The sequence below is a fragment of the Tripterygium wilfordii genome, chromosome 17 (genome assembly GCF_013401445.1).
Source record: "Tripterygium wilfordii isolate XIE 37 chromosome 17, ASM1340144v1, whole genome shotgun sequence".
NCBI lineage: Eukaryota > Viridiplantae > Streptophyta > Magnoliopsida > Celastrales > Celastraceae > Tripterygium > Tripterygium wilfordii.
In genome coordinates, this window is record NC_052248.1 from 3,249,256 (window position 1) to 3,525,734 (window position 276,479).

At 37.3% G+C, this 276,479-nt stretch overlaps 40 protein-coding genes, 3 long non-coding RNA genes and 4 pseudogenes across 89 annotated transcripts; 24 read left to right on the forward strand and 23 right to left on the reverse strand.

Moving 5' to 3' along the window:
- Nucleotides 1-822: 822 nt before the first annotated feature.
- LOC119983018 (transducin beta-like protein 2) lies at nt 823-10,065 on the forward strand. The gene is made up of 10 exons (XM_038826659.1): nt 823-1,131; nt 1,380-1,485; nt 4,261-4,321; nt 4,424-4,719; nt 5,684-5,823; nt 6,743-6,817; nt 7,073-7,163; nt 7,992-8,195; nt 8,857-8,901; nt 9,640-10,065. The coding sequence occupies exons 1-10, from the start codon at nt 916-918 to the stop codon at nt 9,729-9,731; spliced, it is 1,326 nt and encodes a 441-aa protein (XP_038682587.1). The 5' UTR covers nt 823-915; the 3' UTR covers nt 9,732-10,065.
- Nucleotides 10,066-10,469: 404 nt separating this feature from the next.
- LOC119982073 (proteasome subunit beta type-1-like) lies at nt 10,470-14,165 on the reverse strand. The gene is made up of 7 exons (XM_038825253.1): nt 14,007-14,165; nt 13,791-13,898; nt 12,781-12,862; nt 11,799-11,928; nt 11,583-11,725; nt 11,403-11,489; nt 10,470-10,833 (listed from the first exon to the last, which is right to left on the reverse strand). Exons 1-7 carry the CDS (start codon nt 14,051-14,053, stop codon nt 10,759-10,761), a joined length of 672 nt encoding a protein of 223 aa, XP_038681181.1. The 5' UTR covers nt 14,054-14,165; the 3' UTR covers nt 10,470-10,758.
- A 149-nt stretch (nt 14,166-14,314) lies between these two features.
- LOC119982072 (plant UBX domain-containing protein 7-like) lies at nt 14,315-15,580 on the forward strand. The gene has a single exon (XM_038825252.1). It carries the CDS (start codon nt 14,360-14,362, stop codon nt 15,518-15,520), a length of 1,161 nt encoding a protein of 386 aa, XP_038681180.1. The 5' UTR covers nt 14,315-14,359; the 3' UTR covers nt 15,521-15,580.
- Nucleotides 15,581-16,095: 515 nt separating this feature from the next.
- LOC119983020 (protein cornichon homolog 4-like) lies at nt 16,096-19,765 on the forward strand. Of its 4 annotated transcripts, none has more exons than XM_038826665.1 (5): nt 16,096-16,294; nt 17,111-17,292; nt 18,428-18,550; nt 18,639-18,703; nt 19,377-19,765. In XM_038826665.1, the coding sequence occupies exons 1-4, from the start codon at nt 16,223-16,225 to the stop codon at nt 18,664-18,666; spliced, it is 405 nt and encodes a 134-aa protein (XP_038682593.1). In that variant the 5' UTR covers nt 16,096-16,222; the 3' UTR covers nt 18,667-18,703; nt 19,377-19,765. The 4 variants fall into 4 exon arrangements, with proteins under 4 accessions (XP_038682593.1, XP_038682592.1, XP_038682595.1 ...); XM_038826664.1 differs by having other exon boundaries at nt 19,387-19,765; XM_038826667.1 differs by having other exon boundaries at nt 18,639-18,699.
- Nucleotides 19,766-19,879: 114 nt separating this feature from the next.
- On the reverse strand, nt 19,880-24,707 carry LOC119983019 (AT-hook motif nuclear-localized protein 1-like). Of its 3 annotated transcripts, none has more exons than XM_038826660.1 (6): nt 24,382-24,707; nt 23,329-23,730; nt 22,286-22,353; nt 21,711-21,842; nt 20,789-20,950; nt 19,880-20,451 (listed from the first exon to the last, which is right to left on the reverse strand). In XM_038826660.1, exons 2-6 carry the CDS (start codon nt 23,669-23,671, stop codon nt 20,158-20,160), a joined length of 999 nt encoding a protein of 332 aa, XP_038682588.1. In that variant the 5' UTR covers nt 23,672-23,730; nt 24,382-24,707; the 3' UTR covers nt 19,880-20,157. The 3 variants fall into 3 exon arrangements, with proteins under 3 accessions (XP_038682588.1, XP_038682590.1, XP_038682589.1); XM_038826662.1 differs by having other exon boundaries at nt 23,329-23,655; nt 24,382-24,703; XM_038826661.1 differs by having other exon boundaries at nt 23,329-23,695; nt 24,382-24,703.
- A 2,972-nt stretch (nt 24,708-27,679) lies between these two features.
- Nucleotides 27,680-32,997, reverse strand: LOC119982190 (65-kDa microtubule-associated protein 4-like). 3 transcript variants are annotated; one of them, XM_038825431.1, is made up of 13 exons: nt 32,841-32,997; nt 32,380-32,461; nt 32,011-32,208; nt 31,660-31,908; nt 31,132-31,341; nt 30,862-31,011; nt 30,578-30,737; nt 30,087-30,238; nt 29,916-30,003; nt 29,516-29,589; nt 29,264-29,338; nt 28,912-29,182; nt 27,680-28,496 (listed from the first exon to the last, which is right to left on the reverse strand). In XM_038825431.1, the coding sequence occupies exons 2-13, from the start codon at nt 32,449-32,451 to the stop codon at nt 28,042-28,044; spliced, it is 2,154 nt and encodes a 717-aa protein (XP_038681359.1). In that variant the 5' UTR covers nt 32,452-32,461; nt 32,841-32,997; the 3' UTR covers nt 27,680-28,041. The 3 variants fall into 3 exon arrangements, with proteins under 3 accessions (XP_038681359.1, XP_038681358.1, XP_038681357.1); XM_038825430.1 differs by having other exon boundaries at nt 30,862-31,017; XM_038825429.1 differs by having other exon boundaries at nt 30,862-31,026.
- A 2,789-nt stretch (nt 32,998-35,786) lies between these two features.
- Nucleotides 35,787-38,302, forward strand: LOC119983011. The gene has a single exon (XM_038826651.1). The coding sequence runs from the start codon at nt 35,977-35,979 to the stop codon at nt 37,927-37,929; it is 1,953 nt and encodes a 650-aa protein (XP_038682579.1). The 5' UTR covers nt 35,787-35,976; the 3' UTR covers nt 37,930-38,302.
- Nucleotides 38,303-39,917: 1,615 nt separating this feature from the next.
- LOC119982992 (LOB domain-containing protein 19-like) lies at nt 39,918-42,538 on the reverse strand. Its single transcript, XM_038826626.1, has 2 exons — nt 42,079-42,538; nt 39,918-40,436 (listed from the first exon to the last, which is right to left on the reverse strand). Exons 1-2 carry the CDS (start codon nt 42,451-42,453, stop codon nt 40,077-40,079), a joined length of 735 nt encoding a protein of 244 aa, XP_038682554.1. The 5' UTR covers nt 42,454-42,538; the 3' UTR covers nt 39,918-40,076.
- Nucleotides 42,539-49,791: 7,253 nt separating this feature from the next.
- LOC119982189 (LOB domain-containing protein 18) lies at nt 49,792-52,587 on the forward strand. The gene is made up of 2 exons (XM_038825428.1): nt 49,792-50,319; nt 52,039-52,587. The coding sequence occupies exons 1-2, from the start codon at nt 49,972-49,974 to the stop codon at nt 52,444-52,446; spliced, it is 756 nt and encodes a 251-aa protein (XP_038681356.1). The 5' UTR covers nt 49,792-49,971; the 3' UTR covers nt 52,447-52,587.
- Nucleotides 52,588-54,561: 1,974 nt separating this feature from the next.
- Nucleotides 54,562-57,273, reverse strand: LOC119982247. Of its 4 annotated transcripts, XM_038825533.1 has the most exons (3): nt 56,261-57,273; nt 55,052-55,753; nt 54,562-54,847 (listed from the first exon to the last, which is right to left on the reverse strand). In XM_038825533.1, the coding sequence occupies exons 2-3, from the start codon at nt 55,506-55,508 to the stop codon at nt 54,708-54,710; spliced, it is 597 nt and encodes a 198-aa protein (XP_038681461.1). In that variant the 5' UTR covers nt 55,509-55,753; nt 56,261-57,273; the 3' UTR covers nt 54,562-54,707. The 4 variants fall into 4 exon arrangements, 1 of the variants encoding a protein (XP_038681461.1); XR_005464328.1 differs by lacking the exon at nt 55,052-55,753 and having other exon boundaries at nt 57,073-57,273; XR_005464329.1 differs by lacking the exon at nt 55,052-55,753.
- Nucleotides 57,274-58,304: 1,031 nt separating this feature from the next.
- LOC119982817 (brefeldin A-inhibited guanine nucleotide-exchange protein 2-like) lies at nt 58,305-70,950 on the forward strand. The gene is made up of 11 exons (XM_038826392.1): nt 58,305-59,724; nt 61,224-61,541; nt 62,129-62,474; nt 62,572-62,994; nt 63,118-63,410; nt 63,733-64,006; nt 66,353-66,858; nt 66,988-67,309; nt 67,665-68,046; nt 68,205-68,893; nt 70,068-70,950. Exons 1-11 carry the CDS (start codon nt 58,538-58,540, stop codon nt 70,677-70,679), a joined length of 5,352 nt encoding a protein of 1,783 aa, XP_038682320.1. The 5' UTR covers nt 58,305-58,537; the 3' UTR covers nt 70,680-70,950.
- LOC119982818 lies at nt 64,291-66,344 on the forward strand. Its single transcript, XM_038826394.1, has 2 exons — nt 64,291-65,136; nt 65,233-66,344. Exons 1-2 carry the CDS (start codon nt 64,958-64,960, stop codon nt 65,651-65,653), a joined length of 600 nt encoding a protein of 199 aa, XP_038682322.1. The 5' UTR covers nt 64,291-64,957; the 3' UTR covers nt 65,654-66,344.
- Nucleotides 70,951-72,363: 1,413 nt separating the features above from the next.
- LOC119982134 (probable calcium-binding protein CML23) lies at nt 72,364-73,326 on the forward strand. Its single transcript, XM_038825341.1, has one exon. The coding sequence runs from the start codon at nt 72,537-72,539 to the stop codon at nt 73,113-73,115; it is 579 nt and encodes a 192-aa protein (XP_038681269.1). The 5' UTR covers nt 72,364-72,536; the 3' UTR covers nt 73,116-73,326.
- A 6,306-nt stretch (nt 73,327-79,632) lies between these two features.
- LOC119982477 (AT-hook motif nuclear-localized protein 22-like) lies at nt 79,633-83,399 on the forward strand. Of its 4 annotated transcripts, XM_038825876.1 has the most exons (4): nt 79,633-81,787; nt 81,873-81,925; nt 82,444-82,483; nt 82,879-83,399. In XM_038825876.1, exon 1 carries the CDS (start codon nt 80,055-80,057, stop codon nt 80,973-80,975), a length of 921 nt encoding a protein of 306 aa, XP_038681804.1. In that variant the 5' UTR covers nt 79,633-80,054; the 3' UTR covers nt 80,976-81,787; nt 81,873-81,925; nt 82,444-82,483; nt 82,879-83,399. The 4 variants fall into 4 exon arrangements, with proteins under 4 accessions (XP_038681804.1, XP_038681803.1, XP_038681805.1 ...); XM_038825875.1 differs by having other exon boundaries at nt 79,633-81,925; XM_038825877.1 differs by lacking the exon at nt 82,444-82,483.
- A 1,922-nt stretch (nt 83,400-85,321) lies between these two features.
- On the reverse strand, nt 85,322-97,220 carry LOC119983155 (kinesin-like protein KIN-UB). Its single transcript, XM_038826846.1, has 19 exons — nt 96,930-97,220; nt 96,288-96,388; nt 96,021-96,143; nt 95,616-95,801; nt 95,244-95,465; nt 94,960-95,113; nt 93,564-93,713; nt 93,280-93,368; nt 92,323-92,526; nt 91,880-92,002; nt 91,225-91,359; nt 90,998-91,129; nt 90,746-90,884; nt 90,510-90,602; nt 87,534-87,659; nt 87,304-87,429; nt 86,835-86,978; nt 86,090-86,218; nt 85,322-86,011 (listed from the first exon to the last, which is right to left on the reverse strand). The coding sequence occupies exons 1-19, from the start codon at nt 97,090-97,092 to the stop codon at nt 85,851-85,853; spliced, it is 2,700 nt and encodes an 899-aa protein (XP_038682774.1). The 5' UTR covers nt 97,093-97,220; the 3' UTR covers nt 85,322-85,850.
- A 2,972-nt stretch (nt 97,221-100,192) lies between these two features.
- On the forward strand, nt 100,193-103,608 carry LOC119981756 (annotated as a pseudogene).
- Nucleotides 103,609-106,743: 3,135 nt separating this feature from the next.
- LOC119981730 lies at nt 106,744-107,650 on the forward strand. Its single transcript, XR_005464240.1, has 2 exons — nt 106,744-107,082; nt 107,163-107,650. It is a non-coding gene; the product is annotated as an uncharacterized LOC119981730 (long non-coding RNA).
- A 100-nt stretch (nt 107,651-107,750) lies between these two features.
- On the reverse strand, nt 107,751-110,727 carry LOC119981729 (peptidyl-prolyl cis-trans isomerase CYP18-1). Its single transcript, XM_038824840.1, has 5 exons — nt 110,608-110,727; nt 110,442-110,516; nt 109,477-109,638; nt 108,608-108,766; nt 107,751-108,073 (listed from the first exon to the last, which is right to left on the reverse strand). Exons 1-5 carry the CDS (start codon nt 110,608-110,610, stop codon nt 107,990-107,992), a joined length of 483 nt encoding a protein of 160 aa, XP_038680768.1. The 5' UTR covers nt 110,611-110,727; the 3' UTR covers nt 107,751-107,989.
- Nucleotides 110,728-114,373: 3,646 nt separating this feature from the next.
- Nucleotides 114,374-115,908, reverse strand: LOC119982930 (fasciclin-like arabinogalactan protein 10). Its single transcript, XM_038826533.1, has one exon. It carries the CDS (start codon nt 115,833-115,835, stop codon nt 114,570-114,572), a length of 1,266 nt encoding a protein of 421 aa, XP_038682461.1. The 5' UTR covers nt 115,836-115,908; the 3' UTR covers nt 114,374-114,569.
- A 3,119-nt stretch (nt 115,909-119,027) lies between these two features.
- LOC119982536 (growth-regulating factor 9-like) lies at nt 119,028-122,211 on the forward strand. Of its 3 annotated transcripts, none has more exons than XM_038825977.1 (4): nt 119,028-119,461; nt 119,581-119,895; nt 120,703-121,215; nt 121,372-122,211. In XM_038825977.1, the coding sequence occupies exons 1-4, from the start codon at nt 119,419-119,421 to the stop codon at nt 121,803-121,805; spliced, it is 1,305 nt and encodes a 434-aa protein (XP_038681905.1). In that variant the 5' UTR covers nt 119,028-119,418; the 3' UTR covers nt 121,806-122,211. The 3 variants fall into 3 exon arrangements, with proteins under 3 accessions (XP_038681905.1, XP_038681907.1, XP_038681906.1); XM_038825979.1 differs by having other exon boundaries at nt 119,029-119,461; nt 121,420-122,211; XM_038825978.1 differs by having other exon boundaries at nt 119,040-119,461; nt 121,417-122,211.
- Nucleotides 122,212-123,527: 1,316 nt separating this feature from the next.
- Nucleotides 123,528-126,662, forward strand: LOC119982537 (2-methylene-furan-3-one reductase-like). Of its 2 annotated transcripts, none has more exons than XM_038825981.1 (3): nt 123,528-123,793; nt 125,148-125,634; nt 126,101-126,662. In XM_038825981.1, exons 1-3 carry the CDS (start codon nt 123,674-123,676, stop codon nt 126,460-126,462), a joined length of 969 nt encoding a protein of 322 aa, XP_038681909.1. In that variant the 5' UTR covers nt 123,528-123,673; the 3' UTR covers nt 126,463-126,662. The 2 variants fall into 2 exon arrangements, with proteins under 2 accessions (XP_038681909.1, XP_038681908.1); XM_038825980.1 differs by lacking the exon at nt 123,528-123,793 and adding an exon at nt 124,132-124,487.
- On the forward strand, nt 126,649-129,676 carry LOC119982535 (cytochrome P450 704C1-like). The gene is made up of 7 exons (XM_038825976.1): nt 126,649-126,782; nt 126,892-127,002; nt 127,369-127,966; nt 128,068-128,352; nt 128,536-128,877; nt 128,961-129,164; nt 129,255-129,676. Exons 3-7 carry the CDS (start codon nt 127,442-127,444, stop codon nt 129,447-129,449), a joined length of 1,551 nt encoding a protein of 516 aa, XP_038681904.1. The 5' UTR covers nt 126,649-126,782; nt 126,892-127,002; nt 127,369-127,441; the 3' UTR covers nt 129,450-129,676.
- A 644-nt stretch (nt 129,677-130,320) lies between these two features.
- LOC119983145 (cytochrome P450 704C1-like) lies at nt 130,321-133,104 on the forward strand. The gene is made up of 6 exons (XM_038826828.1): nt 130,321-130,686; nt 130,974-131,189; nt 131,266-131,556; nt 131,629-131,949; nt 132,362-132,565; nt 132,690-133,104. Exons 1-6 carry the CDS (start codon nt 130,396-130,398, stop codon nt 132,876-132,878), a joined length of 1,512 nt encoding a protein of 503 aa, XP_038682756.1. The 5' UTR covers nt 130,321-130,395; the 3' UTR covers nt 132,879-133,104.
- A 195-nt stretch (nt 133,105-133,299) lies between these two features.
- Nucleotides 133,300-135,249, reverse strand: LOC119982882. The gene is made up of 5 exons (XM_038826473.1): nt 135,061-135,249; nt 134,906-134,958; nt 134,645-134,832; nt 133,707-133,836; nt 133,300-133,625 (listed from the first exon to the last, which is right to left on the reverse strand). Exons 1-5 carry the CDS (start codon nt 135,206-135,208, stop codon nt 133,494-133,496), a joined length of 651 nt encoding a protein of 216 aa, XP_038682401.1. The 5' UTR covers nt 135,209-135,249; the 3' UTR covers nt 133,300-133,493.
- Nucleotides 135,250-136,315: 1,066 nt separating this feature from the next.
- Nucleotides 136,316-137,436, forward strand: LOC119981818. The gene is made up of 2 exons (XM_038824963.1): nt 136,316-136,351; nt 136,750-137,436. Exons 1-2 carry the CDS (start codon nt 136,316-136,318, stop codon nt 137,434-137,436), a joined length of 723 nt encoding a protein of 240 aa, XP_038680891.1.
- Nucleotides 137,437-138,139: 703 nt separating this feature from the next.
- On the reverse strand, nt 138,140-142,267 carry LOC119982289 (cytochrome P450 76T24-like). The gene is made up of 2 exons (XM_038825593.1): nt 141,228-142,267; nt 138,140-138,790 (listed from the first exon to the last, which is right to left on the reverse strand). Exons 1-2 carry the CDS (start codon nt 142,134-142,136, stop codon nt 138,257-138,259), a joined length of 1,443 nt encoding a protein of 480 aa, XP_038681521.1. The 5' UTR covers nt 142,137-142,267; the 3' UTR covers nt 138,140-138,256.
- A 1,761-nt stretch (nt 142,268-144,028) lies between these two features.
- Nucleotides 144,029-145,833, forward strand: LOC119981819. Its single transcript, XM_038824964.1, has 3 exons — nt 144,029-144,817; nt 144,899-145,756; nt 145,807-145,833. The coding sequence occupies exons 1-3, from the start codon at nt 144,029-144,031 to the stop codon at nt 145,831-145,833; spliced, it is 1,674 nt and encodes a 557-aa protein (XP_038680892.1).
- A 9,125-nt stretch (nt 145,834-154,958) lies between these two features.
- On the reverse strand, nt 154,959-158,406 carry LOC119982159 (cytochrome P450 76T24-like). Its single transcript, XM_038825380.1, has 2 exons — nt 157,421-158,406; nt 154,959-155,668 (listed from the first exon to the last, which is right to left on the reverse strand). The coding sequence occupies exons 1-2, from the start codon at nt 158,324-158,326 to the stop codon at nt 155,063-155,065; spliced, it is 1,512 nt and encodes a 503-aa protein (XP_038681308.1). The 5' UTR covers nt 158,327-158,406; the 3' UTR covers nt 154,959-155,062.
- Nucleotides 158,407-161,424: 3,018 nt separating this feature from the next.
- On the forward strand, nt 161,425-162,918 carry LOC119981732 (blue copper protein-like). Its single transcript, XM_038824841.1, has 2 exons — nt 161,425-161,737; nt 162,131-162,918. The coding sequence occupies exons 1-2, from the start codon at nt 161,527-161,529 to the stop codon at nt 162,583-162,585; spliced, it is 666 nt and encodes a 221-aa protein (XP_038680769.1). The 5' UTR covers nt 161,425-161,526; the 3' UTR covers nt 162,586-162,918.
- A 3,488-nt stretch (nt 162,919-166,406) lies between these two features.
- On the forward strand, nt 166,407-175,970 carry LOC119983121 (synaptotagmin-4-like). 2 transcript variants are annotated; one of them, XM_038826800.1, is made up of 12 exons: nt 166,407-166,700; nt 166,890-167,001; nt 169,965-170,066; nt 170,828-170,878; nt 171,414-171,534; nt 172,057-172,178; nt 172,311-172,409; nt 173,442-173,522; nt 173,614-173,699; nt 174,073-174,298; nt 175,086-175,250; nt 175,485-175,841. In XM_038826800.1, the coding sequence occupies exons 2-12, from the start codon at nt 166,897-166,899 to the stop codon at nt 175,839-175,841; spliced, it is 1,515 nt and encodes a 504-aa protein (XP_038682728.1). In that variant the 5' UTR covers nt 166,407-166,700; nt 166,890-166,896. The 2 variants fall into 2 exon arrangements, with proteins under 2 accessions (XP_038682728.1, XP_038682727.1); XM_038826799.1 differs by having other exon boundaries at nt 166,408-166,700; nt 166,864-167,001; nt 175,485-175,970.
- A 1,916-nt stretch (nt 175,971-177,886) lies between these two features.
- Nucleotides 177,887-180,233, forward strand: LOC119982723 (receptor-like serine/threonine-protein kinase At2g45590). Its single transcript, XM_038826244.1, has one exon. It carries the CDS (start codon nt 177,907-177,909, stop codon nt 179,923-179,925), a length of 2,019 nt encoding a protein of 672 aa, XP_038682172.1. The 5' UTR covers nt 177,887-177,906; the 3' UTR covers nt 179,926-180,233.
- A 3,328-nt stretch (nt 180,234-183,561) lies between these two features.
- LOC119982346 (probable carboxylesterase 8) lies at nt 183,562-188,643 on the forward strand. The gene is made up of 2 exons (XM_038825668.1): nt 183,562-184,031; nt 188,148-188,643. Exons 1-2 carry the CDS (start codon nt 183,955-183,957, stop codon nt 188,395-188,397), a joined length of 327 nt encoding a protein of 108 aa, XP_038681596.1. The 5' UTR covers nt 183,562-183,954; the 3' UTR covers nt 188,398-188,643.
- A 447-nt stretch (nt 188,644-189,090) lies between these two features.
- Nucleotides 189,091-190,357, reverse strand: LOC119982344 (xyloglucan endotransglucosylase/hydrolase protein 22-like). The gene is made up of 3 exons (XM_038825666.1): nt 190,016-190,357; nt 189,742-189,935; nt 189,091-189,639 (listed from the first exon to the last, which is right to left on the reverse strand). Exons 1-3 carry the CDS (start codon nt 190,274-190,276, stop codon nt 189,231-189,233), a joined length of 864 nt encoding a protein of 287 aa, XP_038681594.1. The 5' UTR covers nt 190,277-190,357; the 3' UTR covers nt 189,091-189,230.
- A 2,768-nt stretch (nt 190,358-193,125) lies between these two features.
- Nucleotides 193,126-194,466, reverse strand: LOC119982345 (xyloglucan endotransglucosylase/hydrolase protein 22-like). Its single transcript, XM_038825667.1, has 3 exons — nt 194,126-194,466; nt 193,848-194,041; nt 193,126-193,745 (listed from the first exon to the last, which is right to left on the reverse strand). Exons 1-3 carry the CDS (start codon nt 194,384-194,386, stop codon nt 193,337-193,339), a joined length of 864 nt encoding a protein of 287 aa, XP_038681595.1. The 5' UTR covers nt 194,387-194,466; the 3' UTR covers nt 193,126-193,336.
- A 1,482-nt stretch (nt 194,467-195,948) lies between these two features.
- LOC119981820 (xyloglucan endotransglucosylase/hydrolase protein 22-like) lies at nt 195,949-196,950 on the forward strand. The gene is made up of 3 exons (XM_038824965.1): nt 195,949-196,164; nt 196,248-196,381; nt 196,542-196,950. The coding sequence occupies exons 1-3, from the start codon at nt 195,949-195,951 to the stop codon at nt 196,948-196,950; spliced, it is 759 nt and encodes a 252-aa protein (XP_038680893.1).
- LOC119982343 (probable carboxylesterase 9) lies at nt 196,843-198,277 on the reverse strand. Its single transcript, XM_038825665.1, has one exon. The coding sequence runs from the start codon at nt 198,134-198,136 to the stop codon at nt 197,168-197,170; it is 969 nt and encodes a 322-aa protein (XP_038681593.1). The 5' UTR covers nt 198,137-198,277; the 3' UTR covers nt 196,843-197,167.
- A 96-nt stretch (nt 198,278-198,373) lies between these two features.
- Nucleotides 198,374-201,152, reverse strand: LOC119982342 (subtilisin-like protease SBT1.1). Its single transcript, XM_038825664.1, has 2 exons — nt 198,699-201,152; nt 198,374-198,539 (listed from the first exon to the last, which is right to left on the reverse strand). Exon 1 carries the CDS (start codon nt 200,922-200,924, stop codon nt 198,738-198,740), a length of 2,187 nt encoding a protein of 728 aa, XP_038681592.1. The 5' UTR covers nt 200,925-201,152; the 3' UTR covers nt 198,374-198,539; nt 198,699-198,737.
- Nucleotides 201,153-202,446: 1,294 nt separating this feature from the next.
- LOC119982347 lies at nt 202,447-204,773 on the reverse strand. Of its 7 annotated transcripts, none has more exons than XR_005464356.1 (6): nt 204,698-204,773; nt 204,215-204,584; nt 203,701-203,765; nt 203,406-203,465; nt 202,819-202,903; nt 202,447-202,741 (listed from the first exon to the last, which is right to left on the reverse strand). It is a non-coding gene; the product is annotated as an uncharacterized LOC119982347 (long non-coding RNA). The 7 variants fall into 7 exon arrangements; XR_005464357.1 differs by having other exon boundaries at nt 204,682-204,760; XR_005464354.1 differs by having other exon boundaries at nt 203,745-203,907; nt 204,215-204,758.
- A 72-nt stretch (nt 204,774-204,845) lies between these two features.
- LOC119982348 lies at nt 204,846-209,231 on the reverse strand. Of its 24 annotated transcripts, none has more exons than XR_005464367.1 (10): nt 208,640-209,231; nt 208,343-208,397; nt 208,232-208,270; nt 207,852-207,972; nt 207,728-207,786; nt 207,545-207,584; nt 207,027-207,086; nt 206,332-206,404; nt 206,075-206,129; nt 204,846-205,292 (listed from the first exon to the last, which is right to left on the reverse strand). It is a non-coding gene; the product is annotated as an uncharacterized LOC119982348 (long non-coding RNA). The 24 variants fall into 24 exon arrangements; XR_005464377.1 differs by having other exon boundaries at nt 207,027-207,285; XR_005464379.1 differs by adding an exon at nt 206,798-206,857 and having other exon boundaries at nt 207,728-207,972.
- Nucleotides 209,232-217,442: 8,211 nt separating this feature from the next.
- Nucleotides 217,443-219,609, forward strand: LOC119983023 (glyoxylate/hydroxypyruvate reductase HPR3-like). The gene is made up of 2 exons (XM_038826670.1): nt 217,443-217,909; nt 218,838-219,609. Exons 1-2 carry the CDS (start codon nt 217,448-217,450, stop codon nt 219,360-219,362), a joined length of 987 nt encoding a protein of 328 aa, XP_038682598.1. The 5' UTR covers nt 217,443-217,447; the 3' UTR covers nt 219,363-219,609.
- A 209-nt stretch (nt 219,610-219,818) lies between these two features.
- LOC119981821 lies at nt 219,819-222,169 on the reverse strand (annotated as a pseudogene).
- Nucleotides 222,170-223,586: 1,417 nt separating this feature from the next.
- LOC119981822 lies at nt 223,587-227,867 on the reverse strand. The gene is made up of 5 exons (XM_038824966.1): nt 227,747-227,867; nt 226,184-226,296; nt 225,683-226,077; nt 224,647-225,622; nt 223,587-224,561 (listed from the first exon to the last, which is right to left on the reverse strand). Exons 1-5 carry the CDS (start codon nt 227,865-227,867, stop codon nt 223,587-223,589), a joined length of 2,580 nt encoding a protein of 859 aa, XP_038680894.1.
- Nucleotides 227,868-231,155: 3,288 nt separating this feature from the next.
- LOC119983224 lies at nt 231,156-231,255 on the reverse strand (annotated as a pseudogene).
- An 8,031-nt stretch (nt 231,256-239,286) lies between these two features.
- On the reverse strand, nt 239,287-240,690 carry LOC119983129. The gene is made up of 2 exons (XM_038826808.1): nt 240,368-240,690; nt 239,287-239,618 (listed from the first exon to the last, which is right to left on the reverse strand). Exons 1-2 carry the CDS (start codon nt 240,598-240,600, stop codon nt 239,486-239,488), a joined length of 366 nt encoding a protein of 121 aa, XP_038682736.1. The 5' UTR covers nt 240,601-240,690; the 3' UTR covers nt 239,287-239,485.
- Nucleotides 240,691-241,710: 1,020 nt separating this feature from the next.
- LOC119981823 lies at nt 241,711-243,319 on the forward strand (annotated as a pseudogene).
- A 15,539-nt stretch (nt 243,320-258,858) lies between these two features.
- LOC119982947 (subtilisin-like protease SBT1.1) lies at nt 258,859-261,366 on the reverse strand. The gene has a single exon (XM_038826557.1). The coding sequence runs from the start codon at nt 261,355-261,357 to the stop codon at nt 259,057-259,059; it is 2,301 nt and encodes a 766-aa protein (XP_038682485.1). The 5' UTR covers nt 261,358-261,366; the 3' UTR covers nt 258,859-259,056.
- A 9,716-nt stretch (nt 261,367-271,082) lies between these two features.
- On the reverse strand, nt 271,083-273,633 carry LOC119982946 (subtilisin-like protease SBT1.1). The gene has a single exon (XM_038826556.1). It carries the CDS (start codon nt 273,585-273,587, stop codon nt 271,287-271,289), a length of 2,301 nt encoding a protein of 766 aa, XP_038682484.1. The 5' UTR covers nt 273,588-273,633; the 3' UTR covers nt 271,083-271,286.
- Nucleotides 273,634-276,479: the final 2,846 nt, after the last annotated feature.

Consider the following 276,479-nt stretch of genomic DNA (forward strand, 5'->3'; position numbering starts at 1 on the left):
TATCTTTGTTTATGTCTAGGGTTAGAACAAATTACCATAATTCGTCCCCTCAGGGGCATGACTTAGCGTGTGTTCAAAGATATATGGATATCTCCATTTCATGTCAAGATAGATCCTTTTTTTATACATCGGGTCTTTAGAAAGTTCTTTTTTATTGACTTTAAATTTCATTTATATTTATTAACTTTTCGAAAGATTATCCCTGTCTTTGTTTATGTCTAGGGTTGGAACAAATTACCATAATTCGTCCTCGTCTATGGATCAGTAGACATTTTTCACAAATTTTACGAACAGAGGCTCTTATTTTCATCGTTGTCATTCCTAAACTTGATTCCGAATATACTTATTGGAAGAAAATAAATTTCTTTCAATTTGAACCCGAGCGGTCTCTATAAAAGGAATGTTGAGGTTTAAAAAACTACCTAATAGTTCTAATCTTTGTTGCGGAGTCTATAAATTATACGTCCTCTAGTGGAATCATAACGACTTACTTCAATTTTGACTCTATCCCCCGATAGTGTACGTATAAAACCGCGTCGAATCCTTCCAGAAATATAACCTACAATAAAATCTCCATTATCTAAACGAACTCGAAACATACCATTTGGAAGTGATTCAGTAATTAAACCTTCATGAATCCATTTTTGTTCTGAGCGGCATGGCTTAGCGTGTGTGTGACCTATGGGTCTTTCAAAAAATAAAAAGACTAAAAAGTAATAATAAATTCCTCAAATCCACAGCGAACCGGAGCCCGACCCGTATCCGGGACCAGAATGAAGCCCCAAACTGGCCCACCCGAGGCCATTAGCGTTTTCTAGGCCATCATCTTCTTATTCACGATCATCGTCTATCATTTGCAGTTCATAACCCCAACAAAACCCTCCCTGCTCGATCCTCTCTGGTTCGCTTCCAAAAATGGAGCCTGTTGTTCCAATTGCAGTGCTGTCGGTTCTGATTGGAGCTGTTATCGCTTTCCTTTTCTTCTGGAATTACTTTCTCCAGAGAAAATCCGAGGTCCGTTCCATAGCCAAACCGGAGCTCCATTCGGATCCGAAGAAGCATACAAAACCTGCTCAACCAGTCTCCAGGAAATCTCACCCCAAGTCTCACTCTCATCACGCCTCCGATAAGGTATGCCGTGCTTTATTCCCCTCTTTGATTGCTGTGAACAAAAAAATGAATCGGCCTTTTCATTTGAAATGTAAAAAATTGGAATTGTATTATGCCTAATGTATGCGTTAAATGTGGTTCGATTGAATTGACATTTCGTGTTTATCTGCAATAATTCAAGTAAAATGTTTGGTTCGGTTCTAGTTATAAAATGGTGGGCGAGCTTGATGTTTCTGTGATCTAGAAATTGTTTCTATTGTAAAACGCAGGATCAAAACAAGCGACATCATCCGTTAGATTTGAACACTTTGAAAGGTCATGGGGATTTGGTGTCAGGACTATGTTTCTCTTCTGATGGGCGGAGTTTAGCAACTGGTACTTTGCTCCTTGTCTACTCAAACTATGATATTGCCATTTTTAGAACAAGTTTGAATTCATCTTGTGAGTTTATTCATGTTACAAGAATATCAAGTATTGATACCTGATTTTCTATTTGGCTATACAGAGCCTCCTGTACTATTTGGATTATACTATATTACTATGTAGATTCTCTTTCTCCACTTAATCATATTTAAGGCTACCTTCTTCTCTAATCTTTTAATCCTATATCCTTCTTTATTTACTGTCACCTGCATCATTTACTGCACCTCACTGTTACGTTTTGGAATTTTATTTCCATTACTTTATTGTTGTGTAAGCGTATAGGTTCAAACACAATAGCTGTCTCTCACTAATAGCAATATCATGATAAGAGTGCATACATCTGCGCTTCCGAATCTTGGAAATGGGTGCATTATAAACTGGGTTTGAGTTGAGAGTAAGACTTGTGCATGCTAGAGGAAAAGCAAGAGTGAACTTTTGATGGATTCAATTCATTGCTTACTTTGTACAATCTTGAAAGAGAAGAATTGAAGGTGTCCTGATGGGACGGGACATACCCTGGCAAACCAGTTTGCTTCTGGTACATACAAGGATTCTAGTTTACTTTGTTGGAGACCTAAGCCTAGCTAGCTATAATATATTACTTTCTGCTGTATTTTGTTATGTTGTTCTGAATTGTGCTCCGAACGCTATTGCCATATGTGTCAATGAATCTATAGGATATTATCCATTATTTCTCACTTTAATGTGAATGTGAACTGATTTGTGTGGTTGTGGAAAGGGCTGCGATAATGTTGTGGGTTATTTTTGTTGTCAGTGATTACTTTAACTGAACAAATCATGAAGTCTAGGTATGGAAACTTAGTTTGATGAGTTGTTACAAAAAATAGTATCCATGAGGTGAAGAAAGTATAGTCGCTGGATTTTGTTTCCTTGCCTTGGTTTTATTTTCTCTGTTTGATTTGAGTCATTTGACGTTGTAAGTGTTACCGTTGGTGAATATTCTATCCATGGTCAAACAATTGATTTTGATGTGCATCAATCATGTTGACATTGCATCAGTGTTGTGGCCAGGCGAGGCGCACCCTGGCTGCCTCGCCTAGCCTTAAACGCCTGTCTTTAGACAAGCGTGGCCTAGGCGCACGCCTCAGACCAGGCGCAGTCGAGCTGGGCGTGCGCCTAGGCTAAAAACAGGTAAGTTGAGTGTTTTTTAAACATTTTTTCATTCTGCTTTAAAGATATTTTTTAAAAACTTTCATTTTATTTTTGAAACAAAGTCAAATTGTCCTAGGCATTAAAAATACAGGTGTCAAAAGCTTTAGTTGTCTAAAAATACATGTGTCAAAAGCTTAATACTGGTGTCAAAAGCATATGAATTCTACATTTGCAGATTTTGAAAACAATCTCTATTATGAGATGTGTATTTTTGAGTGGCTAATTTATTGACATGTCTCCACTAAGGTATTAAAAATAATAAACTAATATGTGACTATTATATAATAAATTTATATATATTTATTGACATGTCTCTATATTTGTTTATATTTAGAGTAAAATTGGGCCTAGCTTCGGTCGGGCATGCGTTGCGCCTCGGGCGTTTAATGGGTCATGCGCCTTTGTGCGCCTCTCGCTTTTAACAACACTGCATTGCGTCTCTCTTTTGCCTTTTCCAATTAGAGGAGGTTGGCTTCTAAAATGTTCCAGCATGAATAAAAAATTCTTTGAACTCCCTGTAATGCAACTTGGTAAATTCTTTCACCAGCATTACTTGCTTCCCAAGGCCTTCAAACCTATTTTGATAAATTAGCATACCGTTGCATTCTGTTTTTGGCATGATTGATTGAATGTATGGTGAAAACAGATGCAGGAATCCTTATTAGAAGAGGATTTCCTTTAAATTACGTTTTTTTTAGAGAGTCAAGGAATCCTTTGCAGAGCAGGTTTCCCTTTTAGTTAGGTCTTTTGTCTAAGTCATTATGTCGTTCTAGGTCTATCAGGTTTAGGGATCCTAATATTTCCTTAAACCAATGGTTGTAAACCTAAAGGCTTGTTTGCCTCAGAAATAAAAAGAAGAGAGTTTTTATGTAAGTTGCAATAGGAGAGATCCTTACACGTTCAGTGAGAGATTGATACGCACTCGGTGAGAGGCTGAGAGGGGAATGTGAGGCCATCCAACCCTACCTGAGAGTTTCAGGGAATACTATTTTAAATTAAAGGATCAACCACAATTCTTGTTTGCTGGTTGTTCTGTTTCAACTTTGAAAAACCTAAGAATTAAGAAATTTTGTCCCAGGGTTCTTGATTTTGGGATTGACTTTAGGGTTTCTGGTTAACTCAATCCTAAACAAAATCTGCTACGGTATTTTTAAATCTACTTCATGATGTATTCATTTGTAATTTGGTAAATCTATCTATTATACTAAACAACATCAGATGTTGATAAATGCTCAATTTGATGAAGGCCACCCTGTAAAAGTTTATATTTCGTAAACCATTGCTTTCTGATGATTGCTCAATGTCTCTGAAAAAAATTCATTTTTCTCTCCTACAAATATCAATGAGATGGATGGAAGTATAATAGATAGAATTTAATATATTTTCCCTCGTTTCCATTAATACACGCTCTTTGCTCTTCTGTATATTTGTTGCAGGCATGCAGCATTCAATTTTTTAATGTATAAAATACAATGTTGGATTGTGTTGACTAATTATGCAGAATATCAGAACTCTGTAACCATGTCTTTAATGATTTGTGTTTGTTGCCATCAGCCTGTGCCGATGGAGTGGTCAGGGTATTCAAGTTGGATGATGCTTCAAGTAAAAGTTTCAAGTATGGAGCTCGATTGATCCATAAAAATGCTATATATAAAGTACAGGTCAATATTTTCTGTTTTTTGGCCTTATGGTTACCATCTATTTAACTCTACTGCAGGTTTCTTAGAATTAATTTGCCTGCTGGAGGTCATCCATTGGCAGTCGCATTTTCCGATGATTCTTCCGCTGTAGTTGTCGCTTCCCAAACACTTTCTGGTTGCTCTTTATATATGTATGGAGAAGAAAAACCCAAAAATCCTAATGAATCAACGCAGCAAACCAAGCGTCCTCTACCAGAAATCAAATGGGAACAACACAAAATTCATGATAAGCAGGCTATTCTGACCCTGGAAGGAAGGAGAGCAACTTATGGCAGTGCTGATGGGAGTACAATAGTTGCCTCTTGCTCGGAAGGTATATGCTGGTCATATTTGTTGTTTGACATTGGAATTACATATCGATTAGCTTACTTGTGTTGATCTGAATTAATAATACTGAAATAGCCTTTTGATTGCAGAATCTTTTTAGAGAGAACTTTTTAGAATTATCTAATGGGAGTTTATCTTCTTCTGCCATCTCTTGTTTATAACTTTGTAACTATTATTAATACTATTATTATTCTTTGAGCATTGCATCTTTTTCCCCACTTTAATTTGGTTGTTCTGCCTCTCTGTGCTTCAAAATCTTGGAAGTTCACTTTATTTTTTTCGGGTATTTACTATTTGCTCCTTAATCTGTGATTTGCAAAATGGAAATTCTTGGATTTCTTATTGCCATATATGCATAACCCGCGGTATCATCATCATTATCATCAAAGCCTTTATCCCAAAAGTATTGGGTCAGCTATCCCAAAAGTATTGGCTCAGCTACATGAGTTTATGAGAACATCAACGAAAATCCACCACATGTATTCGTTTTCTCCATCCATTTCTATCATGGATCATACATTCATCCACTCCTATTAACTTCATATCATTTCGTATTACTTCCAACCATATCTTTTAGGTCTTCCTCGTCGCCTTCTACTCTCTCCTATACAAATTCTTTCGTTCCTCCTCACCGCCGTACTGCTATCTCTACGTTGAAGATGTCTATACCATCTTAAACGATTTTCTCTGTATATCCACCCAATTTGTTGCTTCATGGGAGAGTTAATTATTAAGGTCAGATATATGTTCTTATTGTGGTCATTACTGAAATGTTTACTCCGGTATTACGTTAGGCTTTGAATAGAGTCAGTTTCCAAAAAGTTGCCATTGGATTGTTCATTATAATCCTTAATTCTGTAATTATACTTCGAATATATTCCTTCAGGATTCTTTCTCTTTTTCTGAGTAAATGGTGGCTAATTTCATGTACTTCTTCTTTTATTTTCCAGGGACTGACATTAAACTTTGGCATGGAAGAACAGGGAAGAATTTGGGAAGTGTTGACACAAATCAACTGAAAAACACTATGGCTACTATATCTCCAAATGGACGTTTTATTGCAGCTGCAGCTTTTACTGCAGATGTGAAGGTGAGTTTGTCCATACATCTGGTTGTTGTGACATAATAATCGGTATTGGGATGTGTCTCAGAAGATATGCAATTAATATCAAATGTGATGAATTTCTGAGCAATGTGATTTGCTTAGTTTCATCAGATATAGTCAGCAAGCAATAGATTGTACATATTATGTTTGCTTTTGGTTCTTGTTCTTTTTGTTTCTCATTTGCTCTTACTCTATTTGCTGAGTGTCTGCTTGGTGCGTGTACTTAATAAAATTTTTCTTTTTCGAAGGAAAAGATAGTACAAATCACGTTATTTAATTTCATTACCCACACTCCTGAGGCTTACAAAAGCGGTGTCTGATATATATTCTGCATCGTGTCTATATATTGAAAGAAGCTTATGAAATTGATTGATTTTATAATGCGGACAGAATTATTGTTGGACCGTTATTGAAAGGAACGTGAAATGATTAGTAGACATCTGATTCAGTTTCAGTTATTATTCTTTTTATATTTTCATTTGTTCTAATTTTTAGGACCTCAAGGAGTTTTTCATCTTATATGTGTGATGGAGAAAGAAAGCTCTTAATTTAACTTCAATTTACCAATGGATCATAATCCCCTGCAATCTTTGCAATGTGCAATCAGCAATCCATAAATATGGGCCGGGAATTGCACGTTCTCGCCACATGTTGGCTATTGCATATTGCAGGAAATTGCATTGGATCCCAATCCTGTACCAATGATGTATATCTATGGTTATATTATGTTCATGACTTGAATTGCTATACTTGTTAGTATCTAGTGTGTCAGTTTCTAGGTGTTCTTTGGGTAGTGTGAACATGCAATCTGCAATGATATGTGCTGTAACATTCGATAGTCACTGACTCACTCTGCTTCTTCATTGATGTACTGCTTCTTGTGGCATTCATTTTCTATTGTCAGGTCTGGGAAATTGTATACTCAAAGGATGGTTCCGTCAAGGAGGTTTTAAAAGTAATGCAGCTCAAAGGGCATAAGGTTATCTTTCTACTTTCTTCCCTTATTTATGAATCTTGTTGTATTACATGACCTAGTTCGTGACAAGATTGGTCAAGGCACTTTTTGTTTTGATGTAGCCTTACTTCAAATTTAATTGCTGCTTTGGTCTTTAACCTGGTCAAGAATCTTCTAGCTTGGTCAGCTTAAACAGTTCTATATTTCTATTCATGTAAGTTTTTTTTTTTTTTTCCCACTTCAAACATGCTCTTATGGTAGTTTGTTGTTATTACGTAGAGTGCAGTAACTTGGTTGTGCTTTACTCCAAACTCGGAGCAAATTATTACAGCATCCAAGGATGGTTCAATAAGAGTTTGGAACATTAATGGTATTTACTTCTCTCGTTTTGTTTTCTCATCTCTTTTTTGTTTTCTTTTTCTTTTTGTTGGGGGTGGGGGTGGGCTTTGTGTGTTGGAAGAGTGAATTTTCATTATAGAGAGAAAAAGACGTGTCCTTATAAGAGTATAAAATTCAAGAGATCTATGTTGTCTGTAGCACCAAACATCCTTTAAGATAGAAAACTGGAGCCTTTTCCGTCAAAAGCTATTCTATTTCTCTCAATATAATCAAAGGGATTGCAGTATGTGAGCCTCTTCCTTCCACTGCTGTAGCAACTTAGCTTCTTGAGCTACATCTTCGGTATCAATGCCATCTATGCTTCCTTGAGCCACATCTTCAGCTCTCATTTGAGTGCCTTTAGTATATAATGAAAACAAAGCTTGCAAACCACTTACATTAAGTGTATTCACTAGTTACTAGTCAATCTTGAAGCCCTTCATTCTTCACCTTCCAAGTAGATGACCATAACTTACAGTGTTGTGGTTGTGAATCATTTCTAAAATATATGACAGTGGCTACATCCTTGATAAATTAAGGGGTGAAACATCAATTAACTGGTGCATTTTCTTAAATTAAGGGGTGGAACATGAATTTGCTTATGATCACAATGAGATCATCTCATAGATCATGCTTTCGTGTTGTAATTGTTTTTTATGGAAATCAAAAGAAAGGAAATTCAGAACCTTAAGTGTGAATAATGAACAAGGTATTGTGGACAAGTGTTGAAATTTTGTCTATTAAGACTTTTTGGTCGAAAATATGTGCAACAATTATTCAAGTTTGGCCATACTGACATCTCCTTGTTGAATCTATGAAGTGCGCTATCATCTTGATGAGGATCCGAAGACTCTTAAGGTTTTTCCAATTCCACTTCATGATTTGAATGGTGCTACTTTGCAATATGATCGTCTCAGCATTTCTCCTGATGGAAAGATTTTGGTGGCAACTCATGGCTCAACAATACAATGGTTGTGCCCTGAAACTGGAAAGGTTTTAGACACAGCTGAGAAAGCCCATGATGGTATGTTGATTAATTAATTTTTCTTCTCAACACAGGCACACTTGCACATGCACATTCATTAATATATGCTAACCAATGATCTTAAGAATTGTATCTCCATGTATGAGCTTATGCTGTGAATTTTTGACAGTTTTATGGTTGTACAGGTAAAGGTAACCAATGCGTTGACTTATACACATCCATTTTGTGCCTTATGCTGTTACTAGGCTCTGAAAAGCATTGACATTAAACTGCATATTGAGTTATATTGATTTCGTTCGTTGGTATTAAAAGAAGACATTGTGATTAGCTACCTTAGGTTTTACAAGTTAATTCTTCACAGTTCTGATTTGTAGATGAAAGAATCAGTTGGGCATAAAAATAATATAAATATGAAATAGCTTGATGCATTCAATTTCTTAGGATAAAGTTATTTCAGAATGAGTGCCTTTTAACCAATGAATATCATGGATGTTGACCAAAGACATGCTGATAGGATCATTTTCAACTTAGACTTGCACTCTTACGTTTGGGGACTGCTATGAATTTTGTGATGTTAATTTTCTATATGAACTAATGTAATACTGCATCAGCTTAGCAATGTGTGTATGCTTGCCTTAAACAACCATGAACCATGAGATAATGTATATGGATTTAGTATTAACGTCTATCTGTGATGCAGGTGACATCACATGCATTTGTTGGGCTCCTAGGACCATCGCAATGGGTAACTTTCCTTCACCTTGCTAATAAACTTTTACTTAATTCCTTATGTCCTCTCTAAACCCTTAGCTCTGCTGGAGCACCAAGTTGCTGCTGCTGCCTTTGTTCTTAGCTAAAGAGTGTTATATACCAAAAGCCAACTCGGGGGAGGTTGAGTTGGTTGGAATTGAATCCTTCCATGTGAAGGATTTGAGTTTGGCTCATCACATTGAGACCCCGCAACTAATCTACTGCTTGGGGGAGGGTGGGACAATCTTGGTGCCTTGGATGACAGCATCGTCTGGGAACCCTATAGATTTTGTCTTCGCCAGACCTATATGTGTTGCCACATGGAAGCGTAGGTTAAGCGGAATGGCATGTAAAGTCACATGTATATAGGCTACATTGAATTTGGTTGCTGACATGCCTGAGGGGGACAAAAAAGGATGTTAATAAGAAAATATAATAATCAAGTTTGGCACAAAGAATTCCATCAAGTATTTTGGATGTCTAGGACTCTAAAATATCTGGAAGTGCAGAGTTTTAAAGATTATCCTGTTAAGAGTACCTTTCAGCGTGTAGTAGTTGCAGATATCTTGGCCACTGGCATATTGCAATATGCTTCGTTATTTTTTTTTTTTTTAATCCGGATATGCTTTGTTAGTTGCTCTCTGGATTTTCCGGTTTCAAATATTGTATATCTGTTTTGCTGTTGAAATTGTACTTGGTGTGAATGGTGTTAACTTTCTCATGTTGATTACAGGTGATGGACAGGTCTTGGTTTTAGCCACGGCCAGTATTGACAAGAAAGTAAAATTGTGGGCGGCACCATCACCACAACGGGATTCATCTTAATCGGATTCAACTTCAACCCCTTTGTTTTTGACTAAGCATTTGGAAGCAGCTCTGTGTCTGACTGGAGTCTTTTGACCGGAGGCTTTGGCAGTATTTGGATTTAGATCCTTCTCCATTCCATTTTGGCCTTACCACTGCCTGAAAGCTGCTTTCGTGTTTGTCGACAAAAGAAGGAACAACTCGCTTTTGGTATGAGAACTTGAAGAACAAATTTTGGCGTGTAATTTGAGCAAAATCACTGGGAATGGAACTTGCAATGCTAAGTATTTATTTACAGTTTTATATATTTCAGAGAAACAAAATGAATAAAAGAAAGATAAGTATTGATATGGTACATGTACTTTCAAAAAAGTTTCAAAAAAGTTAACCAAAGTTGTTTCTACTTTTATGTTGTTTCCGGCTAAATAACAAGTCTCCACACTTTGAATGTTGTGTTAAACAATCCTCTCTTGAGTATGACCATGACGTGTCATCATTTTATATATGTCAAAAAAACATGTTTGAAACTTTCATTTTAAGAGCAAAAAAGTCCTTATACTTTAGATAATTGATTAATTAAGCCTCTAAACTTTGAACAGTTAATTAAACCTCTTATATCCATCACTCGTGAAATCTACAAACCATAAACGTGTTCTTATGCCAAAAAGGATGATTGATTCCCTAAACTTTGAACAAATTAAGCCAACTTTGAACAAGTGGGTTAATTAAACCTCTTATATCCATCACTCGTGAAATCTACAAACCGTAAACATACATTAGACGTTCTTATGCCAAAGAGGAAAACTCATCGTTAAATGTTTAATAGTACCAACAAAGTTAACTGCAAGGTCTAAATTACAAGCAGCATATACTACATTTTCCATACAGCAGGAAAAGCAGCAGCTCAAAAGTATTCCTTTAAAAGCTACATTGCAATCCATAAGACATAAAAACACGAATAACCATCCATAGATTTGCCTACCAAATGACTTCATGCAATTCTACATATTCTGTCACACAACATCTGCAGCAGGTTTCCTCGAATAGATCAATCTTTACGGAGTTCCATATACTCACGACGAGTACCAGCAGCATTTAGGATAACAATTTCCAGCTTGTCTCCCTACATTTCATCCACAAAATTTTAAAAAAGAGTACATAAAACTAAGCCCTAAGCAGGAAGCAATTGTCTCTGCCCCGTACCATGTCCAATTAGTTGAAATCTATTTTTTCAAAACTCTTTCTAGCACAACATAGAATGCTAAGAGAGCACATAAATGAACTTTATGCTAGGTAAAAAAAAAAATGGCCAAGAAGAAACAGTTGTTAGCTACCTGCCTACTACTCACCCACCCCCCTTCAACCACCAACTAGGGGGAAGGGAAAAACCAGCAACAAATAGAAAATAACCAAAAAGGACCAAAATCGTAGCATATAAAAGCACATATAATATATATTGAGTTCAAGGAAAGCAAGAGGGGTTCATCATGGATGATTAAAGAAAGTATGACAAAGGGGTGGGGTGATAAAGCTATACCACAGTAAATCATTAATCAAACAAATAATTGATGATAAAATATCCTATGCTTCTAGGTTTCTCGATTAGCAATTTACGTCAAAAACTGTCAAATACAAAAAGATGCAGGAAAGGAAAATAAACTTTTTTTTGTCTGAAAAGGAAAATAAACTTACTGTGTATATATCTCTCTCAGTTGCAGAGGCAAAAACAGTTTTGACCAAATCAATTGCTTCAGCTTCTGAGAGTGGAGTTACAGCATCCTGAAAAAGCCATAGTTTTACGGGCATATTTATAACAGAAACATGCATATGATACATAAATAAGATATGAAATTGGCATCATCAATAACACACCTGTGCAGGCAAGAGGAGTGGACTGGGAGACTTCAATTGATTGTCCAAAAAGGGGATAATGAGTGTGGAACCAGAACCTTGCGAGCTATATCCAACCCTCTCATAGGAACCAACAGCATCATAAGTGAAGACACAACCCTTACCTGAAAGTAACAGAATGAGAACTTAATTCACTGACAAAAGGCCTTTCTCAAGAGAAAATGATGAGTAATTTACCTTCATTATCAAGACCACCTAATACGTTAAAAGCATAGTACGGGAAGAAACGTTTGTAGTATAAGGTGTTAGAGAGTAGTTGCGCCATTGCAGGGCAGCTCATTTGCTTGTTGTGTTGATGTTGATATATCTGTATCCAATGAGGGAAAAAAGAGAGGATATAATCAATGCCAGCAACAAATATACCATACGTCATGGTAGTCTTCATTCTCAATAGTACATGTACATTGTACAGTGTACACCCTAACTAATTTACCCACCCTTCACAAGTAAACATATCAAATCAATTGGACCAATTAACAGCATAACAAAGAGGATAAGGTTAAATCTTGAGGCCTGTTTCAAGCCATTAAACAACCAAAAGTGGCTTATGTTTTTGTCATTCGTAAGTCATCCTCATTTTGGTCTCTTATTAAAGTACATGTCATTGAATAAATCTCATACTAAACAAATAAAAAAAACACCCATCTCTGAATAAAAACTTCCCTCCATCTCATTTTCAAAGCAACAATACAGCATTAGTTTTCATTTAAACTGCAGGACACATCTCCCCGTGTTTCAATTGAAGAACCCAAACTAAGCCACAAAAGTTTTACTGGGAGCCAAACCAAACACAAGAAAAAGTGAGTCCTATCTTGATATATACATTGTAACTAGAACTCCCAATAAAAGATAAAGGTAAATAACACATGTGCACAATACTCCCGCAGTGGAGGAATTGAACATGTGACCTCTATGTTGCACCTTGCAACTCTACCACTGGGCCGCATGTTCGTCTGTAAGTGTAACTCCCAATAAAAGATGCACAAAAAAATAGCTCAAGCTTTCCAATTTATTAGCATACATGTTGAGTCCACAATGACCACGAAAAAGAAGGATCTATTAAACAATAGAAAGAAATTAGCCATTATACATCTAGATACTGAATCGAGTCTTTAAAATCTTCATGGAGGAAACTGCTAATCAAATAATTGGAACCTACCAAGTGCCTGGCAGCTAACTGTTTCTGTAGGGCTCTCACATCAGCTTGAAATCCTGAAGAAGCCAAAAAAGACTTATCCGCTCTGCAAGATTGAAAGAACATTAGAACAAATCACAAACAATCTCCGTCTTCTTCACCATCAAGACCACCCTACCAGATACAACAAGCCATTTAGAAAAGCAGCAATGAATTAAAGCATTTCAAATCTTGTATTCAAGGAATTAGCTCAGAATACAATGCTAGCACTTCCAAGTTACTATTAAACAAGCTGTACCTGGTGATCTGAACCACATTAGTTCAAAAGTCATTGTGCCACAGACATAATAAGAATTCTATTGAAATCTGCATGTAATCCCTTTTAAATGTCAAGCTCACTACAGTTTTTGAATTGAAATTTCAGATGTTTGAGAATACAATGTAACCAATTAATTTACTATGCCATTGATAGTTTGATACATTAAGCTCCCACATTCATTAATTTGAAACCATAAAATAACCAAACCATCAATTACTTATCTCTTTCAACAAATTTCGAGTTTAATGGCATCAGATCACACCAACTAGTCTTTGTTCCTCCAAGTAAACCAGCAAACCATCAGACTTTAGCAAACATTCCCGGACAAACACATCTCTAAAATTAAATCTTTTGATATTTATTTAAATGCTGGCAAATCGAATCTCCCAGAAATACAATGTTCTCCGAAAATTAATTTCAAATGAACCATTATATAAGAAGTTTGATCATCAAGGAAAATAAAACAAAACTAAATCAAGCAGATTTTACCAAAACTTTATAAGCTAAGAGGAGAAATTCTTCTGACTACATACACCAAGCCAACTCCGCTTCATTAAATATATATAAATATATATGTATATATATGTCCAATTACTGAACTGAAATACTACAGAAGAAGACACCAATTACACCACTAGCCCATACCATCTAATTGAGAGGCTTTACGTATATTACTTTATGTATCAAAGTGCACAAATAAGAGGAAGGTACGTACAATTGACAGATTTTTGAGTATTCGCGAGTCAGAATACTGTAACCGGTTGACATTCTTGTATCCGCTGCGACTACACAATAATCAGCCCCAGCAATCGCAACAACAGATCTGCAAATCGAGCAAACACAGCGTTACAATAGTCAATACCGAAACCCTTTTAACAACATCATAGTGTATCAATACGCCGAACAGAGAGAATAGAAGAGGAAGGAGTACCCTCCATTGTTGTCGTAGGGAGACCAATTAGCTTGCTGCTTTGTCATGGCGAATCGAACGGAAGCGAAGATTGAAGTGATAGACGGAGAAGGAAGTGCGAAAGGAAGGCGAGTTTTCGCTTTTTAGGAGTAATTCAAAAGGATACGATTCTGTCTTCCCGATCAAGAAAAGAAACTATACCTGGGCCGGGCTTACCATCAATTACCGGCCCACAAGAGTTGGATCGGGTCAAATAATATTGTAATTAGTTTTCCCAGTTAATTTCGGATTTCTAATTATAATTTAATTGGGATTTTGTTTTTGCCCTCTATATAAGGCATATACATTGTAGAGGAAGATTATTCTACAAAGCCATGGAGGGAGTGCTGTGTAGGAATGATGAGCAGGCGCTAGTGTCGTCTTTTCTCGAGATCGCCATCGGCCAAACACCGGAGACGGCCAAACAGTTTTTGCAGGCAACAGAGTGGAGGCCGGAGGAAGCTATCAATCTGTTCTTTTCTGCGAATCAATCAAACGGAAATCAAATTACTGCATCGAAGAATGTTGTGAACGACCCTAATCAAGGTCAATTAGAAGGTTGGGAAGATGATCAGTCAGTACGTCCTCCCCTGCCAGTGGTGAGGCAGACTCTTTACGATGATTCTATGTCGAATACATCATCATCCGGTGATGCATTGGGAGGTGGTAGTGTTTGGGAAAGTGATAATTTGGCTTCTTTGTTTCGTCCACCTTCCGATTTGATGTTTCAAGGATCTTTCGAGAAGGCGAAAGAATTTGCTTCTATGGAGGACAAATGGCTGCTGGTGAACTTGCAATCGATGACAGAGTTCAGCTCACATATGCTTAATCGGGATGTGTGGGCGAACGAAACAGTTTCACAAACCATCAAAGCCAATTTTATCTTCTGGCAGGTATACGATGATGCAATTGAAGGAAAGAAGGTTCGCACGTACTACCGATTGGATTCTGCTCCTATTGTGCTCTTCATTGACCCAATCACTGGACAGAAAATCCATTGTTTGTCTGGGATGGTGCAGCCGGAAACTTTGTTGGAGAATCTGCAACCACTCATGGAAGGTGGTCCGAGGAGTACTCATATCATAAAATCAAATAGTGTCAAAGTTTCAAATGATGAGACTACGTTAGATTCAAATAATGCCGATGAAGGTTCAACAAATAGGCCTGCCGATCCATCTTTGACTGAAGAACCTACAAATAGCCCTGTCTATCCACCTTTATCTGAAGAACCGAAGGGTGATAGGAATCGTATATGCAGGGTCGGAGTTCGTCTTCCGGATGGACGTAGAGTTCAGAGAAATTTCTTGTGCTCGGATCCCATACAATTTCTTTGGTCATTCTGCAACACTCAATTGGGCGAAGCTAAGACAAGGCATTTTCAACTGAAACCGGCGATGCCAATTGGTGCTAAACGTTTAGATTATGGGTCTAAATTAAGTTTTAGAGAATCAGGCATTGCCAATTCTCTGGTTATGGTAGTTATTGATGAAGCATGAAGCTATAGTTAATGTTAATGTACTTCTATTGTTAGTTTTGGGAGTCAATGTTGAGTAGGATTTATAGTTATTAATTACGCTCATATGGTGAAATTCCTTAGTTCTGATTTTGGAGAGAATCCAATTCATTAATTTCTTATGTGATTTATGGATTCAATTATATCTATAATTCATGAATTTCTTATGTGATGTTTGTTTTCTGTTATAAAAATTTATGATCACTCATCTCATATATGCTAGTGTATGTTTTCAATATATATGTATGCATGTTGGAACCCCAATTTCATTTAATAAAGAGATTTCGAACATTCAAGCCGTTTTAAAAATAATTGTTGATAAATGTAGTTTTATTATTAATGTGAATTAATATCTACAAATCAAAAGAATTAATTCTATTTAATGTGAATTAACATATATTTATGATTTCTTTTGAATTGAACATGATTGGGTTTATAATAATATTAGTAATAATAAAAACATGATTGGGCTTGCTTGGGGCTAATTAAGATTTTAACGGTCATAATAAAACGGTGTCGTATCAGCTTTCTGTCTCCGAAACTTGCAACGACCGAACGCGGAATCAGCCCTCGCTCGTTAAATCAGAGAAAAGTTCCGCCAAAATAGATTTCCAGTCGAGACAAAATCAGAGATTCACATACACAAAGACAGGGAGGGAGAGATAGAGAGAGCGCAAAGAAGGCAATGGCGGACCTTCTGGGATGGCTCTTGACCTTCTTGCTCCTCATTTCTCTTCTCGGCATTCTCGGTTTCCAGGTCATTCCTTCCTCGTTCAATCACAGACAACGAAATTTGATCAATTTTTCTCCACGAATGGGTCCTTCTATGAGTGTTCATCTCCAAATCAATTTCAATTCCATTATTTTTTAGCTGTGGTCACTTTCTCGAATTCAAATCTCATTTTAATGTATTGTCTATTAATTTAATCCTATGTTTTATTGTTTGCACTGGTGAATTTTTATTGTTTGCACTGGTGAATTTCCAGTTTTGGGTGGGCATTCCTGTTTATACAAAGCGATATACAGGTTTCGTCCTGTAATCCAAAATGTTACCATGAAATGTTTTTGGCTTCTGGTGGTATTTCATAATACTGTTTTCTGCGAGGGGAGAATGTTAAGCGCTTCACCACCTGCTATAAGTTAATGAACTAATTAGGGGGATAGATTATGGACTAGGTTTTACCCTTTCTTTTGTTTTCTAAAAGTGAATTGAATGTTTCTGTCCTTGTTGTTTAAATCATTTTGGTCTTTTTATCTAAGTTGTCAAGCAAGACGAGTTCCTAGAATTTGAATAGTTTGTTGAGTAGAAGTGCAATTCAAATAAGTATTCTCATATGGATTACATCATGTGTCCAGTGAAAGGTAAAAAAAAAATTTCTTATTTTTTCAAATGAATGCAAAGGACTGGATATAGTGTATTCAAAATGGCAATTATGCCTTGTTCTCACCCCTAGATCATATAACCCAAGCGAAAATTTGGTTCAAAGAGATATTTAGCTTTATGAAAAGGAGTTTTTTTCGTCAGAGTTTTCATGGCCGACTTGCTTAAATGTCTTTGAAAATTTTGTTGCAGCTCATGTGCTTGACAGATCTTGAGTTTGATTATATAAATCCGTATGATTCGACATATCGGGCCAACAAGGCTATTTTTCCGGAGTTTATTACGCACGGAGTGTTATGCATTGTCCATCTGGTGACAGGACATTGGCTCATGTTTCTGTTATCCTTGCCATACCTGCTCTACAATGTGAGATTGTAAGGTTCTTTTGCACCCTTCATTTATGTGCACTGATTATATGAAAAAGATGTGGGTCTTTGTGCACTTGAAAGAAAAAATGGCAAACAAGATTGCTATTCTTTTAATTGCTTTATTTCTAGAACATATGCAAAACTAATTACTATTATGATACTATTCATGTAACTAATCACTATGGCGAAACTATTCTCATTTCGTACATTTAGCACATTGCTCAGACTTTATGGGTTATAATTGATTATGATGATAATAGTCTTAAAGAGAACTGGATAGAGAAGAGTTTTGCATGTGGGATTGCATGCTAGTTTGGGTTTAGCTTTTTGTTGAGATGATTGGCATGCATCTGGGATATACTGAAGCTTCAAAAAGTTTTATGACATAGTATTGCATATTTCTCTTTATGGATGTCTTTGACCCTCGATTGGATTGCAATTGAACTGCTTTTTAATAACGTTTTCTCCAACTATCCAGGAGATTGAAAATGAAACTTTATTTGAGTGGCGGCTGTGTGTTAGTTGCAGTTTAAGACTTTGTACTCCGTTCCCTGTTTTAAGTATTCATTTGGGTCTCTTTCACCAAAATGAGACCTTGGCATGGAAACTAACTCTCAGAAAAAAAAAAATGGAACAAATGGTATTTTCTTGTTTAGATCATCGAACGGGTCTTGTAATTGTAAGGGATGATGTACAGATGTACAGATGTAGATATGATCCTAACTTTTTACCATTTTATATGAAATGCCTTCTCGTAAGGCCCAACATATATTTTTGTATCTTTGACATCAAGGAGAAACAGAAACATAAATGGAAGAAAATTAGTTGTCAACACAACTACACTCGAGGCTTGGTATTTACTTACCAAAAATTAGGGGAAACTTCGTTGAACTTTGTATTGCAGGAAGAACGATGTTACAGGAAATGTTAGTGAGATGAGGAAACATGTGAAGCTCATCCATGAATTTTAACGATTTATTAACATTTTGAGAGAAAGCGTGTTCTTTCTTTTATAAGGGGAATGGTTGATTAAATTTATATTTTAAGTAATTTATTTGCACTTGATGTTTAAATACATCCGGGTGCAGTTTTCTAACTTATCAATATGTCTGACTTTTATTCTTTTTGAACCAATTTTTAGGTACACACAACGACGTCACCTATTACATGTAACTGATATTTATACGAACTTGAATTGGGAAAAGACACAAAGGCTTTTTAAGCTTGGCTACATTCTGATCATCTTTGTGCTATCTTTATTCTGGTATGACAAATTACACCTTTAATGGCTTCCTGGAATTTTGTTCGACCAACTTGGATTTTGATTGATCCTCTGTCTTCATCTATTCAAGGTTGCTTTGGACTGCTGGAGACGAATAAAATTAATTCAACTTTGGTGCTCGCATCAACATTGTGAGTAAGTTCTTTGAGTACTCTGATCAACTCTTTTACATTTGTAGGGTTTTTCAGATCCATATTGGAGTAAAAGCTACTTCCAAGTAAGTCTTAAATTTGAGTAATCAGAATATAGGAGAAAAACAAATTTATGGCATTCTTTTACTAGAAGTTACAGTCGATCCCAAATAATTTGGGATATGATGATGATCTTAATAGAAGTTACCAGTGCAACTTTACTAGAGTTACCTTGTCAAAACAATAAGAAAACACTTAAAATGGCGACTCCCATGTTCATTGCTTAATCACTTCAAAATGAAGGACGTGGCGTTTATCAGATATTATATATGTAATTGATCTGGTAAAACTCTATTGTATTGTTTCAGTAAGCATACTTAATCCTCATGGATCCTCATAGATTAGTGTAGGTGTGTTGCGCAAACAACATGGCCTATCTCATATTCTATATTATTCTATAAAAAAAAAACATATTTTATATGCTTCTAAGGATGAGTATGGTTGAACTCTCCCACCAATGTTGTATTCTAAATAGTGAATGAGCAACTTTTTACTAAATCTTTGAATTACATATAAAACAATATAGGATCTTATATTGCTTACAATTTCCTTTATTTTTTGCAGTTTAGTACAATATGTTATTGCCATCATCCTGCCATTTCTAATTTCTGCTTCAGTTAATTACAGGTTCTTTTGGTTGGGGAAGACAGATGGACAAGCAGTTGTGAATTGGACATGGTATTCACTCTCTTAGTCAAAGCCACACCATTAATCTATGCAAGTGCAAACCTGTTTATAGCATTATCAGGCTCCACTTCAATTGCCAAGCTCCTCCTCTGTTCAATATCTTTTAATCCCTCCATTCACAATGTCGAGCACCAGAAGCTGGAAGAAGACTAAATCAGGTCACTCTGGTGCATTTTAATTCATAAGTTTTTTGATCTATTAGAGTTCTGATGATGTATGTTATTTCTTCTCTTTATCTGTTGAACAAGGCCAAGCTGAAAAGACTAGATAGGCTTGACAATTTACCATATTAGAGAGAATCTTAGGCGGTTGGTTTTTCCTTTTAGGTGTTCTTACGATTTTTCTTTCTTCCTTTTTCCTGGTAATAATAATAATAATATATTGTAAAAATCTTAGTGAGTGGAAAAAAATGCAACAACTCAAAACAAGGAGGAGCTCAAGCGTTATTAAAATTACTCATAACAGATCCACCGATAATTAAAATTTTAAATTAGTCCTACTGAACATCCAGGAAAAAAAACCTAAAAACAACCTAATAAATAGAGTTTACTAACAAGTCTTGAGGGAATTAAGCAGCAGCAGTTAAACTACATTCAATAAAAACATTCCAAATTAACAGAATTAAAACAGGGGTGATGATCTGCGTCAGTGAGACTAGCACCACAGTCAGCAATGGATGAAGTCAGTGAGAGGATACTTTTAGATGCTCAGCTAGGGTTTAGGATCAAGCGATGTTTTGTTGATGTCGGTGGCTGCTTTTCTGGCCTCCTGTGCAGCCCGCTCAGCTTGCATGGCGGCCCAGGTCTCTCTAATTGAAGGGATGGGAGGGACGGAAGAAGAAGAACCGCCTGGCTGTGCAATGTTATTATTTTGCGGGCCATGTCCACTAATGCCCTCCTCCTTTTCAGGCACAGAAGCAGGTATGGTGATTGATGGAGTACCAGTAGCCAATTTCCTTAATTTCGGTTCCTGATGGTTGCTTGGTAGGAAACTGCCAATCACTACCTGATATCAAAATTGTAAAAAAAAATTACGTTCCAAAATGGGTTTTGACAAATTCGGTTATTTGGCTGAAAAAGTTTATTTTTCATCAATTTAGGCGATCCATTCTCAATATACTAGAATAAACAAGCAACTATAATAGAAAAGAAAGTGTGAATTATGTCCCAAGATGGTCAATGATGTCTTTTCATGCTGTTCAGAAACACCTATATTGAGCATTGAGGGTTGCAATGTGATTAGATTATTTTACATGATCATCACCCTCTACGCAAAAACCCATTTTTTTGTTCAGGAAAATTAAAAAAGACTAAATTAAATGAATTGGTAGAAAGTGGCTAACCTGCACAGAACTAGCCGCTATCAACAGTCCAGCTACACCACCGCCAACAACCTGACCATTAGGACTTGCCAATGTGACACTCACACCCCCAGATCTGCTTCTTGATCCATGAATTTGAGAGGGCATAAATGATCCAGTCAAAGAAAGAATTTCAAAGCGACCCTATCCAATAGAGGTGGGATTAGAGATTTTATATAAAAGCCGTGCAGCATATAAATCTCTTCTTTTTACGCAACTATTCAAAATCAAAAGGAAGAAGTTCCGAGGAAAATGCGAAATCAAGGTTCAAGCTCCATCTATTTCTTATTGTCCCCAATTCATTTTCAAGAGGCTACATATTCAAGATGTACCAATATACAAAGAAAGCAAGCACAATTATCTCGTATCAGGGAGTTGTTGATGTTCAGAGACAATACAGATAGATAGACAATGCTGGAAATAACTTTGTTCAAAAGAACTCAATGATCAATTATTATATGACACTCTTGCTTCAGATGCACTACTCTATTGTGGCATGTTGCCATGGTTTTACTAGTTTGGAAAATGCCACTGACAAATGGTTTTAAGAGTTTGCGTATGCATTTTCCGCAGCAAGCAACTATTAAAGCCTTTGCTTTTATTCATCCTTCATATATCAATAGTTGAGTTACCACTTCCAATGTTTTAGTTACATAGCTTTCGTCCAAAAACATGCATATGCATGCAAAAAACAATACAATTGCTTCACACATGGTCATGAAACAGACTTTGAAAACCCCAAAATTAACTAAAAAGGCAGGTGTATTTTGTCTAAGACAACTATTTCATCAAAATAAGATACCATATAATATGATATTAATCCATTCAAATCAATTTTTAGAAAATTCAAATTTTAAAAAATCCTACGTAAAAAAATTGAGATGGAATGATAAGGATCGCAGACCTCATATGTCAAAGTACCACCAGAGGTATCAGGTTGCCGAAGAGTAACATTTGACACCGATCCATTAGCGGATAAGATGCAGATTGCTCGAGGGCCTTGTTGGGAAAACGACATAATCCTCATCAAAACATCCTTACAAAATAAAAAAAGAAGAAGAAATTATTAGAAATAATCTCCCCAGAGCACTGACATGATTACGGCAGAAACATGGACAGAAACAAGCCAATTATCTTATAAAAGTTCAAAAGAGGTTTCTTTCATTAAAAAAGTTAAATGTTAGACTCTATCAAAATTATATCCGGCCAAAACCAGTAAATTGTCAAAACTGTGCATAAGATCAGTTGTGGAATATAACAAAACAAGAAACATAAGGCAAAAAGTGAATAATAATCCATAAGCACGCAGACAAGAACAAAATTTCATGTTAAGACAGTTAACTTCTTATGCAATTTCGGAAGAAAACATGGTGTTGTTATTCCTAACTGTTTCCAAACAAAAAAAGATAACTAAACAAAAATAATTCATAATTAGCTAAAGAACATCATTTCCTTCCTCTTTTCTATAAATGAACATACCTCGCCATTGTTCACAGTTATGACATGGGGGGTGAAACTTGCACCGGCAGAAGATGCAACCGAATCCCCTACAAAAAAAAAAAAAATTCAAAAACATAAGTACAACTGAGTTCTAGCCTTCAAAGTAAGCATCAGTCTGCCAACATCAACACTTAAAGGAAAACAAATGTTAACACTTTGCTTGCAGTCAGTAACTGTAATGCCTTTTGATATGCATGCACAGGGATAAGTCATGCTTCTGAATGAAGAAGATGAATAAATCAGTAACAAAAGCCTTTTACAACTTTAGTTAAAGTCCATGTGGACAGATTTTTCAAGTAAATCAGTAAATTCTTAAGAAGGTTGAGCATAAACTCGTATTTCTTTTCACCTCTTTCCTGGCTTGCATCCCATAGACCTGAAAGATACGGGAAATTAGGGGGTCCCATACTACCTCCTACAGTCCCCATGCTGTACCTGTCCATTTGGATCGACCTTGCCATCAAGGACAATCAATAGTTACATAAATAGTGAAACAAATTTTGAATAAGGGAGTTACGGGTTAGTTATGCCATATCAGCATAGCAGTTACATGCCTTCAGTAACTGTTTGCATAAGGATGTTGTAACTGCATTGGTAGGGGTAGTTGAGTCAGTTATTACTTATTAGATAACATAGTCTGGTTATCTCAGTTATCTAATAACCGTGTAAGAGGGTATGATCTGGACAAGAAGGAATGATTTGTTAATTGGTTCCTCTAACTCTCATACCAACCGCACAAAATTTCACCAAGTCATTCACATACTAGCATTCTAATTTCCTCTGGCGGTAGCTTCGACTCGCATACAGAACTCAAAACCCACATTTAAGATCTAGTTGTAACATCAAAAGCAGGAGAGGGGAAAGGCTAATAAATAACTAACAATCGGAACAAACACCAGAAAAATAACATATAAAAGAATCATTGCTGTTTGAATTGAAAGCATATTATATTCATAATGATAATAAGATCTCGCGCTCTGATATTATTTATTGAGGAAAGAGCATCAGAAGAATTCCAATACCTGAATTCTCCATTCCCATTCTCTTCTGCTTTTTCTCCAACTTCCCTGACCATGCTTTACTCCGCTTCCCCGCAGCGAACTCACCACCATGAGGAGCTGAAGATGAAATTGGGGTCGGTGATAGTGGTGCAACAGGACTCCCATCCGGTGCATATTTCCTAGGTCTGCCTCTCTTCTTTTTCTCTGGAATTCCAGGCAATCCTACGGTAACTGGTGATGCAAACACTTCCGGTGGCCCGGCAATTTGGCTGAGGTTTTCAGTCCTTGGTGCCACATGATACGTTGATGGGGCTTCTGCTCCTATTACAGTAACTCCCGAATTCATACCTTCTCTTGGTTCCATGCATACATTAAATTCTTTCCGTCACTGTCCAAAAATCACTGCAATACTCTTACCAGAATCTAGAACAAAGCATCCACTAAAATCAGGAAAAACAAAGCCAAAATATACAAAACTTTAACTCAAAACAGAGTAGCCAACTATACAACTAAAACATTACATTATCATATCAGTGTTAAAACCAACAATAAAGCAATGGGGAAAAAAAAACCCAGACTACAATTTAAATTTTTTTAAGAAAAATTCTAGACTCAAGGTAAAATTCCATAATATTTAGAGAACATATCCTTCCAACAACACATTTTATCCTTTAACATTTTACAGATCAGTAATTGTAAAAACACCACCCAAAAAACTAATTACTACTTCATTAAAAAAATATACAGTGGAAACATACTCTGAGCAAAACATTTCACTTCAATTTTCGAAGATCAACACAGTAAAGTTTAACTTGAAAACCGATTAAATTCCAAAACTCAAAAACAGAAAAAAAAAAAAAAAAAAAAAAAAAAAAAAAAAACCTTCTTTATATAATAAGAACCATAAATTGTTTAAACAAATCATATTCATGCTCAACTTTTCACTAACAGTCACAAACCAGACCAAAAAACAACTCAAACTCCATAACCAAATGAAAATCACAAACAAGTAAAACCTAAATAGGAACAACTAAAGATAGTAACAACAGCCACTTGAAGCACAAAGATCATCACCTGTAAGGCTGTAAGTGCGAGCGCCAGACAACTGGAAGCTCTCTTCACGATCTAACAGGAACTTCGGTGCCTCAAACTTGTCACATTTGCAGAACCTGACCGTACCTAACAACTTTCTCTTGATTTCACTCACTGAACAATTTTAAAAATCGGGGAAAAAAAAAAACCAGATGCTGTCTGTTTCCAGGGAAAAAAATAATCTTCTACAGAACGCCAGTGAGAAAATCCCGGATTTCTTCTCCTGTCCGAGCAGAGAATAATACTCAGAAAGCACGAAAAAGAAAGAGAAAAAAAAAAGATAAATATCAGTAAACACATACAGAGAAATTCGAAAATCAAAAACATTTAAATAAATAAAGAAAGAAAACTACTTATTTTAGCAATTAATTTTGGTAAAACCGATAAATTACAATTTGATTAAGAAAATTTTTCACGTCCATGAAGCGAAATTGAATTTTGAAACTGACAAAGTGGATAAAACGGTAATTTCAATAAAAGGTCGAGAGAAATAAACTAATAAAGTAAATTTATTTTCATATTTTTAAATAAAATGGTATTTATTTTTTTTCACACTTTTAAAGCTGCAAATTGCAAAGCGGGGCGTTGGGTGTCTCGGCCTTTTTGTTGCCGCTGACCTGCTTTTTGTCTTTTTCGGCATATAAAAGACCAGCATTCAATTTGTACCCTCGAGATACTCAATATTTACGAAACGTACCACTGAAGTAGGTGTGTATTGCGTACCCTGAAGGTGACGATCGGGTACCTTACGGTTAGAATCTGATTGGATTCACTAGCGCTGGACAGATTATCCGTTTATGACTGACAGAATAGAGTAAAGATTCATTGTGACAAAATGATATCCTACGTGTAGTGGCTAGAAATTGGAACATGGGTCCAAGCTCAATACTTTAATTCATTTTTACAAATCCATAAGAATCGAGGCCCATGGCACGCCATACGTCACACCAACTTATAGCCTGACAAACGCGAAACGTTAAACGTCATATTAACTTGCCACTTGAACCCCACTTGTGGGACTAATTGTTATTAGAAGCGGAGCCATGAATTTGTGATGGAGTGAGCTTATGCATTTTGATTTGTTTGGAAAAAGGTAGCAGAGTTAGAGATAGAGTCTTTGAAAAACAAAATTTGGACGATTTACAACAATACCACTTATTATAAATACTTTAGCTTTATTAATAATACAAGTAAGGCAACAACACAACTATGTATAGAAACAAGGCTACCATTGTCCCAAAGCCAGCAAAACCAACTAGAGATCCCTATAGAGATGGTAGCCTACTAACCACTATCACATATCCAAGCAAATAGCATGTCCTGCCTAGCATATCTAAGCAATTAACACATATAATAGATGGCTTTCGTGATAATAGTAGGTGTTATTGACAACTTCCTTCTACTTTCTCACGATACTTTATAGACCTATTCTCTTTTCAGACACTTACCTGTCTGAACCCGATCTTTTCATTACTTTATAGATCCTATTGCACAACTTTGCAAGTATCGCCTTTATCAATCAGTTGCTCAACTTGTATGGACCCAAGCCGAGATTCACTACTTTCCAAATAACACCTTTATCAACTAGTAACTTGCAAGCTACTTGATGCATATCATTCTATAAATAGCTCTTTCCTATCTTAGAGAAGGGCATCAAATGACCAACTAAAGAATTCACTTCTGTTTTTCAATACATCCACCCTTATTTCATACTCTTAGCCTAAACATTCAGCCCAAACATTTACCCTTGTCCATTTCTATCCACAATCTTACTTCTCTTATTCTTTATTTGATCATCAGAGCCTCTTCGACCGGCACCCCCAAACTGGTCTAAGAGTTTCTAATGATTATGGTATATCATTCTATAAATAGCTCTTTCCTATCTTGGAGAAGGGCATCAAATGACCAACTAAAAAATTCACTTCTGTTTTTCAATACATCCACCCTTATTTCATACTGTTAGCCTAAATACTCAGCCCAAACACTTACCCTTGTCGATTTCTATCCACGGTCTTATTTCTCATATCATTTATTTGATCATCGGAGCCTTTTCGACCGGCACCCCCAAATCCATCTAAGAGTTTCTAACGATTATATTCTCTGAAATGTTGTAATATTTCAAGGTTGTAAACGATCCTACGTCATCAAAGTTCACTTGTCAACAACTATAGATTCAGGCTCCTACAGTATATATATAGATTCATTTTATTTCATAATATCTAATTCATCATTTGATCCATTTTGTGGGTTGAGTTATAAAATTCGAACTACACAATCCAATCTCCATTTCCTTTGGATACCAAATATAAAAAGGGAACAAAAAAAGGTAATGCTATAATTATACCATATTCCCTAATCAAAGATGATCATTATCATTATCACTCTAATAACTTCAATTATGAATTTATGCTTTCATTATATGGATAATAATCAATTATGGAGTCATGTCATTGACGAGTTAGCTAAAGCCGCACATTGAATAAATAATAAAACTAGTGGAAGTCTTTTGTGGTTTCTACTCGTATGACACATCACGTGATGGCACATGCGGTAAGTAACTGTGGTCGGGCAAAATGAAGGTAGATGACCCACTGGAACTTTGCTTTTGGGACTCTGTGTGTGTGGCTCTGACTCCCATGAGTCAACCATACACTGACTCTCGTTTGGGTTGTGGGGGCGTGAGTCGTTGGTTACACTTGTCCGAGGATGTTTTGTCTCGGCTCCCTCTCTGGCTCCCAGTTCGTTGACTGTAAGCGCACATGCCACATGGGCTCCTATTCAGACCTATATCTCTCTGGGTCCCACACCTTTCAATTAGGAGCAATGTTGTCTCAAAATCCGACACTAAAATATTTACAAATCTACGTGACATTAAAATAATTTATAGTAATGTCACGTCTCAAAATGTAACTCGAAGACACCCCTAAATATAAGTATCATTAAAATAAATATGGATTAAAAACACGTATGTAAGACTCACTTGAAGGTTTTTTGGGTCATTTTTCCAGAGCAAGCATTTTTTTCTTCAATTGGAGAGCTTCTTGTTGCCTCAAATAATTTACACTCTAACTACCACTCTTCAATGGGAGACCAAGGACAGGAAAAAAAGGACTACTTGTGGTTGTGTGATTATTGTTTCTATAAGAAAAACCATATTTTCTTCGAACAGTGGAGTATGAATCGGTTCGTTAATACAAAACATCGAGCTGGGGCCAAATTTTTTTCAAGCTCTTACTCATTAAAAAATCGATGAACTAAGCACACATTACCACAGAAATCGATGAACTAAGCACACATTACCACAGAAATCGATGAACTAAGCACACATGACCATTCATCTCCACGCCCTTTCAGCCTATTCAGGCAACATGCTACCAGAATTTTGCTCCACAATGCATCACTAGCATTGAATCGGCCGAAAATCATTCCAAGCACAGTATATTGTGAATCGTCTAGCCATTTCATCACCTTGAAACGTAGAATGGGCAATGAAATAATTAGTATTGTCACACAAAAAAATGGAAGAAAAGAACTGGGAAATCACTAAGCCAATTAGAATTGACTTCTTATAAGGATTGACAAATTCATGACAACTTGTTCCAAGTTCATCCCTTGCTGCCACTGTCTCACTTGCTATCAGCATCACGATTGAGCTCTTGCACGCACAAAACTAAGTCTCACCTCTTCGAATGAGCATTCAATTTGTTCCATAACATGTTCCAGTCTTTTGGGACCAAGTGAAACAGCAGGTGTAGCTGGTGTTGTGGCTACTAACATGGGAATTGATGTTAAGGGTGTGGTTGGTACCGGAATTGGCATAGTCATTGGGGTTTTGTTCTCTTCATCACTGACGAAAACTGGTCTGGAAGGTGTTACCATCTGCTTCTTGATATTTGGAATAGTTGTCTGCAACAATCCATTCTGTGTCTTTCCCTGATCTTCAATAAAATTTGCAATGTTGGCCTTGGACGCCATCATTGAGGATGAAACAGGAGAAAGCGGTTTCCGAATCAATGGTGATTGGATTTCACAGGTTTTCATGGCTCTGGAGGAGTGCTTCTTCACTAAATGACCAGCTATCTCTGAATTTCTTTTGCCTGTCAAGAGTTCAAAACATTCAAGAGACAAGGAACATGTGTATGGCCAAAACTAGAAGTATGAAAACAAATAAACCAATGTAACTCTACTAGCAAGCGTCCTCAGCCACTATCTAGACAATCAATGCTACCGGCCTAAAATGTGTAACTACAGCAATCTGTAGAGGTCAAGGTCCATTTAAGTTAGTAGTTCATTTCTTTCGATAATATATCAGGCAGTATATTCAGTTCACAAGCATTGCATAGGTAAAATTAGGATTGGGAGTTATGTTTTTAAAAGGTATTCAAAATTCAAATATTAGTAATCCTATTAACTATTCCACTTAATATCTTACCAAGTATTGCAGTATAAATTCATTCTTGTTGCAATATTTTAACAGTGAAAAATATGAGTTCCGATTAAAAAACTATATACCAGAGGACTTTGGTGCAAAACCGCCAGATTGCTGGTGATTTAAAGAGCCAACTTGATTCCGACAGTCAGCTCTCTTATTACGATGCATAGAAAGAGCGACCTTCTCAGCTTTTAAATTCTGAAACAGTGCTCCACCAAGAGAGAATTTCCGATCACTTGCAACTCCTGATGGTGTTCTATATGTCTTTTTTCCACTCTTTGTAGGACTGGGTTTCGAACCAAAAAGCACTTCCTGCTCTGCTATCAGCTGTACCTGAAGTCTCTTTTGATCCTGATAAACCAAAATATTCTGATAAGAGCATCATAATAAACTACGATTTCCTGCATAACTAGTTAAAAAATGGGATCATACTCTTTGTCTCAGCCTTTCTTGCTCTTTTTCTTGCCTTAGATTGCCATATTCAACAAGCATAGAAAGAAGTCGACCCTGAGAATGACAATTTAACAAATAAGTAACTTGCTTGAATATTCAAATAGAATTATAGAAGTAGCATATATTAAGCTAAATCTAGTATGACTTGAAGTCAGGATGAAAAAGACATTTTAGATACGTAGCAACTTTTCTCTTACCGTACATCTACTTAATTAAAAGGGAAGCACTTACACCATCATAGAGAAAATGAATCCCTCTTTCTTTCTCCCAAGCTTTTACTTTCAATGTCATTGTCTCAACCATTGCTGCTTGACAATCAAGGTGGAGAAGAAAAACATTAAGTAGACCGCTAGACCAGTTGAATATCTCTAGGTCTATTTGGAATAGTAATTTAAGCTAAGCTATAATTTATACCCAAAAAAAAAAATCTTAATCTCCTTAACAATCTGTTTGTTGCATGAGTTGCTGTTTCAAACCTCTGGCATAACTATAATCTATTAATAATACTAATGTCTCCAACCTATGAACTTAACAAAATTTGTAATAACTGATAAAACTTTGGTGCAGCAATGGAGACAAGTAAGATTTGAAAATTTTCACCAGTAAACAAATCTGTATGGGCAATCTTTACCAGGAATTTTGTTGAGTACTGTACGAGCTTTCTCAGCACGCTTTAAAGCAAGATGTGAACCTCTTCCAGCATTGTAGCGATTATCATCCTGCACGCAGCATTGCTTTAAGGACTCTGATACAAAAAAATTATGAAAGAAAAGCTCTCCCAAAAACACATAAAATTCTCAACCCTGTTGTATTCTTCCAGCCAACTCTCTTCTTCACATGCTGCCAACCATTTGTCCACCTTCTCGAGTATTTCCTTTCTGCTGAAAGCTTCCTCTCTAACCTTTGCAATTTGAAGGTCGATTCGTTCCAACAGGAGCACGGGATCCACAGATCCTGCAACATATATAATACTCATGGAGAAGTGCCAAGTGGAAGGATATATATATATATATATATATATATATATATATATATATATATATATATAGAGAGAGAGAGAGAGAGAGAGAGAGAGAGAGAGAGAGAGCAAAACATGCCCTCACAAACAGAAAAAATCAACTTTGATATTTTCTCTCGTCAAAATCTCATCACCAAAACTACGGCTTGAACTAATTTCATAGAAAAATTGGAGGCCCCTTGACAGAAAACTAATCTTCATTCATATAATAAAATATTAAAATCAGTATTAGTTGCAGCGCACTTCAAGATGAAAAGTATAGCTAAAGTTTTTACCGGATTCTATAGCTTCAACAGAATATTCCAATGCACTAAGTGCTTCCGTCACCATGTGGGTCTTTCGGCACATCTCCTCTAGGACCAACATTTTTTTCGAGACAATTTCTTTCATTTTACTCGATTTGAGCTGCTCTAGCCTCGTTACTTCCTCCTTAACCTGAAAGGGAAAAATTCATATAAGTACTATAATATATTTTAGTTCTCTGGCAATCCGAGTCAATGTCACATATCAAATATATGAATTGTAATATGTTCCTAGCTTCAAATCTTATTGTGTTCACCTGATTAATGAAGTCCATTGAAAGCATATTAGGCTCGGTGATCTCAGGTTCTAAGGCAGCAACATTACTTGTAACATTGTGGAATGCGCATTGCTCCTCAATTGGAATATCCATCATATTCCAGAGCTCCAACAGTGAAGTTCCAAGTTCCTGAAGCTGATACAGCTTGGAGCATCAGAACCAGACAAGGTTTTTCAAAGCAAGAAAAAAAGGGAAAAAAAAAAAGTGTTTCTGACAATAAATAAGATATATGTATCCTGAATGACTGACCCTCTGCATTCTCTGTATTTTGATCTCTCGCAAACTTTGTATTGTAGTCCCCAACCTCTTAATTGTATCGTCAGTTATATCTTTTTCCACTTCAGGATCGTCCAAAGTGGGGTGGATCTCTCTTATTTTGCATTTGAAGTTCATACCGAGCACCATGCACAATGAGTTTAGGGAGTCCATTTGTTCTAGTACCTGATTAAGACGATTTCTCTGCAAGTGACATTAGGGTAAATCAGTTAAATAAGAATACATTATGATGGAATTTCCAAGATTGTGGAGGCATAATTGCTACAATAATATGTGACTGCCTGGTTCGCAAATTTTCAGTTAATTCCAAATGTTATGCATTGCCAACTCAGACAGCCTTCAATCTCTGCCAATTAGTAGACTAAGTTCAAAGAGTTACCACATGACTAACAATTTTCAGGCAAAATTTTTAAAATTGTTTTTCATTAAATCATAGCATACAGTACATCGTAAAATACAGTGCCACTAGGGAATTAGCAACAACAAAAGGATGAAGCAAACCTTCTCATTTTGAAGTTCACGAAACTGTCTTTGTAATTCTTCAAGTTTTCTGATCGATAAGTCGTTATCATCAATTTTATGTAGATTATTTTTTGTAGATCTGAAAATCTCATTAGATATAGTCCTTAATTTCTCACGAACTTCAATGAATTGGTTCTTTCTGTCCGCTCTCCTCTTCTTCATGTCCTCTAGCAATGCAATAATGGACTGAAGCTCTTCCTTCAAGCTTCTTCCAGCCTTCAAATCAAACTGAAGACATAAAACCAATTAAAGGATTTAATCAATTAGAAAAATTCTGCTCCGATAAATCAAAACACAAGACCTTATCTCTTCAATACAAATTGCACTTACATGTGTCTTTTCATCTCCTAATGCAGCAGAGATGTTTGTAATTTCTGCCTTAGAGGCAGCAATTGATTTCTGCAGTTGAGATTTAGATTCTTTTGCCTTTTCTGCTTTTCTCCTGTATACTTCCAGGCACTCTTGTTCAATTTCAAGCAAAAAAGCATCCCTTTGAGAATCAGACTCTCCTACTTCATCCCAAATTTTCTGATCTCAACATAGACAAAGATAGGGAAAAAAAGAAAATAAAAGAATATGAACATTACTGTTAAAAACATGTCAAAGAGGTTGTGGCAAGAGCACTTAAAAGAAAAACAAGTACATAAACGTTGATATATGTAATCAATCTAAATCTTTCAAGAGTGTTTCAAACAAAACCTCCAAGTCAGACAGCAAAGATCCGCAAGCTGTTTCTATGCGCGTCAAAAGGTTGTTGCAATTATTTAACATGGTGAAGCCGCTGCAAAAGTGGAAGAGCAACAATATTTGTCAGTAAGTAGAATGTGATTCCCTAAATACTTCATGATCACTTGAATGTAAAAAAAGCCCCCTAGCTCGAATTCCTGTGGCGACAGATATCAGACCAATAATCTCAAATTATTGCAAACATGCACCAGTTACCGTCATGAAGGGGGGAAAAAGCAAGAAGATGAACAACGATCAATCATTGAAGGGATGAAATTATGCATTCTGATTATATCACAGTCATGCGGCCGGTTATATGTATTAAAATCAAAATCAGAGACCCAAGGCTGGTGAACTAAGAACATCAATCAGTCATTCAATCCCTAAAAAAACAAAAATTAAATCATCGTGGCGTGTGTTTGTTGAGAGATTACCCTGAACGCTTAGAATAGTGATGCAATTGCAGGAGCCAGAGATTCGTTTTCACCGGCTAATCCACTGGTTTCCGAGAAAGTCCCAGTAGAAAACCTAGATCACGGTATAGTTTTGAATCTTTTGATTTTAAACCCTAGAAAACGCAAATGTAACGCTTGAAATATGACGATTTGTAATTCTGTGAGAGGGAAAAGAAGCGTAAAGACCGTTATATTGGGGAAAGCAAATTGGCGGGTCCCGATCTTGACGCGTCAGCAATAAAAAATCGGGATTCGGGTGACGGGGCGGATCAGGAGCGTTGAAAATTTGAAATTTCAAAATGTGGGGTTTAATTTGGAAATTAATGATTTGATTTTGTTATAATTGCAGAGGAGCCAATTCGACTATTATTTATTGCTTTTCCAAAGTAAAGCAAAAAACTTTTTTTTTTTTGGTGCCCCGCATGTTCCTTTTATTTATGATTGAGCTCTCATGTTGGGGAAAAGCAGTATTCTACAACTATTTTTAAAAACAATAAAACAGAATTTTTGTTTAGAAAAATGTTGTCCTTCGTTTGTTTATTCTTTGTTTGTTTTAGTTTTTCTTGTCAATGGCGATCTATGTGTATTTTTTTTTGCCATGCTAGTAAAAAAAATCACAGAGAACAAATAAGATAAACAATATTTTTTTGCGGTATTTTCTTAATATATTAGACCATTTTGGCTTCCAGAAATTCATATGAGGGTCCATGTCACAGTCCAACGTAGTAGTTTATGGAATGTTCAATATATGCATCATCATTCTGTCACATGAACTAACACATTCAGGTTTTATGACACAAACGGTGCAAGTCTTGTTAATTTAAAAGGTTAGAATGAATAAATTTTGTTAGGATATGCTTATGATGAACCTTATTTACACTCCTCATTTTACTAAGTACACCCCATTAATCCAAAAAAAACCTAAACACCCCCACTTGATCCTATCATTCTTAACCCTAAATTCCCTAAATTCTTTCCCTCTTCGTTCTCTCCTCCTCCTCCTCCTCCTCCTATCCTTCCTCCTTCTCCTCCTCCTCTGGCTCAACCTCCACTCCTTCTCGGCTCCTCTGGCTTAGACTCCACTCCTTCTTCGACTTCTTCAGTCCTTCCTCCTCTCCTTCTCCTCCTCTTGTCCTTCCTCATCCATGACGCTCTTGCTTCGTCGATTCTTGTTGTATGGTTGGTGGTTAAAGTATGATAGTGGTATACATGCACCTTTGGACTCCGATATTTTTTATTTTGATTCTTATTTTAAACATTTTGTAGCCACCAGTGACGCAAAACGAGTGGAATTTCACTCCCATTAGACTTCTCAAACTCACTACACGTCATCCCAACATGCCATGCGGCAAGCTTACGTTGCGAACAAAACAACCTGTGGTGTAGATTGCTGTGGACAATGGTGTTGAAGAATCCAAAACCAACTTGGTTTTGGTTGGCTACATAGATACCCTTTTCAATCGCCGAAACTGATTTCATTTCTGGTGAAATTGACAGAGGGAGAAGAAAGGAGGTAGAGGAAAGTAGGAAACCCTGGGGTGCACTTATAATTGTTATATTTTTTCACTGGATTTATTTAGAGTATGGTGAACTTAGTAAATTTGTGGGATGCAAATAATGTTCATCTATGCTTATAAAGTTCAAAATTCAAGAGTTTGGGGTTGTGTTTTGGGGTTTTTTAAATGAATTTTCATGAGTTTATAAAACCTACCAAAATTCATATTTCATAAGAGTTAGTATGACAAAATGCAAACTCTCGTGCATAAACTTCCTTAATGAACAATGCTACAACTCTATTAATAGGCCACAATGGTCGTGACAAAATGAATGCATGAATACATCTAAATTGAAGTACATTCCCGCACGATGCATCCTTCAAGGAACTCATAAGCCTTTTTATATTTATTTTCATTTTTTTAAACTTAAAGTTTTGATCTATTAAAAAAATAGTGATGATAGAGACTCCAAAATATGACCCACATTTTACGACCAAATTTATATGTCATATGAAATAGCAATTGAGTGTAAATAGTAAATTTAAGTAACATCTAACACTTCACATTGATTTGAGGGTAAAATGATAGTCATATTTTGGAGTCTCAATCATTATTCTAATATTCTTATTTCTGGATAGGGGTTGCAATGTAGATTGCAACAGTTTCGTGAAATCGATTTAATCTTAACCATTCATTCAATCCAAGGGTCTTAAATAAACAAGGTTAAAAACTACTCAAAAAAAAAAAAAAACAAGACCCATAGACGCTTGGGTTCAACTTTTTGTCTTCATGCTGCCCCCCTGTAGTTTATCTATTCCATCTTTATTGTAGATAATGGATTGTGAACATGGTTGAGGTCGAAATGATAATGATATTACAAGTTGATTTTTTTAGTGATATTACAAGTTGTGAATGGCGATGCTTAGGAGTTGATTTTAAGATGGTCTATAAAATCAATCTGCAGCTTTCTTGATGGAACTTATGGAAGCAGTCGCGAACCTCAAATAAAAGCAAGATGACGAGAACTTGAGAGTCGTGAATAGAATCCACTCCTGGGACTTTCGATGGACTCGGAGTCGAGAAGTTTAAGTCTCAATCGAACTAAAGGGGAGAGGGAAGAGCATCTCAAATCTCAATTGAATTGAAGGGCAAGACAAGGAAAGGAAGGGAGATAGAAAAGTGTAATTTTTTTGAGTGTTGGGAAGAGCATCTCAAATCTCAATCAAAGAGAAGGACAAGACGATGGAAGGAAGGGGATAGAAAAAATGTAATTTTTTTTGAGTGTTGTTATCCTTATTATTTAAGACCGTTGGATTGAATGGATGGTTAAGATTAAATCAATTTCACGTAACTGCTGCAATGCCCCCCATCCCTCTTGTTTCTTACAAAACAGTAAAAACAGAGAGAGGAAATAAGACAAGAATTTGAAAGAAGACAAAATAAACAGGAGATAGAAAGTAGAGTGGAGTTTTTCGAAGACGCAAAAGAGAAACCCTCGATTCCGAGAAAATGTCAGAGAAACCGTCCACGCTGAGAAAGAAAGCAAGTTAACTAGAAACACTCGAAGCCCCTTCTTGCCCTTTCATCATTCTCTCCACCTCCATCTTCAAAGCCCCTTCATGAATCCCCAGAAAATTGAAGATAACCTCTACCTTGATCACGATCAACATGGTCTGGGCCCACCCCTGGTTCGCCAGATCATCCAATCACAGCCTTCCATTCAAGACAACAACCCTTCCGACCCCGACCCGGACCCTTCCTTCTCTTCCCTCCCCGAAATCGTCGTCTTTCGCTCCTCTTCCTCCGACTCACCGAGTCGCTCCTCCGATGACAACGACGAGTCACAGAGTCACCCCAATCATCCCGATTTGATGGCGGATTATGACCCCAGCAGTAACTGTAACTCTGACGTTAACCCTCACCCTCCGGCGTACATTAGCCCCGAACCGCACATATCTTCCCAATTCTACACTTTCAACGCCGAGTCTCACTCGCTCATGATTCGCTGCATCCTCGAGGGAAGACTCGCGACACCGGCCGAGATCAGAGCGGCGACGCCGAGGTCTGTCCTGAAATCGTGGCGCTCCGTGTGGAAGGACCGGAATGAGGACACCGCGTATCTGACGGCGTGGAAGCGTATCCAGGAAAAGCTTACGGCTCACGTGGACGCTGAATCTGGTAACGAATTTCTCTGCTTCAAGAACCATTCTCAACAATTTGTTTCTCATACTAATCAATGGCAAGACATTGTGATGAGTTTTCATTGTGATGCGGACTTGAAACATTTGGGGCTTAAAGAAACTATTGAGAGAGTTAAACAAGTGTGGACTGTAGGAGCAAAGTTTTACGGTATACCAGAGAGTTACATCAGGGTTTGTGTTGCTTCTTGTCCTGTCTGCTCAGCCTCCTCAGGATCTTCTTCGAGAAGTAAGAGACGTAGGTTTGAGTACACTGAGTCTTTTGATGTGCCAGCTAAGGAGGTACCCAATAGGTTGCAGCAATTGGCAGCAAAGCATAAGGTTGTACTTTGCATTAGGCAGAAGTACATTAGGTATAAGCCATTTATGGCAGAGGTTAAGGATTATGCCTGTCACAGGGCAGGTGAACCTGCAGCAAAGAAGTCAAAGATTTTGAAGAGGGAGCCCTATGTATCGAAGAGGTGTGGATGTGGATTTAGGATTAGGGCAATATTACCTATCTCAAATTATAATGAGAAAGAGAAGACATTTGTTTATCAAGAGGATGGGATGGCTGTGTTTAAGTTGTATGCAGTGCATTCTGGACATGAGCCAGGGCCGTTGGATGGTAATGCTAGGATTATGCATCGGGTTGTGGGGCACAAAGGTGAATTTATGATAGACCAAGAAATGGTCTATGGGGTGCGTGAGGACGGGGATAATGATGGGTTTGGGTATTTGGGGAAAGATGATGGGGATTTGCAATTTTCTATTTTACGGCAGTTGCATGACTTGAGGACGGAAATTGGGTCGTTAGAAGGCAGAATTGGTAAAATACCACACGAATTATTGGGTTCCGTATCTCGAGATTTGTTTGATGTTGTGAATAAAGTCAGGAGTTTAGGGGAAGATGGTTCAAAGAGTGCTGGATTGCTTTCTGACAAGCCCCATCCAGATGATGTGCTGGTGGGAGCAAATGCTTTAGTGCATTGGAGTGATCAACATCATGATAAGATATACATGGATGGGAAGGAGGCAGAATTAATCGAGGATAATGAAGACAGCTTTGGCCGGTCACTTGGGGATGTTGTTCCTTGGGAACAGATGAGAGCAGATTGTAGAAGTCAGAAAGACCTGATTGGTGAGTCTTGTAAGCCTGAAAAGTGGTTTAAATGCAGTGATTTTGACGAGAAGAGCATTCTTGAATGTGAAGATACTAAACTAACTAAGCCCTTGAGACATGATGAGGCTATAGTGTCAGATGTAGGTCTTGTTGGTGGTATACAGGTTGATAGTTTCTACCAAGAGAACCCTAAATGGTATGAATCTCCTTGTGGATTGGATACCAATGAAGAATGTGGAGATGGTGCATATAGACACGAGGAGATTGTGTAGAGTCCTAACAGCCTGGTTAACCCAGTCTAACCTAGTATTGAGTTTGTATTGTGCCCATTCATCCTGTCTCACAACAGGAAATGGGTTGTATATTAATGTATACTGAAGATTGAAGTTTCTCACATGCTACTTTTTATGTTTGCTGCGTGTGGTTCTGTTAAGTGTATTTAATCTGGCTTCTCTGTACATACTTCATTTGTGACTGTTTGTTGACATTATTCTGAGCTTTGTAACTTTTAGAAGGCTTCCTCACTCCGCGCAGAGGATAGCTATTTCCGTGTACTTTGGTGGTGTTGTACGTACTGAGAAAGCAATCTTGCTTTTCTGCTTCTATTGATGTATAATGAGATGTACGGGACTTATTCTTGGGAAATATTTGTACATTCAATTTCGCCTCTCTAGTTAATTTTGCATTCTTTTTCCCCATGATATCTCAGCAGTGAACATCTTGAATCTTACTGCTGTCTACTGTTTTAAAATATTTTAACGAATTTACTCAGATGATTGTCATGGTAAACATATTCTCCAGGGATGTTGTTGATCTCCTCTTCAAATTATCTTTTGGTCCTATTGTGTAATATGGTTTGGTAATACGATTTATATGGACGTAAGATAGTAAAAAGCCATTAGTTTTGGCCCTGCAATGTAATGCTTTGATAAGGGGATTTAGTATAAACATGCATTCCTGCCATGAGAGTTGCTGACTTGCTGTAGCTTTCTTCTCATGTTTGGTCAATTGGTGTTGGGGAAGGTACTCTTTTTCTCATGACGTTTTGATCGTGCTTTATTGAATTACTCTGAGTACATTTTGAGAAAATAGTTGTCAATTTTGAATTATGCTTTTTTAGTTAACTTTAAATTGTATTCAGGTGAAGAGGTCTCCCCTTCAACAAGAGTTTGTGTTTCAAAAACAGTGACTTATAAAAGGAGCTTTGCTTTCTTAAGCTGTTAACTCTCTTTGGTGGTATATTGTGAATTCTTCCAAGTATCCTGATCAGTTACATAGTTGATTAACTTGGTAGTTCCGCAAGTACCAGCTTCCTATTCAATAATGTCTTGTGACTGATTCATGTAACCGGGACTTTGTCGCATAGAACAAATGAGTTTGCCTGTAGTGGTTGAGGCACTCGGGTGTTATTATTACAATAGCTGTGTTACTTTTGGTAATTTATCTGAACTGAATCTCAAGAAATTAGGTTTAGAAAAGAAGTTGAAGATGCTGAAGGTTGGTACCACTTTTTAGCTAAGGAGAATGGATACTTTATTGGGTTTCGGTTCGGCCAAGCATTGCCTGATTAGATAAACTTAATTTAGGAAATATACTCCAGTGATGCTAATAATCTGTCTCATTTGCAGTGTGATGGCCTTTTGATTCAATCCTGTGACTGCTTTTATGGTAATTATGATCTCTGATTAGGTGCTTGAGAATGACATACTGATGAAAATGCTTGTTAGATTTTTGAAGGATAATTGTCATATGTTCTGGGCATGGCATACTCTCCCTTCAGCATGCTTTGATGTCAGTTGAAACCTTGTCATATTTTCTTTGTGGATGGACATTATTCACCATTCACAATATTCACAATTGTGTCTTTCTTGTTCCATTGATTGTGTAGTAGCAGGGTATATAAACAGTCCTTGTGGAAGAATATTATCATTCTTTTCAGTTTATTATTTCATGCACCATCTGATCTTGCATCTTTCTAAAAAAAAATTGTTTGGTGTCGATTTTGATGATTTTTAGAAGTACAGGTGTTTTTTAGCAGGCTGGGCTGGGCTGCTTTCAACAGATTGTTGGAGTGCAGTCTTGTTTTCTTTATTCATTTTCTCTAAAGGCCCAAATAAAAAAAATAAGGAAAGTAAAGACCCAACTTCACCCAAGGCCCAACTCCTTTTTCTTGGGTAGTTAAGTGGAGTGGGAGATTAAAACTTGGGTATCGTTGACCCCAATGCCCAACTCGATTGATGTTGAAAACAATAACATAGATCAAATGCCTTGCCATTGATAGTGGTTTGGGTTAGAACTAAAATGTGGAAAAAAGGAGTTCCATTAGACTTGAGAGGAGCAGTACAAAATTAACTAACTCTTAAGGGAGCATGGAAATCAACAATTAACAGTTGAGTTAGACGTCAATCTAACTAACTAATTAATCTGAAGTGGAAGGCTTGAACCTTACTCCTGGCAAGTACCTAGAGACGAATTGATGAGCCAATGCTTGGAGATCTCCATCCTCCAGGTCTTGATGATCCGTTAATGGTGTACTACAAACGCCGGGTGCAGTCAGTTCTGTGGATGGCAGTTGGTGGTGTAGTAATAGTGAAGGATCAAAATGCATAATAGCTATGTTTGAAGTCAAGTCTGATGAAGAAGCTGCTGCTATCTCTGAAGACAGACTTGTATGTGATGAACTTGGATGAGGTTGTGGTGGTGGTGGTGGCGGAGGGAGGCGTTGGAATGTTGAGAGCCGTGCCTGAATGTAGGCTAACTCTGCCTGCAAACTCACCAACTAAAAAAGGTGCAATTAGCTAGGCTTTTAAAATTGACCGGTATTAGTCATACTTTAATTAAGCTAGATTAAGCATATATGTATGTGAATAACAAAAGAAGTAATTAATGACCGGCCACTAACTGCAAAGTGACAAAGTTATTCTTTTCCATAAGATCTACATTTAAAAGTATTAAGCAAAATTATTCATTTTTTTAATGTAAAAGAATTTGATTCATACTTCCCTTACTGATACATTGCAGCTAGATGCCTAGATCATTCACAAATTAAGATAAGAAGCTCTGTTCATGCATAATATTTCAATAACAATAATAATAAATCTTGAGAAATATGGGGGAAATCACAAAAGGAGCAGCAAAACTAAGTATACTTAGAAGAAAGTCATGCAAAGATGCTATGCTTTTACTATATGGTCAAAAGAATAAAATAAGAAAAGACCAAAAACTAGACTGTCTGAGTTTCACACCAAGCTTATTACCATATATTTATGATCCATATGAGTTTGATTAAAATTTAAATATATAATGTTCTTACAAGATTCATCCAACACAACACCACACATGGTAGGGACCGCAATTCTCCATGCAATGGAAGCAAATATATACTTATATATGTATGTGTAATTTGTAAAGTTGATTTCAAATGTTGTCTACTTTTAATTAAGCAGATTATATATACATAATAATAATACACACAAAGTCAAAAATAACAACTATATATATATATATATATATTTTTCGTGCTTCCAAGTTTGCTTGGTAACTCCGGCAAGCAATGGCCTTGATGGCCACCGTCTCTCTCTCTCTGAAATGCAAGTTGATTCACGCAAGTTGATTTTTTTTTTTTTTTTTTTTTTTGCGTGGGTGTGACTTGTGGAAGACCCATCCATTAATATTAGTATGAGTTTCACTAAAATGGTCATCGAAAATGATCAAAGAGACTTACCCATTTAATGTTAATCTTACCCATTTAAGGCAAAGAAAACAAAACAAAACCCTAAAAACAAGAACATGATTTTGACCGCCCTGACGTTGCTGAACTTTCATATCTTTATATCCTTTACAAGGGACTCGGTCACTCTAGTATGCCAATAAAAGAGCCCTAGGCTTGCAATTTGCCAATAAAAATAGACACTGACAGTGCAAAACTTGTCAAACAAACAACCCTATAATGTGATTGAAAGCCTTGACCAATTAGGACGACCTCGAATTGCGTATTGCATAACAGGCTCATGTTAGCATCAACTCTAGCTAGCTCGCTAATTTTTTTAATCGTAAGCTACAACTTAGTCTTAAGTTGTTGAGTATCTCTTCCATATTTTCTGCTTGAGAAGTCATAGAAATGATGAACACCTCAATATTAATGCTTCTGTGCAACTTCACGTCATAGACAACTGATTGAAGCAAACAAGTTATATGTATATATATATATATAGATATATAAATAGATATAACCAATAAGATCTTGCAATGATAAGTGATGACCAAAGTTTTTGAATTGGAGGAGAGAGAAGCAAAAAAAAAAAACAAAAAGAAGCATGCATGCACCCAAAAGAAAATTGAAAGAAACACTAAAAAAATGAGAAAAAAGTCTCCCAATTGCAGAAGCAAATAAACCCTAAAGAAAGAAAGCAAAGAATTACCTGTTGTTGGAGGGTGAAGATGTGACCGACACAACCATAAACAGGCTCGCGAACCCTAGCCAAAGCCTCATAACAAAGCGTGACAACCGCATCGAGCCTCTTGTGAGCCGGTATGCGCATCAGAAGCTTAGAAGCATTGCTTGCACCGAACACTTTGTGGACCGCAGCGAAGTGTGCCGTGCCTTGCTCCGCGTCAAAATAAGGTGCAAATATGCACCCCTTCACACACTTCCTCCTCAAAAACTTGCACGCTCCACAAGGCCCACCTCCATTATTGCTATTGCTACTCATCATCTCTATATCCACTTCTCTCTCTGCTGCACTGCAGTGGGGTCTCTTAGAGAAAGAGAGAAGGATAAGCAATGACACACGCATGCCTATTTATTTACAGACTAATTAATTAATTTTTATTTTTTTTAAAGAAAAAAAAGAGGATAGATTGGAGGGAAGAGTCAGAGAGGGGAAGATGATAGAGTAGGGGGGTTTGGTTCAAACTTTAAAGTCACGGCAGACAATTAAGTGAAGGGAGCCAGGAGCAGGTTGCGTGAAGCAATTACATACGTGCGGGTGAGTGACAGTCATGTTAATATTTATTTATTATTAACTTTCAACAGTGGCAGTTTGTAGTAATCCCACGTGCGAACACCTCCCCACCTGGGACAAACATCCTCAAGAATGAAAAATATTTCCCTTTAACATTGGAATGAAAATATTTCCTTATGTAACACTACACTTCATTTACATTGGCGTAACTAGTTAAAGTTATTTACAGTCACGTCATTGTTATTGGCGTGATTATTTTTTGAACAATCACATCAATAACAATAGCGTGATTAATTAGTTTTACTCATAGAGTGACGCCAACGTTGTTGGCGTGATCTTTATTCTATTCTTGTGTTCTGCCCGGCCATTCTCCTATGTATCTCTTGATACACTGCAAAACCCATTTGAGTAAAGTGGAAGCAGTTGAGGGGTATGAAGCTGGAGGATCATGACGATGACACCATCTGGACCCATAAATTTTGATCCCCTCCTTGCCAACACCACTAAAGAAATCAAAATTTTTGATTGAGCAACACCAAAACCCATCCTTGACTACAACAACAAAACCCCATCATTGTTGTTATTTTTGCTCCCAACCAAGTACTCCTCCCTAATCGATGACCTGTGCACCATAAATGGGTATTTTGAAAGAAAGAGAAAGTCCTCTTCGATTTGTGATTGCGAGAACTTAGTAGATCTAGGCTTGGATGTGTTAAAAATCTTGACTTCATGACTGAGTAGATCTAGGCTTGAGTTCTTGATATGATTTGGGTTTCAACAAGTTGATGATCAGATCCTTCAAGTGCTTGGAGTAGGAACCCTCTAGAAAGATTGATTTCGGTACCACAAACATGGGCAAAGATCCTTTATCAGATCCGTGAAAGACACAAAGTGAACGATAACCAAAATGATTAATCAGAAATCTAAAAGTAACGCCATTAAGAACGGCGTCACTCAATCTTTTTTTAAGTAACGCCGTTGCTAATGGCGTGGTTAAAGTCTAACACTAGTCACGCCAGTAGTAACGGCGTAACTATGTGATTGACGTGATTGTAAAAAACTTTCACTAATCACGTGAGTATAAATGACGTGCAGTGCTATATATGAAAATATTTTCATCCGAGTGTATATTTGGGAATACCTACTGTCAGAGTGTTAGTCTGAAAAAAAAAAAAAAAAAAAAAACTCTCATTCATTCATCCATTCAGTCGAGTACGTCCCTCTGCTATACTATGCCACTCACGTATCTGTCTCTGTGCTTAGATTTCCACAGCAGTCAGCAGTACAGTACTGCTCCTTTTACTATACTTTTCACCTCACTTTGTCCTCTTACATTTTAACTATATGAAACAGCTCCACTTTATCAAAATTACTAATTGATCAGTTCGGTCTTTTTTGTTCTCTCTTATGATCATATATAACATCTATGCTCACTCTAATAAGATCCCTCTTAGCTGTTAGTTCAAAGGTGGTAATGGTAATCCAACACACACACATATATATATATATATATATATATATATATATATATATATGGTACTTAATCTGGGATTGTACTTAATCTAAAATAAAAGGCGATGAGGACGGAGAGTACAGAGCGATGAGGAGTCAGTCAATCAGTCAGTCAGTCAGTCAGTCAAAGCCCACACTCTGTTTGGCACGCAAAACCATGGGGTTAGCTTTTCATGAATTTACCTTACATAAAATCACGACACGTGGCATCTTTGTCATCTCCAGTTTCGTATTTCCTAAGAAACGCTCGCTCAGCAAAGTCATCTAAACAGTAGTAGTGTTACTAAAGCATGAAGAACCAATCCGACGAACGCACAAACAAATCCCTATGCGATAATCTTTTACATATTTCCTGAAAATGATTGTATACAATTTCAAAAATCTTTGGAAATACGAGGGTCTACTGTTATAAATACAAAAAATATGTATATCAATTAGGTGAGAATCAACCACGTGGTTTATAAGTTTGAGTCACACTCCTTTCAATTGTAGAGAGCTCACGAGGGAATTGGATCCATAAGTATCCCACATATTTGACAAACCTCAAAGAAATTCTCAGTACGACTCGAGGATAATACTTCTACACTGAAGAATGTCTTTTTAACTATAAAATCGTGTATGTGATCCTTAGGACTAGAGCGGACAATATGTATTCGAGTTGTTTGAGCTGGATTTATGCGGTGCTCTCATGAGTATTCGATTCAAATTATAACATGCCTCCCATATAGTCCATTTGTTGGGCCTCCCATAATCGAGCTCAAAAATATGAGGAAATGTTAAGACTTGTAACAAGTCTCACATTAGTTTGGTGTGAGCAACCTCAAATACTTGAGGCACCCATTAAAAGGGGCGAAGTCGAGCGGAAGGCCGAACATTACCTCAAGTTGTGAAAGTGGGCCCACACCCTCCAACTCCTAAGGCATCTTTTTAAAGAAAAACTCATACGAGATTTAGGCTCAAAGCGGAATACCTCAAGTGGATTGGACAAAATCTCTCTCTCACCTTCGTTTTCTACTTCTTCCTAGTTACTTCTTCACGTCCCTCTCAATTTATCCAAATTACAACTCATACTATCACCATAATTTATCTTTGTGTTCTATTAATAAATTAGCCTTACAGGAAAAAAAAATATATTTAACTAACTAGCTTAGAAAATAAAAATTATATATAGGGTTGTATATTTGTTGACTTCGTTTAACTGAGGTTAGGTTTTTCGATTCATGCAAGGAAAGTTGAAAAAACTTCTACTAATGGCCGCGCTGTTGGCCTCAGAGTCTACTCCGGGGTGAGAGTCACCGACTTCTACTTCATATATATACACACACATACACACACAGTTTTTATATTCAGTGCCGAAATTAACATATAATATTTAGAGTTTGTGGAATCAAAGTAATGCTTGTCAAAAATTTGCAAATATCAAGTAGGGAGAGTGGTTGTTAAGGCCTTTAAAGTCAAATTTCTTACCTAATTTATTGATTGGATGAATTGCATGCATGCATCGAGTTTTAAACATCTTGAAAACTGAACATGTCCAAGCTAAGTGCTTACTCAGGCATGAGGAGGCTCGAACTCGAGACTTCTAAGAAATACCGCACACATGAATGTCATTTGAACTACTCGTGTGAACTACTCGTGTTTCTTAGTCAAGCCGTGTAATTGCATAGAAAATCACCCACTCTCTATTTTCTGATTTAATGAACAATGCACCCGTATGTGCTTTCAAATTTGACAAATATAGGCATAACTAAAGTAACATGTCACGTGATAAGCACGTAAGGTTAACAAACTCTCTCAATCTGCCTCTGATAGATTATTATTCCAACAAGTGCCTGCTTCCTCTGTATCATTGATTTTGATGGGTCTTCCTTTTGATTCCATGATTAGTCCACTCCAAACCCATCTCTAATTTGACTCATAGTCATAATAATTTGATCAAATTAAGTAATTAAATCTAATAATGCCATGTGTTTGTTTCCTTAACTAATTAATTCAAAAACAGTTTTCCATGTTTTAAGGTGACAGCCAGTTTAATGACTTTAATCATGAATAATTTCTCTCTAACAAAAAATCAACAAAAGCAACTACGTGCTTATGATGGTTTATTAATAAATTAATAGATAATTATTTCACAAATTAATTAATATTTCCGTATGATTTCTACTTTCTACGGTTTGACCGCACGAGCGGGGGGACTCGTGGGCTCCACGTCAATTAAGATAAACTAATTATTTAATGAAAGTTTAGGGGAAGCTTAGTTAACTACTGATTTACGACACACACTTGCATATTAAGAGACAGTCTAAGTAAATTGACCATATATTATAATCTTGTAGGGACATTTTGTTGCTTAAATGTCCAACAAGAGGTTTCCTCAAAAAAAAAATTGTCCAACAAGAGGAACCATAATTATACAAAACGTTGTTATTTTATATATATATATATATATATATGTATGTATGTATTGATTTCTTGTCCTAAGCAACATTGTCAAAAATTGATAGAGAATGAGGGTGAGAGTGAAGAATTCCTGCCTGGGATTGGCCTAACACAAATCAATAGACAAATTAATTAATTAAATGAATAGATTAGCTAATAATTAAGAACCTTCTAAAAAAAAATAAAGTTCCAATGAAGTGAATAACCTAAGTAGATCGAGCATGATTATTGTATTCCAACTTATAATACAAGTTGTTGAATAGTTATATTCTTGTAGTACAAATATAAAAAAATTAAAAAAAAAAACTTTTGGCCTACTAGAAACGTTTCAAAGACATGGAAATCAACCTCTTCGCATAAAATATGCTATTGTTTTTTCACCTTCAGCTCGGTTTCTAGTTGCTTTTCTTTCCTTGTTAGCTTTCATACATTTCCTGTACTTCACCTAGGCCATCTCTGGATGCCCTATAATATTGTATTTGACTGTTCTTTGTTTCATATATTTATTGATCTGTTTATCAAAAAAAAAAAAAAAACTAGAAACGTTTCAAAAGTTAGGTGCAATAATTGTTTAATATAATAATAGAAAAAATGAGTTATAGTAAAAAAAAAATACAAATATATGATCAGTTTCGACTCACAAACTTCCCAGTAGTCAAGTTGAAGATCGATGATTAGTTCAAATTACTGATCTGTAAATTATCAATTAAGCTCAATTTGAACTCCAAATTTGCTCTTAACTTGGAGGCCTGACATTTTTAGAGATTGGCCTTTTGTTTAGGGTCCTTCCATCTCCTAGTCAATTGTATTGACATGTTGATATTGATTTGTATGAACACAGACCTGAACTTAAAAAACGATGAGGTATTTACACAATCAAACTGAATCTCAGTAACTTGTAAAGTTTACTAGTCGAGTTAAATTAGGAGACTCAAATTCAATTTTCGCATTAACACGATTCCTTGTCAAGGTCTTAACCCTAATTATCCATTTGTTAAGACTAAAAAAATCTCACATTAATAGTCTAATGAAAGTAAATTGATGTTCATTAAAACCCCGAAAGAGAACACAAGGAAATGAACAGATTGGACGTGAGCTTTTATTAGTCCATCAGTAGATATGATAGCATTAGGTCGCGACACGTATTGATCTGGTCATGGAACTGAAAGTCTAAAAGGTTTTGCTTACGCCACCATTGCTTCCGATTCACTACACATGGATTGGACAGGAACCGGGCGGCGCGGTGACTGGCCGTCCCGGACGCACTGTTACTGTCATTATACTGAAGATTTTATTTTATTCTTTTCATTTTTAAAATCCCGAAAAATAAAGTTCTTCTATTGACAATTTTTTTATCAACACAAAAAAACAAGAAAAAATAAATAAATAAATAAAAGAAGAGCTGGAGCTGGTTGCCTTTTGTTTTCTCTTTACGGAGGTTGGGATTTGGGAACAGAAAGTAAGAGACGTTACTTTTTTTTCAAGTTGAACGGCGGGTGGGACCCACTAATGAGGTCATCTTTTGCGGGGGCCGTTACGTTCACAACCCCACCGACATACGTGGCAGTGTCGAATTCGAGTGGCTCTTGCTCCTGGTTTGAACGCCAAACTTGGAGGCCTTGACCTTTTTCTTTGGCCACGCCATGTCACCACTAGCTAAGCCCTAAGCTAGCTTGTTCTTCCATTCCGTGTTCATTGAATCAATCTCTTCTTTATTTCTTTTTGTTATCCTCATTTTCGAAGATTCAATCTAATCTCTTGTATTACACTTCTAAGATTCCGTGCAAGAAGGTTTGAATTTTTTTTTCCTTCCAATTTTGGGATAATATATTTAACTTTTTTTTTAGTTTATAAATTGATGTACATGCATGCATATATTAAAAATGTTAGAGATCCTAGTATATTAGTCATCCCACTAATTCATTATGTCTCTTAATTGATGTAAGTGTAGTGATCTACAAGACCTGATGATTGAACTAGATCGAGAGTGACATATCAGTTATTGAGATGATTGAGATCCCATTTACTGAAATCTGTATCACTTCTGTGCACATATACTCTTCATTATTTAATTTGTTCATTTATTAGAAGCGGGGGAAAAACTCTGGTGAAACTAATAGTGAAATTCGTCTATGAAACGATCTTTGACATAGCAAAAACACACACATATATATATATTTTATTTTTATAAAAGAAGCAAATATTATTAAAATTATAAGAGATACAGGAGTAAAGAAGATCGGAAGAAAAAAAGGGACCACTTCCAGCAGTATACATATACATATAGTATACGTATCTTGCTAGTTTGTAATATCATCAAAGGTGTAAACATGGACTATAGTCATCAACTAATCAACCCATATAGTGAGTGCATCATGCACGCAAGAAGAAGAACAAGTACAATGATTAGCACAATCATCATCAAGTATTAGTATTCATTGTAATATATCAGATTCAGTTCACAAACAATTTGTTTCTAATTACTCAAAAAAGTGCAGATTGACAGATCCATAGAAAGTGATCGATGAGTAAGATTTTAATTTGCTATAGCTAGCTAGGTCAATATATATATATATATATATGTTTAACTTTATAACAGAAGAAGTAAATCTAGATTTATTACCTTTCTGTTGTAAAAAGTTGATACGAATGCTATAAAGACGAGACAAAACCAATTTTTTGCCTACTTTTCACACACTTCTCTTTGCTTTGGGGATTTCATGGGGTTTGGTACTACTAAATATGGACATATATATGTATTAATGTAGATAAAAACCAAACCAAAAGCTGTGGGCATTCATGTCATTTTCACTGCGTTGGGTATGTTTTGGCTTATATATATATATAGAGAGAGAGAGAGTTGGCGTCTTTTGGCGTCTACGCAGCTTAAAACACGCATTGGCAGCCCTTGACACGTTTCAAATCCCATTCTTGTATTCGCATTCCAGAAGTGAACTACCTTGTTCAACAAATATATATATATATATATATATAGTTAAAAAAAAAAGACTTGAAACTTTTAGAGATGGAAAGAGAAGTTAGAGCATGGTGTTGTGTTGTAGAAAATCACCATAAAAATGAAAAAATAAAATAAAATAAGAAGGGGCAGTTGAGAATAGCTAGGCTTATCGCATGTTTGCTTCACGCAAGCAGCTTAAATGTTTTTTGTAGTTTGCTCTCTCGCGTGGCTTTAAAGTCTCCATCTCAACCCTTTATAAAAATAATAAAAAAAAAAAAACACAAACCCCCACACAGGCAAAAGAAAATCCTTTCAAAAAAAAACCCAACTCACACACACCCACCAAACCCTACACCATCTCCCCTTGATCATCTACTATATACAATCAAAGTATCAAACCCTAAAATTATGTCATATACCAAATTCAAAACCATCAATAAATGATGAGTAGTAGTGCAAACCCCAGCTGCAGCGGCGGCGGTGGCGGCAGTGGAGGAGGAGGGAGTGGTGGCGGTGGTGGAGGAGGGCCGTGTGGCGCGTGCAAATTCTTGAGGAGGAAGTGTGTGCCGGGTTGCATATTTGCACCTTATTTTGATTCGGAACAAGGTGCGGCTCATTTTGCGGCCGTGCACAAAGTGTTTGGGGCAAGTAATGTGTCAAAGCTTCTTCTACACATTCCAGTACACAAAAGGCTCGATGCGGTGGTCACTATTTGTTATGAGGCTCAGGCTCGCCTGAGAGACCCCGTCTACGGTTGTGTTGCTCACATCTTTGCCCTCCAACAACAGGTAATTAATCAATAATCCATTCACTCTCTCGATCACAATCTTGGCAATTGAAGTATAAATTCAGTTATTTTTGTTGGTATGTTACTGCTGCGTATCAATGATTCCACCTAGTTTGATCAATGACTTGACCTAGTTTGATAATTATAGCTGGTGGGTATGGGACAGAAGACTTCAAGAATCAATGAGGAAAAAACTTGAAGTACTTTTGTTTGAGATAAAAAAAATGTTGGGGGTGATGTGAATTGTTTTACTTTTGTGTCTTTCTTATTAAATGGTTTAGCATTTATGATAGGATCCCAACATCTGATATCTCAATTGCTTAATAGTACGGACATGATTTCATGTGCATCATGTGAGATGTGGATCTCACGAATTTATTTCGATCATATGAATCCAACTCAACAATTGAGATACCAATTACGGAGATCTTCTATCATTTTCGATGGTTTATAAGTGACTAGTTATTACACTTGTTTTTTTGTTTTTTTTTTGATAGAGAGTTATTACACTGATCTTGTTGATTTATTAAACCATGGATGTGATCATGATGTAGAGAATGAAGTACATAATTAGTGATAATTTGGTCAAATCGGTTGAATCATGATATCATTGTTGTTAAATTGCAAGAAACTTTTTGGAAAACAACAAACATGGGTATGCTATTTTGCAGTTTTGGGGACAGTTTTTCGTGTTTTTGTTTTACTGAAATCCATAAAATTAGTTTTGTTTTATTTATTAACAAATTAATTATAATAGCCGGCGGTTACTACAATGGCATAAAGCCCAACTTTTCTTTTGTGCAAATAGTGAATTTTGCTGTTATTAAGGAGATGGTCGGTTTTTCTTGACTGTGTAGAGGGGTAGTATTGTCAATGCAAGTTTATTCTGTTTAACCGGGATTTTGTCTGCCTTAATAACCACGATACTATTGGCCTCTTGGGTTCAACACTCATCCTAGGTTTTTATTTTTTTAAAAAAAAACTTTTCTTCCTCTATTTAATTTTCTTTGTTAACCTAGGCTCCTAAAATTCCTAAGAGTACTAGAAGTGTTATAGCGTATGTACTATTGATTGTACGTGTCTAGACTTCACTTATTCTCTTGTAATAATTGTTATTATCATTTATATAAAAAAATAAACATTTAAGTGTTGAAAATTTGCATTGATTCGAGGTTTTATAAGTATAGAGTACTTGCGGATGAATCAAGCTTTCTTCTTCTTCTTTTTTTTTTTAAATATATAGGTGAAATTAGTTGTAGAAATTTAGCAATTAATCGCTTGATTCCAAGCTCTACTTGCATTAATTAACACGTAAGAAATTTGATTTAGCAAATTTAGTCAATATATGTCATAATTGAGAAAACTTTATTCATCCGCAACCCCCCATGTTCCTATGCACACATTTTTAGATCCCTTTTAGTATAAACAAAGACCTTAGAAGCCTTAAACTTGTCCAAAACAAGTATGTATATGTATATATGTGTGTGTATATATATATATATATATAATTGATCACTCTTTGTTATATTAAGTTTGCTTGCTTTATTGTTCTTTGAATTACTCCTTTTACGCAAATAAACATTGGATCCATGACCAATAATGGACACGTACTTTTGTGATTTATGTATCTTGTATCCATTAATAATGGGTGACATTAATTACTTTGGATTTAGTCTACTAAGAAACCAAATTCTCTATTTTTGTCACATTGCGTGTATAGGTGGTGAATTTACAAGCAGAGCTCTCATACTTGCAAGCACATCTAGCAACACTGGAGCTGCCATCACCCCCACCTCCTCCACCACCCCCGACGCTAATGACTCCGCCGCCTCTATCCATATCAGACCTCCCACCGGCCTCCTCCATGCCAACCTCATATGATTTGTCTTTTCTTTTTGACCCATTGACCGTGCAATCTTCATGGGCCATGCAGCAAAGGCAAATGGATTCACGTCAATATGGAGATGGTGGTGGCTCGTCGACTGCGACCAGTGTTGGTCGCGGCGGTGGTGGGGATTTGCAAGCATTGGCTCGTGAACTCCTCCATAGACATAGTGGGACGACGTCTCCTCCTCCACATCATGCATGCAATGACCCTTCAGCATCACCGTCTACTATGTCCAAATGAGGCTTGTTGACCTTAGTCTGTGCTTAGTCTGTGTTAATGGAGTGCTTTGCTTGGATATACTAGCTATCAAGGGATCTTGAATTAATATTAATTCACGTTTTTTCAATGGGCATAGTAATTTAATAACTACTTTTATTTTATTATTGTTTTTTTTTGTTCCTAGATCTGTTTATTAATTTATTTATCCCTTCATTTTCTAGAGACAGTAACGAGTCAAATTGATTCAAAAGATCATGGACGACCTTTATGTTTAGTCGTGATGTTAATTTTAGAAGCTCGTTAAAGGCAAAAAAGGTTTTGTGGTAAGGGATGAATGATTAACATGTTTGAATATTTGGTCGATAGTCTAGTGGTGAATCCCTCTAGAGCTAAATTGTTCGGAAGGTTCTGAATTCGATTATCACTAGTAACAAAATCATTTTGGTGACGTATTGGGCTTTGACCAACTTACTACGTTTATGTTTGCGCGAGGCCCATGTAGGATGTCCAAATAGCAAGATCGTATGGTGTAGGTAGTTCTCTCAGTAAAAAAAAGAAGTTAATATGCCAGACCAACTAATTTGAATCTTTGTAATGCCAAAAAAAAAAACATTTTCCCAACTCCTATTCTTCATTTTTAAAAAAAAAACATTTTCCCAACTCCTATTCTTCATTTTTTGCGTGTCATCTTTGTTGATTAATTTATAAAAGAGCGGTTAGTGCCACCAATTTTATCATTTTTTTACCAACGAGAGGTAACTCGATTGACAATCGATTGGGTTAAACATATGTGTGTCCAATGTTCGATTTCAATGAAGAACATATTTCTCAATGGTATTTAAAAAAAAAAAAAATCCTTTTCAGTATTTCACAGCTGCCCATGATCTGTTGTGTCCATCTTAATTTTCAATGGGCCTCAATTTTCTATTAGAAAGTTCATAAGTTGCGGCTGATTATGGGCCCTTCGGGCTACTTGGGCTTTTTATTTGCTAGGACAACCAAGTTGAGAGGCAGAAAAGTTTTGTTGGGAAGCAATGTCAAATACAAATAATTCAATTAGGGATTTTTGGAGGCCGGTAATCTAGATTGTACTTAATCGTAAAAAAGTACAACCATTAAAATATCATTTTAAAAAGTACACTGGATACTAGCTTTTACCAAAATAACCTCAAATTTGATTTTCTCTCTCCACCAACTGTGATACAATAGTGATACTTTTAAATAGAAGATCGAATTTAGTCTTCAATTTATATATTTTGCTCATAAAATGATGATACAAATGTTGGAATGAAAATTTGAGTGCATTACATGTCTTTCTGATTCAATTGTATCATTTTAGTGGATTTTTGGTGTTGGTGATACTATAGTGATACATCTCTGCAGCTGTAAATGTTTTTCTAGAACGAGCAAGAAATGTACAAACCAAAAAAAGAAAACCAAGAGAGGAAAAGTAATTAGGAAGAGGAAGTATGCATACTGGTTCAATTATATCATTTTAGTGAATTTTTGGTGTTGGTGCTACTATAATGATACATCTCTGCACCTGTAAATGTTTTTTCAAAACGAGTAAGAGAGGTAACCAAGAAAAGAAAATCAAGAAAGGAAAAGTAATTAAGAAAAGGAAGTATGCATACTGGTTCAATTGTATCATTTTAGTGGCATTTTGGTGTTGGTGATACTATAGTGATACATCTCTGCAAAAACGAAGCATAGTCCAGATCTGTCAAAAACAAAGCACAACCCAGATTGAGCAACGAAGCATAGTCCAGATCTGTAAAAAACGAAGACGAGCAACTCGACACAGTCCAAATTGAGCAACGAAGAAGAAGGCGATGAAGAAAGGAGAAGCTCGGCCAAAAAAGGGAGAAGGCGGCGATGAAGAACAATTCAGATCGAGAAGAAGAAGAAGAAGAAGAAGGAGAGAAAGAATGAGATAGCTTTTAGTAGAGAAGAAGGAGAGAAATAGATGACACACTAGAGTTGGATAGCTAGAGGGAGAAGAAGAAGAAGAAGTGTATTATAGTTCTAAACCAAAAAATGTTTTAAGTCAGATGACCAAATTATCCTTGAATTGCACTTTTTGACAATTTTAAAAATGCCCATGACCTTTTTACAATTAAGTTGTCCAAAGTGCTCTTAGTGCCAATTGTATGATGATTTTATTCACACGGATGGAAAAGTCCAACTGGATTCAACTCAATCTAGCATACAAGTGCTTGCTCACAACTTCATAACAAGACTAATCTGTAATTGGAAGCCCCTCTCAATCTGGGAAGTGAGACTCAACAGCTAGTGACCAATCCAACTCCAATGGACATGGCACCATTCTCACAGGAGTTTCCAGCACAAAGGATCACAAATACTCTAGAACAGGAAAGGGATAGATCTACCTCCTGAATTCTTGGCTCACAACAGATGCATCCTGTATCAATGGCGAACACAAAAAGATCACATATACGTAAAATACATTGAATACGGGCACATACACAATTAAATAGATGATTTAGAATAAGTGTATATTGAAAACATTATAGGACATCCTTCTGCATTCTTGGCATTGAAGGCCAATTTAGATGAGTGCGTGTATATGAGAATATTAATATTGACTTACACGTTTTGTGATTACCGTGAGGAAACCAGACAAAGCAAGAATAGTGCATAGGAAGCAAGCACTCAACAAAATTTTCCCCTGCAGCATATGCTCTCAAAACAAACTCTACTTTCTTCACCAGTCCAAGTCTGCCAAACCATCTAGCCAGTACTTCTGAAGCTTCTTTTCCTACAATAATTCCACTTTTCTCCAAATCCATTAGAAAGGCCAAGGCCATGCCAAGCTTGTTCTCCTTTTCATAAGCACGCAATACTAAAGCTACACATTTATCACTAGGTTCTAGGCCAGCCCTCCTCATATTTTGAAATGCAGCATATGCATTTTGGACTTTGACCCGCCATTTGATAGGCATGTATAAGGAGCCCACACAGCTTAATATCAGGAGGAATGAATGAGAAGATGGAAGATGCTTGAGTGAGCACAGAGAACAAAAGAAGAAGGAGAGCCACCGAATGCTTATCCGACCCTTCATCAATTCCAATTTATCAGAAACAAACCACCAATATTGATCATTTTACAAAATCCCCAGAGGAATGTGGCATAACCCTGCCTCTGCAACCTCGATACAGAAAAAAACTTATCCTCACAGGAATGAATTAAGAAAATGAAGTTGCTGGTTCAATACTGTCGGACTAATTTGTTTCACCAAGTCTTTCTGCGTTTTCACTTTTACAATCCAGTTTAGGAATATCTTCAATATCCCTATGCAGCTATTTTCTGGAAATAATAGTTTATTAACTCTCATAATATTGTGCAGGACTAACAAAAACTTGGCCTATTTTCAGTATATCTCAACAAGAAAAAAGGGAATTAAAAGAAAATGACGAAAACAGTTGACATGTTATACATTACAATTTACAACCATAGGGTAGAGAAATCACACTCTTATGAAAATGCTTGGACAAAAGACTTACAATGTTTGAGATGCAATGTTGGTAAGCTACAAAAAGCCAATCATCAATGGAGTGAAGTATCCGAACATATCAGTGATTTAAATTGAAGGTAGTTTTCTGAAGTTCTATTATAAAAGAAGTAACTACAGAATGGTGAGCTCTCATTTCAACAGAAAAATATCAGATCAGCATTTTCTTCCAGGCAGTCTTAACTCAATTCCCCAAACTTTGTCCATAAAATTCATAACACTAGTGCAAGAAATCAAAGTATGCCAGCACTAAAGCGAAAGAAGTATCAGCAAATATTCGAATTTGGAAAGAGATGAAATACCTCAAAATAACAAGGATGCTCCAACCCATTTAATTCCTTAAGAACCACAAGCCAATCAGCTCTTCTAGGCTTCATATATCTCACCCACACAGCTAACAAATCCGGTAAAGTGCCTTTTCAAGGATCATAACAAATTATCTGTTTCATGAATGCCTTGCATCGCTTGGTCATATTTGGTGGAGTTGAGATATAGTCTGCTTTTGGGCTTCTGTAATATTCGGGCCAACCTCAAGCCACCTATTAACCTATACCTTGGTTTATCATTCTCTATTTCCGTCACCTCTCTTTCTTCTACATTGTTCAAAACAGCTAATGCTCGTACAAAATTGAGTTTACAGGAGAAAAAGTTTGACTTTCCATGAAGTAAGAATGAGTTCCCCCAAAACTCATGGCAACTTAACTTTCCATTATCATGGGTTGATGGGGATATTGAGTGTAAACAAGAGAGAATGTTACATGCATGGATAGCCACAACCATGGTCAGAAATCAAAATGCATAAACGGCTTCCACTAGAAAAACGAATCAGGAGTCATATTTCTTCAGAAAATTAAACAGAATGTATAGACATTTCAATACCAAATACGAGCAAAGATATGTAATACGTTGAAGAAACAAATATTTCTTCAATTCATCCAAATTGGGCACTGACACAACCAGGAAAATGTAAAAAAATTAGTGCATATGAACTAAACTAATCAGAAAAAAAGATTACTGCTTCATTCAATCGCCGAGAAATTAAAAAAGACTGGCAACACCAATTATATTTCTTAGATGAAATTTGAGCTCAAACCAAAAGTAAACAAAGAATTACCAGCAGCAGAGCGAGAGAAAGGTTGAAGTCGTAGTGTAAAACCCTTACGAAGTTTCGGAGGAATAGTGAGAGTTTGGAGGGAGTGAGGGGGCCTTGAAGATGAGGGTTGTGCTTGGGCAGGTCTGTAGGGAAGAGCTGGTACAAAGCATCTTCATCGCTCAAGTAGCCAACAATCATAGCTAAGCCAGTTATAAAGGAACATTGAAGACCATATAACTCCGATATAAATATTTATAACTTAGGGACCAGATAATAAATAACTAAGTTAATCCCTCTTCTTTTTTTAAAAATTATTAAAATTAAGTAATAATTAATAACTTGGATTAGGACTAGAAAATTCATATTGAGTTTTACTGCACAAAATATAAAATAAATAACTGTGTAATCCAAGATCTCTTAAGAACTAAACAAACCTTTAATCTAACTGATTTTAGTGATCCGAATTCTCACCTCCCAACCATTGCGAACTCTCTTTTAAAACTCAATATCATATTTTAAAAAACGTTTGAATAATGCATAGAAAAATGTATTTTCTATCCGAGCTCTCCCAAATTCTCACCTCCCAACCATCACGAACTCTCTTCTAAACTTAATCTTATATTTTTAAAGAAATTATATTTTTAAAGAAATTTTGAGTAATGCACGAAAACAATGTGTTTGAAGAATAATGCATAGATAAAAATGTATATGCAAATAGTTTCATTGGAATAGTTGGCAGCAGTGATGCAAGAACTCTTGTATGATGCAGTTTTAATAAGTATAATTATTGTCAACGAGAGACGGTTCGATTGAGTTATGTATATGTGTTCAATGTTTGATTTCAATGAAAAATATATTTTTTAGCTGTATTTAAAAAAATAATAAGTATAATTCTTACAAATTTTCATACCCATTAGGAAAAACGATAATTTGTTAATATCTTTAGAGTTTTTTTTTATATCTTTAGTTAATCGAGATAAACTTAATAAATATTTTCGAAATAATTGAACAAAAAAATAACATGAAGCCATGAAGGCGAGGGATTTGCCGGGAAGATTGTCCACTAGGATCCCGCCGATCAACAGCCGCAGCTTAGCACAAGCATTGAGGAATGATCCGGAAACACCTAAACTACCCTCACCGTTCCGGCACTGTGATGTTTTTATCAAAGAGAGTGAAAGGGCTGTTTAGTCATTTTGAATTCAGAAATTTGACTTCCAAGTTTCCTTAAAGCAAACAAAACCAAAACGCGATCTAAATCTCAGACACCCACACATTTCCTCCTCTCTCCCGAGATTTTGAATGCGATCGAAACCAGGCCAATCGCCGCGTTGTCTCACTCAGTAGACCCGCCGCCATTAGCTAAGCCCGTCCAACCCGCCAGCGCCAACAGCCCTTGTGTTTCACTGAATTTCGTGTTCAATCCATTTTTACTTGTCGTTCCAGATCTGTGGCTAGGTAAGCCAGAGCTCTTCCTGACTCGGGAATGGCTTCTTCGGAAGCCGATTCCCGCCTGAGCCAAGTGGTAGCTCCAGCCCTCGACAAGATCATCAAGAACGCCTCATGGCGCAAGCACTCGAAACTAGCTCACGAATGCAAATCGGTCCTTGAGATACTCGCTTCTCCTGATAAGTCGCAGTCTCCAACGTCGCCTACAGATTCGGAGCCTGACAGCTCTCTTCCTGGCCCACTCTATGACGGCGGTCCCATTGAATACTCACTTCCTGAATCCGAGTCCATTCTCAATCCTCTTATCAATGCTTGCTCCACCGGATTTGTCAAGATCGTTGATCCTGCCGTCGATTGCATCCAGAAACTAATTGCCCATGGTTACCTGCGCGGTGAGGCTGATCCTACTGGAGGCACTGAAGCGAAATTGTTATCGAAATTGATTGAATCAGTTTGTAAATGCCACGATTTAGGTGACGAAGCAATTGAGCTTTCGGTTCTGAAGGCGCTTTTGTCTGCCGTTACTTCAATTTCGTTGAGAATACATGGCGATTGCTTGTTGCAGATTGTGAGGACTTGTTATGATATCTATTTAGGGAGCAAAAATGTGGTAAATCAAACAACAGCAAAAGCGTCATTGATCCAGATGTTAGTGATTGTGTTTAGAAGGATGGAGGCGGATTCTTCGACCGTCCCTATACAGCCTATTGTGGTGGCTGAACTAATGGAGCCAATTGAAAAATCAGATGCGGATGGGTCAATGACGATGTTTGTACAGGGTTTTATTACGAAAATCATGCAGGATATTGATGGGGTTTTGAATTCAGGGACGCCTAGTAAGGTTTCGTTAGGCGGACATGATGGTGCATTTGAGACTACCACGGTGGAGACAACAAACCCTGCTGATTTGTTAGATTCCACGGATAAGGACATGCTGGATGCCAAGTATTGGGAGATTAGCATGTATAAGACTGCTCTGGAGGGGAGGAAAGGGGAGTTGGCGGATGGAGAGGCCGAGAAAGAAGATGATTTGGAGGTACAGATTGGGAATAAGTTGAGAAGGGACGCGTTCTTAGTTTTCAGAGCGCTTTGTAAATTGTCTATGAAGACACCACCTAAAGAGGCATTGGCAGATCCCCAGTTGATGAGGGGGAAGATTGTGGCTCTGGAGTTGTTGAAGATTTTGTTAGAGAATGCTGGAGCTGTGTTTAGAACTAGTGAAAGGTATTGTTATCCTGTGAGCTAATATGTTTGGGACTAGTGAATGCTGGGGCCATGATTATGATTTTTCAACATTTTTGTTTCCTTTTCTTTTTACAATTTGCTCCCTCCCATACTTTCTTTAGTTGTTGAGTAAATTTTTTAGTTTTTATGTGATGTATGCTCCTTGCATGGTTTTCTATGGTAATGCCTTAATTGGGGACAGGGGAAGCAAGCAATTTCTCGTGCCTTTGATTTGTCTGAAAAAAAGAGTGATCACGGTTTACATATGTATAGAAAATTCAGAATCGAAAATGCTGGATAACCTATATTATGTTGCATTTATTAGAATATTGAATAGTTGCTTTCCCTTTTGATTTGCCCGCTTAAGTTAAGCCACTTTGAGGATATTCTGGTATTAAACTACAACTATAAAAAATGGGCAATGCTGTGGTATTGATACTTAGGCATAAATGAAGAGGATGGAGATCAATTGTTGCTGGTTGGTGGTATGAGTGAGTCAAGACTGCTATTGAGCTAGATTATACCTTCTCTATTATATTTACATAGTACCTATATGGGTCTTTTATGCTGACAGTATGGAGAGTGTTTTTTTTTTTATGTTTACTCAGTAGCAAAATGTAGATTTTCATGGTGTCACCAAAGGCTAGGAGTTGGTGGGTGAGGGTGGACTGCCAAAGTTTACTGTAGAGCTTTGTTGTTCATTGATTAATTTAGGCACAAATATTTATATGTCAGAATAGAGTGTGTTGCCAACTTGCCATGGATTTATTTTTTGTGATTGGTTGAACCCGGATCGTTAGTTGGATTCATTTTGTAGCTGCATTTGAAGTGATGGGGTTTCCTTAGTTGAAGTATGTTTCATGCTTGTGATGGGTTCCGGGTATGAAATTTGCTTGAGCATGTGCAGTCTTGATCATTATTTCATGTGCTTGAAGTTTGGTTGATTTTTTTGCTGTACTTAGGATAGACGCAAATGTCTTTCCTAGTAATAGTCGCACTACTACCACTGCACCTTGGTTCCCTTGCTTTTAATGAAACTTTGCAGAACTTGACTGGACATGGTACTTTTTATAAATCTATCATCACCCTAGATATTATTTTATGGCAAGGATAATGAGAGGAGTATTTTAAGCTACTTTTTAAGTGTTTTCATTTCAGCAACAATCTGTTTCTTCTTAGCACTGAATAGGGATCAATTTTATATGGAACTCAATGCTTAAGAAAAGTGAAGAAATTTTTTGTTTGTCTTTATGGCTTTGGGTTAAGTTGCTCCCTATTTGACAGCAATGGGTACTTATGGGAATCCCTTTTTAGTGGGCTGCTTACAATTCAAACGATGCTACCAATGATTTAACTTTGATGTTTTAGTCAATTAACTATGAAGATGAAGTATCACTTCGTGCTTGTAATTTTTTCCAACATCTTTCTTTACTTTTTTATGTTGCTGCTTTGTGGATTCTTCATAATTTATGTTAATGGAATGTGCTTGTGGTGAGCAGGTTTTTAGGTGCTATTAAGCAGTATTTGTGTTTGTCACTCTTGAAGAACAGTGCCTCAACCCTTATGATAGTTTTCCAACTTTCTTGCTCCATTTTCATAAGTCTTGTGTCAAGATTCAGAGCTGGATTAAAAGCAGAGATTGGAGTATTTTTCCCTATGATTGTTCTCAGAGTTCTGGAAAATGTTGCTCAGCCTAACTTTCAACAGAAGATGATTGTTCTTCGATTTTTGGAGAAGCTCTGTGTTGATTCACAGATCTTGGTAGATATATTTACTAATTATGATTGTGATGTCAATTCGTCAAACATATTTGAGAGGTATGTCAAAAATTTTTCCTTAAGATGTCGCACTTAGGCATACAACACTCAACAATTTGGTTGCTAATGCTATTAGCTCTGATATAGTTTAGCTTGATAAATGCAATACAAAGCTCTAGGTTGAGAGGATGCTTAGAGCTTTGCTACAGAAAATGTAGCAAAGAACAAGCTTTGTTGGGCTTTGTCTTACAGCTCTCCAGTCTCTCAAGCTTGAGTGAGCACTGTGGTAAAAATCATACCTAACGATCTCATATTTACAAAAAAAAAAAAAAAAAGACATTTACATTTCCTTAATATGAATAAATGTGAAATGAAAGATTTACTATCAGCTCAAGAGCTCTTGATTGAGTTTGAACTTGTTTTAGGAAAAATACAAGATGGGACAAAATGAGTGCATACTCAAGCCAAGCTACTTTGAACTTGTTTTAGGCATACAAGATAGGACAAAATGAGTGCATGCTCGAGCCAAGCTGCCTTAGTTGCTTGTCTCGCGGGCGGCTTACTTGGTGCTTGTTTATACATCTTCAATTTGTTGGAGCATGATTACCTTGGTTTAACTTCACACGTTTCAATTTGAATTCTTCTAGAATGGTGAACGGACTCCTTAAAACAGCTCAAGGTGTTCCACCTGGTACAGCGTCGACACTTTTGCCACCACAGGAGGAGACCATGAAACTTGAAGCTATGAAGTGCTTAGTCGCCATTCTGAAGTCAATGGGGGACTGGATGAACAAACAGTTGCGCATTCCAGATCCTCATTCTACCAATAAACTAGACATGTCTGAGAGCAGTCCTGAAGCTGGAACTCTTCCCATGGAGAATGGGAATGGTGATGAGCATCTTGATGGTTCAGATTCTCATTCTGAAGCCTCCAGTGAAGCTAATGATGTTTCAACAATAGAGCAACGGCGAGCTTACAAGCTTGAACTTCAGGTAAGTGATTTCACTGTTTGGGAAGCAAAGCAGTTTGCTCTGCGGGCTTACAGTGGCTTGCTGTTTCAGGAGGAATCTAATTAAAATTTTGTGGCAGGAAGGTATATCTCTTTTTAATAGGAAGCCTAAGAAGGGAATCGAATTTCTTATTAATGCAAATAAGGTTGGGAGCACACCAGAGGAGATAGTGGCTTTTCTGAAAAATGCAACTGGTTTGAACAAGACTTTGATTGGTGATTTTCTTGGAGAAAGGGAAGACTTATCACTAAAAGTAATGCATGCCTATGTGGATTCCTTTGAATTCCAAGGCATGAATTTTGATGAGGCAATCAGAGCTTTCTTACAGGGATTTAGATTGCCCGGTGAGGCTCAAAAAATTGATCGAATAATGGAGAAGTTTGCTGAGCGTTACTGCAAATGTAACCCAAAGGCTTTTACTAGTGCTGACACTGCTTATGTCCTTGCTTATTCTGTCATAATGCTCAACACTGATGCTCATAATCCTATGGTGAAGGACAAGGTGAGATTAAATTCTCATTTTATTGAATTGGAGAAGAAGTTCCTAGAGGTGCTCTTTTGTTTTTGTTTTTGTTTCTTTGTTTTTTTCGTTTTTAATTTATTGGCTCTATCTGTTGATATCTAGATGTCAGTGGATGATTTTATAAGAAATAATCGTGGCATTGATGATGGAAAAGATCTAGCGGAGGAGTATTTGAGATCACTGTTTGAAAGGATATCAAGAAATGAGATCAAAATGAAAGATGACGATTTAGCACTCCAGCAGAAGCAATCGATGAACTCAAACAAATTGCTAGGCTTGGACAGTATCTTGAATATTGTGATTCGTAAGCGGGGTGAAGAAAATAATATGGGGACAAGTGATGATCTTATGAGACACATGCAAGAACAGTTCAAAGAAAAAGCTCGCAAGTCTGAGTAAGGGCACCTAATTCATGGCTCCAAAACTTTTATGTTTTTGCTGTCCGATACATAAACAGTTGCTTTTCTGTGCCTTAAAACTTTGATTTGTTGCCCCTTAAACTTGTAAGACTTGCATGGTTTATAATTGAAACCAGCTATTCCAATTTATCTTAGGTTATGGGAAAATGTTCATGGTAGAAGTCAATTGGGGAATGACAAGTGATATGGCACTGTATTAATCTTCTAGGAGTTCTAATTTATCCTTTTGTGGTATTTTCTTTTATTGAAGGACATCGTATTTAGAATACTTGTTTTGATATTGCCTGGCAATTTGTAGGTCAGTTTATTATGCCGCAACAGATGTGGTTATTCTCAGATTCATGATTGAGGTATGCTGGGCTCCAATGCTGGCTGCCTTCAGTGTGCCCCTTGACCAGAGTGATGATGAAGTAGTTATAGCCCTTTGTCTTGAGGGTTTTCGTTCTGCAATCCATGTCACTGCTGTTATGTCCATGAAGACGCATAGGGATGCTTTTTTGACTTCACTAGCGAAGTTCACTTCCCTCCACTCTCCTGCTGACATCAAGCAGAGAAACATTGATGCCATTAAGGTTTGTATTTTGCTTGTCTTTTGAACATGAAATTTCATCTGGTTTTACTTTTTAGGATAAATTTTGGATGTCCTGTTTATAAAAAGACGTACTTCCTTTTTTTTTTTTGGTGACATGTACTTTCTTTTGTTGGAAGTATACTGTCATTTTAATTTTAGTAATTCTTTGTCATTCTATTCAAAAAGTAATTCTTTGTCATAAATATTTGAATATATATTTGGTTTTGATCATGTCATCATAATTCTTTTGAAATAGTTCCATATAATATATGTGTGGTGTTTGTTTATATATATATGCTTTCGAAAATCAGAATATACATGTTTATATAGGACAGGTGATGCAGTGAAATATATAACCACACACAAATGTAGCTATAAAGATATCTATATATATTTCGTATATGATGCTATATTATAAGCACATTTATGTAAACACATTTAATATACATATCACCATATATATACTGATCAATCTGAGACTATAGATATAAAGCAACAAGCTTGTATATAGGTAATTAGGTATAAAAAATAAATATATGTACTTCGATACACTTGCATCACACCCCCACACCATCCTATATTACACTTGCTGTGGTGGATAGGTTAGAGAATAAGGTCTCAGGTTGGAAAAAGCAATCTCTCTCTAAGGCCAGCAGGTTTACTTTAATCAAGAGTGCTCTCTCGAATCTTCCGTTGTACTTTATGTCCTTGTTCCCCATTCCTTTTTCTATTGCCGTGAAGCTTGAGTCGATTCAGTGAAATTTCTTGTGGGGTGATAGTGAGACTGGGAAGAAATTTCGTCTTGTGAATTGGGAGTCCATGAAGCTTCCCAAGGATAAAGGTGGCTTAGGCATCATCTCTCTTAGCTTGTTTAATAAAGCTCTTGGGAAATGGCACTGGAGGTTTGCTACAGATAAAGACCAGCTATGGAGGAAAGTAGTGGTTGCGAGATATGCTATGGTTAGGAATGGGTGGACTACTAATTCAACCTCAGAAGCCCATGGTTGCAGTCTATGGATTCATATTCGGAAAGGTTGGTCTTCCTGGCAAGATCTCGTTTCGTTTAAGGCTAGGAGTGGCACTGGAATTAGATTCTGGCATGATAAGTGGATTAATAATATTCCCCTTAAGGTTCAGTTCCCTTCTCTTTTTTGGATTGGCGTGCAACAAAGACGCTATGATTAGTGACCTCACTGATGGTATTTCTTGGTCCCTTTGCTTCACTAGGGAGGCTCAAGACTGGGAGTTGGATCTCTTCATGACCTTTTGGAAGACTCTCTATGATCATTTGCCTAGTCGCTCTCAGGAGGATGTTAAGATGAGCTGGTCACTGTCCTCTGACTCTATCTTCTTGGTCAAATCTTTCTACTTGCATCTTCTGATGGCTAATCGAAAGGTAGAGTCTCCGAGTCTGAAATGGGATAGTGTGTGGCTTACCCCCTGCCCAACTAAGGTTTCCTTCTTCTTTTGGGAGGCGCTATGGGGCAGAATTCTCACCATTAACAATCTTATAGGAAGAGGTTTCTTTTTTCCTAATATATGTGTGCTTTGTAAGTTCAACGAGGAAAGTGTTTCTCACCTCTTGTTGCATTGCTCCTCAGTGGCGAAAGTCGGGGGTACGGTTTGGAATTTGATGGGTGTTGATTGAGTTCCTTGTGGTAGCTTGACCTTAGAGGTTGAGGCTTGGCATTTTCTTGCATCCAACAAAGCCAGGCATAATTTTTTGTTTACAATTCTTCAAACCACATATTGGTTGATCTGGAATGAGCATAACTCTAGGATTTTTCAGGACAAAGAGTGCTCGATTGGGGTCTTTTTAGATGGTTGGCTATCTGTTCTTTAGCTTTGGTTGAGTGGAACTTGTTCCAATATCTTTAATAGTCTCAAACCTTGACTTGTAATTCTGTCTTGTTTTTGGGTTGCACCCCTGGGTGCCATTAATAATATTTTCCTATTAAAAAAAAACTTATCTCTAAAAAAAGAGGAAGAGAAGAGGGCATACTTAGAAAGAAAAAATAGGATGAGACAGTGGAGGGTAACATTTTCCCGGGTTTGGCGGTAAAAATCTTACCCAGGTAAAACGTAATCTAGGGTGCCAAACATTATTAAAGCAAATTAAGCAAATTACTCGTAACTTTTAGCACCCTTCAAACTCAAAATATGCTTAGTTTTAAATTATTATATCTCAAAAGAGCTCTTGTGCTGGCTCCTTACATTTGCACAAGGTGCAAGGTTCGATTCCTCCCTCCCTCAAAAAATTAAGAATATAACCCATGACTTGTCGGAAAATTATTATGTTTCAAATGATTAACCATTTTCTCATGAAGCTGGCATTTATGTTTTGTAGGCTATTGTTACGATCGCTGATGAAGAGGGGAATTACTTACAAGAAGCTTGGGAGCATATTTTAACGTGTGTTTCTCGGTTTGAGCATTTGCATCTCCTGGGAGAGGGTGCTCCTCCAGATGCTGCATTTTTTGGTTTCCCTCAGAATGAGTCAGAAAAGTCTAAACAAGCCAAGTCAACCATCCTTCCTGTTCTAAAAAAGAAGGGGCCTGGGAGGATGCAATATGCTGCTGCTACTGTGATGAGAGGTTCATACGACAGTGCTGGTATCACTGGCAGTGTCGCTGGAACAGTCACATCTGAACAAATGAACAACTTGGTCTCGAATTTAAACATGTTGGAACAAGTGGGAAGCTCTGAAATGAATCGCATATTTACGCGGAGTCAAAAATTGAATAGTGAGGCTATAATAGACTTTGTCAAAGCTCTCTGTAAGGTTTCCATGGAGGAGCTGCGCTCTGCATCTGATCCACGGGTTTTCAGCCTAACGAAGATTGTTGAGATTGCGTAAGAATAAAATCATTATACGTTTTTGTATCCCTTGTACATTATCTTTTTTTTGTCGTCTTGATTTATTTCTATCCAAAGCCCATTTTGGAGTTCTATAACAAACACTTTTTTTTGTCCTTTTTTCAGGCATTATAACATGAACAGAATTAGGCTTGTATGGTCAAGCATCTGGCATGTGCTCTCCGAATTCTTTGTGTCCATTGGTTGTTCTGAAAACCTTTCAATTGCGATATTTGCAATGGATTCTTTACGGCAGTTGTCAATGAAATTCTTAGAGCGAGAAGAGTTGGCTAATTATAATTTTCAAAATGAGTTTATGAAGCCTTTTGTCATTGTGATGCGGAAAAGTGGTGCAGTTGAAATCAGAGAATTAATCATCAGATGCGTCTCCCAAATGGTTTTATCTCGTGTCAACAATGTAAAATCAGGATGGAAGAGTATGTTCATGGTATTGGAATATTCGAAAACTCTACTTTTTATTAACTTTTTATTCATATAAGCAATCACTTCATTCAAGTGATCATTGCTTTAATTTTACCCCCACAACCGAGCATGTCGCACGGTGGTAGAGTTGCAAGGGTGCAACCTAGAGGTTACAGGTTCAATACCTGTTGGGCACAATCTCTCCACATATTATGCGGGGTAAGGTTTGCATACATCTTGTCCATCGCTGACCATGCCCACTGCAGAGGGAGTTGTTAACCCTTTTTTTTAATTGCTTGTCGCTTTATTTGTTGCAACTCGTTGCAACTCATTTCTGACACATTGTATATAATAGTTATTTCTGTGAAATGTTTTTCCAGGTTTTCACAACAGCTGCCTATGATGACCATAAAAACATTGTACTGCTTGCTTTTGAAATTATTGAGAAGATAATACGAGATTACTTCCCATACATCACTGAGACTGAAACCACCACCTTTACAGATTGTGTAAATTGCTTAATTGCATTTACCAATAGTAGATTTAACAAAGACATTAGCCTCAACGCAATTGCTTTTCTACGGTTTTGTGCCAAAAAACTAGCGGAAGGAGATCTTGGCTCCTCATCAAAAAATAAAGATAGGGATGGGTTGGGAAAGATCACTCCATCGTCGCCTCATCCAGGAAAAGATGGAAACCTAGAGAATGGAGAAATGACAGACAAGGAAGATCATTTATGTTTCTGGTTCCCATTGTTGGCTGGTAAGGAAACGACTTGAGTTGCTACTTTTCATGTTATAAAGTACATTTTGAGTTTGCTCAACTTTCCAGGCTAGGTAGGTTGTGTGCCTTTTGCCTTCTGTTTTGGAATTCAAAATTTTTGTCTGTAACCATTGAAATTAGCTCTCTTCTTTATGCAGGTTTATCAGAACTGAGCTTTGACCCTAGACCAGAAATCAGGAAGAGTGCCTTACAGGTGTTGTTTGATACTTTGCGTAACCATGGTCATCTTTTCTCACTTCTGCTATGGGAACGTGTGTTTGAATCTGTTCTGTTCCCGATATTTGACTATGTGCGGCACGCTATAGATCCATCTGGCGAGGATTCATCTGGACAGGGCATTGATAGTGATGTGGGTGACCTTGATCAAGATGCGTGGCTATATGAGACATGTACATTGGCCCTTCAATTAGTAGTTGATCTTTTTGTCAAATTTTATAGTACTGTCAGTCCTCTTCTGCAGAAGGTGCTGATGCTCTTGGTAAGCTTTATCAGGCGTCCCCACCAGAGTCTTGCTGGTATTGGTATTGCTGCATTTGTTCGTTTAATGAGCAATGCGGGCGAACTATTTTCTGAGGATAAGTGGCTAGAAGTGGTTTCGTCATTAAAGGAAGCTGCTAATGCAACACTTCCTGATTTCTCTTACCTTGTTAGTGGTGGAGGGACCATAGTTAAAAGTTCTCAACATGATTTGACTGGACAGAGTAATGGAGACTCTATTGAGTCGGGCTTGTCTAATGATGATTTGGAGAGCTTGAGGACAAAACGTCTTTATGCTTCCATATCAGATGCAAAATGTCGAGCCGCGGTTCAACTTTTATTGATTCAGGTATCTTCCTTTTGCTTTAGTGCCGTGAAACTGTCGAACACCTTATCAGAAAAACAGTGAGCCTTAACCGAAACATTGTCGTGGACTGCATAAATATTTTGTAAAATCCTACTCGGATAATGTTGAGACCCCCAAAAAGTGACCCCCAATTAATGTGGAGGGTAAGATGGTAAGTGGACCTTACATGTGTGCTTTTAATCAATGACTATTTTAATGTCACATAGATTTAGGGTTCTTTTGGGGGTCACAAAATGGGGGATGTAGCATTGTCCAATCTACTCAAGGCTTCATCATGTTGATTCTTCTTTGCCACTCAATTTTATCTTAATTTGCATGTTGTGTATATTCTTTTGCATCTATATTATTTTTTGTTTGCTTTAATTCATAGCATGTCATCTTTGCTCAGATCATGTTCAATTGAAGTTATTCTTACTGCAAATGAATATGTCCATTTCTTTACACTATTTCCTTCATCAAAATTTTCTGTCCTATGCTAAATCTACAACTACATGCATGATCTGTGCTGTATCCATTGCTCTCAAGTCAAATGAGTTGCATGTTTCGCGTACTATAGTTGTTTAATTTATGAGTTTGGTAAGGTTTCAATTTGTTTGTCTTTGTTTTTTCCTCCCCAACATTGGTTTCTATTACATTATGTAGTGGAAGAGGGATGCATCTAGTAAGGTAGGATAGCCAGCGGCTCAACTAGCAACTTCCCTATCACATTTTACACGAGGTCACAAGTTTGATCCCCCCTTTACCTGCCTGGTTACGAGCCTTTTTGAAAAAGTAAATAAAACCATGGATGTTTGCAGACCATCAGGAGTTGAAGCTCTTTTTTTTTCATGAATAAGAGTTGCTGAAATTGAATTCACTCGGTTATAGTTTCTGAAATTGTTTGATACTTGTGTTGAAATGTAGGAACTTAAAGAAAAAATGCACTTACAGGGGATGCTTTATACTCTCTCACATATAATAGAAACTATGACGTAGATTTACAATTTTAACTTCTGAGGCATCAGGCATGGCTTTAAATCAAGGATTTGGCACCTCCATCTTTATTTTATGTATCCACAATCAACATGAATGATGCCCCTTTGTGTTTTGTTTTTTTTTTCTTTTCCTGTGTTTCTTTGGACATGGTTTTGAATATCTTCTTGTTTCAATTTGGCAGGCAGTTATGGAGATATACAACATGTATCGATCTCATCTTTCTTCGAAAAGCACCTTAGTTCTTTTTGATGCTTTACATGACGTTGCCTCCCACGCTCACAAGATCAACGATGATACTCTTCTACGTTCAAAGCTACAGGAGTTTGGTTCAATGACTCAAATGCAAGACCCTCCCCTATTACGCCTTGAGAATGAATCTTATCAGTTTTGCCTCACGTTTCTACAGAACCTTATGCTTGATAGGCCTCTGGGGTATGACGAGGGTGAGGTGGAGTCCTGCCTTATTGACCTATGCAGGGAGGTGTTGCAGTTTTACATTGAAACTGCGTCTTCTGGCCATTCATCTGAATCATCAGTCAGTGGGCAACCCTGTTGGTCGATACCTATGGGTTCGGGAAAACGAAGGGAATTGGCTGCCCGCGCACCTCTTATTGTGTCAACTCTCCAGGCCATCTGTAGTTTAGGAGAGTCTTCATTTGAAAAGAACCTGACTTGTTTCTTTCCGTTTCTTTCAAGCTTGATAAGTTGTGAACATGGTTCAAATGAGGTCCAGATGGCTTTGAGTGATATGCTCAGCTTAACAGTGGGTCCTGTTTTGCTTCGTTCATGTTGACTTGGGTGAGCTCAGACTTTGGTATAGGGAGATGTAAGATATTCATGTCGAAGTCTGTAGTTACTATTTTTATCCACTTTTCTTTATAGTAATTGTTTTTGCAGCATAGTTTCACAGTATCGAGGGTTATGATGGTTTTGGATATTGCTTCTGATCGTTGTGTAGTTTGTTTAGATTGTATCTTTGGGAGTTCTTATGTCGTATGCTAGTATTTTTTTTTCAACAAATGAATTTCATGGAAATAGTTTCCCGTAAAGAATTGATTCTGCTACATGTGCAGGGCTATAGGCTTTTCCTGGTTATGTTAATTGGTGTTGATTGTTCGCACTCGAAAATGTCCAAATTTATGCCCATGAATGAATCCTCCACCTGATGCTTTATTCGATGAATGGGTAACTTGGGGGTATATCCATATTGACAGGTATTCGTTTATCCTTTAGATTTTCAATTGAAGATACGTCAATGTAGAGAGTTTCTTTCTTACCATCTTCTGTCTTTTTCTTTGTAGTCAAATGAGTTCTGGTTTATTTTGTTGATCTGCTAATCTTATACAAACGGTCAGTGATAATCGGTATAGGTAAATCAATAGAAGGTAGGTCTTTGGTGTATGAAGGATTACATTAAGACTCTTATGTTAAATATTCATTGTGACAGTTACTCTCTGATTTCCCCCTATTTCCATCTTTATTTCAAACTCTTTCAACGTTCTTTCAGTTCTTGAATTATTTGTGATTTGAACGTGGAAATCATGGTTGATTGCATCTTCTTTTTTTTTTGTTTAATCTGTATGATTTAGTGCATCTTGATATGTTCACAGGATTTATTCTCTACACATAAATAGGGTCATATGATTAACAAATGAGTAGAAATTCGTTTCCAGGGATTTTTTTATTGCCGTTGTTTTGACTCATTTGAAGGCCGTCTTGATCTCCCTATTTGGTCGTCTTCAACTTGATCTTCAACCTCCTGTAGGCATCTAGTAAAATACTACTGGGTAGATAGATAGATGTCAAATTGGTTTGCTGACTTCATTAATGTCATTTATGGAGTCAATGGAGAGCCAAAAACATATGAGTCGGAATCAGCGTGAGAAATGCGGTGACGTAATTCCGCTGACTAGGAGCATTGAGAGAGAGATATTATTATTATTTCCTCCAATAATGCTGCCCTGGAAACGCTATCTATCTCGTGAGACACTGTCAGACTGATATGAGGCTGAAATTCTGGCCTTTATTGTTTCCTTTGCTTTTGATATTTTTCTGTCCCAGATTTGTTTCCTCGTGTTTCACCTGGAAGCAAGGGCCGTACGTGATTTGAATGACCAAAACACAACTGCCTCATCTGCAGTTTGTGAAGGCTTTTTATTGTAGTTACTCATTCAGTAGCATAGTTTTTCTAACTTGCACATGAATCCAACGCCCTGTTTGCCGAACAGGGGAACTCTTCGGTCAGTCACTAACACGACGCTAACTAGGTAAAATATTCTATGCCCGCATTTTTATGCCGTTTACCAGTTCAGATTGCATCCACCAACCACGACTTCATCACATTCTGCAGTAACAAGGGCTTGGTTTTATCGTCTATTGACATTGACATTGACCTCTCTCTCTCTCTCTCTCTCTCTGTGTATGTAATTATATTGATAACATTTACAAGGAAGAGAATCCAAAGCCTATACCATAAAACGTTCCATTGAAGACTCTTCTTCATCCATATAATCATTACTAAATGACAAATTCATGAAAAAGAGTTGCCCATACATCACACTTTCAATAGTTTTCTGCTCATGTTACCCTCGAAACAGCTGACTTTTTCACCGCTACTTCTTTCTTTGTCCTCTCCCTCTCCCCTTTGGTCATGTTGAAAACTTGGTTGAGCTCCCCATTACGGGCCATGGACAGATGTTCCAAGAGAGGAAGAATCAAGAGATTATCTTCTGGTTTTGATTTGTTGGCCTCACCTTTCTCAGACATGAAAGTGTCAGACCAGTTGAAGCAAGTGTTCAAGGCTATCGATGTGGACGGAGACGGAAAGATATCTTCAGCAGAGCTGAAGGAAGTGCTATTGTCCCTCAGTTACAAGAAATCAATGAGAGTAGCAGCCAGGGAAGCTGAAGTGATGGTGAGAGTATTGGATTGTAATGGAGATGGGGTTATTGACTTGGATGAATTCATTGATGCAGTATATAACATGAATGATCTGAAATCTGGTGATGAAGAACATCATCTTATGGATGCTTTCAGCATCTTTGATACAAATAAGGATGGCCTGATCTCTGCTATGGAGTTACAGAGGGTTCTCCACAACCTTGGATTTGAGAATTGTAGCCTTAAAGAGTGTAGGCGTATGATTCAAGGTGTTGATAAGGATGGTGATGGGTTTGTGGATTTCAAGGAATTTAAGTTCATGATGACTGTAAGTGCTTTTGAAGGTTAGCAAATTTCATTCACCTAGTCACCTCCATGTACCTACATAGTGTTCCAAATGCAGGTTTGTATAAGAAATCTATGTTTCTCACTTGATGATTTTCTCTTGTTTTTCTTCTTCTTCTTCTTCTTGTCACCAAACTTTTACTTATGTTCCAATGCATGTTGAAATTTTCAGCCTAAACACACCAATAATATTGTTCCCTTTGGGTTTCGGTTCACTTGTCGATACATCGGTTTACCCTAAAAGTTTGTTTTTTCATGGGCTGTTGTCAATGATACTTGGGCCTAGAAAATGCGTTGGTAATGTGAGAGCGTTTTGACTTTACTTATAAACCACTCGACTGAGTTATGTTAGACCGATATGAGATTATAGTCTTGACACTCCTCCACACTTGTATGTTGGGTTATGTTAGACCCAACAAGTGGAGTAGATGTCACGTTCAACTAAATCGAGACTTTGCTCTGATACTATGTTGAAACTCTTAACCCAAACACATCAATAATATTGTCCTCTTTAAGCTTCGGCTCACTTGTGAATACATGGGTTTACCCTCAAGATTTTTGTTCTTTATGGGTCATTGCCAATAGTATGTAGGCCCAAAAAATATGATGTTGATGTGAGAGGGTCTGGGCTTTACCTATAAACTACTTGATTGGATTATGTCAGATCGATGTGAGATTCTCGTGTTCACAATGCATAACCAAACACACACACACTAAACTATCAAAGAAAATTATGTACACAAACAAACGAGTTGTGGTACTAGTCTGTCTATATCTGAAAACGACAATACAGTGCATGTCAGTTGGCGTAGATAATCAATGATTCGTTCAGCTAGTGTCTGAACAGAGTGGTCGATCTAAAGCATTCCAAATTTTTACACCAAACCAAAAGCCAAGCTATTATCTGAGAGAGTTTAAAAAATAAAAAAAAAACTTTCCTAAATGTTACAGAGTTGTCTTTTAACATATAATGGGCCTTAAGTAAAGCAGGCCCACAGTTGTGCAGCACTTAAAATTGTGCTTTGTCTGGATCTTCTGGCCCACAGTTATCCAACAGGAAAGATTGGGCTCTGGCTGGATCTGTTAACTTTTGAAAATAATGGATCTGCAGGCCCACAGTTATCCAACAGGAAAGATTGGGCTATGGCTGGATCTGTTAACTTTTGAAATAATGGATCTGCAGGCCCACAATTATCCAACAGGAAAGATTGGGCTCTGGCTGGATCTGTTAACTTTTGAAAATAATGGATCTGCAGGCCCATAGTTGTCCAGCATAAGAGATTGGACACTTGATCATACAAAAGAAGAAAAGGAAAACAAGAAGAGATTTTAACACTTCTGGGTACAATATATCCTGTAATTAAAAGATAGATATACAAGATTTTGGTCTCCTAGTTCATGTTAATTAAAATATATATATATATATATTGGTTTTCTTAACTTAATATTTACTTCAGGGGATTTTGTTTTCTAAATTAATGGGTATATTTGAAACTTATTTGCCATTGTTGACAAAAGGGGTTTCCATGAAAATTGGCCAAGAAAATATGGTAGACGACAACAATGGAGGCGAAAAATTAGGGTTACAGGCAATGAAGACAAGCATCTAATATTATTCAATCACAACGGGAATATAAATCGTTGACATTGTGCTAACCAAGTTGCACTAGCTTTTGGTATAAAAGTTTGTTTAATCGAATTAATTAATAGATTAATCAGCTAAGTAGGTGGAGAGATGACTATCACTATTCTTCACATGGGAACCTCAGCTTGGTCGGCAGAAAGATTAGACACTAAAATTGAATATTATCGTTGATCGATGCCAATTTTTTGATTAATTAAGTGGAGAAAGAGAACTTTGGATTGGCCTTTCATGGAAGACATGAAAATGGGTGCAAATTCTCAAACCACTTTAAATGAAAAGTGACTTATAATTAAATACTAAAAGACTAATTAAGTAAAACATGGAACACAAATATTATGCAAGATTCGAAGACATAGGTGCCCTTCACATGGGATTGTATGTTAGTGTTTATTGTGATGTGGTCCATATTGTCTATGGATTAGCTATTATAATTTTTCAGCCCATACATACATCAACATTATTGTCCGCTTTAAATTATTTGATTCTTGTGGATACATCAAGTTTGCACTACTTTACCTTCCCAAGAGGTCAACATCCCAATAGTACTCTCACAAATGCACACTTAACTGCAGAGTTATTACGAGATGTTCTTCTCTAAGAAAACGTGTTGTTGATGGTTAGGAACTGAAATTATATATATATATATATGTATGTACGTACGTTAACATTAGCTTTATTAGTTTAAAAAATTGTTAATTTCAGAAAAGATATAATGGGATTGATTAATTGTTTCGTTCATTAAAAAGGGAGAGTATTGATTAGTTCGATAAAGTTATTCATTACTCCCTCCGTCTCATAAAGATAGTCCTACTTCTTTTTTCACACAGATTAAGAAAATCTAATTAATATATTAACAACATTCAATTTTACTCACATATTTCTTAATACACCCCTAATTAATACTTAGATGACCCTAATTAATACTGTGATAACAAAACACATTAAATAGGGGTCTTTTAGGAAACTAATAAACTAATTACATTCTAAAAAATGAAACAAAACTATAATTTGGGACAGACGAATAAATAAAGTAAGACTATCTTTACGTGACGAAGGGAGTAGTATATTAGTTAATTGTTGTAACATTAGGGCACTTGCAATGGTGCAAGTGTTAATGTCTTCAACAAAATTAATCTTGAGTTTCACATCTATTATACAAAAAGTCAAGTCAAACACGTATTCTAATACAACCACATCAGTAAAACACATCTTCCAATACAGCCACATCAGCAAAACACAAATTTCTATACACTTTCTCTTCCCACCCAACATGGAGGCCAACAACATTTCATTCATCCATATTATCCACAACAAAACTACATCAAAACACAAAATATCAATACATCCACATCAGTAAAACACTTCTTCCAATATAGCCACATAAGCAAAACACGTTTCACAATATAACCATATCAATAAAAGACAACATCTTTGTTGGCCCAATAATTACATATCATTGCAAGTGCACCAAAGCTGTAAAGGGTATTTCCTAAAGCAAGCTTTGGTTCTAATTTTCCTCTCTTTAAAGGGAAGACTATGGTTTTGTTGTTGAAAATCTAACTTACTAATTAACTTTCACCACATTCAACATTTTAATTAACAGTCAAGCTTTGTTTGGCGGACCCTGTAAACTCCACGTTGTCGATTAATTAAGCTAAATATATAGATTAGTGATCCCTAACCTTGGCAGTTGATTAATCAATCAGTGACAATGTCAATCCCTCAAGAATACATGATCATGATAAAATTATGTCAATTATGCCCTTTAAATTTATCAACCTTTTAATTTGTTTTTTCCTTTTGGGTAAATCTTATTTTGTAATAAAATATGTAGATTGATATACATGGTTTATGGAAGTCAATACCCAATTGGGAGCTATATTAGTACATATGAATAATGTTACAAGATATGTATAAGGGAAAATAATATGTATCATTTGGTGATGAGGAAGACTTTGGTAATATTAAATTTAGAACTTAGAAGCCAAGTGGCGGGGGCACCATTTTACAAGAGTTACACGTTATAGAAAATGATGTGTGGTTTGGTGAATCATATGTAAGAATATATAAGTCATAACCATGAATTTTGTATTGATATTATTCAAAACTTATACCTTATTTTGGTTTCTCATAGGCTTATATATGCAATTGCACTATACCTTCAGGCACTATTTAAAAGCTTTTGTTTTTAAGAATTTGACCAAATTAATATGTGTAGTTGGGTATCATTATATATATATATATATATATATATATATATATATATATATATATATATAAAAGCATTGAACCGATGTGGGACATAGGCAGAGAGCACTAGAGCAGCAAATGGGGGGTTCATGGAATTCAGGGCGTGGAGGTGATTGAGATGGCAGAAGAATATAGTGAATACAGACAGTGGACAGCACACGCATACACACACACACAATTAAGTGGATCGAGAATTGTGTGTGCATAAATCATTATATCTATATATCCTCCAATGCTAGACATAAATACATGCCTCACTCTATTCAATTGTACTACTAGCTAGTCTCTAATTAGCTATACCTCTCTCCATGTTTGAGAGACCACTCCTCGTGCTGGCTAACATTGTTGGATTGATAAGAAGAGAGAGTTGGTGTTGGAGTAGTCATTGTGGAACTGATAGAACATGGTCCCATGAACACGTGATAACTAGGAAAGGAGATAGGAGGAGTAGTATTGGTAGCACCAGAAGAAGAAATGTCAGGAAGAGGTGCTGAAAATGGAAAAAAAAAATACATGATGATGATGTGTCAAATTGGAATATTTCGTGGGAGGTACGTGGTGGCCAGGACTAGGGGTGTACGTGTGCGTGTGCTTGTGCGTGCACGTGCCCGTGACTATGACCTGGATTCTTACGTGGAAGTGTGGCTCAATAATATGAGCATTTGTTTGTTGGCGTTTTGATTGTTTGTTTGTTGACGTTTTTTATTGGTTGGTTTGTCCCACTCTAGATGCTATATAAGAAACTAAAGGGAGAAGAAAACAAAGACAACAAAACTCACTTACCCATAAGCCAATCAGAATCTCAAGAGTCACTCTCTTGCCTATCTCTTCGATTCCTTCACTCTCTCTTAAGTGTTTATCCTTATAGAGTGTTCATCTCTTCATCTCTCTATTTATCTCTATAAGCAACGCTCTAAGCTATTGTCAAAGCAAATACACCCAAAGAAATCTAAAGTTCTATTTGAAGTTGTCCCAAATGTAGATCTGCGACATCTGTCCGGATGACTTAAGCATCTATCTGGACATATTACAATATGTCTCCAACAAATTTATGCACATATGCTGTCTAGACAGAACCCTGTATGAGCCAATATTTTCACAAAAGCAAGCATCCCATCAACTAGTTGGGATTCCAAATAATTCAATGCTCTTCGTCACGTCCTTTATCTACACCCTACACATCCTTTATTTGCTCAAACCTTGAGTATTGATCAATGATTAACAATTACTATGCTGATAAATCATAAATATGATCCCAAACAAGTTCTGATGGAGCTGTGAGGGACTTAAACTTTTTGCTACAATTCTCTCCACAATCATGTTAAATCATAATTTTTGTTATTTGAAAAAAGAATTATTAGACTTTATAAATTAGAAATTAATATTTAAGGTTTAAAATTTAGTTTTTAGTATTTAAATTTTTAGGGTTTAGAATGTAAAATTTCGAAGAAAAATTCAAAATATATTACATTCCAACATTATAAATATCAAAATACTAAAAAACACATTTTAATGCATACTTTTAACATAATTTTTATTACATTCCAACATTATAAACACCAAATATTAAAATATATTTTGATTCATTATTTAATATAGTTTTTTTAGGAGAACTACAACTTAGGGTTTAGGACCATTCATCTGGGTGAGTGACACGTAATTTATAACAAGGAAAGAGTGGGACCAAGAAACATCAACATCATTGATCATTCACATAATATCCGTTGATACGAAGAAAGGAGAGATGGTGGCTTTTGGTTTTCCGAGAATCCAGAGTCACCCTTAAAACACGCCCCAGACTGTCCTGACCCTATTTGTTAGGGTGGGTCCACTTGTATTTCCCATGACCCACACATGCACCCCACTCCTCCTCATTAATGTAGTAATGTAGCTGCTTCGCTTTCTTAATAACGGAAATGCCACTTGCCTGAACCTCCATTAATCATTGACCATTTGACCCGGCTTTAAATCACTGACTGATTTGAAAACTCTGCTATTCTCTAAGCATTTTATAATTCGTATCCAATGATGGATAAAAAATCAGATAAGTTTTAAGAAAGGAAAAACAAAAATTAGGTGTGATGTAACATATTTCTCGAATAATTGAATTCAAATAATAAACTCTACAATTTAAAATGAATTGCGGAACTCTTAGATCTCAAAACCATGCGCGCCTAAACCACAGTAACGTCAAAGAAAACAACCATGTATATTGTATCGCACGATCTTCTCCTTCTGTGAAGATATATACTACCATCTTAACAAATACTAACAATCTTTTTCAGACATCACTTCTGTAGTTCTGTTTTTGTTTTTTCTTCTCTTCAAATTAACTTCAAAATAACGCTCTATATATGACTCTGATCCAACTCCACTACCATATTCCTAGCTAGGTAAATTAACGAGTGAAGAGGAGAAGTAGTAGTAGGAATTGTAGAGGAAGAAACGGGTGAAAGAAATGAGAGAAATCAAGAGAGGAGAACAACATGGGGGAGGTGGTGACTGTGTTGTGTGTGAGATACAAAAGAGAGAAAGAAAAGAAAAGGTAGGACCCACTTTTCACCGTCCATGCGCACGCTGTGTTTTTGTTTTATGTGGTTATTACTAAAGTTAAACCCCTTGAGCACTTTGACCAAACCCTAACCCAAAACCCAACCCCACATGATCACCTCTTCCACCTCCTTTCTCTCTCTCTCTCTCTCTCTCTTTTTTCTTGCACAACTTCTCTCCCAAACTCTTAGCCACCAAACTTACCATCTTCATAGCCCAAAATGAACTTTATTTTCCTACTACTCATCACATGACTTGAGTTTGTAGTAAGGAGAAAAGAAGATGATCACTTGATTCATCTCTTTCAGCTGAAAATTTCGTGACTGATGCTTAAAAACCCTACTTTTTTTTAGTTGAACAACCCCAAATCTCTCTCCCTCTCTCTCTCTTTCTCTATTACTCTCTCGATCAATTATTCAATATTCACTTTGTTTTGTATGTAATTAGAGGAGATATTAGAAATTAGGGTTTGATAGGAACCCAAAAAAAAAAAAGAAGATGGATCCAGTTACAGCACATGGTCGTCCTCTTCCACCTCCTTTCCATGCCAGAGATCTACATCTACACTCTCACCACCAATTCCAACACCAAAATTCCCAAGACGACCAAATTGGCAATGGTAGCTTAAACCGCAGCCAGAAAAGAGATCGCGAAGACATCGCCGCCACCACCAGCAACACAAGCATCTTTGATCAAGCCAAAGAATTAGTCCCTTCAGGGAGCGGCGGCAGCGGGGTGGAAGGAGCTGGAGGAGAAATTACTCGAAGACCAAGAGGCAGGCCGGCCGGGTCCAAGAACAAACCAAAACCACCAATCATAATCACAACAGATAGCGCCAACGCCCTACGTTCTCACCTCATGGAGATCACCAACGGATGCGATGTAATGGAGAGTGTCTCAACTTTCGCCAGGCGGAGACAGAGAGGGGTTTGTATTTTGAGTGGCAATGGAACTGTCAATAATGTCACATTAAGACAACCGGCGTCACCTGGTGCTGTTGTGACTCTACATGGTAGATTTGAGATTCTGTCACTTTCTGGATCCTTCTTGCCTCCTCCAGCTCCACCGGGTGCGTCCGGATTGACAATTTATTTGGCCGGTGGGCAAGGTCAGGTTGTGGGAGGGAGTGTGGTTGGGCCGTTAATGGCGTCCGGCCCTGTGGTTGTTATGGCGGCTTCGTTTGGTAATGCCGCCTATGAGAGGCTTCCGCTGGAGGAAGATGAGAGGTCAGAGGTGCAGATTCCGGGGAGTAGTGGGCCCTTAGGGTCTCCGGGAATCGGGGAACAACAGCAGCAACAACAACTATTACAAGATCCGAATAGTGGTTCTTTACTTCATGGGTTGCCACCAAATCTTCTAAATTCCGTGCAATTGCCGTCTGAGGCTTATTGGGGAGGCACAGGTCGTCCTCCTTATTAACTTCAACATAAACTATGTTTTTCTTTCTTCCCTTAGTTGTTAGAAGTTTACTTCATCACTTTTTTTAATTAATCACTGGCCTCTTCATTCTTCTTCTTATTATTATTTTATAAGCTAGTTGATGTTTAATCGTTATTCGAGATTGGTGTTGATCACAAGTTGAGTTTGATTGAAGAAGGATGTATAACGTCAACGATTTTTCTTCTGTTTTTTTTTGGTGGGGTTTTCTTGTTTTGCTTTGATTAGGTAGGAATGAAAGATGAAGCAGCTCTTTGTTTGTTGCAGTTCTGGTAAACTTATTGTGTCTCACAGTATTATACTCACATTTAATTTAATATTCATATTCATCTATATATATATATATATATTATATACTGAAGGAGTTTAGAAAAAATGAGGCACACCAATCATTTATTTCTTTATTTTCTTTGGAACTCTAAATTTAAAATTTTATTGTTAAGTTTTGTATTAGTTCACTAATTAAGTTTAAGTGAGCTACTTCTGGTTCTAATGTTGATGGGGAGGGGGGTGAATGATGATGAGTTGAAAGAAGGAAGTATGTGTATGATGTGAGGAGGTTATGAGTTTTAGGGCTCGCTCTTGTTGTTTCATGTCTGACTGGATTTATTAGGGTTTTCTTCTTTTTCTTCTTTTTCTTTGTGAATGGTGGAAAGCAGTAAAGCACTGGCACTGCCTGCAGAGATGAATGAACGAAGAGATTGGGTAGTGCTGGGTTACACGTGCACCAGCTGCTCTGCAGAAAGTTCCTTTTCGAAGCAAAAAAACAGTACTTTGATCACTTGTATATAAAGGTAGGTAACTCCAAACTGCACCAAACGAGACCAGACAAACAGAGCTCAAGCGTTAAGAGTTTTTCTTTCAAAACTGTCACTGCAGCCAACCCCAGAGAAAGTAGAAGTTGAAACGGTAAATCAGCAAGCAAAGCAAAGGTAAGTAATTATTACTAAAAACAGTTTGTTTTGATGCTTAAACAATTGAAACCCTACATGTACTTCTTTCTCAAGTACTTAACTGCATCTGCATGCAATACTTTCCTTCCTTCGGTTCCTTCTTTAAATTAGGAATACTGTGGATTCTAATACGTACACTCCAATATTTCTTCTCACCAGTTCAACTAGGGCAGCTTCAAGATATATTTTTTTTAGTCATGAAATTTTTTCTTCAATCCTAGCTTGTGTAGGATTTTATGGCAAAAACTGAATTTCCCATTTCTTGTTGGGCTGATGCGTGTGTGTGTATATATATACAATCGAAAACTCTATATATCTCTAACAATTTCTTCCATAACCGGCCATAACAGTATTACGTTATCTAATTACATTGAATTTCGTTATTACATTGTCTAGTTACATTGACTTTCATTAATATTGCATTGGCTAATTACATTGACTTTAATTATTGCGTTACCTAATTACACGTTATGGCTAATTATGACTGAATTTGTTAGGGATACGTAGCGCTCCCGATATACAATACCAAATGATTTCGTAAGTTTTTTAATTCTTCTTGATCTTAATACTTCTTTCAAGCCTTATATTTATACTAGTTTTGTGCATGTATATCCATATATTCGTAGTTCTATATCTTGACTTCACTTCTTGAGACAGTAATTATCATCGTCATTTAAGTCTCATCCTAAAGTATTTGGGATCGGCTATGGAAAAATCAACTCTTCTAGAGATGAGAAATTCCTAATAGATTAAATTTCATTAGAACCTTTTTCTTCTTATATACTTTGTGATTACCTAAGTTGTTTCTTTTATAATTTCTTTTATATGGAGCTTGTGATACAATCATATCATGCTTTCACTTTACATTTGGTCCTTTACAAGTTTGTGATCTATGAGGTGTAAAACTCACTCTGTTATGGTTGATGTATTAGGTCATCAGGCTAGTAGTCAAGAGGTGACTTCTCAGATGAGCTTCAGTTGAAATGCTAGTAGGAGAGTGAATGTGCTCGGTGCTCTCACTTTTAGTAGTTAAGAGTTCAAGATCTTTTACCTGATGTAGAGGAGGCCCCTCTTATATGAGTTTTAGTAGTCTAATTTAGGTAGGAGTAGATAATCATGCTCCCTAATTTGGAATTTTTCTAAGTGTGAATCTATTCCTGATTCCTTTCTTAATAGGAGTCCATCTACTTCAAGATTCATGGTTCTATTTTTGGTATTTGGTTTCACGGCTCGACACCTCGGTTGTGCCTTAGTTGGCAGCTCGATGGGAGCCTGTTCGGTATCTCAACAATGTGTCAACTCAACATCTTAGTGCCATATGTCCACATACTATTTGAGGGTATTTTTTGGTATTATCTCTGTAAATATGCTTTTTATATATCAACATCAGGCATGTCATTTAGGTTATGTACAACTTTAAATTTGGGTATGATTTTTATTTTTTAGTGGACCATACTTTTTGTACTTTGATAGAATGCCATTATGGTTCTTTCATGCTTAACACCTATCCTCATCTTTGAACTTCACTTCTTCTCTTTTTCAATGATTATGGGTACAAATATATAAATATTATTCTGATTCCGTGCTTACAATTAATTTGTTTGCCCCATCTTGTCTACCTTTCTTTTGGTAGTTTGTTTATTTTGTGGTCAATCAAGTGCTTCATATCAAATTAATGGTCATTTTCTAGCTTAGGAACCCCGAACCCCCATCTTTACAGTTTGTGGGTGCACATCATAACTGGAAAACAAAACCCTTTTCACCTTTTTTCCCCTCCTATTGCATCATCTTTTCTTCCTTTGTGGTTGTACTTGATTGCTTTGATTCTTGTTAGATTCTTGTTAGGTATGGCTCGAAAGTAGCCATTTTAGTTATCATCACTAGCTATATTTTTCTTCATATATATCCACACTTGTGGGCTTTGCAAACCTATGAGTATATAGCTAGTGATGATAACCTTTTTTTTATAAGGAAATAATTTATATTTATTAGCTACAATAAGATAATTGCTTTGAGAAAAATAATTTATGGCGATGTGGATAGAGACCAAAGTTTTGATGATATATGTATACAAACCAACAAAAATGATAAACATTATATTATTATGGTTGATTTTAGCACAGCAAATTTAAAATACGGTTTTTCAACAAATTTATTCACTTCTCACCTACATTAATTGATTAAAGGGAGTTAAAACAGATTGTGTTATGAGCTTGATGAAGAAAGCAGTATTTGGTTGAGAACCATAGTAATTATTACAAGTTACCAAAAGAAAGAATAACATCACAAGCTTTCTCTACTATTGTTAATTTTCTCACATTATGTGATAAGTTCCAAGATTAGTAGGATTTATAATCTCAAGACGAGTCCCTGCTACTTGTTGATATTTACATCGAAAATGATAAAGATGTCCCAATTGTTGAATTGAGTTGTACGCGTAAGATCTAAGTGAATTCGTGAGACTCCACATGTCTCACATGAAATTTCTGCATACAACTTAGTAGTTGAGATAACTAGAACTTTAGCTGCTAGGATTTGTATTGACATAGGAAAGGGATTTGGGCCATCGCATTTCTATATATCATAACAATGTATGAATAGTCCATTACACCCTCCAATTCCAAACATGGCAACTAATGTATCATCCACTATGTGGCTATATAACATTCACCCGATACTTTAGCAATCCGATGATTCTAAACCCAAATTACTAACAATTGTTTGGATATGATTTTTGTGAAGAGCCCTCAAGTGGAAGAAAATGTTTCCTAAATGAAGAAAATGTTTCCTAAATCAAGGAGGCATGGGGATTCATTAATGTAGGAAGGTCATGAGAGACAAAGAAGAAAGACAGACCAAAGTGTACAAGGAAAAAAAAAAAAACATTTTTTTAGACATGTATATCTGAATGATGGTAAATAAGTGTGAATGAAAGCAAAGCTACATCAGTATTTTTTTTCTTCTCTAAAATCAGTACCATGTCTAAAAAAATCATCAAGTAATCTTTAATTTGACGTTTGACTGCAACGGTCATTAAGTAATCCCCCGGTCTTTGGGCCTTATCATTGTTAGTGTCTGCCTCTCTGGTGTATGTGAGACTCCATGATAGGGACACTCACTCTGAAAACCCAAGAGCCACAAACACGATGAAAACCAACTCCGATGAGACTCCCTGATAGGGACACTCACTCTGATGCACAACTCAGAGGCCCATCCACCCAGACAGTTTCACGATGAACAGAGTATGCAAATTTTAAACAGTTTTAAAAACTTAGTGACCAAATGTATAATCTTTGGTTACCCAATTTAAACAAACCATGTCTACCCAGTGACCACGAGTATTCTTACCGAATAAGAGAAGGCGAGAAAAAGAAATAAGGAAAGCCTCAATAAGTAGGCAAAATTTCAATAGGTAGAGACTAGTTATAATCCCAAAATATACACAAATTAATTAAGTTACAACATAAGTAGAAAGGGTGTACCGTTAGCTGCCCTACGAAAGACAAGCCATCCTTAGATGACGGGTAGTTTGACTTGAATGTTTGACGTGGCTAATGCAATATCACCATCAGCATGTCATGAGGCAAGCCCGAACTATCAGTTCCTGCTGCTGTTGTAGGGAGAATTAATGAACATCAACAGCATAACCTCGAGACATGAAGTTGACAGATTGTGCGATGACGCATCAATTGAGATTTGAGGATATATTCTGCAATCCCACTCGATCAACCAACCGATTTTCAACTTTCCCCTCAACCCACCAACACTGGTCAGCATGCTGTTTTCTTTTTCTTTTTCGTCCAATTACAAGCACAAGAGCTCATCTATAATCACAACCGTGAACCCAAGCCCTGCTTCTTTACCCAAAATTTGCAAGAGCCAAAAGACCTAGTAACTCCAACAATCAGAACTCTATCCGTAACCGCCGCAATTCTGCTCGAAAAGTGGGGCTGGAATTTAAAGTCCTTTGAGCAAGACTCCTTATGTCCTCCCGAGTACAGTCCCTTGAAATGCGAACTAGCTCCCAAAGGGCACCTCCAGTAATCATGTCCTTGGCATTTATCTCTGGAAAATAAAATTCAGAGTTGATAAACAAGTTTCATAACATTTTAGTCCCCAGCAGGAAGAAAGAGATCCACTTACCATGCTGTGCCAAGTGACAAAGTGCCAGCTCAATGTGGCGCCTAATTGGTGCAGCTTCACTATTAGCATTTTGCACGATCCATGCAAGAGCACCATCTTCTATTAGAAGAGATCTACCACATTTTGCACCTAAGGAGAGGTAGCACAGCGTAATCACCAACAGGCGAAATATTTTAAATTCTACAAACTATGAATCTTTACAGTGCAGTGAAAGTGAAAGGATCATGCAAAAGATAACTAAGTACATTGTTAACATTATATAAGATCTGTAGTGGCTTATTGTAAACAAGTAACAACAATGAGAGTCAAGTCCGGACTCCGGACATGACATTAAAACCGTCAACACCACCATCACTGCTCTCGGTTTGATGATAATGATATAAAGTAGTCACACTTGCCACCAAACACTCACTTCCCAAACCTAGAACCACAATTTACGATCGAATATGTTTGAAACTCAAAAGGAATCCATTTGTTGCAAAGACAGCTTCCTAAGTCAATTACTTCATGACAATTCATCAGAATTCTCTTCATTGTGGGATAAAGCAGCAAGCTGCTCATATAATTATACATTTGGTCACAACCTATGAGGGCTCTGTGAGTCCTTTCTTCCGTGAAGAACTATTGCCATCACTCATTTGAGTCTCCATGGACCGACAAGAAAAGGAGCTTAGAGAGAACCAAGGAGGTCAACCTCATTCATGTATAATAGAGTTCAATTCTCATGAGTGATTAAGGTACAAACCTTGAGTAGATGAACGAGATTCACATTTAGCAAAATTTGCAATTCCGCGGGCAACTTGCGATAGAACATCAGGATGTCCACATCTGACCATTCCTAGCAAGGCCTTTATCCCACCTTCAGACCTCAGTTTCATTTGTAGCTTATCTGGCAAATAAATATACTTCATCAGACATCCATATTCCAAATACCAAGAAAAAAAATTGAAAAAGTAAGCATCAGGTTCAATAGCAAAAGCCAGGCATTTCAAAACAACTAAAGACCAGTGGATACAGACAGCAGTGCCAAGAAGAACAAGAATTTAAATGGTTCCTATTAAGTTTTCCATGTGTTCATTTATATGCATGTCAAATAATTCCTTCCATTCACATCATAGTGAGCTTTCTTACAATGGCATGAGTTACCAAAAACAAGAAAACCATACGATAAAGTGATAAACAATGAAAAAGGACACAAAAAGCCGTCAGTTTACCGTTGCCGCATAAATTAGCAATAGCTCCAGCAACCATTCGAAGAGTTTGAGGATCATCAGCATCAGATGCTGTCATAGACAGTAAACTGATTCCCCCTTGAGCCATTATAAGTTCTTGATTGGCTTCTGTTACACCAGAAAAAGAAGTAATATGGGTATAGGTAAACAAAAATGCAATATTCCAGAACTTGTAAAAAAATGAATAAGGCGTTCTGTTAATGAACATTTACCATTCATTGCGAGATTCGCAATTGCACCTGCTGCAACTCTCTGAACTGTTTCATCTTCCATGCTTCCAAGAAGCATCAGCAACGAAGTGAGACCACCAGCTTCAACAATCTTTTCTTGATTTCCTTCTGCACATGATGAGCACACATCATTTCTCAAAGAACAGGCAAACTAAAGAATTAAAGTAAGCAGGTACCATTATCTCCCACATTGATATTAACAAGGTCTAAATCCTTTTAGTATATGCCATATCATACAAGACGATACTAAATAGTTAAGACTATAGGAAATAGTTAAGATTATATTAAATAGTTGCAATGTTTGGCACTGCCTTTCTGCAAAAAGGACCATATTTTAACAACAAAGATAAGGTCATATGGATAACACACTGGCCAGATTAACATTCCAGCAGAAAGATGCTAGATTCATTACTTTACAGTAATTTGACTTCCAATAGCTCACGAACTTATGCGTCCCACATGTTTTTTTTTAAAAAAATTTGAATGGTTAAAGTTTTATTAAAGCACCAAGGGGGTGCAAGACAGAGAGCTACAAGGAGGCTGGGAACAAAGCCTCAAGCAGATTGGTACAGTGAGAGGAACGCCAAAACTTAAAACAACAAAACCAGTTATCAATAAAGAAGTCAAAGGATATCTCCCTCGAACCAAAGATACTGTGGTTTGTCTCTTTCCAGATACACGACATGATTGACATGGGGAGAATAATAAGGATCTTCCTTTTGGTCTTATCACTGGAGAGGGAGCACCATGAGAGTAACTCACTGGAGCCCATTAATAACCCAATCGACCCCCATCAGATTATAAGCAACAATCCAGGGGCAGTGAAGAAGAAGATAGTTTATAGATTCATGACTCTTTACAAAGGCAAAATCTATTAACTAGAGAGATGCCTCGTTTCTGCAAGTTGTCTAGAGTCAGAACTTTACCCCATTGAACCTCCCAACAGAAGAACACAACACATGGAGGGGCTTTAGATCTCCATATGTAAAACCAGGGGAAGCAAGGATTGCCAGAGTGGCGATTGGTATTAATAAGCTCCAAGTAATAAGAATTAACAGAGAAAGAATTGTCTTTAGAGAGTTTCCAGTGAATTCTATCATCAGCGTTGTGATTTATATGAGAACTATACACGCAGGCCCAGAAGAATGAGTTAATCTGTTACAGGGTGTTTCTTTCTTCATGAAATCTTTCTTCTTTTGTTTCCGCTCCCCTTGTTCCAAACTTTCTTCTGTTTCCTCCACCCTTTTTGAACCCTTGAGATATTCCCTGCATTATCCCTCCTATATCATCTCCTTCTCCGGTTCTCCCACCACTTAAACCCCCGTTCCATCGTTCCATTTTGTCTCCCAGATAGTAAACCTCACTTACCGTGTTACCATTCTGTCTCCAAGATAGTAAATCTCACTTACCCTGTTATCTATTACAGACATGTGCCTACCTGAATGAACCTGCACATCTATTTCACAATCATGTCTAACAACTACACCTAATAATTGCTCAAAGAAATTGCCTTTGGACGGGTCGGTATAAGAACTGTTTCGCCAGTGCGTTGAATATAATTTGTAAAAACCAACCTTGAAACACCAACAATGTCACTGTAATTGTTCAGTTTTTTTCCCTAAAAAAAACTAAGGTCAAAAAGTATTTGGTTTCCATGCACACACGCATTACCAATATCCCTTTTTCTTTAAGATCAAAATTTTTGGACATGCATATCTGTTGGAGCTTCCAAATGCATATAGATCCTCAAGTTCTCCACCAGGAACCTCCCCAGTCTCGGAGCCTTTTCTTATAATCTATTTCATGACACTATATCCCACCAATAAATTTATGGTCCTTATCTGCCAAAAGTGCCAACATGCTAAAAAACACAATGCCAAAAAGTGGACCCTAAAGCTTCATAACTATGCAAGAGCCAATTACTAAAAAATATATCATAATAATTATCAAAGCCTTTGTTTTAAATAGTCTGGAGTCTAATCCATAAATCTATATCTTTTGGCCATTCATTCCCGTGCACAAGGCTCAAGCAGTTTGCAGGGTCGGGGGCAGGCAAGATGTACGCAGATCTTACCCTCTCATAATATATGGAGGCTATTTCCAAGTTTTGAACCTATGACCTATAGGTTGCACTACTGGAACTCTAGAACTCTACCACTGAGATAGAAGTATCAAAATTAGAATCCTTAGAATTTTAAAATCCATGTCTATTACATGGGAAGAAGTTGACTAATTCTCCCCTTACTCTTGTCTGTGCTTGCTTCAGTTACTCCAAAATAGAAGCGCTTACTAGCAACACTAGAGCACGATACCAGCAGATTCTCAGTCGATTCAAGGCAACTAACCAAACTTTTGTAGAACAGGAACAAAGATGAAGCAAACGGACGATTGATTCCTCACTGACGTACAGAGGCAGTACCTGTTTGCCAAAGAAAAGTCCTTTTACAAGTTGTCCAGCGTTGAAATATTGCTCCAAACAACTTCCCAATAGAAAGAGGCCACTTTAGGAGGGGCTTTAGAGTTCCAAACACATAACCAAGGGAATTAGTTGTTGCTATGATAGTATTTCCTTAAGGATTTCCATGTAATAAAACTTGAGAGTCAAAATACTGTTCTTGTCTGGCCTCCAATACAATTTGTTCTCCTCTCACAAACTAGAAATCTAGATAGCACAGCTTTTTTTGGCTTTCACAAACTGTTTCTTGACCAGAAGATTGAAAGCAGAAGCTAGCTATTATTATGCTTCATTGTAGTTTCCTTTCCTCTTTTTGTAAGTGTTTTATATGAAATAAGATCAGGAACTTTTTTTTTAAAAAAAAAAAAGCCTAAAACTATGGACATAAATCAACTGAAAATTCAACAGCAGAACCACATTAAAAGCATAAAATATTTATGAGAGAATACAGATGAGAGCAGACATGTAATAGCACATTTTGCATAAAGAAAATGATTTTCCACCTTCAGCTGCTAGATTGGCCACCACTTTTACTGCATGAATCCGCACATTGGCATCTTCCGACTCAAGCAAAGACAAGATCTTTTGCAATCCAACTGAAAAATTGAAGAGATTAAAATGGAAAAGGACAACAAAAACGAAATCTTTTATAAAAAAATACAAGATTAAATATAAAATAATAAATGGATAAACTGTAGTTTAAAGATTTTAAGTTAAATGACTTTCTAGACTTTATTACCTTGTTCAAAAAGTGACGGCAACGGTGCCTTTTGTTCATTCCCAGATTCCTTAGACTGGAAATGCCTGACTTGAGATATGAGAGAATTGAGACCATTAAGAGCATTTCCCGACCCACCTCTGTCAAGACACCTTCTTGTCTACAAATATAAAATCCAAACTAAAAAGGTTAAATATAAGTACAATGGATAAGTGGTCGTGAAAGGGCAACGCACTAGAATATCAAGATACGGAACTTCCTCAATCCAAATACCTGATCAGCTTCAAAAGTTAATTGCAACAATTGACTGCGTAGGATTATGATTTCTTCTTCAAGTTTCCTTTTCTGATTAACTTCGTCCTCTAGAATTCTTTGAAGCTTGTAAACCTCTGAATCTCCACCTGCCTAGATGACCAAAATATTCCCTTTTATATTACCACCTAATTTCATAATTTAAAAAAAAAATGCAAACACACTATGAAGTTCAGTAAAAACCATACCTCTGACTTAGTAAATTGCTCTAGATGATTCTTCACCTTGTTCACTTCTTCTTCAGCTGCCTTTCTTAAGTGAATTTCGCCTTGAAGTAACCTTTTGAGCTCAGAAACGTCTTCAGAAACACAAACCCCAGGCCTCTGATAGAAGGGAAAAGGGAGGCCAATGTTAAATACTAAAATTATCAATAAGCCACTGTCAAAGAATAAATTAAAAAACACCAGCGTGAATAAACAACAGAGTCCAATTAATTACTAAATTAGGATTCACTTCAGTGCTAACTGCTAAGAAAGCAAATTGGTTTGTAAATAACTGGACCATCCCAAAAGTAGAAAGTTGAATTCATTTTCCAAAAAGTAGCCTCCTGATTGAATGGAAAGTGAACCCACATAGAAAACTCCAAATAATTTTCATGGAAGATTCGTGTAGCTAATCTCAAAATATTTCAGGTTAAGGCTTTGATGACAATGATGATTCCAGGTGCAATGATCAAACATGATAGGTTTCCATGATCAAAATAACAGAAAAGACTTCAAGCAATCAATGGCATAAAAATGCTATATACACAGTAGACCCAATAATTAAAACATTAATTACAAAAGGAGTCCTTGACCAGGAGGTTTCATGTTACCAGAATAATATATTCCACTAGAAAAGTACCTCCCCAATACACTTTTCACCGGTGAAGCCATCATAGCCATGCTTTCGCTGATTCAATACCATCTTTTCCTCCAGCTCCTTAACCGATTCCATGTACTCCATCTGGCACTTCAACCTCTCCTTCTACAGACAATAATATCAACTTCAAGGTTGGTATGAATGAGAACTATAGTAATCAGACTTACTAAGGTTTTTACACAAGTCAGAAGGAACAAATATGAAACCATTGATTCTGAAAAAGTTACACTAAGCATTCAACTAATTGTCTTCCTTTCCTTTCGTTTTCTTTCTTTTAACTAAGAGGAAAAAAGTTAAGTCTCACCCTGGATTAGTCACTTTGTCAGATATTACCATGTTTGACACAATAACAACGGCAACAATAAATTAGTAAAAGTGAAAGCAGCAAACCCTTCAACATGCTGCGTATGGAAAGTTAAACTAACCTCCAAGGCATCTGCAAAGTTTCTTTCGACCTCAGAGATACGGTTTTGCGCTTCTAGATTCATTCTTTCTATTTCATCATCAAAAGCTTTCTGTTGTCTTTCATTTTCGGCAATGAGCTTGTCCAGTTGTACTTCAAGCTTTCGGGACAAACTTTTATAATCAAACTCTTCCTTTAATTTCAGCATATTCTCTACCTTCATTGCCTAGGATAGATGAAAGTACGCATTCATTAGTTGTACTATGCATTGGCAAAGTCTAATGGATATAGCACATACATTCAATTATAAGAAGTAGCTATGATGGTGAAGTGTATAAAGTATCAGAACAATTGCAAAGGAAAATGTGAAATAAGACCTAACTTCTTAAGAACATGCTTAAGTGCATTTATGGAAGGTATCATGTACCCAAAGAGCAACGAAGTGATTCACCTTGCGAGCTCACAAGACAGAAAAAGGGAAAGGGTTAACAATAAAGGGATTATTAAAGTGGGTAGTTTATCGTATGAAGTGTTGGGGTCATCATCGTCATCTGAGCCTTTATCCCAAAGTTTGAGGTCAACTACCTGAGTCTATGAGAAAATATAGACGGGAATCCACTACATGTATTCGTTTCCGCTACTCATTTCTATCTAGGATTGTACTTTAATAACTCAATAACTCATTGAATCCAATGTGCTTATGGTAATAGGATGAATGAAGTTTTGTAAAATTTGATTCACTTTTCTTAGCACTCAGGCATTTAATCTAGTAATAGCCTATCTCACTAATCCCAGGATTGCTCAAATCCCCCTTTGGCCAGGACCTTCATTCCATATTTGATTTTCTGGTCAAATTATCATGTGGATCACCTTCACTCTCTAATTCTTTTGGATGTGAGAAAAAATAAACACGATGAATACAAGCATAACATAATGAGTACATAACACTTCAGATAATTCTTCAAATTTCAATACTCACCCTCTGTCCAAACAATATGGTACTTGAGGTCTCTCCTCGATGGCGTGGAGAAGGACCGACAGTAACAATTAATGAAGTGCGAGCCGTACCTACAACAGAACAACAATTGTACAAGATTCATGATTAGAACATAAGACATGGAATTAGATACAATAGAACCAAATGAGCTAAAGATAAGTCAATTCCCGGATAAATCATTCTACAAGTGCTAATCAGAATCATAAATGTAGACAGAGTAGAAACCGATACAAATGTGGCTGACCAAAAGAGAAGTGGTGCCTCACCTCCAAATGAATCTCTAAGCAACCTTGTAAGTTTTGAATCACGAACTGGCACATGAGCACTATTTTCTGCCAGTGCATTAATGCACTTTCCTAAAGCACTTAGAGACAAATTTATAGATTTAGCTTCCTCCAATGTATGCCCCTCACTTCCTGGCAAAAAAGAAGAGAAAACATTTACAGGTCTAGCAAATAAAATAACCACTATAAGTCTATACTTAAATGTTACATCATCTTACAGGTCAAATTTCACAAATTACAAGGACCAATGCAAAGAAATATGAGGATATCTAGACGATACATCTTCTAAATTTATGATTTTCTGAGACACCATACTTATAGCCTTCCAAAAATCCATTTTCCTTTATGATTAGAAGATAACACATCTGCAGTCACAAAGTGTTACATCCCATACAAGTGCAATAACAATTATGAAAAACCATGCAAGAATAAGAACCTTTCAATCTTCATGGTAACTATATAGACAACTATAAGGGTAAAACAGCTGTCAACTGTCATCACAATCATCAAAGTCATTGTGTATCACACACACCGTTAACTTGAAACATAAAGTATATCAACTCCATGACAACACAATAGTCGAAGTAACTCATAGAAAACCAAAATTCATATCATGTATTCAATAGCTGACAATACAATATTATAATTTTCTCTTTTTGAAAATAAATTTTTATTGAGGCACCAAGCGGGTGCAAACTAGAGAGTACACAATGGCTAACTTGTAGCCCCAAGAACGTAGCGACTTAGAGCTGATAATCTAATTTTCATAAAGTAATCCTAATTCCAATTCTACCATTTTGAGGATGAATTGCAAATAGAATTAAAATGCCTCCTCAATTCCTTCGGATTGTTAATAAGAATGACATCAACACTTTAATAGTGACTTCAGAATTACAATTCCAAAATTTCTATGATATCTAAACAGAAAGAACTAGCAATATAGTGTTCCAACAACTGTCTTTATAAATTGATATACTTAGGTAGACTTTCAACCCTCGATGGTTTATCATTTTTATCAAAGCCTTCATACTAAATATTGTCAGCTACAAAAATCAGTAGTAAATTATTATGGTTCCACCTTATGGACTTAGTAATAGATAATGCATCTAAAATAGCTCTCTTTAATATCTCAACCATGATATTGAACATCTTTATTTGGTAATACTTCTAAGTTTATTTCATTTTGACATTACGATTTAATTTTCTTGATTATTGCATACATCCATACATCCATCGGTGTATTAACTTCTTCTTTTTTTTGTAAGAATTGACAGATACTTTAGTTTACAATCTCAAATTTGAATTCAACTCTAGTGGAACTGAAATTAAAATAAGAAATCAAATTGTATTACAGGTCTTCAAAAGTTGGGTTATTCACCTGACTTGTGAATACGTTCTGAACCTGCCAGATCTACCACAACCAGCTTGCTTTTCCGAACAAGCGGCTTTGTAGGTTTCACCAAGTGAGAAATGTTATCAGTATCACCTGAAACAGCATCTTCTTTAGCTGCAACTGACCTCCTTAAATGTACCTACATCAAAAGAATTATTTCACTCAAATGTCAGATAGAAGCATGATTACAACTACAAACAAAATCATGATAGTCCATCCGTGAGCACAAAAAAAAAAGTGCAATTGGATAATTGCATTTATTTATTTACCATCAAGATAGCATGACTCCTAGAAGATTCGGTATTCAACTTTGTATTAGCAGCAATTCGATGAGATTCCCCAACTCTGAGCAGCTCCATAAAACTCTGCTGATTTCTAATTTCTACAAGGGTTGCTCCCGGAAGTGAAACATCACCAGTTTTTGGATCTTCAACTATTGAAATGTTATCATTTGCTGGATCAAGCAGGTCCTGGATGGTCTCCATATAAAGCTACACATACCATTAGCATTAAGCAAGACAATTTCCAGAATTCATAAGAACACAGATACACACAAGAAGAAAGCTTTGCAAAGACCAAACCAAAGATTGGTAACTCTAAAAGTATGAGTATGTTAACCCAGTTACACATCAGTAAGCAACCTGCAAATATGAAACTGAGATGGAATCAGTCTCCGGTGAAAGATCTGTTAAAATATCCTCCATTGCACGAACCATGATTCCACGAGATGACATATCTTCTTCTCCCAGTTTTCCAAGAGTATAAGTTTTCCCAGTACCTGTCTGACCATAGGCCATTACAGTCCCATTGTAACCATCTAGAACACTCTGAAATTCAAAAGCCACATATGAGAGTCAAAAAAAGACCAGCTGTTAGCAACATGTAGTAAATGCCAAGAGGTAATTGGTATGTAATTTTCAGGATTAACATTACAGCGGAATTGCTGCATCATTTGGCAATGTCTATGGAACCTCAATAACAAATGCATATAGGTTGACATAACAAGATGGGCATAACAAGAAAAAAGGAAAAACAAATCAACATACCTCCACAACAGGCTTAGCAACAACTTCATAGACACGTTTCTGTGATGCAAATTCAGTAAGCACCTCATCAAATTCATAGGTGTCTGCGTCCCAATTATTTTTACGAAGTTTTAACCTCTTAAGCTGAGATAAAGCAAAAAACCAAAATGATTAGTGGAACTACAAGGAAGCACACCTCAAAAGAAGTAAGTGACACATACAAAAAGAATTAACCATCAACGCCACACATATTGACTATGATAGTAGACAAGATGAGACTGAGATCACCTCTGGCTGCAATTCTACACAATCAGCAAAATCTGCATCTGCAACCAACTCTTCTGCATTTCTGGGCCGTAATCTCACAGCCACTCGAACCCTTCCAGGTACTGACCATACACACAATTCCATCAATTAGAATTACAAAAGCAGAGGTAAAGTAAAAAAGCAGTAGAAAATCATCAATTTTCCAAGAAGCAAAATAAATCTCTGAGCATAAACCAACCAAATGTAATAAACATTTAAATTCAACGTCTCAAGTGATACCATCATAAATAACAGACATTATTAATACAATCTATGGTATACCAGAAGCCTTGCAATGATCTTACAAATTCCTTTGCCCGATTTTCCACTAACTCAAACAAACTAAGCTACCATTCCAGCAATGGCCCACAAATGGCAATAAATTAGCTGCATACTGAAGCAAACTCATCACTCTCAACTTCACGAAACCAGAACACAAAATAGATGAACACATAACACATTGCAAGAATAAACACAGATATAAAATCACAAAAGACAAAGAGCATAGATCGCAACGCACGATCTAAGCAAACACGAAACCAATGATAAACATTTGTCACGAAATATTCAAATGCGAACGACAAGATCCTCGTTATCATAATAGACAGCTGAAGAGTGACAGACCTCCATCATCTCCAGCGCCTCCGAAGGAGCCGGAACTACTCCGGCGAATACCCGATCCCAGGCCTTGACTTGGCCTAGACTTAAACGACGACGATTTGAAACTTGAGGGGAGAGGCTTCGCTGCTCCCTTGTGATGGCCGTTTCTGTAAGCACTTGAAGCCATACACTCTCTCTCTCTCTTCAACTTCTCTGTCTCTTCTTCAAATCGTCAATGCCATACAATAACTGCGGGAGGGGGTTTCAGGTTTCAGGGGGGTTGCGCTAGATTTGGGGACCTTTTTTTTTGTTTAATTTTCTTATTCCGGTGAATTCAAAGTTCAAAAGAAAGTAATCGTGGCGTGGGGGTCCAGTGTGTTGGGGGGTTGGAAGAGACAGAGACGGTCGCAGATCAATGGGTCCCAGAGCAAAAGATAGCATACGAAATTACTGAAATGGGTCTTATCTTAGAGTGCCCCTGTAAAGGCTGGGGGCCGAAACGTGCGGTCGTGTTAGTAGTGCGCCAGGTCGGCATTTCGACCCTGAAAAGACGGAAGTGCAATTATTAACCGAACTGTCTTGTGAAAGTGGGTTGACAGGAGGGAGTTTGGTGACATTGAACTGCTAACCGGAAGCGCGAGTGAATAGATTCTGTCCCGGAATAAAGAAAGACAAGTGACTATCAATAGAGGGTAGGTCCGATGCATTTTGCCCGGGACCTATCTATCAACCGGTGCACCATTTTAGTTAATCAAATGATTATTCTTTTGAATAGCCCGGTTTGCTCAAAGTGGCTGTGAACGGAGGCCTTTTATTTCCTTTTTCTTGTACGGAAGATCTACAATAGAGCAACCATAGGAGTTGGGGTTTATTTAGGGGGTTTGGGATGAAGGGTGTATTGTTTCATGTGGACTAACCCATCATTGCTAAGCTATGAACATAGAGGTTTTATTTTGCTAACTAGTAATGCTCCACAATAGACCAAACTTTTTTTTTTGTTAAACTCTAAATTGATTGTTAAATGTTTTAATTTATTGGATTGTGTCCTATTATTCAACCTTAATATGTGGCACTGCCAGTGCTAGTGGTCTATAATGGGAACAAAATGACACTTCAAATGGGTTGGAAAATTTGAAGACACTTCTTATTTGGAGTACACTCTAAAATTCAAAAAGTACACACAAGGGGGCCAAGTGAAAAGAGAGGTGATGGAAAAAAAAAAAAGAGACGAGTGAGAAAAGAAGTGTAGAGTGTTGGTTCAAATGTGTCTATTATAGGTGTATTGAAATATATCACTTGTTAAATAGATAGTTTCATTATGGATGCTCTAACAGTTTGGAACAAGTGCCAAAACATTCAAATATCTTTATAATAAATGTTCATATTGATAATAAAATAGAAATGTATATTGTTACTTGCATCTTGAGCACATGAGATTAAAAAAAACACTAAAATGTGTCTCATTGAATAAGACAACCTTAAGAAATGATTAGTGTGGAAATGACCAATTAAAATCCTTATAAAAGTGTGTTTGGTTTGGCATCATGATTGTCCACCCAACTTCGGTTTCTCAAAATGCTAAAATCTCTCCATGCATTGCTCACTCACCGAAAAGCAAGAAAAAGAAAGAATCTCTCCCAAGTAGAAAAAGTGACCACACATTTTTTTATTCTTTATAGGACGTCCTTGTGTTGTGATTGTCTTGTCTTAAGTTGACACTTATTTCAAATTACACTCAAGTATTTCCCAAATGACCCACATTTCCCCATAATTTTTTGTCAAAGGCTGAGGCTGTGCACGTTATTCAGCCACGAGGATTGATGGGAAGCCTTTGAAGATATCGAAAGGCAACCACAAATCCTTATACATATTAGGATACTTGTAATTATAATGATACAAGTGTTAATATCCCTAACAAAATTAATCTTGTGTTTCATCTTTATTACATAAAAAGTCAAGTCAAATATGTATTCTAATATAGTCATATCAACAAAACACATATTTCAATACAACCACATCAGCAAAACACAAATTTCTATACATTTTCTCTTCCCACCCAATATAGAGGCCAACAACATTCCATTCTTTCATATGATCCATGACAAAACTACACCAAAACACAAAATATCAATACATCCACATCAGCAAAATACTTATCCCAATACAACCACATAAACAAAACATGTTTCATAATACAACCACATAAGCAAAACACGTTTCACAATACAGTCACATCAACAAAGACAATATTTTTGTTGGCTCAATAACACTTTAGCAGTGTCTTTAGTCTTGAGGATGGAAGTGATGGTATGGATGATGAGAATCCTTTTTGATAAGTTAGATGTTGATGGAAAAGTGTTATCCATTAAGCTTAAATTGAAAGGTGTTGCACTTCAATGGTGAAAACGAGTTGAAGGGCAACATGACATGACAAGTTGAAAATTAGTATGTGGGAGCACATGAAAGTAAAATTGCGCAAACAATTTTTATCTTTTGATTATGCAATAGATTTATATGAGAGGTATTACTTCATAAAGCAAAAGGAAGAAATGACTTCCATTTATTTATAGGACTTTTGGCTGTAAACATTAACTCCATAATTTATTGGTAATTTTGAAGAAGTTCTTGTTGCTCAAATATTACTCTCTCTAATCCATGGTGCTCACTTGATTGGACCAACATCTATACGACTCAAGAGCCCATCTTGTGATGGAGCTTGACCATTTGTATGTTTAATATTCACTATATTTTTATGGGTAATCGAGAATTTTCAACCAACATACCCAATGAAATATTGACTATTAATCATCAAGGGCCAAACAGAGACTTTTGTCTCACTATAGATTTGACTAATCTCTGTGCTATACATATGATAATTTCATCCAATACTATATGGTTTAAAAAAATGTTTGAATAATCTCATTGAAAATGACAATATACATCATACTTTAATTATATACTAGATGGCTTAAAAAATATATTCAAATTTAATATAGACAAAACAATAATGTTAGACTTATCAAAAATCTCACTAAACAACGATGTGATTTATAAGTGTGAGTCAAACTTCAAACACTTGAGATGTCTCTTGAAATGTGAGGTTACACGGACATTGGATCGAGAGCGTAGACAATATCTCAAGCGCTTAGGATAATTATTACCCAAGCGACATATTTTTTAGAATATTGATAATCATCATCAAACCCATCTCTATATGAATCGGATGAAATTATCGATCCGACTATGTGAATCAATTGATGATTGATTATTGGTTGGTTGGCCAATAATGGATTAATTACCGATAATGATCAATAAAACTGATGCATAGTACATCCTACACTCGACCACTTCTTGATTATTGAAACCCTAAAATGCCAGCCACCTCATCTCTAGAACGGGAGACTATTTTACGTTTTCAGTCTTCGATTTTCTTCGCCGGAATCTGACGTCATGGCCAGCTATAGCCACTGCAGCTCTGTCGTCCTCTTCCGTCGCCCAACCGTCTCCACTAGGATTATTACTACCAGTATTTTGACGATTATCACCGCCACCATTAACCGAAAGATCTCGATTTTGGTCATATGTTTGGGCTTTGAGCTAGTGTTACTGAAGACATAGTACAACTGGTATCGAAAGTCTTGGTTAGTTTTGCGATTTCTGCTTCATTGAAGCTAAGAGATGGCGACGCTAAGGAGCTATGGTGCGTGCTTGAGGGAATCCGCTCCCCATTTTCCACGTCCTAATTGCGGAGACAATTACAAGAGGTTACTTTGATTCTCTTCTCAATAAATTTATTGATTAACATTAATTTAAACTGGATTATATATTTTATATATTATTTGAAATTTGCATTTGGTTACATCATTCTTTTTTTTTTTTCCCTTATGTCTCTGCTGAATGTTGAGAATAGGTTCATTACACTTAACTTATATGATGGGTTTCTTCGATTTTAGCTGACTTTATTTTACGTCAGTTATTTTATGTCCTCGATATTATTAGTAGTTTGCACATGTTTATGTTTGTGAAGATTTTTTTATTTTCAAATAGAAAGCTTGCCTTTTTGTTTTCGTTTGGGTAGTTTGAGAACTGGCTTTGTAAAGAACGAAATAATTTGAGGGTTATTTGTGTGCACTTTGGCTATTCTAGCCCATTGTTTAATTTTACCATTCGACATGGAATACTTGAACACTGTTTCTATCAGATTCTTGATAATTTTTGTGACGTTTCCTGTCTGCTTTCATTCTTTTGGCCGTATGGACATTCTCCAAACAGGAAGACTGAACTAGTCCCATCAGCAAAATTATTGTACAGTATTTTTCCTTAAAAAATTATATTAAAATTTTAAGTATACTTCTGGGATTTGTTCTCGCTTCATTATATAAATGCATTCTCAGAGTAATTTTGTTTCATTTGATTACTTTCAACAATGTTGTCATGTTGTAGTTAAGGGTAATTGGTTAATTTCGTAATTATGGTGGTTAGGCATATTGCATTCAAAATGCTGGTAAGATATTCGTATAGGCAGAGGTAATTGGACTTGATTTCGCAAGACATCACATCAGATTGTTGATGTCTTACGTTCATGTAAATTTTTGTATTTTCTCTGAAGATGCAGATGTTCCTTTTGAATTTGATCTATTGAAGTGAAATGGGTCATGATATATGTGTGTAGATTAATGATCTCTGAAAATTCGGCATTTGTATTAGTATTTTTGCCTACTATTCTTCCATTTTTCCTGAACATTGTATCCTGAGGCCACATTCTCAAGAATTTGTTGGTTTTTTTTATTTATGTTTGAAGCATTAAGCCTTTATATCTTTTCTTCTAAGAAAATGGATATTAAATTCTCTATGGAATGAGGATTGTATTGTGAAGCCCTTCATTTCAATTTACGGTCACTTCAAGTTTTGGTAAGCATATGAGAGAAGGATGCTAAATGTTTTTCTTGACTTCCTTTTCTGCTTGAACTGCTGGATTTGCTGATGCCAGTACTCTTTGTGTGAAACAGGACGAATGTTAAATGGAGATCTCCGCAAGCAGCTGTTATACCTAATTTCCATCTCCCAATGCGTAGTTTCGAGGTAAAAAATAGGTAAGTTAATGTATTATATGGATGCGCTTCAGATGCTTGTTTCATTGGATGGATTTTCACATCACATCAATGACATTTTGAGTTCTCATTATTTTCAGATTGTGGGAAAGCATGCGTACACATGAAAATACTAAGACTTTAACCCTATGAGGTTCTATGTATATAGATACCTTTGAACGATTAGAACATACTTTGATAGTGTAAGTTACTTATACATCACATCAACAAGCAATTGAAACCCATTTCTTTTCTCTTTTTTTGGTCTATAATGCACATCTGCTAGTTTTTCTGTGTCTTCATTGCTTGCTAATCAGACCTTTATTTGCCATTTGAATGATGTTAGATTTGGGTTTCTTTTAACATTTTTTGGCTGACAACTATACTGCCTTGCATTCTCATTTTGATTATGTCTCCTCCTGTGCTTGTAGGACGTCAACAGAGGATATAAAGTCCCTCAGGCTGATAACTGCCATCAAAACCCCATATTTGGCTGATGGGAGGTTTGATTTGGAAGCATATGATGACCTGTTGAATAAACAGATTGATCATGGTGTTGAAGGTGTTATTGTTGGTGGCACAACTGGGGAAGGCCAACTGATGAGTTGGGACGAACATATAATGCTCATTGGCCACACTGTAAATTGTTTTGGCGGATCAATCAAGGTTATTGGGAACACAGGAAGCAACTCAACAAGAGAAGCCATTCATGCCACTGAACAAGGTTTCGCTGTTGGAATGCATGCTGCCCTTCACATAAATCCTTACTATGGCAAGACCTCTTTGGAAGGCTTGGTTTCTCACTTTGATAGTGTGCTGCCGATGGGCCCTACTATCATATACAATGTGCCATCACGAACTGGCCAAGATATCCCTCCACGCGTGATTCATACTGTAGCACAAAGTCCTAACTTGGCAGGGATTAAGGAATGTGTCGGAAATGATAGGATCGAAGAGTACACAAACAAGGGATTTGTGGTGTGGAGTGGAAATGATGATCAGTGCCATGATGCAAGATGGGATTATGGAGCGACTGGTGTGATTTCTGTCACTAGCAACTTAGTTCCTGGTTTAATTCGAGAACTCATGTTTTCAGGGAAGAACCCTTCCCTTAATGCAAAGCTTTTGCCTCTCATTGAGTGGCTTTTCCAGGAGCCAAATCCCATTGCGTTGAATACGGCTCTTTGCTCAACTTGGTGTGGTGAGGCCAGTTTTCAGATTACCGTATGTACCTCTTCCTTTGGCAAAGAGGGTGGAGTTTGTAAATTTAGTGAAGCAAATTGGACGGGAGCATTTTGTTGGAGAAAAAGATGTCCTCGTCCTCGATGATGATAAGTTCGTCTTGATTGGTCGATATTGATGATGATGAGTTCGTCTTGATTGGGTAGATATTAGTCAGCTCTTATGCTTCATGCTTGGGAACTAAAGTTTAATGTACAGTTTGAACTTGCCTTTGTTACTTCTGTTTCAAAAAAATGTTGAGAGTAAATCTCTTCTAGTAGGGTATCATCAGAGGTGAGTATTGAGATTTACTTTCTTTTTGTGGCAATGTATCTTGATTGGATTTGTCTATTTGAATATTTAGAGAACTACTGGTCTTATTTTTCGCGAAATGTTATGAGACAATAATGAAACAAACCTGGTTGATCTTCCGTTTCTCCAGTTTTAAACTTTTAATAACCGAAAATTTCGGCCGGGGATTTTAGGTAGGATAACTGACATCGATCGTTCACAGCTCTATAATTTATGGACATGTTCAACACTATAACATAAAAATAACAATGGTTACGTATTTAAAAAGGTAAACAAACTACATGCATTAAAAAGTTGTTCGGCAAAGTGCAATCATGAGAGTGGAAGCATGAACAGTGAGAAAGATTGAAGAGTGATCAGGATTAGAGTATATGTGAAATATCATTGAAGAAGGTGGGATAATATGGATATTTTAAAGCCAAAATATAAATGTTACCTTAAAGTAGCATTTCAAAATTCTCTCAAAAAATACAACTTTCAATAAAATATCTAGTTACAAAGTAGCATATATGCTACTTCAAATGCTCTACCAAACGGTGCCACTATAAATAAGGCAAAACTCTTTAACTAATAACAAACAATCGGTTTTCTTGGACCTTGGCCCATGAGTTGGAATGGGTGGGACTTGAATCTGCTGCAGATTGAATGATTGATTGTTAAATCGGGCCTCATGGGCCTAGTATTGATTGGGCTTGGCAGGATAAATCCACGAAAGCGGAGAAAGTGTGGTCAAGATACAATAACTTCAGTTTGCAACCAAAAAAACTCCATGGAATTCGAAGATGGTTCGTCTATATCATTATCATCGTTTTGAAATTAAAGAGTGTTTGATTTCGTTATTGACTTCATGATAATTTGTGGTAATAATAATACAAAAATAAAAATATTCAGGCCTATTTGTTGTGGTCCTTGTTCAAAATATGATGATGGTAGAAGGAAGATTTACTGGTTTTTAAACAAAGAAAGTAAAATACTGTATAAGACTTACCCACAAAGTCATAGATTCTCAATCTTATATGGTACATTATTTCAATTAATTATTCAATACCATCCACAGCCCATTATGGGCTGGCAATATCTAAATACATAAAAAAAAAAAGGACCATGTCAATGTGAAGTGGCTCAAACGAAGTTGGACAATAAACTCCACCCATCTTCTTCATATACCATCTTATGAGTGAGAGAGAGAGAGAGAGGTGGTGATGATGGAGAAGAAGAAAGACGAATCCAAAATGGGATTTCATTTTCCTAGTGAATGAGCATGGCTTTTGGTATTCTCAATTACACCATGAAAATGGACAAAGAAAAAATAAATTAAAACATTTAAACTAATTTAGTAAAACAAAAGTCAGATATTAACGCGTTATAAAAGTATAAACAAACAAATGTCCGAAAATTGGGACAATTTGAGAATTGTTGTAAAATGGTGTCAAAAGTGTCTTTTGAAATTCTCACTCGAGAATTGTTGTTTGGTGCAAACCAGTCCACCACCATATATGGTATAACCAAACAAATGTCCGAAATTTGTCTTGAAATTGTTCAAAATTGGACAATTTTAGAATTGTTGCACAATGGTGTCAAAAGTGTTTTCGAATTCTCACCCGAGAATTGCAATTCAGTAAATATCCTACGTTAGTTAGTGTCAGAAATCCACACCCCCTCATACAACATACTATATTGTTCGCTTTGGATTTACCGGTTCGTACCCGCACGACTTTATTTCTCCCAAATCCAATAAATGGGCTAAGCTTAACTCACCAAGTTAGGGAAAATGCCTAGATTTGTTAAGGAGTGGGCTTGAGTTTATAAACCACACATGGTCGGGTATTCCAACCGATGTGGGATAACAGTTAGGATCGAATGTGATGTCTTATGAAATTTAAAACCGTAGACATGATTAACCACATATCCTAGCATTTGTGTTCTTACCACTGAAACAATTCCGTGGAGTGAAATTAGAAATTCATTAACTTTAATCTTAAGAGTTTTAGATTTACACCCTTCCAGGTTGGAGGCTTGAAGACGCAAGGGATATTCTCATAGAAAAACCGTTATCAATTTATCCATACTTTTCAAAGAATTCTTCATACAACTTTTTTTTTTTGGATCTCTTTTGACCATGTATCTTAACCTCTAGGTATTCTCTGGTGAAGTTGGTATGTTCAAATTGTGATTTGTTGAGATTAATCATAATCTTAAGACCCATGAACATTGATTGATAAGAGCTAATTAATCAAAAACATCATTAAAAGTGTGTCTTTGAATGGGGGTTAGGTGGTGGGCTTAGATTGTCGTAAAGCAGGGTGTACTTTGGGGGATCAAGGTTTAGAAAAAACAAAGTCTAAACATCATGAGACCTTGTGAGCTTTTGACCCTTTTAGGTTTTGCTATTCGTTATACTTTCTTTGGTTTCACATCCATATTAGTCTAAGCCCTATATATATATATATATAGACTATAGACTATAGTTATAAACTTGTCAAACATAGCACCTCACTCATTCAGTCATTCTAGACAACATTGGGAATAAATAAATCTTTGGCCAAGATGTCCAAGTTTCCTACCCTAAAAGGTCCAATGACTAAGAGATCATGAGTTCTAATCTGTCATCCCTATTTATTAAAATAAGAAAATACACAAAATTTGAATCCTGTGACCTGCGGACTTTGATTAATATTACCACAAGTCGTTGGCCCGGCTGAATTTTGTGAACCATATGCAACTGTGTGAAGGGTTTCTGCAACTATCCCTTGGTGAAATTACGGTGTTAAATTCACTCTCGAGGCAATAATTATGACTCAAACCAGACATTTCACAACCGGTGGATACCACAATTACTGCCTTAAGCCATGCATGATCTCTCCTATTATTCTCCCTAAGAAGGATTTCAAATGTGAATGGAAGTCATCAAATGATGGCACTTTTACATTTTCTTCTTGCCTCAAATAAAAACCCTGGAGTAGATGGAGCAAAGCTAGCAATGTTTGGATTTTTGTGCAATTAGGGTAAAATTCCACGTTAATGATGTAAGTAAATGATTCCACCCCACATGAGAGAGGTTTTTTTTTACTGAATTGGGATCTCAAAACACTAATCAAGTACGTCATTGGAACTCAAAAGAGAAACTTCTAAATATATTCAATAAAGTTACTTGTAACTTCATATTGGACCCCCAAACCTAACCTTGATGAGAGTTGAGAGAGATCATATGCAATCAAAAAAGGCCTAAGAAACAGCAACACACCAAGTCCTTTTTGTTTTTCTTCTGCAATTTTTTCATCGATTGCTGGCTATTGTAATCATGAGTCTCTACTAGTCATCATTACCATGAGAAGCCTCTCTCTCTCTCTCTTGCAGATACAAACACAATCTCCAGCTATATAAACTTGCATCTATGCTATCATAAAAATCCAGGAAACTCTACCTCTTATGTTCTTTCTCTCTCAATCTCTCTTACATATATACCCAAAACAAGTAGATACCAAGATGTGCAATAACATTTCAATATCAACTCCATTAATGCGAAAAAACGTTCGAGTTCACTGCCTCAAAAGGTTAGTTGTTTCATAAACACTCTGTTTCTCTCTGTTTCACTGTCTGTGTCTTTTAACATTGAAAAACTTTTACATAGCAGAAGGAAAAGATTCACAAGAGAAGCAAGAGAGAAGGGAATGGCTGGTGAGAGGAAAACGATGGAAATAAAGAATTTAAAGCTGTACGAGGAGAACCAGATCTTCATGAGAGAAAATGAAAGGCTGAGGAAGAAAGCTCTTCTTCTCCACCAAGAGAATCAAGAGTTGTTATATCAGCTTAAAAACAAGTACTCTGTTCCTAAGACACACATGGCTCACAGCAGCAGCAGCATCTAACAAGAAGAGGAAAAACAAGGAATTAAGAGGCTCTACTTTCTTTGATTATTGAGTAGAAGCATAGAGATTTCTCGTTTCTTAATGTTTTTTCTACCAAAAAATTCGATGATGGTAGGAATAGGGGGGGGTGGTGTTGTTCTTTTTGGGATAAGGAAAAGTACGGTTATCCTTTTGGTGTTATGTGTATGAAATCGAATAATAGAGTGGGAGTTGACATGAAAATGTTCATGTGCAATTGGATAAAAAGTTTTAGCATCAGTTTTTCCTAATGGAATTTTCATGGTCATGAGGTTTGAATCCCCCAAATCGCTACTTACCCCATTAAGCAAATTAACAACGGAACAAAATAACACTGGCAGAAAATTCTATATTTAGTTGGGTGATCATTATGGCCATGGTCATGAGGTTTGAATCCCCCAAATCGCTACGTACCCCATTAAAAACAGGCAAATTAACAAAGGAACAAAATAACACTAGCAGAAAAATCTATATTTAGTTAGTCTTTTGAAGTGAACCTGTTAGCCAAGTGCTCAACCCTAAAATCATTGGTACAAGCACCCTCAACACCAACTATATTGCAGCTGAAACAAGGCTAGCCAGCAAGTGGGTTAGCATGTATCGTGACCCGATTAAGCCTTATCTCTGCAAGCGGTTGATCTCCTGGTCCTGTAGGAGTCTGCAAAACCCAAATACAATCAATAATATTACACCGCACAAAAGGTTGATAAAGTGGCAAATCAATTATACCGGTTCACAGAAAGGCATAGTTGATCCATATTTATTTTATTTTTCCTGTTACTTATTTCTTCTTTTACATCTTGTAGTTTGGGTTGAAGAAAATAAATTTTAAAGGAGATGTTTTCACACAAATTCAGCCATTCGTTACTTAATATCATATTTACAGATATTAAAATACGGCAAAAACCAAAGTGAACCAAATATGGGACAAATATGAAATGAAACATACATGTAAAAATGATATGTGCAACCGTGTGCCTAATCATGTAGAACATCTTGATCAGATGGCAGAGTCACTCAATCAGAATATTTAAACACGTGCAGAGAGACATGCCTAACCTGGAGTACGTAATATGAGTAATAATCATCACATGCATCATAAATGAAATTACACTGAGCTATTCACCATACAAACACCAATTAATAATTCTCAATAGATAGGGACAGAGGACCATAGCTTGGGGCAGCTTACCTTTTCCATTATATCAAGGACTTCAAACCCATGAATAACTTTGCCAAATATTGTGTATAACCCATTTAGATGTGGTTGTTTTGCATAAGTTATGAAAAACTGACTTCCATTAGTGTTCGGCCCACTATTAGCCATTGAAAGTATGCCCCTAGCATTATGCTGCAGAAACAAAGAATAAAATATCAGATTATAGATCTGTGTGTGATCCTTGTGATTATACACAGTAAAAAAAAGACGCATGGATAAAATAATAGTCCCATACTCTCATGGCCCTCGCCTTTTTTTAATTACTATTTCATTCTAGCATCAATGTCATTATAGAAAGCATTAGATGAGCATCAATGTCGCTTGCCATTTATTGCTATTCCAGTCCTAGGAAAATTTGCACTATAGGCTTGGGACAACAAATATGTATCGTTCGTGCCAATTCAACGTGCAGATTGATGTGTGATAGAGAGAGAGTATGCGAGTGCTTGTGAGAGGGAGGGAGCGAGAGAGAGAGGGAGAGAGAGAGAGAGAGAGAGAGAGAGAGGCATGATTAATGAAAAATTCAAAGTCAAAATTCTCTGAACTAAGGGGAAAAAGTCTTTATTTCTGGTTACTACAAAACTGATCAATAAACAGACCAAACAAAACACATCCTAGCTAGGTGAGGACCCTTTTTTTAAATTCCCTAGTGATTAAAACTTGTTCCAAGTCTCAAGAGACCAGCCTTGTCTCAGATTGGAAAGAGAGCAAATCTCCAGGCCTTTTTGTCAAGATGAGGTGCATAGTATAACAAAAACATTAACAACAAAGTTACTAAAACTATTCAAGGGAGTTAAAAAAATATCTTAGAAAATAAATCAAAAGGTAAAGGTCTACGGTACCTTGAGAGACTCTCGTATTTCATCATTGAACTTCTTGCCCCATATGCTATTCCCCCCCTTTCCAGTACCGGTTGGGTCTCCACCTTGAATCATAAAACCCTTAATATTTCGATGAAATATTGTCCCATCATAATAGCCGCTAGCACATAACCCCAGAAAATTCTATATCCAGATTATGTGCATAATCAGTAGTAGTACAATTAATCTATCACTAAATCAAGGATGAGAGACAGATTTAGAACTCTAAAGGTTATTACACCACAAAACTCTTCTCATTACAAAACAAATTAGCATGCCAGAAAAAGTTTAAATAGTTCACTTATTTCAACCCTTGTTGCTAAAAATATAAAAAAAAAAAATTCGATTTTTCTTCTGGAATACAAAGTGACACTTTGTTCCAAAAACAATATCCCTCGCGTGCAAATCCCGTGACCAGTGAATACATCAAATAATAACATAATCGTTTTCGTCAATATACAGTAAGAAGCACACAGATGATATGGGAGTGACTATGTCTATAAACAGAATCGTTAGAGCTTGAGCTTAAAATTCTTCTGAACAAGAAGCAATCCAATAGCATCATGAGTAAGATTTTATTTTTCAAGACAAACAGGGTCTTTCCTACTCCAGCTCAAGAAGCTTAAAAGTGAAGCAAGGTCATAATGTTGTAACATTAACTATGAATGAATTTTTAAAAGTAAAGTTAGATGGTATGATTGGTATCACAAGAAACTAGGAACCCGTCTGAAACCCTAAATAACAGATATTAGAGCCTAATTCCGAACTAAGACAAACAACTTGAAACGGTTTCAGATACTAACTACACAGACTTTCCAAACACCACGAAATTTGAGTTAACATAGGGCATAGGGTTTCAACGAGTTCAATGTTGAGGGGAAAAACTCTTATCAGCCACAAATTTAAGTATCGCACAACAAAAAGGAAATTCAGATTCTGGTACTGACCTCCGCCGCTTTATGGACCTCGTCGCAGAAGATCTCACACTTGATATCGCCGAAGTTGGTGTGCAGTGTAACCGACTGCAAACCCCCAGGAAAAAAGAAAGAGAACATAAATTGAGATGTAAGAGTTGCGAAACAACGCAGCAACTATGCACACAAATAAATTTACCATTGCTTTGCGGTGCCTCACTCTGTATCCTTCCGGCTGCTCTGCTTTGTGTTTTTCAGGCTCCGGACGCTTTATTTTTCTATGTTCCAAAAGCACGAGGGAGGTATTTAAGGAAAACTTTTTTTCCCGTTTTATTCTCTGACTTAATTCTATTAAAATTTTTAAAAAAAAACCTTATCCCAACTAAATAAAAATCTCATTTCATAGTGGGTGTCCTATGGACATTTGTTAAGGATTGATTACGACACATCAAAGTATATCATGTGTGATGAATATTTTTCCATCTAAGTTTTTTTAACTTAAAATAAATATTTTTTCAGATTTTAATGCACGTTTTCATCCTTATTTAATGCCTTAAGAACACTCATTATCATTTTCCTTCTAACAAATACCGAGTAAATCTAATATGTATGAGAAGAATTGGCTTGTGTTGTTTAAAGAACTAAAGTTGGATGATGGTACCAAAATGTAGGGAGGTCAAACTGTCTGTTCGATCGATTTTTTCGATTTTTTGACATAAATTTAATCGACTGTTTGGTCGGTTATTGACGATTTGGCCTGTTTTTTCGGGTTTCAATCAGTACTCGTTAACATATATTTTATAATAATCGACCAATCGGTCCGTTCGGTTTTTGTGGTTTTTTTTTGACAACCCTACCAAAAATGACCTCTACTAAGAACATGCCACTTATCTTAGCACTTGGCATAAAAGGGTTAACATCTAAGTTGGGCGAGGAGGAGAGATCCTTAGCATGATTAAGAAGCCACTTTCGTTATCCCGCCTAGCATACATGCCCGGTATGATGAAGAAAACACATCTCGAGACCTAGGGCCCACAAGAAGATCAATTACTAGGAGAGGAATAACGAGTGGAGCCATTCATCCACGATCTCACCTGAAATTAAGGAGAAGAGACCCACGATCTTTCGTGACCACCACTTTCCTAGCTCATATAAAAGGGGACATTCCACCAATGGTTTAACGATTCCAACTCTTGCACTCTATCACACTTAATAACAATTTGAGAGAAGAAAGCTCCAAGCACTGACCCTTTTTGACTGTTTACTTACTTGAGTGTCGCCCCGAGCACACCTTCAACCCCCCATAACCTAGGTGCTTCGTTGTGCAGATTAAGCCTTCAGCATAGCATAATCTTCCTGACTTAACCCTACCTTCTATGACGTTCTCGGAACCAAAGATAGTTTAGAACGTCATCACTCGGTTACCCCACTCTTCAAATAAATTAAGAATTATAGAAGAAAATTTAATAATAGAGGAGTTTTCATTCATCCTCCAGGTTCTCTTTGTGCACATACGTGCAAGATATACTATAGTATTTATAATTATAATTGTGATAGTCTAGTTGCTTATTTCTCCGGACTTAGGGCAAAAAGAATCTCACCCGGGGTCGAAAATTCGATTCTAAGTTGACGTCATTATTTTCATTCGCACTAAGCTTAAGCCCAACTAACCTGTCAAACAAGTTTACGTGCGTGTGTCTAATCTGACTTGAATTTCGACTTAATAAGCTATCTAAAGGACGTGCTTATCGGTCAAAAAAAGAGAAGGAAGTATCAAACCAAAAAGTTGTATTGCTCTATTTTTTTTAGGCGAAAATACTTGGCATTAACAATTACTAAAGAATGGATGAAAATATTTAATTGACCAAGGCTTGCTTAAAAAAATCAGCAAAATCTCTTTAATAAAAATGATAAACAACTCTTGTATACAAATATTTTGTAATGGATGGAGAAGGTAGTATGTACGCAGATATTACACGTATAATATGTAGAGAGTTTATTTTCAAAAATTGAATTGTGATCTTTAGATTGTACGCTCGCAACTCTATTATTGTGCCATATGTTTGCTTATAAGGATAAACAATTCTCGTATCAACACTTTCGCAATGAACAATGTCAATAATATATAAGATGTATGCAAAGTTAACCTCCACATAATATGTGGAGAGACAACGTTTAGAAATTGAACAGATAACCTCTATACTGCACCATGCAATATGCCACATGTTCAGCAATAAAATATCTTTAATAAAATTTAAAAATATTAATCCCAAAGTTCAATCTTAAATAAGTTCTAATAGATGGGATTTCTTTTGGGGACTCGATTTGGATAGACTATAATGAATAAAGCTACTTTGAATATCAGGGTTCCATTCACTTTTCTTTTCAGGCGCAAGGCAGTGGCAATCAATAATAATAACCATATTTCCGTTAGGGCATCGGACGGTGAGGTAAAATGCGAGCGTTCATCTTAAAAGGAATTGCTACACAAACTTGTTCGGAGTTTTACTAAGTTTAAAATAACTAATATTAAAATAAATATTATTCATTAAAAAAATTCAATTAAAAATTGATCCAATTATGTGTTGTTTTACTTTCTATTTTTGTTTAGTTTGTTCAGACTTAATTCGGAACAATATTATTTGAGTACATCTCAATATTGTCCGGTATTAGTATGGTGTTAATTCTTTAGTTTTGTAATTCCTATACTAGTATTTGTAAATTCTTAGGCCACTAACATAGTGTATCTGTTGACAGTGTGAGTTCAGGTGCACCTCACCTCATAACACCATAATTTTTTGTGACACGCCAAATGCTTTTACAGCAGAACTTACTTCATAACACCATAGCTTTTTACCTCACAGCACCTCACGTCACCTCACCTCACAACACTCCCAAATGCTTATAATATATGTTGAATTGTCCCACGTAATCAAAAGAGATCAATTATTTTATTTTAGATTAATGTCCAATGTAAAATTAAGTGATTTTATATTAATATTATTAATCATTTAATATAACCGTAATTTATATACACCAAATATACTTCACAACACCGCACCACACTATAGTTTTAAAAATGATGTGTCAAACAGTTTTTGCGTTCCAACTCACCTCACAGTTTTTTAACTCACAACACTCTCAAACAACACCAGTATTAGAGCAATTGCAATGGTCACTATTTATTGGGTCAGTAAAAATCAATACATGGTCTCACCTCTATTACATAAGAAGTCAAGCCAAATACATCTCTCAATACAACCACATCAATAAAACACATCTCCCAATATAGTCATATCAACAAAAGACAAATTTCTATACATTTTTCCTTCCCACCCAATATGGAGGCCAACAAATTCTCATACCCTTCATGTTGTCCACAATAAAACTACACTAAAACACAATCTTCCAATACAACCACATCATCAAAATACATCTCCCAATACAACCATATCAACAAAACATAAAACCCTATATATATTTATTGATCCAGACAAAATAACATCTTTACAATTGCTCTTAGGGTCTAACGTTTGCTACTATAATCATTGAAGTACTAAGTTAATCCCTTTATAAAAAAAAAAAATCAAAGCCAAGATTATCAATCCAGCTCAGAGTGCACTTCGTCTCTTCTATGTAAAGCGTGGGCCATCGGAGCCCCGCCACACAACAGCCCAACCACTTCAAAAAGAAATATTGAATATTGTGGTTTCTGACTGAATGGTTCCTTTTACAACCAAATCCACTCGCCGCACAAAAATCTGGATTCCAGAAGAATCGATTCCATTAAAAAAAACGCCAGAAGACAATCAAAGTGGGCCCCATGGTGTTTCTCCCTCCACGTGGGTTCACAGAGTAAAATCCAACCGTTCCACGCGCATCACACAAAACAATACATTTAACAATTAAATTATAATAAAATGCATAACACCCGATAAAAACCAACCCCACTATCCAGTCTGTACTCAACTCTACACATTAAATAATTTTAAAAACCAAAAAGAAAAAAACAAGAATCAGATATATCAATAAAAATAAAACTCCGTTTCAGTAACAAACGATGTAAAACAACTAAATAAGTAATAACTCAAAAATTTAAAAGCAAAGAGAGAAAAAAATCGGAAAAGAACAAATAAATTAGCAGAGCTGGATAATTACGATTCAGGACAACAGAAAAGAAAAGACAGTTGCAGAAACGGTAACCGAGACTGTGAACAAAGCTGAAGCGCCCACGTGAACTGCCGCATTGTCCGCATTCTGGTTCTCCGAAACGGTCGGGCCGCCAGCTGGTGCTCCTTCCGGCGTATCTGTTGGCGGAGCAGGCGGCGATGCTGTCAGAGGTGAAGGAGCCTCAACGGGAGCAGGACCTGGAGCCAAAATAGGTGTTGGAGAGGGAGCCATCACTGGCTCCAGTCCCGGTGCTGGCGATGGAGCCTTCCCAAACAACTCAACTGGTAGGAGAACGCTGTCGACAGTGAAGATGGCGAGAGGTGTTGAGTCGAGGACTGTGTCGGCGATTCTGGACGGACCGATTCCAGTATGGAGAGTAACCTCATCGCCGGATGTAGTCACGGACAGATCATACTTCCCGGCCCCGCTACTAGCCAATGTCGTAACCGGATCCTTGATAGTCTTCAAAGCCCCAATCGGATTGTACTTATCAGAGGCGTGGTACTGCAATAGCGAGACTACTTCAGCATTCGTGAGCTTACTCAGATCAGGGACGCCCTTGGCCTTAAACGCCTCGTCGTTAGGAGCAAAGATGGTCAAGCCCTTCTCAGCGGCCGACTGGTAAACTTTAATCACGCCACTCGAGACAAGCAAGTTAGCAAAAGTCTTGCACCCAGCTTTCTCAAGCAACGCCGTTATGTTAACGTCCGCCGACGGAGCAGGAGCAGTTAAGATACCCGGCGCGATAATCGGCTGGCTGATTTCGAGGATAGAAATATTGTACGGGATCTGTTTGACAGATTTAGTGTAGGATGAGGCAAGCTTAGATCCTGGAGCCGCGGAGCCGAAGCCGACTTTGCCGCCTTGGAGATCAGTAATGTTGACGAAGCCGAGATTGCCAGGGGCATTTCCGGTAGTTTGGTAAAGAGTTGTGCTGAGTGTGGTGCCCTTGGAGATCTGGTGGAGCTTGGTTGGGTCATAGTAGTCGAGCAAAACGTGAAGACTGAGTGCGTTTTTGATGACGGAGAGGGGGTGTTTGGCTGCAAGATCGGACATGACGCCGTTGCTGAGAACGAGGACAGTGATTGTTTGACGACTGTTGATTTCACCGTCTAGTTTCGTTTGGGAAAGAAAACTGCTGTACTGAGAGTACTCCGGGAAGCCTGCGAGAATGGCGGTGATATTGTGTGCTCCGGCGGAGATTGTGAACACACAGAGGAAGAGGAGGAGGAGAGGAAAGCTGCGTAATGCGCCCATGGTGTCTGTTTGCTTGAGTGAGTAGGACGTGGAGTGTGTGAATGGCAAAGACTAGACTGATGAGTGGTGAAAGCTGAGTTATAAAAAGAGAAAGCAGGGGTAGGGATTTAACTATCATGACCGGTTAAGTCAACTATGGTTAAGAGGTGGGGCCAAGTGAGGAGCAAGATTGCTTTGGGCACAGCTGGAAATTGTTAAGAGATGCGTGGCATATGCTAATTGTTTCTCTTTAAGGTACAATCACAAAAATACCCTTCTTTTTTCAATTTAGGTGATGATATAATATGGAGTGCATGTGCATGTGCATGTGCATGTGCATGTGCATGTGATTATGATGTTGATGAAGGAAAGAAAATGGTGTCTGTAACGGCTAGTAACTCAACCTCGGTTGGTTGGTTATATTCATGGCCGTTGCTTCAATAATTTTTTTGAATTTGTCCACTGTAGAATAGGTCAAATTATATGGACCACTCGAGGAGAGTGGACCCTTGTGCTGCTTTAGTAGTGATTTTATCAGTTTTCCACTCTAGTAGTGTGATTTTTTATATCCAGAAATTGAATATATTGTTGTTATATGACTTTCTATAAATTAAAAACTATAAAATTTTACGCCACCTGTAACAAGTTAGTGTTGCATATACTGCGGGAATATACTTGTACATGACGACGTTAATTTTTATTTTTATTTTTATTTTCTAACTGTTATCTTTCAATTTTAAAGTGATTACTCACTCCCTTTGCTTTTTATTTTTAATTATATAAAATTACGTCTTTATTGGCTTTATTCCCTGAAAGCTTGTTCTTGAATTGTGCTCTTAAGCAATCTTGTCTCGTATTTTTTTGTTAACTGTTATGCGTATATAGGCTGTACATATGAGTTGCCAAAATATATGATCAACGACAGTGTAATATTCGTTGTAGTCCACTATTAAAAAGGACTTAGCAATTGCCATAGCAACAGGTGTGGATTCAAATACCATTAAATTAGACGGTCTATGAAGAGCAAACTCATGTAAACTCAATGTGTACATGCACTGAAATCGAATAATTCAAAACGAGTAAGACTTAGGATTTTCAACATATCCCCAAATATTTATCAAGTAATGAGTGGATTTGTGTGGGCCTAAGTTGAAAATAAAATAAATGTATTGTGAAACATCATATGTTTTGGAACATTTGGATACTAATTTTTGGGGTGCATTCATTTCAATTCCAATGTTACAGCAGATTTAACTTGGTGTTTATTTTTTGGGAGCTAGGTAATATGTTTTGGATGAACTTTGTTGTGCAGTAACTAAAGCTAACATTGTCGGCAGCCATAAAAGGATGCCACAAAAAAACTAAATTAAAGACAAAATATATAACACCATGTGACTTTGTGCTTCCCATTAAACACTTGAAGCCAAAAGATGGTCCACTAGGTGCTCCTCCAAATTATTATAATATGTATACCTGTGTTTGACTCACTGGTTTTAATAGATTCTCCAACCAATTTGATAGGAGCAGGTAACTATGAAATATAATATTGCATTTTTAAATAATAATATTGTTTCGTATAATATAATCCTTCGACATTACAGAGAGGCAAAATAAATGTATCAGTATTTACATATCAATAAAAAAAATGTAGCAGTATTTAGTAAATGGGTGAATAGAAGAACTTTTAGTTATTGAATACTATGACTCAGTTCAATTCGGTCATTCGTTTTAAGTTGAGTATTGAAATTTCAAAATTATTTCAGTTTACTTATATGGGTTGATTTTTGTCTTTTCGAGCAGTTAAATAGCTACGGGGTTGAGAAAATATAAGAAATTTCAAGTCACCATGGGTTGGGGCGCCTAAATAAAATTAACTTGATTTTGACTTTTCTCTACCACGTCAATCAAATTCCAAGTCATCATGTGTTAGGCCACATAGGTGAAATTAAGTTGATTTTGACTTTTCTCAACCATTTCAATCAAATTCCAAGTCACCATGTGTCAGGCAACATAAGTAAAATTCAATTGATTTTTAATTTTCTCAATCACGTCAATGGTTTGATCGTTTGAAAATAAAGAAATCTGTTGGATTGAGTAAACTAGAATAATTTGAAATTTAGATACTTAACTTGAAAGGTTTGAAAAGTGGATGACTGAGTTGCATGGGAGGAGCCAATACCTCAATTTTTGAAAAAAATTTAGTAAATATACCCAAATCTCAATATAAGCTCATTTCTTTTAATACAAAGTAAGCCTTAATAAGTCCAACTCTCCACAAGTTCTAATAAGCCAAACTTTCCACAAGTAATAAGAAACCAATTTCTTTCCCCTAAACCTCATACGAGATAGTAGATTTCATCAAGAGAACTTGCCCCGACATCTCCATCTAATTTTCTTCAAAATCGTTGTTGAGAGGTCGCTACCAACCAATTCTCAAATTCATTGTACTATTGTCCTTCTTCAAAGCCGGAGGTGAGAGGTCTCTCCTTATCTGTGTGCATCCGAAATTCATAGACTCTCTTAACTAGTTCTAGACTAGGCAAAAGAGTATGCAATTGAAGAGAGAGCACTAAGAGTTGGGCTCTTGGAGTTGAAAATTAAATTGTAAGACTTCATCATCATATTAATATATGAATATATTTGGACTTTTTATGAGATATCTATAAATAACTGTAAAATTTTTTGAGGGCGCTACCTATGAACCTTTGTAAACCTTTTCGCTCTCTCCTATTTACCCAGCCTCCCCTCCCCTCCCCTCATAACATTTTCTAGATCTGCCCCTGTCAAATTGAATTGGGTCATATTATTCCGTGACCAATGGTGTTATTAGTTATTACCCCCTTAGTAAATTATGTCATGAATGTGAATATAAGAAAGAAAGATGATATTTAAAATTCTAATATGAAAGAAAATTTGGACTTCAGGTCGGGCTGGGCTTGAATATGCTCCTTATTTAAGGTCAGTCTTTTATAGGCCCATATATTAACAGCCCAACCCGAGAATGCTAACGGTCAGTCCTTTGGGTCGGACTCTTTTTTTAATTTTGTCCGGAAGGCGGAAGGTAAGAGACTAAGAGAGCACTTGGTCACTTATTGTTACTGACAAGGCCCATCTGTCAAAGGACAAAGCCCATTTTGGGTCCCATTTCATGCAAACGAAGACAGACAGAGAGTGCGGGATTCACACATTGACGTGTCATCCTCTGCATATCGCTAGTGCCAGACAAGCACTGACATGGGGCGTGGAATCTATCTCCAACGTTTCTACCTCATGGTCCTCATCCCACATAAACCTGAGCGTGTATCACACGCTCTAAATCACGACTGGAGATTTGATTTTCGTTGCCGTGTTTTTTTTTACCAGTTTTGCCATCGACTGCAAACAAAGCAGGCTGACATCGTCAGAGATTCTGACACCGCTTTAATCTCGACACTTTCTCTCTGTCTGTGTGAGAGGAGAGGTCACGCTTTTATGGATAGATGGATGAATGCTCTGTTTTGGCCTTCAAATTCGCTTTAGAAAAAGCTTCCGTATCTGTTAATACTCTCAGTCCGTCCATTACTCTTCTCGTCCAGGTCCAGCTTGAAGGAGTTTACAGGCAGAGATGGAGGTTCAGCGACAACGAACTGCGTCTCCTTCAGTCTCCGGTACATTTATTGTTCATCTCTGTAACCCTAATTTTGAAGAGATGAAGCTTTGAATTCTTTGTTTGGTTGATTTGAAATTTCGAATATGAATTTAATTTAATTTTGTTGGGGAAGCAAAGATGGTGGGTCCCGGGGAAGGGGTGACGTGGGAGGAACGGCGAAGATGGAAGGAGAGAATGAAGGACAGCCGTCGATAAAGCTTTGTTTGAGTAGTGGTGCTGACCCGAGTCCGAGAACAAAACCTGTGATGATGAAGCATGAAAAGCCTGTGTTCACGCCAGCCCAGTTGCATGAGCTGCAAAAGCAAGCTCTGGTATTCAAGTACATAGCAGCTGGACTCCATGTCCCTGCTCAGCTTCTGATTCCGATTTGGAAAAGTGTGGTTGCCTCACTTGGTCCAGCTAGTGGTGGTATCTACAAGCAATTCCCAAGCTGTAAGTCACCATTTCTCATATTTCTTTGCTTTTCGCTATTAGTGGAGATTTGAGTTTTGAGGTAGATTTTGAATTCTGGGTTTTGTTTTTGTCTGTTTCTTGTGTAATCCAGGAATTTGAGATAGGGTTTTACCTATAGTTTGATTATGTTCTGTGTTCTTGTGGGGTAATCGATGAGGTTTGCTTGAAAATTTTAGATTTGAAATTTTGGGATTGTTTATTGTTTTGATGAAACAAGATGAATTTGTTTGTCTTTTATTATCTATTTTGTTTCTAAAGAGTTAAATCAAGTAAAATTGACTCTGGAACGACCTATGCCTACCCAAAGGGTCCCAAACCAAAGTGTGAGATTAAACAGGGAAAAAAAGAGACTTAATAAATGATATTTTATCAGCAGATACAGCAATAAAAGAAAATTGTGCACCTTTGTTTCTTTTGTCTGATGTTGAACTGGGTTAGGTTTCTTTTGCCCTCGATAGACATGGCCACATGGGCATAATTCTGTTTGTTACTCTGGAATTTTTTTTTTGTTGAATGGAAAAGACTGCTTATTACTTTGAATTGTTTGATACCTTTCTGCTGAATAAACACTTTTTTTCCCCATAAGGTCTTAAATTTGATGAGATGTTTAGAACTATATTCCTAACTGGATGGCGGCGGCTCCAAGTATTGTTAAATGGACTTGGGGAGCATTTAGGGCTCACATGAATTCCTCTTCTTTTAATGTTATGGTTTTCTGTTAATTAAATGGAAAAAAAAGATCTGTTTGGCTAAAAGAAAAGTGGTCTTATATTTTTTTTGCCGCAGTTGTAGGATTCAGTCCTGAGGAGCTTGATCTGAGGACTATGATGGATCCAGAACCAGGGAGGTGCCGGAGGACAGATGGGAAGAAATGGAGGTGTAGTAGGAGTGTGGTTCCACATCAGAAGTACTGTGAGCGGCACATGCACAGAGGTTGTCGTTCAAGAAAGCTTGTGGAAGCTTCCCAACTTGCTTCTCCTCCTGATGCAACACCACCCAATAAATCAAAAGGAGATACAGAAAATTCGAACACAAATCATTCTTTAGAGCAAACTAGTAGCAAGAATGATGGAATTAGTTTCATTGGTGGCAGGGATGACATTACTACCATAGAGGCTCCACCTATTTATGCATCCACCTCCTTTAACACCAGGTGCTGCAGCAATATAACAAACCACAATAGCAACTACATGAGTCACAACAGTATCATCAACAGGAAACGGATGAGTGAGGAGGTCACGATTGCTGGTAATGGTATCTCTCTGGGATTTGGCTTCTCCCCTAAGAGTGTACTTCAGGGTAACATTTTAATCCAATTTCTTATGTCATGGAATCAAATTAATTATTGCCTCTTCAAATGATATTTGTGAAGCTGATTTTTCAAAAATTATGTTCTCCATTGCTAGAACCTTTATTCCCGTTTGATTGGTCTGTGAACTTAGGATTATTTTGCAGTTATAGAAGATGATTCATTAACTTCCTTTTCTTTGCCCCCTTCAGTAGTAGGTTCCACGGGCTTATCGCTTGGTAAAAGTGACCTTGAACTTGAAGTGGGGAGGTGTAGAAGAACAGATGGAAAGAAGTGGCGATGTCACAGGGATGTTGTGCCCTACAAGAAGTATTGCAGGCTACACATGCACAGAGGTTCAAAGAAGCACATTGAAGTTTCCATACCGTCTGCTGCTGCCGCCTCAGGTACATCTGGGCTGCCTCCTATATCAATGCTGCCTAACAAAGAAGATAGCAGAGGCCTAAACACTTGTCTATCCATGTCAATCACAAGACCTCAAGGAGCTAGTAACGATGAAAAGTGTGATACCAGTGGCAGCAGCGACACAACCATCAGCGACACCATGACCTGCTATGAAATCAGTAACTTTTCATCATAGCTTATTGTATCAATGGCTATAGCTCGTGATTTCGAGATCCTTCGTTTGATGGCAACCAATCTAAGATCGACTTTGAGGTTCTTTCAGAGAAAACAGGAATGACTTCTCAGACTTATCACTCGTATTCTTCTATAAAAAGAAAAATTCTTAGTAGTGGTGTTCCATTGGTAGAAACTTGTCTGATAGGTAACAGAAAATCTAAGAAATGGATATGCATTGCCTTCTAGTACTTCTTTCTTTTGTATGCTATACCTATGCAGCCATTACTGCCCTTTTGATTAAAAGGTAGGAACTCTGCAGAATTTCTGTTATCTTGATTCTTGAATTACATTTGTTGTCTGGCGTTCAAGGTCAAGTGACATGCAAGGGAATGGAACCTTCTAGTGTAGGTGCACATTTATTGGGATCCTGGTTTCCGTAAAATTTTGAAATACCTTCTCTCATGATGAAGAATTGCAACTGGAAATGTGCATATCATATTGACTATCTTAATGAAGCATAAGCATAAAAAAAAAATCATGGGTTGGATTCTGGATAGACTTGTAGGCTGTAGCGCCCACAAGTGCAAACAAATTAAGATATCTGTTCACTCTGTTCTAGTGGGCAAACAAATTAAGATGTCTGTTGACTCTGTTCTAGGTCAAAGATTCATACGAATTTGTTCTTCTACAATCAACGTCTTCACTTAGACTCAGAAAATCGATCTTAATGTGTTAGGGTAGGCTGTGGATTTTTCTTATCTATTGTTGTTCCTACTTTAATTTTCTCGATGTGTGATCTTATTAGTTTCTCACGACATATTTGTATTTTCCGGCCTTTTTTTTCTACAGAAGAAAAGTTACACGGGACTCGGAAGTTAAAAGAAAGACTCACCAAAACCTGCTTGATCTTTGACATGCGAACATGCAAACATTGTTAAGATAAGGGTATTCCTTGGGTCGTCTTCATAGGATTGTCTTTCTCAAATTGTTGTCGTCTTCAACCATCTCTGAAGTTCTCCGCTGCGCTTCAGTCTTTCTTCGAGGAGCTTCCTGTCTTCGGAGCCCTTCTCATGCTTCAAGTCCATGAGGCTTTTCTCTTTAGGCTTTACTCTGGTCCTTTCTTATGTTTGGGCTTAGGTTGTCTCAGCTGGCCCATTGCAATATTCAGTTTTAATGGCCCAGCTTATTTGTAAATTCAAATGACAGTATGTATGCTTTTCACTCTATTCTCTTCGTCTTCTTCTTCCTTCTTCCATCTCTACTTTCTGATCTTCTTCTATCTTCTTGCTATCACAAAATCAACAAACATCCATCATGTGTTTGTCCGAGACGTTTTTGTTTAGGAATGACTGCCTGAAAAAGATATAGATTGGGTTCTGTTTCTGGTGAGAACGAGTTTTCTGTGCACTGTAGGTGTTCGACTAAATGTTTGACTATCCATATTAGGCTAAAACACACATACGTTACTACTTGAAATTGCACAATTACAGTTGGCTGCCATTGAAGATTGTTGGCCCATTGAGGACTATAAAGTATTAACAGGTTCAATCTGTCGACTCTTCTTCAAGTGCTAAGCGGAAAGTATATTTGGTTTTCCATAGATTTCTAATCTTTAATTTGTAGCGATATATTTGGCACACTTTTGAAGAGAATATTCTATCATCTTGATATAGCATTGATGTAACCCATGAGGATATGGATTGTGACTGTCCTTTGGATTGACAGAGATAGGGAGGATTGGAGAAGCTATGACTGTGTTTTTCGTTCTTTCCTCGATGTCATGAAAATCGATCATGTGGTGCTGCTTATCCCAGGAATAGGACAGTTTTGAAACAGATGTCTAACTGCAATTCTGGAACTACTAGGCTTTTGATTCTGCTATAGAGAATGGTAGTTGGGATATTGATAGAGATCATCTGGCCTCCGCATTTCTTGCTCGCCCTGGCTTATTCCCTCCACTGGAATGGACAATGCATACAATGGCCAATCCGAGCAATTCTAGTTAAGGTATGCCCATCATCTCATCTAGTTGTGTGGTCTCTATCCTGCATTTATGTCAGATTTTTATATCTGTTTCCTCCATCTATGCACTGCAGATGTTTTTGTAAGCTAATTTCGGTTGCCCCTATTTTCAAAGGACTGATGGTAATTGGACTAACCAGCTGGAAAAAGATAGCTTACTGCAGAAGTCATATTAACTTCATACATGAGATAAATTTATGCATTATTTATCACTTTCTGTTTACAAATTAGGGGCTTTTGGTGGTCCCATTGGTGTTATTATGCTTGAAAATAAAGAAGACAGCACCATGTGACACTGGCGATTAAATGTGATCAGATGACTTGATTAACAACTCATTTGATCTCAACCTCTCAGCAAAAGAGGCACACATGTTAAGATCTTTCTACATTCTCTCTTCTCTCTCTCTGGCATGCTTATCCAGTAAATAGTTTGCAAAACTGTTGAAGCATCTCATGGTCTATATAAAGAGGAGAAGAGGCAGTTTCTTTTGTGAGGAATATAGACATGGAGAAAGCTTGGTTCTATAAGGAGTATGGTCCCAAGGAAGTTCTCCAGTTAGGAGACTTCCCCCTGCCCACTCCCCAGCATAACCAGCTGCTTGTTCATGTTCGAGCTGCTGCTTTGAACCCTATAGATTCCAAAAGGCGTCAACAATCTATATTTCCTTCAGACTTTCCCGTGAGTTTCAATATTGACCTCAATCATTAGAATAGTACGCTCATATGGGCTTGGTTTTCTTGAATTAGCTGCCTGATTTTTTCAAGTCATTGGTTTGAATTGTTTCGCATGGATTGGCTAACATTAGGTGATGGTATTGAGTCTATAAACTAATTATGCTAACTAGTTAGCTTCCTTCAAAAGATAACTTATGTAATTCCAAAATGAGAGATAATATAGCTGATGGTCATGAAGGGTGGGTGGTAGAGGCTTTTCAAGGGTGTTTTGATGTAAATTTTTCAGGGAAACAAAAGGAACACATGATGATTGGCTCTTTTATATTATTAGTTTTTTTAATACGGATGGAAATTGAATTAGTACCTCGTGCAAGTGCTCATGTGATCATTGGTTCTTGCAGCTGCCATTTTCTTTAATTTCTGTTTGTGCTGATTAGGTCAAGATGTCGGGCTTTCTTGCGACGGCTTAAGTACATTATAAGTCACCTATAAGACATAACACGGTAAATGTCTAACAATTTGGGACGACTTTATCACAATGGTGCTGAAAAGCATTCCTCTACACTGAAAATAGAATCTAATAAGCCGAGAAGTTTCTAGTCTCTCTTCCATGACATGATAGTTTTCCAATCATATTAGTAAAAAAGTTGTGACTGTTTTGCAGGTAGTTCCTGGGTGTGACATGGCTGGTGTTGTGGTTTCCAAAGGCAGTGGTGTTGTAAAATTTAATATAGGGGATGAGGTTTATGGAAACATACAAGATTTTAATGCAGAGGGAAAACTAAAGCAACTTGGAACATTAGCAGAGTTTACTGTTGTGGAGGAGCACTTGGTGGCTATAAAGCCAAAAAACCTTTCCTTTGAGGAGGCTGCCAGCTTGCCATTAGCTGCTCAGACTGCAATAGAAGGCTTCAAAGTTGCAGGTTTTAAGGAGGGACAGACAGTATTTGTGATTGGAGGAGCAGGTGGTGTTGGAAGTTTGGTGGTTCAGATGGCCAAGTTCTTGTTTGGAGCTTCTCATGTTGTGGCTACTTGTAGCACCCCAAAGGTAGATTTTGTTAAAAACTTGGGAGCAGATGAAGTTGTTGACTACACGAAGACTAGATATGAAGATATTAAAGACAAATATGACCTCGTTTATGATACAATTGGTAAGTTTTTTGCCTAATCATAGTTGATTGCAGCTTCTGTCGCTTTAATTTGTAATGCAGTCTTTTACCTCCAGTTGTCAAACTTAATTTCCTTACATGGAAGGATTTACTCCTCTGATCAAACTAATAAAGGCGCATTTTAAGATTTAGGAAATAAAATAAAGAGTGGTTGTTTAGAACTACCTGCAAGCAGAAGTTGTTTTCGACATAGGTACCCTTGTTGTATATGTTAAACAGCGTGGAGATTGGTAGATGAACTATTGAAGAGTTGGTGCGACATAGAAAATGTTGAAATTTGATAATCTGATATGAGATTTAGCAGTTTTAAGGAGACAGAGGTCTTGGTCAGTTATACTAAGACCTAACAATAATTATTGTCATTTTTGTTGTCAATGAATTGTTCTCAATTGTTATTTATTTATCTGTTTATCTTTCCTCCATATCAATTAAAACTAGTCATCTTCAGGTGACAGCAAGAACTCTTTTGTGGTGGCCAAGGATGATGCACCAATAGTTGACATAACATGGCCTCCATCTTATCCAAAAGCAATTTATTCGAGCTTAACGGTCTCTGGGGAAAACCTCGAGCAACTTAGGCCATACTTGGAGACTGGAAAAATCAAGCCTGTGATTGATCCTACAGGCCCATATTATTTTACGGATGTAGTTGAAGCTTTTCGGTATTTGGAAACTGGAAGAGCCAGGGGCAAGGTTGTTATATCTCTCTTCCGTCCAGATAATGTCCCTTCTCTTGCTTCTTGGGAGAGCAGGAACAATCCCATGGCTGAAGTGATCTCACAAAAGATGTCTGTCAACGTTGTTTACTGATGCATGCCCCAAGTACTTAAAGAATGGAAGCCTTGAATTGTCGGCGCTGCAGTAGAATGAAAAGCATGATGTATCAAAAAACAAATATAGAAGTTTCTGTGTTATGGATTTCCTCTGCTATAACTGAGGATGCTGTTAAGATTTGTTTGTACCGTCCTCTTAAAAAAAATAATATTTGAAGTGTTTGTGACAATTGTTAATTAATTTTTCTTCTTTGTTTTTTGGGTTCTGGATGAACCACATTCAGTTTCATAGATCATAATTGCGTGCTGATAATCTGGGGGATTTACTTGTTCCTGGATCTATACCATTCATAACAGGTCAGGGAAGCATAAAACTTCATTTGATTTCTACACAGGATGTATGATGTGTTATGATGTTACATGACTAATGAATTAGTAGGGCTGATACTATCAATAAATATTACAGGGATGCTATTTTAACGAGAACCGATGACAACTTTGTGACAAGGTGATGATGCACAAGATGCTGCAGAAACTACCAAGGGAGGTAACCATGATGTGAAACGTAGAGAATCAGGTAAATATTCATACTGAGTAGTTTGAATTTACCTCTTAAACATATATCTGGTGGCATTACTGTAAGGGAAAGTAACCTGAAAGCTCCATAAACCCAAATCCAAGACACTTGAACACATTCATTTGTTTTTTTCTCTGTTTTTATGAATTATATATTCTTCCATTATCTCAAGGTTTCATTTTTCTTGTTGAAATTTGGGAAAATGTCATTATCCTTCACTTAAAAAAATCCTAGTAATATTTAAAAGCCAAATAGATGTCAGAAACAAAAAAGTCCACTTTTCGGCACCACCCAAAACTTTGACTTTTTGCTGGCTTGCTTGGATTATATTTTCTTTCATTTCATTTTCAATGCGTAATTGAACAGTTTGTGTACATACAAATATAGTTCAAGAAGATAGCATGACCATTGACCATCGGCTTCTCAAGTTTCACAAGGGATGGAAGCTCTCTCGATCATCTTCATCTCCATAGCCGCAACACCACTAGTTCTCTTCGTAAGCTGCTGCTTACATCTCTTACTCCATGTCTTCAGTAACCAAGCCATCAATAATCCTCAATACCCACCTGTGAAAGGCACAGTTTTTCACCAGCTTATCTACTTCAAGAAACTCTATGACCACCAAACTGAAGTTTCCAGGAAACATCCTACTTTCCGGCTCCTCGGTCCGGGGCAGAGCGTAGCATACACAACTGATCCAAGGAACATAGAGCATGTACTGAAAACTAATTTTGACAAGTATTCCAAAGGGAAGTATAATCAAGAAATTTTGTCAGGTCTATTTGGTGATGGGATCTTTGCGGTTGATGGAGATAAGTGGAGGCAGCAGAGGAAACTTGCTAGCTTTGAGTTCTCAACTAGAGTTCTTAGAGATTTTAGCTGTAGTGTGTTCAGAACAAATGCCGCTAAACTGGTTAGGGTTGTTTCCAACCTTGCTATTGCAGGTCAGAGCTTTGACATTCAAGTGAGTACCACAACAAATTTGACTGATCAGTCTGCACTTACTAGGTTTGTGTGATATCCTATTCTGCAAGATTTGTTCATGAATTCAGTTCTATTTTGCAGGATATCTTCATGAGATGTGCTTTGGATTCCATATTCAAAGTTGGGTTTGGAGTAGAATTGAATTGCTTGGAGGGTTCAAGTGAAGAGGCAACTGATTTTATGAAAGCCTTTGATGAGTCAAACGCTCTAATCTATTGGCGCTATGTTGATCCATTATGGAAGCTAAAAAGACTGCTTAACCTTGGTTCTGAAGCCTCGCTTAAGAAGAATGTCAGACTCATGGATAATTTCGTGAATAATGTCATTAGTACTAGAAGGAACCTGCTTCTGAGGCAACTAAGTAATGTGAGTTCATGTTATTTTTAGGTAACATATCTTTATGAGTTGAGACAAAATAGTCAATTGCATATACATAGGCATGATCTCGTAAAATTGATAAATTTAGATTGATGTCATAGAATTGATGGTATAATGTCATAACCATGCAAATTTCGTTGTTAATGAAGACTGAATTTTTGATAATTCAAGAATGCCAAGGAGGACATACTGTCAAGGTTCTTGGTGGAGAGCGAAAAGGATCCAGAAAAAATGAACGATCGATATCTGAAGGACATAATTCTGAATTTTATTATCGCTGGCAAAGATAGTAGTGCGAATACTCTGTCATGGTTTATTTACGCGCTCTGCAAGAACCCTCTAGTCCAAGAGAAAGTGGCACAAGAAGTGAGAGAGGTCACTGGTAGTCAAGAGAATGAAGCAATAAGTATTGATGATTTCATGGACAAGATAACTGACTCAACACTTGAGCAAATGCATTATCTGCACTCAGCATTGACAGAGACTTTAAGACTATTCCCTGCAGTTCCTGTGGTAAATTTGTCTTCCTATTTGTTTTACGACATGATATATCAGTAATATGTCTATATTATGATGTTCTTGATGCACTCTTCAAGGATGGAAGGTTTGCGGAGGCAGATGATATACTTCCCGATGGCTTTAAAATTCGAAAAGGAGATGGAGTGTATTACATGGCCTATGCAATGGGGAGGATGCCTCATCTATGGGGAGAAGATGCAGAGGATTTTCGTCCGGAGAGATGGCTCGACAGCAACAGAGTTTTCCAGCCCGAATCGCCTTTCAAATTTATAGCATTTCATGTCCGTATCTTTATCTCAGCGATATCTTTTGGACTCTTTATCAGTAGATACTTATGTATTTTACTTGTGCCTTTTCTTTTTCTATTGCAGGCTGGTCCTAGAATCTGTCTAGGCAAGGACTTTGCTTATCGGCAGATGAAGATAGTATCAATGGCACTGTTACACTTCTTCCGCTTCAAATTGGCTGATGCAACAAGAACTGTAACTTACAGAACTATGATCACTCTTCACATTGATGGAGGCCTCCATGTATGTGCAGTTCCAAGGACAAGTTCTGGAATTTGAAGCATCTGAAGCATGATAAAAGTTCTCGCCTTTCATAAACTTTGTTGGTGTCTGAGCCATTTGTAGTATGCATGTATATTCAACCTTAGCATATGAATGTCATTTCTAAGAAAGAAGGAAGACCCAGTTCTTTATTCAAACGAAAGGAATCTCTCTAACTTGTTAGTTGTGCAGTTACACACTGCAAATTATTGAAATGGAATACCAACAGATCAATTTCTTTACCATTGGTTGGACCGATTATACTGCAAGCTAGTCGTCTGATTGGTATGATTCCTATTAGGGGTGATAAAAAATGTTGTCATCCGGATGTTGTCCGGCCCGGATGACGTAATTTGTCCGATTCGAATTAAATTAAGTTTGACATAAGTTATATGTTTGAAATTCGGGTTCAAACATAAAATTTTTGTCCAGTTTAAAACCGAGTTCGGGTTCAAACATATAAATCTTGTTCAATTTACTTGTCCGGACTCTAACCCGGATTAAATTATTGTACGGTTTTACTTGTCCAAATTTAAATCAATTCGGATTTGATCAATTAAGTAGATGTGAAATCTAATCCAAATTAGGATCCGAACGTATAAATATTTCGTAAATAAATGTTATTGTCTAACCTATAATCGATCTTAACCTTATTTTTTTTCCACTCCTAATTACGACGATACCGATATGTAAAACATTGGATTCAACGGCCGGGACCCACAAGATAACAAGAGGGCCAGGCCCATCCCTTGTGAGTTGTAGCCTGTGGGCGCTACGATACCTAAAAGAGTGACTAGGAAAAAGACTTTCATTTCACGAGTCATCGTCAATGGTCTTCGTCTTCTAAAACACTGTACATAGGCCAATAAAGAAAGATGAAAATTTGGACAAAAGATGAGAATTTGGACAAGACCCACTCCCTTCCTTCACATAATCAGTGGTGCCTTCTCTTCTTCGTGGTGTCATGGATTTCCTGTGGAAGCCAATTGTCTTTACAGCAGCAGCTTTGGGTGTACTACTCTTATCTCTGTTCACTATCCGATCGCACAAGAAGAAGGATAGAAAGTACCATCCCGTTGCCGGCACAAAATTGAATCAGATACTCAATTTCAATAGGTTGCACCATTTTATGACAGAACTTACTGCTAAGCACAAGACATACAGGCTTCTTGCCCCTTTTAGGAGTGAAATCTACACCGCTGAACCTGCAAATGTTGAGTACATACTCAAAACCAATTTTGAGAATTATGGCAAGGTAATTATTCACAATCTGGCTGTTAGGGTTTGTCTACTTTCTTTATTTTTTTTTCCTGAATTATGGCTTGGTATTTCACTTTTGATTTGATCCCAAATTGATATTTTGTGCTAAACCAAAATATTAGAAAAAAAAAAAGGGATGTATGTATAGTGATCAAACCCAGAAAATTTGAGGAATATGCCTAAACAGTTGAACCCAATGAATCATTTTCATATTAAGAGACACTGCCTTGACTTTTTTACCAGGACAAAGGTTAAAAGTGTTAGATATGATACCTGTTGCAGGGCTGGTATAACTACAACATCCTAAGGGGTTTGCTAGGGGATGGAATTTTCACAGTTGATGGTGATAAGTGGCGCCAACAGAGAAAGATTTCGAGCTACGAATTCTCTACGAGGATGCTAAGGGATTTCAGCAGCATGGTCTTCCTGAAAAATGCCACAAAACTTGCTAATATTGTCTCCGAAGCTGCAAAATCCAACCAAATTATGGATATACAAGTGGGTAATTTCAAAATTTTCAGATACTTACTATCCTATTTGCTGGTGAATGTGTTAACCCTACTAATTTATGTAGGATTTGTTTATGAAATCGACTTTGGATTCGATATTTAAAGTTGCTTTTGGAGTTGAGCTAGACAGTATGCTTGGATCAAATGAAGAAGGCACAAGTTTTAGCAATGCTTTTGATAATGCGAGTGCTATGACCCTTTGGCGATACGTTGACATCTTCTGGCAGATTAAGAAGTTTTTAAACATTGGATCTGAAGCAGCATTAAAGAAAAATGTTAAAGTGGTCAATGATTTCGTGTACAAGCTAATACATAGTAAGATTGAACAGATGGACAGGTTACAGGACAATTCCTCTGTGAGTGACCTCTCAAATACGTTCCTTGTAGTCAATTGTAGATACACCATTTAACTTTGGAATTTGACGCAGGTGAAGAAAGAAGACATCTTGTCTAGGTTTCTTGAAGTAGGTGGTACTGATCCAACCTACCTACGAGATATCATACTAAACTTCATAATAGCTGGGAAAGACACTACTGCAGCCGCACTATCCTGGTTCATCTACATGCTATGTAAGAATCCTGGAATACAAGATAAGGTTGCTCAAGAAATTAAAGAAGCCCTTAAAGTGAAAGAAGTTAAACGTATTGAAGAATATTCGGCACATGTCAATGAAGAAGCTCTAGAAAAGCTGCAATATCTCCATGCAGCTATAACCGAAACTCTTAGACTCTATCCTTCCGTGCCAGTGGTAAGCACCTTTTTCCTTCCTTTTCTTGAAGTCACAGTCCATTTGCCAACCCGTTTCCTTATATTTGGGTAACATTCATGTTCCCAAACCGCTTTAGTAGTCTCCATTAACACTTAGCCCCCCCCATTGTAGTTTGTTTCCCTAGTAGTCTGTTGATGTTTGATATGTATTTCTAACCACAATTTTTTCCCAATAGCATGCACCTCGAGATGATGTCTTTCCGATGATAGTGATACATTACCAGCTGAAGTTCCCTTTAAATGTCGTGCCCTTTTTAGGTCACCTCTGTGTTTTACTGTAGGGTCTCACCCCTGACCAGCTCGGTTTTAAGAGTTCCTAGTGAGTGCTGCAATTTTGTTTAGACACAACTCTATTTGACTCCAATATTTTTTTTAAAAAAACTTGGTAATAGGATGCAAAGATTTGCCTTTCCGATGATACATTACCAGATGGATTTAGTGTAAGGAAAGGAGATATGGTGGCATACCAACCTTATGCAATGGGAAGGATGAAATTCTTATGGGGTGATGATGCAGAGGAGTTCAAACCAGAGAGATGGCTCAATGAGGACGGTATGTTCCAGCAAGAGAGTCCCTTCAAGTTTACAGCTTTCCAGGTAAATCAAATGTCCGAGAATCTTTATGATATCTACGACATAACAAACAAACAATTCAACTGTTGTGGCTGTAGACTCTGCTTGACTTCATGAAACTAAAAGTCGAGTTTATGTTGTTTCACAGGCAGGGCCGCGAATTTGTCTGGGGAAGGAATTTGCTTATAGGCAAATGAAGATCTTTTCTGCTGTCTTGTTAGGTTGTTTTGTGTTCGAACTCGGTGACAGCAACAAAACAGTCAACTATAGGACAATGATCAATCTGCACATTGATGGAGGACTCCATGTTCGGGCTTCTTACAGAGATCAAAGATGACTTTTTTTGTAAAATACATATTTGAAGCTCTATATGAAAATAAGGTAAGGTAGAGGCCTCCATGTTTTGGCCCCTTATAGATGCTGAAGTTTACTTTGTAAAACATCATGCTTGCCGTTTCTGAATGTAATTACTCAAGCCTTGATCTATCCTTATAAAGACAATATGGCTGTAATCACTCATCTATTGAACAGGAAATGACATATATAAATTGCAATGGCTCCTATATTCACCTTTTTTCTTTGATCAGTAAGCTACGCAACAAACAGTTTACCAACGCGCCACCTTTCACAAAACACACACCCCTCCATGCTCTCAACCCTCCTCCATCTTGACAGAAATAGGGATAACACATGATAACAGTATTGAATGAAACTGAAAAGCACCAAAGAACTTTTAAGTAAAAGATTGCAGATATGGCTAGCATGTAAATAATGATTGTATACATTCCACAAAAACCAGATTTGATCAAGTTGATTATGCTTATTATGTCACAATTTTCTCATTTGTCAATAAGATCAAAAATTGACTAAAAGCATAGGAAAGTACAGAGTATAAACTATTATTAGCTGTAGACACAAACTATGCTGTCATGTGTGCACAAATTAATTACAGTTATGGTGAAGTAGTCACGGGACGAGGAAGGTGAAGCCCTGGTCTTGATGACCATCCTTTCCTATTCCTGTAGTCCTCAATAGCCTTTAAACGAAGCCTCTCTTGTGAAGCATTTTGGGCGCTCTTAAATGCCTGCAGAAAAAGAGGATAAAATTTCCAGTTTACACCAAACGTTAAATTTATTCTGTGTGAAATAAAAGCTTACAATGCTACCTTAGGTATCACAGCCAACTTTGGTGGAGCTTCAACCACTTCTCCAAATTTTATACTCTCATGTCCGGGGAAATTAAGAACATCTTTCGTTTCAGCTTTCTTCTTCTTCTTTTTCTTTTCTTCGAAATACCTACAAAATTTTAAAACTGACTGTCATCTTTTAAATAAATGCAGGAGGACCAAAAGAATAGAGCCAAGCTTTCAAAGATGGGAACCATATATTGCTAGCGCCTACATACATGAATGATGCTCTTTTCAAAGTATTTTGAAAAACAATAACTGGTTACTAACATGCTGATTTTCTCCTGAAAATGTAAAGTGTACCTTTGCAGAAGGCTAATGAGATAATCCACATTAAGCGTTTCCATAATACTCTTCAAAAACTTGGGAGGAAAGTCACAAAATTCATGCATGTGTAAATCTTGGTATATTATGAGAAGTTGATACTTGATATATATATTATTTACCCATATATAGAGGGAATAATTTCACCCAATAACTAAATTTTAAAGCAATATAATGTAAATATCAATGAAACGACAAATAGTAGATAGCTTATGATAATCTTTTCCAGCATATTTTCACATACCATGATTTCAGACAAATAGCTAGTCTATTAAATAACAGCTTAAGGAATTTTAAAATGCAACTTCATGGACAACATCACAAATGGGTCACACAACGTAGTTAGCAGAAGAAGCCCATGTAATCAGGAGACCGTATAGGCCATTTACATCAATCAACAACAGGACAACATGTCAATACCAGAAAGGGATACACTCTTGTTTTCACAAGGATTTAACCCTTCAAAAAAATTTAATCTTCTACTCATTTCTATACTGAAAGTAATGAGCAACAGAGTTTTTGAAGTTCCAGGAAGAAAATGGAGAAGTTGACATCTGTATTTACAGTAAAACAAACAAAAACATAATACCTACTTTTTCTTACGCTCCTTTCTCTTAGAGACAGAGCCAAGCTCTTCCGCTATTCCAAACCTCAAGTCGGTCACTTGTTTCCTCTTCCTCTTCTTATTTCTCTTCTCATTGGCGTTATTACTACGAGCAATCTCATTATCACTATCATCCCTTCTAGCTTCCTCATTAACCACATTCTTCACACTGTCTTTCTGTGCAAACAATTATTTAGCATAAGCGTTCCGAAAATATATACGAGAAAGAGAGAATCATTGAAGCACTTACTTTGTGATCATCGCCATCTCTTTTCCTCTTCTCTTGAGCATCCTTGGCAGAGCCTGGAAAGATACACAAGGTTTAGAGATGTTAACTGAAACAAGAACGAACAAAGCAACATTTTCTTTCAGTGAAAAAAATTAGGAAAAAGATTGATGGGGCACCATCACGAGGAGCGAAGGACATGATCTTGCGAAGTTTGGAGGGCAAGGCGTCTACTTGTGAAGGATCAGGTGGAGGTGGGAGTCTGGTGTGCCCTCCATGAGCTGCTCTGTAATTCTTCTCTCTCCTTTTCCTTCCTTTCCCTCCCATCTCTCTGCTGCCTCTCTCTGTTTCTTTCTTGTCGGATTAAAACCCTAGACCCTGATTTTGCAGTACTGATGCATTTTGAATGCCACACAAGATGGGCCAGGGTCCATGTAATTGTATATGGGTAGAGATCCGCATTATTAAAACGGAGGCCCATTTTTGATTTTGGACTGGGGAAAACTTAGCCCATGACCTCTAAGAGCAGGTTAAGGTTATATATGTTGATGTTGGTCGAAAATAAATGGGATAGCGGATAAAATTGTAGTTTCAATTTTCCTCCAAAATTATTTTCAATCATAAATTAAGTGTTTTTGAATATTTTGATAATTATAATATTGGAATAAATTCTAAATTCTAAACACGAAATCTTAAAAACTAAAATTTAAATCATAAATCTGAAATCCTAAACTCTGATCCATAACTCTAAACTTTAATATATCATTTTTAAAAGAATGAAACCATGATTTAACATGGTTTTGAGGGAGCATTGTAACTACAATTATAACTAAAAATTGGAGTCCATCCTAGTCCAAAATAAATCGTTCAACGTACTGATGACGAGTTTTTGATAATCGTTAGATGCTAATGTTGAGAGTTAAACTTAGATTCAGTATCTGGAACGATTTATTTACGACCAAATATGTTCATCCTTGGGTGGTTAGCTTATGTTTACGTGTGTGATTACGTCTAAATCCAAAGGTCTATCCTCTCATAATTCAAAACTAACTATTTCAAGCAAGCATCCTTCAACATTAATTATAAAAGTATATTATACCAAAAACGTAAGATATGACTCATATGGAGTATGGACTGGGGTGTACGTTATCAAGCTTGTAATTAATTTACACACACACATATGTATAGTATGTAGAAAAAAACTTATATGAGAATTTTTGGGATTGTGATTGGTTACCAAAAATAGATAATCAAAAATTGCAGGATAAAAATGGAGGGAATCAATTAGTGTAATTTGGGAAAGTCTTTGAGATTGGTTACCAAAGATAAATTAAAATGTGTGCATTAAGAAGGAAAAAATTTCTGTGTTGGTCTCTCCCCTACTATCTTCCTTGTGCTAATAAGAGAGAATTAGCAGCAGCTTTGGTTGGTATAATGGATGGATTCCGTCCTCTATGGAATTATCAGGAGGTGTGTTTTCGTTTCTATCTTTCCCCTCTTTTATCTTTTCTGCTCTGGCATATATTCAAGCTTCTGTTTCGTCATCAATTGTGTAATCCATGTTTGGTTTTTCATTTTTTTATACCCATTTTGATCTTTTTTTTCCTCATATTTGGTTCATATGTTAGTGTTTCTTTGATGTCAAGTTATCTATTTTGCACTCTATGCGTATTCTTTTCTTGGCATGTTAACGGAGCTTGTAAATTTATAAAATTACCGACCGTACAGTTTAGGGTTTAAGACTTTAGATACGTATGAACTGTTGCATATGTTCTTGAGATATATTTTTGTTAAATTGTTCAGTTTATCAACTGTTTGATAAAATTCTTCTTGACACTGACCAATCTGTTATGTGACACTAATTACAGACCATTGATGAGTTGAAGCAGAAAGTTGTGTATAAAACTATTGAATTAGAGTCACTGAAGACAGAAGCAAGTGAGCAAATACATAGGCAGAAGGAAGACATAAATCATTTGATCAATTATGTAAGGCTTGTTCACCAAGAAAGAGACCGATACGAGAGATTACTTAACATGTTCATGCCTTCAAACCCTACTGAAATGCTACCAGAAAAAGAAAACTCAATCATAACTGAATCCAACAGTGCTCTCTCTGAGACTAATAACAATAGTCACTACTCACATGGCGGGTCTCCCCCTGTTAATTCCTTTTTCGACGCTGTTTCTTCGTCGTGGAGCATCAATGCTGCAACTTACTCTGGACAATTGGGTGCTGGTGCTTTTGTGAATCAACCCTTTACTGGCTCAAACCCATCTGCAGGTTTGGTCCGTAATGTTGATGCTGTCATTGAAAGTGTTGTGAAGGGAAAAGCATTGCCTCAAAAGGGCAAGTTATTGCAAGCTGTGATGGAGGCAGGTCCTCTCCTTCAGACACTAATTGATTCAGGGCCACCACTTCCTAGGTGGACAAATCCTCCTACAACATTGTTGAAACCCTTTGAAATTCCTCCCGAGACGGTCAACAGTAATCCAAATGCAGCAGCTGCTAAACAATCAGGTTCCTACAATTGCAAGAGACAAAAGTTTCATTGATGTCATTAGTCTTTCATCCCACCCTTTTTTTTTCCCGGAAATCTAATTCAGTCCTTTTTTATTTTGGATTTGAATGACGGTGTTGTTTTGGTTAAGTTAAATTATATATGCTGTTTTGGATATTTAATATTGTGAATATTTGATGCTTTTGAGTTTACTTAATCATAAATTAGATAGTTGTCAACAGTAGGATTTCAATTTTTAGATTATCAATCATAAAATGGAGATGGCGAAGCATTTGGAAAATTTCCTTCAGCACAAATGTGCGTAAAAATGGCTGCAAACATCATATCACTGTCATTGGTGATGCATTTGGGGCTGGACTGCATCAAAGCGTGAATGATTAACTTCAGACCCAACATCTAAAGCCAGACTTGGTGAATGAATGTTCACAAATCCAGATCGAGTAGTAGAGAAGGACAAGGCAAGTTGCTTTCTTTCTTTTTCTTTTTCTTTTCCACCAGACATGATGCCAGAAGCTAAAGAAATTTGTACAAGACTATTTGAATGCATCCAAGGGCTTGAAGCAATAGGGCAAACAAAAATGTCCAAAAGAAAAAGAAATCAAAAGAATGGTTGAAAATAATGCCTTTTGGCATCATTCTTTTTCTCTCATACTATATATATATTGCTTCTTGTATAAGGGAGAGCCAAAGTGGAGTGATAGAGTTGGTTCATCGTACCTCAGTTGTGATCATAAATGTGGGGGAAAAGGCAGTTAATATTTAAGACTACTCACAGGGGATAACTTTGCCAAATAAAGTATATTCATCACACATGCATTGCCATTTAGAATATAAAGTAAAATCTTGTGCTAGTCTCATACTTGGATAGGGACAGCCAGGAGAGGAAGGGCCTTTTGTAATGTAATGCCATACTTTTCAGACATGTCCAGCTTCTCTGGCTTCAATCCATCAGCAAGCTTCCAATCAAAGGAATGGAGAAGAGAAGCCAACGTCAAATGCAGCATTCTCACAGCCAATGGCATTCCGGGACAAATTCGTCTGCCACCTCCAAAAGGAAGGAGCTCAAAATCTCGACCTTTGGTGTCAATGTCAACCTCCAAAAATCTTTCAGGAATGAATAAATTTGGATTTTCCCACACATTTGGATCCCGACCCATTGCCCATATATTGACTAGTATCTGTGCACTTTTAGGCACATTGAAGCCGCAGATTTCTGCTCGTAGATAAGGGAGCGATGTGATGTTAGACTCTTCAATTATTTCATCCCTACCAATGACTTTTCTGAGTTCAGTCTGAGCCTTTGCCAATTTTTCAGGGTTGCGTAATAACTCGGCCATTGCCCATTCTAATGTGTTTGATGTTGTGTCGGTACCTGCAATGAAAAAATCCTGAAGAAGAGAAAACTGTGAGTAGTTGCAAATTTGCTTAACTGATCATAACTAGCAAAACCGCTATAAAAGTCATAATAATGGGTAGTTGTCACCGATCGGTGTCGATTTTCTCCGATCCGAGACTTGTGCGTGGCGGGGACGGGGCAAAGAATCTCAACCGTTGCAGGGGGACGGGTATGTCTCCCCCGCCTCGCAACCCACCCCGCATCCCGCGCCGCTATAATGTTCATATATATATGATTTTTCATTATCTCGCTTGAAGTAATGTTGGGAGGCTCATTACTTGAACTAGTCCCTGTGTTCCTTGAATGGATCTCTTAGTTGTTGAGAAGGTTGCCCAAAAGCAGTATATAAGGCATACCCAGTAAAACTTACAAGTAAACAAGATATAAAGATGGCAACTAGGGTTGCTATTTCCATTATTATAGAATTTCAAGATGACAATGGACCTATGAGATAAGATTACTTATTTACCATGAAATTGTATACAAAGTCAACAGATCTCAATGAATACAAAATAGGATTTTTGGTTACACAAAGCGTTAGAGGGTAGTTCTAGATCTCTATATATAACATAACATAGATAAATATTTATTTCTCTAAACCTATATTAATTTGATATTATTATTAAAATCAAAGTAACCCCTAAACTTGTTTGGTAAGTCTAAACCCTAAGCCCTTAAACATAATATTACCATACTCTTAATTAGATTTACTAAATGTAGGTAAAAACTTAAAACCCTAAACCCTAAGTTAAATATGACTCTATCGTCTCTATTCCTAAGTCAATTGAATTGATGTTGATAAAAATATAGGATTCTAAACCTTAAGTTAAATATGATATTATATTCTTAAATCCTAATCTCAAAACCTAAAGACCCTAAACCCTAAACCTAAGCACTAACCCCTAAAGCCATAATATGACCCTCTACTCATAGATGTTGATAAAATCTAAAAACCTTAAGATTTTATAAAATAAAGTATAAAATTAAACAACTAAATCTTAAGTTATATATATATGAAACTATAGAAGTATATAATATAAAATTTAAAATCAATACCCATTAAATCATTATTTTAAATCCAAATATTCAATTATGAATGTTTAACTTTAATCCAACATAAATAATCCCTAAACCCTAAACCTTAGCACAAAACCCTAAAACTATAATATGACTCTCTACTCATAAATGTTGATAAGATTTTATAAAATAAGTATAAAATTAAACAACTAAACCTTAAGTTATATATTGTTTTTTTATATAGAATTATAGAATTTTTTTTTAAAGACTAAGCACCCTAGATTTCATTAAACGGGAACAATCCAGATAACTTGTCTAGTGAACACATTTGTTCATTAATAGCACAGATCACACTCCCAAGAGAGCAAAATAATACAACACAAGAGCACATAAACTAACAACTCTAACACAAAACATGATTAAGCATTATGCCATGACTCTAAAAGACGCCTTGCATCAAAGACCAAACTGAAGGTGGAGTATTAAACCAAACTTGCTGGACAAAAGGCATCACAGCTTGATCAACAACCATAGCCTCAGTTACTAGTTTCATGCTGTCATGGTGATATCAAGTGCACTTTGCTTCCACCCTTTGGACGTCAAACTCTGAAGAGCCAAAGTAGTTGTAACTACCCAAAAAATGGCTGGCAATTATCAGTGACAACTGACTCCTCTCTAGGGTCGGTTTACAATAGCAGTTATAACATGTTGAACAGGAACAGTTGCAGGCCGTTATTGCTGGTATGTGCATTAATAGGAAATAGATGGTATGTAAAGCTAACATTTTAATTAGTTGGCAAGTGTAACAAAAAAAGTGGCTTTGGTATGTTGGTTAGTCCATTACTCTACCACTTAGAAGTCTCACTTGGATGTGTAGTTTAATTTTTCAATTTTCAAAGATGTTGAATTGGGGTCGGGCAGGGCGGGTTAAATCCGGTCGAGGATCCGCGGATTGGGACGGGGACTGGGCATAAAAGTCATCTCGACATGCAAGGTGGGATGGGGGCGGGGCGTACCCTTGGAGGTGCAAGGCAGGGGCTACCATGATCCGCCCCTACCCCATTGCCATCCCAATATAATTTTAAGATCTGAAAAGACCATAGGAAGCAAAGCTGTCAGAACCGGACCAAACCGTCTCAATTATTTCATATTAGTATTATAAAAATATGAAATATTTTAAATATATATAATAATTTATTACGTTGAATCCGGTTTGAACCCGGGTTAAACCATTGAATCGTGAACCAAAGATTTTTTCGGTTTGATGATCGGTTTGATTTTCAATAACCTTGATAGGAAGTACATTACCCCAGGGCCTTTCTCTAGTTAAAAGTAAATTGACTTATGAAGAGTATCGTGTAAACGGTATAATCTACTACAAACAGTGAATTTCAGCTGAAAAAAGTACTTACCAGAAGCATATGCTTAAGATCAAGCAAGCTGAATTCAGAATTACGATCTTTGGCAAGAACGAGGAGGGAATCAAGTAAATCTTTGCTTGCCGTAGTGGACGTGGAGGAAACATCACTTGACTGTGTCCTTTTGTTGATGATACCATCAAAAATATGAAGTAGTATCTCAAAGTGATTCTTCACCCGTTTCTGGCAACCTTGTGGGTCAATAACTCGAAGGATGGTAAAATAGTCTGCAAAATTAGGTCTTCCAACATCTTCTAATACACCCCGTGTTATGTCACTGAAACTTTGGGAAAACTCAGAATGATAGTGTGATAGATCAATAGAGAAAAAGGTGTTTGAGATTAGATTAAGGGAAGTAGTGAATACAGCTTGACCAATATTTACAGCTTGGCCTTTGCTGCAACTTTCAAGCACATAATCCAGCAACTCTTGCACCTTTTTCTGACGAAGTGCTTGACTGGCATCTAGCCGCTGTGCTGTGAACATGTGCATGGCACTTACCTTCCTAAGGTTCTTCCAATGAGCTGCCGGGGGCAACCAAACCATTGAATTGATGTGGTGATCCTTTGCATGGACAGCTGCAGGGATTGCTCGGTCAGATAAGGCTCGGTCATGTTTGTGTAATACTTCTTTGGCAGTGTATGGAGAAGACATGACTATAGTGGTTATGTCTCCTAGTTTGAGTGTCATTATGGGACCATAAGTCTGTGAGAGATCAGCTAGAGCTTGGTGGGGTTTGTTGCCGAGTTTAAATATGTTGCCAACTATTGGGAGAGGGCGAGGACCAGGAGGCAACATGGCAGGGCTGGACTTCCGGCGGCCACGCAGACCTGTGGTCATGAAGACATGAAAGCATGTCCATGCAAAGGAAAGTATCAGCGCTAATAGCGTAAAGTAGTCCATTTTTGGGGATCTATAGTCTGTTCCTAGCACTTCCTATGTATATAGCAAGCAGAGGGAAGAGGATTTCTTGCAAGTGTCAGTTTCATGCAATTGCTTTCAACTGTACGTAAGAAAAGATGTGCCATTTGAGAGGCGAAGCAAGTGCAATGCATCTTCAAAAAATTTGAAGAAGAATATTATTTCTTTTCATCAGCCAGTAATTGGAAAGGATCCTGATGTACCTAATAATATATTTTAATCATTCAATTGGAGTGAAATTGACGTTTATCGACAAATTAGCAGGGCTTGACTCAGCATGGAAGAGAAAATCTCTCTCTCTTGTCTCTCCCGGCTTTTTTTTTTTAATGAGCAGACCTTTTGACAAATTTACTCCATTACAGGAGCTAAATTATTAGTTTTAGGAGTTGTATTCCATACATATATCACTTTCAATGGATCTGGCTGAAAATGAAATCTATAAGCATATTTTTTTTTTGGGATAAGTACGGATAGACCACTCAAAGATAGGGTCATTTGCAATTGGGTCACCTAAGCAAAAAAATTTCCAATTAGGTCACCCAATGTCTTAAATTTTTCCAATTAGGTCATTCCGGTCAATTTCTGATCAATTTCTACCGGAAATTGCTGACATGGCTAATCGCGGCCACAGATCAGCGTTTTTTGCTGACGTGGATTTTACTGACGTGGTGACATGTAATATTTTAATAATTAGAAAAAAGAAAACTAAAAAAAAAAATAAAACCCTGAAGAGGTTAGCAACCTAGGTCATTTCATCCCGCGTTAGACTCTATCTGCCTCCATCTCCCTCTCCCTCTCGTTTTCAGTCATTCTGGTTCGTCGTCGCCATTGGTGCTTCGATTTCGTTCTGGTTCAGCAATCTTGGTCGCGCGTCCTCCATTACTCGTGTAAGTCCTAATTTCATCAATGTCGATACCCTGTTTTACTTTGTTCTGTTGAGTACAACGTGGGGGCTTAGAATCTTGGTGTGTATTTAGGCAATCAAACACACTGGGTATGGCTTCAGGGCTTTTTGTTTGCTATTTTCATGCTTCAGTGTTTATTTTTAAATTATTTAGGTTGATTGGCGTGGAGGTTTTGAACTTCAATTGTTATTGTCGGTTAATGGCTCCTATTCTCTTCAATATGATAGTACATCATGGGGGTAAGATGGTGTATAAGAATAGTCCTCCTAAAGTGGAATATGTTGGAGGGGATGTGAGCACTTGGCAAGATTGTAATTCAGAGAGGTTTTCTTTGATTGAAATATTGAAATGTTTGAGAGAGATTGGGTATAATAGTATGAGGAACTGCTGCTTCTTGATGCCAATGCATAGTATTAAGGATGGTTTAAGACCTCTTAGGAATGACCAAGATGTTCTTCGAATGATTGAATTGACACAAGGAGAGGATCATGTACACGTATATGTTGAGCATCCAGTGGAGATACCAATATTCTATGAAGGTCCAATTCTTGATCCTCAAGCAGTTGTTGATGTTGATGTTGATGTTGAGGTTTCGACTGATTCTGAGCATGAAGAAGAGGATGAGTCTGAGCATGGTTTAGAGGCAGAATCTGGGCATGATATCCAACATGAATCTGAGCATCAAGATGAAGAGTCTCCTGAAGTAGTTGTGAAGGATGCTCCGCAGGAATCTGTACATGTTGATGAGCAAGATGAAGGGTGTCCTGAAGTAGTTGTAGAGGATGCATCTGATACTGACTCTGGTCCTGAATTCTTAGAACATTATGTGACTGAACAGTTAGAGGATCTTGATCAACAAATCCCATTGACTCAGATGATAGTGAAATTGATGTCTCTGTTACAAGAAATCCCAAGGGACCTATTCATAATCCAAATCAGGGGTTTAAAGAGGTTAGGCTAGAATTAGGGATGCAGTTTAGCACTTTGAAAGAATTCAAGATTGCAGTGAAAGACTATGCAGTAAGTGGAGGATATCAGCTCAAATATGGGCATAATGATAAGCGCAGATGCCAACTAGTATGCAAAGGGAGAGTTGATTGTCCTTGGAAGGTTTGGTGTAGCAAAATTAGAGGTCAAAGTACTTATCAAATAAAGACACTAGTGGACAAACACAATTGCACTAGACTATTTGTCAACAAACAGGCTTCAGCTGAGTGGTTGGCACTTAGAATCTTTGACAAGATTCGACTTGATCCAGAAATTAAACTGTTGGATCTGATACCATGGGTTAGTGAAAACCTACAGCTAGATATAACATTGTCACAAGCATACAGAGCTAAGCAGAAGGCCAGAGAGATGATAGAAGGCTCAGCCAGAGAACAATATGCAAGATTGAGAGATTATTGTGCAGAGATACGAGATAAGAATGTTGGGAGCACATGTATAGTGCAAGTGGATAGGGTTACTGTTGATAGTCCCCCTCAATTTAAGAGAATATATTTGTGCCTGGATGGGTTGAAGAGGGGTTTTTTGGAGGGTTGTAGGCCTCTTATAGGATTGGATGGTTGTTTCCTCAAAGGTTTTTATAAAGGACAGTTGCTGACAGCTATTGGGCAAGATGGAAATGGTCATATTTATCCAATTGCATGGGCAGTTGTATTAGTTGAAAATATTGATAATTGGTCATGGTTTTTAGGACATCTAATGAATGATTTGGGCATTAACACAGAGTGGACATTCATTTCTGACCAACAAAAGGTATCCATGTTCTGCTTTACTATTACACTTATAATTGTATTACTTGTAAATGTATCACTGATGTCTTAATTATTTTTGTAGGGATTAGAAAATGTTTTCAACAACATGTTGAGTGGTTTTGAGCACAGAATCTGTACCAGGCATCTATACATGAATTTTAGCAAAGTCCATAAGGGTGTGCAACTTAGAAGCCAGTTCTATAAGATTACACAAGCAACTACAGTTCAGGAGTTTGATATTGAGATGAGCAACATGAAGAGTACGTCAGAGGAAGGATGGAAATGGTTGGATGATAGAGCACACAAATTGTGGAGTAGAGCAAAGTTCAGGACGACATGCAAGAATGAGATATTGATAAACAACATATCAGAGAGCTATAATGGTCTCATTTTGAAACATAGATCGAAGCCAATTATCACATTCCTAGAAGAGTTGAGAAAGGATGCTATGAAGAGAATTGTGAAGATGAGAACAGAGATGGAGAATTGCACAACTAGTGGCCCACTTGTTCCAACTGTGCATGATAGGATTGAAAAGCTTCAAAATCGTAGTAGAAAATGGGAAGCAATTTGGAGTGGTGATGTAGCCCATTCATTGTTTGAGGTAACATGCAGACCAGAGAGGTATGTTGTGCATATTGGAGATAGAACATGTACTTGTAGAGTTTGGGACCTCACTGGAATCCCTTGCTGCCATGCTATCGCAGCTCTAAGGTATGTTGGTCTACCAGTTGAGGAATATGTTAGCCATTATTTCTACAAGGACACTTACCTAAGAGGGTACGGCCACATAGTTCGTCCTCTTAATGGTATGAACATGTACCCTAAAACTCATGCTGAGGCAATACTTCCACCACCACCACGAACAAAAATGGGTAGACCACAGATAAAAAGGAGGAGGGAAGAGGGAGAGAGGCAAGATCCATCAAGGTTAAGGAGGGCTTACCCTTTGATCAAGTGTAGTAAATGTGGACAAACAGGACATAATAGGAGGGGCTGCAGAGTGACTACGAGTGACCCTAATGTGGTGAGGATTATCTATTTCATTACATGAACTGTTACATTACATGAACCTGTTTTATTACATTTTGCTAATGTATAAATTTTCTATTATACAGGCTAGTACCTCTACTGCCCCAGCTTCTGCCAGCAATACAAGAAGAGGTAGAGGTGGTGGCCCAAGGAGAGGTAGAGGTGGTGGCCCAAGGAGAGGTGCTGCCCCAAGGAGGAGGGGTGTCCGAACAAGAAGAGGAACCAACATCACAAATGAGACTATTGGTGCAGCAACATCTTCTTCAAGGGTTGCTTCACTCCTTCAAACAACTCAAGAATCGGTGTGCACTGGTGTGGGGCAGAATTAAAATGCATTAGTGGTGCTTTTGTATTTCTGGCTGGTGATTAGCTAGTTAGTCATATATAAATATAGTAGTAGGCATATATAGTAGGCAGAATTCAAATGAAGTAGTGGTGCTTTTGGAGTTCTTTGTTTTTGAATGGTTTAGGTTTGAGTTTTTGGATGGATATTAGTAGGTGCACCATATGATTTTGTTGATCATCTTTTAGCACATGGTGACAATATGATGATGAATGTTTATTTTTGATGATTTTAGTTTGTTACAGGTGACAAATTTTTTTAAAAATGTCACTTATTGACCACAGATTGTGTAACATCTAATTAAGTGGTGTATATGCAAAAAAACATTACCCAAGAATCAATTTCAAGGGTATAACAGTGCAAAATGTTGTATAATTTGAAATTTTTTTAAAAAAATATTAATAATAAATAAATATAAAATATAAAATTCCACGTTAGTAAAATCCACGTCAGCAAAAAACGTTGATCAGTGGCCGCGATTAGCCATGTCAGCAATTTACGGTAGAAATTGATCGGAAATTGACCGGAATGACCTAATTGGAAAAATTTAAGACATTGGGTGACCTAATTGGAAATTTTTTTGCTTCGGTGACCCAATTGCAAATGACCCTATCTTTGAGTGGCCTATCCGTACTTATCCCCTTTTTTTTTTAATGGAAAAAAATCCAGAGACAAACACTTTAAAACACTTAAATAATTTTATCTAGATTCAATTGTCAAAATGGTATTAAGCATAATAATTGTATTTTCCTTTACCTTTGTTTCCAACTTCCAAGTAAGTCATTATTTTAAAAAAAAATAAAAATTCCAAGTATGTCATTTGTTCAAATGAATAAAAGAAACTGTAAACAACACTTTGTACAAGGCTTCCGCATTGGGCAGGATCAAGAATATACAAGGTATCTATTCCCGCATAATATGTGGAGAATTTTTTGTTTTTAGAAATTAAACATGCGACAAGTATTGAATTAGCACCTCTGGCATGAGTTCGATGTAACAAGTGGTATCTAAAGATTTAAAATTAGATGTGGTGAGTTACATTGAGTAATATATATCAGATCCGATCAATTTTATATCTATTGTGAATTTGTATGATTCATATTTCCTTGTTGCATTATTTCAGTTGCATTCCATGATGCTGGGAATCCTTTAATAGGTGTTGGATGAGGCAAACACAATGTTTGATCACGGATTTGGTCCTGAAATTAGGAAGCAGCTCCTAGGCCATCTAAAAACGCGCATAAAAAATTGACGGGTTAGGTTTCAAAACAAGTGTATTTACTGCGACTGTTGAGATTTAACGAAACAAAACCGAATATAGAAAACTTGAGGAAACAAAAGAGAGAAAGAAGACACAAGGTTTGACACAACTTGCCAACTCCTCGAGCAAAGAATTACGAAGAATTCCATTAATATAAGGAGTATTACAAAAGAGATGAGTTCTTGAACTCAAGAACTAACCCACAAATCTCTATACCAGACTCTCTGTCACAAATATTGTTTTTTTCCACTCTCGGCTCAACTCACTTCATGCGGCCCTTCACAACTCTCTTATAGGAAAAGAAACAGTGTCGTGTCACAAAACAGAACTGACGCAGGCGGAATATACCACAAGGATCAAGCCAACGCTCAATCCCAGGAACACAAGAACCACAATCTGAGAAAACCCTCTCAAGACTCTTTTTTTTTAATATTCCAATAATAATCACCCACAAGACATCCCACTATTCTTTTAGACCTAACAACAATTACCCTTAAGGACTAAATTGCCCATACATAGGAAAGGAAACTACTTAATAAAACGAAGGACTCTTAGAAAATTGCAACTAAGGAAATAAAACAATAAAGACTCTAATTTCCAAAGCAAGAAATTGCACCAAGTCAAAGACGTCCGCGTCATTCTCCTCCACCAAGAACAAGACTCCTCCCCGAAGAGTGCACAACAGGCGATGGACCATCTGTAGCATGATACACATAAATATCCGCAACATTAAACGTTTTGGAAATGCCCATATGAGCTGGAAGATCAACAACATACGCATTGTCATTAATTTTCTTGAGAACCTTGAAAGGACCGTACTTTTTCGGCTTCAACTTGTTGTTGGTGCCAATTGGAAACCGTTCTTTGCGCAAGAATACCATCACCAAGTCCCCTTCCTTGAATAACTGCTCCTTGCGATGCTTGTCGACAGAGGCTTTATAACGAGCATTGGCAGCTTCCAACCTTCCCTTGACCTCGGCATGAACTTGCTGCACTTCATTAGCAAAGTCACTAGCACTGCGCTGCATTCGGGAACCCAGTGGCAGCTTGACTAAATCCACGGCATGCCTAGGCAATTGAACATAAACAATGGCAAACGGAGACTTCCTAGTTGCACTATACACGACACTATTGTAGGCAAACTCAGCTTGAGCAAGGGCATTGTCCCACTGCTTGGGTGTATCCCCACATATGCTGTGGATTAAATTGCCCAAAGTTCTGTTCAGCGATTCAGTTTGTCCGTCTGTCTGAGGATGAGCAGTGCTACTAAAATTCAAGGAAGTATTGAATTGCTTCCACAAAGTCAACCAAAAATGACTAAGAAATTTTGAGTCACGATCAGAGTTAATTGTCAAAGGGATACCATGTAATCGAACAATTTCCTTGAAAAATAAGCGAGCAATATGGGAAGCATCTGAGGTTTTCTGACACGGTAAAAATGAGCCATTTTAGAGAACCTGTCCACCACCACAAAAACAGAATCGACACCCCGCTGTGTCCTTGGCAATCCAAGCACAAAATCCATAGAAAGGTCCTCCCAAATACCTTGTGGAATAGGCAAAGGAGTATATAGACCAGTGTTTTGAGATTGCCCCTTCGCAGTTTGGCAAACAAAACACTTGCGGACAAAACTTCCAACATCTTTCTTCATATGCGGCCAATAATACCTTTCAACCAAACTAGCTAATGTTTTGTCCCTACCAAGATGCCCACCTAAGCCACCACCATGCAAGTCTTTTATCAACTGTTCAAGTAACGAGGTCTTTGGGATGCATAACCGATTGGCATAAAATAAGTAACCATCATGGATAAAGAAGTCACCGATAGAAGCTTTCGTCTGAGTACAGTCACGCCAAATATTGCTAAAGTCATCATCCGTGACATATAATTCTTTGAGGAGCTCAAAACCAATAACTTCATGACTCACCGTAGTAAGCAAAGCTGCTCGTCGGCTGAGCGCGTCTGCCACTCTATTAAGAGTGCCGGATTTATGCTTGAGAACGAATGGAAATTTTTGTAAAAAAGCTGTCCACCGAGCATGCTTGCTATCAACATGCTTTTGATTATTGATGAATTTGAGGGCCTGATGATCGGTGTAAAGAACAAACTCAGCTTGTAATAAATAAGGCTGCCAATGTGTCAACGCTCGGACTACCGCATAGAACTCTTGATCATATGTGCTCCACCTCGTCCGGGTCTCACTCAATTTTTCACTAAAGAAGGCTTTTGGTCGACCCTCTTGTGATAAAACTGCTCCAATTCCAGTCCTACACGCATCACACTCTACTTCAAAAGGACTTTCAAAATTGGGCATGGCTAGAACTGGCGCCGAACACAATTTTTCTTTGATCTCATTAAAGGCCCGGTCAGCTGCTGGACTCCAATGAAACTTGCCCTTCTTTAAACAATCAGTAATCGGACTTGTAATGGTGCTGAAGCCTTTAATAAATCGTCTATAGAATGTTGCAAGACCATGAAAGCTCCGGACTTCACCAATACTTGTAGGGACTGGCCACTCTTTTGATTGTTTTAACTTTTGCTTCATCAACTTGAACTCCTTCGGCACTAATGACAAACCCCAAGAATAGCAACTTGTTGGTCAGAAAAGTGCACTTCTTGAGATTGGCATACAACTTGTTCTCCTGCAACACTGTTAGTACCTCACAGAGGTGTTGCACATGCTCCTCCGAAGTCTTGCTATATATCAAAATGTCATCGAAATACACAACTACAAATTTTGCCACAAAAGGCTTCAAAACCTGATTCATAACCCGCATGAATGTACTAGGCGCGTTTGACAAGCCGAAAGGCATAACTAGCCACTCGTAGAGTCCATCCCGTGTTTTGAAGGCAGTTTTCCATTCATCTCCATGTCTTATCCGGATCTGATGATATCCACTCCTTAGATCAATTTTTGAAAATATTTTAGACCACCATAGTTGATCTAGCATGTCATCCAAACGAGGTACTGGAAAGCGATACTCAATTGTTATACGGTTTATAGCTCTACTATCCACACACATCCTCCACGTACCATCTTTTTTTGGAACTAATAAAGCTGGTACGACACACGGACTCATGCTTTCTCTGACAAAACCCTTCTTCATCAGTTCTTCCACCTTCTCTCTCAATACTTCATTCTCCTTTGGGCTCAAACGATAGTGTGGTAGATTAGGCAAACTCGCCCCGGGCATTAAATCAATTTGGTGTTGTATATCCCTTAGAGGTGGTAATTCATCCGGTAAATCATCAGAAAATAGCATACGAAATTCGACTATTAAGGCCTGGACTTCTGCTGGCTGTTCCGTCACTGTTTCGTCTTCCACGGCCGGACCCAAAAGTATTGTCTTCATTACTAATGCATGCACTTCACCTTGCTGTTTAAATTCAGATTCTATTTCACGTTCTGAACTAGATAAAATCAGCAAAGATTTGTCCTCCACTTTTGAGACACCATCTAATGGCTGCTTCTTGTCAATTGGTGCGATAGCTAACTTCCTGCCCTCCCATGAAAATAGATACACATTGGCTCTACCCTTGTGTGTGGCATCAACATCAAATTGCCAGGGGCGCCCAAGTAGCACATGTCCAACATCCATTTCAATAACATCACAAAGGACTTCATCATGATACCATTTGCCCAAAGAAAGAGGCACACGGCATGTCTCTGTAACTCTCACCAACGGACCATCTTTGAGCCACCTAACCGAATATGAGTGAGGGTGTCTAGATGTTTGTAAACCCAAGAATTCAACAAGTTTCTTTGCTACGAAGTTCTCACAGCTACCATTATCAATGACGAGATCACAAACTTTATTCTCCACCGTGCAAAGCGAATTAAATATTTTATTCCGTTGTGACTCATCCTCACACCTTGGTGTAATCAAAACTCGCTGCACCACACAGTTGACCCTTTCACCATTTTCCTCCGTGTAATCAACTCCGTCCAATTCTGGATCCTCCTCGTCAAACTCTTCATTCTCCTCTCCATAATCCACCAAATTTGCTAGCTTGCGATCAAGACATTCATTGGACTTATGACCAATTTTATTGCACCGATAACACTTTATAGGGGCTGGTTTGGTATACGGATTTATTGGTTTGGCTTGTGTACGAGAACTGCTTCCTTCTCCAGTATGGCCTGGTGTCTGGCGCTGAGCTGGAGTGCTTCCAGAAGTCATCTGGCTGCCTAAAGAAGATGCAGCAATTGTACTTGGTGGTTGTGGACGTTTCTCTCTACTTGTAGTATACGAAGTATCCCCACTGCCTCTTCGACCTCCTAGATGTTTTTCCATCATCTCGGCTTTTATGGCTAGATTATAAGCTTCGTCCACCGTCCAGACAACTTGCAAACCAATCTTTTCACGAATTGAAGGTCGTAGACCATTCAAATATCTAGCCACTCTCTGCATCTCCATCTCAGAAAGATTATTTCGAGCCGACAATCGGTTAAATTCCGCTGTATAATCAAAAACTGATTGGTTTCCTTGAAAACAATTTTGATAAGATTGGAATAAATACTGTTCGTAGTCAGGAGGTAAAAATCTCCCCATTAACAACTGTTTCATCCTCCTCCAAATCCTTACGAGTTCTTTTCCTTACCGCCGTCGATTAAACTGAAGTTGATCCCACCAAACAGCAGCGCTACTCTTGAGTCGATACGCCACAAGCTTCACCATCTTTTCCTCTGGGACTTCCATCATATCAAAGAAGCGCTCTATTTCTGATAACCAGTCAAGAAAATCCTCGATTTGCATACAACCATTGAACACCGGAATTTCAGCTTTGAACTTATAGTCATCAAGAGGACGATGTCGGATTGGTCGAACTTCCTCAAGACCATCCTCTTCTTCAGAATCAGATTCTGCCACTCCTGGTCGTGCACCAAACCTAGCCTGTGCTGGTTGACCCCGATTACCTCTACCACCCGCAGGATGCAAGCCTCGCACTACAGGAATCGGATCTTCGACTCGCTGCGGTTGTGCTGGTGGAAGACGAGCCATCATCTGCTCAAACATACCTCGCAGTTCCGTCATCTACTGTTGATGAGATTCAATAGCTATCCACACAGCGTTCAGATTCCTATCCCCATCGGCGGGAATATTACCTCTTCCTCCGTTGTCGGCGACCATCGTCCCAAGGCGATTCCTTAAGCTCCGATACTAACTGACGCAGGCGGAATATACCACAAGGATCAAGCTAACGCTCAATCCCAGGAACACAAGAACCACAATCTGAGAAAACCCTCTCAAGACTCTTTTTTTTTAATATTCCAATAATAATCACCCACAAGACATCCCACTATTCTTTTAGACCTAACAACAATTACCCTTAAGGACTAAATTGCCCATACATAGGAAAGGAAACTACTTAATAAAACGAAGGACTCTTAGAAAATTGCAACTAAGGAAATAAAACAATAAAGACTCTAATTTCCAACGCAAGAAATTGCACCAAGTCAAAGACGTCCGCGTCAGGAACACTCTTAAATTAGGAGTCCTAATCCTTGTCCACCGAGTAATACAAAGAAGAGTTGAAAAAAAAAAAAACAAAATAGGACTTAATCTTTTACACAAATTCAACAACTGTGAACCATGCTTCACGTTTTCTTCTTCTCGTGCACTCCACTAGCGGGTCCCACTTGTTTCTTTCCTTCCTCTTAAACCATGGAGACTTTGAGTTGTGTCTAAGTTTTGGTCAAATTCTAACAGCGACTACGTCTAAGGTATGCATACTTGCTTTATTGTTTGCGGAAAATATGGATTCTTTCTTTCTTTCTTGACCTTCATTCTCTGAATAAAAAAAATTTCGGTCTAACCATAGAACTTTGACTTTTCAAAATTTCTATAGCCTTTCGTCACAATGACATGGCGATGTTAATGTTACGTATACTTAACATAAGAGGGATGATATGTTATGGTAGTGGTCAAAAATTGTCTTGGTCCACTTGTCAGTCAACACCATATTACCTTGGTCAACGCGATCAGGACAAGCCCATGGGCAGCCAATGTCTTTGGGCGGCCATCAATGTGCGCCAAAGCTGAGGGTGTTCAACGCCATCAATTGTCGATGGACAACGATCGCACCCACCTCAGATATCAATCGCTCAACTCAATTCAATTACGTATCATACTCATTCATACATATGATCTACACCATATTGATCATACAACTTAACCACGATCTCCTACTCTGACTTGGCTGTCCTAAGGCATTGGTTGTAGTTCAATGTCCTCTTCTATTTCTCCACGAATTAATTAGCCACAAATGTCGATGTAATGTCTGCAGCAAGTTTGTTCAGGTTTGCTATATCGATGTCAGGAGTTATCTGGTGGCACCAACTCTGTCAATAGGTTACATACTCTTCCAGTGAGCCACCATTTCAACTTCGTTCCACTACAACAAGAAAGAAATCTTGGAATCACGCACAGAAAAACAATGGTAAGATGCACTAAAGTCGTTCTTTTTTATACATTCATTCAATAGGATCCATTATCCACTTTGCATTTTAGCACTTAGGGCAACTGATGATGAGGCATGTATTTAGGAAAGATGTAAAACATACATTTTTTCATCATGATAATTGGAATTATATTTGTAATTTTCTACTCTAACAGAGATATATATGTTTGTTTGTCTCCTGTTGATTGCTTTAATTTAACATCGGAAGAAGCCCTATAATGGGATAATTTTGCTATTTCATGTTTTCAACAATTCTTTTTAAAGAATTTCACTGCTAATGAAGATCAAGATTGGTCAAAATTAGAAACAACTTTGGAATTGGCATCGACTAATTCGCTGAGCAAGTTTTGTGATTATAATTGTTCTTACTTGATAGTTGGCGGGGTTTGTGATATTACGTGGGATTTGTGGGAATACGAGACATGAAGATATCAAAAGAGTTTGCAAGCCTGGAACCGCTAGACGGATTAAGGAGTTCCGCAATTAGTTTTAAATTGTAGAGTCTACAATTGAAATCTAATGGCTTGAGAGATGTGCCAAATCACACCACATTTTTGTTTTTTCATTTTTAAAATTTATATGACTTTTTCTTCACCATTGGATATGAATTGTAGACTCTAAGGAATTACAGAGCCCCCAAATCTCCGCTAGACCTAGCGGATGACTCTCATTCAAGAATTGGTGTTAGTGCTTGAGATGCTTTGATGTGAAAATCAATAACGAATTTTATGTTTCGTAGCGACATTTTCATTAATATGTTGGATAGGAATCGATATGTGGCCCTTTCATTATTATGTTTGATAGGGATCGGTATGTGACATACGCGAAAAAAAATGAGGATTTGAATAAATTATGCCGATTTAATGAATTATGTAAAAAAGATTGGTATATGATTTCTTTAACTTCAATTTCTTTTCACATACTAATACAATTACAAGTGTGAGAGCCAAGTTCATAACAAGGACCTATAATTGCATATGAGATAGCAAAGTTTATAACACGGACGGGCGAAGTGCGAGTATGCACCTAGTTTATCATAAATGTGGAGGGAAAAGGCAATTATTTAAGGCTATTTGCAGGGGAGAACTTTGCCAAATTCATCACACGTGCATTGCCATTAGAATATAAAGTAAAATCTTATGCTAGTCTCATACTTGGATAGGGACAGCCAGGAGAGGAAGGGCCTTTTGTAATGCAATGCCAAACTTTTCAGACATGTCCAGCTTCTCTGGCTTCAATCCATCAGCAAGCTTCCAATCAAATGAATGGAGAAGAGAAGCCAACGTCAAATGCAGCATTCTCACAGCCAATGGCATTCCGGGACAAATTCGTCTGCCACCTCCAAAAGGAAGGAGCTCAAAATCTCGACCTTTGATGTCAATGTTGACCTCCAAAAATCTTTCAGGAACGAATGAATTTGGATTTTCCCACACATTTGGATCACGGCCCATTGCCCAGACATTGACTAGTATCTGTGCACTTTCAGGCACCCTGAAGCCGCAGATTTCTACATCACTATTCGCTTTACGAGGAACAAGAAAGGGGCCTGGAGGGTGCAACCGAAGAGTTTCTTTTACAACTGCTCGTAGGTAAGGCAGCTCTGTGATTTTAGACTCTTCAACTATTTCATCCTTGCCAATGACTTTTCTGAGTTCAGTCTGAGCTTTTGTCAATTTTTCAGGGTTGCATAATAACTCGGCCATTGCCCATTCTAATGTGCTTGATGTTGTGTCGGTACCTGCAACAAAAAGGTCCTAAAGAAGATAAAAGTGTGAGTAGTTGCAGATTTGCTTAACTAATCATAACTAGCAAACCCACCATAATGGGTGGTCAAAACTCAAAAGTGAATTAAGGAGGTAATTTATTTTAGCACGTTCGCGGAAGTTAAATGTAATTCACAGATTCTTTGTTCCCTTTCTAAGATCAAAGATTATAGATGCATGACAAATACGTCAAATATTTTTCGGAGTTTGAATTCGTATACATGTGTGTAAGATCTGAAAAGTGTTGAAAAAATGATGGTCAACCATAGTTTGACCATTATTAATTCAAAACTCAATAATAATTATTGAATGAAATTTACGAGCAATTGATCCTTGTTATAAGGACAATGAATTGGAGCAATTAGTGTGACCAAATCATTTTTTGGTTGAATGTAAAAAGACTCCAAAGTGATCATGATGAGCATGGTGAACATAGTGCAATAAGTGTGTATATGGAAATCCCACATTGAAAAAATACCATGTGGATGTGTAGTTTATAAGCTCAAGTGTTGAAGTAAGACTTCGGGCCTAAGGGCACCCAAGCTTTTGTGTGAGTGAGAGGCTCAACATTATGAACTTGGATTAAAATACACACGCCCGTCCTCCCGCCCACCCACCGGTGGGGCGGGGCGAGCGTGCGTGTGGGTCAAACCCATACTTGGGCTTAATTGGCCCAACAATTTCTTATATAAGGCCCAAATGCATAGAATATAGACTTGAGACTGTTTCAATGTCAAGCTCGAAATTGCAGCCCATGACTTGGTCAAGTCAGCTTTTGTGTGAGTGAGAGGCTCAACATTATGAACTTGGATTAAAATACACACGCCCGCCCTCCCACTGGTGGGGCGGGGCGAGCGTGCGTGTGGGTCAAACCCATACTTGGGCTTAATTGGCCCAACAATTACTTGGGCTTAAGTGGCCCAACAATTACTTATATAAGGCCCAAATGCATGGAATATGGACTTGAGACTGTTTCAATGTCAAGCTCGAAATTGCAGCCCATGACTTGGTCAAGTCTGGTTGCACCTTACCTGGTCAAATGAATAAATAGCAACCTTACCTGGTCAAATGAATAAATAGCAGTTGCAACAGCCCAAGATATGGACTAGTGGTTGCAACATTTTTGGCCTGAAAATCAGTAATTTTCCACTGATTTTTCTAGGTTTTTGTTGCTAGGCTCTCCTATATAAGGAGAGCTTGGCAGCAGCTTTCAACACCGAAAATTTTCTTCTGTGTTTGCTATACACGAAATTCATCTTCTATCTCTGTTACTCTGCCGAATTTTCATCTGCTCTGAGAGTGCAATTCCTATTTGGTTCGATTGTGACCACTTGTATCATTGTGCTGCCTGCTCGTGGTTGGGGCGTTGTATCTTGGGAAGAGTCTGTCCGGAGAGCTTAGCACCGGTGGCTGGGACATTTCTCTTTAAGGAGATTCGCGAAAGGCGTACCTCGCTCCACAATTCCTATCCAGCTGTTTACGGTTTTGGTATTTTAATTTAAGCATCAATTGTTGAGTTCATATATGGTATTGTGATATGTATACAATCTGCTATGTTACTGTTTCTATTGATGTTACTGTTTTAGTCATTTTTCATGCAATATAAATATTAATAAATAGATTATTGCATGCTAGATAACCAGCAAAAAGGCCATAGGAAGTATGTTACCCCAGCAAGCAAGCTGGGCCTTTCTCTGGTTAAAAGTAAATTTCATTCACAAATAGGCTGAAAAATGTACTCACCAGAAGCATATGCTTAAGATCAAGCAAGCTGAATTCAGAATTATAATCTTTGGCGAGATCGAGGAGGGAATCAAGTAAATCTCTGCTTCCCGTAGTGGACATGTTGGAAACATCACTAGGATGCGTCCTTTTGTCGATGATACCATCAAAAATATGAAATAGCATCTCAAAGTAATTCTTCACCCGTTTCTGGCAACCTTGTGGGTCAATAACTCGAAGGATGGTAAAATAGTCTGCAAAATTAGGTCTTCCAACATCTTCTAATACACCCCGTGTTATGTCACTGAAACTTTGGGAAAACTCAGAATGATAGTGTGATAGATCAATAGAGAAAAAGGTGTTTGAGATTAGATTAAGGGAAGTAGTGAATGCAACTTGACCAATATTTACAGCTTGGCCTTTGCTGCAACTTTCAAGCACATAATCCAGCAACTCTTGCACCTTTTTCCGACGAAGTGCTTGACTGGCATCTAGCCGCTGTGCGGTGAACATGTACATGGCACTTACCTTCCTAAGGTTCTTCCAATGAGCTGCCGGGGGCAACCAAACAATTGAATTCATGTGGTGATCCTTTGCATGGACAGCTCCAGGGATTGTTCGGGCAGATAAGGCTCGGTCATGTTTGTGTAATACTTCTTTGGCAGTGTATGGAGAAGACATGACTATAGTGGTTATGCCTCCTAGTTTGAGTGTCATTATGGGACCATAAGTTTGTGAGAGATCAGCTAGAGCTTGGTGGGGTTTGTTGCCGAGATTAAAAATGTTGCCAACTATTGGGAGAGGGCGAGGACCAGGCGGCAACATGGCAGGGCTGGACTTGCGGCGGCCAGGCAGACCTGTGGTGAAGACATGAAAGCATGTCCATGCAAAGGAAAGTATCAGCACTAACAGCAGAAAGTAGTCCATATTCAGGATCTATACTCTCTGCCTAGAACTTGTGTTAGATTATATAGCTAGTAGCGAGCTCAAAAGATGCTATTTATGAAAATGCAGGTGAATGGGGGGAAGATGAAATTTTGGAATTGCCGGTTTCATGGAATTGCTTTTTACTGCGAGAAAAGCAAGTGCACATGATGCAATTGTCCTTTGACCAGCCAGTAATTGCACGTGGCTCTCATGTCCTATATAATGCTATAATTTAAGGGTTTATCTAAATGCACTTACTTTTTTATTCTATATACATCCTTTTTTTTTTCTTTATACACTTCTGATCCCATCATTGACCCATCTCTTTTATATTTTTATAATTTTTAATTTATTTGGTTCAAAAACAATATTACTAAAAAAACAATACTATTAAAAAATACTATTAGAATTTTTAGTTTAATACTTTGTACTAATATTTTGTTGTATATTTCTAATTATATCAATTACAAATTTTATGGTGTGAATTTTTTTATTTTTGTAATTATTTTAGTTTGAATTTTTATGATGTGAGTTTTTTTGTATGTTTGTAATCATTTCAGTTTAAATTAGAATTTTTATGATGTGAATTCTTTTGTATGTTGATAATTATTTTAGTTTGAATTTTTATGATGTGTATTTATTGTACGTTATTTATTATTATACTTATATTAAATTACTGTAATACCCTTTTCAAGTATTATAAATACATGTCTTTAGTATCATTTTCTCTAGATCTTTTTTTCTTCGTATGTTATACTCTACATTTTTTGTAGATTAAGTTACTCATCCACTATAATTTAAGTAACTTATATATATAATATTTTTCTAACGTTATGGATAATTATATAAGGTTATGGGCCGAAGATTTAAGATTATCCAGTGGAGGATCAAGTGAGGTATTTTCATACATTAATTTTTGTATAACTTTTTTAAAAAAATTTAAACATGCACACACACACACATATATATATACGCATATTTGTAATGTTAATAGTAATTCATCTCTAAGCATGATGATCCATGCCTAGAAGAAGTTGGATCAACATCTGAGAAAGTTGAATCAACGTTCGAGCAAGTTGAGCAAGATTTTACTAATGAATTTACAATAGATATGATATGTTTATATGTAAATGGTATAGTTACAAACACTATATATAAAATTCTAATTATTTTATAACATGTGCAGATATTTCAGTCTCGAGAAGAATTAATCCAACGGGTAATCTTTTACTTTTACTTTTTTTCCGTTGTGATCCATCCCACCTCCACATGCAGAATATAGTGTCATCACTATTGGATATGTGAATGGTAACCACTTTGTTCATGTGTTCATGAGTGAGAATTATCCGATGCCCCTATTATGATCCAGTGATTTTCATACAAGTATAATTGTGCAACAGAATGGGCAATACCATATAAGAAACAACTCTGTCATTACGAGAAGCTTTTTCATTCGATAAATGTATTTCAACCCATTGTAGACATAACCTCTGATTAATGTGTTTCGTATTGATAACAATATTATTTTTTTAACCAAATAAATTAAAAATGATAAAAACATAAAAGATGTGGGGTCAATGGTGGGACAAGGGGTGTATAGAGAGAAAAAAAAAGGGAGGGGTTGTATAGAGTAAAAAAGTGGGTGCATTTAGAGTAGACTTTGGCATAATTCAATCATTCAATTGGAATGAAATTGATGTTTATTGACAAATTAGCTGGGCTTGACTCTGCATGGAAGAAAATCTCTCTCTCTCTAGTCTCTCCCACCTTTTCTTTTTTCTTTTGACAAATTTGCTCCTTCATTGCACGAGAAAGATGAGTACCTCACCTGAACCCATTTTTTCCGCCTCACATACCGACATTTCACCAATCTAAATAATTAGTTTCAGGAATTGTATTCCATATAACACTTTCAAGTTTCAATGCATAGGGCACAAAGGACAACGAGAACATGCCTATAGTTGCCAGATGCAGGAATTGATAAGAAGAAAAGTACCAACCCCAAGAAACACGTTTGTTTCTTATTACCAGTCAGTTCACGCAACTAAAACTGGTGCTGTGATATCATTGCTCACCTCACACAATAATGAACATATGATCCATGCCAGATGACTCCCTATTTAAACAATTGGTAGTTGAAAATGGCATCTCATGCTTACTGTTTCCTTAGACCTCTTAATAAGCTACATTACTCATAAAGAACCTAAATAGTGACACCGAAACAAAATTGTAAAACCAAAGAAATGACGACTATCAATAAATAAGTATATATAATTAAATACTGAAGAATATGTCACAAACATTTTGCAGCTATGAATAGGTTGAAGTGTGAGCATAAGGCAGCACATTTTAACATAAGTTACTTGAGAGTTGTGAGACATTCATTAGAGTTGAGTTACTTACTAAAAAAAAAGAATTGAGTTTGTTTGACTAAGTTTTAGAAATCCTTGGTAGATGAATCAAAACTTAATAATTAGGCATTCTATTTGAGTTTTTAGTTGAAAAAAAAAATGGGTTTTATTATGGCAATACCTTCTTTTTTTTCTTTTGAAAAAATGGCATTACCTAATTAAACAAGCTAAATTCAAACTTCATTATTTTTGACAAATCAAACTTGACTATTCAATTCAAACTTTAGTATCATAGTGGGGTAATGCAAATTTTGATCATTGAAACAGTTGTCAATTTCCAACAGAGTCGATGAATGTTCACACGTTCCACCATCTTGAGAACTCAAAGTTAAAAATTGTTCCAATATGTACGCACACGGGTATATTTCACATCGTTCGGGCAGATTCATTATATTGATTTTCTATGTCATATCAATAGTTTGATTCTCATAATAGTAAAAAATCTATAAGAATGTGCATATTAAAATAATTTTTAATTCTGGATTTTCAAGTTGAAACGTTTAAATAATTGAGCCAAATATGAATCAGTATGTGGAGCAAGTTCAACCCAGCCCGGTCGCAGGCCAAGCGAGAACAGGGGAGCAACTCCTACTCAAAAGTCAAAACTTTGAAATTTAAATAGTCACCGACTGTTAAGCATTAACCGCTCTCCATGTGGCCACGTTAGAAGATGCACACCTGCACCGTCTGTTTTATTTTTAATTTTTTTTTTAATTCTACGAAATAGCAAAACTTTACCAAGTACACATATCAAAATCAAATATTGAAAACGCGTACGTAGAGCTCCAGATGCCAGTAGCAGCCATGGAAATGGCGAAGATGGCACTGAATCTATCAGTGATGGTAATGCTGATCGCTGCAGCTGAGTCGGCCACAGTTTACACCAACCACACGGTGGGTGGCCCCGACGGCTGGTTCTTCAATGCAACCACCAACACTTCCGCCACTAATTACACAGCTTGGGCTGTCTCGGAAACCTTCAATCTCGGTGACTTTCTCGGTACGAGTCATTTATCAGTTTACCTGCTTTTTCCTTATTTGTTCGTAGGTGTTGTACTCTTTCTATTGAGCCCTAATGGAATGCCAGGCTTGAAATTCCTTTTCCGTTCCTTCAAAATTTCTCGGCAATCAATCAGTTCAGATAGATTAATGGATGAAGCCGTGCTTTCTCGTCAACCAAACAGCGAAATTCTGATCTGTTTTCAGTCTCGATTGATTTATTGAATTCAAATTTCTTATACTTTAGATTTGAAAATCCTAATTTCATTTCTTCCATTTATGCTCAACCAAACAGAACGTCAATTGATTAGTCTCTGATTTTTCAACTGCATCTCTGAGTCATTTTCACGAACTTTCTCTTTTTTGGTCACGACTTTCTCCTGATCTATCGCAGTGTTCAACACCAATTCAAACCAGAGCGTGGTCCAGACTTACAATGAGAGCTTATTCCAGAGCTGCAACACGGACGACGCGACGGACGACGACTACTTTCTCTACAACGGCGGCGTCACTAATTTCAGCCAGGCGTTGACTATCAGCTTCCCGTTGACTATTCAGGGCCCCCAATACTACTTCTCCGATGCCGGTGACGACGGCGTACAGTGCTCCAAAGGCATGGCATTTGCGATCTCCGTGAATCGCGGCCTCGGACTGCCTCCCAGCCTCAACCAGCCCCCACCACCGCCATATATAGAGCCTCCTCCAGACCCCGACTCGGCTCAGTCTCCGCCCGTGACGGTCAACGGTTCATCGGATTCGCCGGGAAATGATGCATTGGCTTTTGGAACGAACGTGCGTGTGGTTCTGTGTGCCCTTCTCTTTGCTGTTGGGGCGCTGATCTCCTGTTAGTGACTACTCCCTAGTTAGTGTGAAACAGTGAAAGGGATAAAAATGGTATTTTGGAATTCAGAAGAGGTTATATTGGTAATTAACTCACTAGCGATGTACAACTGTCCGCGATATAGAGATCAATAAGGGCGTGTTTGGACGTAGGTTTAAGGGCAATTCAAGGGCTGGCTACATTTTTTTTGTGCTTACTACTTTTATTTGGGTGAGAGTGGATTACCAAACACAGACAGTGAGAAAGGGTTGAGCTTTATATGCCGTGCTTTGTTTCTTATTGAAGATCATACAATGTATTGATTTTAACGTTAATTTATATATATAGTTCTTGTGATGCAACCTCTGTAGCATTCTGGAGTTGATTCAGTTCATACATTTTATCCCTAACAAAATAAATAACCACAATCTATATAAATAGTAAAATTGTATGGTATCGTGTAAAATATATCGTTTTTCTTTCTCCATGAGTGCCCCTGTCCCAACCTTGATTGTGATATTTGAGTAGGTAAACCGAGACGATATTTCGTTCTCGAGATGGGTAGGAATCAAGGTTGTTGAATGACTGATATTAGTGTAGGTAGAATTTATTTGAGGACAGAGCAGAAGGAGTTTTTTCTTTTTTTAGAAATAACATTACGAAAAAAATTAATTGAGGGTATAATTAGGGTTCGGCATCGGCCAGGCCCGTCCCAGTTATTTTGGACCCTGTCTGCACATATATGTGTATGTGTATATAATATATATATATATGTATATACAGGGGCGGAGCTAGGATTTCAAACTAAGGGGAGCAAAAAATTTTGTGGGGGTTCGGGGGTAGCGCCCCTTAATTTTTTTTAGGACTAAGTGTTGATTTAACATAATTTGTAGTTAAAAATACGTTGTGTGATCCACTCATCAAAGTGTAGAGAATAATAAGATAATTAAATCATCATTCTTTGCAACGAAAACAATGGCTAATTCAAATACTCAAATCGAATTGCGAATCTATATTGGTTTTTGAGGATTTTGTTGAGAGGTCAAAGTGAGTTTTAAGGGTTTAAAGGATTTAGAATAAAAGAATGGGACGGATTTGGGAGAAAATATTTTTTAAAGGAAGAAGATTGAAAAATGGATAGTATATATGATAATTTCAAAAAATTGAAGGGGGCAAAATAGAAAAAATGGATAGTATAAGGGTATTTTCCCAAAAACTAAGGAGGGGCAATTGCCTCCCTTTTATCATAGGCATACACATCCGCCCGTATAGATATATACATATTATATATATATATATATATATATGATGCCCAGTCGGGTCTGAGTCTGGGCCTAAAAATGGGGCCCATATCAGATATAATTTGGGAAAATTCCAGGCTGATACCAGTTGAAATTTTTTTTGACATTTAGGTCCAGTCAAAAAAACTTTATCCCTCTAAGGTACCACTAATATGCTAATTACTTTCTTACCCTTATCTTCCTCCCACAACTACACTTCTCCTCTTTTCTTTCTTTCTTCCTCCTCTCTCCTTATCTTCTTCCTCCCACAACAACTACACATCTCTTCTTCTTCTCTCTCTTTACTGTTATTATCTGCTTCCATAGCTATAGAACCTAACGGTGGTTTTGCTCCAATTCAATGCTGAAATCTCCATGTATTTGTGTGACACGTACCTGGTTATTGTGTGATTCTATAGATTTTTATCCAATCCACAATCAAAGGTAAAAATTAAGAATATGCTGACGAAAAATAAATAAATACAGGCTGTTTCTTTGGTCATCCTTTGATTCCATTGAGATCTCAAAGAAAGGTATAAAGATCGAGAAAAGAAGAAGAAGAAAACATAAGGCAAACAAGTAGTAGGGGGCACATTGGGGCAAACTAAACTGGACGAAAGTGGCTGGCTGCTGCTCCACTGAAGTACTATCTAGCTTTCTTCAAATTCTCTCTTGTTTCTTATGGAATAAAGAGTCACGTTTTTTTATTATTTATTTTGTCGGATTTTCGTTATCCCCCCAACTCCAAGATATTACCAAATAAAGCAAAATGACAAGTTGACAAGTTGAAAGAGGATACTGAATGATAAAAAGAAAAACACTCTCTTCCCCAAATTCATCTCGGCCAATGTTACTGTTTCAAAACAGTAACATTGGTCGGCATGTGTTATTATTTGAAAAAAACTTCAGATTCGATTGATTTCGGTGGCGGTTTGCCATACCACCATCATAGTTGGACTCCCCTCATTGAAGCACACAATGCCCAGCAAGGTACGACCCAAAACGATCACCGGATATGACCGTTTTAAAACAGTAATATTGGTCAATGTTACTATTTCAAAACAGTAACATTGGTCGGCCAGTGTTACTATTTGGAAAAAACTTCAGATCCGATCGATTTTAGCGGCGGTTTTCCATACCACCACTACCATTAGAATCTCCTCACTGAGATGCACAATGCCCAGTTAGGTACGACCCAAAATGGCCATCGGATATATCCGTTTTAAAATAGTAACATTGGTTGGTCAATGTTACTATTTCAAAACAGTAACATTGGTCGTCCAGTTTTACCAATGTTACTGTTTCAAAACAGTAACATTGGTCGACCAGTGTTATAATTTGGAAAAAAAACTCCAGATCCGATCGATTTTGACGACAATTTGCAATACCACTATCACCATTAGACTCCTCTCATAGAGACGCATAATGCCCAGTCATATTTGGACCAAAACAACAACCATAAAAGAGATGAGAGAGAGAGAAAGATGTAGTAAAGAGAGAAATAGTAGAGAGAGATTCAATAGGAGAGAGAAAGTTGTTGTGATGAAAGAGAGATGCAGTAGGAGAGAGAAAGTTATTGTGATAAGAGAGAGATGTAGTAGAGAGAGAAGATGTAGTGAGATAAAAGAGATGTAGCATATAGCAAGAGAGAAAATCACATTAGATCTAATACTCTTTGAAAAAGGGCAAAAAGGGAATAAGATAAAATTTAAATGATTTAAATATTATAAAAAATAAAAATAGCCTTATGAGGGATAAATTTTTTTGGAGTGGACCTAAATGTCCAACAGTTTTGAAAGTAGTATTAATATGTCATTTTCCAATATAATTTCAGGTCAGGCCGAGCTTTGGCCCGTTGGCCCTGGTCTGGCTCTGGCAGGGTCTAAACCCGTGGGTCAAATGGTGACCCTTAAGTATAATATTCAAAATTTTTAGGAGAACAACCTTTGAGGCAGCATCAAATGCTATTCCTCAAATAAATTTCAAAAGATGTTATACCCTGAAAAATTAATTTCGTAATATTATTTGTCAAAAAATTCGAGCAAGACCTCTGCGATCTATACCATGAAAGTCGACAGAGGTGGAGCCAAAAATCTATATGAGAAAGCCAAAAGATTGGCAGGCCGCCCCAAATTTTTTTTTATGGTTATTTATTAAAAGATCATTTAATTTACAAGAAGTATAACCACCATCGATGCATCTATCAATCCAAATCATGCAAAAAAAAATCATAAAGTATTAATATAAAGTTTTGTAATAAGGTTTAGTGTTGTGTTGCTCCTTTTCATAGATTTCATATTTTATAAGTTAGGAAAATAAATAGGAATCACATGATCAAACCACAAAGAGAAATCAAGCACATGATAATCATTGATTAAAGGATGATGTACTCTTTTTTTTTAAAATACGAAAAATATGTTTTTCATTAAAATCGAATATTAAACATACATATACCTAACTCAATTGATTGTAAATTTACCTCTCCTTCGTAAGGGTGACATACTTTCTTAGGCATGAGCTGCATTATTTTAAAACTTACCCGAAACTATCTAGAAAAAAAAAAAATGGTGAGAATTTGGGGCAAAAGTACAAAATCGCCATTAATGGAACACAAGATAAGATAATGTGGAGTAACGTTAAGAGCGACGGACGCGTGATTAAAACGTACGTAGCGATGAACGAAGAGACTTGGCTCTCTCCTCCTCTGGCCTACCGGATTTCAATGCTTTCAATTTTTTTCCTTGTTCTTTTCAATTTTGTGGAGCACAACGCAACACGAAGAGGTTGACACAGACGGTTAGAGCGAGAACCTGATAATTTCTTAGAGAGAGGGGAAAGACAAAATCTATCTTTCCGAGCAAGTTGTAAGTGGTCCTTCGTTGCTCGATCCGCTATTTGTCACTCTCTTCTCTCTAACAATGATTGTGAATTTCTTTTTTTTTTTGCATATAATTCTAATTGTGGTGTTTTTTTTTTCTAAGTTCTTTGCGAATTTTCGGATTTATTTTCTTTGGTGAATCTGTTTAGGGATAATCTGTTTGGACTTTGGATAGGAGGAAAATGGGGTTGATCTCGGGGATATTGTTAGGGATGATATTCGGGATCGCGTTGATGGCAGGATGGAGGCATATGATGAGGTACCGAAGCACCAAGAGAGTTGCCAAGGTACTCTTGATTTTTGACAAAATTTAGGGGAATCTTGAGTGACTAAATTTTCAATTGCTTGATTAGTTTAGTCAATTATCGTTTATTTGGTTCTATATGGCGTTTTATCTTTCAATTTCTGGTGATTACTAGTTCAACGCAATAAAGAAGACTAGTTGAACTTCATTTTTTACAGTGTACCATGTTTGCTTAATGTGAAGCTTTGGAGATTTGAAAGCTATACATATGAATATATTTCCACTGATTCTCATGACTAAATTAATTTCAATTTAAGCTTATTCCATGCTGTTTGAGTGATCATTGAATCTTGTGAACTATTTTCATTACTACATTTGGATTGATGTAAACTACATTAACTTTAGATCTTCTCAGTGGAGAGGATTGAAGAGAGATTCCCAATTTTTGCTCTCGCAGTTTTGCTTCTTGATGAAGGAGGATGAAATTTTTATTGGTAAAAGAGATGGGAGAATGTACCTTAAGGGAGTGGAGACTCCTACTTCGGAAAAAGAGCATATTGAAGTTAAAAGTAATGTGGATGGGATTTTCTATGGATAAGACTATCTTGATGCCTGCTTTTGGGGGATTTAACTTTAGCAGTCCTTCTCTAGGGTGACCTCCACTGCATCAGTATTCACTTTTTTCGAGTTTTCAAGTTCCTGTGACTGCATCAAGATGCACTTTTACGAGTTCTTATGTTCCTATATGCAACTGGGCCAACTTAATTTTCCAATTGGATAGACCATTGTCGTTCCAAGTTTCTATATTACAGGCACAATTGTGCTTGTTATCTTGAAGTGAAATCTTTTTCATCTAAGTCTATAAATAATTTATTTTCTATCCAATACTTGGCATTTTCTTCTTATAAAGATATGCACGAAAGAGCAAACTGTGGAAAGAGTCATGACATCGTAAGAAGACTAACAGTCAAACAGTGGCATTTATGGTTATGGATGGATATGTGATACTGGGAATTTTTGTTAGATGGATTTTGATAGAGTCGTGCCCATACACGCTCAGCACCCAATGCCCAACCGACACCCACCCATATGGGCCGGTTGTACCCAAGGCCTCCTAGCCCATACTAGAAAACCTTGGGTACTAAGGGAGGCCCATACCTCCCCCTATAAACAACATCTTAGCTCCCACATCTTTCGATGTGGGACAATCCTATCAATACCCTCCCCTTCAAGACCAACGCCCACGTTGGTCGAGCACCATGGCCGATCACTCCGGCAGGCGCACCCCCGTTGGTCGAGCACCATGGCCGGCCACTCCGCAGGCACGGTCCCAAGTTGAAGGTACAACAGGATCATGCTCCGATACCATTGATAGAGTAGTGCCCATACACGCTCAGCACCCAAGGCCCAACCGACACCCACCCATATGGGCCGGTTGTACCCAAGGCCTCCTAGCCCATACTAGAAAACCTTGGGTACTAAGGGAGGCCCATACCTCCCCCTATAAACAACATCTTAGCTCCCACATCTTTCGATGTGGGACAATCCTATCAGATTTTTCTTTGCAACAATTCTTTGAGTGAGAAATGATGTCTGTATATGTTGGTGAGAAGCATTCTTTAAACGAAGCAGAAGCAAGGAGCTACAGATGAATAGTGAATACCATAATTGTGTTTAATTTGTTCACTTAATACCACTGGCTTTTGTGACTTGCCTTTCTGTTGGTTTGAGTTTGAGTGAATGGATGTGAGGGGAATGCAGGAAAATCCTTGTCTAGGTCAAATGTTGAACATTGACATGCATTGATTGTCAACATATAATATTTATATATTTTGAATGGAGTTCTAATTTTTTAAATGGAAAGTGAAGACACTTCCCATCTTCTTCTGTTTGTTTATTCTTGGGGTATATCCTTAGTAAATGTTATTATATTTAAAGATAATGGAAAATAAGAAGTTGGCACTGCTGGTTACAAATGAGATGCACAGATTATGGTTGATAATTAAGAGACCGGTTTTTGATGTGATTATGAATTATGTTGCTAAGAGGGGGCAAAATCACTCACTCCATATTTTTTAAAAAAAGTCATGGGTTTTTATTCTTAATTTTAAAGTAGAGTCAATAGAACCTTGTGTTTTGTGCAAGTGTAAAGAGTTGGTCGCCACTAGACCGCAAGAGCTCTTTTCAATTCATATTCTTAATGTTCTCTAATACTGAGGACTGAGGAGTATTATTTCAATATTTCCTCTTATCTTTTGGACCTATTTGACAGAGAGGAATTTGAGGACCTTTAAAAGCGTTGAGAGCCCAAATAAACTCCTTCAAGAAAGGTGTTTCAGTCCTTAGGCTAGCGGTTTTCTGTTGATTGTAAAATGGATGAAAATCTTAAGTTTGACAGCTTAGAAATCTTATACTTTACTTGGTGTGCTTGGATGGCACCCCCTTCGTGCCTTCTAAATATATTTAATTCTTTTTACTGCTCCAGAAAAAACATTACATGTTTTTAGCCTTTTCTTTTGGCTGACTTAAAGAAATCTCTCACATATAGAACATATTATTCTACTAAAATAAGTAAGAAATGGTTCATTGTTCGTTCAGTGCATTGGGGAAGTAACTCTTACAACAATTGAAGTCAACCTCATCTTATAATCAGATTTTCATTAGTGAGAGAAGTAGATATATTGCAAATTGCAATTCTTTGCATAATTCTCCTTGCGGAAAGATTTTACATAAGCATGCAAACTTAAGGGGGAAAAAAAAAACCTGGCCATTAACTATCAGAAAAGTTATTATATCAAGATTGTAATGCAGTTTCTCTTTAACTATTGCAATGCAAGTTTTTTGTGCATAAAAATATGTTCTCGTAAGTTCTTGCATTTTCTCATATGTTTTTGCATATCTGGGTGTTACCATCAATAGCTATGTGTTTCAATCTGCATTTTAACACTTCTTACCTTTTGAATGCCTTTCATGACCATTATTCACAATATTTCTTTTCTCCTGCAGGCAGTTGATATAAAACTACTTGGCTCCCTTAGCAGAGAAGATCTGAAGAAAATATGTGGTGATAACTTTCCTGAATGGATATCTTTCCCTGCCTTTGAACAGGTTGGTTTATTTGTTTTCATATTTCTAGTGGTATTAGTCGTTTTTCGGTCATTAGAAAAAGCTACATATGTATCAATCATTAATTCCTTTTATTCTCATTGGCTTAGGCGCTGTTGGTTTGCAAAACCATTTTCTGTTTTCTATGTTTTCTTTGTTTTAAGCTATGGCCTCAAAATGCCCAAAACATTTATTTAATGTTTTGGGATTTTGAAGAGAATAGACTCAAAACACTCAAAATGTATTTTGAAAAACAACGCAAACCAATCATGTTTTAGGAGTTTTCATGTTTTTAAAAACTCAAAATAGAAAATGCTCTCAAAACACTCAAACCAATCAACCCCTTAGAGTCTGTGGATTTTTTAGAAAAGGCTACATATTTGTCACCATTTTTTCCCCTATTAAGCATCAAGTACCAGTGATGTTATGATATTCAGTGATGTTATGATATTCAAGTGTTAAGAATACCGTAAGAGAAAATTTTCTTCTTCATACTTGACAATATTACTATACATTGCTTCATTAAGCTGTCTACATTTGGTCAGTTTTAGTAGTCATTGTCATGCATGTCAGTAGATTGAGATGTAATCATCTGTTGTTAACTATATTTTAAAACTAATCTTATGTATATGTAGTGTTTTGAGGCAGTCTTCCTATATGATGTCGTGGAATTATATGCCTTTACCAATAATATTGTCTGAGTTGGTGTCATCTGTCATGCTTTTCTTTTTCTTATCATGCTATATTTTGGCTGGCCCTTTCAGGTGAAATGGTTGAACAAACAACTCAGCAAATTGTGGCCTTTTGTTGCCGATGTAAGCTTCTTATTTTCTTACTCTATATTATTATGGATCACCTGTGAGCTGTGATTCTATTTCCTTAATAAATTTCTTTTTTAAAAGTTTACGCGTCTGTCACTTGTTCTCTTGAATATAGGTTTTAGCTAAAATGAATACTAAGTTACTAAGTCTCCTGAAATTTCAGCTTAAAGCATGGTGATGAGATGCATATATTGTGGTTTCTTTGTGCTTAATATTGCCAGGAACTTCCTTGCATTCGTGCCGCATAAGATATTCTTTGTGTCAGTTAGACCCACCTTCTTATGTCCACCTAGTTTATTTGAAGCTTTGAATGCTTTTGGAATTCCAATGTTTCGAGCATATTTAGTAGAAGATAGATATTGTGATCAAATCTGAAAATTAATTGCAAAGGCAACGCATATTCTGAAGGGGTTTATTCTCCTGAGCGGCTGAGGAGAAATGACTGGCCAAATGTAAAGCAATTTTGCTGCGCCTGTGTAAGAATTCGTGTATCTAATAAATTTGGGTATTTTTATTTATATGTTTTCAGGCAGCTACCATTGTAATAAGAGAATCTGTTGAACCACTATTGGAAGAATATCGTCCTCCAGGAATTACTTCATTAAAGTTCAGCAAATTATCTCTTGGAAATGTGCCACCCAAGATTGAAGGTATGAAGTAATTGATAGTACACTTACATCTTTCTTTGTCTGCATATCTGGGCATTGAATTTCCGTTTCTTTTTTATTTCCTTTTGTTTTAACATGCGGATATCTTTTTTTTGGGGTTGGGGAATCAAGTGTGACGAGAGTTTTGAAACTTCTTTGCCACACTACTGAATGTGAGGAAATTGCCTAAAGGCTCTGAACGTCATTAATCTGCTTAAGATATAATGCATCATCCCCAGCGCTTATATTGAGTTGTATTTCTCTTTTGAAGTTAATTACTTAATTATAATGTTTCCTTTCTTGTGTCATCAATTTATCTTGCGTTAAAAGTTATCTTAAATTTTAACATCTCTATAAACTGAATTGTAATTTGCTTGTGCATTACTTTCTAGTGATCCTTCCACACTGAACAATGAATTCCATTGTCATGCATAAGTTTTATCTCCTTTTTTCCTTCTCTTTTTATGGACTACTCCATGCTTCTCGTTAAGCATCACTTCCCTCATTATTAATAATTCAATGTAGGAATTCGTGTTCAAAGTCTAAAAAAGGGACAAGTAATTATGGATATTGATTTTCGATGGGGCGGTGATCCGAGCATTATTTTAGGCGTTGAAGCTGCACTTGTTGCTTCAATTCCCATTCAGGTTGGTGCATAGACAACTTTGGCAGCTCCTTCTTTTCTTGTGTTCTGATACCAAATTATGTTGATTACAACGTATATTTTTTTGTTGCAAAGAGAATCTTAATTTGGATTTTCCATGTTAATTGTTCAACAGTTAAAGGATCTTCAAGTGTTCACTGTTATCCGTGTTATCTTCCAACTTGCTGAAGAAATACCTTGTATCTCTGCTGTTGTTGTTGCACTTCTTTCTGAGGTACATTTGGCAGAAATATTTTGTTTTTAAATTATTTAATTCGTGGAAACAGGCTCTTCACATATTATGTAGGGTATAGAATGCATCCATCACTCCTTTCCCCGACCGCACCTACTGTGGGAGCTTTGTGCAAGAGATTTGTTTACCTTTTTTTTACTCTGATGTGTAATGTGCCCATCATCCCATGACTAATAGACCGGATATTTTGAACTGGGATTCTTGTCTTCCAATGATCTTACTACGATATATTCTCCTAGCATGTCCCACCAATGCATCTATAAATTCTATTTACATCATCTATGTATAAGGGTAATTGTTGGATGAATAAATTATGTTCATTATGATCATCTTCTCAGAGATAATAAAAGGTGAAAGAGGGAGTTCTAAAAAGACATGGATGGAAGTGATAAGAAAGAACAAGGACTCCAAAGGATTTGTTGATAGTGTGGCTCTTGAGAGGAATGAATGGCGAAGGAGCATTCATGCAATCGATTCTCACTAATTTCACCTCTAGATTCATGTAGCCAATCCCAACATATTGTTTGGGATACACGCTTTGATGATGATCATAGTCATGTGAAAATTAGTTGAAAGACACTGTGTAGATCCTCTCAACTTTCTTGCTTCATTGCTTTATTTTGGTTCAAACTTGCTAATACCCGATATTTATGTTCTTATAAAATTATGTAGGACATAACACCATTCAATTTGAGAGATACTAGTTAGTATTGTCAATCAGGAATTATAATATTACTGAAGGACAATACTGGCACAACATGAAACACTACATAGAACCATAGTACTATGCTTAAGCATGCTTTATGTAGCTCTTGCGAAAATTAAGCCTACAAAGCTTTTTTCACCCACATTGTCTTCTATTTGAGATTAATCATCTCCATTCTGCTTCTATTTTGTTTCCGTTTCTTCTTATTAACATGCAGTAATCAAAGAGGTTCTTTTTTAAGAATTTTACAATATTATCTCTCTTATTTATTTCTGGAATGAACTTATCCTCTTATAAATTCTTATCAGCCGAAGCCTAGAATTGACTATACACTGAAGGCTGTTGGTGGAAGCTTAACAGCAATTCCTGGAATTTCAGATATGATTGATGTAAGTTTTGTGCAATTGGTCTATATTTGTTGGTTGCTGTTGGCTTGGTATTGTTACTCTTTGGATTGACCTTCTCACATCACATTTATAGGACACTGTGGAATCAATTGTCACAGATATGCTTCAGTGGCCTCACAGGATTGTAGTTCCGATTGGTGGTATACCTGTCGATCTTAGGTATGTTATTTTTCACCTTTTTTCTGCTTCATTTATTTACTCATATTCCTGGAGTTATTTTGTTCTTCCACCTCCTGTTCAATGTCTGTTTCTTACGATTTACTAAGAAAGAATTAAATTAACAAACATATGTCTTTGCAAGGTCTTGAGTTCCAACTATTTTTATTTTCTTTGGCTGGCCTTGAGTTCCAATGTCTGATGTATTTGTTGTTCTTGATACTGAGTGACAAATTTGAGAATCGTCTTTTTATTATATTGTTTTCTTAATAAATGTTTTATACATTTAAGCTTCCATTGTTTACATTCTTAGATGACTGATTTATAACACAAATATTGAGTATAGTATTGTCATTTTCTTAACCTTTTAATGCAGTGAATTGGAGCTTAAACCACAGGGCAAGCTTACCGTGGCAGTGGTAAAGGCGAATGATCTAAAGAACATGGAAATGATTGGGAAATCTGATCCTTATGTGGTTTTGTTCATTCGGCCTCTATTCAAAGTCAAGACACGTGTTGTAGAGAACAACCTGAACCCTGTTTGGAATCAATCCTTTGAGTTGATTGCAGAAGACAAGGAGACACAGTCACTTACTTTTGAGGTTTTACACCATCTATATCTACATCTTTTTAACTCGTGCTCTGATATTTTTCCTTTACGAATATAGTTCTTTCCTAATTTTCTGATGGAAAGTCTGTCCATTCATTGTTCATCCGGTTGACTTGTTATCCTTTTCTAATTAGTGATTCCCACATATTCAGGTCTCATCTAGGCAATCATTGTATCCTGGGAATTTGAGACTGATATCCCAAGTTAACAGTACCTTCATTAGTCGAATAATATTGAAGTTTAAGATATCATTAAGATTGGTCTCTCTTTTTCTTTGTCTGGAAAGTATAAAGACTTCACTTGCAGTTTTTAATCTACATTCAATGTAGGTTAGCATTCTTGTACTAGTGATTTTTGCATATTCACATTTCTTATGAGAAATCATTGTATTATGGGAATTCAAAACAGATATTCCAAGTTAACAGTGTCACCATCATTAGTCTAATAATTTTGAAAGTTCGCAATATGGTTATGAATGCTGTCTTTTTTTCTTTGTTTGGAAAGAATAGTTGGCAATTTCAGATGCAGTTTTGAACAACTTAGGTTAGCACTAGACATGTGTTGCTGGGGTTGTGAACTTGGTCTGTTTCTACAGTTCGCATAGGATTTTCCTAGGTGCATCCGTGTGTTTTTGTTTTTCCTTGTCTTGTCCTTTTCTTTTCACCTGCACTACCACAGGGGGCTGAAACCAATGGCTGATTCCAACTATCATTTTCCCCCCCTTTTTAAGCTTTTGATGTTCATTTATTATCACTAATGATGACAATGTTTTTTAATAGGTGTTCGATAAGGACATCGGACAAGATAAAAGGTTAGGACTGGCAAAGTTACCTTTGTTCAACTTGGAAGAAGAAGTTGAGAAAGAGTTTGATTTGAGGCTGCTACCATCACTTGATATGATGAAAATAAAAGACAAGAAGGATAGAGGAACTGTGACAGTTAAGGTTAGAACATCGATGATATTATCACCAGTTTTACATTTTTGTCTACTTTCTTTTGCCTTTTCTACTATGGCACTCTATGGAAATTCTTCAGTGTTGTGTTCATTCACATTTCATTTTCTTTCATGATATTGTTGTGCGACAATGTTAGTTTTTTCTCTTCCATTTCAGTGGCGTTCATATTTATTTTTTATTTGTTTTGCCTAATTCAAGGTTTTATTTGGATTGGATATCTAGGTATTCTACCATCATTTTAACAAGGAGGAGCAGTTGGCTGCTCTGGAAGAGGAGAAGAGGATCCTAGAAGAAAGAAAGAAACTGAAAGAAGCAGGAGTGATAGGGAGCACAATGGATGCACTTGATGGAGCTGCATCACTGGTTGGGTCTGGTGTTGGGCTGGTGGGTACTGGTATTGTTGGCGGCGTTGGGCTTGTGGGAAGCGGTGTTGGTACTGGAGTCGGTATAGTTGGAAGTAGCCTAACTAAAGCAGGAAGATTCATGGGCAGGACTATCACTGGGCAATCTAGCAAGAGAAGCGGCTCTACAACTCCAGTCATTAGTGTGCAACAAAATGGTGGGGCAAAGCCACTTTAATGCTCCAGCTGAAAAGTAAGTGAATTTGGTATTTGGGTTGTGTATTATGTAAAGGTTAGATTGAAATATTTCTTGTGTAGATTCTTTTCTCAATAATATATGGTATTGAATTGTTATTTTTCCAGTAAACTTGGGGAATTATATTATGAGCGCTTCTCACACGCGGGATCCCTAACAAGAGTTAATGCACGAATAATCTTATCAAATCATTAGTCTATACACGTGTAATAATTACTGAAGATAGAGATGGATCATGGAAGCAGATAGACCGAAGAAAAAAAGAAAAGTAGAAGAAGACGGGGAGACAAAGAAAACTTGTGGAAAATAATATAATAAAAATAAACAGTAAATAAAGACAAAGAAAACTTGTGTTGAGTGAAAGTACAGTTTGCAGTGGCATGAGCTGTCACTGCCCAAATGCAGACTCGTGATATTACTTCGTCCAACCCGAGAAATTTGTCCACGTTGAATCGAATATATATAGCACGTGAATAAAAGAAACAACTTTCATGTGTTTTTTGGTCAACAAGCACCTTCAGAAAAAATATCAACTTCCATTCGACACCGTTTCAAGGAATCATGAGGGTTTTAATTTTGGAGAGAATATCACTCGCGGGTGGGGTTCGGCCCCACCCGAGTCCGACAAGCGTGGTTTACAAGACTTGTAGTTTGCTAGATAGAGAGTTTGTCTGTTAGTACCTGTTTTGTATTTATGTATGTGTGATCTCTGTTTTCTTCTGTTTTTGGTAACTTTGCAAGCTGTTTAATTAAGAGCTACTACTAGTATTGTTTAATTTTAATACGGTACTGCACACCTAGTTAGATTCCCCCAAGGAAGTCAAATTAGGTAAAAAACGATCTTCAAGATTACCAAATTACCCTCTATTGGATAATTATTTTACTATTAAACATTAAATAATGGATTAAATGCATCCACGATCTCTAAATTTAATTAATATTATTGCTAATTTGACCATATCTTTGTTTTTAAATTTGACTATATAGTCTGCTGAACAAATCAAAATTGCATCCATCCGCTTGACTAATCAAATAGGCATGTGAGATGCAGGTTCCTGATTTTCAAATAAATGCATTTTCTAATGTGTTTGCAAGTGAGATAATTGTCTCTTCAACACAGCTACATCTCTTTTCGGAAAGACGGGTTGAATCCCCCATCTTCTGTTCTATTCTAAAGTCTCTGAACTTATGAACTCTCATTTCTGTAATCATTTTTTCATTAACATAAGACTTTGTGCTCGTATTATAGCTCGTACTACTGAATAATCTGCTTTAGTTTTGATGGTACCAACAAATAAGAATTGTTTTCCCTTGTTGCATCAAAGACTAAATCACAAGCTTCTGATAAAAACCGAGCAGCTTTAGTAAGATTTGTAACACGAATATCTTTACGCTTTTCGGAGACATAAGATGTCATTCTCGAATTCCATGTCTTAATACCAATAACCAAAGTGAACTCCGACTTCCACCATCTCTTTCAAATTTAACATTATAAATTTGGAAAGTGAAAAAAGGTTAATTAGTGAGTTTCCTAACATTTGAAAGGATGTTATTAGATTTTTACATTCAACTAATCGTTCGCAATTCATAAAGGTATTCAAGTGTTTTATGAGGCAGAAAGTTAGGTCGGGGAAGTGGTAACCCGCCAATCAAAACTCCCCAAGACAGAGAGAGAGAGAGAGAAGCATTGGATTCTGCTGACGTGCCACACTGAGCGAGACAGCGAATAAAAAACCCGGCTTTGAAAATCAGCAAATAAATAAAGAATATCCAACACAGTCCACTCCCTCCCACCCCACGCGATCTACACGAATCACGCCGTTGATGACCAACCATTCAAAGACGCATCCCCAGCGCGTGAGTTACATAGACTTTCCAGCTCAGCTGTAGCGGCAGTCTCTATCAATAAATTCACAAGTAAAACGTACTCAACTGACAACACCAGAGAGATAGAGATAGACAGTTGGACTTTTAAATCCGCCAACCACTAAACAAAACAAAACAGCCACGTCTTCAATAAAGTCAAAACCAATTCTCTCTTATCTTTATGCACAGAGAGGAGAGGAGAAGAGAAGAGAAGAGAAGAGAACAACCCATCACTATCAATGCCGGAGTAAACAAAACTAAAATTATGCCATCTAGACAAACGCCGGCGGTGGCAGCGCCGCCTCCCTACCATCGCCGCCCTTCTCGCATCCACCTCGCATTTATTCTTATAGGAGTTCTTTTATTTGCGATTATTTCGCTTCTCGTTTTTGTTTTTTTCTTGTATCGGAAACTCTCCCGCAACCGTACTGCCCCAACTGATTCCAGATCTCCCAATCACCATCTGCAAATTAGGAGATTTTCGTATTCGCTCCTCCGGCGTGCAACCGCATCATTCTCGCCGTCGTGTAGACTAGGACATGGGGGATTCGGTTCGGTATACAAGGCTTCTCTTCCGTCCGATCGAGCAGTTGCCGTCAAGCTCATGGACCCCAACGGTTCTCTTCAGGGGGAGAGAGAGTTTCACAATGAGCGCTCTCTTGCTTCGTCTTTTCACTCTCCCTACATTGTCTCCCTCCTCGGATACGCATCTCACCGCCGCAAGCTCCTCCTCGTCTATGAGCTTATGGAGAATCGCAGCCTCCAAGACGCCTTGTTGGATCGTAAGTGCCCCGAGCTCATGGGCTGGACTGTGCGATTCCGTTTAATACTCGACATTTCAAGGGGTCTAGAGTATCTCCATCACTATTGTACTCCTCCTGTGATCCATGGAGACATCAAGCCGAGTAATATCTTGATTGATTGTGATTTCAAAGCCAAAATTGGGGATTTTGGTCTTGCCAGAGTGAAGAGTGAGGATCTGGTGGAGGAGAGGAAGGAAGCTGTCGGTGGAGAAGATAACGGGTCGATTTTGGAGGAGACGGAGAGTGTAGTTACAGGGTATGAGGAGAGTGCGGTGGTTGCCACTGATCGCTCGCCGGAGAGTTTTGCACTTAGGGTTTTGGATTCCGAGGCATCACCGGATACTGCCCTGGCCTTGTCTCCGGAATTGGGGGTCGATAAAGGGAGTGTCTCGGATGCTTGTTTCGATAAGGCCAGTGTTGATAGTGGCAAAGATTTGGTTAGTGGTGGAAAGAAAGGTGGTTCTAGGAGAGATTGGTGGTGGAAACAGGACAATGGAGGAGAATCCGAATCGGGGCGAGTGAAGGACTATGTTATGGAGTGGATTGGAAGTGAAATCAAGAAGGAGAGACCTAAGAGTGACTGGATTGCTTCAGCTAGCAGTTCTAAAATTGAAAACAAGAAGCGTAGGAAAAAATTAGAATGGTGGGCAGCATTGGATGAAGAGAGGATTCAAAAGAAAGAGAAGTACAGAAAGCCCAGGGAGTGGTGGAAGGAAGAGTTTTGTGAGGAGCTCACAAAGAAGAAAAAGAAGAAAAGAGGACTTAGCGGTGGAGGAGACGCATGGTGGCAAAAGGATGATGATGTAGTCGAGGCGAGGAAGAAAAAGAAGAGCAGGAGTAGCAGGGGAAGCATTGATTGGTGGTTGGATGGTTTTAGCGGTGAATTTCGAAATGGCAGAAGAAATAGCCAAGATTGGGCAAGTGGAGAAATACCCAAGAGTGGTGGTATTAGTAGCACACCGAGTATGAGAGGAACGGTATGTTACATTGCCCCTGAATATGGTGGCGGCGGCCTGCTTTCAGAGAAATGTGATGTGTATAGCTTTGGTGTTCTGCTTTTAGTTGTAGTTTCTGGAAGAAGGCCTCTTCAAGTAACTGCATCCCCAATGTCAGAATTCGAAAGGGCGAATTTGATATCATGGGCTAGGCAACTGGCTTACAATGGGAAGCTTTTGGATCTTGTTGATCCTTCCATTCATTCATTGGATAAACAACAGGCATTGCTCTGTATTACTATTGCACTACTCTGTTTGCAGAGGTCACCAAGCAAGAGGCCTACAATGAAAGAAATTGTTTGTATGCTTTCCGGCGAGGCTGAGCCACCCCACTTACCTTTTGAATTTTCGCCATCGCCACCGTCAAATTTCCCATTTAAGTCCCGGAGGAAGGCACGGTGAGTTTGTTTCATTGATGTTTCATTAACTGTAGGGTGTGAAATATTGTAGGGCACTTCTAATCCTTATGTTTTGTAGAATGTAACGCAAAAATGAGGTGAGGAAAGACAGCATGATTACATAAATTTCACTAATTCGGGCTCTAATCTGTTAGTGATATTTGCTCAACGTTAACCTTACCTTTCGAAGAGTGATGATTTTAGGCACAATTTGACCTTGTTGCACAGATTGTTATTGAACTTTAGGAATCCCAGTATTTCGGTAAATGTAAAGATATGATGATGATGATATTTACTTTTGCTTTTCAAGTGGCTGGTTAGCTTTATATGATTTTTGGGTCTATTGGGGCCAGAATACATATCATCATTTTTGTTGTCTGGTACCTTTCAGAAGGCGATTGATTTCTGTGCTAAAGATGGCATGAAATTCAGTAATTAGTAATGTGTTGTCTAAAGCATTGTAGTTGGGCTGGGCACCATCTAATCAACTATTAACTTTGCACCATAACTAACTTTGTTTGCTTTGGAGTAGACTAAGGGGAACAGTGACACCTTATATAGCTACTTTGGACTAACTGATTTTTCAGACAGTTTTCCTTTTCATTGAACTACAGCAATGTTGACTGCTTGCCAATGATCTTTACCAGAGCCTCTTGTCAAACCCAACCACAACATTGATACAGAAAATTGTGATCAATATACTCATCATACTCATGTAGTCATGTTGCCTGCATATTCTTTGCATTACTACGAGTGTTAAGAGAATTTGCTTCGTGATCTAGCTGTATACGAATGGTTTTGGTACCTGCGAATGCATGAAGTTGTTGAATTAGCACCACTGAATCCTCAATCCTATCTTGTGTTGTATCATTTGGGTTCGACTTAGTTTTAAAAAGTACAATGAATGCATCATTTGGTTTGTATGGCAATTGTTATTTCTTGCTTTGATTCTTTTGTTATTTGGTCTTCAATCTTTGGGTTTTGTCGTAGCAACAATAACCTCACATTTTGCACGAATACGGAAACCGCGAAAGAAGGGTAGGCGCAGTTGAGTTACTTTCTCTCTTGTAGTCAGGATAAGGAAAGATGCTGTTAGTAGAGGCACATTTTTCCTCACCTCAATTAAGAGAGCCACAGGAATTGTTATGATCTGATGGGAAATGGATCATTTTGTTGAAAGTTCATTGTTTTGGACAAGAATATGCTTCTTGCTCTTCAATTGATGAATAATACTACTCTGCTATGTGATTACAGCTTTCACCTGGAATGTTAGGAGTGGAATATTTATGTTTGCTTGTTTCAAAATATGCTCACACCTAAGCAGATATACATTTGTTTTTGGGTCTAAATATAGATTTAGAAAACTTTCATCTGTTATACTAGGATTAAAGTAGATTCCAAGAGCTAAGTCATCTGATTGAGACAAAGGTAAGATAGTTTTTAAACTCGTATGGTATTGGAGCTTCAACCCGTTTGAACCTCGAACCGTGAGGTCTCACAGTGTAAAACATTCAAAAAATACTGTATATGCATTGGAATGAATGGAAATCTCTTTATATGTGTAGACGCTGTTGTACTTGTCATTAACTTGAATGAATAGAAATCTCTTTCTTCTCTACTCTATATTCTTGCGACTATGCTCTGTCGTCTCTGATCTTCTTTTTCTTCTTCAAATCACTACCACAATATACACAAAATATTACATGGGATTGGAGCCAGGTTCTTGACTGTAAAAATCAATTCCGCTGCGCTGCCCCTGCCCTACTGAGGGGTGGCGGCAGCATCCCTGCAATTTTTTTTTTCCTAATAGCAAACTCTGCAAGATGGCTACGGCAAGTATGACCTCCTCTTTCCGCGCCAAGATCCAGAAGGTCTCAGCCTTCGGTTCATCCTTCAATAGGACCAAGATTCCATCCATGTCGATGCGTCAATCAGCCAAGGCTGGTTCAGGCAATTTGTCAGTCAGCATGTCTGCACAGACCCCCCAATACGATCTGAATGCTTTCAGGTTCGAACTCATCAAGGAATTCCTCCTTGCTGGCTTATTCTCTCCCGGTTCAGCTGTAAATGATCAAACCCAGTTGTGGGTGATTGAGTCTTGAGTGGTCTCTTTTTTCTGCAAGCAAAAAAGCAAAGACATTCATTACAAGGGCTTGCTGTCAATTGGAAACGCACCAAGAGGTCCAAAATAGCAAAATCTGTCGTGTTTTACTGTGTTTTGTTACTTTTGCATCATTTGATAGGAGATGTGTGAGACGGTACTCCACATTTTAGATCCAAGTATTTTTTAGATGATGACTATTTGCACTGATCACTTAACTAAGTACAGCTCATTCTAAATATATTCCATAAAAAACATAACAATTATGAGTACGCTCTAATTTGTGTTTTTTTCAAAAAAACACCATCTACACCCTTTCAACCCTAATCTCCAATTTTTCTCTACACCACCAGCAAGAACCCTAATTCCCCATTCTAAGTCCTACCCCATATCAAACCCATGCTGGACGACAAATCCATGCTGCCTACCATCCCAGGTGCTAAGAGGATGATCATGGAATGAGTAGAAATTAAGCAACGAAAATGGAAATTCCAACAGTATTGATGTAAGAGAACCAACAACTCAAGTTTCACGCTATCGGCTTTAAGATCAGGAAGAGTATCTTTGCTGGTGCACCTAGATTTGAGTAATGTGAACCTGAGTACTCCAACGAAGATTCTATCGCCTTTAGAGAGTGATGCTCTGTTCGTAATGGAAGAAGGAGTCTGAAGGGAAGGAGACTGAAGGGGGAAGAAGGAGACTGAACGAAATGGTAGGGTAAAGTGGGATGTTATTAGATGAAGGTTTTTTTGGATTTTTGGGGTGTACTTAGTTAAGTCGGGAGTGCAAATAGTCCTATCTATTTTTTATGTAGTGGACTCAAGCACAAGTATCGTCAAGTGAGACAGTCTAGTTGGAACAACAAAATCGTAAGGATCCAATATATCCACGGGAATCCGTGAACTCAATTCGGATATTATTTACGACTTGGATCATATTTTAAGAACTTGAGTTCAAGGGAAAGTGTTAGAATATGACTTCTCGACAGCACCCCTGACACACTACAATGAAATATAATGGTGTTTCCACCCGTTGCACTCTACCTCATATATGATCGTTACTTTACCTTGTATATATTTGCAGACGTTGTTGTACTTGTGATTAACTTGCATGAATAGAGATCTCTCTCTTCTCTACTCTGTCTTCTTGCTAGTCTGCTCCTGTCCTCTCTGATCTTCCTTTTCTTCTTCAAATCACTTCCACAATAAACACAAAAAATTACAGAACGGTATGCTTGAATGTCCTTCCGCTTATTCAATCGTGTGATGAATTCTTTCTTCCCAAGACCATCCATTCCAATAGAATTTTAAATATGATCCTCATAGCACATTGGTGCCATTGATAAAATTCATGGCCCTCCAGGTATTCATGGCCCTTAAGAGCCATGCATCTTAAGGGCTTGTTTAAGCCTTTTCAATTGCGAAAACTGAGACCAAAATCGGAGAGAAGCTGACGAGAAGGAATGGAAAAAATGCAGGAGAAGAACGATTGGGGAACATGATAGAAAGACTACATTTTATAGCAAAAGCATGGGAAGGGATGGATTGAGCCAATATGATCCTCCTATATTAGTGTTCAGAAATACAAGCTAATTATCAAGCCAATTGGACAAGCCATGGATTCAGTCAATAAGCGAAATAAAAGGATCAAGATCAATGCTTATAAAATAATTGATCATACATGTGTATGACAACCGACTATATACATACTTAACCCATAAAGCTTGATGAAGATGATGGAACCATTAAGGAAGTTGCCGGAAAATTCACCATTTGCAAAATATTGATGGATGCATCTCTAGATTACCTTCTCCTTTGATCTCTTCACCAAGAACCACACAAGAGAGGAAGAGAGACAATAGCTTTATTAAACACACACCAGGTCACTTACCCCTCATGCCCAATCACAAAAGCAGACTTTTCCAAAAGGCTTATGACCCAATGGACTGGCCAAAACTTTATACTAGATAACTATAGTATACTCATGGACCTCTTACATAATTATGAACACGAGCTCTTCACCCGCGCGCTTCGCGCGGGTGAATTTCTTCTGTATTAGTTTTGTTGGAGTATTTGTTGGTGAGAAGATGTATGTTTCAAGATTTGTTATTATTGTCTGCATGGAAAAGAATTTAAAAATTTACGACATATGTATATAGTCTTCTGGTGAGAAAGATTGCTAAGTTTGTGTCTACTTGATGGTTTGATCCAGTAACACTTAAAGATGGTAGCATTGTGTTTGTTTGCAGTTGGAAGAATGATATGTATAGTATTTTAATAAACTGTCAATAATGAATTAAAAATTACATATAAAATGCTTTAATAATAAGCTTCTGCAATGATGGTGCTAAGTAATAGTCCTAGAATAGCAAAACATCTTCATATTAGTATTGTCAAAACATTGCACCCATATCCAACATTAGAATCATATCCTACATTAAAAAGGTATAAGCTATTAACTAAAATAACAATGCAGCTCATGTGAACACCCAACACGAAACCCACTTTGGTCCCTCGAAAGTCATACTTTGTTGGTGTTTCCGTGTTTGGACTTTTCATCAAGATACTCACATAAATGTTACTAAAGTTTCTTCATGAATGAAATTCAGTCATTAGCTTCTTTCTGCAAAAAAATGTAAGTCGGCCAAAAGATCATAACTTCACACTGGCCTTGTATCACTGAGTAAAATCCACATTCCTTCAATTACAATAGTTATACATAATTCAGTAGGATAATAATTACCTGTTATTGCTTGGTAGATGTAAGATGAGATGCATTATAAATTGACAAATCCAATTCCTCGTTCAACCATACCGAAGTCCCCCATGAGTCATTGATATTAGTTTCTAAGAAGACAACAATAAGTGAATCGTTAGAAACATGTAAAGTGCATAGCTAACCTAATAAAGTTCCGTAATGGGACTAAAGCAGGATACCATGAGACAGAATATCTGAAATGACAATTTGCGTATAAAACATAAGTACATAAATTTGATTTAACTTTTTATTCAAATATTGTAGTAAATCAGATGCTAGAATTTTAAAAAATAATTACAAATATCGTTAGCCACAACATTTATTTTAAGCAAACTTTCTAAAAATAAAACAGAGAAAAATCGTAGTTCACACAACACTATATAAATATTTTTCACCATATGGCTAGACTAAGAAACAAAAGGTCAGCAGATAAGCCAAAAGGAATAATCAAGATGTAACAAAAATAATTAAAACAATTTTTTATTGCAATGAAACATTGCTCTCAAATACCTTTCCTATTAGTACTTGACACCCTTCAATTCCTTTATCTGCCGCATGGATCCTTCCCAATCTTCGCTAATCACTATCCCATCACTTTCAGAGCCTTTACTCTACACCAAAAAGAACAAACCATTTCTATATATATAATTATCCAAAAAACTAATCTAAATTTTTGAATGATTTACAGGCTTAAAAAATTTAAAGGAAAAATATAAACATATCAGCAAGAAACAAAACATATAGGTGAAAACACAGTGAGTAAAAACAATGAAAAAATTCTTACCTTAATATTAGAACCCCAAATGCTAAGAATCCGAAGATTCACATCCTAAGCCACATATGGTGATTGGACATTTGGACCTCAATGGCTGTCGAACGAATACCGGCATACCATGAGTTCAATTGCCTAAGAAAAGTAACTAACTATCAAAAGCAACTCATTTACTTGTGAAAGAAAACTTGATAATTGATGCCGCAAATATGGTACTATGGTAGTACTACTGTATTCACAGGATGCAAAATTAAGATCCAGATTTTACTGGAGCCAAAATTATCAAATGATATAGCTAACAAAGCATAAAGATGATATAGCGCTTACTTTTCCCTCGGCATTATGCCATCACCTTTGATGCAATTCCCAGTATCATACACTCACCAACAACTACAATACCTTCCTCGACAGTTGCCTGAAAAATATTTAAACATATAGACTTTGTGAGTTTGTAGTTTCTAGCATGTGTCTTCCCAACAACTAAATTGAGCCCTATAACATGAAGAAACTAACATGTGTCTTCCCGATGAGTGCAAACGCCGACTGGCTCTAAAGATATATGGGTTAAAGATGTCAACACCACATTTCAACAATCATTCAAAAATTAAAATGACTTCCCTCTGAAAGTTCTTTTATCATGGTGGAGAGGGAGAGGTGGGCTTTTGGAGTGTCATTATTTTAATCTTTGATTTTATTGGCACGAAAACGTAAACAGAATTCCAAAAACTATCTGGAAATTTTTTTTGCTTACCTTGGTATCACTTGATAGGGCATCGAATGCTCCTTCCCACTTGCTTTCATGTGTTGCAATATCTAAAAATTTTATGGAATAAACATTGTTATATGACACATAAGCAAAATTCGAAGCAGTAGAAATAACGTAGAACATTAATTCGCTAAACTAACCACAGTTTTTGTAGACTGACGCCATCGAAGAAAGAAGCAAGATTCTGATGAGAAAAGGACCTATAGACAATGGGTTCTTTATCAGGCCTTCGTACCAGTAAGTAGACAACATTTTATCATTCACGTTTAGAAACCACCATAAATTCTTTCAAAAGCAAAAGGAAAAGGCCTTCATAAATTTAGTAGGCAAGAACTACTGGTAAGAAAGTACCATATAAATGAACCATTTTGAATCATGGCAACAAAAAAAACCTTGTAAATATGCTAAGATCAGCGGAAAAAAGAATCATCCAAGGCAATTTTGTTGTAGATGTGAGCTTGTATACGGTAGAATAAAAGTCGCTAAATTTATCTGGTTGATTGGTTCCGCTGTAACATACAATCTTTGGAATAGAGAAGACAATGCTTACATGCCAAAGATAAGCTGTACAGCTGGGAAAAAAAAAGTAGGTTCTAAAGACAAAATTTTCCTATGCGGGTTTTAAGAAGTATCATACCTGTACATAAAAGTTAGTAGATATGTCAGGTGGCAGATCTAGTGCGCCAATTTGAATCACTGCAAGAAGAAAGAATAGTGGAAACAGCCTTCGGGAGATGTGGTGGAAGAAGAGAAGTCGTTATAAGTTGGAAGAAGAGAAGCCAAAAGCAAAATACTCGAAGAGTCAACAATCCGCAGCTTCTTCATCACCACAAATGGAAGAAACCATATCTTCAGGAACCAATAAACCACCAGTAAATCAGATCCATGATAGAAAACACCAATCGAGAATTAGAGTAACCCACGTTGTTGTTGCTGGGTTTCCTTCTGCTGGATCCAAGCATAGTTGGCCCCCAAGAAAGTTTGATGATATTGTTGGAGAAGAAGAAGTGGGAGTCCATTTAGAGCGAATAAGTCTTGATAAGTATGGAAAAAAAAGGAGCCAAAAAGATAATGCTTGAAGAATCAACCATCTGCGGCTTCTTCAAACCATAAATGGAAGAAACCAAGTGTCCAGATCCAATAATTTACCTGCAAAAAATCAGAGCCAGAAAAGAAAACACCAGTTAAGAATCCAAGAAACCCAAGTTTCTGGTGCAAGGTCCAATAGAAATCGAGGAGCCCATTTAGAGCAAAAAAGTATTGATAAGTTGGAGAAAAGAGAACCGATAAAGAAAACACTGGAGGGTTCAACCATCTGCACCAGCTTCATCATCACGACAAATGGGAGAAACGAAGTCTCTAGGATCCAATAATGCACCTGCAGAAAACCATAGACAAAAGATGGCCATACTGAACATGGCCTTGGCTGGCACCGACGGGAGACGCTATTGTGACTGGCGGAGGAGGGATGGTGATGGCGGTGGTCTGGCTATGAGATCGAAAGAGAGGTGAGAGGTTTGGCAGGATATGGTGGAAGAATTGAAAGTAGCAACACCTGTCAATCTTATGAATTCAGCAATAACAGGTGTCTCCCATGCATGAATCTCTTGGTTGAACTGGCAGTGCACAACGTTAATATACGTGGGACCCATGAAACAGCACACAAAAATCCCAGTCACATGCCAACACCAGGAAAAGAAGAGAATGCGGGTCCCATAAACCAAGGTACACACAAAGCCAAACCGCGTGAGTATAAAAATCAAGAGGAACTCGCCCGCAAATACACTGACATGCCTCCCATCTTATATTACTTATAGATAGATAGATAGATGTGTCCATCCCATTACCAGTGATCTTGTCCGTTGAGTACCATTTAGCCCCTGAACACCGTCTCCCTGCAGCTTACGATGACGCCGTTGATTCGATCAAGTGGGTCCGGGACCAAGTCAGGAATATCAACGGCTGTGATCCGTGGTTGAGAGGCTACGTTGACTTCTCAGAGTGTTTCTTGATGGGCAGTATTTCTGGTTGCAATATCGTCTACCATGCAGCCTTGCGTGCGCTGGACGTTGATCTCTAACCGGTTATAATCAGAGGGCTGATAATGACTTCACCTTATTTTGGTGGGGTCCAGCGAACTGAATCGCGATAAGATTGTGCCGTTACCAGTTGATGACCTTCTGTGGGCCCTGTCGCTGCTCCCTGGACTCCAAGATCGGACGGCTGTGGAGGTGCTTTGTGAAAGAGTACGGAGGGGATCCGGGGGTGGACAAACAGAGGGAATTTGTGATCACGAGTATTGTAAGCTAACCAATTGGTTGTGGAGATTAAGAGTGTGTTTGGATTGAGGGATTTGGGGGGAAGGGAAGAGAAGGGAAATGGAGGGAAAGGGAAGGGAAGAGAATGGAAGGGAAAATACATTTCCCTCTCTCATGTTTGGATTGATAAAAAAAGAAAGGAAAGAAAAGTAGTTTAATTTACTAGTTTATCCTTATTTTTTATGTTTAAATGTTATGTCCAAGGGTAAAATAGGTTTTAAACTTATAAGTAACTTAATTAGTAATCTCTTCCCTCCAAATGACTCCATTTTGGGAGGAAAGAATTTTGACAAAAATTTAATGGAATCTTCCTCCCAAATCCCCTCAAATCCCTCCACTCAATTTTTTATAAACTATCCAAATAATGGAATTAGAAAGAAACTGCATTTCCCTTCTCTTCCCTCCCCTCCAAATCCCTCAATCCAAACACACTCTAAGGATTTTATTTACTCTTCGTGCACACAACAATATTAATAGAGAGCAAATTTATTGAATAATACAATGATATTTTTGCACAAGAAAGAATCAAAGAATTGCATGAATTGAGTCGAATTAATTAAATGTTCAGGGTGATCGTAGCCTGTCATATTTCTTCCTAGAGAAATCTGGATCGTTTGCATTCAGTTGGGAGGCCTTGAGTGAATCGTTTGAAGTCAGTGCAATAGTTGTATATCATGTATTTCTGTTGCACCCATCTAATTCTGTTTCTGCCCTTGGAATCAAGCCCCTGTTCTTGCCATGCGCTGTCTTGCAAGCCATTTGAGGATTTAGAGCCGCAAGAAGAACCAGATTGCGACCAAACACAAGCGTTGGCCTTGAAATTTCTGTAAGAAGCGGTGAAAGGAGCATGGGTCCAGTCCGTCTTCACTAGACCTCCCCTGGTTGCCCAGTCATCTGCATTCCAGAGACTTGAGTAAAGCCTCATGGGTTGGTTGCTTGGGAATGGAACTCCACTCGATTCCATGTTGTTGAACACTCTTATCGGAATGTTGTCCACCAAGAATCTGTAACAAAAAATTGTATTAGAAAAACTTGTTATATAATCTTGAATTAGAATTCAAGAAAATTAAGATTCATAGGGAATTTAAGTAGTGTTAGATGGTTACATGATGCGTTGGCGGTTCCAAACAATGGAGTAAGTGTGGAAGGTCTTTGTGGGATCAAACCAAAGGTAGAATTGTTGCTCTCTGTTGCCTTTCCCTTGAGAGAAGACATTGGTATGAACTATATATGGATCTCCTGATACGTTGCCCAAGAACTCGAAATCGATCTCATCATGGTTGGCTCCTTGAGAAGATAACTGCACAAGAGTTTCTAATTAGAAAACCCCATCTTGAATTACCAGAGAGTGACATTGTGAGTAGACTAATTTAAACTTACATAAAAAGTGGTGACAGTGCCAGCAGAGTTGCCAGGAACAAGCTTGATTTGCATGTCGATCCTTCCGAATAGGTACTCGTTCTTGGATTGGAAACCAGAACCTGAATACTTGTCAAGAGAGAGTGTGAGAAGCTGTCCTCCTTCAAGTATCTTCCCACGTTGATCGCCCCACGTTATTTGGACGTCATCGTAGAGATTAGCCTTGGAAGTTGCCATTAAGCAAGTTAGGAACAGAGCAACCAAAAACTGAGCAGTAGACATGTTTACTACTTTGTCTTAAGAACCAAAAATCAGAGAGCTAAATTGATTGAGCCAGAGGAGGTAGCTAGTGTGTGCTGATGATGCAAGTAAAGTTATTCAGGCCTTTATATAGGGTGGATTTGAAATAGGTGTTAACGCGTGTATGGTGGACAAAGCTGGCACGGTGAGCTGGATAAAGAAGTGGAAACTTTGTTTCTGGGGGACAGGCTTGCATTTTAAGATGAGAAGCAACCAAGAAGCATGGATATAAAATATTTTATGTGGTTAGAGGAGGCGGGTATGCGATTAACGTGTGTTGACCATACAAATACTACAGTATTATGCACGAAGGAACCGTGAGTGAGAGAGAGATGCAAATAATTTAGTCGATCGATTAGATTTCTAATTAGAAAGGTTTAGTTCTAGTAAAGTCGATAATTTATAGTCACAATTCGGAAAGGTTTATTTTTAGCCAATTTCATTTGTGGTGCTAGGTGCTTGACAGTAGTTGAAACTTGGAAAGTTAGCAAATGTGGTAATCATGAAACGATTTGAAAATATGAAAAATGGTCAAGTCATTTGAAAATTGACTTCTAATTATTATTTTTTCGTTATTATATGATTTTAGTGTTATTTTTTTGTAGTTTCGAATGCATAATTAATAAATAACTCAAAAAAAATCCAGGGGTAACGATCACTACTTGATTTTGTCCACCTTCACATAAATTCTTGGCTCCGCCCCTGGTCCCACTATCATGGGACCCACCGCCACTCACATAAAAAGTGACGCCTCCGTATCATGACGCATTTTTTAATGGTGTGGATGTGTGAGATGACAAAGGGGTCTTCTGCGTGGGTCTCACATGTTTCAAATCAATGATGTGAATATAATCCCTTATTTTACATTCTTACTTTAAACCCTCATGTGAGAATTCATCTATGTATTGCACTTAGACACATGTGAGTTCACTTAATATTGAAAGGATGCATGTTCAGATATAATGGGGAAGTTATTTCCAATCAATTTTGTCATGAGATGAGAAAACAACAAAAATGATAAAGATTTTAATGAAGAACCATTGCAAAAATATTCCAACAGTGTGAGACACTCATTTATTGGGTGTGATTTTCAATGAGCTCTTTGCTATTATGTCACCACACATAATGAATAAGTACCACACACTGTTGAGATGTTTTTAGGATGATTATTATTGAGATCCCTAGCATTGCTGAGAAAACAAAAGGCTTCCACTTTTTAATATTTAGAATGAGCAATGAAGATTATTGATGCTTGAGTTGGATTGCATCTCAAGTATAGTAATCCTCTTGTGAAATAACTTTTACGAGAGCAATGTTTGGTGCCGCGAGAAACATTTTGTTATAATTAGGGCTGTCCAAAAAAATCGTGCTAAACTGAATCAACATTTTGGTATGTTATTGTCAAATGCATGTTAGTCAGGATTGACCGCAACAAACTGCCAATAATCGATTGAATAGTTGGTTAAAATTATGTCAAAAAATCGATAAAAACTAACCGTCGACACTCCTTGTTACAAGTGTTCAATTGTTGTTGTAAATCCACACCCCCATACCAACAATATTGTCCGCTTTGGGTTATCCGATTCCTGTGGATACATCGGGCCCGCACGGCTTTATTTCTCCTTAGGCCCAAGCAAGTGGGTTAGGCCCAACTCACATGAGCATAGGAAAAGGCCTTGTTGGTGGTAAGAGGTGGGCTTGGCCTTATAAACAAGGCATGAGTGCCCACATCTTTAGATGTGGGACTTTTACACTCCCCCGCACTTGGGGGGGGGGGGTTATGCCAGACCCCGCACTTGTGGAGTAGAGCATATGTCCAATTGGACCGAATTTCTTGGATACCATGTTGTAAATCCATACCCCCATACACACCAACAATATTGTCCGTTTTGGGTTGTCCGGTTCCCGTGGATACATCGGGAACACAAGGCTTTATTTCTCCTTAGGCCCAAGCAAGTGGGCTAGGCCCAACTCACATGTGCCTAGGAAAAGGCCTTGTTGGTGGTAAGAGGTGGGCTTGGCCTTATAAACAAGGTATGAGTGCCCACATCTTTAGACGTGGGACTCTTACAATTGTAATTACTGGTTGGGGAGGACTAGCCGTGGGCGCTGTTATTGGTGACAGTGAAATAAATCTGCAAATAAGCGGGTTTAGCCTGCAGGTGGGCCTATGACATTTCAATTTGGGGTCCAACTCGCTCACTAGCACAATTTGGTGAACATACTGCTGAAAGGTGATGCCCTTGATGTTATCTCAGCTCTTAGGACTTGGCCTTTCTCGTCTTACTTCATTAAGCTTCATTTTGGAGGATATCATTGTCAAAGGATTAAATATGATCTTTGATTGACAGCTATGGTTGTAACTGACAGCTATGGTTGTAAATATTCTGAATTTAATTAGGATATATTTAGGCTATAATTAGACAATGTATATATGGTAGCTTAGCTGTTTTTTAGGGGCTGAAAATCAGTTTGTATCTTTTCTGTTACAGTTTGTAATCTTGTATATAATGCAGACTTTCAATGAAGAGAGTAATACTTTTCACCAAAAGACTCTAAATTGACAATCATGTCATTGTTTGGTCCAATGGTATGCCAATTTTTGTTTACTCCTAGAACAAATAATAAGGTAGCTGATACTCTTGCTGCACTAGGTAGATTGACGACTTCTGATTCGGATCATGTATGCATGGAGGGGGTTCCCCGTCTATTGCCTCATTTCTTCTTGGCTTCTTGCTGATTTTAATCCTGTTTAAACCAATGATATGTTGCTTTCACAAAAAAAAAAAAAAAAAAAAATAGTGATCCTAAAAAAGCCACCCAACTGCGTTTGGAAATTGGAGATTAAGGATTTTATTGACTCTTCTTCAGCAGAGTGAAGATTGATGAAATTGGTTTCAGAGTTCGATATTGAAATTAAAAGAGAGAATATTTATTGGAATAATACAGTGATATTTTTGCACATGAAAGAATCAAAGAATTGCATGAATTGAGTCGAATTAATTAAATGTTCAGGGTGATCGTCGCCTGTAATATTTCTTCCTAGAGAAATCTGGATCGCTTGCATTCAGTTGGGAGGCCTTGAGCGAATCGTTTGAAGTCTGTGCAATAGTTGTATATCATGTATTTCTGTTGCACCCATCTAATTCTGTTTCTGCCCTTGGAATCAAGCCCCTGTTCTTGCCATGCGCTGTCTTGCAAGCCACTTGAGGATTTAGAGCCGCAAGAAGAACCAGATTGCGACCAAACACAAGCGTTGGCCATGAAATTTCTGTAAGAAGCGGTGAAAGGAGCATGGGTCCAGTCAGTCTTCACTAGACCTCCCCTGGTTGCCCAGTCATCTGCATTCCAGAGACTTGAGTAAAGCCTCATGGGTTGGTTGCTTGGGAATGGAACTCCACTCGATTCCATGTTGTTGAACACTCTTATAGGAATGTCGTCGACCAAGAATCTGTAACGAAAAATTGTATTAGAAAAACTTGTTATAGAATCTTGAATTAGAATTCAAGAAAATTAAGATTCATAGGGAATTTAAGTAGTGTTAGATGGTTACATGATGCGTTGGCGGTTCCAAACAATGGAGTAAGTGTGGAAGGTCTTCGTGGGATCAAACCAAAGGTAGAATTGTTGTTCTCTGTTGCCTTTCCCTTGAGAAAAGACATTGGTATGAACTATATATGGATCTCCTGATACATTGCCCAAGAACTCGAAATCGATCTCATCATGATTGGCTCCTTGAGATGATAACTGCACAAGAGTTTCACATGAGACAAAAAAACTCATCTTGAATTACTAGAGAAAGACATTGTCACTAGACTGAATTAAACTTACATAAAATGTGGTGACTGTGCCAGCAGAGTTGCCAGGAACAAGCTTGATTTGCATATCGATCCTTCCAAATAGGTACTCGTTCTTGGATTGGAAACCAGAACCTGAATACTTGTCAAGAGAGAGTGTGAGAAGCTGTCCTCCTTCAAGTATCTTCCCACGTTGATCGCCCCACGTTATTTGGACGTCGTCGTAGAGATTGGCCTTGGAAGTTGCCATTAAGCAAGTTAGGAAAAGAGCAAGCAAAAATTGAACAGTAGACATGTCTACTACTTCTCTTAAGAATTGAAAAACAGAGAGCTAAATTGATTGAGGTAGAGGAGGTAGCTAGTGTGTTGATGATGTAGAGTAACCTGATTGAGGCCTTTATATAGCTGGGGTGCATTTGAAATAGGTGTTAACGCGTGCATGGTGGACAAAGCTGGCATGGTGAGTTGGATAAAGAAGTGGCTAACTTTGTCTCCGGAGACAGGCTTGCATTTTAAGATAAGAAGCAACCAAGAAGCATAGAAAAGTATTTTTTGTGGTACGAGGAGGTGGGTATGGTATGGGATTAACGTGTGTGTTGGAGATTATAAAAAAGTTGACCATACAAAAACTACATTAAATTAATTCTCATGAAGGAACCATGAGTGAGAGAGAGATGCAAATAATATTGTAACCAAACCAGATCACACAAAGCTGGCAAAACTTTGAAGTCATTTCAAATGCGGGAGATAGAAGAGAGAGACATACGCGTAAATTATTTTTTTCATGACTATATAATTGACACTGTTCATGAATATATAATTAATTTGTAGCATTTTTTTAGCTGATGTGGCATTTTTTCTCATTAGTTACATGTCATGTGATAAATTGTAGTTATTTTTTTGGGTCAATTTATTCCCTATTGTTACGAAACTCGTTAATTCAAATAAAAGAATTGGAAGGAAACTCCATTTCTTTTCCACCAAATCTCAATCCAAACACGGTCTAAATGAAATTGTTCGCCAATATAAACAAAACGAGCTTATTAATGCCTATTAGTTTATTAAACGGGCTTAAAAATCTTGGCCAATTTCGCTTGTTAAAAGCTATAAATTTAACACATAGACATAACCGAACTCTTAGCAAGTGAGCAAGATGCTTGTCAAATGTTTCGTTCAATGTTTTAAGTGTCGGATTGGTAATGTTATGACAAAACATGCTAAAATTGAAGAAAGAATAAAGTTGAGCGGTGTTACTAATCTCAATATTTTTTTTATCTCAACTATCCTAAATGAATGAATGGCACGGTAATATTAGAGTCCGATACTTTCAAATTCTCTTCTCACTCTACTTTTTGACTCTTTTTTAAAAAAAGAAAAAAGAAAAAAGAAAAAAGGCTTTTGACCTGTTCATGTGAACTTGGTTTTGGTGATATCTTTCTTGGACATTTCCTCTTTGCCGTTTCTTTATGTCTTGAAAGTTTGGTTTGGTCTAACAGTTTTATGCGGTGCAATACTAATCCTACCCAATCGCACCTAGCTTCTTTCTATGCGACTTCGCTCGTCATCTTCAAATAAAGAATAATAGATGGCGCTGCCAGCTTTGGTAAGATAATCATTCAGCATTGCGCGTGCCAACTCTCTCTTCCTCTGGCTATACCTAGACAACAAAAAGCAGCTATATATATAAAGGCCTCAAGCTTACTAAAAACTCCACAAATCACACTAGCTCCTCTGTTTCCATCACTCTCCAGCGATCTCTCTATATTCAATTTTTTGAGAGGACTAAACACGTCATACTCTCATTATTGTACTAAATTTCCATCAATGCTTTTGTTTGCTCTCTTCCTAAGTTGCTTAATGGCAACTTCCAAGGCCAATCTCTACGATGACGTCCAAGTAACGTGGGGAGATCAACGTGGGAAGATACTCGAAGGAGGACAGCTTCTCACACTCTCTCTTGACAAGTATTCGGGTTCTGGTTTCCAATCCAAGAATGAGTACCTATTCGGAAAGATCGACATGCAAATCAAGCTTGTTCCTGGCAACTCTGCTGGCACTGTCACCACTTTTTATGTAAGTTTAAATTACTCTACTCACAATGTCACTCTCTAGTAATTCAAGATGAGTTTTTTGTTTAATGTGAAACTCTTGTGCAGTTATCATCTCAAGGAGCCAACCATGATGAGATCGATTTCGAGTTCTTGGGCAACGTATCAGGAGATCCATATATACTTCATACCAATGTCTTCTCCCAAGGGAAAGGCAACAGGGAACAACAATTCTACCTTTGGTTTGATCCCACAACGACCTTCCACACCTACTCCATTGTTTGGAATCGCCAACGCATCATGTAACAATCTAACACTACTTAAATTCCATATGAATCTTAATTTTCTTGAATTCTAATTCAAGATTATATAAGAAGTTTTTCTAATACATTTGCGATACAGTTTCTTGGTGGACGACATTCCAATAAGAGTGTTCAACAACATGGAATCAAATGGAGTTCCATTCCCAAGCAACCAACCCATGAGGCTTTACTCAAGTCTCTGGAATGCAGATGACTGGGCAACCAGAGGAGGCCTAGTGAAGACGGATTGGACCAATGCTCCTTTCACTGCTTCTTACAGAAATTTCAGGGCCAACGCTTGTGTTTGGTCGCAATCTGGAACATCTTGCGGGGCTAATTCTGCCAACAGCTTGCAGAACAGTGCATGGCAGGAACAAGGGCTCGATTCCAAGGGCCGGAACAGGATCCGATGGGTGCAACAAAAATACATGATATATAACTACTGCAATGACTTCAAGCGCTTCTCGGAAGGCCTCCCAATTGAATGCAAGCAATCAAGATTTCTCTAAAACAATTACTACACGACAACACATCACCTTATAACATTTTAGTTATCGATTCGTTCCTTAAATTCTTCGATTCTTTGTTGTGCAAAAAATCATTGTATATCATCAAATAAATTCTTTGAACTTACAGCCATTCCTTCATACTTGATCATCAAATTTGATTACCTACATAGCAATGCAGAGCTTAAACTAGCAGTCTCTTGGATCTTCATCAAATTTCTTAGTATATAAATTCTCTGATAGCGTTCAAAATCGCACTACGCCATCCATCATCAACGTTATCAATGTTATGAAACCCAAATTCATCAAATTGGGCATCCACAGCGACTCCACAATCTGCTAACATCTCCACAAACTCCTGCATCCGATCAATCCTCGGGTCACCTCCAAACCCGATTAACAAACATCGCTGCAACAACCTGAATTTCTCCTTATGCGGACCATCCACCATTGGATTACAATACCGGTGGTCCCGATTGGTCGTCAATGGCAACGCTAGGTCCCACATGAGATCTTGTACGGGTAGTGGAAGAAGCTGATCCGTAGCAAATCGGAGCTCCGAACCCGTCCTCTGGTTCCCACCAAACATAGGCTGGTTCATAATCAACCCGCATATCTTCAATGGCTTCAAATCCAAATCAAGCGCTCGTACAGCGACGTTGAACACCACATTCCCTCCACTACCGCGTCCGGCAAGGTAACACCGTGAACAATCGCCGAAATCTCTTAACCATTCATCACCTTCTGGATCTACAAACTGTTGTTTCGTCCAGAGAATTCCGTCAACGGCATCTTCGTACTGCCCCGGCAGGCGACACTCCGGTGCGAGACGATAACTGATGGAGACGACGATGGCCGGTACTTCGCTAGTTAATTGAGAACACATATTATGGACCGTTTTATCTGCTGCGCTCAAGAAAACAAAGGCTCCGCCTTTGAAGTAGATTATAGTGGGAAGGCGAGCGACGATGCTGTCATTGGAAGGCAATTTTGTGGGTCGGTAAATCCGTGCCCAGAGATTCTTGTCGCGATCGATCGTGACATCCTTAGAAACTACGGAGTCTCCTGGAGCTCCGTGGGGGTTAGCTTGGACGGTTGGGAATTGGGTGAATCGAGTGAGCGTGCCGTCGGGGTTTGGCGCAATGTTGAAGTGCCGGTATGGGCAAAATCCAGACTCGGAGTCGGACATGGCGATCGAATGTCTATTTTTGAGGGTTTGAGATTCAAATTGTTGGTTAATTGTTTTGTTGTATGCAGAAGCTGTGTTGACGGAGGGGTTCTTCAACTGAAAACCCGAAACAGTGGGAGTGTGATTCTGTTGGAGCCATTGATTTTTGGTTCGTTTATTTTTATTTTTTTTTTGATTTTGAATTTCATCATTTTATTCTCATAAACAATGATCGTTGGTATTCTTATTTGGATTTTTATTTTCAGATAGCATTCAGCAACAATATTTTGCTCTCTTATTTAAAATCATGCAGCTTAACAAGTGCAACATTGTTAGATAACTACTGCCAGATTGTTGCAATTGGACTTCTAACCGCATATTTTCCAGACACCCACACTAGAGAACCGAATGTCGGATTTTCCGTGGTTTTGTGGGGATAGGGGGGCTGGAATTAGTCCAGCTAATTCCACCAAATCACCACCATTCAATGCATGAATGCATTAGGTTTGACAACACAATATCTCACCATTTAATGGTGCAGATTTGGTAGAATTAGTGGAATAATTCTAGCCAATCTTTTTCCGGTTTTGTGTCCAACAAAGGTAACTTTGTAGCTCAATTTCTATCCCAACTTTTCGAACTTCAATATCTTGGGGTTTACAGCTACAGCAACTCCATTAGGTTCATCCAGGTGCACCATGTAACTACTCTTGGGTGTCCCAACATTAGTCAATGTTCGCTTGTACGTGAAGCTGACATTTTTTGCTTTACCTTCAAAATTCACTGCAAATGAAGGGTAATTGAGGTCACCAGGTTGAGGAGAAAACTTTTCTGGACATGAAAAACTGCCCCTTGATATTGCAGCGATCTGATAAGAGGTGTATTTTAGGCTACATAGATAGAGTAGATAATCTTCAGCAGTAATATCATAGACAAGCCCTGGATCAACAGCAGCCACGGGATTAACGTGGCCTGAACCAAGTTCGAAAGCTGTTGCTGGATCAAAATAATTCGCAACATCAACAATTGGAGCCTTCTTGTTGTCCATAGTGTAGGCAGTTGTCATGAGCGCTGATTTAATCGCAGCAGGAGACCAATTTTTATGAACTGACGTGAGTAGTGCAACTAGGCCGCTGACATGGGGGCACGACATTGAGGTGCCTGAAATGATATTAAACTTAACACTTCTTTTATCACTCGTGAGCATACTTGGGCTTACTATGGGTGGCCAAGCAGCTAAGATGTTTGCCCCTGGTGCAGTCACATCTGGCTTAATCACATTAAGGTCAACTTTATTTGGTCCTCTTGATGAAAATGCTGCCATCATCGGTGCACGAGTTCCATGCAGAGTCCCCTCGAAGGTAATGGATGCTGTTGGTTTTTCGGATGAGTTTAAATATTTAATTATGGCTTTACCTTTTGAGACACCTAAAGCAATGGCTGGTAAAACGTGTGGATCAGCAAAGAGTTCTTCGCCTTGGGATTCAGTATTGAGTAGCAACATTCCAGCTCCTCCTGCTACTTTGACTTGCTCTCCAATAGCGACTCGGCCATGGTTTCCATGTTGGCACACTACAATCTTTCCTTTGACAAGATTGTGATCGAGTGATCCAGGAATACAATAATCCGCTCCTTCACCACCTGCTGTCTTTCCATACACAAGACGTAAGTGCTTGGTTGCGTGGCTTTGAGATAGTGATGAACCTTGAAACGATAGGCCATTTCCAAGCTTGACGGTTGCTGGGAAGCTCCTATCTAGATAACTAGCTGCAATTGTCATGAGCCACGGCGCAGTATTGGCTACAGTGAAAAAAGATGGGCCCTCATTGCCTGCAGCACATACAACAGAAATCCCTTTTTGGATGGCCCCAAATGCAGCTATGGCAACAACATCTAAATAATAAGGCTCAGCGGCTCCTCCCAAAGAGAGAGAGAGTACATCGACACCATCGGCAACAGCTTGATCAATAGCTGCCAGTAAATCAGCAGTTGCACCACGACCTTTTTCCCACAGAACTTTGTAAACAGCAATTCTTGATGTGTACATCATACCACTTGCTGAGCCACTCGCGAAGCTAAATAAACTTGCCTTGTCTACAACACTGCCTCCTGCAGTTGAGGCGGTGTGTGTCCCATGGCCATTTTTATCTCGAGGGGACAAGAAATCAATTGTTTGATTAATTTCTCCGTAAGCTGCTTCATACCCTTTGTAGTAATATCTTGCACCAATTAGCTTCTTGTTGCAATTTGATGGTGAAAACTTTTTTCCCATCTCGCATTTGCCTTTCCATTTAGCAGGCACTGGAGGCATGCCCGAGTCATGGAAACTGTTGTGTTCAGGCCAAATTCCAGAATCAAGCACTCCAATCACCACGTCGGAAGATAAGTTGGAGGCACTCCATAGTCCCTTGGCAGATTGAAGGCCAAGGAACTGAGGAGTGTGGGTGGTGTGGAGGCTTAGCATTCTATCAGGAGTGGCATAGAGAAAGCCATTCATTTTCTTCAAGGACTCGAGTTGTTTGGTGGAAAGCTTTGCTGCAAAACCAGAAAAAGCATTTTCATAGGAGTAAAGGAGGTCAGGTGGGGTTGTGTCGTCTTCTTCCTCCTCGTCAATTGATGGGTCGTAGACGGAGTCCATCAAATCTTGGTACCATTGTTGGGGATTTGAGGCCTTCATCTTTGTGTGGTCCATGTGAACTATGAATGTTTTCTTCTCTGCAAGAGCAAATGATGCTGCAGCCATGAAGACTAAGAACAGAAAGAATGCTCTGGAGATCATGGTAGCTGCAGATTTGTTTGTAGCTCTCATGTCGCCTCTACCAGAAAGAAAGGAGGATGGAATATGTAGTACATATATAGAAGCATACAATTATAAGTGGAGCACTTTCGTATTCTTTACCTTCAATAGATGTCCCATTTTCATTCGCTCATCGCGACCTACATAGGGTGATTCCATTTGTTTTAATAATCGTTACATTATTTTTTGTGTGAAAGGCAAAAGTTTGGAAGAAAGTAATCCAACTAAAGTAAGCAACTTTTGTATGTCTTTGCTTTATAGGACAAGCAATTTCCGCTTCGAAATAACAAGTGTACTGTGTAGAAAGCAAAAACACAAAAGCTTTGTCTCCAAAGTACTAAATTCCAAAGATCAACGGCGAACGGCCCAGTCAAGCTAAAATCGGATTCTCGTAAAGATGAAAGAGCATCCAAAGATTAAATTATTCGACTTTAATTTGTCCACTACAATGTACAAACTCCATTATTAAAGGTGATTAGTATTGGAGCTTGTCTACTACGATCTCTCTCAAACAGCGAAACATAATGGCTCCGTTTGATAGAATTGATTTTGAATGTTACTTGTTAAGTTGTGAAAAAAAAAACTGAGTTTAAATAAGTTATGATGTGTTTGGTAAAACTGTTAACTGGTTAACGGTTAAGTTATGTAAAATATATTTTATTTGTATTTTTTAAAATTTTAATTATTTTATTTCAATATAAATATTAAATATTATAATTATAAATGAATAAATATAATTTAATAAATTTAATAAATATATTAATTTATAAGCATAATTTATTAAGTAAAAATTATAATTACCTTAGTTTAATATTTAAATAAGTTTGTAATTTAATAGATACTACATATATATAAAAGAAAATATCAAATTAAAAATATATATTATTATAATTATTAATATCAATATCACATTATATGAAGTTTATTTAATTATAAATATTTATAATGTTTATATTAATAAAAAAATGTTAATTAATAAAATAATTAAAAATTTAAAAAGGTTATGTTGAAATTGTTATATAAAATTATTTTTTAATTAATTATAAAATGTTATATAGTTGTGGCCCACGTTTTCTGTTAAAAAAATTAAAAATTTTGTGGAACAGAGCAACCATATCGAAGCCAGTTTGCTGATTTTTATGGTTTTTTTTTATAAAAAATTATATATGGAACGGCTGTGCCAAACAAGCTACATATGTCATTTTATTTTTGTGCTGCTTTGTATATCCTCACAATATGAGAAGAGCCTGATAACATTTGTATGCTCCACATGGAATTTGCATTGAAAAGTAGTGATCCAGTTTCCAAACTATACTGCCATGATTTAGGTACGTGGACTTGGCACAACCGTTGATTGGTCTATTGGGCCTAAAGTCTACACCACGGCTGACCTCCAAAGCCCAGCTCATTAAAAATATAAAAACGAACAAAATCAAACTTTATATTCTCATATTAAAGCATGGAAGAATAATCAATTACTAGTTACGGTGCCGCGCGTTGCAGCGGGACTTATATTGTTATGGTTAGATAATAATTCATGTAAACTTCATATCTTTAGTTTATTCCACTCTGTTTATAACATATCATTATCTTTGTACTTGTACAATAATCGTAGTGAAAAATCTTTTAGAGTTTGCAAAGGATAACAATAATAAAAATGGAGGACTTAAACAATACCACAAAATGCACTTTGAAATACAGAACAAATAGAGAGGGAACTTATATTGAAGTTTATCCTAGCCCCTTGTCAATTGGAAAATTGGTCAAAGCATTCGGTTGTGTCCTGTAGTGGCCATTGAAAAGTTAACCTAGTCCTCCACGCAAGCCCCCTGTCAATTGAAGAACGACATCGTCAAAGTAAGAGCTTCAATATAAAACACAAACCGAGACATTGAACAGGGCAAACCTAAAATGTCAAAGGAAATGATAATTCAATTATGTGAGAGAAACCGATACGCCGCACTTGGTTGAATGAGAAGCTGCTGAGTTTCCTGTTGCACCACAAAAGAAACAGAGAACAGAAAATCAAATCAAGGGTTCATGAGCATCAATATAGACCAATTGTTGTGTAATTTTATTTGTTGGGTTCATGCCATAACTGGGCAACATGTCCTGACCTATAACTGCTACAATCCATCACCAGCATCAAGTGGTAGAAAATAAGCAGGAAAAAATCACCCAGTTTAGTATTTTTAAAATTTTTTGCTTCTATTTTCATCAATGACCGTTGCAAAGGAAAATAAAAGCACATCAACAATAAAGAACAAAGATGGAACCCAACGACAAACATATGAGAGAAAAGAAAATGTGATTAATAACCACAAAAAAGAGTGTGTTTATTGGTAAGGTAATCACATACCTTCACACAAACCAAAAAGGAGAACAAAAAGAACACCATATGAATCTATACATCTGAAATAGCATCCTAATTACTGGCTTACAACTAAATTCAAGAAATGAGATCTAAATGAAATTAAGTTTCAACAGCATTACCACCACCAACATCAAAGCATAATGATCTTTGGAGATATTAGTTAGAGCTCTACTCCTTACCTACGAAGAGTTTGAGAACCATAAGCCTGAACTCAAATGACCAAATATGCATGCCTTGAAACATCGCATTGACCAAACCATCAAAAAAGTGTAGAAAAAAAGTTCTTCCAAAGTCTTAGGACTCTTTGATCAAAGGCCATTAAAACCAATACTTGAAACAAAGAATTATCACATAATGATTTAAAGCTAACTGATGATTTAACACACCTAAGACAAACCAAGTTAAAGAACTCACAGTTGCAACCACATGATATTGAATTTTTCAACTGTTAGGCTAACCTTCCTTTTCCCGACTGTATTCTGCTTCACAAATAGAAAGAGCATGATTGATAGTGCTATAGTATAACTCTCTTCAGATAATAATCCTTCTTCACTCAGTTGAATAGATCGTTTACATAAATCAGTGTAGCGTTGCACCCTTCTTCACTCCTCTTATTCACTTCTAACCAGTCCAAGTATACAAACTATTAAATTTTTACTGGTAGATTTAAAAATTGTTGAAAAATTACTGAAATTATGAAGACAAAGTTGCAATACTAACCGAATGAGAAAGGTCTGTTTGCAGTCATATGAATTGAGAATAATAAGAAATGACCACTTCAATTGACCCAACTCAATGAATAGAAAAAAATGGAAAAGCAAAAGAATCAAACCTTAGAACCAATTAGATCCAGAGATTTCGGTAAGCTTTACATGAAATCTAATTCCCAAAAATTTAAAAATCAGGAAATTAAAGAGTGAGAAGAAACCTTGACAACGGACGAAATCGAAGGTGCAATTCCATGGAACGCGGGAGAATCGACGGAGATCCGAGATATGCCTGAGTCAAATCAGGCTCGCATGTGCCCATGTAATCGATGACCTGGGAAAAAACCACAGAAACGCACCAGATGAGTGGATCTAATCACCCAACATGAAAAGAGCAAAGAATTGCAAAGATGAACGATGAACCCAAGAAGATCAACGATGGGTCGCTGAGTTGTATTGGGAGGGGAGAAGAAAGCAAGACTCCAATCCCCATGCATGAACCCAAGAAAAGCAAGGCCTCAGGCGAAGTAAAAGCAGGTGCATGCACCAGATTTCAGATGTTTACTACCCTTGCGTTGACACGTGCACAAACTGGGACCAAAAAAGACAAAACTATATAAACAAACAAATGAAAAGCAACTGCCCATCATAGCCATCTATTAGAAGAAAGAAAGCAATCCAACGGTACGTTTGAAGATATATACATCCACACGCGAGAGTACAAAGTGAGGAGGGAACTCGCCGCCAAATCACGCCTACACTTACAATTTTATAGATAGTAATAATAACTAGGTCAGTGCCCGCGCCTTGCGGCGGGACTGATCGTTAGAGGTGACAAAAATTATCCTTAAATTGTGTTGGAGTAGTTGGGTATAAGTACTACTGACACGTATGAACGGTCATAAGAGTCGAAACTTAAAACAGTCTGCAAAAACTAAGGATTACAGTTCATCTGCTCCCGATTGCAAAACCTATGAACAGGAGTTACAAATTTTTCTGTTCAAAATTCATGTAACAAAGGGGAGGGAAAACATGCTCTCTAGAATGGATGTATGTTATGTTTCTTTGTGATGGAGCTTCATTACAATGGAAACACATATCAATGTGACTGCTCCTTTCTTGAGTCTTAATATTCACTGGCTGATCAGTCACTGTATGGTGTGGAGGACTAATTCTATGCTTAAATTCAAGTGATGACATCTTTCTACAACTGGGTTTGGCTCTTATTTGCAAGAAATTAACCCACCACTTGTTTTCTTCTTCTGATATATTTTTTCTTGTTTAGCAGCAGCAGCAGAACTTCTTGTTGACAGGATCAAAAGTTGTAAGAAATTGACAGCAACCATCAAGCATGAAGCAAAATTAGTATTTTGCTTTATAAAAATTAGTATAAGTTATTCTCTCTCAAAAAGCAATTATATAAATGATATTTGATCATTATTCTTCATTGACTCCACCCTAAGACACAGGAACCATTACTCGAAAGTGAGTGGTACATAAGCAACCTTGGGATTAAATACTACTAAATAACATAGGTACTAAACACCCATATATGCATACTGATGAAAACATGGGGAAAGTTATATCTGCACGAAATTAGAAATTCACAATTACCTAAACAGCAGATTATCAGCTTCCTTTGTATCTTCCATTGTTACATCAGCAGCTTTATATATGAATGACATTATGAGCAGAATTTTTAATTATTTTTCACATCATTAAAAATGTAAAATAGTTTTTTTATATCACTTGTCAGTCTATCAATAAAGCACTGAAACATGGAAAAAAAGCCTTCTCGGATTTACAAAAGGGCAATGAGTAGTAATTTTAGCGAGCGATAAGTATAAATCCATTCTAGAGTGCTCACGATGTCAGCTTATAATCAAAGTAGAGATGAGAAATAAAAAATGACGAAAAACACAGCTTCTATGTTCTCGGTATATAAACCTATTCCATATAAATTACGGGAATTATTTGCTTCACAACATTCCCTTGTTATTTTTAAGGCTGCAACTGCAATATGTTGTAATGATGTGACAGTTTACTCTGGATACTACAATACCATAAGCATGATAGCTCACCTTTGATCCTAACACAGGCGCTCAAAATTTTGGCCACAGCCACGACATTGCATATCTGCATGCAGAGACAGACACCAGAATTATGTTCCAGATATTCTTATTTTGCTTCACATCATATGATAAAAAATTTTGGCCACAACCACGACATTGCATATCTATATGCAGAGACAGACACCAGAATTATGTTCCAGATATTCTTATTTTGCTTCACATTCTTAAGAAAATTCAGCAGAAAAATAATGAGGGTTAGGCATTACTTCTCATAGCTGTTGAATCGTAGCCATTGCCAAGCAATGCCCTTGCAGCATTGTCAAGTGTTATCATGTCCACCTAATCAAAAGAATATGTATATGAGCAAAACAAAAATAATGGATTATTGTATAATCCATTGTGGAATTAAACAAAAATGCACATTTACATCTGAACAAATGAAATGCTTCATAAAGTTTTGAGAGAGAAGGCACAATGATTTTTCTCTTGTTTTCTATCCAAACAAACAGTCATAAAGTAAATCAAAATCGAAAATTCTAAATATTAAGTCCAGTTTGTGCTTATCAATTTAATCTGGTAGTGAGTTTTCATTAAAAAACCTAGAAAACTCTATGCATTGTTAAGTAAACAATTTGGTGAGCTAAAATGTTAGAGCAAAAAACATAAGCTTATCATGTCCACTGCATCTTGCAGCTTATCCTAAAACCAATAATTAGTATAAGCATTAACAACCTTGAATGCATTTTGCATTGGCAGCAAAGGGAACAAATCCCTTCCTCCCCTCACAATTTACTGCAATTAGATAAGAATATCATTAACCAATACACCTAATAAAAGAGGAAAATATTTTAGACATAGCTCTGTGGTTCTACATAGAATAGTCATAACAAATTTCACTACAAAACCAATTGAAAGCCCCACCATCAAAGAGCTGTAAAAAAAACTTGGAAAACAAACATACCATAGTTTTGACTTTTGCTTAGCAGAGGTTCATGGTAAGTTTCCCTTTTGCATCCTGTGACTGTGCATGGAAATGGTAGTGTTGGATGAAGGATAATTGGTTACCTTATTCTTACAATATTAGAATCATCAGGCAATCTATAAAAAGTCATAATAAGTGATACCAATTGAAAGCCCCACCATCAAAGCAAGTGTGTGAAATCCAACATTGGTTACTAAGAGCATGTTTTATCAGCCCAGTTCAAAATCAAAACAATACACTGCATACAGACAAACACAGAAGGGCATATAACCATATCAATTCTATCCCATCCCCAAGGGAAAGTATGGATTTTCATATTTGAATTGGCTACAACAGGTTATAGAGAAAATTGAAATAAAATAAAACAATGTATCATCTCCCTTACCCGACAAAAGTTCCTAAACCAAATTAAGTTCACTCCCATTTGTGGAGTTCAAAAGGCTAGAATCACAGGCCCCACAAAATTCAAGATTTATTTGCCGCAAAGAAATACTTACTTTTTGTGGAATAGAGTCATCCATGCTAACAAAGTACTGGCTGTAAAAAAAGATAGAAAACAAAGACATGAACATGGTCACCAAAGTTTAACGACCAACTTAATTCCAAGATCTGATGCAGCATGCAAAGAAACAAAAGAAAGACAAAGAACACTAATAACTAACTCATGAAGATGCATTTACCTGTATTAATGTCTAATGCAAATAATCAGACCACCAACCAAAAGGTCCAAAAGAGAAACCTGAAAAGAAACTTACATAGAAAATAAAAATTAAATATAGATAGAGAAACTTTGTTCCTAATTACCATTCTAGAATGGATTGAAGGAAAGTATCTGTAACAGTTAGGAAGGAATATAGGATCCAATATGCAAGTCACTGGTCATAGTCCACCCTTGAATGACTCTATTGCCACCACTGATGCATACCTAAATCACCCAAAAAATACATTATCAATTTAGCATAACAATGTAAAGAACCGATGGGACAAACAATTACTTACAATGGGTACAACAACATCAACACTGGCCTACAATTATTGATAATTTTCAATAAATCAAATTAGCATAAATGCGGAACCAGTGTAGTGACATGAAGGTAAAATTGGGTACTGGAAAAAAACCCCAATGCTAGGAAAGCCTATAAACTCAGTCCATACCAGGTATAACTATTTACATAAATACTCACCAGAGAAAGGCATAGATCTAGTACTCCCATGCTTGAGTTCTGGCCCTAGCAAATTTTACATTTAGGAAATCCCTTTTAATGAGTAGTCTGTATTCAAATCAAATCATATACCTTATAGCAGTGATCAAAGAAGATATATTCTTGCTTATGGTGTTGGTAGAAAATGCTGCATTCCAAATCGGAAAATGCAGCAGTTAGTCTCAGGTGAAATGCACACAAACAAAAAGAAAATGAAGGCCACAACAATAGGAGAGAGGCAAAATATTTAGTCTACTTATTTATTACACAACATGACAGCATAAACCAAGTGTTTCTCTCCTTCTCTGTCCGCAAAAACAATATTCACAACAATTGCAGCCATTGATGAAAAAAGAAAAGACCCAAAAAGAAGGGAGCTTTGGGCTTTACCAGTGAGAGTTCTGATATTGGCTCTTGTTTTCTCTAATCGAACTCCATGTCAGCGCTCCAAAGCTGAGCAGAGCTCATTCAGTTCTTTTGATCCAACTTCACCAAAATTACCCTTCCATCTTCACCTGGTTTACTTTTCAATGGCCGAACCTCCTCAATCAAAGGAGGAGATAAATAAAAATGAAATATCAACAATCTGACTATTAATTCAATGAGCAATAACTTCAAAATCTCAATCCACACCATCAAGACTAACGCAAGTTCGCATTTTAATTGTAAAATCAAATTCATAGAATTCTTCATGGAAAGAAAAACACCACGCACCTGAATTCATAGTAGCTACAAAATCAACCAAAAAAAAAAGCATAAAATCTTGAAGATGTCATTGAGATTGTGGTAACAGAGGATAAAATCCTATGTTTTCTAAATTGTTAGGTTTTGCCATACCAATTGTTAGGTATTAACACACGGATGGTTGACACCGCACAGATTCAGTGTTACGGGGATAAATAAAACAGAGGGCATTAAGCGAAATTAAACATGGAAAAAACTTAAAAAAATATCACCTCAGCCGTCAGAGTTGGAGTGTAGATTGAAGTCAGAAGAACAGATAAAAGACCAAACACCAAACCCATCAAAGCAAAAAGTGAACCTGTAGGTAAAAGAACAACTGCACAAATCCAGTGTTTTTTCTTGACCAGCAGAAACAAAGCACGATAAACCAACAGAAAGAGCTAACAAAATCAAAGTAACGGAGTACACCACAGTATACCTAAATCGAAGAACCCAGGCATGCAAAAAACTCTTTTCATCGTCTGAAAATTTAGAGATAGAAAACAAATTGCTAGAATAGGGAAATAAACTCCAAACAACAAAAAAATTATAACGAACGAAATTCACTAAATCAAAATTAAATGAGAAGTATGAAAAGTAGAAGTGTCGAAACACACCCAAATCACCTGTAACGGCGGAATAACCGGAGCAAGTATTGAGAGCAAAATAATCGAAATCCACCCCAATAACCCGTTGCAAGCAGGATTCGAGAAATTGAGAGCGATTGTGGACAGAGGTAAAACCGAATGAGGCTGACCGGGAAGATGCATGAACGGGAAAAAGGTATTTTGTGATTTGGCATATTCTCGGACAACGGAGATTGCAGGTCACATAGAATCAACGAAAGAAAGCAGAGGCAAAACCGAAGAAAGACAAAAGTTGGGATTGAAATCGTGAAACGTGAACATGAAGAAAGAGAAGACGGAGCTCGTGATTTAAGGTGCATGTATCGTCGTGTACGACCTGGATGAAAGGAGAGTGATAGGAATCCAACGGTCCGTATGAAAATGAAAACATCCACACACGCGAGAGTATGAAAAAAGAAGAGAACTCGCCGGGAGAAGGCCCCAAAAAACTGAAGAATAGAATAAAGTAATGATAGATAGATAGATAGATAGATAGATAGATAGATAGCTCCGAAAGAACCATATCCTCTAAACAATATAAATAAGAATGGAATGGTTATCATTCTCTTAAGTCTGAACTCTTAGAGGAGTTCAAGAGAAGTGAAGGGTTCGTGGAAATCCTTCTTCTCCGATTCTTCCTCTCCTATTACTGTTTCAGATCTCCTTCTCTAAGTATTTTTTTTTCATGTTTTGAGTATGGATAATGTTTGATTCAGAATTTCTTCTCTCCAACTCTAGATATCCTCCATCTGTTGTGGATTTTCGATCATTGTCGTTTCTAGTGTGTTCCAACAACATATAATTGATTCATAATGATGAGACTCCTAGATCTAAGAGAGATGGACATCTCTTCTTGAAGGGGAAGCCAAGATCCTTGATCTAAAATCATGGTGTTGTTCGTTTGATATTTTTCACTCTATACAACCCGACATTGTCTGGTGAAGTACAGTGTACAATGTTCGGTGTTGTTCGGGAGTATCCGGTGATGACCATTGTTTGTAAATTTTCTTTTGGTTCTCTTGTAATATGTCTTTATGGTAGCACAGTGTCGTAAGATCTCAAATTATCTTACCCTTTGGGTAAATGAATACAATTCGGTTCATGATGACATTTTTCAAAAAAAAGAAAAGAGAATGAAATGGATATCTTACGAGTTAATCATATTTCTTTGGTAATTGTGGTCTTTAGGGTTACATTTGAATCGTGTGTGAAGCAACCGGCTTGAAAAACAATGAAGTCGCCACCAATTGATTTTTAGGATGCAATTGGACATCCGTTCTGGTCTACGAGAAAAATGGGCAAGGGGGTCTATTGAGCATGGGGAAGGTGTTAGGCACCCCACAACTCCCGAAAACGGTTACCTTTGAATGTTTTCCTATTTGGCTCTGATTTGTTTTTGAAAATCCCATTTTGATGGGTTTTATTGGGATGTAAATGAAAAATCCACTTGGAGTGGTTTGGAGAACAAGGTGCACGGGATCATTGGGGCCATTCCCGGCTTGGCCAAGGATTGGAGAAAACACTTGGAGTGGGTTTGGATATTTGGGAAGAAGGGACTCTTGAGGACTTGGTTGATGTACCAAAAGGGCCCACAATCAAGGAATATTCAATTTAAGTCTTACTCACAATTATGTTCTTCATGAGAAAAGAAAGAATCTATTTATGGCTCATTGAATGGGTCAAATATCTTTAAACCCACCGTTGAGTCCGTAAATAAATTCTCCTAATCCCTAAAAACACATTTGCTTTCAGGATCCACGAAATCCAAATGTTTTCAATGAATGCCAATGGAACCCCAATATCTTGAAGGCTCTTTGGTATTTAAAGAAAACATAAGGATTCCATAATTTAATCTTGATGTGTTTTATTAATGTGAGACGGCTTGGATTAATCCAATGACTAACGCGTTGCATTTATTTTCATGGCATTTAAACAATCCTAACATGCATCTAAGACATGGCATAATGTGAGAAATCAAAATCCTAAGCATGCATTCTAATGCAATCATCATTCACAAAATCATCTCCTAATATCTATATGCTTCTAACACCCTAACATATTTATGTATGCATTTCTATTTTTACATCCACTATTTTTTATCCAATTACAAGGCTTACTCTTTACAATTATGTACACAAGACAAATATAAAATATTATACAACAATTGGGATGTTGCCCACGAGACCCATTGCTCAAATCCGGCCCAAATCCTCTAAGTCGCCCTTCGGCCCATGCGGTCACAAGCCCGATCCAAGCCCAACAAACACAAACACAAACACAAGAATGGTCAAATGGGATCCAACGTCATAAAAACTCAAATCAAATTAAGTCCATATACATTATAAATATGTATACATAAACACATATATACAAATATACAAACTAGAATATATACATATACGAACACATATACAATCTATATATATATACACACACGCCGCATGCATGCATGCGCACACTCACCATATAATACACATATACATGCTCACAATATATATATACACAACACTGTATACATATATATATACATATATATATACACACGAACACACATGCCATATATATATATATATATATACATATCCCATATATATATACACGCACACTATACATAACATATATATATACACATCCCATATATATATACACGCGCACACACAGCCTATAATATATACACATCATATATATATACATATATAAATGTATGGACACAAACAAACTCATATATATATATATATCTACCATATAAACATGTACATGACAGACCCATATCCATATGCAAACACATATATACTAGTTGCATATAATAGATATACAAATTGAGCATAAGCAAATGTTTGTACAGACTGGATCTTTATGCAATTCCTATATGCACCTATAACCCACATACAGACATCAACCTTAACAATATGTTTAAACCGGACATCAACAACAAAGAACAAATAAACATCCTTCAAATCCAAAACGTATTATAGATCCTACACATTGGAATAGAACCAGGAGGAACATATCCGAAAGCTTTACAAAACCACAACCATGAAATCGAACCAACGATATTGAAACAGGATCCGGTATGACACGATTCACACTGGTATTGGTCAAAGAAATGAATCCGGCTTAAGCATGGGGGTAGGGAGCAACATATGGGTTTAGCAAATAGATATCCGAAAATTTGCAGAGATTGAAACACACACACAAACAAAAATCATAGCTAAAATTAAAAGGGGTTTAGTGCATATAGGTCACTGAAAGATACCCCCATTTGCAATTAGGTCACCCAAAGAAAAAAATTTCAAATTAGGTAACTCAATGTTCCAATTTTAAGCAATTGGGTCATGAGAGTCTAATTCCGATCAATTAGTCACCGAAATTTGCTGACATGTCACAAATGGGCCGAAATATGATATAAAATTAAATTAAAAAATGCCATGTGGAATTAAAAAATGCCATGTGGAAATAAAAATTAAAATAAAAATGTAAAGTAGCATATATCAAGAAAAAACAAAAAAAAATATGAAAAAAAAATTCTCCTCTCTCATCAACTCCTCTCTGCCGCCCCCACCCACTCCATCTCTACCCTCCTCTCCACCTCCACCCACTCCAACAATTATTTCTCTACCAAAAGAGGCAAAGAACCAAGGAGAATCAAGGAAGGGTATGGGTAACCCACTGCCGCCACCTCTCCTCCACCCTCACCGCTGTGCCTCCACCTCCCCTTTTCACATCACCATGGTCCAGATCTGGACAGTAGCCATCACCCCCTCACCCAACCCCCTCCGCCTCCACCTTCCCTTCCACATCACCATAGTCTAGATTTGGACCAAAGCCACGCCTTTGAGGCCTCCGATAGTCTAGATTTGAACCAAAGCCACGCCTTTGAGTTCTCCGATTGTTGAGGTTCTGGCAAGCAATCACGAATGGACTTGACCTAAAGGTTTCATTAAGGTTATATGCTTTCTCATCTGCTGAGTGTTTTTTGTTTTGCTGGATGGATTGTTGTTCTTCTTCTGCTTCTTTTGGAGTTGGGCTTCTTCGGTGGTTTTGTGGGTTCTTTAGGTTTGAAGCCTTTCTTTTAGCTCTAGGCTTGCTGTTCTTCTTCTGCTAGGGAAGAACCCAAACAATTACCAGAGAATTTCAATTTCTGGTTTTTTTTTTCATTTGTTTTTATTTAAAATGACATGTATGTGCCACATCATTAAAAATCCATGTCATCGCCTCAACAGTGGCAATTATCTTACATGTCAGCAAATTCTGATAATCAATTGACCGGAATTGTACGAGAATGACCTAATTGTTTAAAATTGGAACATTGAGTGACCTAATTTGAAACTTTTTTCTTTGGGTGACCTAATTGTAAACGAGGGTATCTTTCAGTGACCTATATGCACTAAACCCAAATTAAAAGTGTGTGTGAATCATCACCTTTTCGATCCCAAGCTAGAAAAGACTGAATCCTTTTCTTCTCCTTGCTGTTTCTCTCGACCTCCCGCTACTCTTCCTTCCTCCCCGTTGCTCTTGCTTCTCTCTTGCCTTCCCCGTTTTCTTTTTTCTCTTCCTCTTTCCTTCCTCTCTTTTCTTCTCCTTCTTCTTCTTTTTTTTTTGCGCCCTTAAATCCTGCCACTTCTTCTCTCCTCTTCTTTCTTTTTGTTTTTTTTTTCCTTCTTTTTTTCCTCTTTTTTCTCCACTCTCTCACGCCACCTCTCTCTAATTTATTTTTTTCTCTTTCTTTTCTCCTACTCTGCCCCACGTCTCCCCTTTTTTCTTCTTTCTCCCCCTTTTCTTCTTTTCCACCGATTTCACTCCCCTTTTTCTCTTCTTTTCTTTTTACCACTTTATCATTTTGTTTTTTTTTGTTTTTTTTTTATTTTTGTTTCTTCTATTTATTATTTTTGTATTTTTTGTTTTGGCCGGACGAAAACCGGTTACTACAGTGTGAAATGCATATAGATAAATAGAAGCGAGACAATAAGCAATGATACAACTCCGCCAAAATATAACTCACATTTTATCCTAAACGAATGGGAAGTGCTTGATGTTAAGTGAGTCTTATATGTATACGCTTTTGTGTAGAATAGAGTCTATTTTAAGTTTGTAATTCACAATCAAGCCGCGTATGTTCAATGGCTTCAAATCCAAATCAAACCGCAACATTGAACATAACATTCCCTCCACTGCCACATTCGGCAAGGTAATACCATGAACACATTCGGCAAGGTAATACCATGAACAATCGCCGAAATCTCTTACGGGGCATTTGGTTGCTAATCCAATGAGTGTGAGGCGAGGATGAGATGCGTGTGAGATGAACATTACCATGTTTGGTATGAAATAAAGAGTGAGTATAAGTGTTAGAATTTTAATTGTACAATTTCCATACTATCCAATTTTTTGTACATAAAAATAAGAATAGATTAATTTAATGGTTGTAATTACTTCTTAATAAGGAATATAATAATCTTTTGAGTATCAAACTTATTCTCCCTTGTGGAGATTAGCTAATCTCACCACTGTAGTGAGTTTGGCTAATCTCCATAAGGAGGGAATGAAGGTGGGATGAGTTTGGGATTGCACCCTCCCAAACTCAACCAAACGAGAGAATGAGTGATTCTTACCCTCGGCTCGCCTCATTCCCCCTTCAAAATGCCAACCAAATGTCCGTTAGAGTGTGTTTGGATTGAGGGATTTGAGGGGAGGGAAGGGAAGGGAAATGGAAGGAAGAGAAAGTAAGAGAATGAAAGAGAGAATACATTTTTCTCTCCTATGTTTCGAGAGATAAAAAAGAAAGGAAAGAAAAGTGATTTAATTTATTAATTTATCCTTACTTTGTTATGTTTAAGTATTATGTATAAGGATAAAATAAGTCTTTAACTTATAATTTAACTTATAAATAAGTTAATTATTCATCCATTCCCTCCAAATGACTCCATTTTAAGGAAGAATAATTTTTATAAAAATTTAATGAAATCTTCCTTCCAAATCCTCTCAAATCGCTCCCCTTAATTTTTTTTGTAAACTATCAAAATAAGGAAATTGAAAGGAAACTCCATTTCCCTTCTCTTCCATTCCCTTCAAATCTTTCAATCCAAATACACTTTTAACCGTCCATCGCCTTTAGGTTCTACAAACTGCTGTTCCGTCAAAGGCGTCTTCGTACTGCACCTACAGCCAAAAATCTGGTGCGAGACGGTAACTGACAGAGACGACTATGGCCGATACTTCACTGGTTAATTGAGAGCTCATATTGTGGACCGTTATATCTGCTGCGCTCAAGAAAATAAAGGCTCCGCCTTTGAAGTAGATTATAATGGGAAGGTGAGCGACGATGTTGTCATTGGAACACAATTTGGTGGGTCGGTAAATCCGTGCCCAGAGATTCTTGTTGCGAATTTTCGTGACATCCTTTGAAACTACGGAGTCTCTTGGAGCTCCGTGGGGGTTAGCGTGGACGGTTGGGAATTGGGTGAAATGAGTGGCGTGCCGTCGGGGTTTGGCGCAATGTTGAAGTGCCGGTATGGGCAAAATCCGGACTCGGAGTCGGACATGGCGATCAAATGTTGATAGAGGTGGGTGTGAGATTCAAATTGTTGGCTTATTGTTTGTTGTACGCAAAAGCTGTGTAAACGGAGTGATTTTTCAACCGAAAAGCCGAAAGCAGTGGGAGTTTGTTTCAATGGATAAAGAAGCGAATAGACCGAGTTATGTTTCAAATTACACAAAAACGTGAAAAGCACGTCTATGGAGAGAGTTGAGCAATTCCAAAGCTTCAAAGTGGACCGTTGTACTCCATTTATTGTTCTAAGAAGTCTAACTTGCTAATTTTCCGTTGGAGCCATTGAATTATGGTCCTTTTTTTTTTTTTTTCCCTCTTTGATTTAGAATTTATCATTGTCACGCATTCAATATGTCGCAAGGGCTTACGCACATCAAGAGACCTTGTTTCATTGGGTTTATGGACAAGTAGGATTTGCTATTCAATGAGGGTTGGCTGCTACGATGGTGGCACGCATACCTTAGGTCTCTTATTGTATTTTGCTGGTTCCTTTTTGTGTCTTTTTTTTTTCCTCCTGTTGTCGTCTGTCCTAGGTTTATTTCATATTAACATTACTTGTCAATAATTAATATATTAGATCATATGTTTTTGCTTTAAAAAAAAATTGGTAAGTTCTCGTGTATTTCATTATCCAGGAATAGTATAATGTGTACAATTGTATGTTGTATGGTTTCCACTAATTATGAGCATATTATGGAAACTAAATCAATCTAAATAAGGTCTGGGCAAATGCTCTGTTGTTGCTAGGCATTCGCTGGGTCACGCACTATACTGTGGACAAATACTTATTAGCCTGGAAATCTATGGGCAATTACAAGCATCAAATTAGACAGCTTTGTTCAATTGATCCTGATGTCTGTGATGTGGCTGATCTTGATTGAAAGAAATAATAGAATTTTTAACAACATCGAAACTAGTTTAGACAATTTCATGGATAGATGGTTGGATTGCCTAAAATCTTGGAGTCTTTCTTTCTTAGGGAATATTTTTGATCTTATGAAATTTTCCTCTCTGTGAGTCTCCTGGGTTGCACCTCCTTGGTGCCTTAATAAAAATTTTCCATTCAAAAAAAAAATCAATCTAAATGAGGAGAGATTACGTAGAGATTATAGACATGAAAATAAACTCTAGGCAAAGTAAATTACCGTGATTCATGCAGTCAATTGCCATATTCCATGCTTTGTAAAATCTGTCAATTTCCATAGTTGATGCTCTATCATCACTATTCACTACAAATAAGAAAGAAACAAATATATATATATATATGTTACTCGACTGGTCAACAGCACCACCATTTCCATGGCTTCTCAAGAAGACCATCAATCACGAGATTTCCCAAAAGTGCTGCTTTTGAAGCCCATGAGCACTCTCATTGGTGAACAACCATTTACGTCCACCAAGTTCCAATATTTGAAGGCCTACGAGTCACCTCTAGCTCTGCATCAGTTCTTGGCCACTCACGCACAAGAGATCCAGGCAATCCTCTCCTACGACAGCGCCCCTGTTAACGCGGAGATCCTCCGCCAGCTCCCTAATGTGCGTGTGGTCGTCACCACCACCGCTGGCGTAAACCATATCGACCTGCCCGAGTGTTGCCGCCGTGGCATTATTGTTGCCAATTCGGGCGATATTTATTCATCTGACGTGGCGGACGTGGCCGTGGGTTTACTGATTTCTGTGTTGAGGAAAATCACCGCTGCTGATCGGTATATGAAGCAAGGGCTTAGGGCTGCCAGAGGAGATTATCCTCTTGGTTCTAAGGTCTGTGTTCTTCTCTCGCTATGATCACCTTGAAAGTTTGAATACAAATATTACAAGTTCCAATGCTGATAGGATATTAACTTTTAAGTGATGGAAAATAGTATAAGCTTCCCTTCCTGGTTCGAGTTTTGGGACAAAGACACAAACTTCAATTTGTATCGTACGATACATTTTTAACAACGTTTGTACTCTGGAAATAACAACTGTGACATGCATATCAACATATTCAATCATGGACATGTAAATGTACTTTTGCAATTGGAATTGATTTGGAAGGAACATGAGAATAATTTGAGCGGGTGCGAGGGTTTGTCATTTAATCAAGTAATGAAATAATGTGGTTAAGTAAGAATCAGATCTTCGAAAATCCGCTGGATTAGTATTATGAGGATTTTTCCCGGCTTGAGGACCCATTCAACCCATACCCAGGTACTCTACGTTTTGGGCTAGGCAAGGTCGCGACTCGAGCCTTCGCCACTAGTCCACGCCTCTATGGTGATGTTGATATGCTTGCGGGCCGACCTACCCCATGGGAGAATGGATTAACCGGTGCATAAGTGGCTGGAGCGGACAATTCCTTGGGTGTGGTGTGGACCCCACAGGGGCAGGAAAAAAAATCCCCACAAGTATGTACATGTATTCACAATTTCACAGATTGGATCCGTTAATTTTCAATTTGGTTGGGAAAAAGGAAAACCGATCAAAAGTTAATCTTTTGTTTATAACTCTTTGGATCATAAATTGCTTAGTTCATGAGATTCTAATAAATTGTAGGGATCAAGTTTGAGTTAAGAAAGGGATATTATATGTTCTCTGCATCTTTGATCTTGTACAAGAACTGTTGTCCAATGAATATGCATTATGCTGCTTGGTGTTTCAGAAGAGTAGTTTTCTGATTCTGTGTATTTTTTGTAATTTGTGTTGTCAGTTGGGAGGCAAGCGAGTTGGGATTGTCGGACTAGGACACATTGGATCCCTAGTTGCTAAAAGGCTTGAAGCTTTTGGATGCCAAATATCTTACAACTCCAGGAAGAAAAAACCCTGTGTCTCGTACCCCTTTTATGCAGAACTACGAGAACTTGCAGCTAATAGTGATGCCCTTATTGTTTGCTGTGGATTGACTGAAAAAACTTATCACATGATTGATAAGGAAGTATTAGCCGCTCTAGGGAAGGATGGAGTAATCGTTAATATTGGGCGCGGGCCTATAATCGATGAGAAGGAAATGGTGCGACGTTTGGTGCAAGGAGAGCTTGGAGGTGCTGGTTTGGATGTGTTTGAGAATGAGCCTGATGTTCCTAAGGAGCTCTTTGCATTGGACAATGTTGTGATGACACCACATAATGCAGTACTTACACCGGAATCTTTGAAGGATGTAGCGAAACATGCGGTGGGGAACTTGGAAGCTTTCTTTGCAAACAGACCATTACTTTCTCCATACATGGATGAATGAATTGAGTTTGCTGTTTTATCCATCGGCATCGATACGCCAGTAGTCTATTCGGTAGTTCTGTTTATTCTGTTAATTGGAGGTGAATTTCTCTTTTGTTTTTTAACTATTAAGTCATGACAAACATATTTGAAGGAAGATATATCATATGTGTCCCCAATCAGATACATTGTCTGAACCAGTCCCTATTTTTTCTTAACCAAATTTCTCATATGTTGTGTTTTTATGTAATTGGTCTTCAGTCCGTGTGATTATATTCTTTATTTTCGGTCTTTTTTTATATAATTTTGCTATTGCTAAAATGTACTTTAATTTCAGAACAAAAACAAAATTACAGTACAATAACAGTTACTTTGACCTAAACATGTAACCAGCTAGAAACACACTGTGCATTAAGCACTTCTTAACAGTACAATAACATTTCATTACAAGGAAACCTTACTTCCTTTGACACACTCTTATTTCAAATCTTCCAGCTTAACAGGGGCAACATTTTAGATAACTACAGCAAAAGTTGCTGCAATGGGACTTCTAACGACATATTTTCCAGACACCCACATCAGAGAACCGAACGTAAACGTCGGATCTTTCACGGTTTCGTACCCAATAAAGGTAACTTCGTAGCTCAATTTCTGGCCCAACTTTTCGAACTTCAATGTATTGGGCTTTACAACTACAGCAACTCCATTAGGTTCCTCCAGGTGCACCATGTAACTACTATTGGGTGTCCCAACATTAGTCAATGTTCGCTTGTACGTCAAGCTTGCATTTTTTGCTTTACCTTCAAAATTCACTGCAAAGGAAGGGTAATTGAGGTCACCAGGTTGAGGAGAAAACTTTTCTGGACATATAAAATTTCCTCTTGATATTGCGGCGATCTGATAAGGGGTGTATTTTAGGCTACATAGATAGAGTAGATACTCTTCTGCAGTAATATCATACACAAGGCCTGGATCAACAGCAGCTTCGGGATTAACATGGCCAGAACCAAATGTGAAAGGTGTTGCTGATTCAAAATCATATGAATCAACGATGGGAGTCTTCTTGTTGTCCATAGTATAAGCAGTTGTCATGAGGGCTGATTTAATCGTCGTAGGAGACCAATTTTTATGAATTGACTTCAGTAGTGCAACTAGGCCGCTGACATGGGGGCAGGACATTGAGGTGCCTGAAATGATATTGAACTTAACACTTCTCTTATCACTCGTGAGATCACTTGGGCTTACTATGGGCGGCCAAGCAGCTAAGATGTTTGCCCCCGGTGCAGTCACATCTGGCTTAATCACATTAAGGTCAATTGCATTTGGACCTCTTGATGAAAATGCTGCCATCATCGGTGCACGAGTACCATACACAGTCCCCTCGAAGATTATCGATGCTGTTGGTTTTTCAGATGAATTTAAATATTTAATTATGGCTTCACCTTTTGAGAAACCTAAAGCAATGGCTGGTAAAACGTGTGGATCAGCAGAGAGTTCTTCGCCTTGGGATTCAGTATTGAGTAGCAGCATTCCAGCTCCTCCCGCTAATTTCACTGTTTCTCCTGTCGCAAAACCTCAATTACCTCGACACACTACAATCTTTCCTTTGACAAGATTGTGATCGAGTGATCCAGGAATACAATAATCCGCTCTTTTACCACCTGCTGTCGTTCCATACACAAGCTGTAGGTGCTTGGTTGCTTTGCTTTGAGATAGTGATGAACCTTGGAACGATATGCCATTTCCAAGCTTGACGGTTGCAGTGAAGCTCCTATCTACATTACTAGCTGCAATTGTCATGAGCCACGGCGCAGTATTGGCTACAGTGAGAATAGATGGACCGTCATTTCCTGCAGAGCATACAACAGAAATCCCTTTTTGGATGGCCCCAAATGCAGCTATGGCAATAACATCCAAATAATAAGGCTCAGCGGCACCTCCCAAAGAGAGAGAGAGTACATCAACACCATCGGCAACAGCTTGATCGATAGCTGCCAGTATATCAGCTGTTTTAAAACTACCCTGTGTTCCCCACGCCACTTTGTAAACAGCAATTCTTGATGTGTATATCATACCACTTGCGGAGCCACTCGCGTAGCCAAATAAACTTGCCTTGTCTACAATATTGCCTCCTGCAGTTGAGGCAGTGTGCGTCCCATGGCCATTTTTATCCCGAGGGGACAGGAAATCAATTGTTTGATTAATTTTACCGTGAGATGCTTCATACCCTTTGTAGAAATATCTCGCCCCAATTAACTTCTTATTGCAATTTGATGATGAAAACTTTTTGCCCTTCTCACATTCGCCCTTCCATTTAGCAGGCACTGGAGGCATGCCCGAGTCATGGAAACTGCTGTGTTCAGGCCAAATTCCAGTATCAACAACTCCAATCACCACGTCGGAAGATAAGTTGGAGCCACTCCATAGTCCCTTGCCAGATTGCAGGCCAAGGAACTGAGGAGTGCGGGTGGTGTGTAGGCTTAGCTTTCTATCAGGAATGGCATAGAGAAAGCCATCTATTTTCTTCAAGGACTCAAGTTGTTTGGTGGAAAGCGTTGCTGCAAAACCAGAAACAACATTTTCATAGGTGTAAAGGAGGTCCGGTGGTGTTGTGTCGTCTTCTTCCTCCTCAATTGATAAGTCATAGACGGAATCCATCAAATCTTTGTACCATTGTTGTGGATTTGAGGCCATCATCTTCGTGTGGTCCATGTGAACTATGTATGTTTTCTTCTCTACAAGAGCAAGTGATGATGCATCCATGAAGACAAGAAACATAAAGAATGCTGTAGAGATCATGATAGCTGCAGATTTGTTTGTAACTCTCATGTTGCCTCAACTAGAATGAAAGGAGTATGGAATATGTAGCACAAAGAAGCACACAATTATATAGGCAAATAGAAGATAGGTGTTCCAAGTAAAATCCAGTGGTCATAGAACTTGGATTTGTTTGCGTTTTCAAGTGGGCGGAAATGGGTCATGTATCCTTTCTCAATCAATCACATTCCACGACAATGTAGGTACTGCATTATTAAAGGTGATTAAATTATTGTAGCTTGTCGCTCTCTCAAACAGCGAAACAGATGCAATCATTCTATTTTTACCTCTACAAGTGATGTGAGCCTGATAACATTTTATTTGTCCGCTCCGCATGGAATTTTTTGCTTGAAAAGTAGTACTCCAGTTTCCAAAAGAACCATATATATATTCTGTAAACAATAATATAAATAAGAATGGATCGAATGGATATCTCATGAGTTAATAATATTTCTTTTGTAATTGCGCTCTTTTGGGTTACATTTGAATAATATTTGTGGAATGCATATAGATAAATAGAAGTCCGACAACAAGCAATGATATAACCCTAAAATATAACTCACATTTTATCATCAACCAATGTGAAGCGAGACAACAAACAATCCATAGAAGCGAGAACCCTGAAGACCCGCAGGTTTAATCATGGAAAACGAGAAACACACGGGCTTAAGCCATACGTCTACACACACATCTGATTTTGTTAATGAAACTTGTCATACATCTTTTTCAATCTTTCATGTGGGACAAAGCACATCTTTCAAAAAATAATTTTCATTACTTTTTCCTCCTTGTGAGACCCAATGAAATAACACCACAAAAATAAAAAATCTCAATTTGGCCTCACTTTTCAGTTAACCAATGGATGGGCTCACCTCACCACAAATATGGATAGTTTTAGTCACACTTCACTTTTTTCTAAAGACACCCCAGTTTATCAGTAACCCATTTTTTTTAAAATTTTCCTAATAGCACCCAAAGTATAGAAAAAATTAGAAAATTTAGGAATACACCCCATGCCCATAACAATGATCAAAAACAGGGGATTACTTGCATTACCATTCAAAAACAGAGTGCAATTCATTAGTTAGTGCATGCTTAGCAAAATTAAACAAAAAAAAGGGCACATAATGCAGCTAGTTACATGATTCCCAGACCAATATAGATCAAAACAGAGCCACATTTGAAGACAAAAAAAAAAAACAGAACATTGTCAACCACATTTACAATAGACAGAGACACTTGATTAGTCAATGACCTCAACAATGGCCATACTTGTCTTCCTTGCAGCCATGATGCTCCTGAACTTGTCTATCCTGTTAGTGTACTGTGTTAGCCAATGCCTAGCTCTTGTATGCCGATGATCAAGCCACATCTTTGAGACAGGTGGTATTGGTGAATCATCAAATAATTTCACTCTAACAAAATGAGATCAATTGATATAGCCGATTGTGAGTATATCTTTGCTAGCCTCAAATGGTGGTGGATCCCTTAGTGGCAAAAAAGTCAGACATTGTACGTTTGATATGTGAACTACTGGAACATTATAGCAGGATGCAATAATATTGCCCATGTTAGGCATAGTCATCCAATGCCTCATATCAGCATAACTATCTAAACAATCAACAGAATCAATAAGTTCATCAGAGGATGTCAATGGAGATAATACCTTGTTGTATTCATCACGATGTTTCTTCAGCTCTTCCAAAAGATCAATACGTACTTTCTTCCAACCATCATCACCTAAACCAAGAAAGCTGGCAATTACTCTATATCCACAATGTCCATCTCCTGGAACATCAGTTATATGTGTAATGTGTGGATGAATAAATTCTGGAAACCTTGTGACCCAATTAGCAGTATTAGGCTTCCTGGTTCGATGCACTTTGAGCTTCATACTACTGCAAACTTGAGACTGCTGTGTTCCTTGAAGATCTTCAAAGACATGATTCTCTAAAATATGTTCAAATTCAGAAGGTTCACGCTTGGTAGAGACAGGATTTGTAAACCTAGGCTTCTTAGCACGCTGTTTCCTGCCCCTCACATCAACCTTCTTCTTTGGCTCTAATGCATCTGTCAATACAGGTTCTGCAAGTACTTGTAGTTGTTTCTTCAATTCAAGTTTCTGTGGAGTAGTTGCATCTCTGAATCTCTTGTTTATTGCTTCCATCTCTGTGTCGATTGTCACCATTTGGTTTGAATCATTAACATACTTATTTAAATTCAATTTCTTCCACAGGTTGTGGACATCACTAATAGGTATGCTTTTGCCATCTAAGAGATAAGCTCCAATCATGTGTGCACAAGGCAAGCCAAGAGTGAGTAAGTTCTTGTGATTGCAAGCAGCAGGATCCACACCCATATTCTGAGCAACCACTACTTCTGATTCTATTTTCACCCAAGGCAGCTGTTGATACTACTCCAACCAGGTTCCTGTACAAGTGATTTCTGAATCTAAGTGGCACTCTTGTCAAACTCTCTTCAAAAGATGCCTTGATATCAAGTAACTGACCCTCTAACAGTAAGTGAATAGAATCCAAAGATGTAAGAAAACCATGTACAGAATTTGTCAAATGTCTCTTTAACTTTGCATGGCTACCTTCTACACGGTTAGTATTTGTGTTTCCTAGGTGCAGGTGTTGATCAATCCAGGCTGAAACAAATAACTCCTTATAATTGCACAACCAGGACTCTGTCACATAAGTTAAGGCAGCTGGCCATGCCTTGAATTTCTGAATTAACAATGTCATATTGTTGTCATACTCCAAACAGTTAGCAGAGTGCATCAATTTAGCAAAATGTGCCATAAAATCATCAAAATCAGCTTTGATCTTAAAAAACCCTATACATTTACTCAAAACATTTCTCTCAATATGAACACGACACAACATTCTCTTTGCAAGAAGGAATACCTGCCTCACAGCATTCAGCAGAGCAAGCTCACGATCCATAACAAACACACCTGGAAGCTCCTCTTCATCAAATAGTTCCTTGAGACAGTTGAGAGCCCATTCATAATTTTCTTCCTTCTCTGAATGCATATAACAGAATGCCAAAGCAAATGTCTTATCTGTGGAAGTCACCCCAACTATTTCAAGCAACTGCAATCGATACTTGTTCGTCTTGTACGTACAATCTAGCATATATACGTATGGAAAAGCTTTGGCCAAGTTAATTGAAGGAGAGTATGCCCAAAATAAATCTTGTACCTCATTCGTCGTAGGATCGCTGCGATGCTTAGTCACATACCCAAGCTCTGTCAATCTCTTGAACAATTGTTGCATATGCGTTCTCCCACACAATTCCTTGATCTTCAGCAAGCTTCTGGCATTGTAGATTGTCCTCAAAGTAGAGGCATTTGTTTTGTCATTCAACTTAATTTGATTAAGGATTCCCCTACTTTTCACTCCTGTCTTACCAAGCCTTTCCACAATATCCTTCTCTTCTTCATTCAGCCTCCCAACAAAGCTATGACCCTCTCATGACTTCATTAATTCATGATTGTGATGACCATTCGTGACATCTAACTCCCATGTTTTTGTATCCCTGTCCACCATCTGAGCTTTCAGCCTGAACGGACAGTCACATTTCTTGATTGACGACCCCCGTCTCTTTACAACTCTCTTACTCTTCTCCTTCGCAACTGGTTTTGCCCTATACTTGCCACTCCTCTCACACCCAAATATAACCCTAGGATTCCTATTGACATCATTCACATCCGAACGCAGGACAACAACCACCACACCATTCGAACGCCCAGTTTTCCTAACCCATTCTATCACCATTTCTTTACTCTCGAAAGTCAAATCTGTGGTGAAGAACCGAGATGTGTCATTGTCTTCCTTTGCATCAAGATATTCGTTCTCTACATCCCCCTCAAATTCCTCGTTCGCAACCTCTTCTTCAACAAAGTCATCATCATCCTGCAAAACCCATGTGAAGAAACCCTAAGCCCTAAACAACTCACCACAACCCATTGTTTGAACAATATCAAAGAAACAGGCCGAAAACTCACCATTGGAGAGGGACCTTCTCCGTCCGTGGTAGATCGTCTCTGTCGTCGATCTCGTTCTCGTTCACGTTCTCGTAGCTCCTCTGTTCAGAGCGTTCTAGAGCATTGAACGAAGTGGGGTGTTTAGAGCCTCCAGCTCAAAATATCACTGGTTAATGCAAAGTCAGAATAAGTCGGGGTGTCTTTGTAAAAAAGCGGGGTGTGACTAAAGTTTCCCCACAAATATATATTTCTTATTTATACTTGTTTCCTTATATTTGAAACTAATTCAATTTGTTAATGCCTTATAATTAAGTGAATATTTAAAAGTTAAGTGACTATATATACTACTATTGTTATTTTATAAATAAAATAATTTATTTTAAAAAATGAGTGGTTCAATCTTTTCTTTGACTCTTCAGGTTAACCGATTAACCTTCAAAAATTATTATCGTGGATCGATGCTCGATGCTTTTATGATAACACTGCTCCAAAGTCCTTAATTCGAAGTCAATGGCCAATGGTCAAGTAAAGCTAAAATTGGATTTTTGTAAAGATGAATTGAAAGAGCATCTAAAGATTAAATTATTAAAGGTGATTAAGCTCTCTCGAACAGCGAAACATAAGGAATCATTTTATTTGACATGTACAAGTGATGTGTTTATTTTACGTGTACAAGTGATGTGAGCAATGATAACATTTGATTTGTCCGCTCAAAATGGAATCTTTTGAATTGAAAAGTAAGTGGTAGAGGACTTCAGTTCCGGCCACTAAACTCTAATATGCCATTCATGATTTAATATGATTTTTGAGATATTATTAGAACCGAAAATAGAGGCAGAAATTGGAACTCTTCCCATTAGAAAAGTAATGATCCAGTTTCCAAACTACACAACTAGGATTTAGGTGGACTTTGGCTTGGCCTAATCATTGATTTGTCTCTTGGGCCTAAAGTCTACACCATGGGCTAGGGGTGAATATCGGGTCGGGTCTCGGGTTATCGGACCTGGTCTGACCCGACCCGATAATTTTTAAGATCAGTAGCCCCGGTCCGTTAACCATGTAAAAAATATTCCGGGTTATCGGGTTCGGGCCACCGGGCTATCGGGTTCGGACCGGGTTAACCCAGTGGCCTGGTAGAAAAAAGACATTAAAACAAACAGCTGACTGTGCAAAGGCTTCTTTGTGCTCTTTTTTTTTTTTTTTGATAAAACTTCTTTGTGCTTTAAAGGCCCGTTCCATGTGCCTCTCTTTTTATAAACAATGTGGGATACTAAAAAGTGAACCAACAAGTTGCTTAAAAAAATATATATATTATATTTCTATAAAAATAAATTGTTTGTCTTCACCAATACAAGCCTTCTTTTCTCCTTGAAACACCACCTTTTAACTAGACCAGGTGAAAGAGTGAGGAGACTGAGACGAGCTAAGTTTAGGGGTGTTTCAGTGTTTTTGTGTTGGTTAAAAAGTGAACTAAGTTTCAGTGTTTGTGTGTTTTGGTTAAGATTCTTAAGGAGCACTAGTTGAGCTCTAATTGAGCTTCAAAAATCTTTTTGATGCATCATGCCATTGGACTGTACAATGCTTTTGTTTCACCTAACCCATTGGACTGTACAATTCTTGCTGGCAGAAAGATTTGTTTGAGAAATTCCCATCACAAGTGAGAATCGCAATGAGAAACACATGCAAAATCAAATTGTTAGACATGTCAGTATCCCACATCGTAAAAGTTGAAAGAGAAGCATGGGCAAAATGGCTATAAAAGCACAAAGAAACACACGATTATCGTGGGCCGGGTTATCGGGTGACCCGATAGCTCGAAAATGACATAAATATTAACCCGGAACCCGGTCCTGCTATTAATTTTTCGGGCCGGGTTTGGTCCGGACCGATAAATAATGTTTTGGGTCAGCCCGATAAGCTCCGGGTCTCCGGGTTGGACCGGGTTTGCAGACCCGCTGAACATCTCTACCACGGGCGACCCCTAAAGCCCAGCTCATCAAAAATATAAAAAGGAAGAATTCCAAGCTGGTACTTCGTCATTTTTGGACGATCTAGGTCCACAAAAAAATTTATGAACACTTAAGCACCCATAATAAAGTGATGAATTACAAATTTATCCTTCATAAAAAAATTTATGAACACTTAAGTACCCATGATAAAGTGATGAATTACAAATTTATCCTTCATAGCCTTATCCTTCCCACAAATTGCTTCTCTTTCGTCACTATGCAATTGTGTTTAAATAAGTTAGTTTTACTCTTATGATTGTCTTTCATTGGTTTTACAGAAAATATGATTAAACCGACAAAATTAGAAGCTCTCGGGATTGAAGAAAAGTTCATAGAGATGAAGAATTGTCCGGACACCTTCATTGGATGTTCGGATAATTGAATCAAAGGGCAAAAAAGTGAAAGAATCATGAAGCTATAGCTAAAAATGAAAATCAGCACAAACTGTCCAAACAGATTTCAACCGTCTGGACAGTTGGAACCAGAGGGTTTAATTGTCCACACAGATTTCAACCGTCCGGACAGTCGCCCGATTTCTGCATTCTGAGAATGATTAATTGAGCTGGGTTTTTGGGTATTTCTCAAATGTAACCAATGGGAGAAAGCTTTGTAAGGGTAAATAGGTCATTATACTTGTAAAAGAGGAGAAAACCCTAAGATTGGGACTCTCTCTCAATTCATTCATCTCCTCCAACTTCTTGCCTCCATTGTTTTTCTCTCTATTTCTCTCTCTAAGTTTTTCTTGGTTTCTTGTGATTTCGTGTGTAGACATTGATTTTCATCTATAAAATTGATGTTTATGTCCATTATGATGAGTGGCTAAGTTCTCTTTCTAGTTTCTAGTCCCAAACGGTGGGTGCTCGGTTTCAATTGCTCAAGGTATGCTCAAAGAATCGTAGCTTCGATTTCTCTCTTTTAATTTCGTGATAGTTGTGTGATTGGATCTATGGGAATGACATATTTGATTGTATTCTTGGATTGTCTAGTCTAGGGATTGCATCTAATGTGTTCGATTGAGAATTGTTAAACCCATTGCATGATTTCCTTAATTAATTGAGTTTTTTTCATTGCATATCTATTAATTATGTGTATTGATGATGGGGTTTTGGGTTAATTTAGGAATGTGCATGGGAGAGTTATGGTTAATTGATCTTTGAGTGTGAAACTAGGGTGTTATCCAAGCCGAGCCCCAAGGGGGAACATTAATCCATAATATTTGGTGCTTATCCCTTTGCGTTCATCGTAGATTAAGAGACCCGATGGCCTACATGTATGAATTGAAGTCTTATAACCCAATTCTCTTTGCATATGCATGATTGATAGTATCACACAATGCATTGTGTATGGTTGTGTGTGTTTGCAATGATACCTTGAGTATGAGAACCGAGTAGCCACCGGGACGGATTAGAGACTAGGTTTTTAATTAATTGTTTTAAATCCAATTTGTGCTTACTTTGATTACAAAATCGTTCATGCTACCGAGTCATTCGGCCCATTTCTTTTACTTGCTTTTATTTGATATTCATTGTGTTTATTAGTGTTAGCTAGTCATTTGCATATCATTCACTTCAAATTTGCATTGCTTCCTCGTGGATCGATACCGGACTCACCGGTTTATTACTTGATGATACCCTACACTTGGGGTAAGTACACACACACACTTTGGTGTCGGTCAAGTTTTTGGCGCCGTTGCCGGGGAAGCGAGTGTCAAAGACGGAGCTGGGTGGCTTGTAGATGCTAGCTTTATGCTATTAAATGTCATCAAATAAGGAAGGAGCACGGTCACGCTTCAAGGGTAACTTCGTTCCTCCCTTTTACTTGCTTTCTAGTGTAGTGATTTAGTGTAGTTTCTGAAAAGAGAGAAAAAAAAAATTGTGAGGAGAACTTGGCGGATGGGGCTAACTTAGATTCCTGTGGGCGATGGATGCCACCTTGTTTGCTGCTTGGTAGTGATACGTTGTTTGAGAGAGCTTTGTGCATTTTTATTTCTATCACTACTTGCTACATCTTGGTGTCTTATTGTTTCTAAGGTGGATTGTTGTTCTATTCCTATCCTTGCTCTTGTTCTTGCTTGATATTGTTCTTGGTTGTTCCTTGATTTAAAAAATAAAAAATAAAAAAAATTCTTGTGTTACTTGACTTGGTTGGTTGCCATCTTTTGTGTGCTACTTGCTATTGTTCCTTGCCATCATGTCTCAACCTAGAGATAATGTTTGTGGGTGTGGGTCTAATAGAGATGGGAGAAGTGGTGATATAAATGCGAGTGATGCGGGGAGTGTACGTGGGGGTGATATGAATCTTGATGCATTGCGTCGTCTTTTGCAACATGTGAACATTGATGAATTGATGAATCCAGCGCAAAGGCAAGATGCCCAAAATGCGCCACATGCCCAAAATTTGCAAAATGTTCAAGTTGAGCATGCTTTGCAAAATGCACCTCAACCACTTCAACAAGACAATGTGGCGCAATTTGCACCACAAAATGTCTACCAACCTCCCAACATGCCTCCCGTATATCATATACCTCCCCCATACAATTATGTGCATCCCATGTATTACCCAATGCCACAATATGCTCCTTTTGGGCAAAATTTACATGCACCTCCTCCTGTGGAGTACATTCATGCCCAAGAGCATCGCACTTTGAGGGAGCTTACGCATCCCGCAAGGCAAACTCAACCTTCTTGCATCATCATGCCACCGAACCAACAAAATGTGAGCCTTAAACCATCCATGTTCCAAATGATTCCCAAATTCCATGGAATGGAATCGGAACGACCATATTCACATGTGCGTGACTTTGAATCGGTGTGTACTACTTTTGGTGATGTTACATGCACACAAGAAATTTTGAGACTCAAACTTTTTCCATTCTCTTTGAAGGATCATGCAAAACAATGGTTTGAGAACTTGCGCCCCCAATCCATTGCGACTTGGGCGGCAATGCAAGAAGAATTTCTCAACAAATATTTTCCTTCCCACCGTACCATTTCTTTTCAAACACAAATCATGAATTTTCATTGCAAAGAACATGAAACTTTCTTCCAAGCTTGGGAGAGGTTTAAAGATTTGTTGTTTATGTGTCCTCACCATGGATTTCAAAAATTTCAAATTGTGAATTTCTTCCACAAATCTTTGACTCCATCTTTGAAGAAATTGGTTTCCACTATGACTCAAGGTGATTTTCTGAATAGGGATGCCAATGAGGCATTCACTTTCTTTGATGGGTTGGCGGAGGAATCTCGATCTTGGGAAGCTCCTCCACTAACCCGACATGATTTTGTGCCAAGCTCTAGTGGCAAGTTTGTGTTGAATGAAAATGATGATGTGCATGCTAAACTTGCTTTGTTGTCCAAGAAATTGGAGTCCTTAGAGTCACAAAAGGCCCCTATAAATGTGGTTGGTGTTGATGACCAAGTTAATTGTACTTTGTGTGAAAGTAGGGATCATAGGACGGATGAGTGTAATGCCTTACCGGTTTGTAAGGAAGTCCTATTTGGGCAAGGTTACAATGGGAACAATTCTCAGAACTTTAGGAAGCCCTACCCTACCAATCACCAAGGCAACAATTCGTACAATGAGAATTACCCTTGGAGGAATCATCCAAATTTTGGGTGGAGGAATGATGGGAATGCTCAATCCCAATCACTCCCCAATCCACCCCAACAACAATTGCCTCCTCCAAGTGTTGCCCAATCAACTCCACAACATTACATTCCACCTCCTAAGAGGTCTCTTGAAGACACTCTCAACATTTTCATGCAAGCTCAAATTGGGGAGAATCAAAAGGCCAACAAATTTCAAGAACAAACCAATAGGGCCATTGAGGATATTAGGAGTCAAATGACAAAGGTCACACAAGCTCTCACCACCTATGAAAAAGGAATATTTCCGGCTCAACCTTACCCTAATCCTTCCAAGCAAACCAATTTGATAAATTCATGTAGTGGGAGTGGGGAGGTTAGTGGACATGAGCAAGTACAATCCATCCTTACTTTAAGGAATGGAAGAGTTGTGGATAGACCTATACCTTTTGAGAATTGTGATGAAAATGATGTGGTGCAAGACTTTGGTGATGGTGTGAAAGAGAGAGAGGAAGAGAAGAGTGAAAATGAGAAAATTTTGCTTGGTGAAAAGAGAGTCAAGAAACAAAGAGACCAAGTAGAAGAAAGTGAGAGACAATCAAGAGAGGATAAGGTAAAGCCTAACAAGGAGAGTGAGTACATCCCCAAACCACCCTTTCCCCAAAGGCTAAGAAAGAGCACCAATGAGGCATTGCATAAGGAGATGTTTGAGCTATTTAGACAAGTTAAGATCAACATACCTCTTCTAGATGCCATTAAGCAAATACCTTCTTATGCCAAGTTTCTTAAGGATTTGTGTACGGTGAAGAGGAAATTAAATGTTAAGGAGAAAGCTTTTCTAGCGGAGCAAGCAAGCTCCATTATTCAAACCAACACCCTCCCTAAGTACAAAGACCCCGGTTGCCCTACTATCTCATGTGTCATAGGGAACCATAGGGTAGAGCAAGCATTGTTAGACTTGGGAGCAAGTGTGAATCTCCTTCCGTACACAATCTATCAAAAATTGGGGTTAGGTGAATTGAAACCCACTAGGATTACCCTACAATTAGCCGATCGATCTATTAGGGTTCCTCGGGGTATTGTTGAAGATGTGTTAGTACAAGTGGACAATTTTTACTATCCCGTGGATTTCATTGTGTTAGATACTCAACCTTCCACTAGCTTTAGCACTTCTATTCCGGTCATTTTAGGTCGGCCATTCCTAGCAACTTCCAATGCCTTAATCAATTGTAGGAGTGGGGTGCTACAACTTTCTTTTGGGAATATGACCATGGAGATGAATATTTTTAGTGTGACTAAGGTTGTGGGTGAGTGTGAGGATATAAGGGATGTAGATTTTCTCCATGCCCATGTTGAGGATAATTTGGAGTTAACCCTTGCAAATGATCCGGTTGAAAGTGTGCTAGCATTGGGTGCAAAAGTTAGTCAACCTTTGCGTGAGAAAGATGGTATTGAGGAATTAGAGCCTCCTACACTTAGAGTTGAATCATCCCAATTGCATCCACCAAGACCGGAAAGAAACCCTTTAGTAAGTGGAGTGAAAAAGTCTCCTAAACGTCGCTTTGTGCAAAAAATTATTGGAAAAGTTACGAAAGTGTGGCGGCCCAAATCTCGGGTGCAATTTTTTCCCGGAGATTTGAGGACCAAGGAGAATGGACCTTTAGATGTTCGCCATGTTCCTCAACATGGAAGTAGTGATTTTGAGGACACTAGTGGAGGGAAGGTGTTTAAGGTGAATGACCAATGCGTGATACCATTCATGGAGAACTTTGATAATTTGGTTGTTCCCCGGGATCTAAAGGATCCCACCCCCACCTAGTTGTGGGAGACTCCACCCTTGTACCATAGTATTGTTGTGATTAGTTTTGGTTTGATTTCAATTTTTGTGTGTGTCTTGTATGTTCACAATCCATTTCACAATTTTCGCGCCTTGTGTACTCATTGAAGTTGGAGGGTGAGAATTGTGACATGGTTGTGTGTTACGTTGTGATTTTCTTACCCTTAATTTTGGTGTGTTTTTGTATGTTCACAATGCATTTCACAATTTGTTCTTGCCTTGTTTTTCATTCTTGACATTGGGGACAATGTCTCATTTAAGTTGGGGGGTGAGGGAATTGTGAATTCATTGTGAAACTTGCTTTATTTTGGTGTGGTTTTGTGAATATCAAAAATTTGAAAATGTAAAAAAAAAAAAAAAAAAAGGGACTTGTTGTGTCATGCTTGGATAGTGTGGTTGGTATTAATTTTTTCAGGATATGCTTCGTTTCTCATGATTCCGACCACTTTTGAAGAGTATGATATGATTTCCTACCCTCTATCCTATTGTGTTGTGCGTTGTTGTTCATACATGCTAGATGGACTTTAGGAGGGGAAGGGTAGATGCTTTTGGGATTCATTACCAATTTGAACGTTAATTTATTATTCTTTTTCAAACGTGCAAGTGTAGAGTAGGTTTCTTGATTTTTTATGTGAAGTTGATATATGCAATTGAGTGGGATAATTATAATCAATCTTTCTTGGGATGATTGGGACCTAGTTTGATAGAAAAATTGTGTAGTTAAGTAGACATCTTGGCATTGAAGCATTTGTATGACTGCGTTTTTGGATTCTTTTGCCTGAAAAACTACCTTTTATCCCTTCTCATTCTTTTGAGCCATTCTTCATTGATACACATTGGGTTTCGGGTGATGTTTTTCATTGATATTCATTTGACATCTTATGCGCGTGTTCTTCAATAGCTTTGCACCCATTACATTTGATTACTGAGAAGTGTGATTTTTATATTTGCCACTTGCTTGTGAACTTAGGATTGAATGATTCATTAGGTTGAGAGATTTGAGCCTAGCCTATTCATTTGTGAGTGATTATAAGCCTAAATTTCTTTAAGCCTTTTTAGTTCACTTACAAGCCTTGTGTGAACCACTTCCTTAAATACTTCCCACCTTTGGTTGCAAGGTTGAGTATGAGCTGTTGTTCATTTTCGAGAAGAGAAAAAAAAAAAAAAAAAAAAAGAAAAAAGAAAGAAGAAGAAGAAAAGAAAAAAAATAGCATAGAAAAGAGAAGAAAAACATCAAAAAGAGGTGTATGCAATAAAGTTAATCCTTTGTGTGTAAAGGATGAGAAGTGTTTGGATTTGTGGTGCAATGGAAGGGGTGACAAAATGAGAATTTAGCTCACATGTTTGAACTTAACCTTGCAACTTGTTACCTAGTTCCAAATTCTTCCTACCTTGTCCCTTAGCCACATTACAAACCATTTAACCTTTTGATGAATTTGATCCAAGGTAAGCAAGTGAGTTGGTGAATGCATTAATTTCTCTTGTAGGTGATTTCTTTCTCAAAGCTATGTCCATCCAAATTATCTTTTATAAACACATACATTTAATTCAATTGTGTAAGTCATTCACTTACCACAATGTTTTTATGTTTTTGTGTACATTTGGGATTGGGGATTTATGAACACCAAAAGGGTTCATAACAAGGTTTTACTTGTGTTAATGTGTTGAGTTGTCTTGCTTGATTGCACATATATTTTTATAGTATAAAATGTTCTTGGTCATTTTTAAGGGGATTGAGATCGATTTTCCAAAGATTTTGCATGTCTTTGACTAAGCAGGGGAATTGAGGGATTAGCTCTATTTCTTACATGTGAGAACTTAAGAATCATTTATGGTGCTTTCAAAATAATGGTGGATCCCTTGGCAAGTGTTTGTGGGTATCGCTCTGATAAGCCCTCACGAGACTACAACTCGTCCACTAGGGTGACCTAGGGGTTTAAAGGCTTGTTGCATATGCTAAATGCAACCGTGATTCCTACGTCAGTGAGTTAGGTTTTTAGTTTTAGGTAGTGTTTGCATTGCTAGGGACTAGCAACGTCTAAGTTGGGGGGTGTGACCGGACCTCTATTTTGAGATCCTAATACCATCTAATTAGGGAGTTCTAGTATCTTAAGTAATGTAATTGTGTTTAAATAAGTTAGTTTTACTCTTATGATTGTCTTTCATTGGTTTTACAGAAAATATGATTAAACCGACAAAATTAGAAGCTCTCGGGATTGAAGAAAAGTTCATAGAGATGAAGAATTGTCCGGACACCTTCATTGGATGTTCGGATAATTGAATCAAAGGGCAAAAAGGTGAAAGAATCATGAAGCTACAGCTAAAAATGAAAATCAGCACAAACTGTCCAAACAGATTTCAACCGTCTGGACAGTTGGAACCAGAGGGTTTAATTGTCCACACAGGTTTCAACCGTCCGGACAGTCGCCCGATTTCTGCATTCTGAGAATGATTAATTGAGCTGGGTTTTTGGGTATCTCTCAAATGTAACCAATGGGAGAAAGCTTTGTAAGGGTAAATAGGTCATTATACTTGTAAAAGAGGAGAAAACCCTAAGATTGGGACTCTCTCTCAATTCATTCATCTCCTCCAACTTCTTGCCTCCATTGTTTTTCTCTCTATTTCTCTCTCTAAGTTTTTCTTGGTTTCTTGTGATTTCGTGTGTAGACATTGATTTTCATCTATAAAATTGATGTTTATGTCCATTATGATGAGTGGCTAAGTTCTCTTTCTAGTTTCTAGTCCCAAACGGTGGGTGCTCGGTTTCAATTGCTCAAGGTATGCTCAAAGAATCGTAGCTTCGATTTCTCTCTTTTAATTTCGTGATAGTTGTGTGATTGGATCTATGGGAATGACATATTTGATTGTATTCTTGGATTGTCTAGTCTAGGGATTGCATCTAATGTGTTCGATTGAGAATTGTTAAACCCATTGCATGATTTCCTTAATTAATTGAGTTTTTTTCATTGCATATCTATTAATTATGTGTATTGATGATGGGGTTTTGGGTTAATTTAGGAATGTGCATGGGAGAGTTATGGTTAATTGATCTTTGAGTGTGAAACTAGGGTGTTATCCAAGCCAGGCCCCAAGGGGGAACATTAATCCATAATATTTGGTGCTTATCCCTTTGCGTTCATCGTAGATTAAGAGACCCGATGGCCTACATGTATGAATTGAAGTCTTATAACCCAATTCTCTTTGCATATGCATGATTGATAGTATCACACAATGCATTGTGTATGGTTGTGTGTGTTTGCAATGATACCTTGAGTATGAGAACCGAGTAGCCACCGGGACGGATTAGAGACTAGGTTTTTAATTAATTGTTTTAAATCCAATTTGTGCTTACTTTGATTACAAAATCGTTCATGCTACCGAGTCATTCGGCCCATTTCTTTTACTTGCTTTTATTTGATATTCATTGTGTTTATTAGTGTTAGCTAGTCATTTGCATATCATTCACTTCAAATTTGCATTGCTTCCTCGTGGATCGATACCGGACTCACCGGTTTATTACTTGATGATACCCTACACTTGGGGTAAGTACACACACACACTTTGGTGTCGGTCAGGTATACATAGATTTGGTATCCATAAGGATACAAAATGACATGGCATGCTGATTAGGCTTGCTTTTGAGATGCTGATTGTGTATTTTTGAATTTCAAAATTGTATAGATTTAATAATAATTTAAGCTGGTTTTACTCCTCCCAATACGAAACCCTCTAAACCTCGATAAACGTTATAGGAGAAGTTTCTAAAATCCTCCCAAATTTCTCTTAGCTGCTCTGCCTGTTGCCACCTCCGACGACTACTTTCCAACTCCGACGATCAACAAATCTGCTACAACCGTCATCAGATTATAGTGTGTTTAGTATTTCCGGCGAAGAAGGAACGATTTGTGGCTTGGTTTTGTTGAGGCTGTCTTAAGATCGACAAACAATCCACACACAAGGTAAAGTTATGAACTTTGAGAGTTTAATTTGTGTTTCCACAATGGATTTGGTGTTTTTATGTTGTTTTTTTAGGTATTCAAGTAATGGAATAAATTCTGGAGTTTTGATGTTGTTTTTTTACTTGGTTTGATTGTTTTTTCGTATGGTATATATTTAAATACGCTGCTCCATAAAAAAAAAAATTACGCTGCTAGGTGAACGACATTGTCATGAGTTTTTTCCCTAGGTAATGAACAATGATAGAAATACACTACCAATGAAATAATGCATTTGGCTTGATTGTTTTAGTTTATTTGGTTGATGGGTTTAAATTTGTTCATTTGATAAAAATTTTAGGTATGAAAAATGCTAGAACTACATTGTCATCTTGCCCTAATGTATTTGTATTCAGTAATTGAAATTGCTTGGTTGCTCAAATTTGTTAGGTATGAACAATGATATAACTACACCACCAATTTTAAATGTATGAACAATGATAGAACCACACTTCCATCTTGCGTAATGTATTTGTATTTAGTAATTTAGTTTGCATGCTTGATCTTTTATAGGTAGTGAGTAGTGACAATGCTATAACTACACTTCTATATTGTCTAATGTATTTGTATTGAGTCTTTAAGTTAGCTGGGTTGGTAAATTTTGCCTAATGGGCAACGCAAAATGTTTTTGGCTTGACTGGCTGAGTTACTTTGTTGATGGGTTTATGTTATTATTATGAGCAAATGTGTAATACACTACCAATTTGTATAATGTATTTAGAATTAGTTTGTCATCTTTTTTTTGGTTTAATAGTTTGGTTAGAAAAGTGATATAAATACAATTGCAGAATGCATATTGGCAGAATTGGTGAATTTGCCTTGTGATGACTAATTATATGATTTAGTAGTGTAGTTTGTTTCATGGTTGGTTTGGAAAAGATAAATAACTACACTGCGACCATGCGCAATGTAGTTGAGATTAGTATGTCCTCTTGTTTTTTTTTTATTTCATTGTTTGGTTAGAAAAGTGAAATAAATGCACTTGCAGAATGCATACTGTCATAATTGGTGAATTTGACTTGTGATGACTAATTATATGGTTTGGAAAAGCAAAGTTAACTACATTGCGACTATGCGTAATGTCTTTGGGATTAGTATGTCCTCTGGTTTTTTCTCTCTCATTATTTGGTTATAAAAATGATATTTTTGGGATTAGTAGGTCCTTTTATATTTTTTTGTTTATATGTTTGGTTATAAAAGTGATATAAATACACTGATTTGTTATTTTGTAATATTTCAAAACAAGGTAGATTGCGGCTTAATATGCATGTACGTAATTGATTACATATTCAATAAAGTGAGCATAAAGAAGAAGCTGACCAATACAGATATCTACCAACTAAGGGCGAAATACATTCATAACTTTATGAATGAATGGTGGATATTCATGGGATGCGTACCACTACAATAAAGTCAAAATGATGAACAAGGCATATCTCTAGTTATGTAATGGTGAAGGGAAGTCATGTATTTGATGTCAATTTATCCATGTAAGCAGTATGTATTTTTGTTTGATTGTCAGATTCTTAAAAGGCAAGCAAGCCTTATTACTTAGTTGGTATGAAATGTTCAGGACTTATCAAGTATATATGCAATTAATATGTCCCTGGAATTTTTTTAGATGAATTTAATGATGAACATCTCACATGAATGTACATAACTATTAATAGTAAAAAACACATCAAGTTAGTCAAATGTCATGAACATCTGGGAACCAAATACACTGGTATTTCGTAATGCAATAACATCTGGGGACCAAATACACTGTCAAAAACATAATGTATTAAATCACTGCCATGATAACAGTAAGACTTGATAGAAAATGGGTATACCCATTGATAAAGTCTCACAATGAAAGACATAACGACTAAAAATTATGCCAACAAAAAGATAAAACACAATGAACCACATCTTAAAATAACATTCCTACTATTGGGGCAATCAATCCATCAGTCTTAGCACCATTCTCCACACAATCATTAACACCATCAATTTGATACAAATTTATCCGACTATCAACTTCATCAAGTGAAACCATCTCTTTACTGCATAACAATATTGAAACAGTCATTTGTTAGATGAACACATAAATTCCTAATAAAATGTAATAAGTCATATAATAGCACCTACGAAAGGAAAATGACTTTGTTTTTATTACACTATCATACTATAATGACTTTCTTCCCGTCGCAAAAAATTAGCAACTAGTGACGGAATTAGTGACGGACGTACATTTCCGTCACTAGCAAAAAGTTGATGATTAGACATTTGATGCAGAACCTTTTTGTCAGAAAATTTAGTGACGGAATTAGTGACGGAAATGTTGTTGTCACTAATATTAGTGACGGAATTATGCTACCGTCATGAATCCGTCTCTAAATTACGTCACTAATCCGTCACTAAATTTGGCGGGATTTCGGGCTAAAATTTGTCACGGAATTAGTGATGAAATATTTTAGTGACGAAAATTTCCGTCACTAAATCCGTCCCAAATTTATCATTAATAACACCGTCACTAATTCCGTCACTAACAAAAAATATCAGTGACGGAATGAAATCCGTCACTAATTTTCGTGACAAAATTAACAGTTTCTTGTAGTGACTATCTGGTACACAAATACACTGGCACCAGCATAATGTATTAAGGCACTGCCATTATAACTATTAAATAATGCATAGTGTAATAAGGCATTGGCACAATAACAATATATGTGAAGTTTGCGCAACCCACACATTCGTCAAGAACAATAATAAAAAATAAAAAATAAAAATTGATATCAAAACTCCACCATACCGATGTGAGAAGTTCAACAGAGAGTCAGAGACAAAAACTCCACCAATAGCAAGCGAACAACCCAGATCTATGTAATAAACACAAGTGGTTAGCTGGAACGAGGTAGATCTATTACCGATTTCGACAAAAACTCCACCAGCAACAAGCAAACAATCTAGATTTACATAATAAACACAGGTGGTTTGAAGGAACGAAGTAGATGTGCCACTGAGTAACAAAATCACGGACCTCATACGGAGTATAGATCATCCATTGCTTTGATTCTGTGAAGAGAGAGAATGAAAAAGAGTAAGAGCGGGTTTAGAAAACCCTAAGAGAGAGAAGCGGGAATGTAGGTGAGAGAAATGGAAAAGAAGTCTTTGACTTTTAGGGTGTTGTGAGACAAAATCTACTAGGCATGCCACATAGATTATGTATCTCATGTACCTTAGATATTATGGATGTATGTCATTTTCCAAAATGCATTAGGTGATAAGCTGACACCAATAATTTTAGATAATTTACAGCCATTATAGGAATTAACATTAAAAAAAATGGTACACAAGAATTTGAGTGGAGTAAGGAATATAAGACGTTGTCTAGCACTCACTCTAGCTAGCGCCTAGATGGGGATAATTAAGTGAAAATGTGAATGCTATTATTATTATTAGGAAATGTTAGTCAAATGTTAATATTTCAAAACAATAACATTTTAATAGAGCTAAATGTAAGTTTAATATAATTGTTTCAAAATAGGAATATTAGGACCATCTCATTGCATATGGGTATAATAATAATATTTTTAATTTAAATAAGAATGGATTGAATGGATATCTTATGAGTTAATCATATTTCTTTGATAATTGTGCTCTTTAGGGTTACATTTGAATAGTATGGAATGAATATAGAAAAATAGAAGTTAATACAACAAGTAATGATGCAACCTCGCCAAAATATTACTCACATTTTACCCCAAATCAATGCGAAGTACTCGGCCAGGTAACACCATGGAGAATCATCAAAATCTCTTAACCAGTCATCACCTTCAGGTTCTACAAACTGTTGTTTCGTCCATATAATTTCGTCAACGGCGTCTTTGTATTGCCCCAATAGCCGACACTCTTATGGGAGACGGTAACTGACTGAGACGACTATGGTCGATACTTCGCTAGTTAATTGAGAGCACATATTCCATGCCCAGAGATTCTTGTGGCGATTGATCGTAACATCCTTCAAAACTATGGCATCTCTAGAAGCTCCATGGGGATTGGCGTGGATGGTTGGGAATTGGGTGAAGCGAGTGAGCGTGCCGTCGGGGTTTAGCACAATGTTGAAGTGACAAACATATTTGAAGGAAGATAGATATGTCGTGCCTGTTTGGCACGGTGGTTCCCAAAGCGGCACCGCTAACGGTTTGGCTTTACGGAATCGCTGTGCCAAGCAGCACGTTCCGCTGGGCGTTATCGCCCTCAATACGGGACGGTAACACCCCAGTTGAAAAAGCTCCAATTTGAAGTTTTTTCGACAGAGGTTGACATACTTTTTTTTTTTTGGATTTTTTTAATGTAGAACTCACGTGGATCTCATATGTTAACAATTACTTTTTTATTTAAAAATGATGGGACCCACCTGTATTATGTTTAAATAATATTTATATAAAATAAATTAAATTCTTAATAACATATTTATATAATTAAATTAAATTCTTAATAAGATAAATTAAATTCTTAATAAAATACGGAATTCTTAATAATATTTTATATTTATTAATTTATAATTATTATAATTATCTATAAGAAATTATATTTATTTATATTAAATATATTATATATTTAACGGAAGCACTACATGTCCATAAAATTATGATGTCCATAAGTGTCCATAATCTAGGTGGCATGAGGAGAAGTGTGGAACACCATCTAATACAAAATGATTCCCCACATTTCTCCTCATGCCACCTAGATTATGGACACTTATGGATACCAAAATTATGGACATATATCATTTTGATATATTTAATGTTCGTCACTTCAACGTTGGGAGGCAAGTGAGTCGGGATTGTCAGACTAGGAAACATAGGATCTCTAGTTGCTATAAGGCTTGAAGCTTTTGGATGCCAAGTATCTTACAACTCCAGGAAGAAAAAACCGTTTGTTTCCTACCACTTTTATCCAGAACTACGGGAACTTGCAGCTAATAGAGATGCCCTTATTGTTTGATGTGGATTGACTGAAAAAACATATCACATGATTGATAAGGGAAGTATTAGCTGCTCTAGGGAAGAATGGAGTAATCGTTAATATTGGGCGTGGGTGATGCAGTGTCAGTGGGTCACAACATTCGTCGAACAGGTTATGTGCATCATCAATAACACTTTCAGCAATACTTCAAAACAAATGAAAGATAACCCAAGTGTTCCTACGCTACAACCACTCCTAAGTACCATAATCAAGACAATATATCCAATATCAGACCAAAACCCACCAAATATAATTAATCTCCAGCAAACACCAACCTATTCATAGTTGCTAATACATGTAAATGCAACACTAGGGTGCTTACACAATCAAGATAGGAATAGAATTACAAACCAACGGGGATAACCCCAAACATTGATCTGCAATCTGCATCAGTGGGCCTATAATTGATGAGAAGGAAATGGTGCGGCTTTTGGTACAAGGAGAGCTTGGAGGTGCTGGTTTGGATGTGTTTGAGAATGAGCATTGATGTTCCTAAGGAGCTCTTTGCATTGGACAATGTTGTGCTGACATCACATACTGCAGTACTTACGCCGGAATCTTTGAAGGATGTAACGAAACATGCGCTGGGAACTTGGAGGCCTTCTTTGCAGACAGACCATTACTTTCTCCCTACATGGATGATCGAATGAATTTGCCCATATATTATGTAATTGGTCTTCAGTTCTATATCTTAATACCTCTTGTTCTGCATGCACGTTACCAGTCCGTGTGATTATATTCTTTATTTTCAGTCTTTTTTTTTCCCGTTGTAAAACGAAAACAAAATTACTAAGCAAAAATTATAAGAAGCTATAAATACACAAAAATGATAAGAAGCTATACATTATGGTCAAAATTCAACAGTTACTTTGACCTAAACATAGCAAGCTAGAAATACACACTGTGCATTAAGCACTTCTTAACAGTACATTACAATCTCATTTCATTACAAGGAAACCTTACTTCCTTTGACACTCTTATTTCACATATTCCAGCCAAATTGCTGCAATGGGACTTCTAACTTCATATTTTTCGGACACCCACAGTAGAGAACCGTATGTCGGAATTTTCGACGTTTTGTATCCAATAAAGGTCACTTTGTAGCTCAACTTCTGACCCAACTTTGTGAACTTCAATATATTAGGCTTTACAACTACAGCTACTCCATCAGGTTCCTTCAGATGCACCATGTAACTACTCTTGGGTGTCCCAACGTTAGTCAATGTTCGCTTGTATGTCAAACTGACATTTCTTGCTTTACCTTCAAAATTCACTGCAAAGGAAGGGTAATTGAGGTCACTAGGTTTAGAAGCAGTGTGTCCCATGCCCTTGTTTATCCCGAGGGGATAGGAAATCAATTGTTTGATTAATTTTTCAGTGAGTTGCATCAAACCCTTTGTAGAAATATCTCGCCCCAATTAGCTTCTTGTTACAATTTGATGGTGAAAACTTTCTCCTTTCTCACATTCGCCCTTCCATTTAGCAGGCACTGGAGGCATGCCCGAGTCATAGAAACTGCTTGTTCAGGCCAAATTCCAGAATCAACCACTCCAATCACCACGTCGGAAGATAAGTTGGGGGCACTCCATAGTCCCTTACCAGATTTCAGGCCAAGGAACTGAGGAGTGTGGGTGGTGTGTACACTTAGCTTTCTATCAGGAGTGGCATAGAGAAAGCCATCCATTTTCTTGAAGGACTCAAGTTGTTTGGTGGAAAGCTTTGCTGCAAAACCAGAAAGAGCATTTTCATAGGTGTAAAGGAGGTCGGGTGGTGTTCTGTCGTGTTCTTCTTCATCATCAATTGATAGGTCATAGACGCAATCCATCAAATCTTTGTACCATTTTTGGGGATTCGAGGTCATCATCTTTGTGTTGTCCATGTGAACTATGTATGTTTTCTTCTCTACAAGAGCAAATGATGTCGCAGCCATGAAGATTGGAAACAGAAAGAGTGCTCTGGAGATCATGGTAGATGCAGATTTGTTTGTAACACTCATGTTGTGACGTGGATGCCGTTGCGAATGAGTTTTTGGACTGCTTGGAGCGTCGAAAGTGTAAGAAACGAAGTTTAGTTTAGCAGTTTAACGATAAATCTAAAAGTAGCCGTAACTTTTGATCCGCTTGGAGTTATGAGACCCCTAATATCTTTCTAAGGACTGAATTGAAATCCAGTTAGAGCAGTCCGGGTACAACCTGGCTGTAGAGTTCTAATCAAGGCCGGAAAGTGACGTTTTCTCTGTTTACGGAGGAGTTTTAGTTTCTTTTGAATTTCTTTATTTGTTTCCAAGTAGTATTCGGTTTTCTATACTTATTAGGTTTCTTATTCATATATATATATATATATATATATATATATATATATGTCGTTAGGAGGATTTTGGAGACAGTTTTTACTTTGCCTTTAATAAGAATCTTGATTCTTTTCCAAAACTCTTTGAGTTTTCAACTTCCGGTTGCGTCAAGTGATATCAGAGGAGGTTTTCCCTAACCTGATGGCACAAGATAACACTGGTGGTAATGCAAGTGCTGTCGAAGTACAGCAATTGCGGACTGAAGTAGCAGCGTTGACTACTCGCTTCGATGAAATTGCAGGTTTGTTGCGAGATGTGGGAAGACGTGATGAGGGAGTTGCCCGTAATCCACCCCAGAATTGTGCAGCAGGAATTAAATTTTCCACTCCCAATAAAATCAACAAATTCGACCTCACAGTTTGTAGGAATGATAATCTGATTATGAAATTCTTGAACCACATAATTCTTCATTGAACTTGAATCTTCCTCAGACAACACATGACTTTCAAGAGCAATAGTGTCATTGTCCTCTACAACTCTCTTATCAAAGTCAATAATTTCTTCTTGACTTTCATCGATAAAAGCTCCTTTATCCTCCAAATTCTCATCATGTTGTGATTTGTTCTCCACAGAATTATCAGACTCTTCAATTTTAAAATTGTCTTCATGAATTGGATGTTCCTCAGGTGCTTGTGAAATTTGATCAATTTCAATTCCTTCGACTAGATGAGAATTTACTTCACACAATACTCCATCTTCATCAAACTTTGTACAATATATTGGCAACGGATTACAATATTCAAAACATGTACTTTGAACATAGGAATCCACTCGTCGATTTAATTCTCATAAAATATCTTGTCAAAGAGTTGATGTAGAGAACTAAGAGTTTCGACACTCATAATTTCATGGAATTCGTTGAGTTCAATTCATGAGTATGTTGAACAAATTGCATTATTCAAAATACTTGTTTCTTTGGAGGGGAAGACTACAATATCAACCAATGGGCTTGAAGACTTCGAAGGATTCATTATCTACGAGTATATTGGTGAAGACAACTCTTTTTAGTCAAATCATAACTCGAGGGCGAGTTATTTTTTTTTTCAAGTGTAGGCGACTGATAGGTATGATAATACCTATTGTTTTTGGTAGAAATATCCCCCTCTTAAGCTTTCTTTTGATAAATAATGAGTGTATTTATGTGTTGATTTGTATTTTGATAGGTTGATTGCGTTTTGGATGAAAAGCGACGGAAAAAGGGCTGAATTGAAGAAAATGTCCACCGACCTTCGTGTGTTCAAATAGTCATAACCTTCTGTCACGTTATTGGAATCGAGCACAACAAAAGGCATTGGAAACTAGACATCTCAAGCTTTCCGTAGAATCTAAAATCATGCAAATCGGAGGTCATATGGAGAAGTTATGGTCATTTGAATCATGTGCCTAGGGGTAACGCGCCTAGGCGTGGCGCGCCTAGGCGCACAAATTGTGCACGCCCAGGATCACTCCTGCACGCCCCGCCAGAGAGTTGGACTTGAATTTGAAGTTGTGCATGCCTAGGATTGCGCCTAGGCGTGCGCCTAGGCGTATGCCTAGGCGTGGTGCGCCTAGGCGTGAAAACAACGCGCCTAGGCGTAAAAAGTAATTTTCTGGGCTGTTTTAAGTCGCGATTTGTCCGAGCTGCGGGAGTTTTTAGACCCAGAATAGAATTTCTGGGGAGCGAAAGCAGAGGGGGAGGCGACTCTTGGAGCTAGAAGGAGAGATTCTTCAGCTCAACTTGGATCTACTCAACTAATTGGGTTTATTCATGATTTTCTCATCTCTCCTTTTGTGTTTTTCTCTCATTATGTGTAACTAAATCACTTGTGCCAAGGCTAGGATGAAGCCTTGGGTTTGATGACTTTGTTTATGACTTGATTTACATATATATGAGTTGATTTGGGTATAAATCTTGTGTTTCTATGTTTGATTGCAATTTCTTCATGCTTGTGGTGTTTGGCCAACACTTTAGGTTTTTGGATGAAATTGTTTGGAGAATTTACTTAGACAATAATATGTCAAGTAGATTATGCTTCTTGAAACACTTGATTATGAATGTGTCTCCCTTTAATTAGGTGACAATTTGTATGAATCCTAATCTCCATAGAACTCCATGAATTCCTATGCATGTTTAGACCAATAAGATGACTAGAATGTATTTAGGAATATCCGACCTAGACCAATAAGATGGCTAGTAATCGATTGTAGGGAGATTTGGCTTAAGTGCGCTAAAACCGACTTATGTTCGGATTCGTTATGCCCGAATTAGCAAATATGTGTGTGAATTTGTGTCATTGCAAATCATTTCCCAAGGGGGATTCCATATCCTTGTCATTCATATCATTTGCATTAGTTGCATCCTTATTCTAAGAAAATACCAAAAACATTTTGCTATTTGCTTGTCTTAGTTTAATTACCAACCCAAACAATCTTGAGTTGATCTTTACTTTGTTTGCATTGTATATACATACATACAAGTATAACTTTGGACTAGACATAACACCGTCCCTGTGGATTCGACCCTTGCTTATCATTGTGCTGTTGTCGCCGACTAGTACACTTGCTAGTAAGGTTAATTTAGACCCAACAAGTTTATGGCGCCGTTGCCGGGGATGGTAGCTTACGTTTGATCCATTTTTATTATTTGTCCATAATTTTTTTTTTCTTTTCCTTTGTTTGTACATAATACTTGTACATAATATTTGTTAACTAATTTTGCTTTTGTTGGCATATGCTTCGAGATGGAATATCCTCCACCATGTGCTTATCAGGGAGCAGGTTTTTATGGGTCGAGCTTATATTTGCAAGGATATAATGCAAGGACAACTCCTCCAAACCATGCCCCATATCCACCATGCAACTCCTTCTCCAACACTTATAACTCTGGAAGGTGTGAACGACCTCAATTCCTATGGAACAACTACCAGCATCAATTTGTTCCTACACAAGCAGCACCACCACCATTGCTTGAGCAAGCACAAGACTCATCTCTACAAGACGTACTAAATGCATTGGTTACGAGTACCCAAAAGTTGAAAGCAAACACTCAAGCTTGTAGAGAGGAGATGTGTCAATGGGCTTCACCACCACCGCTTGAGCAAAGACATGAGTCATCTTTGGATGACATACTCGATTCCTTAAATGCGAGTACCCAAACTTTAGAAGAGGCAACGCATAGGATGGTATCAAGCAAGAATCAACTTTACCAACCTATGATGAAAACAAGTGAGGGGGAATGTATATGTGAGACAACTCAAGCAGTTACATTAAGCAGTGGCAAAGAGTTGGAGCTTAGAGGAAAAGTTGAGTATAATTATATGGATGAAGAGGAGTATGAGATAATGCTTCTCACTTCACTTTCGGAGATGGATCCACCAATGAAGGAGGGCATGGATTTAGAAGAATCAAAAAATTCTCCATCAGCTGCAGAATGTGAGATAGTTTGAATCGAACAAGAAATTAGTGGACCTACATGGGTTGAGCAAGATATAGAAGAGAAAGCTCTTGTCGATTTTGAAAAAAATTTGAAAGCTGAAGATTTGGAGAACAAGTATGATGATAAGGTGGAGGAAGAATGTGATAACTTTGTAGAGAGGCATGAGGATAACACACTCCACAATCAGGTGCTATCACCATTTGAAGCACAATTCATTGACTTTATTGGAGTTGAGGAGCCTAATGTAAATCTCAGTGCTTCCATAATGCAAATCCTGGAGGAAATTTTGCCAACAAAGAAAAAATGGAAGCTTCAACAAAGCATGGAGAGCTACATTGCAAGATCATTGAAGAAGCTTCCCCTCTACTCAAAATATCTCTTCCATTGGCATGGAAAACTACAATTTCAACCAAGAGGGCCAAAGGAATTTTGAGATAGAATCTTTTTGATGGGCACATCAAAGAAGGATGTTTGTGCCCTATTTATTGAGCCACTGCAAAGTGGTGGATCTCGTCTAGCTGAAGACAAGAGGAGGGTGCATATAGACATTGAAGAATTGTGGCCAGGCCAGCACCCCAATCCACTCGATGCATGACTCCAACCCCTAGGTTGTATTGTTTCAACTTGTCCTCTTTTTAGTGCATTATTACATTGTTATGTTTTGCATTGAGGACAATGCATTCTTTAAAGTGTGGGGTGGTGGACTGCATATGGATTATCTTGTGCAAAATTTCACATGATTTTTGTAGTAGCTGAATTTAAAAAAAAATAACAAAGAAATTGAAAATTTTAAAAAAAAAAAAATTTAGTGCTTGAATCTTGCATATTTATGGGAATTTTCTGTTGAATTGAGTGCTATATTGAAATGCAGCTAATCTTGGTTTGTGGAACCCATCATATCCTTCTATATGCTTGACGTCTACTCTATTGCACAATCACTGTAATTCACCTGCACGAGAATGTGTGCTTGTGGGGTATGACTTGGGTGAATAGATGTTGGATGTGGACTTTCTCTAAGATGATCTAGAACACCGTGTTAGTTATATTCTTGGCACTAGTTAATTACATGCATGTTAAAAAAAAAATGAAAAAAAATAAATTTGATGATGATTAAAAGCATGTTCCGCTCTTGTGATCTTGCCGAGTAACCGGGGCTCTTGTCTAACCAACTCGAGTTTCGCGTAAAAAGGTAAGACAATCATGATGAACATACTAGGCTAGCTTAACTTCGAAGCCTTTTCAACTCGAGTGATTGATCCGAGGCGTGCTTTATCACATAATGCCCTAAACCAACTGGTTGGGAGTCATTGGTTGAGAACTCGTTACATGGGTTGACTAGAAAGCTTAAAGGAGTGAGCATTGCACGGGCCTAGTAAAAAAAATAAAAAAAATAAATAAAAAAAAAATAAAAAAAATAAAAAATAAAAAAAAATAATAAGAAGAAGAAGAGAAGTATGTATATAAATAAAAGTGCCTTGGTATTACTACTTGACTGTTCTTGGAATTCTTGGAATGTGACTATGTTTGGCGCCTATGAACTCTTGGAAGCCAAATAATTATACATTTCTTCTTTGCACGCACTTAATGTAGACGAAGTGATTGAGTAGACGGATAATCTTCATTGAGTATATGTTTGGATGAAGTGTGGGGTCTCCACATCTTTTTGATTGCATGGCATTGATGTATATTGTTTCGATTCTAGTGATTTCCCTCCCATATGTTTGATTTGAGTTATCTTGAAACGTTTGTGGGTGTCGTTCTTGTAAGCCCTCAGGAGACAAAACTCCTCCACTAAGGACACCTAGGGGTTTAACGGCTTGTTGCATATGCTAAATGCAATCGCGATTCCTGCGTTAGTGAGTTAGGATGTTAGTTGGTAGATGTACTTTGTTTAGTTTTACTTGAGGACAAGTAAGGTTTAAGTGGTGTTTGATAGGTATGATAATACCTATTATTTTTGGTAGAAATATCCCCCTCTTAAGCTTTCTTTTGATAAATAATGAGTGTATTTATGTGTTGATTTGTATTTTGATAGGTTGATTGCGGTTTGGATGAAAAGCGACGGAAAAAGGGCTGAATTGAAGAAAATGTCCACCGACCTTCGTGTGTTCAAATAGTCATAACTTTCTGTCACGTTATTGGATCCGAGCGCAACAAAAGGCATTGGAAACTAGACATCTCAAGCTTTCCGTAGAATCTAAAATCATGCAAATCGGAGGTCATATGGAGAAGTTATGGTCATTTGAATCATGTGCCTAGGGGTAACGCGCCTAGGCGTGGCGCGCCTAGGCGCACAAATTGTGCACGCCCAGGATCACTCCTGCACGCCCAGCCAGAGAGTTGGACTTGAATTTGAAGTTGTGCACACCTAGGCGTGCGCCTAGGCGTGAAAAAAACGCGCCTAGGCGCAAAAATCAATTTTCTGGGGTGTTTTAAGTCGCGATTTGTCCGAGCTGCGGGAGTTTTTAGACCCAGAATAGAATTTCTGGGGAGCGAAAGCAGAGGGGGAGGCGACTCTTGGAGCTAGAAGGAGAGATTCTTCAGCTCAACTTAGATCTACTCAACTAATTGGGTTTATTCATGATTTTCTCATCTCTCCTTTTGTGTTTTTCTCTCATTATGTGTAACTAAATCACTTGTGCCAAGGCTAGGATGAAGCCTTGGGTTTGATGACTTTGTTTATGACTTGATTTACATATATATGAGTTGATTTGGGTATAAATCTTGTGTTTCTATGTTTGATTGCAATTTCTTCATGCTTGTGGTGTTTGGTCAACACTTTAGGTTTTTGGATGAAATTGTTTGGAGAATTTGCTTGGACAATAATATGTCAAGTAGATTATGCTTCTTGAAACACTTGATTATGAATGTGTCTCCCTTTAATTAGGTGACAATTTGTATGAATCCTAATCTCCATAGAACTCCATGAATTCCTATGCATGTTTAGACCAATAAGATGGCTAGAATGTATTTAGGAATATCCGACCTAGACCAATAAGATGGCTAGTAATCGATTGTAGGGAGATTTGGCTTAAGTGCGCTAAAACCGACTTAGGTTCGGATTCGTTATGCCCGAATTAGCAAATATGTGTGTGAATTTGTGTCATTGCAAATCATTTCCCAAGGGGGATTCCATATCCTTGTCATTCATATCATTTGCATTAGTTGCATCCTTATTCTAAGAAAATACCAAAAACATTTTGCTATTTGCTTGTCTTAGTTTAATTACCAACCCAAACAATCTTGAGTTGATCTTTACTTTGTTTGCATTGTATATACATACATACAAGTATAACTTTGGACTAGACATAACACCGTCCCTGTGGATTCAACCCTTGCTTATCATTGTGCTGTAGTCGCCGACTAGTACACTTGCTAGTAAGGTTAATTTAGACCCAACAGCGACGATGTTATAGTTTTTCAAGGAGCGGTTTTCGACTGGTAAACATGGCAAGCTGCGACAGCGGAAGATCGGTCCCTACAAGATTTTGAAGAAGATTGGTGATAATGCTTATGTGGTTGATCTTCCTGCCAACATGAATGTCTCTTCCACGTTCAATGTTGCTGATTTATCTCTTTACCATCCGGAACAGCCTTTGTATCCGGGTTCTCAAGATCCATCGGAGTCGGATTCTTCTGAAGTGGTGGGGAATGACATGGACGTCGTTGCGAATGAGTTTTTGGACTGCTTGGAGCATCGAAAGTTTAAGAAACGAAGTTCAGTTTAGTAGTTTAACGATAAATCTAAAAGTGGCCGTAACTTTTGATCCGCTTAGAGTTATGAGGCCCATAATATTTTTTAAGGACTGAATTGAAATCCAGTTAGAGCAGTCCGGGTACAACCTGGCTGTAGAGTTCTAATCAAGGCCGAAAAGTGACATTTTCCCTGTTTACGGAGGAGTTTTAGTTTCTTTTGAATTTCTTTATTTGTTTCCAAGTAGTATTTGGTTTTCTATACTTATTAGGTTTCTTAATCATATATATATATATATATATATATATATATATATATATATATATGTATGTCGTTAGGAGGATTTTGGAGACAGTTTTTGCTTTGCCTTTAATAAGAATCTTCATTCTTTTCCAAAACTCTTTGAGTTTTCAACTTCCGGTTGCGTCATGTTGCCGGAAATGAATGGAGTATGGAATATGTACGTAGCACAAAGAAGCAGACAATTCTATAGGCAAATAGAAGGTAAGTGGAGCACTTTCGTATCCTTTTATCTTCAATAAGAACATTATTTTTTGTGTGAAAGGGGCAAAAGTTTGGATGACATATACAGTGTGTGAAAGTAATCCAACTAAAGTAAGCAACTTAATTATGTGTGTCTTTGTTTTACAAGACAAGCAATTTCAGCTTCAAAATAACAAGTGTACTGTGTAGAAAGCAAAAACGCAAAAACTTGTTTATTGGGTGCGTTATTGCAGTGTGTTTCGTATTGTCAAATGCACATTGTTTTTCACCGGATCAAATGCTGAAACGATAATATTGACAAAACGTGTTGGCTTGATGGCCGGATCATGGCATTTCCGGTCTAACCAACAGGCTTGGTCCGATTTTTAAAACAATGGTCTGAACCATGACCTCTGGTGGTTGTTTTGGCTGGTGAAAGAGTCAGGAACATGCAGAACTCGATTGGGTAACGTGATGATGGTGTGCAGCAGGGTGGCATATGGTAGCCGATTCAAACCTCTTCTCTCACGGTGGCATGTCGTGTGGGTTTCTGGGTTGGGAGAAAGGGGTGGGGTGAGAAATATTGATAGTGTGTGGTTTCTTTTACAATTTATGAAATATTGTGGGTAATTTTTGTAAGTTGATAGGTAGACTTCGTAATTTTATGTTTTAACAGAGTTAAATAATTTCTTATTAATATTTAAGAAATATGAGTGGCATTAACAACAAAAATAATTTGAATTGTTGATAAATTAATACACCATAAATTATAAAATATTCAAAAGAATGGTATAAGTTACGTGCATGAGAATATATATTAGACAAAATAACACTTAATAATTGAACTCACCACAACGCAACTTTAGAGAATAATATATTATTATTGGGTCGGTAGTTTAATCGAATCACAATATATTTGTATTAATATGTAATATATTAAGGAAAAATTAAAGATTAATCCCTTATTGAAGAGTTTTGTTCCAAGAATGACATTTTTAAAAGTCTTATTCCATAAAGTCCATGTAGTTTGAACTAATATTCTAAAAAAGACAAAAAGTTAAAATATATGGTTTTATTATCTAAAATACCCTCATCTTCATTCTCAAACATGACACAAGCCTCCTACACATGATTCATCTCTTACCTCTGTTGGAAGCTTCGTCTCTGTCACCGGAAGCTTCTTCTCCTCCCCTCATGGCTTATTCGAGAGTTCTATGCCATTTTTTAGTGATTTTTCATCCCGATTTTTGTTTTATTCAAAGTAGATCTACTCATACTCACCACGAGACCTATAGATCTTGTTGTTTTTCTTCTATTTGTCATCACATCATTATTTTTGACATTTTCTATCGTGATTTTCGTGATTTTTTGGGATATGCAAATTGCAGGTGATATTTTATCTGTTTCGATTAATTTGATATCGGTCATAATGTTATCTGTCTTGTTAAAATGTTATCTGTCTTTAATGAAATGTTATCTCTTGAAGTATAGAAACATATAATATATCAGAACAGATCTGAAACAAATATTATATCTGCAGATTCAGATATGATTTCAAAAGAAAAAAAGAGCTCAAAAAAGCAATAAAACCTCATAGGTGATGCGCTTTGATCCGTGAAGTTGATTGGGGGCGTTTATAGTCGTCGACGTTGGACATATTGACCGGATCTAGCTCTTTTTCAAACGGTGGTTGTGATTTCACGAAGCTTTTCCGGCGACTCAAGTAATAATCAACTGTGAGTGATGGTTGGGCTTTGATAGGGTTGACCTAGAGTTTCATTTTGATAGTTGGCTTGTCGAAAATGATGGACAAACTACTAACTTCCCATATGGTGGAGCAAGGGAGGAGGAAAAAGAAGGAAGAAGGAAGAAAAAGGAGGGAGGGTATTTTTGTAAGTTGATAGGTTGTTCTTGTTTGAATACAACTTTTAGTTTTTGTTCTTATGGGTCAAAAACCCCATATATTAATCTAGGAGGAGGAGGAGGACTGATATGTCTTTTGGTTCACACCTGAATGAGGTTGCAGCATGTAGTAACCGGATTTCGTCCGATCCGAAAAAGAAAAAATAGAAAAAAGAACACAAAAAATGCAAAAGTTCATTTCTTTGACCTATAAGTCCATAGATATTCATAATCCCTTTCTTGGATCCTTAAATACTCAAATCTTGACCCAATAAGATCAAATCTTAGAAAATATCTAAAAATAAGAGAATTGTTTTAAAAAATGTCACATCTTTTTATGATTTTTGCTAGAAGAATGGAAAAGTAAAAAAGAAAAAGCCAAGAAATAAGGAAAGTGGGGGAACAATGAGAGAAAGGTGTGGCACAAATTGGGGAAAGAAAAATAATAAAAAGAAGGAGACAAAGAGAGAAAGGTGGCACAAATTGGGGAAAGAAAAAGAATAAGAAGAGAGGAGGCGTGAGAGAGAAGAGGGGGAAGGCTTTGGCTTTTGGTGAAGAAAAACAAAAAAAAGAAGAGAGGAAGAGAGGAAGAGAGGAGAGAGGAAGAAGAGAAGAAGAGAAGGAGAGAAGGAGAGAAGGGGAAAACCGATTCTTTGGATTTTTTTTGGTAGAAGCTTCATACCCCTCATATCTTTCACTCAAGTATTGCTCTATTTACACTTGATTTCAATGTTTGATTCATTTTTAGCATCCTCGGATGTTGACTAAGAATGGACATGGTGTTTCTTGCATTCACCTTGGACATATGTGATGCTTGGGAGTGTTTTCGATACTAATATGTTGAGCCCTTTCTCTTTGCATTTTTTTTCTTCTATTTCTTGTTGGAAAAAGCGGGAGAGACCATATTTGGATTTGATTTTCTTAATTGGGATACGTGTGAATCTCATAATGTGGTCTTGACTCGATTTAAATCTTGATTTACATTTGAGTATTCTATTTTTCCCTCTCTTTATGTTTGTTTTGTTGGACGAGGCTCGGGTTTGGATATTATTTGGACGAGTTGATGGAGGCTTGAGCAATTTCAAGATTTTGTTTGGTTTATTGCAATTTGTGTATATTTGGCCCCCCATATTGTGTAATTTATCTTATTCATGTCGATTTGTATAATTTCGACATTTATTATTTGGATTATTTGTACAAGTGTGGATTATGAATATATAGGCTTAAAGTTGAATATAGGTCATTTCAATTAAAGAAATCATAAGTTGATTTCCTTTATTTGAATTATGAACCTTATTTGATTTCATTTATGAATTTGCCATAAGTTGGCAATAATAGGTTAAATTGATAGATGACACTTTTCCAAATAATCATTTATGCCATAAGTTGGTATTTAAAATTAAACCTACCAAAAGTTGGTAGGTCATTTTATCATTTATGCCATAAGTTGGTATTTAAAATTAAACCTACCAAAAGTTGGTAGGTCATTTTATCATTTATGCCATAAGTTGGTATTTAAAATTAAACCTACTAAAAGTTGGTAGGGCATTTTATTAAATAAACCATAAGTTGGTATCTAAAATTAAACCTACCAAAAGTTGGTAGGACATTTTATCATTAACACCATAAGTTGGTGTTTAAAATTAAACCTACCAAAGTTGGTAGGACATTTTATCATTAACACCATAAGTTGGTGTTTTAAATTAAATCTACCAAAAGTTGGTAGTGTGTCCCCAAATAAAAACTATCATAAGTTTTAGTAATATTACAATTTCTTTTAATGCTATCATAAGTTGATAGTATTCTTACAAATCTTTTCCCAAAACTATCATAAGTTGATAGTGTTATTTCAAACCTATTTCCAAATAAAAACCATCATAAATTGATAGTAATATTCCAAGCTTTTTTTCAAACACTATCATAAGTTGATAAGTGTGTTGAAAGTAATAATTCAAACTTTAACAATTATATCTTGCAAAGAGCAAGTATCCATAAGATAGCCATGAAATTAATTAGGGTAACCGTTTTCAAACGGGAGTTGTGGGGTGCCTAACACCTTCCCCACACTCAATTGATCCTCGTACCCTTTTCTCTGGTTCGCAAGTTTTTTTGGTGTCCAATTGCACTTTAAATCAATTGGTGGCGACTCTAAACATTTTTTATCCTCCCACGCCGGTCCGCGTCGTGACCCCGGTTGCGACACAGCAGTATCGTTTGCCTCCTTTTTCTTCCTCAGAACCCTTTGCTTGCTCTTTTTTTCCCTTTCTCAATTGTTATAAATCCACACTCTCATAAATACTTATAATATTTTCCGCTTTGAGTTGTCATGTTTCTGTGAATACATCAGATCCGCATGGTTTTGTTTCTCCTTATGTCCAAACAAGTGTCCAATTCTGCTTTTCGTTTTTCACGTTGGCAAAAATGTGCCTTGTATCCTAGTATCCTCGGATTTGTCAGTGACATGACTCCAAATTCCCAACTTACAAGGTGAATGGCCCACGGTCGAAGTCAAGCTAATATCGGGTTTTGTACTTTTGTTGCAAAGATGATGAAATAGCATCCAAAGATTAAATTATTGGAGCTTGTCCACTACTCTCAATCAGCGAAACATATGGAATCATTTTATTTTTGTGCTGCATTGCTTTGTGTATCCTCACAATGTGGATGTGAGGATCGAGAGCTTTTTACGTGTACAAGTGACGTGATGAGCATGATATCATTCTCTTAAGTCTCAACTCTTAGAGGAGTGAGAGAAAAATGAAGAGTTTCTTTCGAGGAGGCTCCACTTCCTCCTCCCCTGCTACCTGGGGCGGAGTTAGGATTTTAGACAAAGGAGAACAAGAATATTTACTGTGGTTCAGGGGTAGCGCCCTTGAAATTTTTTTATGACTATTTATAAAAAATCATTGTTAAAAATGCTTGTTCTGTAATCGTCACGAAAAAATGAAGGGTTACCACTAGCCTAATCAATCTCTCAATCAAATAATAGTTCTCTTTAGAAAATCATAGCTGAAAATTATCATTCGAATGCACTATACCACCACAACCGTCACTCCATCACAAACTCAAAGTTGTTAAAATGGGTTCGAACCTTTGGATTTTGTGGACTTTACAATGAGAACAAAGTGAGTTAAGCTCTGACCTTGTAGTTTTAAAGAATCAAAGTTAAGTGGGTTTTGACCCTTATACTTTGGAGATTTTGCGAAGTGGTCAAAGTGAAGTTGTACTTTAACATTGTAGTTTAAGGGTAAGTAAAATGTAGTTGGAATAAAATGATTTGAAAAACTATTTTTTAAAAGAGAGAAGATTAAAAGTGGATTGTATGTAATTTTTTTTTGTAAGAGATAAAGGGGGCAAAGTGAAAAATATTAGTACTAATAGGGTATTTTTCAAAAAACTAAGGGGGCAATTGCCCCCCTTACCCAAGGAGTACCTCCGCCCCAGCCTGCTAGTATTTTTGATCTTCTTCTTTATACACATTTTTAAAAAAATATTTTGAGTGTGATTCAGATTTGATTCAGGGTTTCTTCTCTTCACCTTTAGATCTTCTCAATCCATCGTGGATCTTTCAGATTGGCATTTTTGAGGTGTTCCGATCACATATGTTTGGTTTATTATGATGAGACTCTCAGATTTGAGGGAGATAAGCCTTTTTTCTTGAAGGGAAAGTCGAGATCCTTGATCTAGAATCATAGTGTTGTTTGTTTTTTTTTTGTTTTTTTTACTCTATGTAACCCGGCATAATCCGGTGGTGTACGGTGTTGCTCGTTCTTAATATTTAGTACTCCACCAATAATTTACAATTTCAAGATTTCTCAAATTATCCACATAAACTTCTTTTTCTTTTATTCAAATCAATGTAAAACCATAAAAAAAATATGTTGTCTCTTTTTTCACTCGTCTTTTCATTTTTCGTTCGTTTTCTTTTCCTTCTTTTTCGACACTTTTTTTCACTTTTCTTTTCACTCTTCTTTCTTTTTGTTTTCTTTCTTTTTTAACATATTAATGCACATCTTAAGCCACATGTGTTCTTCATCACACTTTACTCTCCTCAAAATAACATCTCACAACTCAATATACTTGAACACCATCAACACTTGAAAGCCCTCATGTATGCTCTACTAATCCCTTAGAATTAGGGTAGACAATTATTTTTCAGGTTAAAGGACATGAGAATGAGATGTCTGAAGATGAGATTGAGATGTCCAAATCCCATGCAACAGCTTCGACTAGTGTAGCTAGGGACAAGGCAAACATGTGCAGAGTGTGATGTCACTATCTTTACTTTACCCAAACTATAAATAAATATCAGTTCTCCATTCTGAGTTACAAAAGAAGAAGGTTGACCCTCATATTGAGCCTTAACATTCACAATAAGGCTATTGAGCCTTAAGAAAAGACCGGAAGAACTTCTTACAGCAACACAAATAAACAAGAAACAAACTATATATTATTGTCAAAGTACAATAGTTACTTTGACCTAAACATAACAAGCTAGACATACACACTGTGCATTAAGCACTTCTCAACAGTACAGTACAATAACATTCCATTACAAGGAAACCTTAGTTCCTTTGACACTCTTATTTGAAATCATCCAGCTTAACAAGTAACATTGTTCGATAACTACAGCCAAATTACTGCAATTGGACTTCTAACTGCATATTTTCCGGACATCCACACCAGAGAACCGTACACCGCATCTTCGGAGGATTTGTATCCAATAAACGTAACTTGGTAGCTCAATTTCTGACCCAACCTTTTGAACTTCAATATATTGGGCTTGACAACTACGGCAACCCCATTAGGTTCCTCGAGGTGCACCATGTAAGTACTCTTGGGTGTCCCAACATTAGTCAATGTCCGCTTGTGTGTCAAACTGACATTTCTTGCTTTACCTTCAAAATTCACCGCAAAGGAAGGGTAATTGAGGTCACCAGGCTTAGAAGCAAGCTTTTTTGGACATTTGAAACTTCTTCTCGCTATTGCATGGATATGAGAAGATGTGTATTTTAGGCTACACAAATAGAGTAGATACTCTTCAGCAGTAATATCATAGACAAGGCCTGGATCAACAGCAGCATGGGGATTAACATGGCCTGAACCAAGTGCGAAAGGTGTTGCTGGTTCAAAATCATATGCATCAACGATGGGAGTATTCTTGTTGTCCATATTGTAAGCAGTTGTCATGAGGGCTGATTTAATCGCAGCAGGAGACCATTTTTTATGAACTGACTTGAGTAGTGCAACTAGGCCGCTGACATGGGGGCAGGACATTGAGGTGCCTGAAATGATATTGAACTCAACACTTCTCTTATCACTCGTGAGCTGACTTGGGCTTACTATGGGCGGCCACGCAGCTAAGATATTTGCTCCCGGTGCAGTCACATCAGGCTTAATCACATTAACGTCAACTTTATTCGGTCCTCTTGATGAAAACGCTCCAATCATGGGTGCACGAGTACCATACACGGTCCCCTCAAAGGTAATGGATACTGTTGGTTTTTCAGATGAGTTTAAATATTTAAATATGGCTTTACCTTTTGAGAAACCTAAAGCAATGGTTGGTAGAACGTGTGGATCAGCAAATTGTTCTTCGCCTCTAGATTTAGCATTGATTAGCAGCATTCCAGCTCCACCTGCCAATTTCACTGTCTCTCCTGTAGTGTAACCAAAATCACCGTGGCAAACTACAATCTTTCCTTTGACAAGATTGTGATCGAGTGATCCTGGAATACAATAATCCGCTCTTTTACCACCTGCTGTTGTCCCATACACAAGCCGTAAGTGCATGGTTGATTTGCTTTGAGATAGTGATGAACCTTGAAATGATAGGCCATTTCCAAGCTTCACGGTTGCTCTGAAGCTCCTATCTACATAACTAGCTGCAATTGTCATGATCCACGGTGCAGTATTGCCAACAGTGAGTATAGATGGACCGGCATTGCCTGCAGAGCATACAACAGAAACCCCTTTTTCGATAGCCCCAAATGCAGCTATGGTTGTATCATCAAAATAGTAAGGCACAGCTTCGGCACCTCCCAAAGAGAGAGAGAGTACATCAACACCATCGGCAACAGCTTGATCCATAGCTGCCAGTGAATCACTATTTACACCACCGTTTACCCACAACGTTTTGTAAACAGCAATTCTTGAAGTGTACATCATACCACTTGCTGAGCCACTCGCGAAGCCAAATAAACTTGCCTCGTCTACAACACTGCCTCCTGCAGTCGAGGCTGTGTGTGTCCCATGGCCACCGTTATCCCGAGGGGACAGGAAATCAACTGTTTGATTAATTTTACCGTGAGATGCTTCATACCCTTTGTAGAAATATCTCGCCCCAATTAGCTTCTTGTTGCAATTTGACGATGAAAACATTTTGCCGTTCTCACATTTGCCTTTCCATTTAGCTGGCACTGGAGGCATGCCCGAGTCATGGAAGCTCCTGTGTTCGGGCCAAATTCCAGTATCAACCACTCCAATCACCATATCGGAAGATAAGTTGGAGGCACTCCATAGTCCGTTGGCAGATTGCAGGCCAAGGAACTGAGGAGTGTAGGTGGTGTGGAGGCTTAGCTTTCTATCAGGATTGGCATAGAGAAAGCCATCCATTTTCTTCAAGGACTCAAGTTGTTTTGTGGAAAGCGTTGCTGCAAAACCAGAAACAACATTTTCATAGGTGTAAAGGAGATCAGGTGGTGTTGTGTCGTCTTCTTCTTCTTCTTCAATTGATAGGTCATAGACGGAATCCATCAAATCTTTGTACCATTGTTGGGGATTTGAGGCCATCATCTTTGTTTGGTCCATGTGAACTATGTATGTTTTTTTCTCTACCAGAGCAAATGATGCTGTAGACATGAAGACTAGAAATAGCAAGAATGCTATGGAGATCATGGTAGCTGCAGATTTGATTGTAGCTTTCATGTTGCTTCAACCAGAATGAATGGAGTATGGAATATGTAGCACAAAGAAGCATGCAATTATATAGGCAAATAGAAGGTACGTGGAGCACTTTCCTTTTATCTTCAATAGGAACATTGGCAAACAAGACGTCGAATAAATGAACCAGAACCTTTGATGTTTGGTTGGGACCACGAGTTCATGCGGGTGGCCCATAGCAAGTTGTAATTGGCTTTTCGTTTTTCACGTTGGTAGAAATGGGCCTTGTATCCTAAGTATCCTCTCAAAATAATAAATTTTAGTCACACTTCTAACTTTTTTAGAGACACCTCAATTTATGTTGATCACTACTGGTAATAATCAATTGATGCGATGTCTTTAATAAACATAGGAATGTGACTAAAATTTACCTCTTGAAATGACATAACTTCAAATTCCCAACTTGCAAGGTGAATGTCTCACGGTTCAAGTCAATCATCGGGTTTTGCACTTTTGTTGTAAATATGATGAAGTGGCATCCAAAGATTAAATTTTTGGTTTTTGTCCACAACAATGTACCGAACCCATTATTAAAGGTGATTAAATTATTGGTCTTTGTCCACAACAATCTCTCTCAAACAGCGAAACATATCGAATCATTTTATTTTTGTGCTGCTTTGCTTTGTATATCCTCACAATGTGTGGATGTGAGGAGAGCTTTAACTTGTGCAAGTGATGTGGGCATGATATCATTCTCTTCAGTCTGAACTCTTAAGAGGAGTTAGAGAAATGAAGGGTTTTTTTGGTCGAGGCTCCACTTCCTCCTTTCCCGCTATTGTTTTTGATCTCCTTCTTTATGCACATTATTTTAAAAAATATTTTGAGTACGATTTAGATTTGATTCAGGGTATCTCCTGTCCGGCTTTAAATCTTCTCAATCCATCGCAGATCTTCGATTATCGGTATTTCTAGGGTGTTTTAACGACATATATTTGGTTCATAATGATGAAACTTCCGAATATGAAGGAGATAAGTCTCTCTTCTTGAAGGGGAAGCCATGATCCTTGATCTAGAACCATGATGTTGTTTGTTTGATGTGTTTTTCTTTTCACTCTATGTAACCCGGTATAATCCGATGGTGTACGGTGTCATTCGTTCTCAGTCCAACCGGTCGGCTTGGTCCGATAAAATCCGGTGGTGTTCGGGTCACCGCGTTTTCAGTATGACCGGCCGGCTTGGTCCAGTTTTAAAACAATGGTCTGAACCATGGCCTCTGGTGGCTGTTTTGCCAGGTGAAAGAGTCGGGAACATGCATAACTCAGTTGGGTAACGTGATGATGGTGCACTGCAGGGTGGCATTTGGTAGTCGATTCATACCTCTTTTCTCACGGTGGCATGTCGTTTGGGTTTTTGAGTTGGGAGAAAGGGGTCGGGTGAGAAATATTGATAGTGTGTGGTTTCTTTTACAATTTATGAAATATTGTGGGTAATTTTTGTAAGTTGATAGGTAGACTTTGTCATTTTAACTTTTAACAAGGTCAAATAATTTCTTATTAATATTTAAGAAATATGAGTGGCATTAACAACAACAAAAATTTAAATTGTTGACAAATTAATTCACCATAAATTATAAAATATTCAAAACAATGGTATAAGTTACATTAGAATATACATATTAGACAAAATAACACATAATAATTGAACTCACCACAACGCAACATTAGAGAATAATATATTATTATTGGTTCGGTAGTTCAATCGAATCACAATATATTTGTATTAATATTAATGCTAATTTGCTTTCAAAGAAAAAGGATAATAATATATTTGCTTTCATCTCACCACACACAATGTAGCATGTGAAAATAGAACACACCATCAAACGGATCCTATTAATCAGTAATCAATGACTTATTTGGTAACTAATCTTTTGAAATTTTAAAAATGAGAAAATTTCTTTAGTTAATTGTCGTTGAAACAAAATCAAATAGTCCTCAAACTTAGAAGTCTATCAATATTAATTTTTGACTAATTTATTTGGACCCAGTATAGGAAATCTAGGAGGAGGAGGAGGACCGATTTGTCTTTTGCTTCACACTTGAATGAGGTTGCAGCAGTATCCTTTGCCTTCTTTTTCTTCCTCAATACCCTTTGCTTGATCTTTTTTTTCCCTTCTCAATAGTTGTAAATCCACAACCCATACACACTAATAATATTGTCCGTTTTGGATTGTCAAGTTTCTATGGATACATCAAATCCGTACGATTTTGTTTCTCCTTATGCCCAAACAAGTGTATGATAGCAAGTTGTAGTTGGCTTTTCGTTTTTCACGTTGGTAGAAATGTGCCTTGTATCCTAGTATCCTCGAATTTCTCAGTGACATGACTCCAAATTCCCAACTTACAAGGTGAATGGCCCACGGTCGAAGTCAAGCTAATATCGGGTTTTGTACTTTTGTTGCAAAGATGATGAATTAGCATCCAAAGATTAAATTATTGGATCGACCCCATTATTAAAGGCGATTAAATTATTGAAGCTTGTCCACTACTCTCAATCAGCGAAACATATGGAATCATTTTATTTTTGTGCTGCATTGCTTTGTGTATCTTCACAATGTGGATGTGAGGAGTTAGAGAAATGATTAAATGAAGGGTTTCTTCGGAGGAGGCTCCAGGATTTTAGACAAAGGAAGGTAAGAATATTTACGACGGTTCGAGGGTAACGTCTCCGAAATTTTTTTATGACTATTTATAAAAAATCATAACTAAAAATGTTTGTTCTGTAATCATCATGAAAAAAAAATGAAGGGTTTCCACTAATCTAATCAATCTCTCAATCGAATAATAGTTCATTTTATAAAATCATAGCTGAAAATTATCATTCGAATGCACTATACCACCACAACCGTCACTCCATCACAAACTCAAAGTTATTTAAATGGGTTTGAGCCTTTGGATTTTGTGGACTTTGCAATGAGAACAAAATGAGTTAAGCTTTGACCTTGTAGTTTTAAAGAATAAAAGTTAAGTTGGTTTTGTTAAAAATATTAGTACTAATAGGGTATTTTTCAAAAAACTAATGCCCCTCGTACCCAAGGAGTACCTCCACCCCTGCCTGCTACTATTTTCGATCTTCTTCTTTATACACATTTTTTAAAAAAGTATTTTGAGTGTGATTAAGATTTAATTCAGGGTATCTTCTCTCCAGCTTTAGATCTTCTCAATCCATCGCGGATCTTCTAGACTGGCATTTATGGGGTGTTCCGACAACATATATTTGATTCATTAAGATGAAACTCCCAGATATGAGGGAGATAACACTCTTTTCTTGAAAGGGAAGTCAAGATCCTTGATCTAGAACCATTGTGTTGTTTGTTAGTTTTTTTTTTACTCTATGTAAGCCGGCATAATCCAGTGGTGTATGGTGTTATTCGTTCTTAATATTTAGTACTCTACCAATACTTTACAATTTCATGATTTCTCAAATTATCCACATTAACTTCTTTTTCTTTTATTCAAATCAATGTCAAACCATAAAAAATACTTTGTCTCTTTATTCACTCGTCTTTCCATTTTTCGTTCCTTTTCTCTCTTTCTTTTTCGACACTTTTTTTCACTTTTCTTTTCCTTCTTCTTTCTTTTGTCTTTTCTTTCTTTTTTGACACATTAATGGACATGTTACGCCACATGTGTTCGTCATCATACTTACTATCCACCAAATAACATCCCAAAACAAACAAAAACTTCCCCACATTTAATTCTTTTCATGATCAAACTCAATCTACTTGAACACCATCAACACTTGAAAACCCTCATGGTATGCTCTACTAATCCCTTAGAATTAGGATAGACAATTATTTTTCTGGTTAAAGGGTCAAATAGATAAATTTTATAAATAAACATGCTTATTAAGGCTCAAAGAACTTTCTAACGGATAAATACATTAGGATATAGACGATTTGGCTATAGAGACATCATCCTAATGCCTCAATTATACTTATGTCATCAGATGTATCAATATAGTCCGATAAAGATTTAAAGCAAATTCTAGAGAAACATGTAATCGTGAGAGCACACAAGAAAAAAAAATTGGATTGATATGCATAATGTATCAATCATATAGGCTCAAAACTCACACGAGTAATTATGCAAGTCTACTTTAAGTTTAAATATGCTTCTTTCTCAATCAACACATCAGGTTAACATCGGCCCATAAAAAATTGTAATTCAAGCTCAATTCTAGTGAAAATTATATTCACTAACAAACTAGTTTTAGACCTAAACAATCAATGTCTCATTATCACATTGGAAGGAGCTAAAATACAATTTTGTTTTGTTTTTTTTACAAAAAGAATTGTTTTCACCTCCACACTTAGATTTTACAATGTCCTCAGTGCATGAATAACGTAAAATTAGCAATAAGAAAAAGTATTGAGTTAGAGTGACGCAACTTGACTGCGAAAATATTCGGAAAGTAATTCTCGCATAGATTTGCAACATTGCACAGTAATCACAAAATTATCAATTTCTCCTTCATCTGAACTTGGATTGACGAACCGTAAAATTCTGCAGAACCTAAACATCCGTAGCTTGGTGCACATAAATGACATGCATGCTGGTTCATCCAGAGCTACTCCTAGGAAAAAATTTAATCCAGCACTTTCACACAGTCTTTTTTAGAATTTGTCTCATCCATATTCATGACAAGTGAAAACAGATCAGAAAAATAAAAGAAAATAAAAATACATATACAAAAAGATATGTTCCAAGATAAGCACACAATCAAACTAAAATTTGTCTCCGGCAACGACACCAAAAACTTGATGTAGTAAATTTACAAGTGCACAAGAGTATGTAAGTACGAGATCGATCCCACAGAAACTAGTTAATTCAATTATTATATCTAACAGGACATATGAATGAGAAGTGGTGATGAATGAGAATATATATGATGAAATTAAACTAAGCTAACAATATGAGAGGAATACTAGGGTAATGACTTCACCTAACAATTCTATCACAAGCATTCAATTAACAAACACAAAATTATGGTTCCTATTCAGGGGTTGATTCTTTCTTAAATATGTTGGTTGGTTCGTTCGTTCGCGGTGCCTACAAATATTATTAACAATGAATTAATCTTGTCCAGTTCGCAGTTGTTAACTCAAGGCTGATAACTCATTAAGATCTAACGAACTATAACAATCAACCAATCCCCTAAACCTTGTTCATGACAGTCAACAATTAATTTCCTTAATTCCGGTTCCATTAAGACACGTGAATTCTGTTTGTTCCTTATTCTTAGCTAGATGAGCCTAATTGAGCATTCAATTAGCGATCAAACAATCAAAAAAAAAACACACGAAATGAAAGAAGATGTAGCCGTGAGTGATAGAGGAAGACCTGAAAGTTCTTTCATTTTTTTCCAAGGTGACGAAACCCATCCTGAAGATTGGTGGGGAAAGCTGCGCAATAAAATGTTGAAGGAAACAACACCTTGGAGGTCGCTGGGGTTTTGAGGAGACCCAAGGAATTTTGAAGGAAGCACACGCGTGCCTTGTGGAGACCAAGGTTAACAATTGGATATCACAGCAGTCTCGGGTCATTCTCGTTCCGATGTTATTCTGAATCTGATTCCGATCGATGCTACTCTGCAGATATTAATTTTGATTCTGAAGTCATTTTGATATTGATTCCGACTCTGAAACCATGCGCTATTTTGATTACCTGTATTCCAGGAGTGAGTTTGTCAAAATACTGTATGCTAACGGCAGCAATCGTTAGTCTTGGTGTACCAAGTTGACGTAGAACGAGTGGAGCTCGCGTTTGAAGAAGGAATTGATGAGAATCAAGAAGAAATTGAGAAGAGAAACTTCAAAAGAGCTGCAGTGAAGAACTAGTCGTAACTTTTGACTCGATTGGCAAATTTTCTATTATAATATATTTCCGAAGAATGATTTGCTTCCTCCACAGCGTTCTAACCTGGGCTCGCCCAGTTGAGGTCATTTTCAAGCTCAAATTACCTGTTTAAGGCAGTCTGGCGAGTGGTCAAAGTTCTATTATTTTTGGTCAACTTTTCGTTTTAATTTGTTTTGTTTTAGTTAATGTCATTGTTGGTATTTTTACTTAATTAGGGTTTCCTAATGACTATTTATACTGCTTGTTGGTTGTTATTTGGATTATTATTGAAGTTATTAAACTTTTGGTTTACAACCAATTTTCTTTGATGGACTCTAAGATTGTTCTTGAGGATTTACGCTTGTAAATTTCCTTGATTGGTTCGCGCTGTGTCACAAGTATGACGCGGCACTGTGTGTGCTGCCTGTTACGACACTTTGTGTGCTGCTGTTGATTATGTACAGAAGTGCTCTCGCCTAACTATTGTTAATTGGATATATGCTGATTAGTATATCCTGACAATAATGCTGTTATGACACCACAGAATGCAGTAGTACTTACACCGGAATCTTCAAGGATGTAGCGAAACATGCGGTGGGAACTTGGAGGCTTTCTTGTAAGAACTGAAGTCCAGAAAGTTGGTCTTATTTTCCATTCTATATATTATGGTCAACAATAAACAATTACTTTGACCTAAACATAACAAGCTAGAAATACACACTGTGCATTAAGCACTTCTTAACAGTACAGTACAATAACATTTCATTACAAGGAAACCTTACTTCCTTGGACACACTCTCATTTCAAATCTTCCAGCTTAACAGGTGCAACATTGTTAGATAACTACAGCCAAATTACTGCAATGGGACTTCTAACTTCATATTTTCCAGACACCCACTTTAGAGAACCGAACATCGGATCTTCTGTGGTTTTGTATCCAATAAAGGTAACTTTGTAGCTCAATTTTTGACCCAACTTTTCGAACTTCAATATAGTTGGCTTTACAACTACTACAACGGCCGTCCATTTGGTTGAAAAATGATCGAAAAGCCGCTACCATCGCTAGACAACAGCCTTATATCCGGTCGATTTCGATGACGGTTAGCTACACCACCACTATCGTTGGACTCCCCTCAATGAGACGCACATGCCTAGCCATATATGGCCCAAAACGGTCACTGGATATGACTGTTTAAAACAATAACATCGATCGGTCAATGTTACTACTTGGAAAACATTTCAGATTCGACCGATTCCAATGGCGATTCGTCATACCACCATCACCGTTGGACTCCCCTCATTGAAGCACATAATATCCAGCCATATACGGTCTATAATGGCCACCGGATATGTCCGTTTTAAAAACAGTAACATTGGTCGACTAATGTTACTATTTTAAAATGGTAACATTGGTCGCGTTATGTTACTGTTTTGAAAAAAAACTTCAAATTAGGCCGATTTTGACTGATGTTCGCAACACCACCACCACTGTTGGACTCCCCTCACTGAGAAACACATTACCCAATCATATTTGGACCAAAATGACCACCAAAAAAAGAGATGAGAGAGAAAGATGTAGTAATGAGAGAGAGATGCAACATGAGAGAGAAAGATGCACTGATGAGAGAGATGTAGTAAAGAGAAGATGTAGTGAGATAAGAGAGATGTAGAATAGAGAGACAGTAGCAAGAGAGATAAACCATATTAGATCTAAACCTCTTTGAAAAAATGACAAAAAATGAATTATATCAAATTTAAATGATTTAAATAATTATAAAAAAAGGGACTTATGAGGGATAAAGTTTTTTGAGTGTACCAAGATGTCCAACAGTTTTAAAAGTGGTATTAATTTGTCATTTTCCATTTGACTTGTAGAACTTGAGCAAACTGTTTCTATATCTAACATTCATAAGACTTCAAAAGCTTCCTGAACGAAAATCTGGTGCCCAAGATCTACACCTGAAGGAAAGTAAGGAAGAAGAGAAAGAACAGATCTAAAATTTTGTAAGCTTTAAAATGTGAAAGAATAGATCTAGAGAGAGAAGAGAATAAATCATTTCAAGAACTTGGGCAAATTGTTTCCAATTGCATGCAACACTCATAAAACTTCAAGAGCTTCTGAAGGAAAATCCAACATTCCAAGTTCTACACTTGAACTAAAAAAAGGTATGTAGACATAGAGAGGAGAAGAAAGAGAAGTGAAGAAGGAGAAGATGATATTTGTGAAGAAAGAAGGATAGAGAGTACAAATGTAATTTATCATTCTATAAGTATTAACTGTTAAGTGTCCCTAAATTTTTTTGGTGGACTTAGATGTCCAAAAATCACAACGTTGATACCGGTATGAAATTATCCTAGTACTAAATCAATGGGCCAGGACTTACGATGCTAGTTTGGACCACGAGATCATGCCGGTGGCCCATAGCAGTTGTAGTGGGCTTTTCGTTTTTCACGTTGGTGGAAATGGGCCTTGTATCCTCTCGAAATGACATGACTGTAAATTCCTAAGTCCCAAGGTCAGTGGCCCACGGTCGAAGCCAAGCTAATATCGGGCTTTTGTAAAGAAGAGAGAAATAGCATCCAAAGATTAAATTATTGGACTTTATCCACTACAATGGACCTACCCCAATCCATTATTAAAGGTGATTAAATTATTGGAGCTTCTCTGTCCACTACATACAAGAGAAAACATAAGGAATCATTTTATTTTTGTGCTGCTTTGTTTGTATATGTGAAGTGAGCCTGACATGGAATTTGCATTGAAAATTAGTGACCAGTTTCCAAACTTCATTTTCTCATAAGAAAGCATGGAAGAAGAATCATCGATTATATATATATAAAAGAATGGATCATGGAATGGATATCTTATGACTTAATTGTATTTCTTTCTTTGGTAATTGTGCTCTTTAGTCTTTAGGGTTATTACATTTGATATAGACAAATATATAGAAGCCAAACATCATATTTAAATAAAAAATAATAATATATGAAAATATTAGAATGTATATTTATACATGTATGTAGATATTTTGTCGTTTAAAAAATTTGATAACATAAAAAAAATAGGATATAATTAGGTAATTGGATAGAATTAACTATTAAGTGATTGGATAACATAAAACAAAGAATAATGCTTGAGACTCCCAAAAAGTGACCCCCAAAAAACCCACATTTAATGTGGAGTGTTGGATGTTAAGTGGGCTCTACATGTGTGTTTTTAATGAATGACTATTTTAATGCTACATAGATTTGGGGGATTTTTGGGATCAAATTTTGGTGTAAAACAAATGATAGAAATATATAATAAAGTAGTCATGTACTCACGTGTCTCTTACCATTTATTATTAAAAAAAGGTTTACAAGAGCTAATTGCTCCACTACCTCACGCCATTCTACTGGGCAATATCCTCTATGATGCAGGGACTAGAAATTGAAATTATAAATATTGCAAATAGACGGTGGAGCACCTCTGTCTAGAAATGAAAGAAGGTGAGATTGCACAATAATTATAAAGGGTTTTGGGCTGCCAGAGGAGTTTGTTCTTGGTTCTAAGGTTTGTGTTAATTCTTCTCTCGCTATGATCACCTTGAAAGTTTGATTACAAATATTACAAGTTCCAATGCTGATAGGATTTAGCAATGGAAAATAGCATAATCTTCGGTTTATGTGCCTAAAGATTTTCTCTGCATGCTTCTATGATCGATCTTGTACTGGATAGTGGAAACTGTTGTCAAATGAATATGCATTATGCTTCATGGTGTTTTCAGAAGTGAAGAGTAGTATTCCTTAAAATGAGGATCTAGTTTTCTGATTCTGTGTGTTTTTTTGTTTTTTTTTTTTGTAATTTGTGTTGTCAGTTGGGAGGCAAACGAGTTGGGATTGTCGGACTAGGACACATTATTGTCAAAAAACAATAGTTACTTTGACCTAAACATAACAAGCTAGAAATACACGCTGTGCATTAAGCACTTCTCAACAGTACAGTACAATAACATTTCACTACAAGGAAACCGTACTTCCTTAGAAGCTCTCTTATTTTAAATCATCCAGCTTAACAAGTGCAACATTGTTCGATAACTACAGCCAAATTGTTGCAATGGGACTCCTAACTGTATATTTTCCGGACACCCACACTAGAGAACCGTACGCCGCATCTTCCGAGGATTTGTATCCAATAAACGTAACTTCGTAGCTTAATTTCTGACCCAACCTTTTGAACTTCAATATATTGGGCTTTACAACTACGGCAACTCCATTAGGTTCCTCTAGGTGCACCATGTAAGTACTCTTGGGTGTCCCAACATTAGTCAATGTCCGCTTGTGGGTCAAACTAACATTTCTTGCTTTACCTTCAAAATTCACCGCAAAGGAAGGGTAATTGAGGTCACCAGGTTTAGAAGCAAACTTTTTTGGACATATAAAACTTCTTCTTGCTATTGCATGGATCTGAGAAGAAGTGTAATTTAGGCTACACAGATAGAGTAGATACTCTTTAGCAGTAATATCATAGACAAGGCCTGGATCAACAGCAGCTTGGGGATTAACGTGGCCTGAACCAAGTGCGAAAGGTGTTGCTGGTTCAAAATCATATGCATCAACGATGGGAGTATTCTTGTTGTCCATATTGTAAGCAGTTGTCATGAGGGCTGATTTAATCGCAGCAGGAGACCATTTTTTATGAACTGACTTGAGTAGTGCAACTAGGCCGCTGACATGGGGGCAGGACATTGAGGTGCCTGAAATGATATTGAACTCAACACTTCTCTTATCACTCGTGAGCTGACTTGGGCTTACTATGGGCGGCCACGCAGCTAAGATATTTGCTCCCGGTGCAGTCACATCAGGCTTAATCACATTAAGGTCAACTTTATTCGGTCCTCTTGATGAAAACGCTCCAATCATGGGTGCACGAGTACCATACACGGTCCCCTCAAAGGTAATGGATACTGTTGGTTTTTCAGATGAGTTTAAATATTTAAATATGGTTTTACCTTTTGAGAAACCTAAGGCAATGGTTGGTAGAACGTGTGGATCAGCAAATTGTTCTTCGCCTCTAGATTTAGGATTGATTAGCAGCATTCCAGCTCCACCTGCCAATTTCACTGTCTCTCCTGTAGTGTAACCAAAATCACCTCGGCAAACTACAATCTTTCCTTTGACAAGATTGTGATCGAGTGATCCTGGAATACAATAATCCGCTCTTTTACCACCTGCTGTTGTTCCATACACAAGCCGAAAGTGCATGGTTGATTTGCTTTGAGATAGTGATGAACCTTGAAATGATAGGCCATTTCCAAGCTTCACGGTTGCTGTGAAGCTCCTATCTACATAACTAGCTGCAATTGTCATGATCCACGGCGCAGTATTGGCTACAGTGAGAATAGATGGACCGTCATTGCCAGCAGAGAATACAACAGAAACCCCTTTTTCGATAGCCCCAAATGCAGCTATGGTTGTATCATCCACATAATAAGGCACAGCTTCGTCACCTCCCAAAGAGAGAGAGAGTATATCAACACCATCAGCAACAGCTTGATCCATAGCTGCCAGTGAATCACTATTTACACCACCTTTTACCCACAACGTTTTGTAAACAGCAATTCTTGAAGTGTACATCATACCACTTGCTGAGCCACTCGCGAAGCCAAATAAACTTGCCTCGTCTACAACACTGCCTCCTGCAGTCGAGGCTGTGTGTGTCCCATGGCCACCGTTATCCCGAGGGGACAGGAAATCAACTGTCTGATTAATTTTACCGTGAGATGCTTCATACCCTTTGTAGAAATATCTCGCCCCAATTAGCTTCTTGTTGCAATTTGATGATGAAAACATTTTGCCGTTCTCACATTTGCCTTTCCATTTAGCTGGCACTGGAGGCATGCCCGAGTCATGGAAGCTCCTGTGTTCAGGCCAAATTCCAGTATCAACCACTCCAATTACCATGTCGGAAGATAAGTTGGAGGCACTCCATAGTCCGTTGGCAGATTGCAGGCCAAGGAACTGAGGAGTGTAGGTGGTGTGGAGGCTTAGCTTTCTATCAGGATTGGCATAGAGAAAGCCATCCATTTTCTTCAAGGACTCAAGTTGTTTTGTGGAAAGCGTTGCTGCAAAACCAGAAACAACATTTTCATAGGTGTAAAGGAGATCAGGTGGTGTTGTGTCATCTTCTTCTTCTTCTTCAATTGATAGGTCATAGACGGAATCCATCAAATCTTTGTACCATTGTTGGGGATTTGAGGCCATCATCTTTGTTTGGTCCATGTGAACTATGTATGTTTTTTTCTCTACAAGAGCGAATGATGCTGTAGCCATGAAGACTAGAAATAGAAAGAATGCTCTGGAGATCATTGTAGCTGCAGATTTGATTGTAGCTCTCATGTTGCCTCAACCAGAATGAATGGAGTATGGAATATGTAGCACAAAGAAGCATACAATTATATAGGCAAATAGAAGGTAAGTGGGGCACTTTCCTTTCATCTTCGATAGGAACATTATTTTTTGTGTGAAAGCAAAAAAGTTTGGATGAAATATACAGTGTGTGAAAGTAATCCAACTAAAGGAACTTTTATATGTCTTTGCTTCGCAGGACAAGCAATTTCAGCTTCGAAATAACAGGTGTACTGTGTACAAAGCAAAAACATAAAAAACTTGTCTATTGGATGCGTTTGGCAGTGTGCTTCGTACTGCCAAATGCACATCGTTGCGGCCTTTTCTCGCCTTGTGGTGAGAAAAGTAAAGACTAGTGGCACGGTATTTAATCCTAAAATTTTTTATTGTTCTTTAATTCTCCTATGTTAACCTCCGTCACACAATATCAATATCAATAAAAATTATTAGCATTATATGATGTACGACTAGTGGCATGATATTTATAAAAAAAATGACTAGTAGATCTACACCTGAACGAAAAACAGACCTAGAGATAGAGAAAAGAGAAGAAAGAGATTCATGAAAGAACGAATGATATGGGATAAAAATGTAATTGATCAATTCTATTGGTAATTAAGTATCAATAAGTGTTTTTTTTTTATGGATCTAAATGTCCAAAATCACAAAATAGATACCAGCGTAGAATTATCCCTAATACTAATTGGCAAACAAGACATGGAATGAATGGACCAAAACTTATGATGTTGGTTTGGACCATGAGATCATGCGGGTGGCCCATAGCAAGTTGTAGTTTGCTTTTCGTTTTTCACGTTGGTAGAAATAGGCATTGTATCCTAAGTATCCTCTCGAAATGATAAATTTTAGTCACACCTCTAACTTTATTAAATACACCTCAATTTAGATTGATCACTCCTTGTAAAAAATTGTTAATGGGATGTCTTTAATAAACTTAGGAGTGTGACTAAAGTTTAACTCTTAAAATGACATGACTTCAAATTCCCAACTTCCAAATATCAGGTTTTGCACTTTTGTTGTAAAGATGAAGTAGCATCCAAAGATTAAATTATTGGTCTTTGTCCAATGTCCACTACAACGTACGGACCCCATTATTAAAGGTGATCAAATTATTGGAACTTGTCCACTACAATCAGCGAAACATATGGAATCATTTTATTTTTTGTGGTGATTTGCTTTGTACATCCTCACAATGTGGATGTGAGGAGAGCTTTTATGTGTACAAGTGATGTGAGCATGATATCATTCTCTAGAGTCTGAACTCTTAGAGGAGTTAGAGAAATGAAAGGGTTTTTTTGGAGGAGGCTACACTTCCTCTTTTCCTGCTATTGTTTCTGATCTCTTTTTTTATGCACATTTTTAAAAAATATATTTTGAGTATGATTAAGATTTGATTCAGGGTTTCTTCTCTCTAGCTTTAAATCTTCTCAATCCATCGCAGATCTTCGATCATCGACCTTTTTAGGGTGTTCTGACAACATGTATTTGGTTCATAGTGATGAAACCCTCAGATAGGAGGGAGATAAGCCTCTCTCCTCGAAGGGGAAGCCATGATCTTTGATCTAGAATCATGATATTGTTTGTTTGATAATTTTGTTTTCACTTTATGTAACCCGATATAATCCAATGGTGTATGGTGTCTTTCCGTTCTCAATATTTAATACTCCAACAATACTTCAAAACTTCAAAATTTCTCACATTATGCACGTAAACTTCTTTTTCATTTATTCAAAGCAATGTCAAACAATAAAAAAATATTTTCTCTCTTTCCGTTTTTCTTTCTTTTTCTTTTCTTTCGTTTTCGACAATTTTTTTCATTCTTCTTTTTACCCTTCTTTTCATTCGTCTTCCTTTTTCTTTTCTTTCTTTTTTGACACACTAATGCACATGTGTTCATCATCATACTCTCCACCAAATAACATCCCAAAACAAACAAGAACTCACCCACACTTAATTCTTTTCATGAACAAACTCAATATACTTGAACACCATCAACACTTAAAAAATCTCATGGTATGCTCTACTAATCCCTTCGAATTAGGGTAGATAATTATTTTTCAGGTTAAAGGGTCAAGTAGATAAGTTTTATGAATAAAAAGACTTATTAAGGCTCAAAGGGTTTTCCAACGGATAAATACATTAGGATATAGGTGATTTGGCTAAGTGGTATCATCCTAATGCCTCAATCATATTCATGTCAGCACATATATCAATATAGTATGAAAAAGATTTAAAGCAAGTTCTTGAGAAACATGTAAATTATAGTCATGAGAGCACACAAGAAAGAAACTGGACTGATATACATAATGTATCAATCATTTAGGCTTAAAACTCACAAAGGTAATTATGCAAGTCTACATTAAGTTTAAACATGCTTCTTTCTCAATCAACACATTATGTTAACATCAGTCCGTAAAAAATTATAAATCAAGCTCAATTATAGTGAAAATTCTCTTCACCAACAAACTAGTTTTAGACCAAAATTAATGTCTCATCATCGCATTGGAAGGAACTTGTAGTACCCGGTTTTCGTCCGACCAAAAAAATACAAAATACAAAAATAATAATAATAAAAACAAATATATTAAAAATATATATATATCATATAAAAAATATATAAAAAAAATATATAAAAAAGAAGGAAAAGATAAAGTGGCCGAAAGTAGGGTAAAAAAAAAGGAAGTGAAAAAAGAAGGAAAAGATAAAGTGGCCGAAAGTAGGGTAAAAAAAAAAGGAAGTGAAAAAAAGAAGGAAAAGATAAAGTGGCCGAAAGTAGGGTAAAAAAAAAGGGAAGTGAAAAAGGGAAGTGAAAAGGGGAAGTGAAAGATAAAGTGGCCGAAAGTAGGGTAAAAAAAAGGGAAGTGA

Excerpts from the sequence above, each read along its gene's own strand:
- LOC119982247 (XM_038825533.1), bottom strand. The coding sequence starts at position 55,508 with ATGAAGGGTCGGATAAGCATTCGGTGGCTCTCCTTCTTCTTTTGTTCT. Across the intron at positions 54,848-55,051 it reads CTTTGTCTGGTTTCCTCACG|GATGCATCTGTTGTGAGCCA; the intron begins GTAATCACAAAA and ends CCATTGATACAG.
- LOC119982946 (XM_038826556.1), bottom strand. The coding sequence starts at position 273,587 with ATGAGAGCTACAATCAAATCTGCAGCTACAATGATCTCCAGAGCATTC.
- LOC119982723 (XM_038826244.1), top strand. The coding sequence starts at position 177,907 with ATGCACAGAGAGGAGAGGAGAAGAGAAGAGAAGAGAAGAGAACAACCC.
- LOC119981818 (XM_038824963.1), top strand. The coding sequence starts at position 136,316 with ATGGATGGATTCCGTCCTCTATGGAATTATCAGGAG. Across the intron at positions 136,352-136,749 it reads CTCTATGGAATTATCAGGAG|ACCATTGATGAGTTGAAGCA; the intron begins GTGTGTTTTCGT and ends CACTAATTACAG.
- LOC119982537 (XM_038825980.1), top strand. The coding sequence starts at position 124,314 with ATGGAGAAAGCTTGGTTCTATAAGGAGTATGGTCCCAAGGAAGTTCTC. Across the intron at positions 124,488-125,147 it reads TATTTCCTTCAGACTTTCCC|GTAGTTCCTGGGTGTGACAT; the intron begins GTGAGTTTCAAT and ends ACTGTTTTGCAG. Across the intron at positions 125,635-126,100 it reads CCTCGTTTATGATACAATTG|GTGACAGCAAGAACTCTTTT; the intron begins GTAAGTTTTTTG and ends AGTCATCTTCAG.
- LOC119983023 (XM_038826670.1), top strand. The coding sequence starts at position 217,448 with ATGGCTTCTCAAGAAGACCATCAATCACGAGATTTCCCAAAAGTGCTG. Across the intron at positions 217,910-218,837 it reads ATTATCCTCTTGGTTCTAAG|TTGGGAGGCAAGCGAGTTGG; the intron begins GTCTGTGTTCTT and ends TTGTGTTGTCAG.
- LOC119983019 (XM_038826660.1), bottom strand. The coding sequence starts at position 23,671 with ATGGAACCAAGAGAAGGTATGAATTCGGGAGTTACTGTAATAGGAGCA. Across the intron at positions 21,843-22,285 it reads TAACTGTGAACAATGGCGAG|GATGTTTTGATGAGGATTAT; the intron begins GTATGTTCATTT and ends TTATTTTGTAAG. Across the intron at positions 20,452-20,788 it reads TAGCGGCTAGTTCTGTGCAG|GTAGTGATTGGCAGTTTCCT; the intron begins GTTAGCCACTTT and ends TTTTGATATCAG.
- LOC119982992 (XM_038826626.1), bottom strand. The coding sequence starts at position 42,453 with ATGCGTGTGTCATTGCTTATCCTTCTCTCTTTCTCTAAGAGACCCCAC. Across the intron at positions 40,437-42,078 it reads TCTTCACCCTCCAACAACAG|TTGGTGAGTTTGCAGGCAGA; the intron begins GTAATTCTTTGC and ends CACCTTTTTTAG.
- LOC119983145 (XM_038826828.1), top strand. The coding sequence starts at position 130,396 with ATGGATTTCCTGTGGAAGCCAATTGTCTTTACAGCAGCAGCTTTGGGT. Across the intron at positions 131,190-131,265 it reads ACCAAATTATGGATATACAA|GATTTGTTTATGAAATCGAC; the intron begins GTGGGTAATTTC and ends TAATTTATGTAG. Across the intron at positions 131,557-131,628 it reads GGTTACAGGACAATTCCTCT|GTGAAGAAAGAAGACATCTT; the intron begins GTGAGTGACCTC and ends AATTTGACGCAG.
- LOC119981819 (XM_038824964.1), top strand. The coding sequence starts at position 144,029 with ATGCAGTTTAGCACTTTGAAAGAATTCAAGATTGCAGTGAAAGACTAT. Across the intron at positions 144,818-144,898 it reads TCATTTCTGACCAACAAAAG|GGATTAGAAAATGTTTTCAA; the intron begins GTATCCATGTTC and ends TTATTTTTGTAG. Across the intron at positions 145,757-145,806 it reads ATCCATCAAGGTTAAGGAGG|GAGGGGCTGCAGAGTGACTA; the intron begins GCTTACCCTTTG and ends AGGACATAATAG.
- LOC119983020 (XM_038826665.1), top strand. The coding sequence starts at position 16,223 with ATGGCGGACCTTCTGGGATGGCTCTTGACCTTCTTGCTCCTCATTTCT. Across the intron at positions 17,293-18,427 it reads CTGCTCTACAATGTGAGATT|GTACACACAACGACGTCACC; the intron begins GTAAGGTTCTTT and ends ACCAATTTTTAG. Across the intron at positions 18,551-18,638 it reads TTTGTGCTATCTTTATTCTG|GTTGCTTTGGACTGCTGGAG; the intron begins GTATGACAAATT and ends CATCTATTCAAG.
- LOC119981822 (XM_038824966.1), bottom strand. The coding sequence starts at position 227,867 with ATGTGGGATACTGACATGTCTAACAATTTGATTTTGCATGTGTTTCTC. Across the intron at positions 226,078-226,183 it reads ATCTACCACGGACGGAGAAG|GATGATGATGACTTTGTTGA; the intron begins GTCCCTCTCCAA and ends TGGGTTTTGCAG. Across the intron at positions 225,623-225,682 it reads AGGGATACAAAAACATGGGA|CTTTGTTGGGAGGCTGAATG; the intron begins GTTAGATGTCAC and ends AGAGGGTCATAG.
- LOC119982159 (XM_038825380.1), bottom strand. The coding sequence starts at position 158,326 with ATGGACTACTTTCTGCTGTTAGTGCTGATACTTTCCTTTGCATGGACA. Across the intron at positions 155,669-157,420 it reads ATCTTAAGCATATGCTTCTG|GACCTTTTTGTTGCAGGTAC; the intron begins GTGAGTACATTT and ends TATCTTCTTTAG.
- LOC119981729 (XM_038824840.1), bottom strand. Across the intron at positions 108,767-109,476 it reads AAATACGAGAGTCTCTCAAG|CATAATGCTAGGGGCATACT; the intron begins GTACCGTAGACC and ends TTGTTTCTGCAG. Across the intron at positions 108,074-108,607 it reads TCCTTGATATAATGGAAAAG|ACTCCTACAGGACCAGGAGA; the intron begins GTAAGCTGCCCC and ends TGGGTTTTGCAG.
- LOC119982477 (XM_038825874.1), top strand. The coding sequence starts at position 80,055 with ATGGATCCAGTTACAGCACATGGTCGTCCTCTTCCACCTCCTTTCCAT.
- LOC119983129 (XM_038826808.1), bottom strand. The coding sequence starts at position 240,600 with ATGAGGTCCGTGATTTTGTTACTCAGTGGCACATCTACTTCGTTCCTT. Across the intron at positions 239,619-240,367 it reads CTGTTGAACTTCTCACATCG|TAAAGAGATGGTTTCACTTG; the intron begins GTATGGTGGAGT and ends ATTGTTATGCAG.
- LOC119982189 (XM_038825428.1), top strand. The coding sequence starts at position 49,972 with ATGATGAGTAGTAGTGCAAACCCCAGCTGCAGCGGCGGCGGTGGCGGC. Across the intron at positions 50,320-52,038 it reads TCTTTGCCCTCCAACAACAG|GTGGTGAATTTACAAGCAGA; the intron begins GTAATTAATCAA and ends TTGCGTGTATAG.
- LOC119983011 (XM_038826651.1), top strand. The coding sequence starts at position 35,977 with ATGAATCCCCAGAAAATTGAAGATAACCTCTACCTTGATCACGATCAA.
- LOC119982073 (XM_038825253.1), bottom strand. The coding sequence starts at position 14,053 with ATGACAAAGCAGCAAGCTAATTGGTCTCCCTACGACAACAATGGAGG. Across the intron at positions 12,863-13,790 it reads TACTCAAAAATCTGTCAATT|AGCGGATAAGTCTTTTTTGG; the intron begins GTACGTACCTTC and ends TCAATCTTGCAG. Across the intron at positions 10,834-11,402 it reads CTGAGAGAGATATATACACA|GGAGACAAGCTGGAAATTGT; the intron begins GTAAGTTTATTT and ends GATGAAATGTAG.
- LOC119982930 (XM_038826533.1), bottom strand. The coding sequence starts at position 115,835 with ATGGGCGCATTACGCAGCTTTCCTCTCCTCCTCCTCTTCCTCTGTGTG.
- LOC119982134 (XM_038825341.1), top strand. The coding sequence starts at position 72,537 with ATGTTGAAAACTTGGTTGAGCTCCCCATTACGGGCCATGGACAGATGT.
- LOC119982342 (XM_038825664.1), bottom strand. The coding sequence starts at position 200,924 with ATGAGAGCTACAAACAAATCTGCAGCTACCATGATCTCCAGAGCATTC.
- LOC119982190 (XM_038825429.1), bottom strand. The coding sequence starts at position 32,451 with ATGTTAAATAATTGCAACAACCTTTTGACGCGCATAGAAACAGCTTGC. Across the intron at positions 31,027-31,131 it reads AAATACAGAGAATGCAGAGG|CTGTATCAGCTTCAGGAACT; the intron begins GTCAGTCATTCA and ends TGATGCTCCAAG. Across the intron at positions 28,497-28,911 it reads TTTTGCACCAAAGTCCTCTG|GCAAAAGAAATTCAGAGATA; the intron begins GTATATAGTTTT and ends AACTCTTGACAG.
- LOC119982345 (XM_038825667.1), bottom strand. The coding sequence starts at position 194,386 with ATGTCTACTGTTCAATTTTTGCTTGCTCTTTTCCTAACTTGCTTAATG. Across the intron at positions 194,042-194,125 it reads GCACAGTCACCACATTTTAT|TTATCATCTCAAGGAGCCAA; the intron begins GTAAGTTTAATT and ends ACTCTTGTGCAG. Across the intron at positions 193,746-193,847 it reads TGGAACCGCCAACGCATCAT|ATTCTTGGTCGACGACATTC; the intron begins GTAACCATCTAA and ends TTTTCGTTACAG.
- LOC119982882 (XM_038826473.1), bottom strand. The coding sequence starts at position 135,208 with ATGGGAGGGAAAGGAAGGAAAAGGAGAGAGAAGAATTACAGAGCAGCT. Across the intron at positions 133,837-134,644 it reads AGAAAGGAGCGTAAGAAAAA|GTATTTCGAAGAAAAGAAAA; the intron begins GTAGGTATTATG and ends AAAATTTTGTAG. Across the intron at positions 133,626-133,706 it reads AGTTGGCTGTGATACCTAAG|GCATTTAAGAGCGCCCAAAA; the intron begins GTAGCATTGTAA and ends CTTTTTCTGCAG.
- LOC119982343 (XM_038825665.1), bottom strand. The coding sequence starts at position 198,136 with ATGTCCGACTCCGAGTCTGGATTTTGCCCATACCGGCACTTCAACATT.
- LOC119982818 (XM_038826394.1), top strand. The coding sequence starts at position 64,958 with ATGCTATGGTTAGGAATGGGTGGACTACTAATTCAACCTCAGAAGCCC. Across the intron at positions 65,137-65,232 it reads TTAATAATATTCCCCTTAAG|GGAGGCTCAAGACTGGGAGT; the intron begins GTTCAGTTCCCT and ends TTGCTTCACTAG.
- LOC119983018 (XM_038826659.1), top strand. The coding sequence starts at position 916 with ATGGAGCCTGTTGTTCCAATTGCAGTGCTGTCGGTTCTGATTGGAGCT. Across the intron at positions 4,322-4,423 it reads GCTTCAAGTAAAAGTTTCAA|GTTTCTTAGAATTAATTTGC; the intron begins GTATGGAGCTCG and ends ACTCTACTGCAG. Across the intron at positions 8,196-8,856 it reads AGCTGAGAAAGCCCATGATG|GTGACATCACATGCATTTGT; the intron begins GTATGTTGATTA and ends TCTGTGATGCAG.
- LOC119982535 (XM_038825976.1), top strand. The coding sequence starts at position 127,442 with ATGGAAGCTCTCTCGATCATCTTCATCTCCATAGCCGCAACACCACTA. Across the intron at positions 128,353-128,535 it reads TTCTGAGGCAACTAAGTAAT|AATGCCAAGGAGGACATACT; the intron begins GTGAGTTCATGT and ends TGATAATTCAAG. Across the intron at positions 128,878-128,960 it reads TATTCCCTGCAGTTCCTGTG|GATGGAAGGTTTGCGGAGGC; the intron begins GTAAATTTGTCT and ends GCACTCTTCAAG.
- LOC119982536 (XM_038825977.1), top strand. The coding sequence starts at position 119,419 with ATGGAGGTTCAGCGACAACGAACTGCGTCTCCTTCAGTCTCCG. Across the intron at positions 119,462-119,580 it reads TGCGTCTCCTTCAGTCTCCG|ATGGTGGGTCCCGGGGAAGG; the intron begins GTACATTTATTG and ends GGGGAAGCAAAG. Across the intron at positions 121,216-121,371 it reads CCCTAAGAGTGTACTTCAGG|TTATAGAAGATGATTCATTA; the intron begins GTAACATTTTAA and ends ATTATTTTGCAG.
- LOC119982947 (XM_038826557.1), bottom strand. The coding sequence starts at position 261,357 with ATGAAAGCTACAATCAAATCTGCAGCTACCATGATCTCCATAGCATTC.
- LOC119983121 (XM_038826800.1), top strand. The coding sequence starts at position 166,897 with ATGGGGTTGATCTCGGGGATATTGTTAGGGATGATATTCGGGATCGCG. Across the intron at positions 171,535-172,056 it reads TGTGCCACCCAAGATTGAAG|GAATTCGTGTTCAAAGTCTA; the intron begins GTATGAAGTAAT and ends AATTCAATGTAG. Across the intron at positions 175,251-175,484 it reads GAGGAACTGTGACAGTTAAG|GTATTCTACCATCATTTTAA; the intron begins GTTAGAACATCG and ends TTGGATATCTAG.
- LOC119981732 (XM_038824841.1), top strand. The coding sequence starts at position 161,527 with ATGCCAGTAGCAGCCATGGAAATGGCGAAGATGGCACTGAATCTATCA. Across the intron at positions 161,738-162,130 it reads CAATCTCGGTGACTTTCTCG|TGTTCAACACCAATTCAAAC; the intron begins GTACGAGTCATT and ends GATCTATCGCAG.
- LOC119981820 (XM_038824965.1), top strand. The coding sequence starts at position 195,949 with ATGGCAACTTCCAAGGCCAATCTCTACGATGACGTCCAAGTAACGTGG. Across the intron at positions 196,165-196,247 it reads GCACTGTCACCACTTTTTAT|TTATCATCTCAAGGAGCCAA; the intron begins GTAAGTTTAAAT and ends ACTCTTGTGCAG. Across the intron at positions 196,382-196,541 it reads GAACAACAATTCTACCTTTG|TTTCTTGGTGGACGACATTC; the intron begins GTTTGATCCCAC and ends TTTGCGATACAG.
- LOC119982817 (XM_038826392.1), top strand. The coding sequence starts at position 58,538 with ATGGCTTCTTCGGAAGCCGATTCCCGCCTGAGCCAAGTGGTAGCTCCA. Across the intron at positions 62,475-62,571 it reads CTTACAAGCTTGAACTTCAG|GAAGGTATATCTCTTTTTAA; the intron begins GTAAGTGATTTC and ends ATTTTGTGGCAG. Across the intron at positions 64,007-66,352 it reads GAAACATTGATGCCATTAAG|GCTATTGTTACGATCGCTGA; the intron begins GTTTGTATTTTG and ends TATGTTTTGTAG.
- LOC119982072 (XM_038825252.1), top strand. The coding sequence starts at position 14,360 with ATGGAGGGAGTGCTGTGTAGGAATGATGAGCAGGCGCTAGTGTCGTCT.
- LOC119982346 (XM_038825668.1), top strand. The coding sequence starts at position 183,955 with ATGACCCAATGGACTGGCCAAAACTTTATACTAGATAACTATAGTATA. Across the intron at positions 184,032-188,147 it reads CTCTTACATAATTATGAACA|TGTGTCCATCCCATTACCAG; the intron begins CGAGCTCTTCAC and ends TAGATAGATAGA.
- LOC119983155 (XM_038826846.1), bottom strand. The coding sequence starts at position 97,092 with ATGGCTTCAAGTGCTTACAGAAACGGCCATCACAAGGGAGCAGCGAAG. Across the intron at positions 95,802-96,020 it reads TTGCTAAGCCTGTTGTGGAG|AGTGTTCTAGATGGTTACAA; the intron begins GTATGTTGATTT and ends TTTGAATTTCAG. Across the intron at positions 87,660-90,509 it reads GGCCAATCTAGCAGCTGAAG|AAGGAAATCAAGAAAAGATT; the intron begins GTGGAAAATCAT and ends CATCATGTGCAG.
- LOC119982289 (XM_038825593.1), bottom strand. The coding sequence starts at position 142,136 with ATGGACTACTTTACGCTATTAGCGCTGATACTTTCCTTTGCATGGACA. Across the intron at positions 138,791-141,227 it reads ATCTTAAGCATATGCTTCTG|GATTTTTTCATTGCAGGTAC; the intron begins GTAAGTACTTTT and ends TCTCTTCTTCAG.
- LOC119982344 (XM_038825666.1), bottom strand. The coding sequence starts at position 190,276 with ATGTCTACTGCTCAGTTTTTGGTTGCTCTGTTCCTAACTTGCTTAATG. Across the intron at positions 189,936-190,015 it reads GCACTGTCACCACTTTTTAT|TTATCTTCTCAAGGAGCCAA; the intron begins GTAAGTTTAAAT and ends ACTCTTGTGCAG. Across the intron at positions 189,640-189,741 it reads TGGAACCGCCAACGCATCAT|ATTCTTGGTGGACAACATTC; the intron begins GTAACCATCTAA and ends TTTTTGTTACAG.